The sequence below is a fragment of the Bufo bufo genome, chromosome 3 (genome assembly GCF_905171765.1).
Source record: "Bufo bufo chromosome 3, aBufBuf1.1, whole genome shotgun sequence".
Classification (NCBI taxonomy): domain Eukaryota; kingdom Metazoa; phylum Chordata; class Amphibia; order Anura; family Bufonidae; genus Bufo; species Bufo bufo.
This window is the reverse complement of record NC_053391.1, coordinates 437,586,711-437,875,068: the sequence shown is the minus strand read 5'-3', so window position 1 is coordinate 437,875,068 and position 288,358 is coordinate 437,586,711.

Here is a 288,358-nt window from a genome sequence, read left to right as displayed (position 1 = left end):
AAATACATGAGATTTTTTTTGTTGGTTTTTGCATTGAAAAAATGCCAAAACAAATTTATGTGTGAAGGAATCTTTGAAGGTGTTGTCCAGCTTTTTGAACTTTTTTAAAAATTTGCTAGCAGTCTGTTGTACCTATTGAAGAAAATCATACTCATCTGCTCTCCACCGCTCCATTCCAAATCCCTGACTCCCTTCAGTGGTCTTCTAGTACCCTCTGGTAAACTTACGGATGGAGAGGGTCATGTGCAACACCACTCAGTCATTGGCTGCAGTGATACACGTGACCCCTGTCCATTCTGAAAGGTAACAAAACTGAGGCAAACTGAAGGAGCGGGATCAAGTGGTGAGGAGCAGCGATGGCCAGTTCGCATTGTTCGCCCGCAAACATATGCAGGCTGCCATCTTTTTTCACAAGTCCGACGAGGCACAGGTAAGCCCTTACCTGTGCCTGTGCGCGAGCCAGTCTGAAAACAAATGCGGTCAGCGGGAGCATGCAGTTCCAAGAACAGCCCGATAAAGGCCCCTGGTGGCTGTTCTCCGAACTGCCTGCTCCCGCTGACCGCACTTGTTTTCAGAATGGCTCGCGCACAGGTAAGGGCTTACCTGTGCTTCGCCGGACTTGTGAAAAAAGATGGCAGCCCGCATATGTTCGCGGGTGAACAATGCGAACTGGCCATCACTGGTGAGGAGCAGGTAACTAGGCTTTCCTCTACAGGTTTGGTGTGCCCAAAAGGATTTGAAAGCTGGGAAACACCTTTAATGATTGTTGGCTGTCAGTAGTCTTACATTATCTACAGGAAATAGTAAGTTGTCAAGAAAAGATTCTGTGACAACAGCAGACTACACAGTGCTAAGAAGATATGCATGTGTCACTCAATGCTTTCTTAGATTGTTGCTATTCGATTACATAGGCTTATTCTAATAGATAATTAAACCTTCAAGGGATATTAATGGCATCAGACATGGATGTGAAGTTACTGAAATTCCCTGTAGGCTAGTTTCACATGTTGTTTAGCTGTGCTTCTTGTGATATTTTTTACTACATTTTCTGGGCTTAACACAATGACCAAATGGTAGTGGGAAGTCTAGTAAAATATCAGACTGCCTAAAAACAGCATTCTGGTTTGTGGGGTTTTAGTGGTGTTATTAGGGTCAGTGCAGTGTTTAGCAATACACAGCACTGATCTACATACTGTATTTTTTCAGGTGGTTTTTCCATAGGTTGCTAAAAACAATCCAAAAACGCCTATAAAAAATGCCACAAATAAAAAAATGCAACAAAAGGGAACCCTGTGTGAACGATGCCTAAAAGAAACATCCAGATTGTATTTTTATTATTACTATTATTATTATTATTTATGATTATGATGATGATTATTATTATTTTGCAAATTTCAAGTTTGTTTGTCACACACTACGCAATACATAGTATAACGTGCCATACTTATGCTTATGCCCAGGTGGAAGTAAACAAGCTGCAAACCAAAAGATGGACACACTGGAGCCAGCGCGGTGGGCAGCAGGTAAAGCAGGTAAGTATGAATCTTTCAATAGTGGAGGCAGGCTGGGAACATCAATTAAAAGTTAGGTAAACCAAAACAACCCCTTTAGGGCGAACGTGTGCTGCCCGTTGCCGTATTGCGGCCCGCATTTGCGGATCCACAATAAACGGGCACCGTTCCGTGTGCATTCCGCATCATGGATGCGGACCCATTCACTTCAATGGTTCCACAAATCCGGAGATTCGGAACGGAAGCACGGAACGGAACACTACGGAAGCACTACGGAGTAGTTCCGTGCCTCCGCACCGCAAAAAGATAGAACATGCTCTGCCTTTTTGCGGAACGGACAAATGGGTCCGCGATCCCCATGCGGCCGGGCCACGGTCGGGGCCCGTGCATTGCGGACTGCAATTTTCGGTCCACAGCACAGGCACAGGCTTCGCACGATCATGTGAACAAGCCCTAAAGTGTATATTCACAAATGGCAGATTTGTTGCACTCATTTCTTTGACTGTCTCAGGCTACTTTCACACTCGCTTTTTGGGCGGATCCATCATGGATCTGCAAAAACTGATCCGTTACAATAATACAACCGCATGCATCCACCATGAACGGATCCGTTTGTATTATCTGTAACATAGCCAAGATGGATCCGTCATGAACTCCATTGAAAGTCAATGGGAGACGGATCCTTTTTCTATTGTGCCAGATTGCGTCAGAGAAAACGGATCCGTCCCCATTGACTTACATTGTGTGTCAGGACGGATCCGTTTGCCTCCAGATCGTCAGGCGGACAGCGAAACGCTGCAAGCAGCGTTTTGGTGTCCACCTCCAGAGCGGAATGGAGACTGATCGGAGGCAAACTGATGCATTCTGAGCGGATCCTTTTCCATTCAGAATGCATTAGGGCAAAACTGATCCGTTTTGGACCACTTGTGAGAGCCCTGAACGGATCTCACAAACAGAAATCCAAAACGTGAGTGTGAAAGTAGCCTCATACATCTGAATGGGGTTTGCAAAAATTCAGATGTATGGAAGAGAAGTCGGCTTTTCTTCATCCCTGCAGGTAAAGGCATGACTTCACTAAGGGTTGGTGGAAAAGTTTGAGTAATTCAAGCTAATGTGAAATTTGAACAATACATGTGTAAACTAAATAAATAGAAAATGTCAAATCTTCAGAGCAAATAATGTAGAATAATAATAATAGCGTATTGACTAGAATTATTTGTGGGTGCAGTACATTCATAGTTGTGTGTATGAAAAACCCCTTACTTTTCTTAGCTTTGTTCTCCCAAATTATGGCTTGTTATAGTCAAATTTTCCCTGTGAACTGATCAATCTTGAAAACAAAGGATAATGAACTCAGTTTAGGAGGCGGCTCAAAATTAGACTATGCTGCCCTTGCTTAGTATTTTTCTTTTTGAGTTTTAATTTTATTTACTTGCTGTTGTTATGCAATCTCTTAAAGGGGTTCTCCGAGATTTTTGAACTTATCAGTTTGGGTCCAACACCTAGGACTCCCGCTTATCAGCTGTTTAAGAAGACACCGGTGCTTGCAGTAGCACTGCGGCCTTCTCTCTGATCACCAAGCCCTGTGCTTGCTGTCCATTTGATAGCGGCTGTGCTCGGCATCACAACTTAGCCCCATTCACTTCGTCTAGGCCATGTGAGAAATGAATGTGATGTAACGTGGCCTAGTGAAACTTGCAAGAAGTGCAGCCAGCCAGTCGCAGGGGCAACACGTGAGGTGCACGGTGGACCGATGAGGGGCCAAATAATAACACACAGTTCATCAGTTTACTCATGGTTAGCAGAAAGCCTCCCTGGGCTGGCAGGACAGCACGAAATCCTCCGGGGCACGCTCTGTGGTAGGAAAAATCAGCCAAGATGGTGGTTGAGGTGCCCTTGATGTTAGGGGTGCTTAGGGTGCTTGTTGCGGCTGAGTCCCTTGATGGAATTTGTCCTGACGCCAGTACCGTTAATGGTGGTACAACCAATAGTGGTAATAATGAGGTAGACAGTGGTAAGATGCAACTCACAACTTTTACTGATGTTGGTTCCAGTTGCAGTAGGTACATCAATCAAAATGCAGTCTTTTGTTAGCAGTAGAGTTAATCTGTGAATCCACTATTTATAGGCTTTCTTGGCTGGATTTAGCTTAGCCGGAAATTTCTGTATCAGTGTAATTTGGTGAGGTTGCCAGAGGCTATGGTATCCTTCACCTGAATATCCAAAGGTCTTTAATACCTGGTTGATGGCTTTTATCCTTTGGCTGTTAATCCTTTCCTTTCTTTGTCCCTTTCTGGACTAGACTTTAACTGAGTAGAAGTGCTAGATCTGCCCTCTCTCAAACTCAGCAGAATCACTTGAGATCAATGAACCATTCTGTCTAATCTCCACTGACTAACTAGGACTGATCTAGGTAGTTATACGACTTAAATGTTATCCCCATCTAGTGGTGGGATGTATAAATTACACCAGACCAGCCTATGAACAGGGATACAACAGGTGTTGCAGTACAAAATAACATACAATATGAAAATGCAGTTTTAAAGCCATTTTGCAGTTCCCACGTGTTCCTGAGTGGGACGCTGCAGAAGGCCACGGCGCTACCTAGATCACTGGTGCCTTCTCAAACAGCTGATCGTCAGGGGTTCGGGTGTCAGAGACCTATCCCGAGGATAGATCATCAGTTCAAGACCCCTTTTACTCTTAAAGGAAGCCTGCCACCAGGAAATTCACTTTTAAATCAGGCACAATGTCTTGTAGGGCTAGATAAGGCTATGTTCACATCTGCGGCACATTATTTCGGTAGTCTGTTCCAGCAGAGAAACACACTACCGGAGTTATAGTCAGACACTGCCAGATCACCATTGACTATAATGGGATCAGATGTGGATTCAGTGGGTTTTCAGCATAAATGCCAACTTTATGCCTGTTAAATACTGTTGCATGCAGCAGTATTTGTCAAGCAGGAAGGTGACATTTATGCTGGAAACCCACCATACCTGTTGGAACCCATTACAGTCAATGGGAATCTGGTGGTGTGCAGGGGTGCCAGAAATGGTAACTTTGGTAGTCTGTTCCTCTGCTGCAACAGACTCCCGGAGTTAGGTGTAGCAGATGTAAACCTACCCTCAGCTGAATGTACTGATACCTTTCACTTAGTGATATGTTCCTACATTATGGAGAAAAAAGTACTTTAATCCATTTGCAAATGCAGTTAAGTGACCATGGGCAGGCCAAAGAAACTCTGTGCACCCTTGCTCCTCCTGTTTCCTATGTCAACACCTCCCCTCCTTCTTGATTAACAAGGTCAAGCAAGATAACTGTGCAGGAACCTGGTCTTGTCTATCAAGGATGAGAGGAAACAGCTGGTAAAGAAAGCAGGAGGAGCAAGGGTGCACAGATTAGATTGGACACACCCTTGGTGCACTTGCAGCACGCCAGACCTGCAGGGTATTGCGATTAGTGAGGTCACGGTTATGGGCAATCGAGGGTTACTCACTTTTTGGAGGACCCTGGGCAGGCATGCGGCAGTGAAGGAGAGGTAGACACAAGTTCCTCTGGGGCACACTCTGTATGTAGGGACCAGACCTGATGGTGTGTGAGGTGCCCTGGGTGTTGCAGGTATTTTGAGTGCCTGAGGCAAGGTCCCTTTAAGGATTGTGACGCCAGTGCCTGTAACGGTGGCACACCGATTTGTAGGAGTAGTAATAGAGGTACACAGCTGGTATGGTAAACCAAACGTTGCTTTACTTGGAAACAGTCCAACTTTGTACATACAGATGATAATGATGATGCAGTCCCTTGTAACAATACTCCACAAGCAGGTTTACTTCACAATATGGCGGGTATAATCTTGCAAGATACTTGGAGGGTAAACAGTTAATGCTTAGCAGAACTATGCTGCACTATCCCCACAGCTATTCTAGCTGGCTGGATCCCAAGGCCCGGATGCCTAAATGCTGGCTTTAATCCTTGGTAATAAATCCTTCCTCCAGTATTGGCTCTTGCTTTATATTAAAGTCCCTCTGCTCATCAGGTTACTTATCTGAACTTGTTGTATTGTCCTTGCTTGGTAGGGGAGCTGCTGGTTTCTCCCAGGAGGTTCATTCCTACTACTGGGGTAATCATCTGAGCTAACTGAGGCTCACTTTATCTACAGGCAGGCTAGAGTTCTTCACTAGCCCCCTGGAAGCATCTAGCAGCCTGGACTATCCAGCTGCATGTCAGGAGGAGGCCCTCAGCATATCTCTGGCTGGTGCCTTCTCTCTTCTGTCTCCACAGACTCCTGACCACAGACTTCCTCCTCCCTGTCTGGGCCTGAACATTTATACTAGGGGCTCCATATCTCCCTCTAGTGTCTAGGATGCCTAACTACACCCTAATAGGCCTGCTATGCATGACACAGGGAAAATATAGCATGTAAAAGCACATAGAAAATACATTAAAGTACATAGTTAAATATAATATTACTGTCCCATAGGAGTAGAAGTAACACGTGAACCAATTGACCCTTGTGTAGTGCCCACGCCTACCTAGTGGGACACTACACACTTAATTGCTTATTTGTAAATGGATTAAAAGTAGCATTGAGCAAAACCGAACTGTAAAGTTCGGGTCCGTACCGAACTTTACGATTTTTGGTACATAGACCCGAACCCGAACTTTGCCGGAAAAGTTCAGGTTCGAGTTCAGTGTTCGGCTGCAGGGCAGCCAATCAACAAGCTTTTAAGCTGTGTCCCCCTAGAAGCCATCGCAGCCATGCCTACTAATGGCATGACAGTAATTGGCCGGTGCATCATGTGACTCAGCCTCTATATAAGCTGGATCACGTGTAGCACCGCCCATCAGCTCTCAGTAGTGAAGGGACAGAAAGCAGGCAGTTGAAGCGAGGGACAGTGTTAGTGTGATTTTTTTGTGGGTGCAATACACCATCTTTGCACCCCTGACACAGAAAGATAATCATAAATCTGGCTGTAAATTCTGTGGGTGACCTACAGCGATTTTTTTTGTGGGTGCAATACACCATCTTTGCACCCCTAACACAGAAAGCTTATCATAAATCTGGCTGTTAACAATGTGGGTGACCTACAGCAATTTTATTGTGGGTGCAATACAAGATTGTACTTTGAACCCCTGACATACAAATATAATAGTTAATCCGTCTGTTAGTTAGGTGCACGTCATATACCCATTTATTGCATGAAGTACACCTGCACTGCATACGTGACAGGGAAAATAATATAGTTAATCCGTCTGTTAGTTAAGTGGGTGACCTGAAAGAATAAGGAGAGCATCAAATAAGGGACGTGTCCCTGGTCCTTGGTGCTGCTGGAGTTGGTGGTGATCCTGTTGCAGGGAGAGGACGTGGTCGATCTGTGCCAGCTACACGCCCAAATGAAACATGTTCCTCAGGTGCACGTAGGCGACAGAACGTTCAGCATTATTTTTTAGGCCCGAATACTGGTGTATGAATGGTGAGGCCAGAACAAGTAGAGGCGGTAGTAGATTGGATGGCTGACAGCACCTCCCGTTCCTTCACATTGTCAACCACCCGGTCCCTTGCTGAAAGCGCAGAATTGGCACCTGCAGCCCATGGGCATCTGTCTTTCACCTCACCCCCTTGCAAATCAGCCAAGCAGTCTGAGCCTCAAGTCATGCAGCAGTCTCTTATGCTTTTTGATGACTCTGCTGGCGGGGTTTCCGAGGGCCGTCCACATAGCCCTTCTCCAGAAGTGGAAAAGATTGCATGCACTGATGCCCAACCACTTTTGTTTCAGGATGAGGACATGGGAGGACCACCGCAGCACGTCTCTGATGATGACATAACACAGGTGCCAACTACTGCGGCTTTCTGCAATGTGCAGACCGGCAAGGAGGCCAGGGGTGAAGAGTGGGTGGAAGATGATTTGGAGGATGATGAGGTCCTAGACCCCACATGGAATCAAGGTCATGCGAGTGACGTGTGCAGTTTGGAGGAAGAGGTGGTGGTCACACATCACCAGCCGCACAGCAAAAGAGGGAGCAGGGTGCAAAACCAGAGTGGCCATCCCCTAGCCAGTACACCTGCTACTGCCCACCGCACCCAGGGACTGAGCACACCAAAGCCAGCTCCAAGGAGTTCCTTGACGTGGCAGTTCTTTAACACAATGTGCTGACGACAAAACACAAGTGGTTTTCTCGCTGTGCAATCAGAGCCTGAATCGAGGCATAAATGTTCTAACCCTGAGCACCACCTGCATGTCCAGGCATCTAAATGCAAAGCACGAGCTGCAGTGGGGTAAACACCTCAAAAACCACGAAAGATCTCAGGCTTTTCCTGGTCCCTCTTCTGCTGCAGTCTCGGCCTCTCCTCCCCCTCTGGAGTGACAGTGGCACCTGCCACCCCGCAAACAGAGGATGTGACAGCAACGCCACCACTACCATCAATGTCACCAAGCATCTCCACAATGTCCTATGGAAGCGTTCAGCTGTCCATCTCCCAAACACTGGAGACAAAATGGAAGTACCCCCCTACCCACCCTCGATCCCTGGCCTTTGAAATGCTGTTATTCCGTCTGGTGGAGACAGAGACTTTTAAAAACCTTATGGCGGTGGCTGTCCCACAGTACATGGTTCTCAGCCGCCACTACTTTTCCAGGCGAGCCATCCCTGCCTTGCACAACAAAGTGGCGGACAAAATCAGGTGTGCACTGCGCAACACCATCTGTGGCAAGGTCCACATAACTACTGATACGTGGACAAGTAAGCACGGGCAGGGATGTTATATCTCCCTGACTGCACACTAGGTATATGCAGTGGCGGCTGGGCCTGAGGCGGATAGCAGTTTGGTGCATGTCCTACCGCCACTGAGGATTGCAGGACATTTATCCTTAGCCTCCTCCTTCTACTTTACTTCCTCCTCTACCGCCTCCTCATCTGGCTTTTAAGCTGTGTCCCCCTAGAAGCCATGGCAGCCATGCCTACTAATGGCATGGCTGTAATTTCCCATGCATCATGAGACCCAGCCTCTATATAAGCTGGACTTCACCACCAACTTCAGCACAGCCAGGGGGAAACGACAGCAGGCTGTTTTGAACTTCATCTGTTTGGGGAAAAAACCCACACCGCGCAGGAGCTGTGGACGGGCATGGAACAACAGACCGATGAGTGATTTGTGCCACTGAGCCTCAAGCCCTGCCTGGTGGTGTTGCGATAATGGGCGAGATCTCGTAGCAGCTCTGGGACTAGCCGGTTTGACGCACATACCTTACCTGGTGCATGTGCTGAATTTGGTGGTGCAGAGGTTTCTGAAAAATTACCCCGATATGTCAGCGTTCTCACCCTGCTGCTGCTCGCCTGTCAGCGCTGCAGCGTAACTTCGGCCTTCCCGCTCACCGCCTCATATGCAGTGTGCCTAGAAGGTGGAACTCCACCTTGCACATGCTGGAGAGACTGTGCGACTAGCAGCAGGCGATAGTGGAGTTTCAGCTGCAGCAGGTGAGTCGCTCTGTGGAACAGGACCACTTCACCACTGAGTGGGCCTCCCTGCGGGACGTGTATGCCGTGTTGCGCTGTTTCGAGTACTTCACCAACATGGCCAGTGCCGATGACGCAGTCCTCAGCTTTACTATCCCACTTCTATGTCTCCTTGAAAAAATGCTTCAGGTGATGATGGAAAAGGATGTGGCACAGGAGGAAGAGGAGGAGGAAGAGGGATCATTTCCACGGTTATCAGGCCAGTCATTCGCAAGTGGCTTGGAGGGTGGGTTCCTGCACCAACAGAGGCCAGGTACACAATTGTCCAGCCACGGCACAGTTCTGGAGGATGAGGAGGAGGAGGATGATGAGGAGGAGGAACCATTTTCACAGCAGGGTGGCACCCAAAGCAGCACATGGGCATCACTGGAGCGTGGCTTGGGGGATACAGAGGACACAGACGATACACCTCCCACAGAGGACAGCTTGTCGTTGCCTCTGGGCAGCCTGGCACACTTTAGCGACTACATGCTGCAGTGCCTGTGCAACAACCGCCGAGTTGCCCACATTCTAACCAGTGCTGATTACTGGGTGGCCAACCTGCTGGATACCCGCTACAAGGACAACGTGCCGCAGCGGTGGCACCGCCAGCACCTCAGAAGGGAGGGTTAGCATGGCCGAAATGTAGAAAAGCTTTGTCAGCACGCCACAACAACCAGCACCACCAGCTGATATGGAACGTCCTAGCAGGAGGCAGCATTTCAGCAATATGGTGGAATAGTACGTGTGCACACGCCTACACGTACTGACTGATGGCTCTGACCCATTCAACTTTTGGGTCTCCAAATTGGGCACATGGCCTGAGCTTGCCCTTTACGCCTTGGAGGTGCTGATCTGCCCTGCGGCCAGTGTATTGTCCTAACGTGTGTTCAGCACGGCAGGGGGCGTTATCACAGACAAGCGCGGCCGCCTGTCCACAGCCAATGTGGACAAGCTCATGCTCATTAAAATGAACCAGGGATGGATCACATAGGACTTGTCCGTACCTTGTGCAGAATAGACAAGTATACCGGCCTCACCCAGCCATTGTTATACTCCAGCGCACTTTCTCTTTGTTTTCTTTTTTATATTTTGCAATGTTTTGGGCTCTTCCCATAATTTATATATAATAAATAAAAAAATACAAAAATACAAAAATAGTGTTGGCTACCTCCACCTCGTCCACCCCCTCCTCAACCTCCTTTGACCTCCGCCTCCTAGTTTAAGATGATTATTTTTAACCTTTTTTTAAATTCTATGTTATTTTAATTCATTTCCCTATCCACATTTGTTTGCAGGGCAATTGTCCTGCTCTTACCCCTATTTTGCTTCCTTTTGCAGGCCTCTAACCCTTTCTATGACTTTTTTAGATCCATTTTAGTGCTCCAAAGTTCGGGTCCTCATTGCCTTTAATGGGGTTCGGGTACGTGTCAAGTTCGGGTCCCGAACCCGAACTTTGCGTTGAAGTTCGGCCGAACCCGGCGAACCCGAACTTCCAGGTGTTCGCTCAACCCTAATTAAAAGTATTTATTCTCCATAATGCAGCAACAGATTTCAAAGGCAAAGGTATCATTACATTCAGTAAAGCTAGCCCTATAGGGCTCGAGTTCATAACTTCATGTGGAAATGTGTCCAGGACCATCTTGGAAAAAAAAAACACAATGCAACAGCACTCTGCAAACCAAATAAAGTACAATAATGTCATATTAATAGAAAATATTCTGGAGCTAATGCTACTATTATTTAGTAAATTTGAGATTCTTGGCAAATACATTTTGTACAAAATTATTTGGGTCTGTCTTCAACACGTCAAGGCGATCTCTGTAAGACGGGAACCTAACACTAAATGCTACCTGTTATGTGCCATAACGGCCACTATAAAATTCAGTGAGTTCAGGTTCCACATGCATGCTGGGTCCACTCTGCTTTTTAGCATTTTTGGTGCCAAAATGGCCTCCATTAAATTCAGGGAATGCAGGTACCAACATGCATGCTTAGCCTACTCTATACCTCTCCTGGTGCCAGACGGCTTCCAATAAATGCAATGAGAGTGCACTCTATACCTCTCCTGGTGCCAAAAGGCTTCCAGTGAGTGCAGGGAGAGCAGGCCACAGCTTTATACTTAAACTAATTAAAATCATCCTATGGGGCAGACAGGCTGGTCAGGGGTGCAAGACTAAATGGAGTCAGCCACAACTCCAGTACAAACTGCAAAAAAAAAGGGGGGTTAGTCAGCACATCCCAATGCGCAGGTGCGCACTGCTATGGCTAGAAACACGAAGAAAAAAACACAATGCAACAGCACTCTGCAAACCAAAGTATAATAATGTTATAGTACCTGCACCTGTGCATTGGGATGTGCTGACTGACCCCTCTTTTTCTTAGCAGTTTGTACTGGAGTTGTGGCGGACTCCATTTAGTTTTGCACCCCTGACCAGCCTGTCTGCCCCATAGAATGATTTTAATTAGTGTAAGTATAAAGCTGTAGCCTGCTCTCCCTGCACTCACTGAAAGAATTTTGGCACCAGGAGAGGTATAGAGTAGGCTAAGCATGCATGTTGGTACCTGCATGCCCTGCATTTATTGGAGGCCATTTTGGCACCAAAAATGATAAAAAGCAGAGTGGACCCAGCATGCATGTGGAACCTGCACTCCCTGCATTTTATGGTGGCCGTTATGGCCAGTAGGTAGTATTTAGTGTTAGGTTCCCATCTTACAGAGATCGTCTTGACGTGCGGCAGACGGGCCCAAATAATTTTGTACAAAATGTATTTGCCAAGAATCTCAAATTTACTAAATAATCTTAGTATTAGCACCAGAATATTTTCTATTACTATGACATTATTGTACTTTATTTGGTTTGCAAAGTACTCCTGCATTGTGTTTTTTTATTTGTGTTTCTAGTCATGGCAGCGCGGACCTGCGCATTGGGATGTGCTGACTGACCCCCCTTTTTCTTTGCTGGACCATCTTGAACTACCTACATTGTTAGTCTATATCTGGAGTAATGTCTGTGACTAGGGATGAGCAAATAGAACCGAACCTGAGTTCGGGGAAATGTTTTTTTTTACAGTAGAAATCAATAACTTCGCCAATACATTATAATACTGTACGGAGCGGAGTTTTATGCGAATCAACTTCAGATGTTTCATCCGAAGTCGATTCCCTCATCTCTATCTGTGACACTATACTCAAGTGGTAGTGGTGAGCGAATCTTTGGGTAGCTGACCCCTACTATATTATTCAAGCATTTCAATTTTTATTTGTGTTTATCACGAATATTCTAATTGCTAATTTTTATCGTGAATATTGGCACTTCGAGAATTCGTGAATATCTAGAATATAGTGCTATATCTTCCTAATCACGAATATTCTAATTTTTTTTCATTAGTACCCATGATTAGGGATGAGCGAACCCGAACTGTATAATTCGGGTTCGTACTGAATTTTGGGGTGTCCGTGACACGGACCCGAACATTTTCGTAAAAGTCCGGGTTCGAGTTCGGTGTTCGGCGCTTTCTTGGCGCTTTTTGAAAGGCTGCAAAGCAGCCAATCAACAAGCGTCATACTACTTGCCCCAAGAGGCCATCACAGCCTTGCCTACTATTGGCATGGCTGTGATTGGCCAGTGCAGCATGTGACCCAGCCTCTATATAAGCTTGGGTCACGTTGCGCTGCACGTCACTCTGCTGATTGAAGCATAGGGAGAGGTTGCAGCTGCGACGTTAGGGCGAGATTAGGCAGATTAACTCCTCCAAAAGACTTCATTCTGTGATCGATCTGCAGCTGTGGATCATTGAAGTGCTAATATTGACTTGCTCACTTTTTTGAGGCTGCCCAGAGCGTTTTTAGATCACTTTTTTTTCTGGGGTGAGCGGCGGCCATTTAGTGACTTGTGGTGCGCAAGCACAAGCTATCACCAAGTGTATTTAACCATCAATAGTGTGGTTATTTTGTGCTATATCCTACATCAGCTGCAGGCTGAGCCTGTGTCACCGAAGTGCATTTAACCATCAACAGTCTGGTTATTTTTTGGCCATATACTACATCAGCTGCAGGCTGAGCCTGTGTCACCGAAGTGCATTTAACCATCAACAGTCTGATTATTTTTTGGCCATATACTACATCTGGTGCAGGCTGAGCCTGTGTCACCCAAGTGCATTTAACCATCAACAGTGTGGTTATTTTTTGGCCATATACTACATCAGGGGCAAGTTGAGCCTGTCACCCAGCGCCTAAAAAATAGACCTGACATTTCTATTCAACCAAATCTGTACTGTTTTAGCTGGTCAAGTTATTTGTAGTGACCGTAAAAGCACACTTTTTGTTCTGGGTTGAAAAACTATTCCCAAATTTGCCATTCTCAAAATAACTAGTTTCTGGTATTTGAGGCCTACTTGAAATCTATCCCGAAAAGGATATCTTACATTGAAGGTGCTGAATAGTGTCATTCAGAAAAACCTAAGACACACGCTACCGTGCTGATAGAAGTCTGATTCTGTGATTAAACCTATACCTGTCACACAGCGCAAAAAAAAACAGGCCTCACATCTCTATTCAGCCAAATCTGTACTGTTTTAGCTGGTCAAGTTATTTGTAGTGACCGTAAAAGCACATTTTTTTTTCTGTGTTGAAAAACTATTTCCAAATTTGCCATTCTCAAAATAACTAGTTTCTGGTATTTGAGGCCTACTTGAAATCTATCCCAAAAAGGATATCTTACATTGAAGGTGCTGATAGTGTCATTCAGAAAAACCTAAGACACACGCTACCGTGCAGATAGAAGTCTGATTCTGTGATTAAACCTATACCTGTCACACAGCGCAAAAAAAAACAGGCCTCACATTTCTATTCAACCAAATCTGTACTGTTTTAGCTGCTCAAGTTATTTGTAGTGACCGTAAAAGCAATTTTTTTTTTCTGGGTTGAAAAACTATTCCCAAATTTGCCATTCTCAAAATAACTAGTTTCTGGTATTTGAGGCCTACTTGAAATCTATCCCAAAAAGGATATCTTACATTGAAGGTGCTGATAGTGCCATTCATAAAAACCTAAGACACACGCTACCGTGCAGATAGAAGTCTGATTCTGTGATTAAACCTATACCTGTCACACAGCGCAAAAAAAAACAGGCCTCACATTTCTATTCAACCAAATCTGAACTGTTTTAGCTGGTCAAGTTATTTGTAGTGACCGTAAAAGCACACTTTTTGTTCTGGGTTGAAAAACTATTCCCAAATTTGCCATTCTCAAAATAACTAGTTTCTGGTATTTGAGGCCTACTTGAAATCTATCCAAAAAATGATATCTTACATTGAAGGTGCTGAATAGTGTCATTCAGAAAAACCTAAGACACACGCTACCGTGCTGATAGAAGTCTGATTCTGTGATTAAACCTATACCTGTCACACAGCGCAAAAAAAAACAGGCCTCACATCTCTATTCAACCAAATCTGTACTGTTTTAGCTGGTCAAGTTATTTGTAGTGACCGTAAAAGCACACTTTTTTTTCTGGGTTGAAAAACTATTCCCAAATTTGCCATTCTCAAAATTGTGGTGAACGGGAACAATGAGGAAAACATCTAATAAGGGACGCGGACGTGGACATGGTCGTGGTGGTGTTAGTGGACCCTCTGGTGCTGGGAGAGGACGTGGCCGTTCTGCCACAGCCACACGTCCTAGTGAACCAACTACCTCAGGTCCCAGTAGCCAGCAGAATTTACAGCGATATTTGGTGGGGCCCAATGCCGTTCTAAGGATGGTAAGGCCTGAGCAGGTGCAGGCATTAGTCAATTGGGTGGCCGACAGTGGATCCAGCACGTTCACATTATCTCCCACCCAGTCTTCTGCAGAAAGCGCACAGATGGCGCATGCAAACCAAGCCCATCGGTCTGTCACATCACCCCCATGCATATTAGGGAAACTGTCTGAGCCTCAAGTTATGCAGCAGTCTCTTATGCTGTTTGAAGACTCTGCTGCCAGGGTTTCCCAAGGGCATCCACCTAGCCCTTCCCCAGGGGTGGAAGAGATAGAATGCACTAACGCACAACCACTTATTTTTCCTGATGATGAGGACATGGGAATACCACCTCAGCACGTCTCTGATGATGACGAAACACAGGTGCCAACTGCTGCGTCTTTCTGCAGTGTGCAGACTGAACAGGAGGTCAGGGATCAAGACTGGGTGGAAGACGATGCAGGGGACGATGAGGTCCTAGACCCCACATGGAATGAAGGTCGTGCCACTGATTTTCACAGTTCGGAGGAAGAGGCAGTGGTGAGACCGAGCCAACAGCGTAGCAAAAGAGGAAGCAGTGGGCAAAATCAGAACACCCGCCGCCAAGAGACTCCGCCTGCTACTGACCGCCGCCATCTGGGACCGAGCACCCCAAAGGCAGCTTCAAGGAGTTCCCTGGCATGGCATTTCTTCAAACAATGTGCTGACGACAAGACCCGAGTGGTTTGCACGCTGTGCCATCAAAGCCTGAAGCGAGGCATTAACGTTCTGAACCTTAGCACAACCTGCATGACCAGGCACCTGCATGCAAAGCATGAACTGCAGTGGAGTAAACACCTTAAAAACAAGGAAGTCACTCAGGCTCCCCCTGCTGCCTCTTCTGCTGCTGCCGCCTCGGCCTCTTCTGCTGCTGCCGCCGCCTCGGCCTCTTCTGCTGCTGCTGCCGCCGCCTCGGCCTCTTCCTCTGCCTCTGGAGGAACGTTGGCACCTGCCGCCCAGCAAACATGGGATGTACCACCAACACCACCACCTGCATCACCAAGCATCCCAACCATGTCACACGGCAGCGTTCAGCTCTCCATCTCACAAACATTTGAGAGAAAGCGTAAATTCCCACCTAGCCACCCTCGATCCCTGGCCCTGAATGCCAGCATTTCTAAACTACTGGCCTATGAAATGCTGTCATTTAGGCTGGTGGACACACACAGCTTCAAACAGCTCATGTCACTTGCTGTCCCACAGTATGTTGTTCCCAGCCGCCACTACTTCTCCAAGAGAGCCGTGCCTTCCCTGCACAAACAAGTGTCCGATAAAATCAAGTGTGCACTGCGCAACGCCATCTGTGGCAAGGTCCACCTAACCACAGATACGTGGACCAGTAAGCACGGCCAGGGACGCTATATCTCCCTAACTGCACACTGGGTAAATGTAGTGGCGGCTGGGCCCCAGGCGGAGAGCTGTTTGGCGCACGTCCTTCCGCCGCCAAGGATCGGAGGGCAACATTCTTTGCCTCCTGTCTCCTCCTCCTCCTACTCAGCTTCCTCCTCCTCTTCTTCCACCTGCTCATCCAGTCAGTCACACACCTTCACCACCAACTTCAGCACAGCCCGGGGTAAACGTCAGCAGGCCATTCTGAAACTCATATGTTTGGGGGACAGGCCCCACACCGCACAGGAGTTGTGGCGGGGTATAGAACAACAGACCGACGAGTGGTTGCTGCCGGTGAGCCTCAAGCCCGGCCTGGTGGTGTGCGATAATGGGCGAAATCTCGTTGCAGCTCTGGGACTAGCCGGTTTGACGCACATCCCTTGCCTGGCGCATGTGCTGAATTTGGTGGTGCAGAAGTTCATTCGCAACTACCCCGACATGTCAGAGCTGCTGCATAAAGTGCGGGCCGTCTGTTCGCGCTTCCGGCGTTCACACCCTGCCGCTGCTCGCCTGTCTGCGCTACAGCGTAACTTCGGCCTTCCCGCTCACCGCCTCATATGCGACGTACCCACCAGGTGGAACTCCACCTTGCATATGCTGGACAGACTGTGCGAGCAGCAGCAGGCCATAGTGGAGTTTCAGCTGCAGCACGCACGGGTCAGTCGCACTGTGGATCAGACACACTTCACCACCAATGACTGGGCCTCCATGCGAGACCTGTGTGCCCTGTTGCGTTGTTTCGAGTACTTCACCAACATGGCCAGTGGCGATGACACCGTTATCAGCGTTACAATACCACTTCTATGTCTCCTTGAGAAAACACTTAGGGCGATGATGGAAGAGGAGGTGGCCCAGGAGGAAGAGGAGGAAGAGGGGTCATTTTTAGCACTTTCAGGCCAGTCTCTTCGAAGTGACTCAGAGGGAGGTTTTTTGCAACACCAGAGGCCAGGTACAAATGTGGCCAGACAGGGCCCACTACTGGAGGACGAGGAGGACGAGGATGAGGAGGAGGTGGAGGAGGATGAGGATGAAGCATGTTCACAGCGGGGTGGCACCCAAAGCAGCTCGGGCCCATCACTGGTGCGTGGCTGGGGGGAAACACAGGACGATGACGATACGCCTCCCACAGAGGACAGCTTGTCCTTACCTCTGGGCAGCCTGGCACACATGAGCGACTACATGCTGCAGTGCCTGCGCAACGACAGCAGAGTTGCCCACATTTTAACGTGTGCGGACTACTGGGTTGCCACCCTGCTGGATTCCCGGTACAAAGACAATGTGCCCACCTTACTTCCTACACTGGAGCGTGATAGGAAGATGCGCGAGTACAAGCGCACGTTGGTAGACGCGCTACTGAGAGCATTCCCAAATGTCACAGGGGAACCAGTGGAAGCCCAAGGCGAAGGCAGAGGAGGAGCAAGAGGTCGCCAACGCAGCTGTGTCACGCCCAGCTCCTCTGAGGGCAGGGTTAGCATGGCAGAGATGTGGAAAAGTTTTGTCAACACGCCACAGCTAACTGCACCACCAACGTGTTAGCAGGAGGCAACATTTCACTAACATGGTGGAACAATACCTGTGCACACCCCTCCACGTACTGACTGATGGTTCGGCCCCATTCAACTTCTGGGTCTCCAAATTGTCCACGTGGCCAGAGCTAGCCTTTTATGCCTTGGAGGTGCTGGCCTGCCCGGCGGCCAGCGTTTTGTCTGAACGTGTATTCAGCACGGCAGGGGGCGTCATTACAGACAAACGCAGCCGCCTGTCTACAGCCAATGTGGACAAGCTGACGTTCATAAAAAAATGGACCAGGCATGGATCCCACAGGACCTGTCCATCCCTTGTGCAGATTAGATATTAACTACCTCCCCTTAACAATATATTATTCTACTCCAGGGCACTTCCTCATTCAATACTATTTTTAATTTCATTTTACCATTATAATGCGGGGCAACCCAAAGTTGAATGAACCTTCCCTCTGTCTGGGTGCCGGGGCCTAAATGTGTGACAGTGGCCTGTTCCAGTGGTGGGTGACGTGAAGCCTGATTCTCTGCTATGACATGAAGACTGATTCTGTGCTGACATAAGGCCAGATTCTCCGTTACGGGACCTCTCTCCTCTGCCTGGGTGCCTGGGCCTAAATTTGTGACAGTGGCCTGTTCCAGTGGTGGGTGACGTGAAGCCTAATTCTCTGCTATGACATGAAGACTGATTCTGCGCTGACATAAGGCCAGATTCTCTGTTACGGGACCTCTCTCCTCTGTCTGGGTGCCGGGGCCTAAATATGTGACAGTGGCCTGTTCTAGTGGTGGGTGACGTGAAGCCTGATTCTCTGTTATGACATGAAGACAGATTCTACGCTGACATAAGGCCAGATTCTCTGTTACGGGACCTCTCTCCTCTGCCTGGGTGCCTGGGCCTAAATGTGTGACAGTGGCCTGTTCCAGTGGTGGGTGACGTGAAGCCTGATTCTCTGCTATGACATGAAGACAGATTCTGCGCTGACATAAGGCCAGATTCTCTGTTACGGGACCTCTCTCCTCTGCCTGGGTGCCTGGGCCAAAATATGTGACAGTGGCCTGTTCTAGTGGTGGGTGACGTCAAGCCTGATTCTCTGCTATGACATGAAGACAGATTCTGCGCTGACATAAGGCCCGATTCTCTGTTACGGGACCTCTCTCCTCTGCCTGGGTGCCTGGGCCTAAATGTGTGACAGTGGCCTGTTCCAGTGGTGGGTGACGTGAAGCCTGATTCTCTGCTATGACATGAAGACAGATTCTGCGCTGACATAAGGCCAGATTCTCTGTTACGGGACCTCTCTCCTCTGCCTGGGTGCCTGGGCCTAAATGTGTGACAGTGGCCTGTTCCAGTGGTGGGTGACGTGAAGCCTGATTCTCTGCTATGACATGAAGACAGATTCTGCGCTGACATAAGGCCAGATTCTCTGTTACGGGACCTCTCTCCTCTGCCTGGGTGCCTGGGCCTAAATATGTGACAGTGGCCTGTTCTAGTGGTGGGTGACGTGAAGCCTGATTCTCTGCTATGACATGAAGACAGATTCTGCGCTGACATAAGGCCCGATTCTCTGTTACGGGACCTCTCTCCTCTGCCTGGGTGCCTGGGCCTAAATGTGTGACAGTGGCCTGTTCCAGTGGTGGGTGACGTGAAGCCTGATTCTCTGCTATGACATGAAGACAGATTCTGCGCTGACATAAGGCCAGATTCTCTGTTACGGGACCTCTCTCCTCTGCCTGGGTGCCTGGGCCTAAATGTGTGACAGTGGCCTGTTCCAGTGGTGGGTGACGTGAAGCCTGATTCTCTGCTATGACATGAAGACAGATTCTGCGCTGACATAAGGTCAGATTCTCTGTTACGGGACCTCTCTCCTCTGCCTGGGTGCCTGGGCCTAAATATGTGACAGTGGCCTGTTCTAGTGGTGGGTGACGTGAAGCCTGATTCTCTGCTATGACATGAAGACAGATTCTGTGCTGACATAAGGCCAGATTCTCTGTTACGGGACCTCTCTCCTCTGCCTGGGTGCCTGGGCCTAAATGTGTGACAGTGGACTGTTCCAGTGGTGGGTGACGTGAAGCCTGATTCTCTGCTATGACATGAAGACAGATTCTGCGCTGACATAAGGCCAGATTCTCTGTTACGGGACCTCTCTCCTCTGCCTGGGTGCCTGGGCCTAAATGTGTGACAGTGGCCTGTTCCAGTGGTGGGTGACGTGAAGCCTGATACTCTGCTATGACATGAAGACAGATTCTGCGCTGACAAAAGGCCAGATTCTCTGTTACTGGACCTCTCTCCTCTGCCTGGGTGCCTGGGCCTAAATATGTGACAGTGGCCTGTTCTAGTGGTGGGTGACGTGAAGCCTGATTCTCTGCTATGACATGAAGACAGATTCTGTGCTGACATAAGGCCAGATTCTCTGTTACGGGACCTCTCTCCTCTGCCTGGGTGCCTGGGCCTAAATGTGTGACAGTGGCCTGTTCTAGTGGTGGGTGACGTGAAGCCTGATTCTCTGCTATGACATGAAGACAGATTCTGCGCTGACATAAGGCCAGATTCTCTGTTACGGGACCTCTCTCCTCTGCCTGGGTGCCTGGGCCTAAATGTGTGACAGTGGCCTGTTCCAGTGGTGGGTGACGTGAAGCCTGATTCTCTGCTATGACATGAAGACAGATTCTGCGCTGACATAAGGCCAGATTCTCTGTTACGGGACCTCTCTCCTCTGCCTGGGTGCCTGGGCCTAAATATGTGACAGTGGCCTGTTCCAGTGGTGGGTGACGTGAAGCCTGATTCTCTGCTATGACATGAAGACAGATTCTACGCTGACATAAGGCCAGATTCTCTGTTACGGGACCTCTCTCTTCTGCCTGGGTGCCTGGGCCTAAATGTGTGACAGTGGCCTGTTCCAGTGGTGGGTGACGTGAAGCCTGATTCTCTGCTATGACATGAAGACAGATTCTGCGCTGATATAAGGCCAGATTCTCTGTTACTGGACCTCTCTCTTCTGCCTGGGTGCCTGGGCCTAAATATGTGACAGTGGCCTGTTCCAGTGGTGGGTGACGTGAAGCCTGATTCTCTGCTATGACATGAAGACAGATTCTGCGCTGACATAAGGCCAGATTCTCTGTTACGGGACCTCTCTCCTCTGCCTGGGTGCCTGGGCCTAAATGTGTGATAGTGGCCTGTTCCAGTGGTGGGTGACGTGAAGCCTGATTCTCTGCTATGACATGAAGATAGATTCTGCGCTGACATAAGGCCAGATTCTCTGTTACGGGACCTCTCTCCTCTGTCTGGGTGCCTGGGCCTAAATGTGTGACAGTGGCCTGTTCCAGTGGTGGGTGACGTGAAGCCTGATTCTCTGCTATGACATGAAGACAGATTCTGCGCTGACATAAGGCCAGATTCTCTGTTACGGGACCGCTCTCCTCTGTTTGGGTGCCTGGGCCTAAATATGTGACAGTGGCCTCTTCCAGTGGTGGGTGACATGAAGCCAGATTCTCTGCTTTGGCATGAAGAGACTGATTCTCTGCTGACATGAAGCCAGATTCTTTGCTATGGCATGAAGAGACTGATTCTCTGCTGACGTGAAGCCAGATTCTCTGCTATGGGACCTCTGTCCAATTGATATTGGGTCATTTTTATTTTTTTTATTTTTATTTTAATTCATTTCCCTATCCACATTTGTTTGCAGGGGATTTACCAACATGTTGCTGCCTTTTGCAGCCCTCTAGCTCTTTCCTGCCTTTTTAGTGCCGAAAAGTTCGGGTCCCCATTAACTTCAATGGGGTTCGGGTTCGGGACGAAGTTCGGTTCGGGTTCGGATCCCGAACCCGAACATTTCCGGGAACTTCTCGAACCCGAACATCCAGGTGTTCGCTCAACTCTACCCATGATCCCTCACTGCTTTTTGCTTGTGGTTCAATGAGAAGGCTGCAATATCTTTGACTTTAGGAGCAGTGTTGATCGCAAATTTGTATTGCAAATTTTTCGATTGTCTGGAGATCACGAATTCTCAAATTTGCTAATATATGACGAATATGCGCCAAAATATTTGCAAAATATTGCAAATTTGAATATTGCCCCTGCCACTCATCACAGATTTTTATTACTAAATAGCGGTGATAATACAATATGGTATTTTAACTATGATTAAAAGTTACGTTTTACCAGCATATTTATCAGTGGTTATGGTGGTTATACTTCCCGGACGCTCCTGTTATTCTGGGTTTCAGTGCTTATTGGCTTTACTATGCTCTCAACCTCATAAAATCAATAGAGTAGTAATGTTTGGGTAACTGAGTGTCAGTACTGTAAAATCTTTTAGTCCAGTATCCAATGCTGTTGGAGGTGTGGCTGTCTCCATTTTGTTTGTGCACTCCAAACCAACCTAATCCTTTCCACAAGTTGTTTTTAGCTGTAGTCTGCGCTCCCTGAATTCACTTGAGATCTGCTGGCACAGAGAGATGTAACAAATGAAGCATATATAGTATAATTGTGAAGCATGCTTACTCTGAAGAGGCCGGTTGGCACAGTGAGAGGTACCATACAGTAGGTTACCATCCAGAATGAGATCACCTTGCAGCGGTGGTGGATGGCCACAAATGATTTTGATCAAAATCGATTTGCTATGTACCTCATATTAACTTTTTACAGTGAATATAGTATTAGTCTGTGTATTATATGTTTGCAGAGTTCTGTTACATTGTGTTTGCTTTTGCGTTTGTGGTTTCAGCCTTGGAAACGCGCACCTGCACATTTACAGAATTTTGTAGAATCTGCTGACTAAAGCTGCACATACATTTAGTCGATGTTGACCAAACAGCTATCTCTCCTCACTCCCTCCTAGTTTCCCCATACATATACACATTTGGTTCTACTGATCATGTGTGTGTATTCTATGGGGATAGCAGAGAAAGCCACTGCCAGACACGACCCAGGAGAACAAAAGGATCATGCACAAATATTCATTTCACCCAATCCTTGTCTCCCCCAATATCATCTGTTGGCGAAGAGTTGAGAGCTTCCCAAACACATTAGTGAGTCAGCCAAACCCACTGTTCTTGTCCGGGTTGGACAACAAAAGGCTAATGTTTATGGTCAGCTTAAAGGGGTATTCCCATCACATAAAATGGGGGCATATCGCTAGGATATGCCCCCATTGTCTAATAGGTGTGAGAACAGAGCAGGGAGAGCTGTGGCTGGAGGACCCCGGATTTCCTGGGGTTCGTCCACCACCAAGCGCTGCTCCCTGCTGCTCCCATAGAAGTGAATGGGAGCACACCGCACACGGGCGGCCCCTGCTCCCATTCATTTCCATGGGGCAGACAGAAATAGCCGAACCAGCGCTCAGCTATTTTCGGCAGCCCCATAGAAATGAATGGAGGGTGGCTGAGCATGCGCAGTGCGACCTCTGTTCATTTCCCCGCTCCGTTCTCATTGTAGGTGCATGTCCCACCTATCAGCCAATGGGGGCATATCCTAGCGATATGCCCCCATTGTCTAAGATGGCAAAACCCCTTTAAATTTTGCCTTTACAGTATCTACTACAATGTTGACCATGATCTGTTGCTCCAGTGCCGACTTTTGGAAATGGAGATACACCAAACAGCAGATGAGCCTAGGTCCTGAGGATAGGCTTACAACTTAAACAATTTAGTTACAAATATTGTACTATAAAGTGTGATTATACTGTTCTACATAATCTAAACCCCACTTCTTATAGTATGCATCAGTACCATACTAAGACATAACTAGTAAACGTTCTTATTATAATTTTTAAAATGTTTCACAAGACACTGCTAAATATTTTTTAAATAAACTTTATTTTCCAGGACCATATTTCCTATTCTCTTATGAAGATTTTGTAATTAAATAAAATATATTTTCATAATTGCATATTATTAGAAATTATAAGTGTATAAATTACACCCCACACACAATATTTAAATTATAATGATGGCATGAATGACTAATTGTGTGTATTTTCCTTTGAAATATTTAATTTAGTAGTTGAAATAAATATTTTTATAGATTTTAACAGAAAAAAAAATTGGGTTTTCTAAGTACTGTGCATACTGAGTAATAATATAGTAAGTACACATAAAATTACTGGGTATGGCGGTGTGGGATTATTTTGAAGCGAAACAGGTGACATATATAAAGAGATACACTTTTTGCTTGGCTTTCTTTCTGCATTTAGTGAATTCCCACTCATCAGAATGCAGAGAAAGCTGCAGAACTGTCTATAGTTATACCTTGATCTGTCACTTTCCGAGCACTATTCCATCTCCTTTTAGATGTGAGTTTTAAGGCATTTTAGTTGTAGGGAAAAACATTTTTAAGGATTCAGAGTAAATAGTTCTTTGAATACATTACCACAGTCCTGAGCACATGCAATATATTTATGTCAGATCGAGCAGATTCAGCAAAATGAATAAAAAAATGAATAAAACAACAACAAAATCATCTAACCGATATGATTGAAAATACTGAATATGATATATGACTTCTCGACAGGACGCACAATGCTGCTGGTTTCACTGAACAAAGATGTTGATAACGCCATTGTTTTAGTGACTTTTGTGAAGTTATTCTCCACATTTGTATTGTGTGCAGTAACTATTAGCTGCTGTTCTGTAATGTTAGCAAGTCATAGAAGTGACTGGCACACAACAAAAATGTACGTGTTGTTGTAAACCTCCCGAAATGCTGCAAGCTGTCTAGACTAGAGTGTAGGAAAGAACAAAGTTCTACCTATTTTTTTCTCATTTTCTGTTACATTTGGAAAAATTTATACTTGTAATTCTTGTTTTTCTTTGTAACGTAAAATGCAGATTGGGTTTCCCATTAAACAACTTAAAAGTGATTCAGCAGTTGCCTTATAGGTATTAATTATTGGAATTAATTAACCTATTAACAAGTTGCAGCATTCTAGTAATAAAAACAAAGATGATGTGGGGATCTCCCTGTATGCCATCAGCAGATATAAGCTGTTTTGTGATAGTTTCTGCAGGACTTCAAACTTATTATTTAATTGAAAGCACCATTAATTTTATGGTGTTGTACATCAAGAGGGGGTTACAAATACATAATATAAAATACAATAAACAAGGAACTATTAACAGAATGGTACAGAGGGGGAGAGGACCCTGCCCGCAAGAGCTCACAATCTACAAGGGAAGGGGAAGAAGGTGGCGGTGAATGCACTCTCAGAGTGTTGGCAGCATGCTCATTGTAGGTGGTAGGCTTTCCTGAAGAGGTGCGTTTTCAGGTTACTTTTGAATGTTTGGATGTTGGAGGAGCGTCTGATGTTCTGGGGTTTTGAGTTCCTGAGTATAGGAGATGCATGTGAGAAATCTTGAAGTTGATTGTGTGAAGAATAGATGAGAGGAGAACAGAGAAATAGGTCCTGTGATAATCGGAGATTATGTGTGGGGATTAGAGATTAACGAATCAAAGCTGCCAAAATCAAATTCGTTCCGAATTTCCGAAAAAAATTGATTATGAACAAATGCGAATTTCCTCATGCTTCGTGGTAACGAATCGCATTATTTCCTACAATGGCGGGCAGATAAAATGGCGTCTAAAATGGCGGCTACACGTGTGAGGACATGGGTCAAGAAACTCTGGGAAGGCGGGATGACCCATAATGCCATGCATGCAGCCATTCAGCAGCCAGCCAGTCCGGTGATGTCACAGTCCTATAAAAAGTGTATAGTGGCCTTATTTCAGTCCAACAAGAAATATATTTTCTCAGGTCACTTCTGCAGTTATTTCTGGAGAAAGCGTATAGTGGCCTTAGTTCAGTAATACAAGAAAAATATATACCCACTGCAATGTTGCAGTAATTATGTATTTCAGTTAAAAAAGAAAAATTATATACCCACTGCACTGTTGCAGTAATTTCTGGTGAAAGAGTATAAGGCCGTATTTCAGTAATACAAGAATAATATATACCCACTAGTGTTGAGCCCGAATAATCGAATTGCGAATTTTAATCGCGAATATCGCCACTTTGAGAATTCGCGAATATTTAGGCTATAGTGCTATATATTCGTATTCGCGAATAGTGTTGAATATTCTAATCTCAAATTTATCGCAAATATATTACCTTGCTGATTTTTCGCAATCAAGTAAAAAATGACTGGAGATCACGAATTCTCGAATTTATGGCGAATATTCAGTCAAAAATTCGCGAAATATTGCAATGCCTATGCCGCTCATCATTAATACCCACTACACTGTTGCAGTTATTTCTGGTGAAAGCGTATAGTGGCCTTATATCAGTATTACAAGAAAAATATATACCCACTACACTGTTGCAGTTATTTCTGGTGAAAGCGTATAGTCACCTATTCCAGTTCAACAAGAAATATATCTACTCAGGTCACTTCTGCAGTCATTTCATACACACAGTTGACATTTGGTGTTATTTGCGTTCAAACCATTTATTGCCAGTTCAGTACAATAAGAAAAAAATATACGCAGTTCACATTTTGGTATTTTTTCCTCTAAAAGCGTTTATTGCCATATGTAAGAAACAAAAGTGAAAAATATACGCAGTTAACTTTTCCTGTTATTTACGCAAAAATCATTTATTGGCCTTTTTCAGTCGAATACGAGAAATATATACGCAGGTCACGTTTGTTTTTATTTCCACTATAATAATTTAGTAGCCTATTTCAGTCCAAAACGAGAACTATATTAGCAGTTCACGTTTACTTGTATTTGTGCTAAAAGTGGTTAGTGACCTATTTCTGTCCAAAAAGAGAAATATATTCTAGGCTTTTATATTTTTTTTAATTTGCTTTTAATTATTTTAGTTTAGCTAAAAGTATGTCAGACAGAGAAGTGCCAGGACATGCACAGAGGAGTGGCAGAGGCATAAATGTTTCTGCCGCAGGCAGAGGTTGCAGCAGATTAAGGCCTCTTTCACACGGGCGAGATTTCCGCACGGGTGCAATGCGTGAGGTGAACGCCTTGCACCCGCACTGAATCTGGACCGATTTATTTCTATGGGGCTGTGCACATGAGCGGTGATTTTGACGCATCACTTGTGCGTTGTGTGAAAAACGCAGCATGCTCTATTTTGTGCGTTTTTTCACGCAACACAGGCCCCATAGAAGTGAATGGGGCTGCGTGAAAATCGCAAGCATCCGCAGGATGCGGTGCGATTTTCACGCATGGTTGCTAGGAGATGATCGGTATGGGGACCCGATTATTATTATTTTCCCTTATAACATGGTTATAAGGGAAATAATAGCATTCTTAATACAGAATGCTTAGTAAATTAGGGATGGAGGGGTTAAAAAAAGAATAAAAAATAATTTAACTCACCTCATCCACTTGTTTGTGCAGCCCGGCTTCTCTTCTGTTTTCTTCTTTGCTGTCCAGGAGGAAAAGGACCTGTGGTGACGTCACTGCACTCATCACATGATCCATCACCATGGTGATGGATTATGTGACGGACCATGTGATGAGCGCAGTGACGTCACCACAGATCCTTTTCCTCAAAGAAGAAGAAAGAAGAGAAGCCGGGCTGTGCGAACAAGTGGATTAAGGTAAGTAAAAAATTTTATTTTATTTTTTTAACCCCTCCATCACTATTTTACTAAGCATTCTGATTTAAGAATGCTATTATTTTGCCTTATAACCATGTTAGAAGGGAAAATAATAAAATCTACACAAAACCTAACCCAAACCCGAACTTCTGTGAAGAAGTTCGGGTTTGGGTACCAAACATGCTGATTTTTCTCACGCGCGTGCAAAACGCATTAAAATATTTTCCACTGGCTTCGAAAAATCGTGTATTTTCCCGCGACGCACCCACATCTTATCCGGCCAAAATCCATGATGCTCGTGTGAAAGAGGCCTAAGGGGCCATGGCAGCAGGAGTCGCAGCGAGAGGCCTGAGCTCCCAGTGTTATCTACTGGTTGTGTCTTGACCAGCAACCCAGCGGTTATTGATTGGTTAACTCGGTCATCCAATTCATCCCAAAAGACATCGGACACCCCCAGCCAACAGTCGGTCGGTTTGTCAGACGCAACCCTTAGTTGGCATGGCCCGGGATAATGCCCTGTGCCCTCACCTTTCCTTAAACTGCCTCTGTCCTTTGCTGTTCCCTCAGCCATAGAAGTACTATCTGCTGTGGGCTCAGCTCTACTATTCAGCGAAGACAAGCTACTCGGGGACAGTCAGCAGCTAATGCCCAGCCAATATTTGGAGGAGACATCCGCCACTTCCTCCGCTAGGCGGGCATGTAGTCATGAGGAGACTGGTGTGGGAGGTGGTGTTGTGAGCGGTCAGGCTCCTAACCCAGAGAGCATTAAGGGGGACACCAGTGACTTGCAGACATTACTCAATGATGATAAAGCCGATCGCACTTGGGAGTCGGGTGAAGAAGGGGCTTCATCATCATCAGGAAAAGAGGGTGGCAGCTTGCCCACGAGGCAGCGGCTGAGCCAGCAACGTGGTAGCATGGCTGGTAGTCAGCAGGGTGGCAGCAGTGGGAGCTCAGCAGCCAAACATACCTGGGGTAGACCAACTGCTTTTCTGCAGCCTAGCTGCTCGGAAAGGAGTGGTGCACGGGTTCAAGCAAGCAGAGGCACTAGCAGTCAGTCAGTGCAGAGTGTTAGGGAGAAAATCAGCTACTCGGCGTTGTGGCTTTTTTTTTGTCAAGGCTCCAGAGGAGGTGAAAATAGCCATATGTCGAATCTGTGGGAAGAAGGTGAGGCGTGGCCAGGGGGCCAATGTTGGCACCACTGCCCTGCGACAACATATGCAGCAACACCATAATGTGGCCTGGAACAATCGTGGTTCGGATGTGGTCGTCCAGCCTGCCGCAGCCACCGCTGCATCACCTAGTGGCACGCACCCGATTGCAGGCAGTCAAGGCTCCACCGGCTCAGCAGAAGCGAGCTGTCTGTCTGTACCATCGGCTGCTGGTCCTGAAGCTCCTGCTCCTCCTCCTTCTACTCCTCATCAGTCATTCCGCCAGCAATCAATCATGGAAGCGATTGCCAAGAGACAGCAGTTGAACATGCTCCTGGCCAAGTTGCTGGTGCTGCAGTCCCTCCCTTTACAAGTGGTGGACTCTGCACCTTTCATGGAACTGATGTCTTGTGCCGAGCCGAGGTGGAGAGTCCCAAGCCGTCATTTCTTTTCACAAAAGGCACTACCAGCCCTGCACACGTATGTAGAACAGAAGGTGAGCCAGTCCTTGAGCCTGTCTGTGTCTGCCAAAGTGCACGGTAGCACCAACGTGTGGAGCTGTAACTACAGTCAGGCACAATACATGTCCTTTACAGCCCGCTGGGTGAATGTGGTTCCTGCACAGCCACACCAGCAACTTGGCCAGGTGACGCCGCCTCCCCCTCCACGTTGTCACACCATTTGTTCTGCAACAATGTCCACCTCTGCCTCCTCATCCTCCACCATGTCCTCAGCCTACACTGCAGGGACAAGTCACAGTGCCCCTCCAGCATTCCACATGTGCAGGGCACGGCGGTGTCACGCAGTTCTGCACCTGGCTTGCCTGGGCGAACGTAGTCACACAGGGGAGGAACTGCTCTGTGTCCTTCAGAAAGAAATCGACTGCTGGCTTTCTCCGCGACAACTGAAAATCGAAACCATGGTGACCGACAACGGGAAGAACATGTTGTTGGCACTGCGTCAAGGAAGGCTGAGCCATGCCCCCTGCATGGCACATGTGTTTAATCTGGTTGTCAAGTGGTTCCTGAAGTCTTCCACCCATCTGCAAGACATCCTAAAAATGGCCAGGAAACTTTGCATGCACTTCAGTTACTCATACACTGCAAAGCACACCCTCCTTGAGCTGCAGCGGCAAAACGCCACTCCCCAATAAAGGCTTATATGCAATGTTTCCACCTATTGGAATTCCACCCTCCATATGTTGGACTGACTGTACGAGCAGAGAAAGGCCATCAACGATTTCTTGATGCTCCAAGCAGATAGGAGTACTCCCCTATGTAACTTCAATGTCAGCCAGTGGCAGCTCATGCGTGACACCTGCCATTTTCTCAGGCCCTTTGAGGAGGCCACGTTATTTTTTAGTCACCAGGACTACGGAATGAACAACGTCATTCCACTTCTTCATGTCCTGGAACAGATTCTGGTAACAATGATTGATCAGGGGACTGGAGACGTGGCACCTAAATCTCACGGCCACTTGAGCCCTGTGGGGGCTGAACTGGAAGAGGAGGAGGAGGCGAGGAGGACATTGGAGAACAGGCAATATGTAGCCAATTGAGTGGTTTTTCTACTGAGGTGACAGGAGAGGAAGAGCAGCCGGAGGAGCAAGAGGGCGATGAGGAAGACGAGACAGAGGACCTAGACACACCGTAGCAGTATGCAGTGGAGATGGATGCAGGGAATCCCTCAGAGTCTCTTGCACAAATGGCCCGCTACATGCTCACTTGTTTGCGTAGCAACAGCAGAATTGTCACAATTCGGCAGAGGGACGACTTCTGGCTCTCCACCATGTTGGACTCTCGCTACCATTCCAAAATGGGGCCTTTTTTAGACTCACTGAGAGGGGGGACAAACTGAAGTACTACAGAGACATCCTATGTAGTCAGTTGGCCTCTGCCTATCTGCGCCATCGTCCATCCTCTCGCAGGTCTGACCAGGGGGCCTTCTGCGCTCACATTCCACTGCCATGGCTTCTGGGGAGGGGTGCGGCGGCAGGAACAGTAGCAGCTTCATCAGCAGCAGCCTGAGTCTATAGTCCATGATGAGCAGCTTTCTTCTGCCGCATAGTGAAGAAACTACTTACCAGCAGCAGCAGGTAGACCTGGAGCAGGACCTGAACCAGCAGGTGGTGGCATACTTGGACAGAACCCTGCCACCCCACATTGAAGATTCGCTGGACTACTGGGCAGCCAAACTGGATTTGTGGCTGCAATTGGCAAAGTTTGCCCTGGAAAAGCTGTCCTGCCTGCCCAGTAGTGTGGCATCAGAGCAGGTGTTTAGTGTGGCGGGGGCCATAGTTACCCCAGGAAGAACTCGCCTGTCCACCCAAAATGTGGAGAGACTTACTTTTGTCAAGATGAATCAGGCGTGGATTGACAAGGATTTCCCCCCACCGATGCCTGATGCAGCAGATTAGATCATCCATCTCCACACCATATCACCATGCCACTCTGTGTCCTCCTGATGCTTCCATCTCCACACTGTCACCATGCCACTCTGTGGTATTATGCTGCTGCTTTTGCTGCCATCTCCACACTATGTCACCTTGCCACTCTGTGGTATCATGCTGCTGCTGTTGCTGCCATCTACACACTATGTCACCTTGCCACTCTGTGGTATCATGCTGCTGCTGTTATCTCCACACTATGTCACCTTGCCACTCTATGGTATAATGCTGCTGCTGTTGCAGCCATCTCCACACTATTACTATTTGGGTGACCATTCACTACGTGTTGAGACACAATTTAATTTTTATTTTCAAATGGTCAGTGAGACCAATGGCTGTCTCTTGATTGACACGTGTGATCGTATTCTAAATTAAAACATAACATTTATTGTAGTATATAAATAAAACTGCACACTGAACTAACATTTAAAATTCTCAGCTCTGCCTGCTGTATAGGTGGTGATTATTATTAACTCCTAGATTGTGATACTGGCGTCTTAGGATACATGTGGAGGTTCTGCTATCCGCCTTGTTTCCCTGCTCTGTTCGGCTGCTTTGTGTTTAGCAGCCGACGCAGATTCTTACTGGTACCAGCGCTGTTAATCCACAGTGCTGTGATCTATCACAGTATTTGGTGCGCTCTCGCTCCTATCTATTTGTCTCCGTAGCTGATGCACTTTCACTCCTCAATGTCTCCCTGTCTACTTGCCACTATGTTAAATCTTATCAGTTATACGGCGCAGGCATACACTGTCTAAAATACATGCTTTACAGCACTCTGCCCCCCGACATGTTTCGCGGAATCCACAGCAATACACAAGCTGTTCCCTGATAGGCTGCAGTAACATGTGAGCAATGATATGTAACCACAGTGGCTACAAACAGTATGACATCACCAGAGGAAGGTCTTAAAAACCTTGGTCACGCCCATCTTTGCAGCAGACTGCCCGTACCCCTGAAGACGCCAAGTTAATTTGGCGAAACATGTCGGGGGGCAGAGTGCTGTAAAGCATGTATTTTAGACAGTGTATGCCTGCGCCGTATAACTGATAAGATTTAACACAGTGGCAAGTAGACAGGGAGACATTGAGGAGTGAAAGTGCATCAGCTACGGAGACAAATAGATAGGAGCGAGAGCGCACCAAATACTGTGATAGATCACAGCACTGTGGATTAACAGCGCTGGTACCAGTAAGAATCTGCGTCGGCTGCTAAACACAAAGCAGCCGAACAGAGCAGGGAAACAAGGCGGATAGCAGCACCTCCACATGTATCCTAAGACGCCAGTATCACAATCTAGGAGTTACTAATAATCACCACCTATACAGCAGGCAGAGCTGAGAATTTTAAATGTTAGTTCAGTGTGCAGTTTTATTTATATACTACAATAAATGTTATGTTTTAATTTAGAATACGATCACACGTGTCAATCAAGAAACAGCCATTGGTCTCACTGACCATTTGAAAATAAAAATCTCCACACTATGTCACCTTGCCACTCTGTGGTATCATGCTGCTGCTGTTGCTGCCATCTCCACACTATGTCACCTTGCCACTCTGTGGTATCATGCTGCTGCTGTTGCTGCCATCTCCACACTATGTCACCTTGCCACTCTGTGGTATCATGCTGCTGCTGTTGCTGCCATCTCAACACTATGTCACCAAGCCACTATGTGGCCTCCTCATGCTGCCATCTCCAGAATACATCACCTTGCCACTCATTTTTATCATCATGCTGCTGCTGCTACTACTTAAAAGGCCTTAGACTGATCACCCGCCCCACAATCTAATTTAGGTTTTAGAACCGACAAACCCAACTTGCTTTTGAGGGCTGCATTAGTCTGCAGGTTATCGTTGTACAGCTCTACAGATAACTTTCCTTCTGCATCTTTCTCAACAATCTGTGCCCTTGGTCTTTTATCCAGACTCTGTAATTGTGCCACTCTGTGGCCTCCTCATGCTGCCGCCACCTACAGACTCTTTCATTGTGTCACTCTGTGGCCTTCTCATACTGCTGCAAACTACACACTCTGTCATTGTGCCAGTCTGTGGCCTCCTCATGCTGCCACAACCTCCAGAATCTCTGTCATTGAGCCACTCTGTAGCCTCCTGATGCTGTCACCAACTCCAGACTGTGTCATTGTGCCACTCTGTGGCCTCCTCATGCTGCCGCCACCTCCAGACTCTGTCATTTTGCTAGTCTGTAGCCTTCTTGGGGCTAACATGGAGCTGTAAGACCGAGTTAATACTTGAGTTATTTGGTCAGTTTTGGCCCCGTGACTGCCCAAATAAGTGAAGTGTGCAGTGATTCTAATAGTGATGCCTGTCATCTGCATGTCATCCTCACTGACAGTAATATTGGTTGTGGACGGCCTTATATGTAGTTGTTAGTATTTTAAACTGACTTCTCTGGGGAATTGGGAGTCGGTGAAGAGATTGGCAGAGGGGGGAAGCAGAGGAAAAACAAGTGGAGAGGTGGATTAAATGGGCAGAAAAGTTGAGAATAGATTGGAGGGGAGTGAGAGTGCTAGATTAAATGCCACAGAGGAGAATGTTGCAGTAGTCCAGGCAGGAGATGAAAAGGGCATGCACTAGCATTTTAGTTGACTCAGGGGTGAGGAAGGAGTGAATACAAGAGATGTTCTTAAGTTGAAAGCGGCAGGTGGAGGTGAGGGTTTGGCTATGTGGCTTAAAGGACAGGGTAGAATCAAATGTTATCCCCAGGCAGCAGACCTGAGAGACTGGAGAAAGTGTTTTGCTATTAACTGTAATGGACAGGTCAGGTAGGGGGGCTGAGTGATATGTGGGAAAGATAATGAATTCAGTTTTCTCCATGTTTAGGTTTAGATAGCGGGAGAAGAATGAAGATATATATGACAGACATGCTGGGATTCTGGATAGCAGGGAAATGATTAGTGCTGTGCCAATCGAAGTTAAATGAATTGACTTTGATCCGAATTTCTGGAAAAATTTGATTCTCCACGAATCCGAATTTACTCGCACTTCATGGTATTAGTTTTTTCCTAAAATGGCGGCTACACATATTGCAAAGTGAAAGTAAGAAGCCCGGGAAACGCGATATGACCCATAATGCTGTGCAGTCAGCCAATAGGCAGATAGCCATCTTGTGTTGTCACAGCCCTATAAAAGCCTCATCCTGCGTGGTCACTGCCATTTCACTGCAAACTGAGCATAGGGAGAGACGTGGCAAGCGCTAGGGACAGTGTTTTAGAAAGCTTTTAATTGTAGAATATTGGATAAGGAGAGTGCAGGGACAGTGCAGGGAAATTGTAGGGATTGTTTTTAGACATTGTAGGTAGGACATAGAGACTGCAGGGACAGTGCAGGCTCAGTGTAATTGCCTTGCTTCGCCATTCTTTATTAATCTGTTTTGTTATACAGTACATAGACTTACTGTGCATCAGACTCATTGTGAACAGGAGGTCTAATATATAATTGTGTTTATCTAGTTCACCTGCTGCACCATTTATACTTAATCTGTTCTATTATACATAGACTTACTATTCATCAGACTCATTGTTAATAGGCGATCTAAAATATAGGCGTGTTTATCTAGTCCACTTGCTGTGCTATTAGAACTTAATATGTTCTGTTACACATAGACTTACTGTGCTTCAGACTCAGCATGTTTTGAACAACAATCCAGCTGTACTCACTTTTTAACCCCTTAAGGACCGGGTCATTTTTTTCACCTTAAGGACCAGACAGATTTTTGCAAATCTGACATGTGTCACTTTATGTGGTGATAACTTTAAAATGCTTATCCAGGCCGTTCTGAGATTGTTTTCTTATCACATATTGTACATCATGACAGTGGTAAATTTGAAATTTCATTTTTATTTATAAAAAAATTACAAAATTTACCCAAAATTTTGAAAAATTTGCAACTTTCCAAATTTCAATTTCTCTGCTTTTAAAACAGATAGTGATACCTCATATAATAGTTATTACTTTACATTTCCCGAATGTCTACTTTATGTTTGGATCATTTTGTGAATGCCATTTTATTTTTTGGGGACGTTAGAAGGCTTATAAGTTTAGAAGCAAATCTTGAAATTTTGCAGAAAATTTCCAAAACACACTATCTATGGACCAGTTCGGGTCTGAAGTCACTTTGTGAGGCTTACATAATATAAACCACCCAAAAATGACCCCATTTTAGAAACTACACCCCTCAAGGTATGAAAAACTGATTTTACAAACGTTGTTAACCCTTTAGGTGTTCCACAATAATTAATGGAGATTAAATTTCCGAATTTCACTTTTTTGGCAGATTTTCCATTTTAATATATTTATTTTCCGCTAACTAAGCAAAGATTAACAGCCAAACAAAACTCAATATTTATTGCCCTGATTATTTAGCTTACAGAAACACCCCATATGTAGTCGTAAACTGCTTTATTACCACAAGGCAGGGCGCAGAAGGAAAGCAATGCCATATGGTTTTTGGAAGGTAGATTTTGATGGACTGTTTTTTTTACACCATTTCCCATTTGAAGCCCCCCTGAAGCACCCCTAGAGTAAAAACTCCAAAAAAGTGACCCCATTTAAGAAACTACACCCCTCAAGGTATTCAAAACTGATATTACAAAAATCTGATTTTACAAACTTTGTTAACCCTTTTTTGGCAGATTTTCCATTTTAATAATTTTTTTTCCGGCTAACAAAGCAAGGATTAACATCCAACCTAAACTCAATATTTATTGCCCTGATTCTGTAGTTTACAGAAACACCCCATATGTGGTCAAAAACTGCTGTATGGCAACACAGCAGGGCGCAGAAGGAAAGGAACGCCATATGGTTTTAAGAAGGCAGATTTTGATGGACTGGTTTTTGACACCATGTCCCATTTGAAGCCACCCTGATGCACCCCTAGAGTAGAAACTCCAAAAAAGTGACCCCATTTTAGAAACTACACCCCTCAAGGTATTCAAAACTGATATTACAAACTTTTTTAACCCTTTAGGTGTTCCACAAGAATTAATTGAAAAGGGATACGAAACTTCAGAATTTCAATTTTTGGCAGATTTTCCTTTAATCATTTTTTCCCCGCTAACAAAGCAAGGATTAACAGCCAAACTAAACTCTGTAGTTTATAGAAACACCCCATATGTGGTCGTTAACTGATGTACGGGCACATGGCAGGGCACAGAAGGAAAGGAACGCCATATGGTTTTTGGAGGGCAGATTTCACTGGGATAATTTTAAGTTGCCATGTCACATTTGAAGACCCCCCTGTTGCACCTCTAGAGTAGAAACTACAAAATTACCCCATTTTGGAAACTACGGGATAATGTGGCAGTTTTGTTGGTACTATTTTAGGGTGAAGATGATTTGTGGTTGCTTTATATTACACTTTTTGTGAGGCTAGGTAACAAAAAATAGCTGTTTTGGCACTCTTTTTAATTTTTTTATTTACCACGTTCATCTGACAAGTTAGATCATGAGCTATTTTTAAATACAAACTACAGATTGGCGTGGTATTAAAAAGCAGGAAGTGCTCAACCCTATATTCAGTGGTGCATCTATACTGGGGGAGCAGATCCTGCACTTGTGTTCTGCTGCTAATGGCAATCCCCAGCAAAAATGCGGACCACAAGTACGACAATGGACATCTTACACAGGATAGCAAATGTGTGGATGTGATAATCAGTAAAAATAATATAACAAAAACAAAGACAGGTGCACTCTGCGGTCTTACTAAACCTCATACTGGGGTAAAATTGAGAGATTAGCCAACATATCCTGCTTGGAGGACATGTCTGAGCCTGAGCATCGCGCCAAGGTTTCTCAAGTAGCTCGGGTTACTGGGAGATTGCTGTGAGTCTGACCTTGCACTCCTGTAGTTTGCCCACTGGCTCCTGGTATTGCCAATACGGCCCAGGTAGGTTTATCTTTAGGTCCTTAACTACTTGAGAAACCTTGACGCGGTGCTCGGGCTCAGACATTTCCTCCAAGCAGGATATGCTGGCTACTCTCTCAATTTTACACCAGTATGAGGTTTAGTAAGACCGCAGATTGCACCTGTCTTTGTTTTTGTTATATTATTTTTTACTGTTTATCACATCCACACATTTGCTATCCTGTGTAGGATGTCCATTGTGGTACTTATGGTCCGCTGCAGGCATCCTCCATTGTATGCATTTTTGTTGGGGATTGCCATTAGCAGTTGACCACAAGTGCAGGTTCTGCACCACTGCATATGGGGTTGAGCACTTCCTGCTTTTTAATACCACGCCAATGCATAAATACAAATGAGTTAGGCCTGGCATTCACTTTTGAGTTTCATCCAGACACACATTCTTGGATATTAGGGTGAGAGGACAAAGTGGTCTTTCTGGATGATCAATCTTGGTGGTGTGACAAAATCATCTTTTGGACACGCTATATAGACGATGTCTTTGTCATCTGGAATGATGACCTGAATGAATTTAAATCATTTGTCAAAATCCTAAATTCGAATGAGTTAGGCCTGGCATAGACTTTTGAGTTTCATCCAGACACACTAACATTCTTGGATATTAAGGTGGGAGGACAAAGTGGTCTTTCTGGATGATCAAGCTTGGTGGTGTGACAAAATCGTCTTTTGGACATGCTATATAGACAACATCTTTGTCATCTGTAATGGTGACCTGAATGAATTTAAATCATTTGTCAAGATCCTAAATACAAATAAGTTAGGCCTGGCATTCACTTTTGAGTTTCATCCAGACACACTAACGTTCTTGTATTTTAGGGTCACCAAACAGATGGACAAATTGGTCACAACCACTTTAAAGACCACTGCTACTAATAATTTGTTAAATTGGGGAGTCACCACCCTATGAACCTTAAGAGAGGGATACCTTGTGGTCAGTACTTAAGGATGAAAAGAAACTGTTAAGATCCAGAGATTTTTCATTGTGAATTGAGGAAGCTTCAAGCTATTCCCAGCAGGTCTTAAGGAATTCATTCCAGAATGCTGTAGTATGGGAGTGGAGTACCCTTTTAGTTCCCAAGGAACCCGATCCTTGGGGGGGAGTATTAGAATTTTCTCCACTTATGATGTTGAAAATCGAAGAATAGGAGGAGATAATCGATAACTATTGGCCCATCCTCCTAATGGATTCGGATGTGGCGGATGTGGTTTCATCCCGCAAAAGTATTACCTTTAGATGTGGTAGATGCCTGCAAGACTGGCTTGTTCATAGTCATTTCTCACGTCCGGTCCCAGCCGGCACCTGGTTAGATAGGAAGCCACTGGGTACCTTCCATTGTGGCACATGTTCGGCGTGGTTGTAACATTTTGGGTGTATATCAAGTATTATTTGAATCAGCCGTCGATTATCTTTCATTTACATCTTCCCTCCCCCATAGTGTTAATCATGGTATCTGGGGGTACCCTCCTCTTCTCTCCCCCCCCTCACATTGCCGGTTGTGTTTCCTCCCCTTCCCCTTGCTTCACCTAGTAGGTGTCCGTGAACTTTCTATCTTAGTGTCGGACTGGTGCATTCCACATCTAAGTATGTGGAAGGCACAGCCATTTTTGATAATTCCACGCATGTTACCCACAGTTACATGGCGTGGAACGCACGGCCATGTTGGATCGGTTGTCTTGGTGCGGTCCATAGACGTTTATTTTGGACTGCGCGGCCATTTCTGATCATGTGGCCGAGCGCTGGATGGTGATGGGACAGGGAGTGTATGTATGGAGGGTTTAAAAGGAGAACGAGGCTTGGCAGTTGAGGGGCGGGGATTTAGTACCCCGGAGCGATGTGTGGGACGCTTGGTGTCCAAAGTTTACTGGAGGGAATATTTGGGGAGTGGTTTTCAGTTTATCAACCAGTGTGAATGGGTATATCTGATCATGGGATTATTAGAGGCGGACACTCACATCGGGTCCACCAATTAAGATTTAGCCCTTGCTGTATTAAGGGATATGGTATGTGGTGTTAGAAAGTGATAGGATTGCATAAGGGCAGGTTATCTACCTTTAAGGTGTATCTCTGGCCTTAGCAGTGGGGTTAAGGGGAAAACTAGGGACAGCTACAGTATATTTCTTTGAACTGTCCCAGATGTATCCTACCACTGACTCTTACTAACCGTCCTTTGTTTTGACAGCCTTTTTTATTTTATTTTTTGTACTATAGGTATTACACTCAACCTGTGGTTGGTTGAACAATTATGTATTTTTATTGTATGTAGATTAAAAGTTACGCTTTAGAACATATAACTGCACTGTACAAATACGTGCAAATACGGTATATATTTTTTGTGCCACTAATACACGCCAAAAAGGGCTTAAGAACATATAACTGCACCACTGAACGGCAAATAATTTATATTTTTTTGCCACTAATACATGCCAAAAAAGGCTTTAAAACATATAAGTGCACCGCTGAACGATAAATAGGCCATTATTTGTTTCCACTTATGCACGGCACAAAAGGCTTTAGAACATGTAACTGCACCTCTGAACAGCAAATAATATATATGTATTTTTTCCACTAATACACGTCAAAAAGGGCTTTAGAACATATAACTGCACCGCTGAACGGCAAATAATATATATATTTTTTCCACTAATACACGCCAAAAAGGGCTATTTCCTGTATATTTACTTGCATATAAAGTGCAAGTGCTGCCAAAAATTAAAAGGAAGAGGCACTCCGATACAACCTGTATATCACATAAAGGAGGGCCTCATTCCCATTGTGGTACAATAGTTCAGGTAGTGGGACTCCTACACTCATAAAGCCTATGCACTAAGTGAAAGGGCTGCCAAAAATAGCAAGGAACCGACACTCCAATACACCCTTTATTACACTTAAAGGAGTGCATCAAACACACCTTGAAAAATGATGATTGATGGCCTGCTGGTGACCCTCAAAAACATTAGGAGCAAGGTTCTGCTTGTGACCCTCTACAATATTAGGACTGAGGGCCTGCAGCTGAGCTGACCATTGAAATAATTATGGTTGAGGGCCTGCTGCTGAGCTGACCATCGAAAAAAATTATGGTTGAGGGCCTGCTGCTGAGCTGACCATCGAAAAAATTATGGTTGAGGGCCTGCTGCTGAGCTGACCATCGAAAAAATTATGGTTGAGGGCCTGCTGCTGAGCTGACCCTCTAAAACATTAGGAGCGATGGCAGCTTAAAAAGCATGTTGATATGATGGAGCAGGAGGAGGAGGATGAGAACAGGAAGATTGAACCATATACCCTTTTTTGTGGTGGAAGTGGTGCATGGAAATACAGTGTATTCAATACACCATAAAAGCCACATTTAAAGTGCCTTTATGTTCAGCACTTTCCTCTGATGGAGTAGAGAAGTCAGGGGCAATCCAGGCATTGTTCATTTTGATAAGAATCAACCTGTCAGCATTTTCAGTTGACAGTCTGATGCGCTTATCAGTTATTATGCCCCCAGCAGCACAAAAAACCCGGTCTGACAAAATGCTGGCGGCAGGGCAGGCCAGCACCTCCAAGGTGTAGAGAGCCAGTTTGTGCCACATGTCCAGCTTGGACACCCAATAGTTGTAAGGCACAGAGGGATCATTGAGGATGCTGACACGGTCTGCTATGTACTCCTTCACCATCTTCCAAAACTTTTCTCTCCTAGTGACACTAGGCCGCGCATCCGGGTGAGGTTTCTGGCGTGGTGTCATGAAACTGCCCCAGGCCTTGGAGAGTGTTGCCTTGTCTGTGTTGGAACTGCTGTGTGTTCCCCTCATCTCCGCTCCTCGGCTGCCCAAGGAACTACGTACTCTGCTGCCAGCGTTGTCAGATGGAAATTTTTGGAGCAATTTTTCCACAAGGACCTTCTGGTATTGCACCATTTTGCTAGTCCTCTCCACCAGTGGAATGAGAGATAAGAAGTTCTCTTTGTAGCGGTGGTCGGGAAGACTGAGCAACCAGTAATCGGTGTTGGCCAAAATGCGTATAACGCGAGGGTCAAGGGAAAGGCAGCATAGTATAAAGTCAGCCATGTGTGCCAGAGTCCTAACAGACAAGACTTTGTTGTCCTCATCAGGTAGATGTCTCTTAATCTCCTCATCCTCTTTCTCTTCTTCGTCCCATCCATGCTGAACAGATGGAATAAACCTGCAGTGGGTACTACCCTCTGTAGCGGAGGCAACCGTCTCCTCCTCCTCATCCTTCTCATCATCATCATCCAACTCGCCCTGAGAAGACAAAAGGAGGGTAGTCTGGCTATCACCCAGTCTACTGTCTTCCCCCATTTTTACCTCTTCCACATGCAAAGCGTCCTGCTTCATTGCGAACAGCGAGTGTTTCAGTAGACACAGAAGTGGGATGGTTACGCTGATAATAGCGGCATCGCCACTCACTATCGGTGTTGATTCCTCAAAGTTGCATAAAACCTCACAGAGGTCAGACATCCATGCCCACTTGTCGCTTGTGAAGAGCGGAAGCTGACTGGAAAGGCACCGGCCATGTTGCAGCTGGTATTCCACTACTGCCCTCTGCTGCTCACAAAGCCTGGCCAACATGTGTAACGTGGAGTTCCAGTGCGTGCTCACGTCGTACAATAGTTGGTGAGCTGGCAATTTCAAACGCTGCTGCAGCGTTGCACCTTCACCAGTAGCTTAGGCAAATTTGGGTAGGTTTTGAGAAACCGCTGAATCACTAAGTTGAACATGTGGGTTAGGCATGGTATGTGTGTGAGCTTGCCGAGCTCCAAAGCCACCACCAAGTTACGGCCATTATCAGACACAACCATGCCTGGATCTAGGTTGAGTGGTGAGAGCCACAGCTGTCTGGTCCCTTATATTCTGCCACAGCTCTGCGGCGGTGTGCTATTTGTCACCTAAACATATTAGATTAAGCGTGGCCTGTTGCCGCTTCCCCACTGCAGTGCTACACTGCTTCCAGCTACTGACTGATGGCTGACTGGTGCTGCAAGATGAGAATTCAGAGGTGGAAGTGGAGAAGAAGGTGGAAGAGGGGGAGTGGGGTTTGCAGCCACTAATGTAGGTGGTGGTGGAAATCCTGATGGAAGTAGGGCCCGCAATCCTTGGCGTCGGTAGCACCTATGCCATCCCAGGGTATGACTTCGCTCCCGGCCTCCACAACGTTCACCCAGTGTGCCGTCAGGGAAATGTAGCGTCCCTGGCCACAAGCACTTGTCCATATGTCAGTCGTTAAGTGGACCTTCCCAATAACTGCGCTGGTCAGGGCACGTGTGATGTTACAGGACAGATGCTGGTGTAAGGGGGGGACGGCACACCGGTAAAAATAGTGGTGGCTGGGGACTGAGTAATGAGGGACCACTGCCGCCATCAGGCTGCTGAAAGCCTCAGTGTCCACAGGCCTAAATGGCAACATTTCCAGGGCCAGAAATTTGGAAAGGTGGGCATTTAGTGCTATGGCCTGTGGGTGGGTGGCTGGGTATTTGCGCTTTCGTTCAAAGGCCTGGAGTATGGACATCTATACGCTGCGCTGGGACACAGAAATGGATGCGCTAGCTGATGGTGCTTGCGAAGGTCCAGGTGCAGGGTGGGAGGCATCCGGGCCTGCGTCTTGGACAGGGGATTGGCCAGCACGTAACACAGGGGAAGAAGAGGCAGTGGTGTGACCCGCAGACACTGATTGTGGACCCAGGCATTTGGCCCATCTATTAGGGTGCTTTAATGCCATGTGGCGGATCATGCTGGTGGTGGTGAGGTTATTAGTGTTAAGCCCCATGCTCATTTTGGTATGGCACTGGTTGCAAACTATTCTTTTGTCGTCCGCAATTTCCTCAAAAAAGCGCCGGACTGTGGAACACCTAGCCCCTGGCAAGGGAGATTGCTGCAAGGAGGTGCTCCGGGGAACAGTTGCGGGCCTGTTTGGTGTGGTCCGCCTTCTCCCTTTTGCCACCCCACTCTCTCTTCCAGCCTGTTGCTGTGCTGTGGATTCCTTCCCCTCTGTACTGCTGTCCTCGCTCGGCTTGCCACCTTTCCAGGTTGGATCAGTAATTTCATCGTCCACCACTTCCTCTTCGACTTCCTAACTCTGGTCATCCTCCTTACTTGTTCAACCTCTTGAGACACTAATTGCCGTTGACTTATTGGCAACTGTGTCTCATCATCATCATCCACCTCGTGGAACACTAAGTGCCATTCCCCACCCTCATCTTCTTGTGACTGTGGCTGCTCAAGAGTTTGGGCATCAGTAAACACGATCTCCTCATGTCCCTTTTCAAGTGGGCTTGACGAGAGGCCCAAATCAAGTAATGGCGATGAAAAGAGGTCCTCGGAATATCCGAGTGTGGGATCACTTGTTTGCCAAGACTCTCCATGGTGGGAGGAAGGAGGATCAGGCTGAGGATTCTGTTGACCAGACTCTTGGCTACTGAGACTGGACATTGTGGAAGACAGGGTGGTGCTTAACCGACTGGAAGCATTATCTGCTGCAATCCAACCGACCACCTGGTCGCACTGGTGTGACTTTGAAAGTGGTGTCCTGCGTCGCCCTGCAAACTGGGACATGAAGCTAGGTATCGTGGATGAGTTTGTTTCTTGTGCTCTGGCAGCAAGCACAGTTTCACCGCGCCCAGGGCCACGGCCTCTGTGTGCACCATCAGCAGCACAGCCACTTCCCCGTCCCTTACTGCTCGCCTTCTGCATATTAACCCCTTAGTGACCACCCATACGTGTTTTTACGGCGGTCACTAAGGGGCCTTAGGCTGGGCTGCCGCGTTATTACGGCGGCCCAGTTTAAGCGCTGCACGGCTCCCCCGTGCAGCGGGGAGCGCGGACCTGGCTCTCACATGAGAGCCGAGTCCCTGCTCTAACAGCCCGGACCGGCAGGAGTGCCGATCCGGGCTGTTTAACCCTTTACATGCAATGGCGCCCTCTGCATGTAAAGTGGTGACAGAGGGAGCGGACTCCCTCTGTCTCCCATCAGCACCCCGAAAATGCGATCGCGGGGTGCTGATGTGCTGGGAAGCTTTCCTTGCTTCCGATAAGGGCCCCGAGCCTGTCTTCCGTTACCTCCAGCAGGCTGTGCCTCTCTGGCGCAGCCTGCTGGTCAATGTTTGAATAGCATTGCTATTGAAATGCAATGCATTATAGAGATAATGCATTACATTTTAAAAGCAATCAAAATACTGTATATTATAGTCCCCTTGTGGGACTATTAAGTAGTAAAAAAAATAGAAAAAAATACACATTTATTAAATAAAAAAAATTCCATTAAATAAAAAAATATGCTTTTTTTCCAGTGAAAATACGCTTTTCAATGAAAAAAATTGCAAAAAGAAAATATCCCCCATATGTTTGGTATTGCCGCATCTGTAACGACCGGGACTACATAAATATTACATAAATTATCCCCTATGGTGAACGCCGTAAAAAATAAAAAATAAAAAAAGACAATTTCGAATTTATTCTTAGTTTCCACCGAAAAAAAACGTAATAACAAGCGATCAAAAAGCGGCATTTACTCCAAAATCATACCAATGAAAAATACAAGTCGTCTTTCAAAAATCAAGCCCTCACACAATTCCATATAAAAAATAAAAAAAAGTTATGGGTCTTGTGAAGTGGCAATGCAAAATCATTTTTTTGGTTAATAAAAGGTGTTTTATTGCAAAAAAAGTAGTAAAACGTAAACAAAATTATAAGTATTTAGTATCACTGTAATCGTACTGACCCAGAGAATAAAGATATTATGTTATTTGTACCGAAAAATGAACGCCAAAAATGTATAATGTAAAAACGCAGTGGCAGTATTGCTATTTTTCCCCATCTCCCTCCCAGAAAGAGTTAATAAAAGTTAATCAGAAAGTTATGTGTACCCCCAAAATGGCGCCATTAAAAACTACAACTTGTCCCGTAAAAAACAAGCCCTCATAAAGCTATATAGATGAAAAAATAAAAAAGTTATAGCTCTTGGAACGAGACCATAAAAAAAGGAAGAAAAACGCTTGGTCATAAAGGCCCAAACAGGCTTGGTCACTAAGGGGTTAAATGGTATATATGCTTGAAAGTATGTCACACGTACAGTAGAGCAGGTTTTGTAAGTGTACGCGCAAATAAATTGAACTGAATGTCACTGAAATTTAGGATGTGCAAACGTTATACAGGAGATGTAGCGCAGGTAATGTCGCTGTCACCAGCGCCGAAAAAATTAAACTGAATGTCATTGATATTTATGATGTGCAAATGTTATACAGGAGATGTAGCGCTGGTAATGTCACTGTCATCAGCGGCTAATAATTAATTACAAGGAATGTCACTAATATTTATGATGCACAAACGTTATACATGAGATGCAGCGCAGGTAATGTCGCTGCCACCAGCATCGAAAAAATTAGACTGAATGTCACTGATATTTATGATGCGCAAACGTTATACAGGAGATGTAGCGCAGGTAATGTCATGGAAACCACTGCGTTCCCGCAATTTGACGTAATAGTGCGTCATGGTGATCGGGCGGGTACCGGAGCGGTGCGCGCGTGATCACTGCAGGGGCCCGGCAGTCCCTGGTAGCCGGACCCCTGCTGTATCCGCCGGCATCGCTGTGTCTGCTGACCGCGACATAGAAAGGGTTTGTGTCGGGTGAGTGAGCGCATCGAGTCCCCGCGCTGCTGTGGCGGGGACCCGATGCGTAACATGGCAAAAAATATATAAAAACTGTGTAAAAAAAAAAAGCCATTTTTGTCACATTACATCACAAAAATTGCAACAGCAAGTGATCAAAAGGGCATATGCCACCCAAAATAGTACCAATCAGACCGTCACCTCATCCCGCAAAAAATGAGATTCTACCTAAGAGAATTGGTCAAAAAAGAAAATAGCTATATCACTCAGACAATGGAGACACTAAAATATGATTATTATTTGCTTCAAAACTGCTATTATTGAAATAAATTTAAAAAAAGTATACATAAAAGCAAGTGATCAAAAAGGCGTATGCCCCCCAAAATAGTACCAATCAGACCGTCACCTCATCCTGCAAAAAATGAGACCCTAAGACAATTGGTCAAAAAATAACTGCTTCCAGAAAATACTCATTATTAGGTTCTATATACCTGTTTCAACAAAATACTGAGAGAGGATATTAATATACCGGCTTCCACCAAATATTGATTGAGGCCTGTTATACACCAGCTTCCACCAAATATTGATTAAGGGGTTTGATTTACCAGCTTCCAGCAAATACTCATTATTGGGTTCTATACACCTGTTTCCACAAAATACTGCTAGAGGGGATTGATATACCAGCTTCCACAAAATTTTGAGGCCTGCGATATACCTGCTTCTACAAATACTGCTCTTCCATAGGGACTTTGTCACAGGGTAATTTTGAAAATGAGAGGCAGAGAAATAGGAAGGCCATTCCAAAGGGGTGGTACGAGTCGGGCAGGTGCACCAGGCCGGAGCCTAAGTAGGAAGTTGGAGAAGGTGCGTGCGATTACATCAAAGGACGCACCAGAGTTGGTTGAGTGGCTCACTCAGCCTTCTGCTTCTGCACCCTACTCATCCTCTGTATCTGCACCATCCTCAATCTCTGCTGTATGCATCCCCAAAGACACCACCACCACCATAGCCCCTTCACAGTCTGATGACAGTACCCAGATCAGCCCAAGGAGGGTGGTCCCCACTGTTGCTGCCTACTCCGAGATCTCTAATGTCAATGGTGGTAAAGGTGACGATGATGACGTGTCGATGGACGTCACATGGGTGCCCACAAGAGAGGAAGAGGAGGGGAGTTCAGAGGGAGAGACGGAGCAGCAGATAGGGAGGAGAAGAAGGCAAAAAGCCGACTGCAAATGTATCTGGAGCGAGCCATCCACCATGCACGGTCACATCTTGCGCTCCCAGGATGCCGGCACATGGCTCCGCAGTGTGGCCTTTTTTTAACGTGTCAGCTGCTGACAATAGTGCTGCCATCTGCAGCCTGTGCTGTCAACTCATAAGTAACGGTAAGCCCAACACTCACCTAGGGACGACCGCCTTAAGTAGGCACATGGCCTCCCATCACCGAGCCCAGTTGGAGCAACACCGTCAGAACCCACAAAACCACATTCCCGTCCTGCCACTTCTCCTTCTCCTCCCATTTATCCTCCACTCCACCTTCCACCGTGCTGTCGTCGCATTCATCTTGCAAAAGGCAGGCTTCCGTGGCCCAAATATTCGAACGTAAAAAGTTGATGATGCTGGATAACCCTCTTCCCCAAAGGCTGTCCGCCGGCTTGTCAGAACTGCTAGCTCGCCAACTACTGCCATAAAAACTGGTGGACTTGGAGACCTTTAGAAAATTTATGGCCATTGGCACACTGCAATGAAAGGTCCCTGGAAGGAAATATTTCTCCCAGAAGGGGATCCCTGAACTATATGGCCACGTTCAGCGGCAAGATAATATATCTCTGGTACACAGTGTCGGTGCCAAGATACATCTGACCACAGACACGTGGTCTAGCAAACATGGGCAGGGAGGGTACATAACTTTTACTGCCCACTGGGTGAACCTTCTGACGGCTGTCAAGCATGCAACCCGTGGCACCTATGTGGATTTGGTGTTACCATTGCGGATTGTATGCAGGCCTGCCTTTTCTTCTCCTCCTCCTACTCCATCCTCCATCTCCTATTCGGCTGACTCCTCCATTTCCACTGCTATGGCCTGTTCCGCTGCACCCCCCAGCTCCCCAGAACCTATTCGACGTGCCAGGTGAGACATTGCAATGCTGTGCTGCAGCTGTTGTGGAAGCCAAGAGCCACACCGCTCTGCGGTCACAGGCCGATCAGTGGCTAACCCCGCTTAATTTGACAGTTATTAAAGTGGTGTGCGACAACGGTGCCAATCTGCTAAGGCACGCTTAAACAGGGCAAAATGACACATGTGCCGTGCATGGCACACATCCTGAACTTAGTCGTGCAGTGATTCGTTGCCAAATACCCTGGGGTCCAGGGTGTCTTGCGGCAGGCCAGGAAAATCTCTGGCCATTTTAGAAGATCTTACACGGCCATGGCTCGTGTTGCTGACGTTCAGAGACGACACCACTTGCCAGTCAGATGTCTGATTTGTGACTGCCCGATGCGCTGGAACTGCACCTTGTATATGCTTAATAGGCTGCTTCAGCAGAAATGTGCCATTAACGATTACCTGTACAAACTTTGCAGCAGGACAGGTTCTGGGGAGTTGTTTTTTTTCTCAACGCCAGTGGCTGCTCATGCGCGACGCATGCAAACTTCTGCGGCCATTTGATGAGATCAGCAAACTGATCAGTCGCAGCCAGGGCACCATCAGTGACAGCGACATTGTACCTTACACCTTCTTTCTGGAGCGTGCATTGCGTTGTGTCATTGATCAAGCCGTCGAGGAGCAGGAAGATGAGAAAGTCGCGATGTTGAATGAGTTCCCAGGGGGGGCTACTCCATCTGAGACAAGTCAGCAGCAGTCTGAAGAGGAGTCAGAGGAGGATGGTGCCTGGGGGGAGGAGGAGGAGGAGCAAGAAGAGCAAGCTTTAAACTTTTCTGGGATCCTTGGTGTTGTCCGTGGGTCGGGGAAGGAGACCGAGGACTACATTCTCCTGGGCGATGAACAGGAGCCAGACCGCTCCACTGCTTCCAATTTAGTGCAAATGAGGGCCTTCATGCTCCAGTGTTTGAAGAGGGACCCCTGTATAAAAAGAATAAAGGGCAAGGACCAGTACTGGGTGGCAACGTACTTAGACCCCCGCTACAAACACAAAATGGCGGACATGTTACCAGCATCACAGAGGGCTGTCAGATTGCAGCATTTCCAGGCCTTGCTTCGAGAGATGCTGCATTCTGCTGTTGCAGGCGCTGGCAGAGGAATTTCCTCCCACAGAGAAACAGTTGCAGGTACCAATCCTACAGTGCCTGCAAAAAGAGGCGGTTTGAAGATGTGTTGGTCACTTCGGATATGTTATCATTCTTGCAGCCAACCCGTCAACAGCTGCCCTCTGGATCCAGCCTCAGGGAACGCCTAGACCGACAGGTGTCCGACTACATTAGGTTAACGGCCGATGTGGAAGCTCTGAGAAGTAAGGAACCCATTGACTACTGGGTGTGCAGGCTTGACCTGTGGCCAGAGCTGGCAAAATTTGCTATGGAACTCTTGGCTTGCCCCTCGTCGAGTGTCCTGTCCGAAAGGATGTTCAGTGCAGCAGCGGGGAAGGTGACCGATAAGCGCACTCGCCTAGCTCAAGACAGTGTGGACTACCTCAAATTTCTAAAAATGAATGAGGCATGGATCTCGGAGGAATTCAACACCTGTGACGACCACATTTAAATGAATTTCCTTATGCCAGCCCACACATATCTGCCACCACTCAGAACAAAGAATAGTCCCTGTCTTATGTAAATACAGTGGCATAAAAGGCCTTTTCTGTCTGGTGAATGCCTAATGTTTGGGGCCACGAAGGAATTCAACACCTGTGTCGACCACGTGTTTTCAAATTTCAACTATTATCATTTGGGGTTTTTTCAAGAGGGGGGATTTCGTTAGCCATGTTTTAAATCCAATTTTATATTTTTATTTCTTTTGAACATATATATTTGACATATATTTGTACTGGCCTGCAGGAAGATTGATATTCAATGATTGTCTAATATACTTCCAGCCACATAATCACATGCTCTTTTCTGTACGTTGAATGAATAATTTTTGGGGACTGTAATCCACTGGCCTGAAGAAAAATTGTTATCCAATGACCGTCTAATATAATAATCTAATATAATAATCACTTGATGTATTGGTACTGTGAATGCATAATTTTTGGGGCCTGTACTCTAATGGCCTGCAGTAAAATTGATATTCAATGACTGTCTAATATACCTCCAGCCACATAATCACTTGATCCTTTTCTGTACGGTGAATGCATAATTTTTGGGGCATGTAATCTAACTGGCCAACAGTAAGATTGTTATACGGTGACTGCCTAATGTACCTTCAGCCACATAATCACTTGTTCTTTTCTGTATGGTAAATTAATGTTTTTTGGGGCCTGTAGTGCACTGGCCTAAAGTAAAATTGATATCCAATGACCGTCTAATATACCTCCAGCCAAATAATCACTTGATGTTTTTTTTCCTGTAAATGAATAATTTTTGGGGCCTGTAGTCCACTGGCCTGAAGCAAAATTGATATCCAATGACCGTCTAATATACATTTAGCCACATAATCACTTGATGTTTTCTGTACGGTAAATGAATAATTTTTGGGACCTGTACTCCACTGTTTTGAAGTAAAATTCATATCCAATGACTGTCTAATATACCCCCAGCCACATAATCACTTGATGTTTTCTGTACGGTGAATGAATAATGTTTGGTGTCTATAATCTAACTGGTCAACAGTAAAATTGTTATATGGTGACTGCCTAATGTACCCCCAGCCACATTATCAATTGTTCTTTTCTGTATGGTGAATAAATAATTTTTGGGGCCTATAGTCCACTGGCCTGCAGTAAAATTGATATCCAATGACCATCTAATATACCTCTAGCCACATAATTACTTGATAATTTCTGTACGAAAAATGAATAATTTTTGGGGTCTATAGTCCACTAGCCTGCAGTAAAATTGATATCCAATGACCGTCTAATATACCTCCAGCCACATAATCACTTTGTCACGGGGTTCCGAAGGTGCACTCGGTCCCCCATTGCCCGCAGAACTGTTGCTTAGCTTTTGGAATGAGGTTCTGTGTTTGACCTCATTCCCAGGGCGGCTTTACTAGCTGGGTGGCTCCCTGCTCCTAATCTGCCTTGAGCGCCGAGCTGATCACTCGGTGCTCGACTGGTTGGTCTGTCGGTCATGTGACGCTGGCCACGTCACATGACCCTCACTCCCCACTATAAATACAGGCAGCCTGCTGGCTACAGGTTGCCTGTTAATTTCTAGGTTCCTGGCTATTTGTTGGACTACTGAATATTTACCTGATCCTGTTCCCTGACGATCCTCTGCCTGCTCCTCCTGTACTGCGCATACATCCTGATATTGTGACCTCGGCTCCCACCTGACTACTCTCTTAGGACTCCTCTTGTACTTCGCTACTCTCCTGGTATTTGACCCCGGCTTCTCCTGACCATTCTTTGCTTTATCCGTTGTACTGCGTAGCTCTCTTGGTTCTGACCCGGTCCGTTCATGTTCCGTATTTTGTCTTGTCTGTCTTCCCTGCACATATCCTAAGTTAGGGACTGCCGCCCAGTTGTCCCCTGTCATCAGGACTCGTGAGGCAAGTAGGCAGGGCCAGGGGTGAGGGTGGAGCGCAGTGGTCACTACCCTTCCCCCTGTGTGTGTGTGGACGTGACCGTTACAGATTAACAGGCCCAATAACCACTGTATCATGAATCCTCTTACTACCCTGACTGACCATGTCTCTAACTTGACACAGAGGGTGCAGGAGCTAGGAGAGAAACTCCGTTCTTGTGAGTTAGGGCAAGGTTCTTCCACTCCTCTGTCCTCCAGTCCATATTTTGAACCCCAGATCAAGCTCCCAGAACCCTTTTCTGGAGACCGGAAGAGGTTTCTCTCCTTTAAGGAGAATTGCAAACTCTACTTCCGTTTGCACCCCGTGTCCTCCGGTCCCGAGAGCCAACGCGTGGGGTTATCATTTCTCTACTACAGGGTGATCCCCAGGACTGGGCATTTTCGTTACCTCCTGGGGCCAGTTGTCTAACTTCTGTGGAGGGGCTTTTTCAGGCCCTGGGTACCCTCTATGACGAACCAGACAGGGCCCTGGTAGCCGAGACAGCTCTTAGGGCACTGGTTCAGGGCCATCTCCCTGCGGAGGAATATTGCACCCAATTCAGACGGTGGTGTGTCCCCTCAGGATGGAATGAACCAGCCCTGAAGAGTCAGTTTAGGTCTGGTCTATCTGATAATTTAAAAGATCTATTGGTCAATTACCAAATTCCTGAGACCTTAGAGGAGATGATGACCCTAGTTGTCCTACTTGACAGATGAGTTAGAGAGAGATGACAAGAACGACAGTTCTGTTCTCAGATGGTGGTCCAGCCAGAGGCCTTTTTCAGGGACAACACTGAGGTCTCCACCGAGGAACCCATGCAGGTTGGCATGACCCGGGGTAATCTTCGTCGCAGACGCGGAGAGTGCTTCTACTGTGGAGATCCTGGCCATTGGATCAACAAGTGTCCTAAGAGGGATCTCTCTGACAAGTCTTCTAAGGCAAGACAACCTAAAGACCAGGTACACCCTGATTTTTCTAAAGGTAAGCTTTTGGTACCCATAACAATTTCTCTGGGGGTTAAAAGGGGCCTGGTAAGGCCTTTATTGACTCCGGTTCAGCGGCCAGCTTTATTGACTTTGAGTTTGCTTGTAAATTGGGTATTCCAATGTTTGCTTTACCTACACCTATCCATGTCATGGCTATTGATGCTACTCCCCTGATTGGTGGTACGGTGAGGTCATGTACCTCTGAAATTTCTCTGTCCGTGGGTGTGTGCCACTCTGAGAGATGTTCTCTTCTAGTCCTGGAGAACCTACCGGTTGAGGTGGTACTAGGGTTGCCTTGGCTCCGTTTACATAACCCCACAATTGATTGGTCCAAAGGAGAGTTGGTGAAATGGGGACCTAAGTGTGACTCATGCTTGTCCGTGGTCCAGGCTGGGGTTTCAGTAAGGTCCGAACGCAAGGCTATGGAAAATTATATTAAGGAGAGCCTTGCTAAAGGGCATATTAGACCTTCAGTCTCTCCTATGGGAGCAGGGTTTTTCTTTGTTAAAAAGAAGGATGGTGGTCTTAGGCCTTGTATTGATTACCGGAGATTAAATAAAATCACTGTCTAAAATAGATACTCTCTCCCATTGATTCCGGATTTATTTAACCAGGTTTTGGGGGCAACCTGGTTTTCCAAGATTGACCTGAAAGGGGCATACAATCTAATCCGAATAAAGGAGGAAGACGAATGGAAGACAGCGTTCAATACTCCGATAGGACACTTTGAATATCAGGTGATGCCTTTTGGACTCAGCAATGCCCCAGCTGTGTTCCAAAACTTAATGAACGATATTCTTAGGGAGTTCTTAGGTAAATTTATTATTGTCTATCTTGACGACATTTTGATATTCTCTCCTGATTTCGAATCTCATGTGTCTCATGTCAAACAAGTATTAGAGGTGTTGAGGGAGAACCAGCTATCCGCTAAGCAAGAGAAATGTGTCTTTGGTGTACAGGAGATACTGTTTCTAGGGCATGTTTTGACTCCTCACGCCTTTAAGATGGATCCTGGTAAGGTTTTAGCAATTAAGGAATGGGTAAGGCCTTCATCCTTAAAGGCTTTACAACGGTTTTTGGGTTTCGCTAATTACTATCGTAAATTTATCATGAATTTTTCTGTAATTGCTAAGCCATTGACCGACCTTACTAAGAAAGGGGCGGATTTGGAGAATTGGTCTACCAAGGCCATTTCTTCATTTGAAACATTAAAAAAGGCATTTAGTAGCGCTCCCATTCTGATCCAGCCTGATCAGGAGAGACCCTTTATTGTGGAGGTGGATGCGTCCGAAGACGGCGCAGGAGCAGTCCTTTCACAAGGTCCTGCTAGCCTCACTAACCTGAGACCGTGTGCCTTCTTCTCTAGGAAATTCTCTCCCACGGAGAGAAACTATGACATAGGGAATAGGGAGCTGTTGGCCATTAAATGGGCATTTGAGGAGTGGAGACATTTTTTGGAGGGGGCAAGGCATCGAGTAACTGTTGTCACTGACCATAAAAACCTAATGCTTCTCGAGTCCGCTAAGAGGTTGAATCCCCGACAAGCCCGATGGGCTCTGTTTTTTACCCGTTTTGATTTCTCCATTACGTTCAGGCCGGGAAGTAAAAATGTGAAGGCAGACGCATTATCTCAGAGCTTCCATGCTTTTCAACCCACTGAGACGCCGCCTGAATCCATCCTACCAGCAAACATCTTCTTAGCGGCTCTAACCCAGGATATCTCGGCTCGCATTAAGGCTGAACAACATCTGGCACCGGCATCCACCCCAACAGATAAGTTGTTTGTTCCCGTACAATTTCGTCTCCAGCTGTTGGGTGAGTGTCACGATTCTGCCTTTTGTGGACATCCGGGTATTGAGGGCACTAAGGATCTGGTTTCTAGATCTTATTGGTGGCCCACTCTGACCAGGGATGTCAAGTCCTACGTGTCAGCCTGTGAGGTTTGTGCCAGGTCTAAGACACCTAGGACTCACCCTGCTGGTAACCTACGACCCCTACCCATTCCCAGTAGACCCTGGTCCCATATCTCGATGGACTTTATAACTGACTTACCGCTGGCGGAGGGTAAGACTGTGGTTTGGGTAGTGGTCGATAGGTTTAGCAAGATGGTTCATTTCATTCCCCTGTCTAAACTTCCGAATGCTAAAACCCTGGCGTCTATTTTTGTGAGAGAGATTGTTCGTTTACATGGCATCCCGGAAAATATTGTTTCGGACAGGGGTGTGCAGTTTATGTCCAAATTCTGGAGGGCCTTCTGTCAAAGATGTAAAATTTCGTTGTCTTTTTCTTCCGCCTACCATCCTGAGAGTAATGGGCAGACTGAACGCCTTAATCAGTCTGTGGAACAATTCCTGAGGTTGTATGTTGCCGATGACCAGCAATTATGGGTCAAATTCCTTCCGTTGGCTGAATTTGCTCTGAATAACCGTGTCAATTCTTCTGCTGGGGTCTCCCCTTTCTTTTGTAACCATGGTTTTCATCCCCGTTTTCATTCTGGGTCGTCCGTCTCCTCCTCTAACCCTGAAGCTGATAAACTCTCCTCCGAACTGTGCACAGTTTGGGCCCGGGTTCAATCGAACCTAGAAAAGGCTCAAAGTTCTTAAAAACTCAAGGCCGATAGGAAACGTTCAAGGGGGGTGAACTTTCAGGTTGGGGATAAAGTATGGTTGTCCTCCAAGAATCTATCTCTCAAGGTAGCTTCTAGAAAATTTGCTCCTCGTTTTATTGGACCATATAAGATCACAGAGGTGATTAACCCGGTATCATTTAGGTTGGAGCTGCCCGAGTCATTCCACATTCATAATGTGTTCCATAAATCTCTACTTAAAAAATATTTTGAACCGGTAGTACCATCGAAAGCCTCGCCTCCGCCGGTTCTTGTTAATGATGCTGTCGAGTATGTGGTGTCTAAAATAGTGGATGTCAGGAAGGTGCGTAATTCCTTGCAGTACCTGATTCACTGGAAGGGGTATGGACCTGAAGAGAGATCTTGGGTACCTGCCAGGGAGGTTCATGCTCCTAGACTTGTTCGTAAATTTCATTTAGAACACCCTGAAAGGCCATCGCCTGAAGCCTTGGGTCCGGTGGCCCCTCGTAAAAGGGGGGGTACTGTCACGGGGTTCCGAAGGTGCACTCGGTCCCCCATTGCCCACAGAACTGTTGCTTAGCTTTTGGAATGAGGTTCTGTGTTTGACCTCATTCCCAGGGCGGCTTTACTAGCTGGGTGGCTCCCTGCTCCTAGTCTGCCTTGAGCGCCGAGCTGATCACTCGGTGCTCGACTGGTTGGTCTGTCGGTCATGTGTCGCTGGCCACGTCACATGACCCTCACTCCCCACTATAAATACAGGCAGCCTGCTGGCTACAGGTTGCCTGTTAATTTCTAGGTTCCTGGCTATTTGTTGGACTACTGAATATTTACCTGATCCTGTTCCCTGACGATCCTCTGCCTGCTCCTCCTGTACTGCGCATACATCCTGGTATTGTGACCTCGGCTCCCACCTGACTACTCTCTTAGGACTCCTCTTGTACTTCGCTACTCTCCTGGTATTTGACCCCGGCTTCTCCTGACCATTCTTTGCTTTATCCGTTGTACTGCGTAGCTCTCTTGGTTCTGACCCGGTCCGTTCATGTTCCGTATTTTGTCTTGTCTGTCTTCCCTGCACATATCCTAAGTTAGGGACTGCCGTCCAGTTGTCCCCTGTCATCAGGACTCTTGAGGCAAGTAGGCAGAGCCAGGGGTGAGGGTGGAGCGCAGTGGTCACTACCCTTCCCCCTGTGTGTGTGTGGACGTGACCGTTACACACTTGTTCTTTTCTGTACGGTGAATAAATAATTTTTGGGGCCTGTACTCCAGTGGCCTGAAGTAAAATTGATATCCAATGACCGTCTAATATACCTCCAGCCACATAATCACTTGATGTTTTCTGTCCGGTGAATGAATAATGTTTGGGACCTTTAGTCCACTGGCCTTCAGTAAAATTGATATCCAATGACTGTCTAATATACCTCCAGACACATAATCACTAGAGATGTCGCGAATATAAAATTTTCCGTTCGCGAACGGCGAACGGAAATTTCCGCAAATGTTCGCGAACGGGCGAATCGCCATAGACTTCAATAGGCAGGTGAATTTTAAAACCCACAGGGACTCTTTCTGGCCACAATAGTGATGGAAAAGTTGTTTCAAGGGGACTAACACCTGGACTGTGGCATGCCGGAGGGAAATCCATGGCAAAACTCCCATGGAAAATTATGTAGTTGACGTAGAGTCGGGTTTTAATCCATAAAGGGCATAAATCACCTAACATTCCTAAATTGTTTGGAATAACGTGCTTTAAAACATCCAGTGTGTGTATACGATCAGGTATGATGTTGCATCGATCAGGTAGTGTAAGGGTTACGCCTGCTTCACAGTGACAGACCAAACTCCCCGTTTAACGCACCGCAAACAACAGCAAAAAAACGCAAACAGTCCATTTGCACAACCGCAAACTCCCCATTTGCACAAGGTTAGATACCAAGCTAGCCATGTCCCGTTCCTTGTCCTCACTGACGTCATTGAAGGTCTCTTCCTCCACCCAGCCACGTACAACACCAAGGGTCCCCGAAAGGTGACAACAAGCCCTCTGGGACGCCTGCTGTGGTTGGTCTTCCACCTCCTCAAAGCCACCTTCCTCCTCTGACTCCTCTTCTTCAGACTCCTCTCTCTGCGTTGCCGCAGGTCCAGTAATCGACGACGACAAGGCTGCTTCTGGTGGTTATGGTGACCACAACTCTTCCTCTTCATGCTCATCTACGGCCTGATCCGCCGTCATGGCAAAAAAGCTGACGGCGAAACGCGCGTCGGGGCACAGTCTGACGGTGTGACAGATACCTGGGTCAGTATGCATAGCTTTTTGCTGATTGTATGATAACCTAGCAAAGTATTGTGTTTGATAGTGTCCGTAGGATCCAGGGTCGGTATCCCTGACTCTGTGACAATACATTGTGGACAGTATAACACTCTTTATATGCACTGATTATACCTTTCCATATATACTTTTGCACTAGCACTTTATCTATATGAATGGTAACTGCCATACACCCGAAGTCTGATGGTTGATTTTAAATGTTCTTAATGTCTGTGAGGCCAGCAATGGTTATAACTCTGTGAGTACCAATAAAAATGATGATTATTTGAAAGCAATTGTTGATGGAGTTATGATTTATGATTTAATCTGATCTATGTATCTATGATTGGTTGCGCTAATGGTGATACTGGATCGCTAATACAATAAGTTTAAGGGAAATAAGTGTTGGTTGTTTCAGTGGTTAGATGGACCCTTGCTCCAACACTGTGTGCCAGACATGCCATGACTTTCTTTTCCACAATAGAGTACAGGTTAAGGATTGCCTTTTGTGAGAAAAAAATTCGGCCGTGTACCTTCCACTGCAGTGTCCCAATAGCTACAATTTTTTTGAAGGCCTCCGACTCCACCAGCTTGTATGGTGAAAGCTGGCGGGCTAAGAGTTCCGACAAGCCAGCTGTCAGATGCCGGGCAAGGGGGTGACTCTGTGACATTGGCTTCTTACGCTCAAACATTTCCTTGACAGACACCTGACTGTGGGCAGATGAGCAGGAACTGCTGAAGGTGAGAGGCGGAGTGGCGGGTGGTTGAGAAGGGGCAAGGAGGACAGCAGTGGTTGACGTGGCTGAAGATGCTGGACCAGGAGGAGGATGGTGGCTTTGAGTTTCTGTGCTGCTTGTACTCATCATGTGTTGATCCCATAGGCATTTGTGATGTGAGATCATGTGCCTTCGCAAAGCAGTTGTACCTAGGTGGGTGTTGGACTTCCAACGACTCCGTTTCTTTTGGCATAGGATGCAAATGGCATCGCTGTTATCAGAGGCAGACACACAAAAAAAATGCCACACTGCTGAGCTTTGCAATGACGGCATTCTGGTGGTGGCAACAGCATGCGTTGATTGGCGTGCTGTCTGGCTGACCCCGGGTGCCGATACATGCTGTGTGACTAATGACACTATCTCCTTGCGACGACCTCCCCCTGCTTCCAACTCGTCTCCTCCTCCTCTCTGTCTCCCCGTCTGAACTTTCCCCCTGTTCTTCTTCTCTTCGAGCGGGCACCCACGTGACATCCACGGACACATCGTCATCATCAACCGCTTCACTTGTATCTGACAACTCAGCAAAGGAAGCAGCAGCGGGTACAACATTATCATCATCACACAGTAGGTCCATGTGTGTAATGCTGACTGACTGAGACAGATCCCTGTTATCTACATCCTCTGGCAATAATGGTTGCGCATCACTCATTTCTTCCAACTGATGTGTAAATAACTCCTCTGACAGATCAAGTGAAGCGGCTGTGGTGCTAGTGTTGGTGGTGGCAGTGGGCGGGCGAGTGGTAACTTGAGAGGTGCCCGAAACTGAGCTGGAGGAGGATGGTGCGTCAAGGTTCCGAGCGGAAGCTGTAGAAGATTGGGTGTCCTGTGTAAGCCAGTCAACTATGTCCTCAGAACTTTTCGAGTTCAGGGTACGTGGCCTCTGAACACTGAGCATTATTCTAGGGCTAAAGGAAATCACAGCACCACGACCACGACGGCCCCTGTGGGGTGGCCTGCCTCTGCCTGTCATTTTTTTTCCGATTAGTTGTACTATGCGTGCAAGCTACTGTGACACCAGATATGAGTGGTGGGCAGTGGGCACAGTACAGTCTGTGGGCCTGACACTCACTGGCAGGCAACTGCAATTATATTAAAGGGTAAAAATTAAATGACTTTTTTATCTGCAAGGTACTGTGCCACCCGATATGAGTGGTGGGCACTGGCAGTGGGCACAGTACAGTCTGTGGGCCTGACACACACTGGCAGGCAACTGCAATTATATTAAAGGGTAAAAAATAAATTAGAGAAGAAGAAAGGTGGGTTATTGGTGGCTCACTTGGTCTATACAATGGGTAGGTGCTCTGGTTCTGAACTGACTCACCCGGTCAGAAAAGGCGGTTTATAACAGTAATGTATATAGTGAAGGAGCGGCACTCTACATCTATCAGTAACGCTAAGTAAGCAGTATACACAGATGGTATTAAAAAAATGTATTTATTTTTTATAAAAATACGTTTAGGAGCATAAAAAGTATATAGAAGTTCTAAGGATGTAGAAGTTCTAGAGGATGAGATTCGAAATTATATATAAGAATCTTCTGAGGGATAAAGTTCAAAAATTATTAGAATAAAAAATATATAAGATCATAGGCAGCGGTGGAGGTGCACAGTAGAAATTGCGCAGGCGGCAGTGTGACAATGCGGTGATTGTCAGGTGGTGACAATACAGTGGTTGTCTGGTGGTAGTTTTCACCTACTGTAGGTACAATATATGGCTCTGTCCATTTGTGTACAGTTCATCAAGATGAAAAAATGTGGGAGTAAATATGTATAGGCAGACCGGAAAAAGATAAGTAAAAAGGTATGTAAAAAGGTATATATAAACGAAAAAAACATATATGAATATATGAATAAAAATGAAAAAGTTTGTAGCAGTCAGGTGCTGGGCTTAGTGTGGCGTCCCACACATTGGAAAGAGCTGCACCCTGACTGTGTACCTTCTTTGTGAGGTTTTGGATGTCCCGGTTGTTGGAGCGATCTCAATGCGCTCTGTTGTGTCTGTTTCCCGGTCTTCTCGGCGTGCCGCGTGGGTATGACGTCACTTCTTTGGCGTCTCGCTTGTCCTAGTCGGACTTGGTTGAAGACTTTCGCTGGGGGTCTTTGTCGGTTGTTGGGAAGCGCTTCCAGGGTAGAATTCTTTTGGCAGTTAATAGAAGGAGGTCACCTGGTGACCTCCCTCTATTAACTGCCAAAAGAATTCTACCCTGGAAGCGCTTCCCAACAACCGACAAAGACCCCCAGCGAAAGTCTTCAACCAAGTCCGACTAGGACAAGCGAGACGCCAAAGAAGTGACGTCATACCCACGCGGCACGCCGAGAAGACCTCGGTCTTTGTCGGTTGTTGGGAAGCGGTTGTTGTCGGTTGTTGGGAAGCGCTTCCAGGGTAGAATTCTTTTGGCAGTTAATAGAAGGAGGTCACCTGGTGACCTCCCTCTATTAACTGCCAAAAGAATTCTACCCTGGAAGCGCTTCCCAACAACCGACAAAGACCCCCAGCGAAAGTCTTCAACCAAGTCCGACTAGGACAAGCGAGACGCCAAAGAAGTGACGTCATACCCACGCGGCACGCCGAGAAGACCGGGAAACAGACACAACAGAGCGCATTGAGATCGCTCCAACAACCGGGACATCCAAAACCTCACAAAGAAGGTACACAGTCAGGGTGCAGCTCTTTCCAATGTGTGGGACGCCACACTAAGCCCAGCACCTGACTGCTACAAACTTTTTCATTTTTATTCATATATTCATATATGTTTTTTTCGTTTATATATACCTTTTTACATACCTTTTTACTTATCTTTTTCCGGTCTGCCTATACATATTTACTCCCACATTTTTTCATCTTGATGAACTGTACACAAATGGACAGAGCCATATATTGTACCTACAGTAGGTGAAAACTACCACCAGACAACCACTGTATTGTCACCACCTGACAATCACCGCATTGTCACACTGCCGCCTGCGCAATTTCTACTGTGCACCTCCACCGCTGCCTATGATATTATATATTTTTTATTCTATTAATTTTTGAACTTTATCCCTCAGAAGATTCTTATATATAATTTCGAATCTCATCCTCTAGAACTTCTACATCCTTAGAACTTCTATATACTTTTTATGCTCCTAAACGTATTTTTATAAAAAATAAATACATTTTTTTTAATACCATCTGTGTATACTGCTTACTTAGCGTTACTGATAGATGTAGAGTGCCGGTCCTTCACTATATAAAAAATAAATTACTTTTTTATCTGCAAGGTACTGTGCCACCCGATATAAATGATGGGCAGTGGGCACAGTACAGTCTGTGGGCCTGACACTCACTGGCAGGCAACTGCAATTATATTACAGAGACAACATTTAATTACTTTTTTATCTGCAAGGTACTGTCCCACCCGATATGAGTGGTGGACACTGGCAGGCAACTGCAATTATATTAAAGGGTAAAAATTAAATGACTTTTTTATCTGCAAGGTACTGTGCCACCCGATATGAGTGGTGGGCAGTGGGCACAGTACAGTCTGTGGGCCTGACACTCACTGGCAGGCAACTGCAATTATATTACAGAGAAAAAAATGTATTACTTTTTTATCTGCAAGGTACTGTGCCACCCGATATGAGTGGTGGGCAGTGGGCACAGTACAGTCTGTGGGCCTGACACTCACTGGCAGGCAACTGCAATTATATTACAGAGAAAAAATGTAATGACTTTTTTATCTGCAACGTACTGTGCCACCCGATATGAGTGGTGGGCACTGGCAGTGGGCACAGTACAGTCTGTGGGCCTGACACTCACTGGCAGGCAACTGCAATTATATTACAGAGAAAACATTTAATTACTTTTTTATCTGTAAGGTACTGTGCCACCCGATATGAGTGGTGGACACAGGCAGGCAACTGCAATTATATTAAAGGGTAAAAATTAAATGACTTTTTTATCTGCAAGGTACTGTGCCACCCGATATGAGTAGTGGGCAGTGGGCACAGTACAGTCTGTGGGCCTGACACTCACTGGCAGGCAACTGCAATCATATTACAGAGAAAAAATGTAATTACTTTTTTATCTGCAAGGTACTGTGCCACCCAATATGAGTGGTGGGCAGTGGGCACAGTACAGTCTGTGGGCCTGACACACACTGGCAGGCAACTGCATTTATATTACAGAGAAAAAATTTAATGACTTTTTTATCTGCAAGGTAGTGTGCCACCCGATATGAGTGGTGGGCACTGGCAGTGGGCACAGTACAGTCTGTGGGCCTGACACACACTGGCAGGCAACTGTAATTATATTAATGGGTAAAAATTCAATGACTTTTTTATCTGCAAGGTACTGTGCCACCCGATATGAGTAGTGGGCACGGTACAGTCAGTGGGCCTGACACACACTGGCAAGCAACTGCAATTATATTAAAGGGTAAAAATTAGAGGTGGGACAAATCCAAATTTTTTCAAATCCGAATCCGAATCCGAAAAGGTTCTCGAATATATTGAATCTTTCGAATCTCGAATCCTACGAATCCTGTACATAATTGTGTGAACAGTGTAAGAAACAAAGTCAGACCGCGTCAGACAGCACCCCATACATCCAGTGACGTCTCCTTTGATGTGGATGTTCTCTTTCCTCATCTTCTCCTTTCAGATCTTCAGACCAGACCAACATTTTTCAGCCATTTTTCATCTCTACAGTTTGACAAAAAAAATAAAAAATCTTAGTTTACTACTTTTCCATCATCCTCGCATCTTTTGGACAAATCATCCTACCACCCCCAATACTGTGCCGCTGTGCTCCCCAATACTATACTGCAGAAACAGATAATACCCCTGATAATACTAGTACCACACAGAGCCCCCCATATAAAATACCCCTTCTTTGTGGCCTCAGTAGATGCCCCCATAGTGCCCCCAATAATGTGCCAATAAGAAGTGGCCCCACAGTGCCCCCCATAGATGCCCCCCTAATCATGTGCCAGTATCAAGTGCCTCTCTCCTCCACCCCATGTGCCAGTATCAAGTGCGGAGTGCCTACCCCCCCCATGTGCCAGTATCATAGTGCTATCTCCCCCCCAATGTGCCAGTATCATAGTGCCATCTCCCCCCCAATGTGCCAGTATCATAGTGCTATCTCCCGCCCAATGTGCCAGTATCATAGTGCCATCTCCCCCCCATTGTGCCAGTATCATAGTGCCATCTCCCCCCCAATGTGCCAGTATCATAGTGCCATCTCCCCCCCAATGTGCCAGTATCATAGTGCTATCTCCCGCCCAATGTGCCAGTATCATAGTGCCATCCCCCCCCCAATGTGCCAGTATTATAGTGCCATCTCCCCCCATAATGTGCCAGTATCATAGTGCCATCTCCCCCCCAATGTGCCAGTATCATAGTGCCATCTCCCCCCATAATGTGCCAGTATTATAGTGCCACCTTCCCCCATAATGTGCCAGTATCATAGTGCCATCTCCCCCCATAATGTGCCAGTATCATAGTGCCATCTCCCCTCAATGTGCCAGTATCATAGTGCCATCTCCCCCCATAATGTGCCAGTAGTATAGTGCCACCTCCCTCCATAATGTGCCAGTATCATAGTGCCATCTTCCCCCCCTTAATGTGCCAACTGCAATTATATTACAGAGAAAAAATTAACTTTTTTATCTGCAAGGTACTGTTCCACCCGATATGAGTGGTGGGCAGTGGGCACAGTACAGTCTGTGGGCCTGACACTCACTGGCTGGCAACAGCATTTATATTACAGAGAAAAAAAATTATGACTTTTTTATCTGCAAGGTACTGTGCCACCCGATATGAGTGGTGGGCAGTGGGCACAGTACAGTCTGTGGGCCTGACACTCACTGGCAGGCAGCTGCAATTATATTACAGAGAAAAAAAATGATTACTTTATCTGCAAGGTACTGTGCCACCCGATATGAGTGGTGGGCACTGGCAGTGGGCACAGTACATCTGTGGGCCTGACACACACTGGCAGGCAACTGCAATTATATTAAAGGGTAAAAAATTAATTACTTTTTTATCTGCAAGGTACTGTGCCACCCGATATAAATGATGGGCAGTGGGCACAGTACAGTCTGTGGGCCTGACACTCACTGGCAGGCAACTGCAATTATATTACAGAGACAACATTTAATTACTTTTTTATCTGCAAGGTACTGTGCCACCCGATATGAGTGGTGGACACTCCCTGGCAGGCAACTGCAATTATATTAAAGGGTAAAGATTAAATGACTTTTTTATCTGCAAGGTACTGTGCCACCCGATATGAGTGGTGGGCAGTGGGCACAGTACAGTGTGTGGGCCTGACACTCACTGGCAGGCAACTGCAATTATATTACAGAGAAAACATTTAATTACTTTTTTATCTGCAAGGTACTGTGCCACCCGATATGAGTGGTGGGCACTGGCAGTGGGCACAGTACAGTCTGTGGGCCTGACACACACTAACAGGCAACTGCAATTATTTTACAGAGGAAAAATTAAATGAATTTTTTAACAGCAAGGTGCTGTGCAACCCTATATGAGTGGTGGGCAGTGGGCACAGTACAGTCTGTGGGCCTGACACTCACTGGCAGGCAACTGCATTTATATTACAGAGAAAAAATGTAATTACTTTTTTATCTGCAAGGTACTGTGCAACCCGATATGAGTGGTGGGCAGTGGGCACAGTACAGTCTGTGGGCCTGACACTCCCTGGCAGGCAACTGCAATTATATTACAGAGAAAAAAAAATATTACTTTATCTGCAAGGTACTGTGCCACCCGATATGAGTGGTGGGCAGTGGGCACAGTACAGTCTGTGGGCCTGACACACACTGGCAGGCAACTGCAATTATATTACAGAGAAAAAATGTAATTACTTTTTTATCTGCAAGGTAGTGTGCCACCCGATATGAGTGGTGGGCAGTGGGCACAGTACAGTCTGTGGGCCTGACACTCACTGGCAGGCAACTGCAATTATATTACAGAGAAAAAATGTAATTACTTTTTTATCTGCAAGGTACTGTGCCACCCGATATGAGTGGTGGGCAGTGGGCACAGTACAGTCTGTGGGCCTGACACACACTGGCAGGCAACTGAAATTATATTACAGAGAAAAAAATGTATTTCTTTTTTATCTGCAAGGTAGTGTGCCACCCGATATGAATGGTGGGCAGTGGGCACAGTACAGTCTGTGGGCCTGACACTCACTGGCAGGCAACTGCAATTATATTACAGAGAAAAAAATTCATGACTTTTTTATCTGCAAGGTACTGTGCCACCCGATATGAGTGGTGGGCAGTGGGCACAGTACAGTCTGTGGGCCTGACACACACTGGCAGGCAACTGCAATTATATTACAGAGAAAAAATGTAATTACTTTTTTATCTGCAAGGTAGTGTGCCACCCGATATGAGTGGTGGGCAGTGGGCACAGTACAGTCTGTGGGCCTGACACTCACTGGCAGGCAACTGCAATTATATTACAGAGAAAAAATGTAATTACTTTTTTATCTGCAAGGTACTGTGCCACCCGATATGAGTGGTGGGCACTGGCAATGGGCACAGTACAGTCTGTGGGCCTGTGGCCTCTCACACACGGCAGGCAACTGCAATATATATATATATATATAAAAATAAAAAAAGAGCAGACTGATGTACCAGCCCTAAAAAGGGCTTTTTGGGGTGCTGTCAGGATGCTGTCCTGACAGCAGATGAGTCTTTGAGGACTGGAGTGGAAACAGAACACTGGCCTAGCTAACGATTTCCCTCTTAATTCAGCAGCAGCAGCAGCACTCTCCCTGCTCTAACTAACACTGCAGCTTCAGAATGAATCTAAGATGGATGCTGTCATTGCTTTTTGATAGGAGGTGGGAGGGTCTGGGAGGGAGGGTATGCTGATTGGCTGGAATGTGTCTGCTAACTGTGAGGTACAGGGTCAAAGTTTGCTCAATGATGACGTGAAGGGGGCGATGTTCGCCGGCGAATAGTACGGGACATCTCTAATAATCATTTGATGTTTTCTGTACAGTGAATGCTTAATGTTTGGGACCTATACTTTAATGGCCTGCAGTAAAATTGATATTCAATGACCGTCTAATATACCTCCAGCCACATAATCACTTGTTCTTTTCTGTACGGTGAATGAATAATTATTGGGGCCTATACTCCACTGCCCTGATGTAAAATTGATATCCAATGACCATCTAATATACCTTCAGCCACATAATCACTTGATGTTTTCTGTCCGGTGAATGAATAATTTTTGGGGCCTGTAGTCCACTGGCGTGCAGTAAAATTGTTATACGGTGACCGCCTAATGTACCTCCAGCCACATTATCAATTGTTCTTTTCTGTACAGTGAATGCATAATTTTTGGGGCCTGTAATCTAACTGGCCAATAGTAAAATTGTTATACGGTGACCGCCTAATGTACCTCCAACTACATTATCAATTTATTAATTGTTCTTTTTTGTACAGTGAATGAATAATTTTTGGGGCCTGTATTCCACTGGCCTACAATAAAATTGATATCCATTGACTGTCTATTATACCTCCAGCCACATAATCACTTGATGTTTTTTGTACAGTAAATGCCTAATGTTTGGAGCCTGTACTCCAATGGCCGGCAGTAAAATTGATATTCAATGACCGTCTAATATACCTCCAGTTACATATTAACTTGTTCTTTTCTGTACGGTGAATGAATAGTTTTTGGGGTGTATACTCCACTGGCCTGAAGTAAAATTGATATCCAATGACCATCTAATATACCTCCTGTCACATAATCACTTGATGTTTTCTGTATGGTGAATGAATAATTTTTGGGGCCTGTTGTCCACTGGCCTGCAGTAAAATTGATATCAATTGACCGTCTAATGTACCTCCAGCCACATAATCACTTGATCTTTTCTGTACGGTGAATGCATCATTTTTGGGGCCTGTAATTAAACTGGCCAACAGTAACATTGTTATACAGTGACTGCCTAATGTACCTCCAGCCACATAATCACTTGTTCTTTTTTGTACGGTGAATGAATAATTTTTGGGGCCTGTACTCCAGTGGCCTGAAGTAAAATTGGTATCCAATGACCGTCTAATATACCTCCAGCCACATAATCACTTGTTCTTTTCTGTATGGTGAATGAATAATTTTTGGGGCTTGTACTTCACTGGCCTGAAGTAAAATTTGTATCCAATGACCGTCTAATATACCTCCAGCCACATAATCACTTGATGTTTTCTGTACGAAGAATGAATAATTTTTGGGGCCTATAGTCCACTGGCCTACAGTAAAATGATATCAAATGACCGTCTAATATACCTCTAGCCACATAATCACTTGTTATTTTCTGTATGTTGAATGAGTAATTTTTGGGGCCTGTATTCCACTGGCCTGAAGTAAAATTTATATCCAATGACCATCTAATATACCTCCAGCCACATAATCAATTGATGTTTTCTGTACGGTGAATGCCTAATGTTTGGGGCTTATACTTCAATGGCCTGCAGTAAAATTAATATTCAATGACAGTCTAATATATCTCCAGCCACATAATCACTTGATCTGTACTTTACGGTGAATGCATAATTTTTGGGGCCTATAATGTAACTGGCCAACAGTAAAATTGTTATACGGTAACCGCCTAATGTACCTCCAGCCACATTATCAATTGTTCTTTTCTGTACGGTGAATGAATAATTTTTGGGTCCTGTGGTCCACTGGCCTGCAGTAAAAATGATATCCATCGACATTCTAATATACAAACCGGATTCCAAAAAAGTTGGGACACTAAACAAATTGTGAATAAAAATTGAATGCAATGATGTGGAGATGGCAAATGTCAATATTTTATTTGTAATAGAACGTAGATGACAGATCAAACGTTTAATCCGAGTAAATGTATCATTTTAAAGGAAAAATATGTTGATTCAAAATTTCACAGTGTCAACAAATCCCAAAAAAGTTGGGACAAGTAGCAATAAGAGGCTGGAAAAAGTAAATTTGAGCATAACGAAGAGCTGGAAGACCAATTAACACTAATTGGCAACATGATTGGGTATAAAAAGAGCTTCTCAAAGTGGCAGTGTCTCTCAGAAGCCAAGATGGGTAGAGGATCACCAATTCCCACAATGTTGCTCAGAAAGATAGTGGAGCAATATCAGAAAGGTGTTACCCAGCGAAAAATTGCAAAGACTTTGCATCTATCATCATCATCTGTGCATAACATCATCCGAAGATTCAGAGAATCTGGAACAATCTCTGTGCGTAAGGGTCAAGGCCGTAAAACCATACTGGATGCCCGTGATCTCCGGGCCCTTAAACGACACTGCACCACAAACATGAATGCTACTGTAAAGGAAATCACAGAATGGGCTCAGGAATACTTCCAGAAACCATTGTCAGTGAACACAATCCACCGTGCCATCCGCCGTTGCCAGCTGAAACTCTACAGTGCAAAGAAGAAGCCATTTCTAAGCAAGATCCACAAGCTCAGGCGTTTTCACTGGGCCAGGGATCATTTAAAATGGAGTGTGGCAAAATAGAAGACTGTTCTGTGGTCAGACGAGTCACGATTCGAAGTTCTTTTTGGAAATCTGGGACGCCATGTCATCCGGACCAAAGAGAACAAGTACAACCCAAGTTGTAATCAACGCTCAGTTCAGAAGCCTGCATCTCTGATGGTATGGGGTTGCATGAGTGCGTGTGGCATGGGCAGCTTGCATGTCTGGAAAGGCACCATCAATGCAGAAAAATATATTCAGGTTCTAGAACAACATATGCTGCCATCCATACGTCATCTCTTTCAGGGAAGACCCTGCATTTTTCAACAAGATAATGCCAGACCACATTCTGCATCAATCACAACATCATGGCTGCGTAGGAGAAGGATCCGGGTACTGAAATGGCGAGTCTGCAGTCCAGATCTTTCACCTATAGAGAACATTTGGCGCATCATAAAGAGGAAGGTGCAACAAAGAAGGCCCAAGACGATTGAACAGTTAGAGGCCTGTATTAGACAAGAATGGGAGAGCATTTCTATTTCTAAACTTGAGAAACTGGTCTCCTCGGTCCTCAGACGTCTGTTAAGTGTTGTAAGAAGAAGGGGAAATGCCACACAGTGGTGAAAATGGCCTTGTCCCAACTTTTTGGGGATTTGTTGACACCATGAAATTCTGATTCAACATATTTTTCCCTTAAAATGGTACATTTTCTTAGTTTAAACTTTTGTTCCGTGATTTATGTTCTATTCTGAATAAAATATTAGAAGTTGGCACCTCCACATCATTTGTATAGTGTCCCAACTTTTTTGGAATCCGGTTTGTATCTCCAGCCACATATTTACTTGATCTTTACTGTACGGTGAATGCATAATTTTTGGGGCCTATAATGTAACTGGCAGATAGTAAAATTGTTATACGGTGACCACCTAATGTATTTCCAACTACATAATCAATTTATCAATTGTTCTTTTCTGTACGGTGAATGATTAATTTTTGGAGCCTGTAGTCCACTGGCCTACAGTAAAATTGATATTCATTTACCGTCTAATATACCTCCAGCCACATTATCACTTGATGTTTTCTGCTCGGTGAATGAATAATTTTTGGGGCCTGTAATCCACTGGCCTGCAGTAAAATTGTTATCCACTGACTGTCTAATATACCTCCAGCCACATAATGACTGTTCTTTTCTGTCCGGTGAGTGCATAATTTTTGGGGCCTGTACTCCACTGGCCTGCAGTAAAATTGATATCCAATGACCGTTTAATATACCTCTAGCCACATAATCACTTGATATTTTCTGTCCGGTGAATGCCTAATGTTTGGGTCCTGTACTCCCGTGGTCTAAAATAAAAAATTTCTAGGCTCCATCAGGGCACATTTTTGACACTTTCCCTTTAAGACGCATAAAAATGGCCCCTGATTAAAATACATATTTTTTGTGGGAATTTTTGCCATTGATCCCCATCTGGTATGTCACTGTCCATGTGTCATGGCGGACAGGATCTCAGATACACAGACAACCAAATACACAAGTGTCTAGGCTAGATGCTGGGGAAAGGTCACCTCCTAGCACATCCCTGACTTCTCTCCCTATGCTGCTAAGCCCACATTCAGACCTTAATGGTAGGAATGATGTGTCCCCGTGCCTGGACTGCAAGCACCCTAGAATCCCTGAGATGGTGAAAGGGGAGAAGGGGCAGAAGACACACAAATAGCCTAGACCGCAAACAACACAAACAAAAACCAAACTTATCTGAGCTGGAACAGACAATCCTTCCTTCCTTGAATCCAAGGCCAGACTGAATTGTATAACCCACACAGCCCTCTGGGAGTGAAGGCAATTTAAGCCAATGACCCCACCCAGAGCACCTGAAGGAAGGCGGATCCAGCATGATTCCAAAACAAACAAAAGGTTAGACACGTGCTGCCAATCTGACAGACCTCCGCACACCGTCTGAGCAGGGCATGACAGTACCCCCCCTTCTACGGATGACCTTTCGGGAACCCGGGACCAACCTTATCCGGGTGGGCTCTGTGAAAAGCCCTAACCAGTCGGCTGGCATTGACCTCCAGTGCCGGAACCCACATCCTCTCCTCGGGGCCGTATCCCCTCCAGTGTACCAGGTACTGAAGGGAACCCCGAAGAACTCTAGAGTCAAGAATCCTGGAGATCTCGAACTCTAAATTTCCATCGACCAGAACAGGAGGAGGGGGCAATGGCAATGGTTCCACTGGTCTCACATATTTTTTCAATAAAGATCTATGGAACACATCATGGATCCTCCAAGTCTGCGGAAGATCCAGCCGAAACGCTACTGGATTGATCAGTGCAGATATTTTGTATGGGCCGATAAATCTTGGACCCAGTTTCTCAATTTAATATTTTTAGTGGACAACCACACCAGATCAACCACACACAGGTCCGGACCAGTCACACGTCTCCTGTCAGCCATTCGCTTATATCTCTCACCCATCGTCTCCAAATTTACTTGTATCCTCCGCCAGATAGAGGATAAGGTAGAAGAAAACCTTTCCTCCTCTGGCATCCCAGAGGAACTAGTCCCAGAAAAGGTACCAAACTAAGGATGAAAACCATATGCGCCAAAAAATGGCGACTTACCCGTGGATTCCTGCCTACGGTTATTCAAAGCAAACTCCGCTAAGGGCAGGAATGAGGACCAGTCCTCCTGATTCTCCGCCACAAATCACCTCAAGTAGGTCTCCAGGTTCTGATTAGTACGCTCCGTCTGTCCATTCGACTGCGGATGGAAAGCCGAAGAGAACGAAAGTTGAATGCCAAGCCGAGAGCAGAACGCCCTCCAGAACCTGGAGACAAACTGCGTGCCCCTATCAGAAACCACATCCGAAGGAATACCATGCAATCTCATGATATTGTCAACAAAAATTTGTGCAAGAGTCTTGGCATTAGGCAGACTAGTTAACAATATAAAATGAGTCATCTTGCTAAAACGATCAACTACCACCAAAATTACTGTTTTCCCCGAGGAACTCGGCAGATCCGTAATAAAGTCCATGGACAAGTGCGTCCAAGGACTGTCACAGCCACTATCTCTGGCTGTGACCTTCCATTATTGCTTGTTCGGCACTCCTCGCTGAAGTTCCGTTCCTGTGTCATTTGTGGTTCTTTATGGGTTAACTCCCCTGTGTGCCTATTAGGAGTTAATCCTCTGTCTGCTCCATGGGTGTGGTCTGTCTGCTGCACCCATGGAACCTGTATATAAGGCTGAGGTTTCCTCAGTTCTGGGTCAGCTCTCCTGATGAGTGTTGTCTTGTCCTGCTCCTGGCTTGTACTCTCTCCCATGCTGCTGACCCATGGGATCCGTGTCTGTCTGTCTGTGCTCTGTGGGTTTCCCTACTTGTTCATTAACGTCGTCTTTCTGTTATCTGTTCTGCCTGTTATGTTTTAGTTACTTTGTGTGTATTATTATGTCTGTGTTCAGCAAGCCTTTGCAGCAGAGTGGCTTGCGCAAGGCCACGCAGTATACCACTGGTGGAGCAAGTCCTTCTCTGCTCATTGCCACTCCTGCTCCCTTGCGTGAACTCCTGCTTGTATTATTAGTTGCACTGTTTTGTATTTGCCTGTCTGTTATGTTTGCCTATGTGCCGTCGGTACCTTCTGGTACCTGTTGTCTATTCGTTCCTGCTGTCACTGTCTAGTTCACGCTCCAGAGTGGACCCTGGCAACTTCCTGCGGCAAAGTCTAACCCTACCATCTAGGGCTCTAGTGAATACCAGGAGTTGCTTAGTCACGCCCCTCTGGAGTATTACTAGACAGTGGCGCAGTGGGGGTTTTCTCCCACTGTGCTGACGGTACATAGAGCTCATGTTTTCTCTGTGCTGCCTTTCATGTTTTTGTTTGTGCAATAAACTCTTATGTGTCTGTACCTGATTTCCGTTTGTTTATTGCATGACGACGCGGTGGTCTCTCCTTGGACCTCCAACTCGTGACAGAATGAACAAGTAGGGAAACCCACAGAGCACAGGCAGACAGACACGGATCCCATGGGTCAGCAGCATGGGAGAGAGTACAAACCAGGAGCAGGACAAGACAACACACACCAGGAGAGCTGACCCAGAACTGAGGAAACCTCAGCCTTATATACAGGTTCCATGGGTGCAGCAGAGAGACCACACCCATGGAGCAGACAGAGGATTAACTCCTAATAGGCACACAGGGGAGTTAACCCATAAAGAACCACAAATGACACAGGAACGGAACTTCAGCGAGGAGTGCCGAACAAGCAATGACGGAAGGTCACAGCCAGAGATAGTGGCTGTGACAAGGACGAGACGGAATAGATAAAGGAAGGAGTGAACCAGCCGGTCGAGTATGAGCAACCTTAGATCGTGCACAGGTCTCACAAGCTGCCACGTAATCCTCAATGCTCCTACATAACCCGGGCCACCAGAACCTCCGGGACACAAGGTCACAGGTGGACTTACCACCAGGATGTCCGGCAAGGACAGTATTGTGATGTTCCTTGAAAACCTTGTATCGCAGTTCTTCGGGAACAAACCACCTCCCTGGGGGACAGGAACCAGGAGCCCCCTCCTGGGCTCCCAACACCTCCATCTCCAGTTCGGGATACAGAGCGCAAACCACAACCCCGTCGGCCAAAATCGGAGCAGGATCCTCTGAATCACCTCCCCCAGGAAAACTGTGAGACAACGCATCTGCCTTGATGTTTTTGACCCCCGGACAAAAAGTAACAACAAAATTGAACCTGGTAAAAAACAGTGACCATCTGGCCTGTCTAGGGTTCAGACGCTTGGCAGATTGCAGGTAAGCCAAATTCTTATGATCCATATAAACAGTAACGGGGTGAGAAGCCCCCTCCAACCAGTGACGCCATTCCTCAAAGGCCAACTTTATAGCCAGCAACTCTCTATCTCCCACATCATAGTTCCTCTCGGCGACCGAGAGCTTCTTGGAAAAGAAAGCACACGGGACCCATTTGCCAGGAGAAGAACCCTGCGACAGCACCGCTCCCACCCCCACTTCTGATGCATCCACCTCCACCACGAATGGTTGAGACACATCGGGCTGCACCAGAATGGGAGCAGACGCAAAACACTCCTTAATAGTCGAAAAGGCCTGCAATGCCTCCTCCGACCAAATGGAGACGTCAGTGCCCTTCTTTGTCATATCAGTCAGAGGTTTAACAATGGTGGAATAGTTTTGAATAAATTTTCTATAATAGTTAGTAAACCCCAAAAACCGCATCAAAGCTTTCTGATTCTCTGGTCGGTCCCATTCCAGAACCGCCCGGACCTTTTCGGGGTCCATACAAAAACCAGAGTCGGAAAGCAAATATCCCAAAAACGGAAGCTCCTGCACAGAAAACACACATTTTTCCAATTTGGCATATAACTTATTCTCCTGAAGGATCGTCAAAACCTGTCTCACATGATCCTGATGGGTCTTCAGATCAGGAGAGTAAATTAAAATGTCATCTAAGTAAACTACCATGAACCTCCCCACCAAGTGATGAAAAATGTCATTGACGAATCGCTGAAATACCGCTGGCGCGTTCGTCAACCCAAAAGGCATAACCAGATTCTCAAAATGACCCTCGTGCGTATTGAAGGCCGTCTTCCACTCATCCCCTTCTTTGATTCTGATCAGATTGTAGGCCCCTCTCAAATCCAACTTGGAGAACACCCTGGCACCAACAATCTGATCAAAAAGGTCGGAGATCAAAGGAAGGGGATATGGATCCCGGACCGTAATACGGTTCAATTCCCAAAAATCCAAACACGGTCTCAGTGATCCATCTTTTTTCTTGACAAAGAAAAAACCTACTGCCACCGGAGACTTAGATGGCCTAATATGACCTTTTGCCAAACTCTCGGCGATATACTTTCGCATGACCTCTCTTTCAGGTTGGGAAAGATTGTGAAGGCGAGACTTTGGCAACTTAGCTCCTGGGATGAGATTAACTGGACAATCATAGTCACGATGAGGGGGCAATTCCTGGGTCCCACCCTCCGAAAAGACATCCGCAAAGTCTGAGAGATATTGAGGTAGAACCGCAGTGGACACCCCAGAGATAGATGTGCCAAGACAATTCTCCGAACAAAATTCTCCCCAACCAATAATTTGTCTTGCCTGACAATCAATAATTGGATTATGTTTTGTCAACCACGGTAAACCTAGGACTATAGGAGCAGGCAAATCCCTCATGACAAAACAAGATATAAACTCTACATGTGAATCACCCACCCTCAACTGAATACCATGTGCAATATGAGTAAGACTCCTTTGAGAAAGAGGTGAAGAATCTATTGCACCGGAATCTCCCTTTCTAAAGTGCACTTACTTAGACCAAGATTTTGAAGAAAAAGAAAGTCAATAAGGTTTAACCCAGCACCACAGTCAATGAATACCTCAATAGAAAATTTTCTTGAGTCTAGCTTCACCATAGCTGGAAGGAGAAAACGAGAATTACAGGGAGCTTGCATACCCGCTTGTTCCACTACTCCATTCACGCTACCAAGAGTTAGGACATTTTTTTTTCCTTTCATATCATCATGCGGTTTAACAAAAGGACAAGCAAAAACAAAATGGTCACTTTTTCCACAGTAGTAACATAGTTTATGTAATCTCCTAAAGTTTTTCCTACCAGAACGAAAAGATATCTGATCCAACTGCATGGGTTCCTCCCCTACCCCAGAGCTATAAGTAATATCACCCCGGGCAGCAGGTGAGGCGAAACCACACGCAGAAGGGATCCCTTGCACGGAGGGACCCTTACACCTCTCTCTGATACGTCTATCCAACCGTATAGCCAAAGACATAGCATTCTCTAAAGTATCCGGGTACTCATGAAAAGCCAGGGCATCTTTCAACCTCTCCGATAACCCCTGACAAAACTGACTACGTAACGCAGGGTCGTTCCACCCTGACTCAGTAGCCCATCTCCTAAACACTCCGCAGTAAACCTCTGCAGTATGTTCACCCTGTAATAAGTTACGCAATTTAGATTCTGCCATCGAGACTCGATCTGGGTCATCGTAAATCAATCCCAGGGCTTTGAAAAATTCCTCCACCGACCGGAGGGCCAGAGAACCGGGCGGAATAGAAAAAGCCCAGGATTGCGCGTCCCCTTTAAGCAGAGACATGATTATACCAACCCTCTGACTTTCATCACCTGACGAAAATGGACGCAGTCGAAAATACAATTTGCATGACTCTTTAAAGCGGATAAAATCATCCGCACCCCCTGTAAATTTCTCGGGAAGAGCAACTTTAGGCTCCCCACCAATTTGACCTGCACCCGATGCCAGAACACTCTGACACCGTGTGACCGAACCACGCAGATCCGCAACCTCTAGGGATAATCCCTGCATGCGGTCAACCAGTGCATCAATTGACGCCATCACAAAACCGCTGAGTAATGGCAGTCACAGTATGGCGGGTTATAATGTCACGGCGGACAGGATCTCAGATACACAGACAACCAAATACACAAGTGTCTAGGCTAGATGCTGGGGAAAGGTCACCTCCTAGCACAACCCTGACTTCTCTCCCTATGCTGCTAAGCCCACATTCAGACCTGAATGGTAGGAATGATGTGTCCCCGTGCCTGGACTGCAAACACCCTAGATTACCTGAGATGGTGAAAGGGGAGAAGGGGCAGAAGACACGCAAATAGCCTAGATCACAAACAACACAAACAAAAACCAAACTTATCTGAGCAGGAACAGACAATCCTTCCTTCCTTGAATCCAGACTGAATTGTATAACCCGCACGGCCCTCTGGGAGTGAAGGCAATTTAAGCCAATGACCCCACCCAGAGCACCTGAAGGAAGGCGGATCCAGCATGATTCCAAAACAAACAAAAGGTTAGACACGTGCTGCCAATCTGACAGACCTCCGCACACCGTCCGAGCAGGGCATGACACCATGTTGTGGGACGATTTGTGCACTCCAAATATGACCTGAAGGTTTTTCAGGTTCGCCTGCCATTAAAGTGAATGGGCCCGCCGTGGTTCGCAAACTTTTGATCGTGTCCGCGCAATCGCATTCACGAATCGTCCCGGCCGATGTTCGTCCATCACTACATATAACTGTACAGCTGTACAACAAATATATATATATTTTTGCCACAAATACATGCCAGAAAGGGCTGTAATTTTCTCACTTCACTACACAAGGGCAAATACTTTTTTTTGTTCCACTAATACACAAAAAAAAGAACTTTAGAACATATGAGAAAAACACGTAATAACCGAGAATTGAGGCAATTTGTATAATTTTCAGCAGAGTCACTAAAACACAGATGATCAGACACTTGCCCACACAATCATAGTCAGGAACCTCATTGTGTAGACAGATAATGCGGATCATGTATCAAAACCAGTGTTTTCTACATCCATCTTGATATCGCCTCCACTGTTAAAGAATACACTGAGGTGCACTGAGGTGCAGGCTTCGTCATGAATTAAGAGCATCTTCTGGCTGTCCATGCACCTAGAATTAAATCTATGTCAACTCATGCACTGACGAGCAAAAGGGTAACAATGTCTTGAACTTTTGACTTTCAGGCTCCATAACTCATCATCCATTACAGCTTTGAATGTAAGACTACCATCATTTCATAGTCAATCATCCTGGCTATTTCATACATAAATTGGATTTGCAACTATTTAGCATATAATTAGTTATGCAGATACTTGCCAGGTAACTTCATTGTTACTGTTTTGCTCCTGGTGGTGGAACAATCTTTTTCTTCTTGTATACCACAAATTACAATCTGTTCTCACATTCCCTAATACCCCAGTGTTATATTAGGCTGATTCCCAAGCAAAAAGGCCCTCATTCGAATCCAAGAGCGGCCATAAAGAATATTTCCCAAGAAAAGCGAAACTGCATCATCCAGCTCATGGATAGAGGTATCTCGGCCAACAAGTCAGCTCATCACAAGGTCTATCAGTTCTGGAGCGACAAACATGGCAGTGGAGGTTGCTCTTATGCTTCGTAATAGTGAGATCACAGGCATCAATGCAAGCACCAGGCAACGAGCATTACACAAGTCTGGAATGGTGGCCCAAAATGGTGAAGAAGTCTCAACTATAATATCGTCATAAGAAGCGCCGGCTCGAGTTTGCAAAAAGGTACAAACAAGGGACAGTAGAAGATTGAAAATAGGTGATTTGGAGCAATGTGACAAAAGTCAATAAAACTGGGCTCTGATGGGTGCAAATGGGTCTGGAAGAAACAAGAGAAAAGGGGGCTAATGGAACTGTCAAGTTCGGTGGAGAAAGCCTGATGATTGTTTCACAGCCAAAGTCATTGGATACTTGACCAGGATCGATGGTTGTCTCAATGCTGAGCTATATGTGTATCCTACAAGATAGAAGAAGAAGAAAAGAAGAAAATCTCTTTATTGTCCCTCAGTGGTGAAATTTTGGCATAACAGCAGCAATCACATTCACAACAGGAGCAAAATAAGAGTAATTAGAAATGAAAGAGTAAAATACATGAAAAACATAACACAGAATTTGCTTAATAATTCACTACTTAGTTTCTGGGAACAGTGGTGGTTATAAATCCTAACCGCTGCTGGGAGGAAGGACCTCCAATAACGTTCCTTCTTGCACCTAGGATGCAGCAGTCTGTCACTGAAGGAGCTCTCCAGCTCCACAACAGCTTTGTGCATGGGGTGGGAGACATTGTCTAACAATTATGTTAATTTTGCTACAGTTCTTCTGTCACCCACCTCCTGCACTGGATCAAGGGGACAACCTAGGACAGAGCTGGCCTTCTTAATGAGCTTATCTAATCTCTGTCTCTCAGCCACAGATAAGCTGCTCCCCCAACAAACCACACCCTAGAATATGGCTGATGCCACCACTGAGTCAAAGAAAGTCTTTAGGAGTGTCCCCTGCACTCCAAAGGACCTCAGTCTCCTTAACAGATAGAGTCTGCTCTGACCCTTTTTGAAAAGAGCATCAGTGTTATGGCTCCAGTCCAGTTTGTTGTTCAGGTGAACACCCAGGTACTTATAGGAGTCCACCACCACAATGTCCGTTCTCTGTATGTTCACCGGAACCAAAGCAGAGGGCCTGTGTCTGCGGAAATCCACCACCACCACCCGCTTTGATCTGGAGCTGGTCCCGCTGACACCAGTCCATAAAATCCTGTGTCCCCTGTCTGCACTCTGAGTCGTCCTCACCTATGATAAGGCCGACTATGGCAGAGCCATCAGAGAACTTCTGTAGGTGGCAGCCTGGGAAGTGGATGGAGAAGTCTGCAGTGTAGAGGTTGAAGAGGAATGGTGCCAGCACAGTTCCCTGTGGTGTCCCCGTACTGCATTTCAGCTTGTCAGAGACACAACCCTGAGACTTAACAAACTATGGGCATTCTGTGAGGTAGTCAAGTATCCAATGTGACATGTGGGGGTCCACTCCTGCCATCTCCAGCTTGTCCCTCAGAAGTCCAGGTTGGATGGTGTTAAAAGCACTGGAGAAATCAAAAAACAGTATCCTCACAGTGCTTCCAGGCCTCTCCAGGTGAGTTAGAGCTTGGTGTCGGATGTAGATGATGGCATCATCCACCCCGATGCCAGGCTGGTAGGCAAACTGCAGTGGATCCAATGAAGACCTCACCAGGGGGCGAATATGGTTGAGAACCAGCCTCTCAAGGGTCTTCATCAAATGTGAGGTCAGTGCTACCAGCCTGTAGCTGCTGAGGTCTTTTGAGTGTGAGGTCTTTGGCACTGGTACCACACAGGAGGTCTTCAACAGCTGTGAAACATTCCCCAGCCTCAGGCTCATGTTAAACATGTGACCCATGATGCCACACAGTGGTCTGAGCAGCACTTCAGGTCGTCAAACCTATTGACGAACTTTTTCAACTCATTAACCCTCAACAAGTCACCTGCAGTCTGGATTTGACCCGGTTTGTGACCTGAGATGGTTTTCAGGCTTATCCAGATCCCATGTGTGTTATTTGCTGTAGCTGGTCCTCCATCTTCTTCATGTAGATGGTTTTCCCCTCTCTGATCTTCCTTCTCAGCTCCTTCTGCACAGTTTTAAACTCCTCCTTGTTTCCAGATTTAAAGGCGCTTTTCTTTTCCATGAGGAGAGTCTTTATTTCTGGGTTAATCCAAGGCTTATTATTATTAAAACACCTTACCTTTATGACTGGCACAGTGTTCTCCACGCAGAAGTTGATGTAGTTGGTGATGCAGTTAGTAATGTTGTCAATGTCCTCTCCATGAGGAGCACAGAGCTCATCCCACACAGTGCAGCTGAAACAGTCCCTCAGAGTTTCTTTAGTCTACTCAGACCATCCTCTCACTGTGCGCCTCACAGCTTGTTCTCTGCATACAAGGGGTCTGTACACAGGCTGAAGATAACCCAGATTGTGGTCTGAGCCCCCCAGGGGAGGGAGAGGTGAGGAGCTGTATGCCTGTTTATTATTAGCATACAGTAGGTTCAGCGTTCTATTGTCTCTGGTGTGTCAGTTAACATACTGGGTGAAGGTGTGAAGAGTGGAAGACAGGGACACGTGATTAAAGTCTCCAGAGATCAAAAAGAGACCCTGGGGGTGTTTTGTCTGGAGTCTGCTGGTCACAGTGTGAATAATGTCACAGGCAGTGGAAGCATTGGCAGAGGGGGGCACGTAGACTGCTAACAGAATAACCTGTGTAAACTCACATGGTAGATAGTGAGGTCTCATGCTAACAGCTAGCAGCTCAATGTCTTCACAGCAAAGCGTCTCTTTGATAGTTGGATGCCCAGAGTTACTCCATCTATCATTCACAAACACAGCCAGACCTCCTCCTCTCTACTTACTGCTCTCTTTGATTCTGTCAGCCCAGAGCAGATGAAACCCTTCCATGTATACATGAAGGTCCGGCGTTAATCCTGTCAGCCATGTGTCAGTCAGAATGAGTAAACTACTCTCTCTATAGACGCGCTGATGCTTCGTTAGCGCCGCAAGTTCATCGGCTTTGTTTTGGAGTGATCTCACATTTCCCATAATAATGGAAGGGATGGCGGGTTTGTTCCCTTTCTTCCGGTCCCAACGTCCTCTTCCAGCCCGGGTCCCGCTTCTCTTTCTCCTTAACTCGCGGGGAATATCGTCTTGTTGTGTGGTAAACGACCCAGCGGAGCTACAGAGCGCTAACAGCTGATCCCTGCTGTAAACAATAGCAGCCAGCATGATCGCTCACTCTCTCGCCGGACGCAAAAACCATAAAAAAATAAAATAAAAACCAGGTTGACCAAAATGTAGTCCACTCCATCTTGTCACTAAGCAAAAACTAAGTAACAAGTAAGTAAACAAATACACAACAGGTCTAAAAAAGAATTAAAAAAGGAAAAACTGTAGAATGAATGGAGAGCTGCTGAAAAAGGCTGCCTGCAGGAGCGGCGCCTCTGGTAATTATGAGTTACTTCGCACAGTTACTTCGTACAGTTGAGTACTATGGGTATGAAAAGGACAACATAGTGTTCCAGCAGGACAACGACTCAAAGCATATGTCGATTTCAGTCGAGATGTGCTTGACTATGATCGAGAGTAGTGATGAGCGGCAGGGGCAATATTCGAATTTGCGATATCTCGCGAATAGTTTGGCGAAAATTAGTCATAAATTAGAGAATTCGCCATTATTTTCTTGATTGCAAAAATCGGCAAGGTAATATGGGCGTATTGCCTGCGCAATACAGGCTTGGGTCACTTTTGCTACATTTTTGAAGCTTCTAGAAGTTTCTTGAAACTGGAGAAATGGTTGGCATGGAAGAACATCACAATAGCTTTATATGCAGATAGAGTGCTCCAAATCGCGCAAATCGGAAATTAATAATGCACAAATTGCACATATTGTGGCGCAATACGTGCAACTTCACATTTTAGCAGGTCTGACTACATATTACTGATTGGTGCACTAAGTATTGTTGTGAACTTGTGACATCACAGCACTATGTCTGTAGCATGTATGTATGTACAGCAGAACCTATAACACTACCTAACACCCTGCACTGGAACCAGCTACACTATATCACGATCTTACCTACACTGACTATCTCCCACTACTATCTGTATTATATATATATAAGCTAACTAACTAACTAACTAACTAACTAACTATCTAATGTAATGAAACAGCAAAGCACAGAGCATAGCAATAAAACTGCTGTCTCTCTCAGAACTACAAAAAACTGCAGAAAATGGCTGCTGGGGAGGTTCTTATATAGTAAGGGGTAGGCAACTTTCCTATTAGTTGCTAGGGATGTTGCTAAGCTCAGACAAAGACATTGTAGCCTTCTCATTGGCCCATAAGCAAGAAGCAGGGAGGGATCATGGGTTCAGATGAAAAAAAAAAAGTTGAATATTAACGAATACGAATATATAGCACTATATTCTAAATCTCCGCGAATGCTTAAAGTGGCGATATTCGCGATTAAAATTCGCAATTTGAATATTCACGCCCAACACTAATCGAGAGCATGCCCAGAAGGATTCAGGCAGTGTTGAAAGCCAACGGTTGATTTACAAAATACTAACAAAATAATAAAAATTTAAATTTTGCATTTTTGGAGCAAAACAGTAGCAATGCAGTTATATGACAAGAATCTGCATAACTAATCATATGCTAAATAGTTGCAAGTCCAATTTATGTATGAGATAGTTAAGCTGATTGACTATAAAATTGATGGTAGTCTCACGTTCAAAGCTGTAGTGGATGATGAGATATGGAGCCTGAAAGTCAAAAGTTCGAAACATTGTTACCCTTTTGCTCGTCAGTGTATGTAGCGTAAATTTCAGTCAAAATTTACTCTAGAAAAGTGGTGTAAATTATAAATCTATGCCATGCACCCTTTTTGAAAAGTAACAAGGGTGCTGTAAAAATGCCACTTGGGCAAATTTTGTACAAATGGCATTTAAAAAGTCACAAACCCGTGATTTGTGACTTTTTTATGCCATTTTTTTCGTGTAGGAGCAATGAAAAAATGACCCACAATGTGTCAAAAACATTGGGCACATGGAGTTGATGGATCTCTTATGCTCCAACATAGCGTTATTGGAGGTTTAAGAGTGGCATAGGCAGCCATGCTAAGCAAACAAGTTTTTTTTGGTTTATTATACCACTCTGCATGAAACAGTGCAGATGTATATACCCAATCCATGGAAGCCAAAAGAACACTATTTAGGCCTTGTTCAGTATAATAAGAGCCTATGGGTCTATTTAACATGTGTTCCAGGAGCTTTCTCAATGCATTATTAAATGCATATGCTGGAGAAACAGTGTCATGCCTTAAGCCTTATTCACACATCAGTGTTTAATCAGTGTTTTCCATCAGTGATTATGAGACAAAACCAGGATTGGAGACTACACAGAAATAAGGTATAAGGGAAGATCTGCACCTGTTCTCTACTTAAAGCCACACCTAGTTTTGTCTGGAAATCACTGACCAAACACTGAAGTGTGAACGAGGCCTGACTGTTTGAATCAGGCATAAATAGACTTATTTTGACCCAGGATGTAGTTCTTTTTTACTTGGACACTTAAGTTGAGGTAATCATTCACTTAGGTACCCTGGACAACTACAATATATATATATTGTAGGAAGGCACAAGGGACCATCGTTGATGGTAGATATGTGTCACCGAGGTACCTGGCCTCAGTGAAGTAGGAGCCAGTAGTTCAGGTGTGTCAGTGGCAGTAGGTGGTAGACATTTTGTTTACTTAGTATAGCTGTGAATAGCTGATCCGGGCGGCTCTTACTGGGAATAGTCATAGTGCTCGGTGGGTGACTACTCCCCACGTTCCAGGTCGGGTCTTGACTGGCCTACAAAAAAGAGCCAGCAGTGTCAGGAGGGGGTGATTACCTCTCTCTGATAGTGGAGCTCTGTGGAGTGCTGTGTGGATTCAGAGTCTGACCTGGAGTTTGAGTGCCTGAAAGACTGAGGACAAAGCGAGGTTCACATACACCCTGTGGGGTTACGGTACTGCCGTTTACTGCCTTATTGTTTTCTCAAGAATAAAAGACAACTGTTGCTTTGCTTTCACCGCTAAAAGGCTGCTGCTGTGTATTTATCTGAAGGCTACCATTGCATCAGATCCCTATAATACATACATATATATATATATATATATATATATATATATGTTGGGAGTTCAGGGCAGCACACCTTGTGAGACAGCTTAGTAACAATGGGTGCCAGCGGTATTGCACTTTACCAAGGTGATGATCGATAAAAAGCAATAAATACACCGCAGCACTTCCAGTAGGTGAAAATAGTGGGATCCTTTTATTTACCCATGCAACGTTTCGATCCACTTGCTGGGACCATTTTCAAGCAATACATCTCAGTGAGCAGTGCATATTTATGAGGTCACATCATATTAGCATACATAAGTATCAATCAACTTTACATAAAAAAATATGCTCAAAGAAGCTCATGTGTACATATAAAAACATAGTGCTCGGAAGAAGACATCATTTGGCACATAAATTAATACACAAAATTTGTCCATATGTGATAGTGTAGAAAAAAACATCAATGTTTTACATAAGTGATAATTCATAGTGAATAGTCGTCACCTGTGTGTTCAAGAAGGTGGGAGGGCCAAGCATGGAGTTAGGCGTGCTCAATGGTAGGTGGATACAATATCGTAAAACTGAAACTCGTGGATACAGCGTTCCGGAACTTGAATTGCGCATGTCCGTGATGTCACTCGGGGGAAATCACATGTTCCTGAGTAACACGTCACGCGACCGGTCACATGATCAGTCACATGAACAAAGCATCAAGCGAAGGTAAACAAGTCATGATAACGTGTAATAAGCCAACCTAAATAAGGACAATAATTCACCCTGGGTGTTATAGCGGAGGATGTGCTGTCTTTCGACGCACTATCCTCCGGTGTATGTAAGTGAAAATAGCAAGGGCCAGCGTCAGCTATTCCCCACAAATCTCACCCACACATCACTAACCTGTAGCCGGCGATAATGTCCTAGGTGGCCGCAGTAAACGTTATTGAAGCATACTTATTCATAAAGCGCACATAGTGGAAACCCACCAGATATATATCTAAATGTCACGGAATGTGCCGCTACTATGCAGAGCATCCATCCAACTAATGAGCTAAGCCCCTCCATCCGTTGGTACTAAAGAGTGAAAATTAAAAATATATTGTCAAAATATATTATATTAAAAAAAGGAACAGTTTTTTCAACACTTCCGCTGACAAGGACAGAAATTAACATGAGATCTTATAAATAGCCAGGGTTTATATTCCACGTTTACCCCCCCCCCCCCCCCCCCCCCCCGGTTTAACTGTTTGCAATTTAAAAATCCACTCAGATTCACGCTTTTTTAACATTTTAATGCGATTAACACCCGTGCGTGGTAATGGGACATGGTCGAGAATCATAAATCTAAGATCACTCTCACCATGACCCTTGTCTACAAAGTGATGAGTCGCAGGTCAAATAAACGTAACATGAGTCGCAGGTCAAATAAAATTTAAGAGAATGGGAGATCCCACTACTTGGATGTGTAAATTCTCGGCCCTTCCCCATGTATTTACAATTTACACAGTTTACATTTCTTGGGGGCCAAGTATGATTGCTGTGTACCTTTGTGTGAACCAATATAATTTTTGACCAGCTTGTCCTTTAGGTTACAAGCCCTTCTATATGATATTATAGGTCTATTAGAAAATTCTAAAATGTTCTTGTGCCCGGTATTTAAAATCGACCAATGTTTGTTAATAATTTTATTTGCATATAGGCTGGCTTCACAGAAAGTGGATACAAAGGGTATTTTGTTAGAGTGGTCTCCCCTGGTACCTTGAAACAATTGACCTCTATCTCTTTGATCAATACGGGTACGTTGCTGTTGCAGTGTGGCTATTGGATAGCGTCTCTGTCTGAAGGATTGTGTCATTTTTTCCAGAGTCCTATCTAGTGTAGATGTATCACTGACTATCCTCTTAGCTCTGATGAATTGGCTGTAAGGCAGTGATCGAACCATCATCCGCGGATGAGCACTGTCATATCTGAGGATGGTGTTACGATCAGTGGGTTTTGTGTAAACTTCAGTTTTCAAAGTGGTGCCAATATGGTTTATATTGACATCCAAAAAATGAATTGAATCAGTAGAGAATTCTAAAGTGAATTGTATGTCAGGAATCAGGTTGTTTAAGAAAATATGGAACAATTTCAACTCAGGTACCTTACCTGTTCATATGACAAAAATCACTCGCGTGACGTGTTACTCAAGGCCATGTGATTTCCCCGAGTGACATCACGGACATGCGCAATTCAAGTTCCGGAACGCTGTATCCACGAGTTTCAGTTTTACAATATTGTATCCACCTACCATTTAGCACGCCTAACTCCGTGCCTGGCCCTCCCACCTTCTTGAACACACAGGTGACGACTATTCACTATAAATTATCACTTATGTAAAACATTGATGTTTTTTCTACACTATCACATTTGGACAAATTTTGTGTATTAATTTATGTGCCAAATGATGTCTTCTTCCGAGCACTATGTTTTTATAAGTACACATGAGCTTCCTTGAGCATATTTTTTAATGTAAAGTTGATTGATACTTATGTATGCTAATATGATGTGACCTCATAAATATGCACTGCTCACTGAGATGTATTGCTTGAAAATGGTCCCAGCAAGTGGATCGAAACGTTGCATGGGTGAATAAAAGGATCCCACTATTTTGACCTACTGGAAGTGCTGCGGTGTATTTATTGCTTTTTATCGATCATCACCTTGGTAAAGTGCAATACCGCTGGCACCCATTGTTACTAAGCTGTCTCACAAGGTGTGCTGCCCTGAACTCCCAACATTTGTATTACACCACAGGAGCTGGTACCCAACAGTATACTTTTTGTGCCTATTACCTACTATTACCTACTTTTTTTCGGCATTATGGATCCGCTGCCAAGCCAACCTTCACCCGCTACTTTTTCATATACTGAAGCTGACAAGGACAGGATTATCGATACTTGTAAAGGCAATGTGGATTTTCTTTCTTAAATATGCACTGCTCACTGAGATGTATTGCTTGAAAATGGTCCCAGCTATTGGATCGAAACGTTGCATGGGTGAATAAAAGGATCCCACTATTTTCACCTACTGGAAGTGCTGCGGTGTATTTATTTATATATATATATATATATATATATATATAGGTGAAACTCGAAAATTAGAATATCGTGCAAAAGTTGATTTATTTCAGTAATGCAACTTAAAAGGAGTTGCATTAATGCAACTTAAAATTAGAATATTGTGAAAAGGTTCAATATTCTAGGCTTAAAGCGTATCACTCAGCTAATTAATCCTTACCCCCTGAGCAAAGGGTACCTGAGAGTGTGACTTTGGGGTTTTCATAAGCTGTAAGCCATAGTGATCCAAATTATAACAAATAAAGGCTTGAAATATCTCGCTTTGCATGTGATGAGTCTATCTCATATGTTAGTTTCACCTTTTAAGTTGCATTACTGAAATAAATGAACTTTGCATGATATTAAAAATTTTCGAGCTTCACATGTATATGTATATATACACTCACCTGAAGAATTATTAGGAATACCAAACTAATATGGTGTTGGACCCCCTTTTGCCTTCAGAACTGCCTTATTTCTACGTGGCATTGATTCAACAAGGTGCTGATAGCATTCTTTAGAAATGTTGGCCAGTATTGATAGGATAGCATCTTGCAGTTGATGGAGATTTGAGGGATGCACATCCAGGGCATGAAGCTCCCGTTCCACCACATCCCAAAGATGCTCTATTGGGTTGAGATCTGGTGACTGTGGGGGCCATTTTAGTACAGTGAACTCATTGTCATGTTCGAGAAACCAATTTGAAATGATTCGAGCTTTGTGACATGGTGCATTATCCTGCTGGAAGTAGCCATCAGAGGATGGGTACATGGTGGTCATGAAGGGATGGACATGGTCAGAAACAATGCTCAGGTAGACCGTGGCATTTAAACGATGCCCAATTGGCACTAAGGGGCCTAAAGTGTGCCAGGAAAATATCCCCCACACCATTACACCACCACCACCAGCCTGCACAGTGGTAACAAGGCATGATGGATACATGTTCTCATTCTGTTTACGCCAAATTCGGACTCTACCATTTGAATGTCTCAACAGAAATCGAGACTCATCAGACCAGGCAACATTTTTCCAGTCTTCAACAGTCCAATTTTGGTGAGCTTGTGCAAATTGTAGCCTCTTTTTCCTATTTGTAGTGGAGATGAGTGGTACCCGGTGGGGTCTTCTGCTGTTGTAGCCCATCCGCCTCAAGGTTGTGCGTGTTGTGGCTTCACAAATGCTTTGCTGCATACCTCGGTTGTAACGAGTGGTTATTTCAGTCAACGTTGCTCTTCTATCAGCTTGAATCAGTCGGCCCATTCTCCTCTGACCTCTAGCATCCACAAGGCATTTTTGCCCACAGGACTGCCACATACTGGATGTTTTTCCCTTTTCACACCATTCTTTGTAAACCCTAGAAATGGTTGTGCGTGAAAATCCCAGTAACTGAGCAGATTGTGAAATACCCAGACCGGCCCGTCTGGCACCAACAACCATGCCACGCTCAAAATTGCTTAAATCACCCTTCTTTGCAATTCTGACATTCAGTTTGGAGTTCAGGAGATTGTCTTGACCAGGACCACACCCCTAAATACATTGAAGCAACTGCCATGTGATTGGTTGACTAGATAATTGCATTAATGAGAAATAGAACAGGTGTTCCTAATAATTCTTTAGGTGAGTGTATATAAAGCTCGAATCATTTCAAATTGGTTTCTTGAACATGACAATGAGTTCACTGTACTAAAATGGCCCCCACAGTCACCAGATCTCAACCCAATAGAGCATCTTTGGGATGTGGTGGAATGGGAGCTTCGTGCCCTGGATGTGCATCCCTCAAATCTCCGTCAACTGCAAGATGCTATCCTATCAATATGGGCCAACATTTCTAAAGAATGCTATCAGCACCTTGTTGAATCAATGCCACGTAGAATTAAGGCAGTTCTGAAGGCAAAAGGGGGTCCAACACCGTATTAGTATGGTGTTCCTAATAATTCTTCAGGTGAGTGTATATATATATATATATATATAATATATATATATATAAATATACTCACATTGGATGAGATTTATCAATTCCCATATGCCAGAAAACTGGTGTAAAAAAGTAGTTTGTACCTTTTTAAACACCAAAAGGTTTGGTCAAATGGAATTTCTATGCCAGCCTTGACACTTTCCATTGGTCCCAGGAGATTAACTTCATTTGGACAGGTCCTGTGACCTTATATAGGTCACATGACGGCGTATCATCTACACCACTTATTCAGTCCGGCCTTTTCTGACTGAATTGGTTACTAACACAGGGCCAGGATTGGTTTTGAATTAACAGCCCGCCAGATGTTTTTAATTGTCCTTATTAGAGTAGCAATAAAAGAGGAGGCATTACTGACATCATGTATCCCCGGAAGAAGCCTGTTAGGTGAAACGGCGTTGGGTGGAGAAGGCTGCAGGGTCGACGTGCCACACACGGTAGTACAGCAAATTTTCTGTTGTTTATGATTTGCTCCTGCTTTTCCAGCATTTATATTCCAGTTTTTTTTTTACCTTGAGATACTTGATGTGCTGGTAGCGGTAGGCATATACTTTGTTATTTCTTTATTTTGTTTTTTGCTGCTGCTGGTGTGACTCTGTGGCTCCCCCTTTTTGTCCTGTCTTTGGGGGGGGGGTTCCTTTTGCTGCTATTTTTCATTGTTTATTTGTATTTTTGTCATATTGAATAAAGACATCTTACTATTTCTATACGGAGGTTTGTGTTTACTTGATATCGGTTATGGTGATTTAGAAATTAAATGCCTCTATTTATCAGTTATTAGTATCCGAATTTTTGTTATTTGGTGCTTTATCATTTTGACAGGGCAGCACGGTGGATCAGCAGTTAGCACTGCCAAGGACAACATTTGCATGGAGTTTGTATGTTCTCCCTGTGTTTGTGTGGGTATCCTCCGGGGAACCCTGGTTTCCTCCCACACTCGAAATACATACTGATAGGGAACTAAGATTGGGGACACCTGGGACAGAATTATGCTAATGTCTGTAAAGCACTGTAGAATATGACAGCACTATTAAGTAAGTAAAATCAATAAATACAAATTTGCTACATATTTCGTTCTAGGCGCACTGGCTGTGGCAGAAAGTGCTTAATTTATGATGAGGCACATGCTGCATCATAAACTAAGCATATCATCTGGCAGCCCAGGGGATATCGAGTCTGGTCTTGATGACACCAGTTGTCATGGCCAAGGCAGATGCCACCGATTGTGTGATAAATTTAGTTTATTTTGTCTATTTATATAATATTAGAGTAAGAAGTGCATGTGTCTATGTATATATGTGTAATAATATGAGGCATATATGTGTGATATCTGTGCATATATTATTTCAATATGTACTGTCTGGGAATGTAATAAATCTCAGCAACACCCAAAGAGCGGCTTATGGGACCTGTGTTTGAAAAATGTTAAGATTGAATCTTGTTGACGCTGCAAATTTGTACATCAACAGAAATCTGACCACAAAGGTTAATGCTACTATAGATTTAAAAAGTTATAGCCATTATAAAGACAAAAATTGTTAAACTTCCTGGTCACTAATGTGTTAAGGGGTTAAAAGTTACAATTACAGTTCATTTACACATCAATCATACATGGATTGGTATGCAGGACTAAATATGTATTGGCTCACAGTTAAATATTTACAGTGAACATGTTTCAAACATATGTAGTCTAGCACCAAGGGAATTGTGTTTCCGAAAAAACCCAGTAAAACAAGAGATTCCCACTAAAATTGCTCATAATTAAATATAATGGTTTATATTTTTACATGTGCTATTTGCAGCAACATGTTCAGGCTCTTGTGTAGCAATATACATTACATTATGTGTTCAGAGACATAACCTGAAGCTCCTGGTCCCAATGCAAAAACTGTAACAAGACCGCCCACACACATAACATGTGCCATTCATAGTATTAATGTGTGTCTTGCTATGTGGTCCTATTCGGTCCCTCAGGCATTATAGCCTAGATGTGGCTGTCACCTCTTTATCCCCTATTATTCTGCCTCCCCTGTATATAGCAGACACAGTGCAGCCAATATCTGATGGTTCTGAGGGACAATTAATTTTGGAATATTTGAAATATTGGACTAAGGGTACTTTCACACTTGCGTTTTTCTTTTCCGGCATATAGTTCCGTCACAGGGGCTCTATACCGGAAAACAACTGATCCGTCATATCCCCATGCATTCTGAATGGAGAGTAATCCGTTCAGTTTGCATCAGGATGTCTTCAGTTCAGTCGTTTTGACTGATCAGGCAAAAGAGAAAACCGCAGCATGCTACGGTTTTATCTCCGGCTAAAAAAACTGAAGACTTGCCTGAATGCCGGATCCGGCATCTTTTCCCATAGGAATGTATTAGTGCCGGATCCGGCATTCAGAATACCGGAATGCCGGATCCGTCCTTCCGGTATGCGCATACGCAGACTGAAAAAAAGGTGAAAAAATAAATGCCGGATCTGTTTTTGCCGGATGACACCGGAAAGACGGATCCGGCATTTCAATCCATTTTTTCGACTGATCAGGCATTTTTTAGACTGATCAGGCATTTTTTAGACTGATCAGGATCCTGATCAGGCTTACTAATGCCATCAGTTAGCATACATTTTGCCTGATCCGGCAGGCAGTTCCGGCGACGGAACTGCTTGCCGGATCTCTCTGCCGCAAGTGTGAAAGTAGCCTAAGCCCTTTAGTTTTGGTTGTATTTCAGAGGTGATACTTGAACAAAAAATTATCTGGTTGTGATACACTGGTTCAATATCTCTCTTTCCTGGTCTTGAGTCCAATATGCCCATCCTTCTCTCTATGACATCTAAAGCTGTACAAGAGTCAGGGCATTTTTAATTAGTGCAATTTCATATAGTTGAGTCTGCTCTTCCTTATTGGATGCCTGTTGGCACACATAGGTAACAGTTGTAGCAATACAGTATATGTGTGGATTCTGCTCTCCTGAATTTACATGTCCATACAGCAAGGAGATGGGTATTAAATAGTGTAGATTCCCACCTGGACTCAGATCACTTTGGCTTGGTGAGTGGTTACAAATATTTTTTGTTCAAAATATATTTGAGAATAAATTCATGTTTATTTCTCATATTGGTATTAGTTTACATATAGATTTTGCATTGAGTGCTTTGAGAGTGCAGTTATGTTCTGTTTTTTTTTCTTTAATTGTGGCGAAGTACATCCGCGTATCTATTAATCATATTGTGCAGTACGTGTTGACCACTTTTGTGTCTGTTTTGAGACATTGCCATACAGATTAGATGGTTGGACATTCATTTAATGTGTATATCCAAACATAGATTAGTTATTGGCCTTCAGACTGACCAAACCAATACACAGCTTTCAGATCTGGGACTCCCTATCCAATTAAGGTATGACGCGGCTGTGCTTTGGTTGAGTGGTGGTACGGGCTACAGCTGCCTCTAATTATAATAATATGACCAAACTTTTCAGTGGGTCTGTATTGTTAATGGCTGTGCGGTACCTTCAAAACAGTGCGGTCTCATTAGTTTAATTAGAGCCGCAGTGGCCCATACGCAACAGCAGTGCTTGACTGCAGTAAAGTCACAACAGTGACACCACTGTGACGTTTGGTTGTACTTTTAAACAAACAATAAAAAGTGGAGACCTAACCTTCATGAACAAGCTGCAATGACTCAACAACTGCAATGTCTTTACATTTGAAGATGATTCCATTGTCTTTGGCCTCATCTTGGATAATTTTAAAACCCTTTAATACAGAGTAGGCAATAAACATTGTAAAGTGCAGTTATGCTCTTACTTTTTTATATTCAATAGAAGACAAAGTAAAAAAGTGACCTCAACACAACGAACACAACATTCTGAGTTTGAAAACTGAATTTGATGAATTGCCCAAATTCCTCAGACTTAGGCCTCTTGCACACGACCGTATGTATTTTGCGGTCTGCAAAAAACGGATACACAAAAAATATGGATGACGTCCGTGTGCATTCCGTATTTTGTGGAATGGAACAGCTGGCCTCTAATAGAACAGTACTATCCTTGTCCATAATGCGGACAATAATAGGACATGTTCTATTTTTTGCGGAACAGAAATACGGACATACGGAAGCCGAATGCACACGGAGTAACTTCCATTTTTTTGGGGTATCCATTGAAATGAATGGTTCCGTATACGGTCTGCATAAAAATGGAACGGACGCGGAAATAAAATACGTTCGTGTGCAAGAGGCCTTAGGCTCATGCACACAAACATATTTTCTTTCCGTGTCCGTTCAGTTTTTTTTGTGGACTGTATGCGGAACCATTCACTTCAATGGTACCCCAAAAAAACGGACGTTAGTCCGTGTGCATTCGGCTTCCGTATGTCCGTATTTCTGTTATGAAAAAACAAAGAACATGTCCTATTACTGTCCGCATGATGGACAAGGATAGTACTGTTCTATGAAGGGCCAGCTATTCCGTTCCGCAAAATACGGAATGCACATGGATGTCATCCGTAGTTTTTGTTGATCCATTTTTTGCGGACCGCAAAATGCATACGTTCGTGTGCAAGAGGCCTTAAAAACATGCTAACATAGAGTAACACAGAAACTAATATGTATATCAAGCTCACAGGTTTAGCTGTGACAGCATTGAATATGTTTTACATATTATGAGAAAACACAGTTAATTAAATAAAAAAAATTTAGTTTAGGAGCATGGGGGTCAACAAGGTGGGAATAAAATTATGCTAAAACTTCTAAATCTGCTGCTGATAAGCCTTAAGGATAAAACTGAAAAAGAACATTGTAGACCAATACTATGTCATTGTCATTAGAAGTCAAATTGACTTGAGGGCACATAATGATAACCATCACCATCTTCATCATCATTAGCATTATTACCATCATCAAAATGTTGTATTTGTCAATTATAAGGGTAATACATCATACAGTGTTTTTTTTTACTAGATGTAGAAATCCCCATTAAATCGTTCATATGCAAAGGTCTCAAAAAGGTACAGACTCTTGCATCCCTATATACATGACTGCAGAAATAAAAATAAGATTATTTAATTGGGCTAGGTTTACATTATGTTTTTAGTCCTCCACTGGGCTTTCCATCACAGCTATACCGTACATTTGAATACCTTAAAGTGGCATTCAAAGCATACTGCATATAACTTCAATGAGGCAGAGTCCAAGGGATTCATCTTTGGGCCCTGTTTGACCAGCAGTGTACACAGATCTCACAGTGTTTCTCAGTACACATGCATCAAACACTCAGAGGAAACACAGAATATAAAGTACATTTCTTTTAATTAAGTGGAAGAAATTAAAGCAAAAAAAAAAAAAAAAAAAACTGTAATACAAACAAAATGTATTCCACTTCCCCACTTTATCCACCTAATTGGCCTGAAAAGGTGGAACAAGTGCCTTTTAAATATGACCCTCATTCTGAGCACCATGCTTCTTAATGTATTCACACCAGACAACTGGAGTTACTGCATAGATAAACTCCTGCTTCCCTCACTGTGTATTATAAAGCTGTATTAAAAGCCCAGTGCATATGAATGTATGCAGTTAACATTTAAATCAATGGATGCTATAAAAGAGTGTTATGCTCTGACCTCCCCCTAGGGGCAGTTAGAGGAAAAATATGGTGGATTTACAATGGGAAAAGAAGTTGTTAAGTGTTGGTCGCCCTTCCCGTTGGGCCCTATAGTGGTCATGTGTTTTGCCTTCATGGTAGGAATGCCACTGCATTTTACCTGATTTCTGTTTGTTTCTAGCTTTTTTGTTGGACAGAATAGCAGTCTACCATACTAGTCTGTCCAGCGATAAAGCCATAAATAAATGGAATCAGGTCAAATTGAGTTAAAAAAAACCTTTAGAATACTTTAGGCTGTCTGCCTCATTCAGGTAAATGCACCCATTGTGGTAAACGTTTGAATAAAGCTTTCAGGTATTCAAATGTATACACCCAATGGAAAGCAAAGCAGAGGGCTAAATCGTAATATCAACCTAGTCTTACAAATTAGTCCGGAGGCTGCATTTGGGCACTTTCCAATGGAAGTAATCTTTTCCTTTAAATTAGCCTTTTAGGCACACATTATATGTTCATTCAAAATCTAACACATTTTTACACGGTAAGGATGCAAATATCTCAAATATATATCTGAAGTCGTAAAGGCATTTCATTTATGTTCACCAAGAATGTCCTTGGGTCTGTTGTTTTGTAATTGTTGCTCGGATCTACAAATGTGCAGATGACACAAGGTCATGTACACATTGTGCATAAAGAGGAGAAATAAAATCTTGATGTGGAATATGGATTTAATGGGTTGGAAAGTCAAGGAACTTTGACAAACAGCAACTTAACCAATCCAACTAGGAGCTCTGAGAGCCATTTGAATTCACATCACACTACACCTGGTAAGAATTAGTCTAGCACAGCATCATCAATCATAGTGTGCTTGTCAGTTTTGACATCCTTTAGGTCTACGTTGTATGCTTAATGACTGCATTACAGGAAATGTAAACAGACACCAAATATACAGGTATGCTTCATATTTTACTCTACAAAAAGACAAACAATTAGCTTTTAAAACTGGAAGAAAATAAACAGATTGTTGAAATGTGAAGCAAAAAAAAAATCGGAGTACTGCTCAAGCAGAACAGAAAAATCATGCTAGATAAAGGACATGGCAAAATTTCATTTTAGAACATTATACTGGGGTTTATTAGTTTAGCTTCAAAATCTGAAAACGTAATTCAGATATAATTCATAACTCTGTATTTTCTTTCTTCACAATTTTTTACCTTTTTGGATTCTTGGTTTAAGCAATAACATTGCATGGTTCAAGCAATAACATTGCATGGTTCGACCTGAACTTTTTAAGTAAATCTGATTCCACCAAACCCAAATTTTGTGTGATTTCATTCAGGAAAATCAAGGTGAGGAAGGGAGAGAGAGAGGAGAGTAAGGCCAAGTTCACACGACCGTATGGCTTTTATTGTTTTTTGCGGTCCGTTTTTCACGGATCCGTTGTTCCGTTTTTGAGTTCCGTTGTGTTTCCGTTTCCTTTCCGTTTTTCCGTTCCGTTTTTCCGTATGCCATGTACAGTATACAGTAATTACATAGAAAAAATTGGGCTGGCCATAACATTTTCAATGGATGGTTCAGAAAAAACGGAACGGAAACGGAACGGAAACGGAACGGAAACGGAACGGAAACGGAAGACATACGGATGCATTTCCGTATGTGTTCCGTTTTTTTTGCGGACCCATTGACTTGAATGGAGCCACGACCCGTGATTTGCGGCCAAATATAGGACAAGCTCTATCTTTCAACGGAACGGAAAAACGGAAATACGGAAACGGAATGCATACGGAACACATTCCGTTTTTTTTGCGGAACCATTGAAATGAATGGATCCGTATACGGACCGTATACGGAACACAAAAAAACGGCCCGTACACTCGCAAAAAAAACGTTTGTGTGAACTAGGCCTAAGAGAGAGGGAAGAGACAAAAGGTAAAGAGAGTGATAAAAACTACAGTATAGTGTATAGGCGTTGGAGTACATAAAACATCCTGTGTGGTGCTGTGGTCTAGAATATGGTACAACTTCCAAATAACACGTGTAAAAATAGAAAAATATTTTTCTATTCACTCACAGCCAGCATCTACTGACTGTGTTTTCCCATACATGTGCCAATATTTACTGTATTAACATATATTCTCCATTACATGATGCCCTCAGATACAGTATGTGAAGGTACATGGCAAGATTTTCTTTTATTTTCATGGATTGGGTTGGGACATGAAATCAAAAGCACACAAAGTTGTAGTATTGGTCCATTGTAGGGAAAAGGCACTGTTTCATGGATCTATACAGAAGAGATGTATAATATAGTTGCTTCCATGATTGCAAGAGTGCTACTATGTCCTATCTGTTTCTGTTAGGTACATTCTAAGGTGGATTATTGTTAGTTATTATTTTCATGCCAAAAGTCAAATAAATATTAGAAAAAAAGAAAGTTCTTGTAAAAAAGAGACAACAGGCAATTCAATTTGCATTACTTCAGAGTGAATTTTTAAACAATTTTTGATGACATCAAAGTTATTTTTCAAGTGTAATCTTTATATTCATTATGAGGTTTCATGCTCTTCAATGCGCCAAAAATAAAAGTCTAATACAGGTAGTTTTTTTGGTGTAAATTATTGCAAATTTGTTGGGCTATGGTGGCCCCACCCCTTCAAATACGCCCCACCCCCTTTTATAAGACCATTGGCAATACAATTAAGAAGTAAAATTATGTTTATGCAGAAATTTGCTACTTTTTTTTACATCAGAAAAGTTTTATAAATGATTCCCATAGTGACTAAAGTGTTATAGTGACATTATAATTAATTTTATTTGTATGTTGCCTTTATATTACCTAGATATTTGCATAGGGGTAAAGAGATTGCCACCTTAGATATACCTGATTTCCCCATCTTAGATACACATTAGGGACAATACCAATATTTGTTTGGATTGTAAGATGAGGATTTAAGGAAACCGACAACATATTGAGACAATGATTGTGAAATCATTTTTTTTTTATGCCGTTTCACATATTATAGTTTTGTGTTCAGAATTTGTACTTTTAGGGCATCATTTTTATTTTATTTGTTCTGTAATTTTTGTCCCCATTTTTTGCAGTAGCAACAAAGAAGGGGTGTAAATATAATGGCGATTTATGTGCAATTATTTCTGAAGAACATTTAATAGAACGTCTTAGTTTTTTTTTATTTTATTCAAACATCCATATGTTGGAACTCAGGCATAAAGCATGTGAACTCAAGGCTAAGGTTACCCATCCTATTATATGTTATTGTTTGTAATTCTATTATAATAATCATTGTATTACAGTTTCATTTTCAATTAACTTTTCAGCTGATATATGGCGTCTTACCATTACCATTATTAAAATAACACAAATGTTTGATTCCATTGCCTTACATTAAATATATTACAGGGCTGTCTAGATTTTAAATCTGAAATTCATTAGCAGGACTGGTTGACATTATATATTCAATGAAATGCAAGAATTTACTATATCCCTGTGTGCATAGATATGTTACTTGAAAAGAATGATTTGGCCAAAGATATATCCCCAGCATATTGCCAGCAGAGATTCTGAAGGCCTCTGGAAAACAGATGTGTCAGTCCTGGGAAGCACAACCAGTAAATGGGTATTCACACTGGAAAGTTGTTGATGAAAGAAATGCTATACAAACCATGTAGGTGCTATGTCCATTGGTATATGCCAAATCGGCTCACGTGTTATTCCTGGAAAAAAAAAAAATCTGCTCTTATTTTCTACAATGATTACAATAATTGTAGCCCGGCAGTACTCACTTTTAATAGGTAGATGCCCAATTAAAGGCACAGTTAAGCTTTAGCATACGCATTGTCTTTTATTTGTCTATTGTGTTTTTTTTTAGCATTTAGTGTGAGGCTCTTCAGCTGACTGATGCCCAAAGGGGAGCTAACAAATCGCTCAGCTGGTGGCTGACACTGGTCTTGAAAAAAGCTAGTAAGGAACACTTTGCAGTCTTTCAGAGCCTTTACACCAGCTGTCACCCAGCTATGGGTGCTGAAAAGCTCCTGTCACTTCATCCAAAGGGATTTACTTGGTCAGAAGGAAAATTTAAATACAAAGCAAGCAGCTAAGAACCTAGTGAAAAGGATTATGAGTGCACAAGAGCACATGTGTATAAGACACTAATACATCTTTAGTAAATTTCAGATCCCTAAAGCCAGGATTAGTGCCAGAGGCAGGGTGGTATACATTTGCAGGGACCTTCACCATTCTAGTTATTATCTTTCTCACAATTCATTTTTATCAGGCTTTTATTGGGCTATTTTGAAACTATCTTCTTCCATGGGAAAGAAAACCCAAAAAGGAAACTCCTGCTTCAAACTTCCTTAGACACCATCTTACAGAAAGAATTTCCCATTAGTTAGCAAACTTTTGGCTTCATACATTTAAGTGAGTTTCCTGCTTTTAACACAATAGTAGAAAGTAGGTTAAACACATGTATAAAAAGGAATGCAAACGTTATTGCCATAACTGCAAATTTAGATATATGAATATTTTCTAAGAATCGTCCAAACTTTAGACTTGAAATAAATTATGAGAGCATTCAAGTCGTTTGAAAACATATGAAGGCAATAAGAATATGGAAATACAATTAATAGGAAACAAGTGTAGGACAGGACATAAATGCTGCACTTCAAACATCTCATGCCATCTGCCTTTAGAGGTCAGTAGAGCCTCACTGTACACATTTTCCATAGAGACAGATAGTTGGAATATTCCATATATCCCGTACCTTATATTCTGTTTAAATGTCTTCACGTGGCCTATCATGTATCCAGCCCAGCAAGCTGATTAGTGAAGCAGCTTGATTCTGACATACACTTTATGCCAACCAAAAGCTGCCATGCACAGCTACCTTATTCACTGTGGAGACAGCCCCGGAGCAAAATTGTAACACAACAAAATGTAAATGAGAAGAGACTTACCACACTTAAATTCAGATGCCTGCAACAGTTTCATTTGCCCACAGACATGACTAATGGCTTCTTCTTATCTCTAAAAGCATAATTGCAGAATTACACTTTAAAAAAAATAACATGAGCTCTACATTTATATTTTAGTATGCTATGTTTTACATGTGCTCAATATTGACTTTAAAGAGTCAATGTAGATCAGCAATAGCTGCCCTAGTATTGCCAATTATTATTTATTAAATTCAGTGTCAATAATTAATATTATTACTAATACTAGATGTTATATATTACAATGAGCAATATTATGGACAATGCTCAAAGTGGTAGCTAAATGAAACGATAGACAAGTTAACAATGTGTTCAAAGATGCAAATATGTATTACAGTATAAATTACAGCATTAGGGCTCCCGTCACAAATATTGGGGCAGGCTTACTCATTTTTAGACAATGTAAATTTAGACTAGACATGGTAAAAATGTGCCACAATAATCAAATGGGTGATGCTACATTGTAAAATGTGTTTAAAAGGGAAAAAAGTGTCTAAAATGCTTAATAAATATGATCCACAGCATGTGTACATTAATGAATAATTCTGGATCTTTGTCATGAGTAAATCTGCCCACTGCCTTTCATTTACAAAGTTTAAACCCAGGCAGGCAGAAAATGCACTAATTTTATCAGAGATGTGCACATTTTCTATACCTTGCTAGACACACGAGACACTTTTCTATATGCTACCTCTTGGTACCTCTCAGTTTACTTACTTTATAAAAAAAATTGTGGGTCATGCCCATAAATTTGGGGCCTTTTAGAATTCCTTTGGTGCCTTTCTTAGACAAAAGTGTCTAAAATGCATAATTAATGTACTGCATGTCAGTATGCAAGTTTTTAGCACAATTTACACCAGAATTCTAGCACATTTTGCTTAGTAAATACATTTTTTCTACAGTTTTTATTTTGGCTTGTAAAAACTGCCTCCATTTTTTATAGATTTTTTCTTCTCCAATTTTTTTTTTTACTCATTTATTTCATAAATTTTAATCAATGGCATATTTTTGTTCTGTAGAAAATCCTATAGATGAATAAAAAATGCACGTTACCTAGAGCATGCTGCATTTTGAATAAAAAAAAAAAAACCACCAAAACACCAAAAGGCCAGAAAAATATGAGATCAGAAAATGCAAAGCATTGTTTGTTATTTTTCATTATTGACGTTTATGTAAAATCTGTCCACAGAATTTTGGGGAAAAAATTCAGGAAATGCAGCAAAACAATGCAGTGCTTTTGACCAAACACCCTGAGGCTATGTTCACACAACATAATCCCACCAACCGATTCCCATTGACTTCAGTGAAAAAAAGCGCCACCATGTTCAGAAGTGGCATGTTAGGACGAGTTCACACTTCAGTTATTTAGTCAGTTATTGTCATCAGTTTTTGTGAGCCAAAACCAGGTGCAGGTCACAAACACAGAACAGGTGCAGATCTTTCCATTATACCTTATATCTGAGTAGGCCTCACTACTGGTTTTGGCTCACAATAACTGATTAAAATAACTGACCAAATAACCAAAGTGTGAACTAGACCTCCTTGAAGCAGATTTGATTGTGTATTTCAATAAAAGTCCATAGGGAAGAAGAGAAATCTCAATCAAAATGCTTCTAAAATGCTTACAAAAACTCTAAAATTGTCACCTAATTAAAATTTTGCTACAAAAAAACAACCAGCTATTGATCTGCTACTTATTTTTCTGCTGCAGATTTTGTCATGTGAACATATGTTCCTAAAAATGATTACAGAAATAAATCCTGCCTAAAAGGGGTTCTCCGGGAATTATATAAAAATGGCCTCCAACTACCCATCCTAGAAAGTGACTAGGATGGGTTGCATCCACTTATAGAGCTGCCTAGAAGAGAAGGAAGGGGGGTTGAAAGGTGTGGGGCCTTGCTCCACTGCATTCTGGCATTGGTTCCTGTCTTCACTTCATAATGCTGAGTTTTGCTGTAAGGTTGCTTTGCCTGATGGCGTATCCCATGCACAATGACCCCATTACTATCTGTTGTATATAGTGCTCCACAGTATATACTAGATAGTAATGTGATCCCGTGTGTGATGTGCTGTCATGAGCAGCCTGACAGCAATGGGAAGCAGGATTGCATCCCATCTATACATAAAATTATGACAATTGGAATCCCAGTGATATCCGCTCAACTCTACCAGCCTCAAAAATCATGAACTCATCTATTTTTTACATTTCTGGCCATTTGGGAACCTTGTATTGGTATAGGTTAACAGACCCCAAGGATCAGTATTGACCCCTCTTCTTTTTAATGTTACCTTGTAAAGAGCAGAATATTTTAAAATGACACCAAGCTCTGTATGAACATCAACGCAGAAGAGGATAATATAACAATACAGGGGGATTTGGAAAATCCAGAGGCTTGGGCAGAGAAATGGCAAATTTAAATTCAATGTGGATAATGATAATAATGGCAATGACATTAATTTCTGTGTCACACAGCGCAAGAAGAAACGGTCACATAGTCACCAACGGTCTTCAGTCCCTGCAGACAGGTCATCTCATGCATCTGAAAAAGACAAGACAACAATCAACAATCAAGACATTAGTGACTGCTTTCAGCAGTGCACTAACACCTTAAATAAGAGTTTTAATCCTAACTCTCTATAATTTTACATTTGACCCACTCACACGTGTTGAGACATAATTAAATATGTATTTTCAATTGGTCACTAGGACCAGTGGTTGTCTCTAGGTTGACACGTGTTGAATGCGTATCTAAAATTTTACATTTATTGTTTATCCATTTATAGTACACTTATTAGAACTAACACACATTTAAAACTATCAGCTGCGCCTGTATTGTGGCTAATACCGTCTTGGAATGGCTATGAGACCACTGGAGATGCAGTCTATACCTTAAGGCTGCCTAACTGACTCCACTGCCTGAATTGCTGGATCTCCAGACTGTATTACTTGTGCACCGTTCTATCCACGGTGCACTGCCTACAGGTAGTGGCAGCTCTCCTAGTGTTCGATATATCCTCATAGCAACATCCTAACTGGACTTGTTATTTTACAAGGCATCAGCTGGCTAAATTGTTACATGTGTCACTAACTGCCGCCCCTTAGTTGGCAGTTAGTGACACATGTAACATTTTAGCCAGTTAGGATGTTGCTATGAGGATATAGTGAACACTAGGAGAGCTGCCACTACCTGTAGGCAGTGCACCGTGGATAGAACGGTGCACAAGTAATACAGTCTGGAGATCCAGCAATTCAGGCAGTGGAGTCAGTTAGGCAGCCTTAAGGTATAGACTGCATCTCCAGTGGTCTCATAGCCATTCCAAGACGGTATTAGCCACAATACAGGCGCAGCTGATAGTTTTAAATGTGTGTTAGTTCTAATAAGTGTACTATAAATGGATAAACAATAAATGTAAAATTTTAGATACGAATTCAACACGTGTCAACCTAGAGACAACCACTGGTCCTAGTGACCAATTGAAAATACATATTTAATTAGAGTTGAGCGAACACCTGGATGTTCGGGTTCGAGAAGTTCGGCCGAACTTCCCGGAAATGTTCGGGTTCGGGATCCGAACCCGACCCGAACTTCGTCCCGAACCCCAACCCCATTGAAGTCAATGGGGACCCGAACTTTTCGGCACTAAAAAGGCTGTAAAACAGCCCAGGAAAGAGCTAGAGGGCTGCAAAAGGCAGCAACATGTAGGTAAATCCCCTGCAAACAAATGTGGATAGGGAAATGAATAAAAATAAAAATAAAAAAAATAAAAATTAACCAAAATCAATTGGACAGAGGTCCCATAGCAGAGAATCTGGCTTCACGTCAGCAGAGAATCAGTCTCTTCATGCCATAGCAGAGAATCTGGCTTCATGTCAGCAGAGAATCAGTCTCTTCATGCCATAGCAGAGAATCTGGTTTCATGTCAGCAGAGATTCAGTCTTCATGTCATAGCAGAGAATCAGGCTTCACGTCACCCACCACTGGAACAGGCTACTGTCACATATTTAGGCCCCGGCACCCAGACAGAGGAGAGAGGTCCCGTAACAGAGAATCTGGCTTCATGTCAGCACAGAATCAGTCTTCATGTCATAGCATAGAATCAGGCTTCACGTCACCCACCACTGGAAGAGGCCACTGTCACACATTTAGGCCCTGGCACCCAGACAGAGGAGAGAGGTCCCGTAACAGAGAATCTGGCTTCATGTCAGCACAGAATCAGTCTTCATGTCATAGCAGAGAATCAGGCTTCACGTCACCCACCACTGGAAGAGGCCACTGTCACACATTTAGGCCCTGGCACCCAGACAGAGGAGAGAGGTCCCGTAACAGAGAATCTGGCTTCATGTCAGCACAGAATCAGTCTTCATGTCATAGCAGAGAATCAGGCTTCACGTCACCCACCACTGGAAGAGGCCACTGTCACACATTTAGGCCCTGGCACCCAGACAGAGGAGAGAGGTCCCGTAACAGAGAATCTGGCTTCATGTCAGCACAGAATCAGTCTTCATGTCATAGCAGAGAATCAGGCTTCACGTCACCCACCACTGGAAGAGGCCACTGTCACACATTTAGGCCCTGGCACCCAGACAGAGGAGAGAGGTCCCGTAACAGAGAATCTGGTTTCAAGTCAGCACAGAATCAGTCTTCATGTCATAGCAGAAAATCAGGCTTCACGTCACCCACCACTGGAACAGGCCACTGTCACAAAATTTAGGCCCTGGCACCCAGACAGAGGAGAGAGATCCTGTAACAGAGAATCTGGCTTCATGTCAGCACAGAATCAGTCTTCATGTCATAGCAGAGAATCAGGCTTCACGTCACCCACCACTGGAACAGGCCACTGTCACATATTTAGGCCCAGGCAGCCAGGCAGAGGAGAGAGGTCCCGTAACAGAAAATCTGGCTTCATGTCAGCACAGAATCAGTCTTCATGTTATAGCAGAGAATCAGGCTTCACGTCACCCACCACTGGAACAGGCCACTGTCACATATTTAGGCCCCGGCACCCAGACAGAGGAGAGGTTCATTCAAGTTTGGGTTGCCCCGCAATATAATGGTAAAATGAAAATAAAAATAGGATTGAATAAGGAAGTGCCCTGGAGTACAATAATATATGGTTACGGGGAGGTAGTTAATGTCTAATCTGTACAAGGGATGGACAGGTCCTGTAGGATCCATGCCTGGTTCATTTTTATGAATGTCAGCTTGTCCACATTGGCTGTAGACAGGCGGCTGCGTTTGTCTGTAATGACGCCCCCTGCCGTGCTGAATACACGTTCAGACAAAACGCTGGCCGCCGGGCAGGCCAGCACCTCCAAGGCATAAAAGGCTAGCTCTGGCCACGTGGACAATTTGGAGACCCAGAAGTTGAATGGGGCCAAACCATCAGTCAGTACGTGGAGGGGTGTGCACAGGTACTGTTCCACCATGTTAGTGAAATGTTGCCTCCTGCTAACACGTTCCGTATCAGGTGGTGGTGCAGTTAGCTGTGGCGTGTTGGCAAAACTTTTCCACATCTCTGCCATGCTAACCCTGCCCTCAGAGGAGCTGGCCGTGACACAGCTGCATTGGCGACCTCTTGCTCCTCCTCTGCCTTCGCCTTGGGCTTCCACTGGTTCCCCTGTGACATTTGGGAATACTCTCAGTAGCGCGTCTACCAACGTGCGCTTGTACTCGCGCATCTTCCTATCACGCTCCAGTGTAGGAAGTAAGGTGGGCACATTGTCTTTGTACCGGGGATCCAGCAGGGGGGCAACCCAGTAGTCTGCACACGTTAAAATGTGGGCAACTCTGCTGTCGTTGCGCAGGCACTGCAGCATGTAGTCGCTCATGTGTGCCAGGCTGCCCAGAGGTAAGGACAAGCTGTCCTCTGTGGGAGGCGTATCGTCATCGTCCTGTGTTTCCCCCCAGCCACGCACCAGTGATGGGTCCGAGCTGCTTTGGGTGCCACCCCGCTGTGAACATGCTTCATCCTCATCCTCCTCCACCTCCTCCTCATCCTCCTCGTCCTCCAGTAGTGGGCCCTGTCTGGCCACATTTGTACCTGGCCTCTGCTGTTGCAAAAAACCTCCCTCTGAGTCACTTCGAAGAGACTGGCCTGAAAGTGCTAAAAATGACCCCTCTTCCTCCTCTTCCTCCTGGGCCACCTCCTCTTCCATCATCGCCCTAAGTGTTTTCTCAAGGAGACATAGAAGTGGTATTGTAACGCTGATAACGGCGTCATCGCCACTGGCCATGTTGGTGGAGTACTCGAAACAGCGCAACAGGGCACACAGGTCTCGCATGGAGGCCCAGTCATTGGTGGTGAAGTGGTGCTGTTCCGCAGTGCGACTGACCCGTGCGTGCTGCAGCTCAAACTCCACTATGGCCTGCTGCTGCTCGCACAGTCTGTCCAGCATGTGCAAGGTGGAGTTCCACCTGGTGGGCACGTCGCATATGATGCGGTGACCGGGAAGGCCGAAGTTACGCTGTAGCGCAGACAGGCGAGCAGCGGCAGGGTGTAAACGCCGGAAGCGCGAACAGACGGCCCGCACTTTATGCAGCAGCTTTGACATGTCGGGGTAGTTGCGAATGAACTTCTGCACCACCAAATTCAGCACATGCGCCAGGCAAGGGATGTGCGTCAAACCGGCTAGTCCCAGAGCTGCAGCGAGATTTCGCCCATTATCGCACACCACCAGGCCGGGCTTGAGGCTCACTGGCAGCAACCACTCGTCGGTCTGTTGTTCTATACCCCGCCACAACTCCTGTGCGGTGTGGGGCCTGTCCCCCAAAGATATGAGTTTCAGAACGGCCTGCTGATGTTTACCCCAGGCTGTGCTGAAGTTGGTGGTGAAGGTGTGTGGCTGACTGGATGAGCAGGTGGAAGAAGAGGAGGAGGAAGCTGAGTAGGAGGAGGAGGAGACAGGAGGCAAAGAATGTTGCCCTGCGATCCTTGGCGGCGGAAGGACGTGCGCCAAACAGCTCTCCGCCTCGGGCCCAGCCGCCACTACATTTACCCAGTGTGCAGTTAGGGAGATATAGTGTCCCTGGCCGTGCTTACTGGTCCACGTATCTGTGGTTAGGTGGACCTTGCCACAGATGGCGTTGCGCAGTGCACACTTGATTTTATCGGACACTTGGTTGTGCAGGGAAGGCACGGCTCTCTTGGAGAAGTAGTGCCGGCTGGGAACAACATACTGTGGGACAGCAAGCGACATGAGCTGTTTGAAGCTGTCTGTGTCCACCAGCCTAAATGACAGCATTTCATAGGCCAGTAGTTTAGAAATGCTAGCATTCAGGGCCAGGGATCGAGGGTGGCTAGGTGGGAATTTACGCTTTCTCTCAAATGTTTGTGAGATGGAGAGCTGAACGCTGCCGTGTGACATGGTTGATATGCTTGGTGACGCAGGTGGTGGTGTTGGTGGTACATCCCATTTTTGCTGGGCGGCAGGTGCCAACGTTCCTCCAGAGGCAGAGGAAGAGGCCGAGGCTGCAGCAGCAGAAGAGGCCGAGGCGGCAGCAGCAGAAGAGGTAGCAGGGGGAGCCTGAGTGAGTTCCTTGTTTTTAAGGTGTTTACTCCACTGCAGTTCATGCTTTGCATGCAGGTGCCTGGTCATGCAGGTTGTGCTAAGGTTCAGAACGTTAATGCCTCGCTTCAGGCTCTGATGGCACAGCGTGCAAACCACTCGGGTCTTGTCGTCAGCACATTGTTTGAAGAAGTGCCATGCCAGGGAACTCCTTGAAGCTGCCTTTGGGGTGCTCGGTCCCAGATGGCGGCGGTCAGTAGCAGGCGGAGTCTCTTGGCGGCGGGTGTTCTGATTTTGCCCACTGCTCCCTTTTTTGCTACGCTGATGGCTCGGTCTCACCACTGCCTCTTCCTCCGAACTGTGAAAGTCAGTGGCACGACCTTCATTCCATATGGGGTCTAGGACCTCATCGTCCCCTGCATCGTCTTCCACCCAGTCTTGATTCCTGACCTCCTGTTCAGTCTGCACACTGCAGAAAGACGCATCAGTTGGCACCTGTGTTTCGTCATCATCAGATACGTGCTGAGGTGGTATTCCCATGTCCTCATCATCAGGAAACATAAGTGGTTGTGCGTTAGTGCATTCTATCTCTTCCACCCCTGGGGAAGGGCTAGGTGGATGCCCTTGGGAAACCCTGGCAGCAGAGTCTTCAAACAGCATAAGAGACTGCTGCATAACTTGAGGCTCAGACAGTTTCCCTGATATGCATGGGGGTGATGTGACAGACTGATGGGCTTGGTTTTCATGCGCCATCTGTGCGCTTTCTGCAGAAGACTGGGTGGGAGATAATGTGAACGTGCTGGATGCACTGTCGGCCACCCAATTGACTAATGCCTGTACCTGCTCAGGCCTTACCATCCTTAGAACGGCATTGGGCATCACCAAATATCCCTGTAAATTCTGGCGGCTACTGGGACCTGAGGTAGTTGGTACACTAGGACGTGTGGCTGTGGCAGAACGGCCACGTCCTCTCCCAGCACCAGAGGGTCCACTAACACCACCACGACCATGTCCACGTCTGCGTCCCTTACTAGATGTTTTCCTCATTGTTCCCGTTCACCACAATTTTGAAAATGGCAAATTTGGGAATAGTTTTTCAACCCAGAACAAAAACTGTGCTTTTACGGTCACTACAAATAATTTGACCAGCTAAAACAGTACTGATTTGGAGGAATATAAATGTCAGGCCTATTTTTTAGGCGCTGTGTGACAGGTATACCTTTAATCACAGAATTAGACTTGTATCTGCACTGTAGCGTGTGTGTTAAGTTTTTCAGAATGACACTATCAGCACCTTGAATCGAATATACCCTTTTTGGGATAGATTTAAAGTAGGCCTGATATAGCAGAAACTACTAATTTTGAAAATGGCAAATTTGGGAATACTTTTTCAACCCAGAACAAAAACTGTGCTTTTACGGTCACTACAAATAATTTGACCAGCTAAAACAGTACTGATTTGGAGGAATATAAATGTCAGGCCTATTTTTTAGGCGCTGTGTGACAGGTATACCTTTAATCACAGAATTAGACTTGTATCTGCACTGTAGCGTGTGTGTTAAGTTTTTCAGAATGACACTATCAGCACCTTGAATCTAATATACCCTTTTTGGGATAGATTTAAAGTAGGCCTGATATAGCAGAAACTACTAATTTTGAAAATGGCAAATTTGGGAATACTTTTTCAACCCAGAACAAAAACTGTGCTTTTACGGTCACTAAAAATAATTTGACCAGCTAAAACAGTACTGATTTAGAGGAATATAAATGTCAGGCCTATTTTTTAGGCGCTGTGTGACAGGTATACCTTTAATCACAGAATTAGACTTGCATCTGCACTGTAGCGTGTGTGTTAAGTTTTTCAGAATGACACTATCAGCACCTTGAATCTAATATACCCTTTTTGGGATAGATTTAAAGTAGGCCTGATATAGCAGAAACTACTAATTTTGAGAATGGCAAATTTGGGAATACTTTTTCAACCCAGAACAAAAACTGTGCTTTTACGGTCACTAAAAATAATTTGACCAGCTAAAACAGTACTGATTTAGAGGAATATAAATGTCAGGCCTATTTTGTAGGCGCTGTGTGACAGATATACCTTTAATCACAGAATTAGACTTGCATCTGCACTGTAGCGTGTGTGTTAAGTTTTTCAGAATGACACTATCAGCACCTTGAATCTAATATACCCTTTTTGGGATAGATTTAAAGTAGGCCTGATATAGCAGAAACTACTAATTTTGAGAATGGCAAATTTGGGAATAGTTTTTCAACCCAGAACAAAAACTGTACTTTTACGGTCACTACAAATAACTTGACCAGCTAAAACAGTACTGATTTGGAGGAATATAAATGTCAGGGCTATTTTTTAGGCGCTGGGTGACAGGCTCAACTTGCCCCTGATGTAGTATATGGCCAAAAAATAACCACACTATTGATGGTTAAATGCACTTGGGTGACACAGGCTCAGCCTGCACCTGATGTAGTATATGGCCAAAAAATAACCACACTATTGATGGTTAAATGCACTTGGGTGACACAGGCTCAGCCTGCACCTGATGTAGGATATAGCAAAAAATAACCACACTATTGATGGTTAAATGCACTTGGTGGTAGCTTGTGCTGGCGCATCACAAGCCACAAAATGGCCGCCGATCACCCCAGAAAAAAGCGCCAAGAAAGCACCGAACACCGAACCCGAACCCGTGTCACGGACACCCCAAAATTCGGTACGAACCCGAACTATACAGTTCGGGTTCGCTCATCCCTATATTTAATCCTAACTCTGACACCATATTAGATGATAGGGTTCACTTAATTAAGGAATTTATTTCTTTCCTGTCTCAGAAGAAGGCTAAACTGAATCCGAATTCTGTATGGTCCTCTCCAGGCAGGAATTCGGATGTGTTTAGTATTAAAGAAAATGAGCATAGTTCCAACAATATTTACACAATGGATAATTCAGGAATTGCTAATGACAAATGTTTAATCCTATCCCTGGAAACTGACAGTGTAGTTAAAGAAACATCATTAACCCTTTCATGACCAAGGGTCATTGATGCCCCAGTGTCCAGGTCAAAATTTACAGTTCTGGTATGCACTGTTTTAAATAATATCTTTACAAGTGCTTTGCATATCATAACTGTTTTAACTTTATTTTTTTTCCAAGACACATAGGGTAAATATTTTCTTGACTGATTTAATAAATTACTGTGTTTTTTTATTATTATGAGCAGAGTAATAGCGAAAAAAGTCATTTTATTTACTTTTTTTTTTGTTAATTTTGCCACTACACTCCCTTGATTAGTAGTACAAATGCAAATATTCATACCAAAATATATTATCGTACTGATCAGGACGTATAAAATATCTGAATTGTGTACGTCGCCAACTCCCAGGGCACTTTATCGCGCCCAGAAGTAAAGGCATACCTTTTAGCTTTAAAGTGCCATTTTTTCCATAGGCCATTAGATAGCAGCATGTTGTCTTTGCAGTGGCCCTATGCAGCCAAAACATAAAAAGTCACCAAAAAAGGACACTAATGAGTAAAATAGACATCTTAAAGTATTCAACGAGGGGTATATTGTAAAATTGCCATTTTCCATTTTTTTCCACTTTTTGTTGGAAGATGGAACAAAAAATAAAAAAATTTAATTTTTTCACTTTGCTGCTAATTTAGCCCAAATTACTGCAAACATGCTGCAAGCTATCAAGAAAAAGCACCCCAATATCAATGCGGGAAACACTCCTGGAAAAAACAACACCCCAATTGTGTACGTCGCCCATTCCCAGGGCACTTTATGGCACCCAGAAGTAAAGGCATACCTTTCAGCTTTAAAGTGCCATTTTTTCCATAGGCCATTAGATAGCAGCATGTTGTCTTTGCAGTGGCCCTATGCAGCCAAAACATAAAAAGTCACCAAAAAAGGACACTAATGAGTAAAATAGACATCTTAAAGTATTCAACGAGGGGTATATTGTAAAATTGCCATTTTCCATTTTTTTCCACTTTTTGTTGGAAGATGGAACAAAAAATAAAAAAATTTAATTTTTTCACTTTGCTGCTAATTTAGCCCAAATTACTGCAAACATGCTGCAAGCTATCAAGAAAAAGCACCCCAATATCAATGCGGGAAACACTCCTGGAAAAAACAACACCCCAATTGTGTACGTCGCCCATTCCCAGGGCACTTTATGGCACCCAGAAGTAAAGGCATACCTTTCAGCTTTAAAGTGCCATTTTTTCCATAGGCCATTAGATAGCAGCATGTTGTCTTTGCAGTGGCCCTATGCAGCCAAAACATAAAAAATTACCTAAAAAGGACACTACTGAGTAAAATAGACATCTTAAAGTACAAACCGGATTCCAAAAAAGTTGGGACACTATACAAATCGTGAATAAAAACTGAATGCAATGATGTGGAGGTGCCAACTTCTAATATTTTATTCAGAATAGAACATAAATCACGGAACAAAAGTTTAAACTGAGAAAATGTACCATTTTAAGGGAAAAATATGTTGAATCAGAATTTCATGGTGTCAACAAATCCCCAAAAAGTTGGGACAAGGCCATTTTCACCACTGTGTGGCATCTCCCCTTCTTCTTACAACACTCAACAGACGTCTGGGGACCGAGGAGACCAGTTTCTCAAGTTTAGAAATAGGAATGCTCTCCCATTCTTGTCTAATACAGGCCTCTAACTGTTCAATCGTCTTGGGCCTTCTTTGTTGCACCTTCCTCTTTATGATGCGCCAAATGTTCTCTATAGGTGAAAGATCTGGACTGCAGACTGGCCATTTCAGTACCCGGATCCTTCTCCTACGCAGCCATGATGTTGTGATTGATGCAGAATGTGGTCTGGCATTATCTTGTTGAAAAATGCAGGGTCTTCCCTGAAAGAGATGACGTCTGGATGGGAGCATATGTTGTTCTAGAACCTGAATATATTTTTCTGCATTGATGGTGCCTTTCCAGACATGCAAGCTGCCCATGCCACACGCACTCATGCAACCCCATACCATCAGAGATGCAGGCTTCTGAACTGAGCGTTGATAACAACTTGGGTTGTCCTTGTCCTCTTTGGTCCGGATGACATGGCGTCCCAGATTTCCAAAAAGAACTTCGAATCGTGACTCGTCTGACCACAGAACAGTCTTCCATTTTGCCACACTCCATTTTAAATGATCCCTGGCCCAGTGAAAACGCCTGAGCTTGTGGATCTTGCTTAGAAATGGCTTCTTCTTTGCACTGTAGAGTTTCAGCTGGCAACGGCGGATGGCACGGTGGATTGTGTTCACTGACAATGGTTTCTGGAAGTATTCCTGAGCCCATTCTGTGATTTCCTTTACAGTAGCATTCCTGTTTGTGATACAGTGTCGTTTAAGGGCCCGGAGATCACGGGCATCCAGTATGGTTTTACGGCCTTGACCCTTACGCACAGAGATTGTTCCAGATTCTCTGAATCTTCGGATGATGTTATGCACAGTTGATGATGATAGATGCAAAGTCTTTGCAATTTTTCGCTGGGTAACACCTTTCTGATATTGCTCCACTATCTTTCTGCGCAACATTGTGGGAATTGGTGATCCTCTACCCATCTTGGCTTCTGAGAGACACTGCCACTCTGAGAAGCTCTTTTTATACCCAATCATGTTGCCAATTGACCTAATTAGTGTTAATTGGTCTTCAAGCTCTTCGTTATGCTCAAATTTACTTTTTCCAGCCTCTTATTGCTACTTGTCCCAACTTTTTGGGGATTTGTTGACACCGTGAAAATTGGAATCAACGTATTTTTCCTTTAAAATGATACATTTACTCGGATTAAACGTTTGATCTGTCATCTACGTTCTATTACAAATAAAATATTGACATTTGCCATCTCCACATCATTGCATTCAGTTTTTATTCACAATTTGTTTAGTGTCCCAACTTTTTTGGAATCCGGTTTGTATTCAACGAGGGGTATATTGTAAAATTACCATTTTCCATTTTTTTCCACTTTTTGTTGGAAGATGGAACAAAAAATAAAAAAATTGCATTTTTTCACTTTGCTGCTAATTTAGCCCAAATTACTGCAAACATGCTGCAAGCTATCAAGAAAAAGCTATCAAGAATAAAAGTACTGAATAAAATAGACAATACAAAGTATTCAACAAGAGGTTTATTGTAAAATTAACATTTTCCATTTTTTACCCCTTTTGTTGGAACATGTAACAAAACATAAAAAACTGAATTTTTTCACTATACTGCTGATTTAGCAAACTACAAAAAATAATTCAATACTAGTATAAGTACTATGTGTACCAAAAATACAAAAAGAGAACAGCAATATTAATTAAGAAAATTTAAAAGCGTGCCTGTGTATGATACACTTTAAAACAGTTTCCAATACACAGTGCTGGCCGAGAGGGGCAGTCAGGGCAAAAGTATCTTGTGTCTCGTCTGATGCCTCTTTTTGAGCAGACACGGCACCTCCTTTGTGGATGTCTTTGGTTTAGTGTTGGGGCTATAGCTGCAATAAAGTGCCTTTCAACTAATCTCCTTATTTCTTCTGCTTCCAGTGGTAGGGTGGGGCCTCTAATGGGTTACATTAATTTCTCAATAACTATTTCTTGATAGCAAAGAAATGTTTGTGTTCCCCCAGACTTTTTTGTACAGCACATAGGAGTTGTACATTGCCATCTGTAGCAAATAGATGGATAAATTTTTATACAAGACATAGGACTTGCGCATTACCTCGTATGGTTTGCGTACCTGATCAGACAGGTCAGTGCCCCCCATGTACTTATTGGATTCTAGTATGCAAGTCGGTTTTTGTTTATCGGTGGTTGACCCCCTTTCTCTTACTGGCACTGTGGCTTCTGTGTGAATCGTACTTAGCTATAGTACATCTTTTCTGTCCTTGTAGCGTAGTTCCAGCAGGTTGCTACTACGAAGGGCATCAGATTGTTCTCTTTGTAGTTTTTTTGCCAGCAGGGATGGTGGAAAACCTCAGCGATTTCTCCTGAATGTGACACATGCTCCCGTATTTGCTTCTTGCAGGCTCTGGAAAAGGGGAATGCTTGTGTAATAATTGTCTATAAATAATTTGTATCCCTTTTGTAACAGTGGACCCATTAGTTCCCAGACAACTTTTGCATTTGTTCCTAATCCAGCTGGGCATCCTTGGGGGTTTAATTCGCTGTTTAATGCAGAAGTGTAACCTGTTGTGCTTTCACACAATTTGTAAAGTTTTATGCCATATCTGGCCCGCTTGGATGGAAGGAATTGCTTGAAATGTAACCTTCCTTTAAATTTAACAAGTGACTCATCAACAGACATTTTCAGAGGGGGTTAAACATTTTTCAGACAGATAATTTAGAAGCGGCCTAATTTTATATAACCGGTCGTAATCCGGAGAAGAATTTGAGGGGCACTGACTGTTGTCATTGAAATGGAAGAACTTGAGGAGTATTTCATATCGTTGTCTGGACATAACAGTTGCAAAACTTGGGGTGCTATGGATGGGACTTGCCTCCCAATAAGACCGTATTTTGTAGTTTTTTTTACTATAACCATTGCAAATGTTAAGGCCAAAAATGTTTTAATTTCTTCCACATTTGTGGGTGTCCATTGTCCAGGCCGGGCATAGTAAGAGGAGGGGTTATTTGAAATATATTGAGCACCATATAAATTTGTCTCTTTTACAAAAAGCTCAAAAAGGTCGTCCGGTACAAACTACTGAAAAAACTGTAGTGGGTCAAATCCAGTTACATCCAGTGTAATACCTGGTACAGCATTAAATTATGGGACAAACGGGATGCCTGTACTTGGTGGTTGCCAATTCAGAGAGGCAATTTGAAGGAGCGTTTCAGGCACTTGTGCCTCTCTGCTGGAAGTTGGTATAACTCTGCTGGAGCTAGGCGTGTCTGAACTTGGTGCAATTGTAGTTGTTACATCTCTGCTGGTGTTAGGCGTGTCAGAATTTTGTGGTTTGGTGGTTCTGCACCTCTTTGATAATCGTCCAGCGTGCACACTACTGTCAGAGTTCTCTGTGTCGCTCTTCTCAAAACCACAGAAACTGACATCACTATCAGTGTTATCAGACAGCTCAGTGTCTAAGCACAGCAGTTCGTAAGCCTCATCTGCAGTGTACTGTTTCTGAGACATATTTCTGAAATAAAATTTTTAAAATAACTATCAGCGAACACACTATTATTTATTCTCCATTTAACTATATTAGGATGGATTAAAACAGAAAGTGTTCCTTTTGTTTTCTGTTATACCAATTCTGTTATTTTTCATTATAACCATGTTATACGGAAATCAAAACGCTTATGTGAGTGACCCCCCCCTTGCAACCTAATTAGCCCTATGTGACTTTTTGTCAGTTATTTCCATCAGTTATTGTGAGCCAAAACTAGGTGGAAATCTTTCCATCATAGCTGATCTCTGAGTAGGCGTCACTACTAGTTTTGGCTCACAATAACTAATGGAAATCACTGATCAAATAACTGAAGTGTGAACTCAACCTTACAGTTCTGGAATGTATTGTATACAGTAACACTGACAGCATTATGCAAGGGTTACACTGCATCATATATCAATATAATTCTATGTGACCCCGTCAGTGCTGGAAGGTCAGGATGGGTGCTCTTGCTGACACGTGGTGAGAGACTAATGCGTGGAGCTTGCTTGTGTAAAAGGGGCCTTAGGGCTTATGCACACAAATGTATTTTTTGTCTGTCTGTTACATTTTTTAGTGGCCCTTATGCAGAACCATTCACTTCAATGGGGCTACAAAAAACTGAGATTACTGTGCGCATTTCGTGTCTGTATGTCCACATGTCCATTCTGCAATAAAATAAAAATAAATTGAACATGTCCTGTTCTTGTCTTTTTTTGCGGACAAGAACAGACATTGTTACAAAATGGATGCAACATAGGTGTCATGCAGATGTAAATTTTTTTGCGGATCCTTGTTTTGCGGACTGCAAAATTCATACTGTCATGTGCATGAGCCCTTAACGGTATCACTAACGATATATATGGTATATTATATAAGAAAAAGAAACCGCAGCACATCCAACTTTAGTGAAGAAAGTAGTGCCCTTTATTCACCAGCTATATGGGTGAATAAAGGACACTACTCCTTTCACTGAAATTGGATATAGTGCAGATTTTTTTCTTCTCTAAAGCCTCAGTGTTTCACGCACGTGTGCAGGATGCCATCCGTGTTTCGTGGATCATTAGAAAGAAAAAACTAAGACGGATCCTTTATGGATGAATCACTGACCACATTTTCACTGATTTGAGCACGGACACGGATGTGTGTGAATGAGGCTTAACTGTCAGATGGTTGATCCCACCTAAACTGCTGTCACTCTGTCTGTCACTTTTTTTCCATACCTGCCTAATCAAATTAGTAAAAAAATAAATAAAATTATATATATATATATATATATATATATATATATATATAAAATTAGGGCAGCACTCTCAGTGTAGGAATAAATCATGTGCCTTACCAATTATCTGCTGTATAAAAGAGAAAAAAAGCAGCGTCACATCCAGATAAAGTGAAAAAAGTGGCGTCCTTTATTCACCCAAGTACCGATATTTCTGTTCTCTTACTGGGGCTAAGCAGATTATCTTCCAGTAAGAGAACTGAAAGGACGCCACTTTTTTCAATTTACCTAGATGTGACACTGCTTTTTTTATATACTGTATATATATATATATATATATATATATATATATATATATATATAAAAATATATATATATCAGAAGGAAAATTCAAGGCAGCACAAAATTGTAACCAAAGTATGGATTGCCCGCAATAAGACGCAACCCACCGTCTTGAAATACAAAGAAGAAAGGACTACAGCACTTCCAATCGGTGAAAAAAATGTGAGGTCCTTTATTCACCCACGCAACATTTCAGTCCGCTTTCTGGGACCGTTCTCAAGTCCCAGAAAGCAGACTGAAACGTTGCGTGGGTGAATAAGCAAGGGGAGCACTGTATCATGTAAGCAATATGACCACCACGATTGGACAAAAATCGTGGTGGTCAACAGATACTATTCTGCCCAGAAACCGATGCTAAAGGCTCGGTTATCGCTGGGCAGAAGAAGGAAGCCGGGTACATTGCGGGGAAGCGCTGCATAGAGCAGTGAAGTAGCGCTCCCTCTCTTTAAGGCTGCCGACGTCTATACACGTGGTAGCTGCTCGGGGCATGTGTAGTTATCACGTATATAGACGGATTGCAGTCGGGAAGGGGTTAAAGAAAACAATGCCCTGCCAGATTTCCCCTTTGGGATTCCATTTGTCAAAACAAACCAAAGAAAAAAATCTGAATATATTGATGTCTTTTCTTTCCTTCCTTCGGCTAAAGAAACATTAAAATTAGACAAAAAAGAAGAGGAAGAGAGAAAAAGAAATCAACAGAAGAATTTTTTAAACTGGCTTCAAGTACTCTGCATTTATGCAGCAGTATTGGGTGAAAAAACCCTGATCCTTTGTAGCGGTTTATTTCATCATCTTGACAGTATCCTAGAAGCTTATAAAAACTTCGGCGGTACTGCATGGTGTAATTATGACGAATCGTTTCGTTAAAAACTAGCAGTATACACGGAATCAAATTGGGGTTCAAAGGATATGGGTCTTTGGATCAACCTTATGTTGCCCTAAAGGTCCAATCTTTTTCGTCAACAATTTCCCAAAAAAGGAATTTGCTTTGCATTTAACAAGTCAGTATGTAGATGGCAAGCAAATTGCAAATATAAACACGAGTGTACTTTTTGCACAGGAAACCACTTAGCATCAGTAAAGAATCCAATAGAGGAGGTGACCCCATTGAACCTACCAAGGCTCATTCACAATTTAAAAATATACCCAAACAAAACAACAGCTGAAATATTAATTGAAGGTTTTTCATATGGTTTTCTTGTTTAATTTCAGGATGTTCTTTTGTTAAAAATTTAAATCGGTGAAGTTAAATAAAACAGAGTCAAAAAACAGAGTTGTTGGTCCTTTTCTGCAACCTCCTTTTAAAATTTTAGATTGTCTCCACTAGGTTTAGTCCCAAATAAAGAAGCTAACAGTTATCGCCTCATTCATCCCTTGTCATACCCAAAAGATAATTCAGTTAATGATTTATTCGAAAAAAATTTACATCAGTACACTATGCATCCTTTGATCAAGCATTATCCTTACTCAGAAAAGCAGAAAGTAATGCGTTGATGGTAAAAACGGACATAAAATCTGCATTTAGGTTACTGGCTATTAACCCAGTTGGATATAATTCTTTGGGCTTTCAATTTGAAGAAAAATTTTATTATGATAAAGCACTTCCTATTAGTTTTTCCCTATCCTTTTTCTACTTTGAGGCATTTTCAACATTTTTACAATGGATGTTAGAAAGTCATTCATGTGGAGGTTACGCAATCCATTACTTGGACGATTTTCTATTCATTGGCAATTCAAAATCCAATGATTGCATGAATTTGCTAAATATCTTCAGAAATACTGCTGAGTACTTCCAAATTCCATTAGCAGAAGAAAAAATGGTATACCCAACAAAGGATATCATATTTTTGGATATCTCCATAAATTCAGAAAGAATGGAATTCAAAATTAAACAATTTGTTAAAATCCAAGAAAACTACATTAAAACGTTTACAATCAGCTCTAGGTTCGTTAAATTTCATAACTAGAGTGATACCAATGGGGAGAGTTTTTCCAGACTAATGTATTCTGCCACAGTGGGGAAAAGCCAGCCATTTGATCACATTTGTCTTACAAAACAAATAAAAGACGATATTCAAATCTGGCTATGTTTCCTGGAGGATTATAATGGTAGAACTATGTGGCAGCAAGAATTTATAGATTCTGATTCACTCCAGTTGTTCACTGATGCTGCTGCTTCAGTGGGTTATGGAGCAAATTTTATGAACCAATGGTCTGCATAAAAATGGCCAAAAAATTGGCTAGTTGAACTTTTTATAAGAAACATAATTTTTTTGGAACTTTTTCCGGTATTGGTAGCTTTATCAATTTGGCATGATAATTTAATAAACAAACGTATTTTATTATTTTCAGATAGCAAGGGTGTGGTTTTCTCCATAAACTGTTTATCTGCCAATTCAGAGGTAGTAGTCAACTTATTGAGACAAATCATCCTTACTTGTTTAAAACACAACACTTGGATAAAAACGAAACATATTGAAGGCAGGTCTAATATAATGGCAGATTCTTTGTCTTGGCAGAACTTCTCCTATTTCAGACAGCTGGTCCCAGAAGCAGAAGAAAAGGGAGTCCCATGTCCAACAAAACTTTAGAAGACGATCTGGAATTGATCAGAGGATTAATGAGTAATTCATTAGCCCCGACTACATGGCCTGCCTACACAGCCGCTCGGAATAATTGGAGAACATTTTGTTCTGCAAATAATTTCATTATATGAGATGACAACATTTTACATGTTATCCTATTCATTTTGAATCATACAAAAAAGGGCTATAAAGAGGACTAAATTAAAAAAATGCTATCCGCAATTTCTTTTTTCCAAAAAATTCACAATATACCCCCGTTCACGTGCAATTTTTTTTATTAAAACAGCTAATTAAAGGTTCAAAAAGAAAAAATTCTATCAAGAGCAGAACTAGACCATTATTTCTTGATCTTTTAAAAACAATTTATGGATTACTTACCGTTTATTTGTTCGTCCCCGCATGAGACGTGTTTATTCAAAGCTGCATTTTCGCTTTCCTTTTTCGGGGCACTTAGCATCAGTGAATTTACAGTTGTGAATAGAACAACAATAGCTCCATAAATCAATGACCCTGTTATACATAAGTAAAAAATCTAATTATTCATAAAAATATCGAAAACCGATCAACAAGGTAAAGGAATCTGGGTAAACCTGAAAAAATTACAGTCATCTACACCATGTCCTGTTCAGGCTTTAAAAATTGGATAGTTGCTAGGTCATGTAATCCAGGCCCTCTTTTTATGCACGTTGATGGATCTCCATTAACCAAGTTCCAATTCAACCACATTTTGTCTAAATGTAAAAAAAAATTTGACTTACAGGGTACAAAAATTTCAGCTCATTCGTTTCGAATTAAAGTTGCAACTTATGCATATGAAATTGGTCTTAAAGAACGTACTATAAAGAAAATAGATAGATGGAATTCAAACAGGTATAAACTATACATTAGACCTAAATTGCTGTTATAATCTTTTTCAGAACAGAAGATTATTTGAATACTCGAAAAGGATTTAATTTCTTCAGCCAGTAAACAAGCATCTATTAAATTCAAATTTAGGCTTAGATGATAAGGTATCTATTTATTGGAGAGGTATTGTTGATCTACGTTTATAAAACATTCTTTCTGAATGTGTATCACCTCTAAATTGTGTCCGGAACCTAATATGTTAATTTTTCACTTTGGATCATCTGATATAGGCAGAATTCGTACTTATGAGTTGATGAAATAATTAATTTACACTATTTTAGAAGTACATTCTCAATTCCCACAATCCAAGATTGCATTTTCAGAAATAGTACCCAGATGGGAATGGAGTTCAAATACATTGTTCTTTATGGAAAAAAATAGAATTCAAATAAACAAGAGAATGGAGAAATTTATGGCTAGTATAAATGCAACGTCCTACAGACATATAGAGTTAGAAGGATTTATTGCAGGGTTATACAGTACAATCATTTAAAACAATCTTTCTCTGATATTGGATTTGACATTTTCAGTGTTGGATTACAGAATATGATCGAAATAGGCTGTGGTGCTGGTTAGCCATTTAGCTTCGCTCTATGGCGGTTGTGGTAATAGTCACTCACTGAAAGGACTAGTTGGATATTATTTATTTGGTGTTTAGTTATGTTGTTTACTAATATGGTTTACTTAAATATATTTATTAGGTAACATTATGCACTATGGCCAATTATATTCCAACAATAAAAACATATTTAATATTTTAAGTGTGGTTAATTATTTAACGTTTTAGTATTTAAGATGAATACAAACTTATGGCTGTGAGGGTCGAGACTCCATCTTGTACCTTGTGCAGCCCTTTTATGTTATAAACTGGGAACTTCTCTGTGTAAGGTTACTATGACCTCAAGGTCACTCCTAGCTCCATCCAACCTTCTCCTAGTAGGAAATTTTCATAACCATTAGCAGGACTAGTCCATGACTAACACCTACACTTAAGATTAAGGATACACTCCGGGCATATAGCCAAGAGATGATCATTTCAGATTGTGGTTTAATGAGATATGATGTCAATGTTTAACTATGCCTCCCGTATTGGAAATGATCCAGAAAAATGCTATATAACCTCTTCTTTCTTTCAATAAAGTTTAGAACAACTTGATACACAGCACTATGCCTGTGTTGGTTTTACTCTGAGTACTCATATATCTTCTAATTCGAAGTCCACCACTCATCCGGCTTCGGGATCTTTGCCCCAACAGAAACTTGGCGCCAAACGTGGGGCACAACTAAGCCCTTCCTGCTGAGACCCCCGATGCCTGGACAAGCCATACCGGGACAAACATACGAAAATCAGTGCTGAGGTAAGAGTTTTTTCTTACATATAGTCTGTACTTTCCGGTCTGGTATTTGTCTTGTTCGAGCGCATGAGTGGTGGATGGATTTAAATCAGGATTTTAGCTGGGAATTGCTTGGGACTGTTCTGGGAGTAACTGTCTGCATATTTGTTATTGTCTATTGTGTGCGTAGAATTTGTCAGGAAGCTAGGGGAAGGGGCCAGAAGCACAGTGAAGCTTCAGCTCAAAAGCAAAACAGAAGTACACCTGAAAGATAGGGTGGGCAAGCCTCTGTGGGAAAAGAATAGATGTCTAGATTTCCCCCTGTTAAGCACAAATTCAGAAATAGACAATGAGTAACCAGAACAGCGTTCCCGAAGACTATGAAACAGCTAAACAACTGGTAGAGAAGAGAGGTGGAAAATATGGGTTAAAGAAGGTAGACAAAGTGTTGGAAAAAGCAGATATTAAGCATGAAAACCTCGATTTAGAGGTTTGGGAAAGGTTCAAGCACACCCATAGTGGATGAAGGATCATGGATGTGAAGAAGTTGATGAAGATTACAGAATGTGATTCAAATGGAGAACTGAGTGTGGAAACTTGGAAGTAAGCATGTGAAGCATTGTGGAAAGTTGCTTGGTGCAGTGCAGAGAAAGTATTATGTCTTGTCTTGTGTATCTGTGTGACCTATTGTCTGGTGAATATGTCGCAGAACCAGTAGGAACTCTGTTTTGCTGAGATAGAGAACATATGGAGGCAGAAAGCTGAGTATGAGGGGACACTGCAGGGGCTGTAGCTATGGGGGAGTGATGTCACAACATTGGAATGTGTGATAGCGAGAACACTGTCTGCAATACTAAGAGATAATACCAAGGCAATGTATGTGAGGTACTAAGTGTGAGTGTATGGAGCTCCAGAAAATGTTATTTGTTAATAAGTTCAAAGACTTGTGTGTATTAATGTATGGGAGATGTTTCTTTGTGTCTGTGTGGACCAGGAATCTGACCTTGTGTGTTGCAACTAGAAAACTGACTAATAGAGACAGTAGACACGTATGCAGCTGCACTGTGGACCCTTTGGACTGACATGGGTTGGGGATCAGACTGGACCAATGGGTGAGAAATTGTTGACATCTGCATTTATGGAAGGCTTGAGACCTGCTCTGCAAGCCAAGCTAAAAAGCCTGTAAACCTGAATGGCGAGTCACTTTGCTGCCATTTTTACTCCCTGCTAGGAAATAGGCAACCCTGTGCCTGTACTGCTCGCAAAAAGTGAAGGAAAGGGCCCTCAATTTCACTTGCCCGTATCCATGGGCAACAGAAAGGCAGTACCATTCCTGGTTGACACGGGGTAGCCAAAACAGAAGTAGACCAGATTTTTTTGCAGCCTCATCAGTTAACCCCTTGTTATGTACCGGCTATGGGATTTACGGGAAAAGCAGTTTTTGTCTGTGAATCTGAGCCAGTTAAACTAAAGATAAAAGACCGTACGGTTGTTACTCAATTGTTAGTAAAAGAAGAAACCGGTTAAGGGACAGTATGTTAGTTACAGGATGGTTCATGATCTTAGTTCACAACTTCCATCCACTGCAACGTGTTTCACAGTGATAGGCCTGGCAAATGCCTTCTTTAGTGTGCCTCTACGCAAAGAACGTCAGTATTTGCCTTTACATTTAAGGGTAACCAGTAGTGTTGATCGAGCACCAAAGGGCTCGTGTGTTCTACTGAGCACCCGAACACAATAGAAGTCAATGGGAGAACCCCAGGCACCCCCTGCTCAGAAGAGAAGAGGATGTCTGGTTCACAAAAAAATGACAGAAATTGATGGAAACCCCACCAAAATTGTTTGGAAACAGCATTGATAGGATGGCTGGATGCATCTTGGACTCCTATTATCTATGACATACAATAAACAACCACACAAAGGCTATATGCCAAAAGCCAGGTATATGGAAGCCATCAATCTATCCATGAGACAGATAACAGGCTTAGTCAGCATACCTTACAATGGCAGCCTTGTGCACTATGAGACATCCCAAACCAGCTCTCATCTGACTGAGAGCCAGTAAGCCTCAAAGTTACTTCAGATCTGTTGGATGGCTTGGGTGGACCTGCGCACCTAAATCAATATCATTAGGGAGACAAAATTTTCTGATTGTCCTAACATAATATTCAATAACCTTTCTATACAGTTTTGTCATGTAAAAAATTATTTGAATAAACATGGGCATATGGGAAAGACATGCAAATTAGCAGAATCTGCCTTGTTTTTCAGCTGAAAAAAGACTATTACTCTTGTCATAAGAGTATGAAACCAATAGATGGTGCTGTTCATGTCACGAACAGCGCCATCTATTGGTTTCATAGTCTTATGACAAGAGTAATAGTATTGTCATAAGACTATGAAACCAATAGATGGCGCTGTTCCAACAGATCTGAAGTAACTTTGCGGCTTACTGGCTCTCAATCAGATGAGTCTTGGGTTCCTCCATCTCGATCTTCTGATTACGATCAAGGCATGCCCTGACGTGGTCGGCGGGTGCGAGGTTTGAGCTGATTTAGTTTCCTTTATTAAGGGAGATGGTTTTTTCTCTGTGGCTTTGGCTGACAGTTCTAAAGATGGCTGGAATCCCGCACACCATTCGTTTGGAAGTGCACCTGAAGGATACAAGAAAGAATACTTTGGAATTTATTGTGATTGAGCTCGTGGAAAAGAAGGCTGGAACTGGGAGACATCTAATTTATAGTGTCCAAAACTTCCCTAAAACAGGTGTGTACAATGTAACTTTTCTTAATGAGAACCTTTGTTTAGAGGCATATGAATGGTTCAGAAACAGTTCAGAAGATCCTGAAATAATGGGAGTGAAGATAACTCCGTTGTTTGGTCTTCATGAAATTTCAATTGTAGTACATGTTTATAATCCTTTTACTGAAGTTAATTTGATTATGGACTTTTTGCTGAAATATTGTGAATATGTAGGGAAACCTGTGCCTCAGAAGAATCATCTTGGTATCTTTAATTGTAAATACAGTTTCATTGCTAAATTGAAAAGCGTGTGGGATGTTTTAGTCACCCGCTGGCTAATTTTTCAGTGACGGGGAATAGAGGTTACTTAATGTACTCTGGGCAGCCGTTATATTGCAGAAAATACTATTCTTTTGGACACACTCAGGAGAGTTGTCAGAAAGGTGTATGTTGTAGGAACTGCAAACAGGAGAGACATACTGCTGGGGAGTGCCCAACTCCTAAAGCATGTGATATATGTGGGAAAACAGATCACATGTATAGGAATCGTCCAAGTGCTGAAGCCCAAAGAGACAATAACATGAGGCAGCAGCAGATAGTTCAAGAGGAGTGGGAAAGGAGAAAGCTAATCTATGCTGCTGTGGTGAGTAAGGGTGTGAGGAGGGAAAGAAGAGAAGGGACTGTGTTGCGACCTGCTACAAGACTTGATTGTGCAACCTTCCCTAAAGCACTTCCTGTAAGAAGCTTGGAGGAAGTTATAGATGATCTTCCAAGTGCGTCTGACCCAATAAATATTGAAGAATTTATGTCTGGAGAGACGTCTGGAGGAGGGCGGTCTGGAAAGAGTCAAAGGGAGGGTGGTGGGGAGTCCAACACAGAAGAAGAAGAGAGCTCTTCAGTCGTACGGAAGAGTAAGAGTGTCAAAAAGGGGTTATACTAGTGGACCAGAAATCAGCAACCCCTACGGAAGCCAGCAAGAGGAGAGCATGGATTCTGGTGGAGGTGGCAAAACTTTGAGCATAAGCTACCTGGAAAATATGAATACATTTAAAATATTTTGTTTTTTTGGGGGGGTTTTTTCCGTAAAAAAAAACCAAGAAAAAAAAATATATATATGGGTTTCAAGATCTGCTTACAAAATGTAAGAGTATTTAAAAGTAAGATTAGAAGAACAGAGATTCTCGAATTTCTAGCACAAGTGCAATTTTTTGTTTGCAGGAATGTGGTCTGTGTGAAGTAGTAAGAGAAGAAGAGTGGATGTATGGAAAATCTGTGTGGTCTGGGAGTGTGTTAAATAAAAATGATGGTGTAAGTTACATGGTAATAGAAGAAGGGAGGTGTATATTAGCAATTTTTTTATATAAAAATGTGAAATTTTGTGTGATTAATATTTACGCACCTATAAATGAAGGAATGAACGGAAACTTTTGTTTGAGAAGGTGAGATTGTTTATCCCTGGGAGAATGCCAGTAATTCTTGCGGGAGATTTTAATTGTGATTTAGATAAGAGTCATATTGATGAGTCTGGGAAAGGGTTAATAGACTTACTTTCGGATTTTAAATTATGTGATATGCAAAATTTATGTAAAGTTGGACCTAAATTAAAGACCTATCATGCGGATAGTGGCAGATTTCAGAGCAGGTTAGACTATTGTTTTATATCACAAAATGTGTGTCCTTTAAGTTATAAACAGAAAGAAGTTGTTTTTTCGGATCATGAATATGTGATATGCGAGTTGGATACAGAATCAAGAGGAGTGTATGGATGTGGAAATTAAATGCGAGTTTGTTGGAAAATGAGGATGTTAAAATGGATTATAGAAGATTGTATGAAATTTGGTGTAGGAGAAAGAGTGAGTTTAGTGATATGTCTAAGTGGTGGGATCGGGTGAAAATGAAAACAGGGTCTTTTTTTTAGAATTTAGGTTATAAAATAGCGACGACAAAAAGAGAGCAGTATGTAAGATTGAATGCTAGATTAAGGTATTTGTATAAATTAAGAGAGGGGGTGTTGATGTAAGTGAGGTTATTGTGGGAGTGAAACGTGAGATTAAAGAATTTTTGATCAAAAAAGGAAGAAGTATAATTTATAGGGCAAAATTTGAAAATTTGGAGAACAATAAAAAAAGGTGTTTGGAAAGAGCCAGTGCATAAATGTATGTTATAATCAGAGTGGTAATGAGATGAATGGAGAAGAAATGAAGGAAGAAGTTGCAAAATTTTATGAAGAATGAGAAATGGAGCGATGAAAGGTTGGAGGATGATGTGTTAAGTTTGATAGATAAGAGCTTGAATGAAGAAGAAAGAGTGGGGATTATGAGGGATATAACAAGTTATGAAATATGGAGGGTGGTTAGTAGTATGGCAGCAAATAAGACGTCGGGGGAGGATGGTCCTCTGGTTGAATTCTATAGAAAGATGTGGGATGTGGTAGGAACTGATGTGGTAGCATTGTATAAGTTTATGTGGATAATTGGAAAAAATGGCTGATAGTATGCGGGCGGGGGTGATTACCTTGATTACGAAAAAAGATGACTGTAAGGATTTAAGGAATTGGTGACCGATAACGTTGCTTAATTGCGATTATAAGATTTACGCGAAGATGTTTGCAAATAGAATGAAAGAAGTGATTGATAGAGTAATAGGGGAAGGACAGTGTTGTGCGATACCAGGAAGGAGAATTCATGAAAATATGTGTATGTTGAGAGATTGTTTGTGGGACTCTATGAAGAGGAAGAAGAAGGTGTTTTTGTTAAGTTTGGATTTTGAAAAAGCATATGATAGGTTGGCTCATAAGTTTGTGTGTAGAGTATTGTTAAGAATGGGATTTCCAGCTGAGTTTGTGTGGAAAGTGAGAAGTATGTATGATAGAATTTTTAGTTGAGTGTTGTTGAATGGTTGTATAGGTAGAAGAGTAAATGTGTTTTCAGGGGTGAGGCAAGGGTGCCCATTGTCACCTATTGTGTTCATATGTGCGATTGAACCATTGTTGTGTTTGTTATTGAAAGATAAGGTGATTTGCGGAGTGCAAATACCAGGAGGTGGTGGGAGTGAATGGAAGGTGAGTGGTTATATGGATGTGTGTGTGTTATGTGATTCCGAGTGTTCAGTAGGACGGGTGAAATTGTTAGTGTCTATATTTTGTGAAGCATCTGCTTTTCGTGTGAATTGGAATAAGAGTGAATGTAAAGCTTTTGAAGGAGTGATTGGGAGGGATGTGGGAGTTAGTGTGGTGGAAGGTCCGATTAAGGTTTTAGGTGTGAAATTTGATGAGAAATTAGAAGGAAAGGATAGTTGGGAAGAGGTGAAGGTGAGAGTTAAAAATAAGTTAAATTTTTGGCGGATGAGGGATTTTTCCTTTTTTGGTAAAATAATGGTGATTAAAAGTGTTATCTTGCCTATTTTTTTGTATACTGCAATAGGTTATATGATGTTGAGAAATCTGAATAGAATTTTGTTTGTGTTCCTATGGGGATCGAAGATGGAGAGAGCCAAGAGGCAACTCCAAATTTGGAGGTATATTTTGGAGTTAATATTATTTTGTTTTTACCAAAGATAGTTAAGATAGAGACAAAATACTCATGTACGTATAGATATTTATTTGTAACCTACTTGATACGGTTGAAGTGGTGTGTGAGGGATTTGAGATTTCATTTGGGGTGCCAGTATAGTATATGTGGGTGTATAAGTTTTTGGTCAAGTATGAATTACGTGGAGTAGATGTGAGAATGTTGCGTAATAAAAGTTTGGTATACAGGATGATAGAGTGTAAAGAGATGGAGTGTGGAATAAATACGGTAAGAGGTGCTGATATAGAGAAGGTATGGAAGAAAGTTAGGATGGATGGGTTAACGAATAGACAAAGTGAAGTGGTTTGGCAGAGTTTACATGGAGTGTTACCAGTAAAAGAGTTTCAGAGGAATCGTGGGTTAGTAATAAGTGATGTATGTCCTAGGGAGGATTGTAGCAGAAGTGAGAGTATTGTACATCTATTCTGAAATTATAAGTTTGTGAGGGAGTTGATTAGAAGAGTGGGACCATTATGTAAAGAATTAACTGTGATCAGTTTGTTGTCCTTCAAATTATTTATGTATGGTTTAGGTATGAGTGATGGGGTGAAGGAGTGTTGTGGTTGTTGTTGGCTTGTATAAAAGAAGTATTGTGGGATGTAAGAAATATATGTGTTTAAAATGAAAGAATTAACAATTAGAGATAGTATATGAATGGTATTAGGGAAGTTATATGTGTGTTATCTGTGGGATAAAAAAAGGAAAGGGGAGGTTGATGCAGAAGGGATATGGAAAGTGGATTAATGTAGTAGATTGTTACTCTTGATTTGTATTTTTTGTATTCTTGATTTGTATTTTTTGTATTCTTTGCATTCTTTGTATGTTGGAAAATAAGAAAAAAAATTGTTCCCAGATGATGATGGGTGGGAGAAGTATGATCGGTAGTTTAACCACCTCCGGACCGCCGAACGCAGCGACGCGTCCTGGAGGTGGTTGATTGATTCCGCCTGGACGCGCCGGCGCGTCCTCTCGCGAGACGCGAGATTTCCTCGCGTTCACAGGATCGGAAGGTAAGCGAGTGGATCTCCAGCCTGCCAGCGGCGATCGTTCGCTGGCAGGCTGGAGATGTGATTTTTGATGTCTGTTTTGATAACAGCGTCTAATATACCTGCTACCTGGTCCTCTGGTGGTCCCCTTTGTTTGGATCGACCACCAGAGGACACAGATAGCTCAGCAATATGTAGCACCAAGCACCACACTACACTACACCCCCCCTGTCACTTATTAACCCCTTATTAGCCCCTGATCACCCCATATAGACTCCCTGATCACCCCCTGTCATTGATTACCCCCCTGTCATTGATCACCCCCCTGTAAAGCTCCATTCAGACGTCCGCATGATTTTTACGGATCCACTGATAGATGGATCGGATCCGCAAAATGCATACGGACGTCTGAATGGAGCCTTACAGGGGCGTGATCAATGACTGTGGTGATCACCCCATATAGACTCCCTGATCACCCCCCTGTCATTGATTACCCCCCTGTCATTGATCACCCCCCTGTAAAGCTCCATTCAGACGTCCGCATGATTTTTACGGATCCACTGATAGATGGATCGGATCCGCAAAATGCATACGGACGTCTGAATGGAGCCTTACGGGGGCGTGATCGATGACTGTGGTGATCACCCCATATAGACTCGCTGATCACCCCCCTGTCATTGATTAACCTCCTTTCATTGATCACCACACCGGAAAAGCACCATTCAAACGTCGGCATGATTTTTACGGATCCACTGATAGATGGATCGGATCCGCAAAACGCATACGGACGTCTGAATGGAGCCTTACAGGGGCATGATCAATGACTGTGGTGATCACCCCATATAGACTCCCTGATCACCCCCCTGTCATTGATTACCCCGCTGTCATTGATCACCCCCCTGTAAAGCTCCACTCAGACGTCCGCATGATTTTTACAGATCCACTGATAGATGGATCAGATCCGCAAAACGCATACGGACGCCTGAATGGAGCCTTACAGGGGCGTGATCAATGACTGTGGTGATCACCCCATATGGACTCCCTGATCACCCCCCTGTCATTGATTACCCCCCTGTCATTGATCACCCCCTGTAAAGCTCCATTCAGACGTCCGCATGATTTTTACGGATCCACTGATAGATGGATCGGATCCGCAAAACACATACGGACATCTGAATGGAGCCTTATAGGGGGGTGATCAATGACAGGGGGGTGATCACCCCATATAGACTCCCTGATCACCCTCCTGTCATTGATCACCACCCTGTAAGGCTCCATTCAGACATTTTTTTGGCCCAAGTTAGTGGAAATTTTTTCTCACAAAGTCTCATATTCCACTAACTTGTGTCAAAAAATAAAATCTCACATGAACTCACCATACCCCTCACAGAATCCAAATGCGTAAAAATTTTTAGACATTTATATTCCAGACTTCTTCTCACGCTTTAGGGCCCCTAGAATGCCAGGGCAGTATAAATACCCCACATGTGACCCCATTTCGGAAAGAAGACACCCCCAGGTATTCCGTGAGGGGCATATTGAGTCCATGAAAGATTGAAATTTTTGTCCCAAGTTAGCGGAAAGGGAGACTTTGTGAGAGAAAAAAAATAAAATCAATTTCCGCTAACTTGTGCCAAAAAAAAAATATTTCTATGAACTCGCCATGCCCCTCATTGAATACCTTGGGGTGTCTTCTTTCCAAAATGGGGTCACATGTGGGGTATTTATACTGCCCTGGCATTCTAGGGGCCCTAAAGCGTGAGAAGAAGTCTGGGATCCAAATGTCAAAAAATGCCCTCATAAAAGGAATGTGGGCCCCTTTGCGCATCTAGGCTGCAAAAAAGTGTCACACATGTGGCATCGCCGTACTCAGGAGAAGTTGGGCAATGTGTTTTGGGGTGTCATTTTACATATACCCATGCTGGGTGAGATAAATATCTTGGTCAAATGCCAACTTTGTATAAAAAATGGGAAAAGTTGTCTTTTGCCGAGATATTTCTCTCACCCAGCATGAGTATATGTAAAAAGACACCCCAAAACACATTGCCCAACTTCTCCTGAATACGGCGATACCACATGTGTGACACTTTTTTGCAGCCTAGGTGGGCAAAGGGGCCCACATTCCAAAGAGCACCTTTCGGATTTCACAGGTCATTTACCTACTTACCACACATTAGGGCCCCTGGAAAATGCCAGGGCAGTATAACTACCCCACAAGTGACCCCATTTTGGAAAGAAGACACCCCAAGGTATTCCATGAGGGGCATGGCGAGTTCCTAGAATTTAATATTTTTTGTCACAAGTTAGAGGAAAATGATGATTTATTTATTATTTTTTTTTCCTTACAAAGTCTCATATTCCACTAACTTGTGTCAAAAAATAAAAACTTCCATGAACTCACTATGCCCATCACGAAATACCTTGGGGTGTCTTCTTTCCAAAATGGGGTCACTTGTGGGGTAGTTATACTGCCCTGGCATTTTAGGGGCCGAATGCGTGAGAAGTGGTTTGAAATAGAGATGGCCCGAACTATCCGACGGCGAACAGTTCCCGGCGAACATAGCTTGTTCGCGTTCGCCTCTGCCGGGCGAACACATGCGATGTTCGGTCCGCCCCCTATACATCATCATTGAGCAAACTTTGACCCTGTACCTCACAGTCAGCAGACACATTCCAGCCAATCAGCAGCATACCCTCCCTCCCAGACCCTCCCACCTCCTGCACAGCATCCATTTTAGATTCATTCTGAAGCTGCAGTCTTAGTGAGAGGAGGGAGACTGTAACTGCTGCTGATTTAATTGGGAAATCGATAGCTAGGCTAGTGAATTCAGTGTCCACTCCAGTCCTGAAAGACTCATCTGATCTCTGCTGTAAGGACAGCGTCCTGACAGCACCCCAAAAAGCCCTTTTTAGGGCTGCAACATTAGTCTGCTTTTTTTTTTTCCTTTATATACATATTGCAGTTGCCTGGCCTGCCTGTGTGTGAGGAGCTGCAGGCCCACAGACTGTAGTGTGCCCACTGCCAGTGCTCACCCCTGTCATTCCGTGTGGCACAGGACTTTGCTTAAAAAAAGGCACTTAATTTTTACACTTTAATCTAAGGTTAGTTGCCTGCCAGTGTGTGTCAGGCTGACTTCCACTGACTGTAGTGTGCCCACTGCCAGTGCCCACCACTCATACCGGCTGGCACAGGACTTTGCATAAAAAAGGCATTTAATTTTTACACTTTAGTGTAATTTCAGCTGCTTGCCTGCTGCTAGTGTGTGTCAGGCCGACTTCAACTGACTGTAGTGTGCCCACTGCCAGTGCCCACCCCTGTCATCCCGTGTGGCACAGGACTTTGCTTAAAAAAAAGGCACTTCATTTTTACACTTTAATCTAAGGTTAGTTGCCTGCCAGTGTGTGTCAGGCCGACTTCAACTGACTGTAGTGTGCCCACTGCCAGTGCCCACCCCTGTCATCCCGAGTGGCACAGGACTTTGCTTAAAAAATAGGCACTTAATTTTTACACTTTAATCTAAGGTTAGTTGCCTGCCAGTGTGTGTCAGGCTGACTTCCACTGACTGTAGTGTGCCCACTGCCAGTGCCCACCACTCATACCGGCTGGCACAGGACTTTGCTTAAAAAAAAGGCACTTCATTTTTACACTTTAATCTAAGGTTAGTTGCCTGCCAGTGTGTGTCAGGCCGACTTCAACTGACTGTAGTGTGCCCACTGCCAGTGCCCACCCCTGTCATCCCGAGTGGCACAGGACTTTGCTTAAAAAATAGGCACTTAATTTTTACACTTTAATCTAAGGTTAGTTGCCTGCCAGTGTGTGTCAGGCTGACTTCCACTGACTGTAGTGTGCCCACTGCCAGTGCCCACCACTCATACCGGCTGGCACAGGACTTTGCTTAAAAAAGGCATTTAATTTTTACACTTTAATGTAATTTCAGCTGCTTGCCTGCTGCTAGTGTGTGTCAGGCCGACTTCAACTGACTGTAGTGTGCCCACTGCCAGTGCCCACCCCTGTCATACCGAGTGGCACAGGACTTTGCTTAAAAAATAGGCACTTAATTTTTACACTTTAATCTAAGGTTAGTTGCCTGCCAGTGTGTGTCAGGCTGACTTCCACTGACTGTAGTGTGCCCACTGCCAGTGCCCACCACTCATACCGGCTGGCACAGGACTTTGCATAAAAAAGGCATTTAATTTTTACACTTTAGTGTAATTTCAGCTGCTTGCCTGCTGCTAGTGTGTGTCAGGCCGACTTCAACTGACTGTAGTGTGCCCACTGCCAGTGCCAACCACTGATACCGGGTGGCACAGTAGCTTGCCGATAAATAAGGCATTTAATTTTTAGACAGTAGTCTAAATTCAGTTGCTTGCCTGCTGCCAGTGTGTGTCAGGCCCGCTTCTACTGACTGTAGTGTGCCCACTGCCAGTGCCAACCACTGATACCGGGTGGCACAGTAGCTTGCCGATAAATAAGGCATTTAATTTTTAGACAGTAGTCTAAATTCAGTTGCTTGCCTGCTGCCAGTGTGTGTCAGGCCCTCTTCCACTGACTGTAGTGTGCCCACTGCCAGTGCCAACCACTCATACCGGGTGGCACAGTAGCTTGCCGATAAATAAGGCATTTAATTTTTACACTTTAGTGTAATTTCAGTTGCTTGCCTGCTGCCAGTGTGTGTCAGGCCCGCTTCTACTGACTGTAGTGTGCCCACTGCCAGTGCCAACCACTGATACCATCTCCCCGTTCGAAAAATCTATTCAATAAATGGCACCCAGATTGGGGACGTTAGAGGGATTAAACTGATGAGAATAGTACTACAGAAAATACCACTCATATCGGGTGTGACAGTAAATTGCACGGCGCAGACGCAGTCACCGTGGATAAAAACAAAGGGGAGGGAGCCAGCGTTTTTTTAACCATCTCCCCGTTCGAAAAATCAATTCAATTGACCTTTCGGGGACCCTTGGTGTTGTACGTGGCTGGGTGGAGGAAGAAACCTTCAATGACATCACCGGGACGTGGCTAGCTTGGTATCCAACCTTGTGCAAATGGGGAGTTTGCGGTTGTGCAAATGAACTGTTTGCGGTGCATTAAAAGGGGAGTTTGGTCTGTCAATGTCTGTGATGCGGGCGTAACCCTTACACTACCTGATCGATACAACATCATACCTGATCGTATACACACACTGGATGTTTTAAAGCACGTTATTCCAAACAATTTAGGAATGTTAGTTGATTTATGCCCTTTATGGATTAAAACCCGACTCTGCGTCCACTACGTAATTTTCCATGGGAGTTTTGCCATAGATCCCCCTCCGGCATGCCACAGTCCAGGTGTTAGACCCCTTGAAACAACTTTCTCATCACTATTGTGGCCAGAAAGAGTCCCTGTGGGTTTTAAAATTCGCCTGTCTATTGAAGTCTATGGCGGTTCGCCCGGTTCGCCAGTTCGCGAACATTTGCGGAAGTTCTCGTTCGCTGTTCGCGAACTGAAAATTTTATGTTCGCGACATCACTAGTTTGAAATCAAAATCTGTAAAAAATGGCCGGTGAAATCCGAAAGGTGCTCTTTGGAATGTGGGCCCCTTTGCCCACCTAGGCTGCAAAAAAGTGTCACACATGTGGTATCGCTGTACTCAGGAGAAGTTGGGGAATGTGTTTTGGGGTGTCATTTTACATATACCCATGCTGGGTGAGAGAAATATCTTGGCAAAAGACAACTTTTCCAATTTTTTTTATACAAAGTTGGCATTTGACCAAGATATTTATCTCACCCAGCATGGGTATATGTAAAATGACACCCCAAAACAATTCCCCAACTTCTCCTGAGTACGGCGATACCACATGTGTGGCACTTTTTTGCAGCCTAGGTGGGCAAAGGGACCCACATTCCAAAGAGCACCTTTCGGATTTCACTGGTCATTTTTTACACATTTTGATTTCAAACTACTTACCACACATTTGGGCCCCTAGAATGCCAGGGCAGTATAACTACCCCACAAGTGACCCCATTTTGGAAAGAAGACACCCCAAGGTATTCGCTGATGGGCATAGTGAGTTCATAGAAGTTTTTATTTTTTGTCACAAGTTAGTGGAATATGTAAGAAAAAAAAAATCATCATTTTCCACTAACTTGTGACAAAAAATAAAAAGTTCTATGAACTCACTATGCCCATCAGCGAATACCTTAGGGTGTCTACTTTCCGAAATGGGGTCATTTGTGGGGGGTTTGTACTGTCTGGGCATTGTAGAACCTCAGGAAACATGACAGGTGCTCAGAAAGTCAGAGCTGCTTCAAAAAGCGGAAATTCACATTTTTGTACCATAGTTTGTAAACGCTATAACTTTTACCCAAACCATTTTTTTTTTACCCAAACTTTTTTTTTTATCAAAGACATGTAGAACAATAAATTTAGAGAAAAATTTATATATGGATGTCGTTTTTTTTGCAAAATTTTACAACTGAAAGTGAAAATTTTCATTTTTTTGCAAAAAAATCGTTAAATTTCGATTAATAACAAAAAAAGTAAAAATGTCAGCAGCAATGAAATACCACCAAATGAAAGCTCTATTAGTGAGAAGAAAAGGAGGTAAAATTCATTTGGGTGGTAAGTTGCATGACCGAGCAATAAACGGTGAAAGTAGGGTAGGTCAGAAGTGTAAAAAGTGGCCTGGTCTTTAAAGGTGTTTAAGCTATAGGGGCTGAGGTGGTTAATGATCGTATAGTATCCCCATCTGAGAGAAAAAAAAGAAAAAAAGCTGGTTTGGAATTCTTCATAGTGCACAAGGCTGCCATTGTAAGGGATGCTGACTAAGCCTGTCATCTGTCTCATGGATAGATTGATGGCTTGTATATACCTGGCTTTTGGCATACAATCTGTGTGGTTGTCTATTGTATGTTGTAGATAATGGGAGTCCAAGACACATCCAGTCATCCTTTTATTTCTGTTTCCAAACCATTTTGATGGGGTTTTTGTCAATTTCTAACCTTTTTTTGTGAACCAGACACCCTCTCTTCTTCAGAGCAGGGGGTGCCTAGTTTGATGCTCGGGTGTCCCATTGACTTTCATTGTATTAAATTGTACTCGAGCACCCGCAGTATTCGTCCGAGCACTCAGATGTGCCGAGCATAGCGATGCTTGAGCCGAACAGCAGTTGCTCGCTCAACACTAGTAACCAGTATACTTGGACTGTCCTGCCTCAGGGAGCTCAGAACTCCCCGACCATGTATACACAGGCTATGCAATCTGTCCTTATAGACTGGGCACCGCACGGCTCAGTGATTCTGTTACAATATGTGGATGATTTGCTCCTGTGTGCTAAATACAATGAGACTTGCTGTGAGGCAACTATATCTCTTTTAATTTTCCTGCATCAGAACGGGTGTAAAGTCTCAAAACAGAAGAAGCTGTGAACAATTTTCATACTCTGTATCCTGTCAGCCCCTGCATTAGGCATTCCAAAGTATGATGAGGAATTTAACTTGTTCTGTTCTGAAATGCAGGGTCACAGTACTGCTGTGCTTACTCAGAACCATGGAGACCGTCAACTCCCAGTGGCATACTTCTCAGCCAGATTAGACCCTGCGGTTCGAGGTGCCCCTTCCTGCATTAGGGCAGTCGCGGTAGTGCAGGCAAAGATTGAAAAAGCCTCAGAAGTAGTGTTGGAGTACCCGGTGATTGTAAAAACTCCCCATGACATGCAGGGCATTCTCACACAGGTGCAACCAAAACATATTTCTATGGCTAGACAACTCAGACTCCAATGTGCACTCCTCATGCCAGACAATATTTATTTCAAAAGATGTACTACTCTAAATCCTGATACTTTGTTACCAATCACAGATTCAGAAATAAGGGAGGGTAGCACAGATAGCCTTTTGTCTGATTTAGCTGAAAATGATCCTCATTATTTGTATACAGTTGATACAATAAGAAACTTCTGGATTTTCTCATGTACATGAAAAACTTCTAGATAACCCTGATCTTGAGTATTTTGTTAATGGAAGCAGGTTTATGGGAGAGGATGGCTGGTTGCACACTGGATATGCAGTGGTCACACAGCATAAGGTAACCGTTGCTGAACCACTCCCTCCGCATATATCTGCACAGGAGGCAGAGTTGAAGGCACTCACTGAGGCGTGTAAAATGGCCAAAGGAAAGAAGGTGAACATCTACATGGACTCCAGGTATGCTTTTGATATTGCACATGACTGTAGACCAATATGGCGGGCTAGAGACTTTCTAACATCAGCAGGCCAGCCAATTAAAAATAAAGACTCTGTACTTGAACTTATGAACTCTCTGTTATTACCAGAGGAGGTTGCTATTACTAAGGTAAAGGCTCATACAAGATATACCAGGGTGGAAGCAAAAGGCAATGATCAAGTAGACAAGGCAGCCAAACGAGCTGCACTCCAGCCACTAAATGCTGACGCCACCCTGGTGAGAGCCTTGAGACCTAAGTACATTTCAGTAAGTACATTTCAAAGAATGCTCGAACAAGCCCCTCCCGAGGAAAAAGAACTTTGGGCCAAACAAGGGCCAAAACCTGATGAACATGGAATTTGGAGAAACAAGGACAAAATGTGTCTACCACACCCTCTATACCCAGCTATGGCTCAGGAGGCCCACGGCCCAGACATCTATCAAAAGGTGCCTTCTGTTCAGAAATCATGTTCAACACGGCAGGTTCCCTTTAAAGAAATTTTTTAAATATGTTCCTAGGACTAAAAAAAGGTTTTATAATATGAGGGGGGTAAATCATCTGGCCGTGGGGCCTTTCCATAGGGGCCTTTAGAATAGGCTGGAGCTTAGCAGGGGTAAAAGGGAGAGAAGTTTGGTGTGCTTAGAATGATTTAGCATGCAAAGACATAATGCCCCTTTACATGGCCCGATGTAGCAAGTAATTGCTGGGAAGTGTTCCTTCCCAGCAATCACCTGCTCATCAGTGGAGGAGACTGCTTAATTTACATGCAGCGATCCCTTCCACAGTATGGGGAAGAGCGATTGCTAATGCCAACACTCATCTCCACACAGAATCACTGTTTAAACAGCATGATGCGCTGCCACCAAACAATGATTTAGGTGACCACACTAACAATCTATTTCCAGATAAATGAGTGTTTAGCTCTTTCATTGGGTAATCAGTGGCACCTTTACACAAGCAGATTATCTCTAATGAGCATTTGTACGAACGCTGGTGAGTGATAATCAGCCCAAACATTGGGGAGCGTAAAGGGCCCCATAGTTTAGAGAGAAAGAGTTGCATGTTAGGAGATCTCTGAGTTTTAGAAGTATCAGATTATTGCGCTTGGATAAGAATTCTGATGAGATTGGGTTATATTCATTTGTGTGGTGGCCGTCAGAGAGTCTAAGAGAATGCATAAAGATACGTGCCTTACATTCTTTATTGGAGAAATAATAAACTTAGACACAGTGTCGGACTGGGGGCCAGGCCCGGGCCGACACAGAGGCTGGGGAGGCTCCAGCCTCAGGGCGCAGGCCAGCTCCCCAGCCTCTGGGCGGCAGGCAGGCCACTGCAGTTGGGCAGCTCAGCCTCTGTTGGTGGTGGACCTTGTCCCAGCCCTGCTGGGGGCCCTAGGGTCCACTAGTAAAATTTATTTTGGGGGCCCACCATAGGGATACATTAAAATATTACCTGCTCGCTCACACAGCAGCAAGATGCTACCAGATGATTGAATATAGTGGTCCCTCCAGCAACTTTGAGAGGTAGGTCCTGGGGAAAAGAGGATACTGGCTAGGTTTCCTCTATACCTAGAAGTAATCTCAGGTTTGATCATGTCTATAATAATTCACTGGGGAGTTTCTTTAATAATCTATCAAGTTTTTATATGAACATAGGCTGGTTGAGGTGCTGTACATTGAATATATGTATGTAGTGCAGTAAGTTTACTGTGTTATGTGCCACTTGTGCAGGGACTGGAAGACTAGGGGCTCACCTTGCTCAGGGGCCCACCGGGAGATTTGACTGCACCCCTGTGAGCCAGTCCGAGCCTGCTTAGACATTTACTATGCTGAAATGTCCCAACAATAGGGGTAAAATGTTTACATACATGCACTTTAAATACTAAGAAGTAGTTCCCAGCTTATAGTTAATACTGTTCTGAGAACACTGCTATATGCTATGTAGCAGGGCTGGCCAACCTGCGGCTCTCCAGCTGTTGCAAAACTACAACTCCCAGCATGCCCAGTATGCCTACAGCTATCAGCCTACAGCAGGGCATGGTGGGAGTTGTAGTTTTACAACAACTGGAGAGCCGCAAGTTGGCCAGCCCTGATATAGCATGAACGTATATGCTATTACAGATACAGTAGGTGAACCCTACAGAGGTGTTCAGTGTTACTAAGGGCTCATGCACACGGCTGTTGTGCGCCCGTTCCATGCATTGGGGACTGCAATTTGCACATGTGGCGGCCAGGACGGATCAAAGACCCATTCAACTTTTTTTTGCGGTGCCGAGGCACCGACAGAAACGTTATGGAAGCACTCCGTAGTGCTTCTATGGGGTTCCGATCCATGCTTCTGTTCCGCACCGCATCTCCGGGTTTGCGGACCCATTCAAGTGAATGGGTCCGCATCCATGATGCGTGGTGCACACGGCTGGTGCCCGCGTATTGCGGAACCGCTGTATGCGGGCCGCAATACGGCCACGGACGGGTGAACGACCGTGTGCATAAGCCCTAACTCAAGTGACAGGAATGATACTTTTAAAGGCTATTTCTTTGGTGATCCAGCATTGTCAGTGCACTATACCGTATAGCGCTTATATGACAATATATATAGGTTGATCCAATAGGCCCACTCAGTATTATTTTTAAAGTGACAGTGTTACAGTAATTGTAACTGATTTTATTTGACCATATATGTTTTACTTATTATTACAAACAGCCTGTTGTAGTGTTTCATTGGCAGTTATATCTGATATTGGACCCTGTAGTAGCCTATATTCATTCTTGGTTTCAATTGCCTTTCAATAAAGTATTTTTATGGGAATAATTTCAAACAGTTTTTTTTCTCCTTTTTTACATATTTTTTTGCTGCAGTTGCTAGGATGTTTTCTTCAATGTTATTATTTCATATATTGTAGTTCCTTACATGTTTTATGTTCCGTGTAAAATGTATACATAGAGTTTTTCTTTCATGTGGTGTATTTTTATTGAGATCAGTTAAGAAAAAAACACGGAAATGTTGCATACAGATACATGATTAGAGTTGAGCGAACACCTGGATATTCGGGTTCGACGAGTTCGGCCGAACTTTCGAAAAATGTTCGGGTTCGGGATCCGAACTCGACCCGAACTTCATCCCGAACCCGAACCCCATAGAAGTCAATGGGGACCCGAACTTTTGGGCACTAAAAAGGCTGTAAAACACACCCGGAAAGGGCTAGAGGGCTGCAAAAGGCAGCAAAATGTAGTTAAATCCCCTGCAAACAAATGTAGATAGGGAAATGATGAGTTAACATAAAATAAATAAAAATTAAACAATATTAATTGGAGTGAGGTCCCATAGCACAGAATCAGGCTTCAAGTCACCCACCAATGGGGAAGGTCACTTACTATTATTTTGACCACAGCACCCAGACAAAGGAGAGAGGTCCCACAGCAGAGAACCAGGCATCATATCACCCACCACAGGAGTAGGCCACCATTTAGTTACTTTGACCCCTACACCCAGACGGAGGAGAGAGGTTACACAGCAGAGAATCAGGCATTTAGATCACCCACCACAGGAGTAGGCCACCATTGAATCAGACCCCGGCAACCATGTCAGATGGCACAAGCATAAGCTTTATATCAATCAGCACAGGAGAAGGCGACTTTGACAGACTTTGACCCCTACACCCGGACGGAGGAGAGAGGTTTCAAAGCAGAGAATCAGGCATTTAGATCACCCACCACAGGAGTAGGCCCCAATTTAATGGGACCCCGGCAACCATGTCAGATGGCACAACCATCAGCTTCATATCAATCAGCACAGGAGAAGGCGACTTTGAAAGACTTTGACCCCTACACCCAGACGGAGGAGAGAGGTTTCACAGCAGAGAATCAGGCATTTAGATCACCCACCACAGGAGTAGGCCCCCATTGAATCAGACCCTGGCAACCATGTCAGATGGCACAACCATCAGCTTTATATCAATCAGCACAGGAGAAGGCGACTTTGAAAGACTTTGACCCCTACACCCAGATGGAGGAGAGAGGTTTCACAGCAGAGAATCAGGCATCATATCAACCACCACAGGAGAAGCCACCATTTAGTTACTTTGACCCCTGCACCCAGGAAGAGGAGAGAGGCACCACAGCACATATTCTGGCATCATATCAGCCACCACAGGAGAAGCCACCATTGAGTTACTTTGACCCCCGCACCCAGGAAGAGGAGAGAGGCACCACAGCACATATTCTGGCATCATATCAGCCACCACAGGAGAAGCCACCATTGAGTTACTTTGACCCCCGCACCCAGGAAGAGGAGAGAGGCACCACAGCACATATTCTGGCATCATATCAGCCACCACAGGAGAAGCCACCATTGAGTTACTTTGACCCCTGCACCCAGGAAGAGGAGAGAGGCCCCACAGCACATATTCTGGCATCATATCAGCCACCACAGGAGAAGCCACCATTTAGTTACTTTGACCCCTTCACCCAAACAGAGGAGAGAGGTTCCACATCAGAGAATCAGGCATCATATCAACCACCACAGGAGTAGGCCACAATTTAATGGGACCCCGGCAACCATGTCAGATGGCACAACCATCAGCTTCATATCAATCAGCACAGGAGAAGGCGACTTTGAAAGACTTTGACCCCTACACCCAGACGGAGGAGAGAGGTTTCACAGCAGAGAATCAGGCATTTAGATCACCCACCACAGGAGTAGGCCCCCATTGAATCAGACCCTGGCAACCATGTCAGATGGCACAACCATCAGCTTTATATCAATCAGCACAGGAGAAGCCACCATTGAGTTACTTTGACCCCTGCACCCAGGAAGAGGAGAGAGGCCCCACAGCACATATTCTGGCATCATATCAGCCACCACAGGAGAAGCCACCATTGAGTTACTTTGACCCCCGCACCCAGGAAGAGGAGAGAGGCACCACAGCACATATTCTGGCATCATATCAGCCACCACAGGAGAAGCCACCATTGAGTTACTTTGACCCCTGCACCCAGGAAGAGGAGAGAGGCCCCACAGCACATATTCTGGCATCATACTCACCACCACAGGAGAAGCCACCATTGAGTTACTTTGACCCCTGCACCCAGGAAGAGGAGAGAGGCCCCACAGCACATATTCTGGCATCATATCAGCCACCACAGGAGAAGCCACCATTGAGTTACTTTGACCCCCGCACCCAGGAAGAGGAGAGAGGCACAACAGCACATATTCTGGCATCATATCAGCCACCACAGGAGAAGCCACCATTGAGTTACTTTGACCCCTGCACCCAGGAAGAGGAGAGAGGCCCCACAGCACATATTCTGGCATCATACTAACCACCACAGGAGAAGCCACCATTGAGTTACTTTGACCCCTGCACCCAGGAAGAGGAGAAAGGCCCCACAGCACATATTTTGGCATCATATCAGCCACCACAGGAGAAGCCACCATTGAGTTACTTTGACCCCCGCACCCAGGAAGAGGAGAGAGGCACCACAGCACATATTCTGGCATCATATCAGCCACCACAGGAGAAGCCACCATTGAGTTACTTTGACCCCCGCACCCAGGAAGAGGAGAGAGGCACCACAGCACATATTCAGGCATCATATCACACACCACAGGAGAAGGCCTCTTTCAGTGATTTAGGCCTTTGGACCCAGACAGAGGAGAGAGGCACCACAGCACATATTCTGGCATCATATCAGCCACCACAGGAGAAGCCACCATTGAGTTACTTTGACCCCTGCACCCAGGAAGAGGAGGGAGGCCCCACAGCACATATTCTGGCATCATACTAACCACCACAGGAGAAGCCACCATTGAGTTACTTTGACCCCTGCACCCAGGAAGAGGAGAGAGGCCCCACAGCACATATTCTGGCATCATATCAGCCACCACAGGAGAAGCCACCATTGAGTTACTTTGACCCCCGCACCCAGGAAGAGGAGAGAGGCACCACAGCACATATTCTGGCATCATATCAGCCACCACAGGAGAAGCCACCATTGAGTTACTTTGACCCCTGCACCCAGGAAGAGGAGAGAGGCCCCACAGCACATATTCTGGCATCATACTAACCACCACAGGAGAAGCCACCATTGAGTTACTTTGACCCCTGCACCCAGGAAGAGGAGAGAGGCCCCACAGCACATATTCTGGCATCATATCAGCCACCACAGGAGAAGCCACCATTGAGTTACTTTGACCCCCGCACCCAGGAAGAGGAGAGAGGCACAACAGCACATATTCTGGCATCATATCAGCCACCACAGGAGAAGCCACCATTGAGTTACTTTGACCCCTGCACCCAGGAAGAGGAGAGAGGCCCCACAGCACATATTCTGGCATCATACTAACCACCACAGGAGAAGCCACCATTGAGTTACTTTGACCCCTGCACCCAGGAAGAGGAGAAAGGCCCCACAGCACATATTTTGGCATCATATCAGCCACCACAGGAGAAGCCACCATTGAGTTACTTTGACCCCCGCACCCAGGAAGAGGAGAGAGGCACCACAGCACATATTCTGGCATCATATCAGCCACCACAGGAGAAGCCACCATTGAGTTACTTTGACCCCCGCACCCAGGAAGAGGAGAGAGGCACCACAGCACATATTCAGGCATCATATCACACACCACAGGAGAAGGCCTCTTTCAGTGATTTAGGCCTTTGGACCCAGACAGAGGAGAGAGGCACCACAGCACATATTCTGGCATCATATCAGCCACCACAGGAGAAGCCACCATTGAGTTACTTTGACCCCTGCACCCAGGAAGAGGAGAGAGGCCCCACAGCACATATTCTGGCATCATACTAACCACCACAGGAGAAGCCACCATTGAGTTACTTTGACCCCTGCACCCAGGAAGAGGAGAGAGGCCCCACAGCACATATTCTGGCATCATATCAGCCACCACAGGAGAAGCCACCATTGAGTTACTTTGACCCCCGCACCCAGGCAGAGGAGAGAGGCACCACAGCACATATTCTGGCATCATATCAGCCACCACAGGAGAAGCCACCATTGAGTTACTTTGACCCCTGCACCCAGGAAGAGGAGAGAGGCCCCACAGCACATATTCTGGCATCATACTAACCACCACAGGAGAAGCCACCATTGAGTTACTTTGACCCCTGCACCCAGGAAGAGGAGAGAGGCCCCACAGCACATATTCTGGCATCATATCAGCCACCACAGGAGAAGCCACCATTGAGTTACTTTGACCCCCGCACCCAGGAAGAGGAGAGAGGCACCACAGCACATATTCTGGCATCATATCAGCCACCACAGGAGAAGCCACCATTGAGTTACTTTGACCCCTGCACCCAGGAAGAGGAGAGAGGCCCCACAGCACATATTCTGGCATCATACTAACCACCACAGGAGAAGCCACCATTGAGTTACTTTGACCCCTGCACCCAGGAAGAGGAGAGAGGCCCCACAGCACATAATCTGGCATCATATCAGCCACCACAGGAGAAGCCACCATTGAGTTACTTTGACCCCCGCACCCAGGAAGAGGAGAGAGGCCCCACAGCACATATTCTGGCATCATATCAGCCACCACAGGAGAAGCCACCATTGAGTTACTTTGACCCCCGCACCCAGGAAGAGGAGAGAGGCACCACAGCACATATTCAGGCATCATATCACACACCACAGGAGAAGGCCTCTTTCAGTGATTTAGGCCTTTGGACCCAGACAGAGGAGAGAGGCACCACAGCACATATTCTGGCATCATATCAGCCACCACAGGAGAAGCCACCATTGAGTTACTTTGACCCCTGCACCCAGGAAGAGGAGAGAGGCCCCACAGCACATATTCTGGCATCATATCAGCCACCACAGGAGAAGCCACCATTTAGTTACTTTGACCCCTGCACCCAGGAAGAGGAGAGAGGCACCACAGCACATATTCTGGCATCATATCAGCCACCACAGGAGAAGCCACCATTTAGTTACTTTGACCCCTTCACCCAAACAGAGGAGAGAGGTTCCACATCAGAGAATCAGGCATCATATCAACCACCACAGGAGTAGGCCACAATTTAGTTTATTTGACCCCTGCACCCAGGAAGAGGAGAGAGGCCCCACAGCACATATTCTGGCATCATATCACACACCACAGGAGAAGGCCTCTTTCAGTGATTTAGGCCTTTGGACCCAGACAGAGGAGAGAGGTCAGAGATTAGCTTCATATCCCCCAGCACAGCAGAAGACCGCTTTATTTGACTTAGGCCTCAGCACCCAGACAGAAGACAGAGGTAGCATGGCAGAGGTTATGGCTTCATGTCACCCGTTAGTTTAACCGGCCACTTTCATCTGGTTAGGCCCCGGCGCCCAGACAGAGAAGAGTTTCATTCATCTGTGGGTTTCATAAAATTTGTATCAAATAAAGAAGTGGCCCGTAGCACAACAAGACATGTTTTAGGCAGTTAATAAGGACTACTCTGCACAAGGGAGGGACAGGTCCTGTGGGATCCATGCCTGGTTCATCTTTATGAAGGTCAGCTTGTCCACGTTGGCTGTGGACAGACGGCTGCGCTTGTCAGTAATGACGCCCCCTGCCGTGCTGAATACGCGTTCAGATAAAACGCTGGCCGCCGGGCAGGAAAGCACCTCCAAGGCATAACATGCTAACTCTGGCCACGTGGACAATTTCGAAACCCAGTAGTTGAATGGGGCCGAACCATCCGTCAGGATGTGGAGGGGTGTGCAGACATACTGTTCAACCATGTTAGTGAAATGCTGCCTCCTGCTAACACGTTCCGTATCAGGTGTCGGTGCAGATAGCTGTGGCGTGGAGACAAAACTTTTCCACATTTCTGCCATGCTAACCCTGCCCTCAGATGAGCTGGCCGTGACACAGCTGCGTTGGCGACCTCTTGCCACTCCTCTGCCTTCACCTTCCACCTGTTCCCCTGTGACATGTGGGAATGCTCTCGAGAGCGCCTCTATCAGCGTGCGCTTGTACTCGCGCATCTTACGGTCGCGCTCCAGTTCAGGAATTAAAGTGGGCACATTGTCTTTATACCGGGGATCCAGCAGGGTGGCCACCCAGTAGTCTGCACACGTTAAAACGTGGGCAACTCTGCTGTCGTTGCGCAGGCATTGGAGCATATATTCGCTCATGTGGGCCAGGCTACCCATGGGTAAGGACAAGCTGTCCTCTGTGGGAGGCGTATCGTCATCGTCCACCGTATCCCCCCAGCCACGCACCAGTGATGGGCCTGGGCTGCCACCCCGCTGTGAACTTGCGTCATCCTCGTCCCCCTCCACCTCCTCCTCCTCATCCTCCTCGTCCTCCAGTACAGTGCCTTGGCTGGCGACTTGTGAACCTGTCCTCTGCTGCTTAAACAAACCTCCCTCTGAGCCACTTCGAACAGACTGGCCCGAAAGTGTTAGAAACGAGCCCTCATCCTCCTCCTCCTCCTCCACCTGGGCCACCTCCTCTAACATCATTGCCCTAAGTGTTTTCTCAAGGAGACATAGAAGTGGTATTGTAACGCTGATAACAGTGTCATCGCCACTGGCCATGTTGGTGGAGTACTCGAAACAGCACAGCAGGGCACACAGGTCTCGCATGGAGGCCCAATCATTGGTGGTGAAGTGGTGCTGTTCGGCAGTACGACTGACGCGAGCGTGCTGCAGCTGAAACTCCACTATGGCCTGCTGCTGCTTGCACAGTCTCTCCAGCATGTGCAAGGTGGAGTTCCACCGGGTGGGCACGTCGCATATGAGGCGGTGAGCGAGAAGGCCGAAGTTCCGCTGTAGCGCAGACAGGCGAGCAGCGGCAGGATGTGAACGGCGGAAGCGCGCACAGACGGCCCGCACTTTATGCAGCAGCTCTGACATGTTGGGGTAGTGGTGAATGAACCTCTGCACCACCAAGTTCAGCACATGCGCCAGGCAAGGGATGTGCGTCAAACCGGCTAGTCCCAGAGCTGCCACGAGATTTCGCCCATTATCGCATACCACCAGGCCTGGCTTGAGGCCCACCGGCAGAAACAACTCGTCGGTCTGTTGTTCAATACCCCGCCACAACTCCTTTGCGCTGTGGGGCCTGTCCCCCAAACATATGAGTTTCAGAATGGCCTGCTGACGTTTACCCCGGGCTGTGCTGAAGTTGGTGGTGAAGGTGTGTGGCTGACCGGATGAGCTGGTGGAAGCAGTGGAGGAGGAAGCCGAGTAGGAGGAGGAGGCTACAGGAGGCAGAGAATGATGCCCTGCGATCCTAGGGGGCGGAAGGACGTGCGCCAAGGAACTGTCCGCCGGGGGCCCAGCCGCCACTACATTCATCCAGTGTGCAGTTAGTGAGATATAGCGTCCCTGGCCGAGCTTACTGGTCCACGTATCTGTGGTTAGGTGGACCTTGCCACAAATGGCGTTGCGCAGTGCACACTTGATTTTATCGGACACTTGCATGTGCAGGGAAGGCACGGCTGTCTTGGAGAAGTAGTGGCGGCTGGGAACCACATACTGCGGGACAGCCATGGCCATCAGCTGTTTGAAGCTGTCTGTGTCCACCAGCCGGAATGACAGCATTTCAAAGGCCAGCAGTTTAGAAATGCTGGCGTTCAGGCCAAGGGCTCGAGGGTGACTCGGGGGGAATTTGCGCTTCCTCTCTAAGGTTTGAGATATTGAGAGCTGAACGCTGCTGTGTGATATAGTGGAGACGCTAGTTGACGGTGGCGGTGGTGGTGGTGTCGGTGGCACATCCTCTGTTTGCTGCTCGGCAGGTGGCAACAATCCTCTCGAGGCGGAAGCCGAGGCAGCAGCGGTAGAGGGAGCAGGGGGAGCCTCAGCGAGTGCCTGGTTTTTAAGGTGTGTACCCCACTGCAGTTCATGCTTTGCATGTAGATGCCTGGTCATGCAGGTTGTGCTGAGGTTCAGAACGTTAATGCCTCGCCTCAGGCTCTGATGGCAGAGCGTGCAAGTCACTCGGGTCTTGTCGGTAGGACATTGTTTAAAGAAGTGCCATGCCAGGGAACTCTTTGAAGCTGCCTTTGTGGGGCTGGGTCCCTGTTGGCGATGTCCAGTAGCAGGCGAACTCTGGGGGCGGCGGCTCGTCTGCTTTGGCCCCCTGCTTCCTCTTTGGCTTCGCTGTTGTCTCGGTCTCACCACTACCTCTTCCTCTGAACTGTGAAAGTCATCGCCACGACCTTCAGTCCATGTGGGGTCTAAGACCTCATCGTCCTCTGCATCGTCTTCCACCCAGTCTCCCTCCCTGACCTCCTCCTGTTCAGTCTGCACACTGCAAAAAGACGCGGCAGTGGGCACCTGTGTTTCGTCATCATCAGAGAGTCGGTGACTCTGCTGTGGTGGTATTCCCATGTCCTCTTCATCTGGAGACATAAGTGGTTGTGCGTCAGTGCATGGTATGTCTTCCTCCACTGGGGAAGGGCTAGGTGGACGCCCCTGGGAAACCCTGGAAGCAGAGTCTTCAAACAGAAGAAGAGACTGCTGCATAACTTGTGGCTCAGACCGTTTCCCTGATATGCTTAGGGGTGATGTGACAGACTGATGGGCTTGGTTTTCAGGTGCCACCTGTGCGCTTTCCGCAGAAGACTGGGTGGAAGACCATGTGGTGAACGTGCTGGAAGCACTGTCGGCCACCCAATCGATTAATGCCTGTACCTGCTCAGGCCTTACCATCCTAAGAGCGGCATTGGGCCCCACGAGATATTGCGGTACATTCTTCCGGCTAGTTGAGGGAGTTCGTTCCCTACTGTGTGCGCCTGGGGCCGAACGGCCACGTCCTCTACCAGCAACAGAGGCTCCACGGACACCACCACGACCGCGTCCTCGTCCCTTAATAGTATTTTTCTTCATTGTTGCGATTCAACTCGCACCACAATGAAATATATTATTTTTTATAAGCAAAATCCCCTCACTGGAATACTTTCAGTCTTTTGACTGTATGGATTACAGATGGAATGACTGTTATATGTGAGTACCGCTTTCTTTGACAGATTCTAGTATGGGTACATATATGTTTTCCCAACCCCAGCACATTAGTTTGCTAATTCCAGATGTATGAAACGCAGGCCTAACTGTATCTAGTATATTGAACGCCAGATAAACTAACTTGGCCTTTTTTAAATAAAAAAAATTCCCTCACTGGAATACTTTCAGTCTTTTGACTGTATGGATTACAGATGGAATGACTGTTATATGTGAGTACCGCTTTCTTTGACAGATTCTAGTATGGGTACATATATGTTTTCCCAACCCCAGCACATTAGTTTGCTAATTCCAGATGTATGAAACGCAGGCCTAACTGTATCTAGTATATTGAATGCCAGATAAACTAACTTGGCCTTTTTTAAATAAAAAAAAAATTCCCTCACTGGAATACTTTCAGTCTTTTGACTGTATGGATTACAGATGGAATGACTGTTATATGTGAGTACCGCTTTCTTTGACAGATTCTAGTATGGGTACATATATGTTTTCCCAACCCCAGCACATTAGTTTGCTAATTCCAGATGTATGAAACGCAGGCCTAACTGTATCTAGTATATTGAACGCCAGATAAACTAACTTGGCCTTTTTTAAATAAAAAAAATTCCCTCACTGGAATACTTTCAGTCTTTTGACTGTATGGATTACAGATGGAATGACTGTTATATGTGAGTACCGCTTTCTTTGACAGATTCTAGTATGGGTACATATATGTTTTCCCAACCCCAGCACATTAGTTTGCTAATTCCAGATGTATGAAACGCAGGCCTAACTGTATCTAGTATATTGAACGCCAGATAAACTAACTTGGCCTTTTTTAAATAAAAAAAAAATTCCCTCACTGGAATACTTTCAGTCTTTTGACTGTATGGATTACAGATGGAATGACTGTTATATGTGAGTACCGCTTTCTTTGACAGATTCTAGTATGGGTACATATATGTTTTCCCAACCCCAGCACATTAGTTTGCTAATTCCAGATGTATGAAACGCAGGCCTAACTGTATCTAGTATATTGAACGCCAGATAAACTAACTTGGCCTTTTTTAAATAAAAAAAAAATTCCCTCACTGGAATACTTTCAGTCTTTTGACTGTATGGATTACAGATGGAATGACTGTTATATGTGAGTACCGCTTTCTTTGACAGATTCTAGTATGGGTACATATATGTTTTCCCAACCCCAGCACATTAGTTTGCTAATTCCAGATGTATGAAACGCAGGCCTAACTGTATCTAGTATATTGAACGCCAGATAAACTAACTTGGCCTTTTTTAAATAAAAAAAAAATTCCCTCACTGGAATACTTTCAGTCTTTTGACTGTATGGATTACAGATGGAATGACTGTTATATGTGAGTACCGCTTTCTTTGACAGATTCTAGTATGGGTACATATATGTTTTCCCAACCCCAGCACATTAGTTTGCTAATTCCAGATGTATGAAACGCAGGCCTAACTGTATCTAGTATATTGAACGCCAGATAAACTAACTTGGCCTTTTTTAAATAAAAAAAATTCCCTCACTGGAATACTTTCAGTCTTTTGACTGTATGGATTACAGATGGAATGACTGTTATACGTGAGTACCGCTTTCTTTGACAGATTCTAGTATGGGTACATATATGTTTTCCCAACCCCAGCACATTAGTTTGCTAATTCCAGATGTATGAAACGCAGGCCTAACTGTATCTAGTATATTGAACGCCAGATAAACTAACTTGGCCTTTTTTAAATAAAAAAAAAATTCCCTCACTGGAATACTTTCAGTCTTTTGACTGTATGGATTACAGGTGGACTGGTATTAGTAGGGGTGACACAAGCACACCCAAGTCCCTGATGTAGGATTTCTATGGCACAGACCACTATTACAAGTGATTAATGGACGTTGGGAGAGATTGTGCTGCAGCACTAGTCCCAAGATGGCCGCCGCCTATCAGCCCAGTAACATGTGCCACAAAATGGTCTGCACAACCTTTAAAAAAAATAGCCTTGGACTGTGCTGCTAAATCGCTATTGGTCTGAATCCCAGGTGTAGATGTCTGACTTGTTTGGAGCTTTGGAATGCACACTGTGGCAGCTTCTGCTGCAGCACTACAAGTCGCAAAATGGCGGCCGGCGGTCAGCCCAGGTACATGTGGATGGAAAAATCACTCTGGCCACTCTAAAAATAGCCAATCCCTATCAAAAAAGCAGCTCAGCTGCAGTTGTTCAGATGAATCACAGGTGGAGGAGAGAAATTTGCTTCCAGTTATTCAATTATCCCTGCCTATTCTCGCCCTAGCATCAGCTGCGTCTATCCCTGTTCTATTCACATCGGGAGTGAGCACGTCCCGACGTGCGCACAAGCTTATAAAGAGGCTGAGTCACATGCTGCACTTGGCCAATCACAGCCTTGCCAATAGTAGGCATGGCTGCGATGGCATCTTAGGGCAAGTAGTATGATGCATGTTGATAGGCTGCTTTGCAGCCTTTCAAAATGCGCCAAAATACATGCCGAACGACGAACCCGAACCCGAACTTTTACGAAAAAGTTCGGGTTCGGGTCCGTGTCACGAACACCCCAAAATTCGGTACGGACCCGAACTATGCTTGAACTGTTCGCTCAACACTATACATGATATGATTTAAAAAAATTGAGATGCACAGATAAAAAGTGCAATAGAACCACAGGATGATACCAGTAATGTGTGAGTGGGAACCTATATATTCTTATTCATTAAGGGAGCATTGTGATTTTTTTCGAGCCCATGTGGGGTGTGCCCAGGGCATCACCCATGTTATGCTTCACATGTTGCAGTTTCTTATTGTATGTGATACAAATGTCGTCTTTTCCCATTCCTGAGTGAGATATGATTGAGTTCAGCACTTACAACTGACTGGGGTCGTCTACATTATTCCTGTGCCATATCTGTCAATTACTAGAACATATTACAGTTATAGCGGGAAATTTATTTGGGAATATTTGAAGTTTTACTTGAGTCTGGAGTACTTCATGCCACATTTTAAATCTTGCATGTTTGATAAATTTGCCTGATCCTGAAACCTAAGACTGTTGTCTAGAAAAGCGACTCCATTTTTCTACTCCATCCTCCTACTGAAGTCAGATTGCAAAGGGATAAGTCACTTTCCCACCCATATTTCAAATCTACTGTGAGTGGTGTAAAAAAGCAGAATGTAGCAAAAATGGGCAAGTGAGCCCAAAAAGTAGCAAAATTCTGGAGTGAAGGCATGATAAATCAGAGTCATATAGTGCATATTACACTAATATAGTGCAGCTTAGGCTATTAATAAATCTTTTTTAAAACTTTGCAGCTCATCATTGTATGGACATCTACTATATCACTAGACTCCTGGTCTCAGATCAGACAGAAACAATATTTTAAGTAGTACTTTTTGTATGGAGATTACATACAGAGGAACATGGTGGATTGAGTTTAGTGGGTAGGGATCTGAGCACTGCCAGGAGGGATTTAATAGATACTGATGCAATCCTGCAATTTTTTATATTCTTAAAATCACAATCCTTCATCAAGCAGTGATAATCTGTTTCAGTAGAAACCACAAGTACAATATTTGATAGATGCATCAAAATCCAAAAATCTTTTTCAGGGCAGTATCTCTGCACTATAGGCATCAAACATTAGAGGCATTTTAGGTGTCAAACTCCCCTATGCTGGATGAATGCATCATTAATAGTGATGAGCGAGCACCAAAGTGTTCGGGTACTCGGTCCGAACACATAGCGATATTCGTGCGCTCGGCCGAGCACGCGAGTATAATGGAAGTCAATGGGAGACAACCAGGCACCCCCTGCTCGGATGAGGGGAGGGTGCCTGGTTCATAGGAAAAGGTCTTAAAGTGATGGAAACACCTCTGAAATCGATCAGGAACAGCAGGGGGACCATGTCTGGATGCATCTTGGACTCCAATGTCGCTGCTGGGAACCATGCTGTACGCCACTTTTACAGACCGACAAAAAAATGCCCAAAACCCCCCCTTCAAAAAAATATAAAGCTTTTTTTGAGGAAAAATTGTAAGGAAACATTCTTTCCTGTATATTCAATTGTATATACAGTGTAAGTGCTGCCAAAAATTACAAGGAAGAAGCACTCCGATACAGCCTGTATATCACATAAAGGAGGGCCTCATTCACATGGTGCTACAATTGTTCAGGTAGTGGAACTCCTACACTCATAAAGCCTATGCACTAAGTGAAAGGGCTGCCAAATATTACAAGGAACCTTACACATAAAGGAGGGCATCATACATACCCTTGAAAAATTATCCTTGATTGCCTGCTGATGACCTTCCAAAACATTCAGAGCGAGGGCATGCTGGTGACCCTATAAAAAATTTGGGGCGAGTGCCTGCTGCTGAGCTGACCTTCTAAAACCTTATATGTGAGGGCCTGCTGTTCAGCTGACGCTCTAAAACATTATATGTGAGGGCCTTCAGGTGAGCAGACCGCATAAAACATTACAGGTGAGGGCCTACAGGTGAGCAGACCGTATAAAACATTGGAGGTGAGGGCCTGAAGGTGAGCGGACCCTATAAAACATTGTAGTGAGGGCCTACAGGTGACCAGACCATATAAAACATTGGAGGTCAGTGTCCTCCAGTGGTCTTTTATTGACCTCTTGGGGGACATATTATGTAGCAAAAATAAATAGCAATATAAGTTAAAAAAAATACAAATCTTTTTTTTTTTAAATGCCGTCGTTAACGGAAACTGTCACCATAGTCGCCCCATTCACTCAAACCTATACATGTTATGTATCAAAACTATTGTAACAAAATTGGGAACCTATTGCAATAATTCATTTTTGTGTCAGTTTTAATATTTAAGAAATAAACTGCTATAATTAAAAAAAATACTTTTTTTAAATAAGAATTAGCGGTTTAAATTGAACCTAAAAAAAGGAATAAAAATCTCTAAAAATAAACATCCTAAAAAAAAGTTCCAAGTAGAAAACATTGCAAAAATTATTTTGGTAGTCAAACAAATAAAAAAGTTAGAGTCACTAAACCACAAAAAATTGCCTGGACATTCAGGCCTTTTTTAGGCCTGGTCATGAAAGGGTTAAGGGTGAAGGTGGGTTACAGTCACATTTAATATAAACACTGTCCAGGCAAAACTCTAATTGGCCTAAATGTTTATATTAAATGTAACTATAATCCCCCTCACCCTTAAGAATGCACTCATACTGCATGGCCTGCTGCAGTATATGGGTACATTCTCAAGGATGAGTGGGGTTATAGTCACATTTAATATAAACACTAAGGACAATTAGAGTTCCTGGACGCTATTTATATTAAAGGTGACCATAACCCCCACATCCTTAAGAATGCAATGATTTACTGCAAGGACTCAGGATAGGTCATCAATATCTGATCGACAGGGCTCTGCGAGCACTACCTCCTCTTCATTACGCTGCCCATCATCTTGCAAGTCTCAATGATGCAGTATGCATTGACTTGAATGGAGTGAGTACTTATAATTACAATGCGCTGCTGCTTTCCCAAAATAAGTTATACCATAAACGAAGCGTATATCACTCAACTATAAAACCTACAAAGCCGTATGAATGAATCCACATCCGTTCCGCAATTTTGCGGAACGGGTGCGGACCCATTTATTTAAATAGGGCCGCAAAATATGTCAACAGTATACAGTGTGCTGTCCGCATCTGTGGTTCCGTTCTGCGATAGAAACATAAAACATGTCGTATTCTAAGAATAGGCATTTTCTATTATGGTTGCGGCCATGTGCAGTCTGCAAATTGCGGAACGCATACAGCCGGTATCCGTGTTTTGTGGATCCGCAAATTGCGGATCTGCAAAGCACTACGGCCATCTGAATGGGCACTTATGAAAAGGGATGCCTCCTCATTAAACAGTTTCCGGATGTTGGACCCCCCCATCGATCAGATATTGATGACCAATCCTGAGGATAGGTCATCAATGTAAAACCCTTGCACAAATCCTTTATATATATATTTTTCAAGTTAGACTAATGAGAGACTTATTGGTGTATTGCATAATGGTAATAAAATAGTTGGATGGCTTCTGTATTATGGCTAGATAGTAATTTGTGCTCTGAGCGGTTGGGCTGTTTAAGTAGCAAATTGTATATATGGTTTTAGAGTAAAATTTTGCACAAAGTAATAAAGAGATAAATCAAAGACCAAGCAGGAGTCCAGGTTCAACCTGCAGACTATTGTTTGCTGAATTATAAAAAGACAAACAAACCAAGATTGGAGAGTAAATAAGGAAGCACAAGTCTGCAGTTTTGTGTGATTGCTTGTATAAAAATCTGAAGATTTATAGGAAACCAGAAAAAGCTGGCTCTACAAATTTAAGATGGAAAAAGAATCATAGTTTTATTAATATATTTTCTGTATGCGGATAGTAGTCAGTTCAGAAGGCACATGTGGAGTTACATGTATTTCTTAAACATGTTCAAACATGAATTACTTCATGTACAATGTAGGTTTCAGCTAATTGAGTGTGTGTGACTGCTGCTCTCTTCTAATAGCTAAAGATGAATATTTAAATTAAATAATAATTCTCTTAATGGTAACATTATCAGCATGACGAGTTTGAAATACGGGACTTATTCTGTGATCCAAGTTTGTTTCAAACTGAACTACCCCTTTAAAATATATGAAGAGAAATATTGGCCCTGATTTATCATACCTTCACTCCAGAATTCTGGTGTCAAAAAGTTGCAAAATAGGGCTTTTGCGACTTTTCGCACTTGAGCAATATTAAAGCAATTGTGCAAAATTTTGCGACTTTTTGCATTTTTATACCACTCACTCCAATTTTGCAATGTGGGTGGAAAAGTTGGTGTGGTTAGCTATGTTAATGAGTTTCACTTCAGATTTATCATTGAGACTTTTTTTTTTAAACATCACGTACTCACTCCAGGAGGAGAGTGGAGTAGGAAAACTGGAGTAGCTTGTCTAGACAAAAGTGTAAGGTTTAAGGATAACACAAATTTATCAAACAACATGAGACATTTGATAAATATGGTATAAAGTACACCAACGCAGACTCAAGCAAAACTGACTTCAAATTTTCCCCTCATAATAAATTCCACCCATCATATGTATTTGTTCTCCATAGCAACCAATTACAGCTTTAATTTTTCAAGAGCAGTAAAAGGATATGACCACACTGTCAGGTTTCATGAAGCAGTTTTTCAAGCAAAAACCAGGAGTGAATAAAAAAGTAGAAGTTGTACCCAGAAGTTGTTAGACTGAAGTCCCTTGGCCCCCCCCCCCAGAGGAATTGATTCTGAGGGCCCACCCTCTGTGTATATAAGACCGTAAGGGCCCTGTTTTTATTAAGTGCCCATTATTGTCAGAGCTTGGGCCCATCGGAGGATCCTCTGCTACTCTGGTGGGCTAGTCTGACCTTGGTCATACTGGTCCCTTTTCTGATCTACTCCTGACTTTAGCTACCAAAACTACAACAGTAAACCTTACCATGTGGCCATACCCTAATAAATAAGGCAATTTTCCTTTTAGACAGCTTCATACACTACTCGCAAAAGGTTAGGGATATTTGGCTTTTGGGTGAAATCTATGGAAAATGTAAAAAGGTCACGTGATATTATATCATGAAAGTAGGGCATTTAAGTAGAAGCATGCAGCGGTGATTTCCTCATCTCAAACTATTTATTGAAACAAAAGCCAACAAGATTGGTGGGTATACCCCCACAAAAAAATTTCAATGTCTCAAAAACTTGTCATGTGGCCTTCAGGATCAATTAGATCTTGACAACGACGTCTCATGTTGTTCACAAGTTGACTTATTGTCTGCTGAGGCATGGCATCCCAGTCTTCTTGAAGGGTGGCCTTCAGGTTATTGATCCCATAGGTTTTCAAAGGGATTCAGGTCTGGAGAAAGTGCATGCCACTCCATTTGAGGTACCCCAGTCTCCAGCAGCCATTGCCTAATGATGCACCCTCCATGAGCTGGTGTATTGTCATCCATGAAGATGAAACTACACCTGTGTTGTTCATGCAGAGGCAAAATGACTAGATTAATGATGCTATTCAAATAGTATGGGTTTGTCACTGTACCATTCACAAAGTGTAGGGCAGTTCTGTATTGATTAGACACATCTCCCTACACTGTAACACAACCACCAAAGGCAAACAGTGGCTGATGCATAGCGCTCTCCTTGATATCGCCATCATTTCTGCTCAGCGTGAATCGACTTTCATCAGTGAACAGCACTGAGGCCCACTAGTCCCTCATCCAGCGTAGATCTTCCCTGGCCCACACAAGACAATAACCATGTGGTCAGGCATCCTTGCATTTCATCTAGCATGCAGACCACGCTGATGTAAATAGTTTCAAATGGTCTGACACTTGGGTGCCTCTCACCTCCCTTAAATGTGCCTGGAGTTGTGTGGCATTCATCATCCATTTCCACAGAGCATTGTTCACAATGAAGCAGTTATCAGTGTGGGATGTGGCTAAAGGACGTCCACTTCTATGCCTTTCTGTGACTTTTCCAGTCTCTCTGTATCTCTGATGCAACCTGCTGATGACACTCTGAAACTCTAAGCTCCATCTGAGAACATCCTGCTTGAATCCTTGCAATGGTGAGGTTAATCAATTGTTAAGTGTGATCTTGGTCTAAGGATGTCAAAATGTGAATAGCATGATGAGGAGGACTGTTTAAATACCAATTCTAATTGAACCCAGAAATTTATTGGGCGATATATGGAAAAACACCTGTTGTGAATTTTGCCGTTAAGCAAATTGTTAGAGAACAGCAAGTTGTGCAAAAGTACTGAAGCAATGAACAGTTGAACATATGCATTCAAAAGTTTAGAGAAGGTCACATTATTATAATATAATAATATTTATTTATATAGCGCCACCATATTCTGCAGCGCTTTACAATTTCATAGAGTTCATGTACAAAACAAAAGTAACTGGCTAATATACAACTGAAACACTAGGAGTCAGGGACCTGCTTGCGAGAGCTTACAATTAGGGATGAGCGAATTGACTTCGGATGAAACTCCGTACAGTATTAGAATGTATTGGCTCAGATGAGCAGAAGTTATTACTTCGCGAAGTCTCACGAGACATCACATGATAACTTCACAAATAAATTTCTACTGTAAAAAAAACATTTCTCGATCTCTGGTTCGGTTCCAAGGTACCACTTAGAACCGAAACCGAGTTCGGGAAATGTAATAATATTGGCTCACCTGAGCCAATACATTCTAAGACTGTACGGAGTATAGTATTCAAACGAAGTATTATGCGAATTGACTTTGGATGTTTCATCTGAAGTTGATTCGCTCATCACACTTACAATCTATGAGTTCCCTTGTAAAGGTTAGAGTGCATTTTAGGATCATCCCCACAAGCCAAATATCCCTAATTTTTTGTGAGTAGTGTATGTTAGCCAAACAGGAGCTGTTGTTGGTATGGCGTTTGGCTGTTTAGGTACATGGCACAATATGTAAATTATTGCTATTTTAGCCAGCAGTCTCCTGAATATGCACCTTTTGTATGAGAATTGAATAAAAGGGCCATATGGGGCCAATAGTTGACCAGTATATACATTTTACCTAATAATTAAAGTTATACTTACCTTTAATCCTTGCATCCTAAAACTACATATGAAGAGTGCCTCGTGGTGCAGCAGGTGATCGGCAGTTGGATCCAATGAACTAACATAATAGGAGAGAAAAACGGTCATGATTAGAGTTGAGCGGACACCTGGATGTTCGGGTTCGACGGGTTCGGCCGAACTTCGGAAAAAAGTTCGAGTTCGGGACCTGAACTTGACCAGAACTTGACCCCGAACCGCATTGAAGTCAATGGGGACCCGAACTTTTGAGCACTAAAATGGCTGTAAAAATGTCATGGAAAGGGCTATAGGGCTGCAAATGTCATCAAAATGTGGTTAAGAGCATGGTAAGTGCTCTGCAAACAAATGTGGATAGGGAAATGACTTTAAATAACATAAAATACGTAAAAAAAATTATAATAATCTTGATCTAGGAGGACCAGGTCCATATGGAGTAGGAGGTTGAGGACGCGGTGGATGTGGCAGTGTAGGTGGAAGTGGCGGTGGAGGAGGAGGAGGTAGCCTACACTGCTTTTTGGTTTAAAATGTATTTTTATTTTTTTAAATTAGGGTACACCCCAAAACATTGGGAAATATTACCCTCCAGTCATGCTAAACACACTTTCAGACAATCCACCGGCTGCAGGGCAGGCCAGCACCTCCAAGGCGTGAAGGGCAAGCTCAGGCCATGTGCCCAATTTGGAGACCCAGAAGTTGCAGGGGCTGACCCCTGTCAGTTAGTTCGTGTAGGAGTATGCATACTTACTGCCCCACCATGTCGCACGTCCCCGTGATGTTCAGGATTCAATTTTATATCTGCTCTATCAACTTTCGATGTTCTTTAATGCACCTGCCTACCATGGTGATTACGGGTGGCGGGGAATCAGCGTTCCAGGCCGGAGAGGGAGCGTGAGAAAAAGAGACCAAATTTAAGGGAGATAAATTTATTTTAAAAAATTGGGATCGAGAAGAAATGTGGGAAAAGTTATTGAGGCACAAATGTGGGACAAATTACAGAAGCCCAAATGTGGGCCAAAAGAGTCAAGCGGAATTGTGGGAAAAAAGCTATTGAGGCGCAAATGTTGGCCAAAAGAGTATAGCGGAAATGTGGGACAAAGTATTGAAGCTTACATGTGATACAACTTGATTAAGTTTAAGCATTGAATCAAAGAAGGTGGTGCGCATCAATTAAAGAAGCATTTCAGAAATTTTATTCCCTGTCACCTATGCAGAGCAGGGGTTATTCACATCTAAAATTGTATAATGTCAACCCAAGAATGTAACAGAAAAATTACAGAAATTAATTAACCTGTCTACTTGGTAGAGCAGGGGTCTATGACAGAAAACAATTGTTTATTGTCACCCGAAAATGTAAAATAAAAATTATTGAAATTTATTAAGCTGTCAAATAGGTAGAGGAGGGGTATATTACACCCAGAAATTTGTGAATTTGACCCTAAAATGTAACTGACAAATTTATTTTTATTTTTTTACCGGTCTAATAGGTATAACAGTGGTACATCACACCAAAAAATTGCTAATTTGACCAGAAAATGGTACTTTACACCCCAAAATTGTTGAATTTCAACTGAAAATGTAACTGACAAATATATATTTTTTGTTAACCGGCCTGCTAGGTATAGCAGTGGTACTATACACCCAAAAATTGGTGAATTTCAACTGAAAATGTAACTGACAAATATATATTTTTTGTTAACCGGCCTGCTAGGTATAGCAGTGGTACTATACACCCAAAAATTGGTGAATTTCACCAGAAAATGTTAATGACAATTTATTTTTATTTTTTAACTGGCCTACTAGGTATAGCAGTGGTACTATACACCCAAAAAAAAAAATTTCACCAGAAAATGTTAGACATTATTATTTTTTTTTAACCGGCATACTAGTTATACCAGTGGTACTATACACCCAAAAATTGTTGAATTTCACCCGAAAATGTTAATGAAAATTGTATTTACTTTTTTTAACCGGCCTACTAGGTATAGCGATGGTAATATACACCCAAAAATTGGTTAATTTCACTAGAAAATGTTAATGACAATTTATTTTATTTTCTTAACCGGCCTCCTAGGTATAGCAGTGGTACTAAACACCCAAAAATTGGTTAATTTCACCAGAAAATGTTAATGACAAAGTAGTGAAATTATATAAAATAAAACACGTACAAAAAAAAAAATGGATTTATAAGGTGGAGTTCCATATGGAGTAGGAGTTTGAGGAGGTGGTGGACGTAGCGGAGTAGGTGGAAGTGGCGGTGGAGGAGGGCGAGATAGCCAACACAGGTTTTTGGTTTTAATTTAATTTTGTAAAATTAAGGTACACTCCAAAAGAGTGTGAAATATCCAAAATACAAACATGAGCAATTGCACTGCAGTATAACAATGGCTGCTTAGTGCAGGTATAAATGTCTATTCTGCACAAGGTACGGACAAGTCCTGAGGGATCCATGCCTGGTTCATTTTAATGAACGTGAGCTTGTCCACATTGGCTGTGGACAGAGGGCTGCGCTTGTCTGTAATGACGCCCCCTGCCGTGCTAAACACATGTTCAGATAATACACTGTCTGCAGGGCAGGCCAGCGCCTCCAAGGCGTAAAGGGCAAGCTCAGGCCATGTGCCCAATTTGGAGACCCAGAAGTTGAAGGGAACAGACCCGTCATTCAGTACGTGTAGGCGTGTGCACACATACTGCTCCACCATGTTGGTGAAATGCTGCCTCCTGCTAAGACGTTCCATATCAGCTGGTGGTGCTAGTTGTTGTGGCGTGCTGACAAAGCTTTTCCACATTTAGGCCATGCTAACCCTGCCTTCTGAGGTGCTGGCGGTGCCCCAGCTGCGTTGGCGACCTCTTCCTCGTCCTCTGCCTTCGCATTGTGCTTCCAATGTGCCCCCGCTGTCAGGTAGGAATGCCACCAGCAGCGCGTCTACCAGCGTGCGCTTGAACTCGCGCATCTTACGATTACGCTCCAGTGATGGAATTAAGGACGGTACGTTGTCCTTGTAACGGGGATCCAGAAGCGTAGCCACCCAGTAATCAGCACAAGTTAGAATGTGGGCAACTCGTCTGTGTCCTCTGTATCCCACCATGTACGCACCAGTGATGGCCATGAGCTGGTTTGGGTGCCACCCTGCTCTGAACATGGTTCCTCCTCCTCCATCTCCTCCTCTTCATCCTCCACCTCCTCATCCTCCAGAACTGTGGCCGGCTGGACAATTGTGTACCTTGGGTTTGTGGGTGCAGGAACCCACCCTCGGAGCCACTTGGGAATGACTGGCTGGAAGCCCTACGAAATGATCCCTCTTCCTCCTCCTCCTCCTGTGCCACATCCTCTTCCATCATCGCCAGGAGCGTTTTTTCAAGGAGGCATAGAAGTGGGATAGTAACGCTGAGAACGGCGTTATCGGCAATGGCCATATTGGTGGAGTACTCGAAACAGCGCAACAAGGAACACAAGTCTCGCATGGAGGCCCAGTCATTGGTGGTGAAGTGTTGCTGTTCGGCCGAGCGACTCACCCGTGTGTGCTGCAGCTGAAACTCCACTATCGCCTGCTGCTGCTTGCACAGTCTGGCCAGCATGTGCAAGGTGGAGTTCCACCTTGTGGGCACGTCGAATATTAGGCGGTGAGCGGGAAGGCCGAAGCTACGCTGCAGTGCTGACAGGCGAGCAGCAGCAGGGTGAGAATGCCGAAAGCGCGCACAGACGGCCCGCACTTTATGCAGCAGCTCTGACATATCGGGGTGATTTTTAAGGAATCTCTGCACCACCAAATTCAGCACATGCACCAGGCAAGGGATGTGCGTAAAACCGGCTAGTCCCAGAGCTGCTACGAGATTTCGCTCATTATCGCACACCACCAGGCCGGGCTTGAGGCTGACTGGCACAAACCACTCATTGGTCTGTTGTTCAAGGCCCTTCCACAGCTCCTGCGCGGTGTGGGGTTTGTCCCCCAAACAGATAAGTTTTAAAACTCCCTGCTGTCGTTTACCCCTGGCTGTGCTGAAGTTGGTGGTGAAGGTGTTACGCTGACCGGATGAGGAGCTGGTAGAGGATGAGGAAGCAGAGTAGGAGGAGGAAGCAACAGGAGGCAAACTGAAGCACCCTGCAATCCTCGGTGGTGGAAGGACATGCGCCAAACTGATATCCGCCTCAGGCCCAGCTGCCACTGCATTTACCCAGTGTGCTTTTATGGAGATATAACGGCCCTGACCGTGCTTACTGGTCCACGTATCCGTAGTCAGGTGCACCTTGCCACAGATGGCGTTGCGCAGTGCAAACCTGATTTTGTCCCCTACTTGGTTGTGAAGGGAAGGGATGGCTAGCCTTGAAAAGTATTGGCGGTTGGGAACGACGTACTGTGGGACTGCCACCGCCATAAGGCCTTTAAAAGTATCCGTCTCCACCAGATGGAATGACAGCATTTCAAAGGCCAGTAATATAGAAATGCTGGCATTCAGGGCTAGGGATCGCGGGTGGGTAGGGGGTACTTCCTCTTCCTCTCCAGAGTTTGTGAGATGGAGAGCTGAACGCCTCCATGGGACATTGTGGAGATGCTTGGTGACCTTGGTGTTGCTGGCAGATCCTCCTTTTGCGGGGTGCCAGGTGGCACTGTCACTCCAGAGGTGGATGAAGACGCCGTGACTGCAGCAGAAGAGGAAGCAGGAGGAGCCAGAGACCTTTCTTGGTTTTTGAGGTGTCTACTCCACTGCAGCTCGTGCTTTGCACTTAAATGCCTGGTCTTGCATGTTGTGCTCAGGTTGAGAACGTTTATGCCTCGCTTTAGGCTCTGATTGCACAGCGTGCAAACCACTCGTGTCTTGTCGTCAGCACATTGTCTGCAGAACTGCCACGCCAGGGAACTCCTTGGAGCTGTCTTTGGTGTGCTCGGTCCCTTGCTGCGGTGGGAAGTAGGAGGCGTACTGTCTAGTGGACGGCCACTCCGCTTTTGCACCCTGCTCCCTCTTCTGCTGTGCTGGTGGCTCTGTACGACCACCGCCTCTTCCTCCGAACTACATAGGTCACTCGCATGACCTTGATTCCATGTGAGGTCGAGGACCTAATCGTCCTCCACATCATCTTCCACCTAGTCTTCACTCCTGCCTTCCTTGTCAGTCTGCACACTTTCGAAAGCCCCAGCAGTTGGCACCTGTGTTTCGTCATCATCCGAGACGTGCTGCGATGGTCCTCCCGTGTACTCATCTTAAAAGATAAGTGGTTGGGCATTGGTGCACTCAAGCTCTTCCACTTCTGGGGCAGGGCTAGGTGGATGGCCCTGGAAAACCCTGCTAACAGAGTCATCAAAAAGCAGAAGAGACTGCTGCATGACTTGGGGCTCAGACTGCTTGGCTGATTTGCAAGTTGGTGAGGTGAAAGACTGATGGACATCGGCTGCAGGTGCCAACTGTGGTCTTTCAGCAGGAGACTGGGTGGGAGACAATGTGAAGGAAATGGATACACTGTCAGGAACCCAATCTACTATTGCCTGTACTTGTTCAGGCCTCACCATTCGTAGAGCAGCATTAGGCCCGACCAAATACCGCTGCAGGTTTTGTCGCCTACTCGCACCTGAGGAAGGGGTTTCAGTTGTGCGTGTAGCTGGCACAGATCGACCATGTCATCTCCCTGCAATAGGAGCTCCACCAGCAGCACCACGACCTGGGCCACGTCCCTTATTTGAAGCTCTCCTCATATTTTTCGAATTTAGGATCTTGCCCTAAATGGATGTTTAATTAATAGTAGAATAGAACAACAGTATGTAAAGGGTGTATCTCACACGGTCTGAACCAGTGTAGGCCTGAATTAAATATTTCTTTGCCAAAAATGGCTGTATTTCAAATGGCTGTATTTCAAATCCCTGAATCAAACCCCTGTATGTAGAGGGAGTATCTCACAGGGCCTGAACCAGTGTAAGCCTGAAGTAAATATTTCTTTGCACAAAATGACTGTATTTCAAATGGCTGTATTTCAAATGCCTGATTCAAACCCCTGTATGTAGAGAGGGTATCTCACACGGTCTGAACCAGTGTAGGCCTGAAGTAAATATTTCTTTGCCCAAAATGGCTGTATTTCAAATGCTGTATTTCAAATCCCTGCATCAAACCCCTGTATGTAGAGGGAGTATCTCACAGGGCCTGAACCAATGTAGGCCTGAAGTAAATATATCTTTGCCCAAAATGGCTGTATTTCAAATGGCTGTATTTCAAATCCCTCAATCAAACCCTTGTATGTAGATGGAGCATCTCACAGGGCTTGAACCAGTGTAGGCCTGAAGTAAATATATCTTTGCAGAAAATGGCTGTATTAAAAAATGGCTGTATTTCAAATGCCTGATTCAAACCCCTGTAGGTAGAGGGGGTATCTCACACGGTCTGAACCAGTGTAGGCCTAAAGTAAATATTTCTTTGTACAAAATGGCTGTATTAAAAAATGGCTGTATTTAAAATGCCTGATTCAAACCCCTGTATGTAGAGGGGGTATCTCACAGGGCCTGAACCGGTTTAAGCCTGAAGTAAATATATCTTTGCAAAAAATGGCTGTATTTCAAATGGCTGTTTTTCAAATGCCTGATTAAAACCCCTGTATGTAGAGGAAGTATCTCACAGGGCCTGAACAAGTGTAGGCCTGAAGTAAATATTTCTTTGCCCAAAATGGCTGTATTTCAAATGGCTGTATTTCAAATCCCTGAATCAAACCCCTGTATGTAGAGGGAGTATCTCACAGGACCTGAACCAGAGTAGGCCTGAAGTAAATATATCTTTGAACAAAATGGCTGTATTTCAAATGCCTGATTCAAACCCCTGTATGTAGAGGGGGTATCTTACACGGTCTAAACCAGTGTAGACCTGAAGCAAATATTTCTTTGCCCAAAATGGCTGTATTTCAAATGGCTATATATCAAATCCCTGAATCAAACCCCTGTATGTAGAGGGGGTATCTCACACGGCTTGAACCAGTGTAGGCCTTAAGTAAAACATATCTTTGCACAAAATGGCTGTATTTCAAATGGCTGTATTTCAAATGCCTGATTCAAACCCCTGTATGTAGAGGGAGTATCTCACACGGTCTGAACCAGTGTAGACCTGAAGCAAATATTTCTTTGCCCAAAATGGCTGTATTTCAAATGGCTATATATCAAATCCCTGAATCAAACCCCTGTATGTAGAGGGGGTATCTCACACGGCTTGAACCAGTGTAGGCCTGAAGTAAATATTTCTATGCACAAAATGGATGTATTTCAAATGGCTGTATTTTAAATGCCTGAATCAAACCCCTTTATGTAAAGGGAGTATCTTACAGGGCCTGAACCAGTTTAGGCCTGAAGTAAATATATCTTTGCAAAAAATGGCTGTATTAAAAATGGCTGTTTTTCAAATGCCTGATTAAAACCCCTGTATGTAGAGGGAGTATCTCACAGGGCCTGAACCAGTGTAGGCCTGAAGTAAATATTTCTTTGCCCAAAATGGCTGTATTTAAAATGGCTGTATTTAAAATGCCTGATTCAAACCCCTGTATGTAGAGGGGGTATCTCACACGGTCTGAACCAGTGTAGGGCTTAAGTAAATATTTATTTGCACAAAATGGCTGTATTTCAAATTCCTGATTCAAACCACTGTATGTAGAAGGGGTATCTCACACGGTCTGAACCAGTGTAGGCGTGAAGTAAATATATCTTTGCACAAAATGGCTGTATTTCAAATGGCTGTATTTCAAATGCATGATTCAAACCCCTGTATCTAGAGGGGGTATCTCACATGGTCTGAACCAGTGAGGGCCTGAAGTAAATATTTATTTGCCCAAAATGGCTGTATTTCAAATGGCTGTATTTCAAATCTCTGAATCAAACCCCTGTATGTAGAGGGAGTATCTCACAGGGCCTGAACCAGTGTAGGCCTGAAGTAAATATATATTTGCACAAAAATGGCTGTATTTCAAATGCCTGTATTTCAAATGCCTGATTCAAACCCCTGTATGTAGAGGGGGTATCTCACACGGTCTGAACCAGTGTAGGCTTGAAGTTAATATTTATTTGCCCAAAATGGCTGTATTTCAAATGGCTGTATTTCAAATCCCTGAATCCAACCCCTGTATGTAGAGTGAGTATCTCACAGGGCCTGAACCAGTGTATGCCTGAAGTAAATATTTCTTTGCCCAAAATGGCTGTATTTGAAATCTCTGAATCAAACCCCTGTATGTAGAGGGAGTATCACAGGGCCTGAACCAGTGTAGGCCTGAAGTAAATATTTCTTTGCCAAAAATGGCTGTATTTCAAATGGCTGTATTTCAAATCCCTGAATCAAACCCCTGTATGTAGAGGGAGTATCTCACAGGGCCTGAACCAGTATAGACCTGAAGTAAATATTTCTTTGCCCAAAATGGCTGCATTTCAAATGGCTGTATTTTAAATCCCTGAATCAAACCCCTGTATGTAGAGGGAGTATCTCACAGGGCCTGAACCAGTGTAGGCCTGAAGTAAATATATCTTTGCCCAAAATGGCTGAATTTCAAATGGCTGTATTTCAAATCCCTGAATCAAACCCCTGTATGTAGAGGGAGTATCTCACAGGGCCTGAACTAGTGTAGGCCTGAAGTAAATATTTCTTTGCCCAAAATGGCTGTATTTCAAATGGCTCTATTTCAAATCCCTGAATCAAACCCCTGTATGTTGCGGGTGTTTCTCACAGGGCCTGAACCAGTGTATGCCTGAATCCAATATTGGTGCACCAAATGGCGGTTTTTAAAATCTCTAAATGTAACCCAAATGTATTAAGGGTGTATCTCACAATGACATCTGCATCAAAGGCTGCCAACTAAATTTGTTGTGCCCAAACGAGTGTTTGTTTAACAACTGAATTTAACAGCAGTATATAAGCCTGTAATTTCACACGTGCTGATGCTGCAAGTCCTGACAATATTGTCTTTTGTCAAAAAAGTGTCTTTTAAACCCCAGAAAATGATGGGTGTATTTCTTGCTTAAATTGCACACTGACTAATCAAGATGTTGTAGATTGCCAAAAAAGTGTTTTTTTGGTAACTGAATATGAAAGCTGTATATATTAAACTTGAATTTACCACTTGCAGAACAGGAAAATACAGTTTTTTGAAAAAACAAGTGTGTTTTTCAAACCCCAGAAAACGAAGGGTGTATTTTTAGCTTAAATTGCACACTGACTAATCAAGATGTTGTAGATTGCCAAAAAAGTGTTTTTTTGGTAACTGAATATGAAAGCTGTATATATTAAACTTGAATTTACCACTTGCAGAACAGGAAAATACAGTTTTTTGAAAAAACAAGTGTGTTTTTAAAACCCCAGAAAATGATGGGTGTATTTCTACCTTAAATTGCACACTGACTAATCCAGAATTTGTAGTTTGCCAAAAAAATTGTGATTTGCAATGTCCCAAAAGCTCAGATGCAGTGCTGGTGCACTGAGCTTGCATAAAATGGCCGCCGCCACCCACCTAACTAACATAATTATAAAAGTTTTTTTTTTTTTGGTCAATGGCCTCAGGGCAGGGTAAAACGATTGTGTCCTGCACCCAGACAACTATTTCTCTGTAGATCGCTGAGTTTGATTCTCTCCTATTATCACAAGTCCAGCAGCATCCTCTCCCTACACTTGTAACAGCAGAGTGACGTGCAGCGCTACTTGACTCAAGCTTATATATAGCCTGGGTCACATGCTACTCTGGCCAATCACAGCCATGCCATTAGTACGCATGGCTGTGATGGCTTCTAAGTAGGGATGAGCGAACCCAAACTGTATAGTTATAGAATTTTAGGGTGTCCATGACACGGACCCGAACCCGAACATTTTTGTAAAAGTCCGGGTTCGGGTTCGGTGTTCGGCGCTTTCTTGGCGCTTTTTGAAAGGCTGCAAAGCAGCCAATCAACAAGCGTCATACTACTTGCCCCAAGAGGCCATCACAGCCATGCCTACTATTGGCATGGCTGTGATTGGCCAGTGCAGCATGTGACCCAGCCTCTATTTAAGCTTGAGTCACGTAGCGCCGCACGTCACTCTGCTCTGATCAGTGTAGGGAGAGGATGCAGCTGCTGCTGTTAGGGCGAGATTTGGCAGGGATTTATTTACTGAAGTGATCGATATACAGCTGTGTATCATACAACCTCTGCTATTCAATTGCTCACTGTTTTAAGGCTGCCCAGAGCGTTTTTCAGTCATTTTTTTCTGGGGTGATCGGCGGCCATTTTGTGTTTTGTGTTGCGCCAGCACAAGCTGCCACCAAGTCAATTTTTAACCATCAATAGTGTTTTTTTTTTTTTTTGCTATATCCTACATCAGGGGCTTGGCTGTGCTTGCTATTTTATTGAGGGGTAAAATACAATTGCCAAAATAGCAGTACCCTAAATCTGGTGTTTCAGCTGTGCCTAGCCAATTGTAATACTGTCTGCTGTCTGCCGAAGCACAGTTTTTGTTCTGGGTTGAAATACAATTCCCAACTTAGCAATTCCCTAAATTAGTGGTTTCTGCTCTATCAGGCCAAGTTTAAATCTATCCATAAAAGGGTATATTAGATTGAAGGTGCAGATAGGGTCATCCTCAATAACTTCACACGCTACCGTGCATTTCCAAGTCTAATTCTGTCCGTAAAAGGGATACCTGTCATCCAGCGCCTAAATACTAGGCCTACAATTTATATTCAGCTAAATCTGTCGTTACTGCTGTGCCTGTATTAGTGTAATACGGTACCTAAATAGATAGCCAGATAGTGTTAGGTGCCTGTAAAAAAAGGCCTGAATTTGAATTCAATACATTGGGCCAAATAATTTTTTTCTTATTGTGGTGAACGGTAACAATGAGGAAAACATCTAGTAAGGGACGCGGACATGGTCGTGGTGGTGTTAGTGGACCCTCTGGTGCTGGGAGAGGACGTGGCCGTTCTGCCACAGCCACACATCCTAGTGAACCAACTACCTCAGGTCCCAGTAGCAGCCAGAATTTACAGCGATATTTGGTGGATGGTAAGGCCTGAGCAGGTACAGGCATTAGTCAATTGGGTGGCCGACAGTGGATCCAGCACGTTCACATTATCTCCCACCCAGTCTTCTGCAGAAAGCACACAGATGGCGCCTGAAAACCAAGCCCATCAGTCTGTCACATCACCCCCATGCATATCAGGGAAACTGTCTGAGCCTCAAGTTATGCAGCAGTCTCTTATGCTGTTTGAAGACTCTGCTGGCAGGGTTTCCCAAGGGCATCCACCTAGCCCTTCTCCAGGGGTGGAAGAGATAGAATGCACTAACGCACAACCACTTATGTTTCCTGATGAGGACATGGGAATACCACCTCAGCACGTCTCTGATGATGACGAAACACAGGTGCCAACTGCTGCGTCTTTCTGTAGTGTGCAGACTGAACAGGAGGTCAGGGAGGAAGACTGGGTGGAAGACGATGCAGGGGACGATGAGGTCCTAGACCCCACATGGAATGAAGGTCGTGCCACTGACTTTCAGAATTCGGAGGAAGAGGCAGTGGTGAGACCGAGCCAACAGCGTAGCAAAAGAGGGAGCAGTGGGCAAAAGCAGAACACCCGCCGTCAAGAGAGTCCGTCTGCTACTGGCCACCGCCATCTGGGACCGAGCACGCCAAAGGCAGCTTCAAGGAGTTCCCTGGCGTGGCAGTTCTTCAAACAATGTGCTGACGACAAGACCCGAGTGGTTTGCACGCTGTGCCATCAGAGCCTGAAGCGAGGCAGTAACGTTCTGAACCTTAGCACAACCTGCATGACCAGGCACCTGCATGCAAAGCATGAACTGCAGTGGAGTAAACACCTTAAAAAAAGGAACTCACTCAGGCTCCCCCTGCTACCTCTTCTGCTGCTGCCGCCGCCTCGGCCTCTTCCTCCGCCTCTGGAGGAACGTTGGCACCTGCCGCCCAGCAAACAGAGGATGTACCACCAACACCACCACCTCCGTCACCAAGCATCTCAACCATGTCACACGGCAGCGTTCAGCTCTCCATCTCACAAACATTTGAGAGAAAGCGTAAATTCCCACCTAGCCACCCTCGATCCCTGGCCCTGAATGGCAACATTTCTAAACTACTGGCCTATGAAATGCTGTCATTCAGGCTGGTGGACACAGACAGCTTCAAACAGCTCATGTCGCTTGCTGTCCCACAGTATGTTGTTCCCAGCCGCCACTACTTCTCCAAGAAAGCCGTGCCTTCCCTGAACAACCAAGTATCCGATAAAATCAAGTGTGCACTGCGCAACGCCATCTGTGGCAAGGTCCACCTAACCACAGATACGTGGACCAGTAAGCACGGCCAGGGACGCTATATCTCCCTAACTGCACACTGGGTAAATGTAGTGGCGGCTGGGCCCCAGGCGAAGAGCTGTTTGGCGCACGTCCTTCCGCCGCCAAGGATCGCAGGGCAACATTCTTTGCCTCCTGTTGCCTCCTCCTCCTACTCGGCTTCCTCCTCCTCTTCTTCCACCTGCTCATCCAGTCAGCCACACACCTTCACCACCAACTTCAGCACAGCCCGGGGTAAACGTCAGCAGGCCATTCTGAAACTCATATGTTTGGGGGACAGGCCCCACACCGCACAGGAGTTGTGGCGGGGTATAGAACAACAGACGAGTGGTTGCTGCCGGTGAGCCGGTAGTGAGCGATAATGGGCGAAATCTCGTTGCAGCTCTGGGACTAGCCGGTTTGACGCACATCCCTTGCCTGGCGCATGTGCTGAATTTGGTGGTGCAGAAGTTCATTCACAACTACCCCGACATGTCAGAGCTGCTGCATAAAGTGCGAGCCGTCTGTGCGCGCTTCCGGCGTTCACATCCTGCCGCTGCTCGTCTGTCTGCGCTACAGCGTAACTTCGGCCTTCCCGCTCACCGCCTCATATGCGACGTGCCCACCAGGTGGAACTCCACCTTGCACATGCTGGACAGACTGTGCGAGCAGCAGCAGGCCATAGTGGAGTTTCAGCTGCAGCACGCACGGGTCAGTCGCACTGCGGAACAGCACCACTTCACCACCAATGACTGGGCCTCCATGCGAGACCTGTGTGTCCTGTTGCGCTGTTTCGAGTACTCCACCAACATGGCCAGCGGCGATGACGCTGTTATCAGCGTTACAATACCACTTCTATGTCTCCTTGAGAAAACACTTAGGGCGATGATGGAAGAGGAGGTGGCCCAGGAGGAGGAGGAGGAGGAAGAGGGGTCATTTTTAGCACTTTCAGGCCAGTCTCTTTGAAGTGACTCAGAGGGAGTTTTTTTGCAACAGCAGAGGCCAGGTACAAATGTGGCCAGACAGGGCCCACTACTGGAGGACGAGGAGGACGAGGATGAGGAGGAGGTGGAGGAGGATGAGGATGAAGCATGTTCACAGCGGGGTTGCATCCAACGCAGCTCGGGCCCATCACTGGTGCGTGGCTGGGGGGAAACGCAGGCACGCACACCTGAGCGACTTTATGCTGCAGTGCCTGCGCAACGACAGCAGAGTTGCCCACATTTTAACGTGTGCGGACTACTGGGTTGCCACCCTGCTGGATCCCCGGTACAAAGACAATGTGCCCACCTTACTTCCTGCACTGGAGCGTGATAGGAAGATGCGCGAGTACAAGCGCACGTTGGTAGACGCGCTACTGAGAGCATTCCCAAATGTCACAGGGGAACAAGTGGAAGCCCAAGGCGAAGGCAGAGGAGGAGCAAGAGGTCGCCAACGCAGCTGTGTCACGGCCAGCTCCTATGAGGGCAGGGTTAGCATGGCAGAGATGTGGAAAAGTTTTGCCACCACGCCACAGCTAACTGCACCACCACCTGATACGGAACGTGTTAGCAGGAGGCAACATTTCACTAACATGGAGGAACAGTACCTGTGCACACCCCTCCACGTACTGAGTGATGGTTCGGCCCCATTCAACTTCTGGGTCTCCAAATTGTCCACGTGGCCAGAGCTAGCCTTTTATGCCTTGGAGGTGCTGGCCCGCCCGGCGGCCAGCGTTTTGTCTGAACGTGTATTCAGCACGGCAGGGGGCGTCATTACAGACAAACGCAGCCGCCTGTCTACATCCAATGTGGACAAGCTGACGTTCATAAAAATGAACCAAGCATGGATCCCACAGGACCTGTCCATCCCTTGTGCAGATTAGACATTTATAACTACCTCCCCTTAACCATATATTATTGTACTCCAGGGCACTTCCTCATTCAATCCTTTTTTTATTTTCATTTTACCATTATATTGCAGGGCAACCCAAAGTTGAATGAACCTCTCCTCTGTCTGGGTGCCGGGGCCTAAAAATATCTGACAGTGGACTGTTCCAGTGTTGGTTGACATGAAGCCTGATTCTCTGCTATGACATGAGGCCTGAATCTCTGCTATGAGACCTCTCTCCTCTGTCTGGGTGCCGGGGCCTAAAAATATCTGACAGTGGCCTGTTCCAGTGTTGGGTGACATGAAGCATGATTCTCTGCTATGACATGAAGCCTGATTCTCTGCTATGGGACCTCTCTCCTCTGTCTGGGTGCCGGGGCCTAAATATCTGACAATGGCCTGTTCCAGTGGTGGGTGACGTGAAGCCTGATTCTCTGCTATGACATGAAGCCTGATTCTCTGCTATGACTTGAAGCCTTATTCTCTGCTATGCCATGAAGCCTGATTCTCTGCTATGGGACCTCTCTCCTCTGTCTGGGTGCCGGGGCCTAAAAATATCTGACAATGGCCTGTTCCAGTGGTGGGTGACATGAAGCCTGATTCTCTGCTATGGGACCTCTCTCCTCTGTCTGGGTGCCGGGGCCTAAATATCTGACAATGGCCTGTTTCAGTGGTGGGTGACGTGAAGCCTGATTCTCTGCTATGACATGAAGCCTGATTCTCTGCTATGACTTGAAGCCTGATTCTCTGCTATGGGACCTCTCTCCTCTGTCTGGGTGCCGGGGCCTAAAAATATCTGACAGTGGCCTGTTCCAGTGGTGGGTGACGTGAAGCCTGATTCTCTGCTATGCCATGAAGCCTGATTCTCTGCTATGGGACCTCTCTCCTCTGTCTGGGTGCCGGGGCCTAAATATCTGACAATGGCCTGTTCCAGTGGTGGGTGACGTGAAGCCTGATTCTCTGCTATGACATGAAGCCTGATTCTCTGCCATGAGACCTCTCTCCAATTGATATTGGTTAATTTTAATTTATTTTATTTTTATTTTAATTCATTTCCCTATCCACATTTGTTTGCAGGGGATTTACCTACATTTTGCTGCCTTTTGCAGCCCTCTAGCCTTTTCCTTGGCTATTTTACTGCCTTTTTAGTGCCGAAAAGTTCGGGTCCCCATTGACTTCAATGGGGTTCGGGGCGAAATTTGGGTCGAGTTCGGATACCGAACCCAAACATTTCCGGGAAGTTCGGCTGAACTTCTCGAACCCGAACATCCAGGTGTTCGCTCAACTCTTCTTCTAAGGTCAGACAGTTAACCGCTTGCTGATTGGCTCCTCTGCAGCCTTTCAAAAAGCGTCAAGAAAGCGCCGAACACCGAACCCGAACTTTTACGGAAATGTTCGGGTCCAGGGTCCAAAAATCCTAAAATTCGGTACGAACCCGAACTTTACAGTTCGGGTTCGCTCAACCCTAATCATGAGGCATTCCCGGAGTGACAGAAGAAGTCACAGTGTCCTAATACTGACACTATGTAATGCAACAGCTAACAGAAGGCATTCACTATAATTAATGTTGTTCCACTGCACACATGTACAGGGCAAAATATTTAACCGATGCCTAATACTGACACTATGTAATGCAACAGCTAACAGAAGGCATTCACTATAATTAATGTAGTTCCACTGCACACATGTACAGGGCAAAATATTTAACCGATGCCTAATACTGACTCTATGTAAGGCAACAGCTAACAAAAGGCATTCACTATAATCAATTTACTTCCACTGCACACATGTATAGGATGAAGCATTTAACCGTGGTGTCATACTAATGCTATGCAATGCAACAGCTAGCAGCAGGCATACGCTATAATGAATTTAGTTCCACTGCACACATGTACAGGGTGAAATATTTAATTGTACCGTTATACTAAAGCTATGTAACGCAACAGCTGACCAAAGGCATTCTCTATAATCAATTTCACTCCACTGCACACATGTACAGAGCAAAATATTTAACCATGGCATCATACTGACATTATGTAATGCAACAGCTAACAGAAGGCATTCGCTAAAATCACTTTCGCTCCACTGCACACCTGTAGGGGGCCAAAAATGACACTTCCTGGATTATGGACACAACATAACTGTACCATTAAAATAAGGTATTAACTCTAAATGTGGATGCACTAGAACATGATGCACACGGCAATTACACGTGCCTAATATACTCAGGCACACTAACTGTATCACTAAAATAAGGGATTAACTCTGTAGTCTCCCTGCTGTCTCCCTACACTCTCCCTACAGCAAAAAAAAAAAAAAAACTTTCCCTATGATCTCCCTGCACTGTCACTAGTGCATGAGCGCTTGCCTCTAAGTCTATGGGGAAGGGGCATTTTAACATATTTTAAAATGAGCTATATTGGCCTAAAAGAATAATTGACCTTTGAACAGTGGAAATGTGTGTTCTCTGGCATATTGAGTCATGTTTCATCTAATAGCATGAAGTGTTAAGCTTGCCTCTGCCCTGCCTAAAGCTCAAACCTTATCCTATATAATTCTTCAGGACATGCTTACCATGGAGGCAGGATGTGCCACTTCATGGCCTACTAGTGTGAGCTCATTGCAAAGAGATTATATAGTGTCCATTGAGCTCCCCCTAGTGGTGGCTGCAGACACTTTTAGCACATACTTGTGATTAAAACAGGAAATTTAGAACATAATGGGGGAGAGTTAGCAACATACTTATACCAGTTGCCTGGAGTAAAGATGTTGAGAAATATGGTGTACCATATTTTTAAAGCATCTTTTCCATTTTTTCTGACAGAGAAATCAGGAAAAGTGTGAGAAAGTGATGAGATTTTTATTAAATTATTCCTCCACCAATAAAATTTCGGGCAGATTATAGGAAACGATCGTTCCTGTGAACACCTTTAACTCCTTTAATGAATGAGCAGCCGACTGTCGGGAAGGAATGCTTCCTTCCCAACAATCGGCTGTAACAACGTACGGTGTAAGCCCACCTTAATTTCCTATCAATCATTGGTTTGAAGTGGGCACAAGCTTAGGGCAAGGAACTCAAAAGTAGTGTTTTCCTAAATACTACCTGTACCACTAGCCACAGAAGAAAGGCATCGGGAGATTAGGGAGGTTAACAAGTGGCTCAAGAATTAGTGTAGGAAGCAGGGGTTTGGGTTCCTGGAGAACTGGCGCGACTTCTCTGTCGGCTACAGGCTCTATCGTAGGGATGGGCTGCACCTCAATGGGGAAGGGACAGCTGCGTTGGGTGAGAAGATGGCTAGAAGGTTGGAGGAGTTTTTAAACTAGGGACTGGGGGAGGGTAATTACATTATAGGATGGGAAGATAGAGACAGGGGGCAAAGTAATGGGACTGGGGGAGGAATGGAAGGAGGGACTAGAACAGTTCAGAAGGAAAAGTGTACGGTAAAAAATATACATAAATCTATTTATTGTATGTATACTAATGCCAGAAGCCCGACTAATAAAACTGGTGAACTGGAATTAGTGATGTGTGAGGAGGACTATGACATAGTAGGAATAACTGAGCCATGGCTGGATGATAGTTACGACTGGGCAGTTAATGTACAGCGCTATAGTCTGTTTAAAAAGGATAGCCAAAACCGGAGAGGGGGGGGGGGGGGGGGGGGGGTCTGCCTTTATGTAAAGTCCTGTCTAAAGCCCACAGTCCGAGAAGATATAAGTGAGGGACATGAGCATGTGGAGTCACTGTGGTTAGAAATACATGGAGGCAAAAACAATAATAATAATAATAATAATAATAATAATAATAATAATAATAATAATAAAATACTAATAGGAGTTTATTATAAACCACCTAATATATCAGAATCCACAGAAAATCTGCTACTAAATGAGATAGACAAGGCTGCAGATCATAATGAGATTGTTATTATGGGGGACTTCAACTACCCAGATATAGACTAGGAAACTGAAACCTGTATATCTCATAAAGGAAACAGGTTCTTGGCAATAACCAAAGACAATTACCTTTCCAACTGGTTCAGGACCAGACTAGAGGGACAGCAATACTGGACTTAGTACTAACCAATAGTGTTGGGCACGAATATTCGAATAGCGAATATTAAATCGCAAATATCAGCACTTCGAGAATTCACGAATATTTAGAATATAGTGATATATATTAGTATATAGATTTTTTTTCCATCTGAACTCATGATCCCTCCCTGCTTCTTGCTTGTGGTCCAATGAGAAGGCGGAAATGTCTTTGTCAGAGCTTAGCAACATCCCTAGCAAGCAATAGGAAAGTTGCCTACCCCTTACTATATAAGAACCTCCCCAGCAGCCATTTTCTATAGTTTTATGGATTTCTGAGAGAGACAGCAGTGTCATTGCTGTGCTCTGTGCTTTCCACTCATTACATTAGTTAGATAGTTTATATATTTCATTAATTGCCGATTAGCGCAATCGTGAATATATTGGAGCACTCTATCTGCATATAAAGCCATTTTGAATATTCTGCCATGCCAACCATTTTCTCCAGTCTCAAGAAACTTCTAGCAGTTTGAAAAATGTAGCAAAAGTGACCCACGCCTGTATTGCTCGCGCTTTTACCAAATATTACATTACCGATTTTTGCAATCAAGAAAATAATAGCGAATTCTTGAATTTGCGAATATATGACAAATATTCTACAAAATATTAGCAAAATATTGCAAATTCAAATATTTCCCCTGCCGCTCATCACTAACCAATAGACCTGACAGAACAACAGATGTGCAGGCTGGTGGACACCTGGGTATTAGTGACCATAAAGTAATAACCTTTCAATTGTTATTCAAAAGAGTGTTTCTTCAGGGAGGAACAAAAATACCAATCTTCAAAAAGGTAAAATTAAGCTAAGAGAGGCCATAGGTCTAACTAACTGGGACAAAGTCCTCAAAAAAAAAAAAAATCAATGCTTATCTAGATGCATTTACTTTTCTGGCTCTGACTGAAACACAGAGACTCTCGGCAGACTTTTTACTTCATAGAGGCTGCATTAAAATCATGTTCCGGTAACTCCTACCCTGGATTGAATGGCTTCCCATACGAGCTCTATCGCAAGAATGGGGAAGTGATTCTTCCATGGTTGTTATGGGTAGTTGCCGAGTCTGTGGAAATTGAAACTCTTTCTGAATGAATGTCAGAAGTAGTGTTGAGCACGAATATTCGAAAAGCAAATTTTTATCACGAATATCGGCACTTCGAGAATTCGCAAATATTTAGAATATAGTGCTATATATTCGTAATGACGAATATTATTTTTTTTTTTAACACAGTACACATCAGGTGAGGTGGGTCAATGAGAAGGCTTTGTCACAGCTTAGCAACATCCCTAGCAACCAACAGAAAAGTTGCCTGCCCCTTACTATACAAGTTGCACGTATTGTGAAAAAATATGTGCATCATTAATTGACGACAATTCGCAAGCGCAAATATATTGGAGAACTCTATCTGTATATAAAGCTATTCTAATGTTCTGCCATGTCAATCATTTTCTCCAGTCTCAGGAAACTTATACCAGCTTGAAAAATGGAGCATAAGTGACCCACGCCGGTATTTTGCGCGCATTACGCGAAAAATACATTGCCGATTTTCGCAATCAAGAATATAATCTCAAATTCGCAAATATATGACTAATAGTCTACAAAATATTAGCAAAATATCACGAATTCGAATATTGCCCCTGCCGATCATCACTAGTCAGAAGCTCTAATAATATTAATATTGAAAAAGGTCTATCTAGATATGGATTCATATAGACCAATATTGCTTATAAATAAGGATGTAAAGCTTTTAGCAAAAATGCTGTCTACAAGGCTCTCTACAGTAATCTCTTTGATTATTCACCCGGATCAGAATGGGTTCATCCCCGATAAAGGTACTCACTATAATCTCCATCGATTATTTGCAAGCATACAGTCTCCCGGGGGGATTCCCACTCCAGCCTGTCCTTGGATGCCTCTAAGGCGTTCGATAGGGTGGAGTGGAAATTCCTATGGAAGGTATTGGAAAGGATTGGTTTTGGTACTGTTTATTAGAATGGTCAGGCTTCTATATGGATCCCTCACTGCTAGATTGAACATAAATGGTAGTTTGAAATGTAGTTTTAGGCAAGGTTGTCCACTTTCGCCTTTATTGTTTGATTTTTATATTGAGCCACTGGCATTTAGGATTCGGCAAGATACAAGGATTGAAGGGTTTGGAGTACTGGGTGTGGAGGAGAAGATCTCTTTGTATGCAGATGATAAAAAGTCTCTATCTGCCTGCGCTTACCTTTATCCAGAGCGGATAGAATATCGTTAGTTAAAATGGTGATCTTACCTTAATTTCTCTATATTTTATGGAGTTCCAAAGTTTGGATTGAGGATAGGTTTTTCAAGCTTTTTAAAAGGATGATTAATGATTTACTTTGGGGAAGAAAACAAATGAGGTTAAAACTGGAATATTTCTATAAGAGCATGGAGGGCTTAACCTTCACTACTTCCAGGGCTATTTTATTGCTGCACAGTTTTGGTTATATTGTGACTGGGAGTAACATGCCCTTTGTAGGATGCTGGTAAATCGATCTCCATTTGAGAATATATTCACCTTGTTGGAATTTGGGCGTTTAATAAACGTTAAACAAGAATATAGAGTGACGGGGAAGTTGTTTTCCAAATCCTGGACCACCATAAAAAGATGGTCGGGGATAAAGGGCTCATCATGGAAATTGGGTCAAATTGCTGGGACCTGCACAAATTTCGAGAACAGGGCCCCACAAGTGAAGGAGGGCACACTGCACATGCACAGCCGCTCTCCATTCATTTTCTATGGGGCCATCAAAAATGGCTGAGCGCTGGCACGGCTATTTCCGTCGGCCCCATAGAATACGCTCCCATTCACTTCTATGGGGAGCCGGCTTGGTGGGGGCTGGACCGGAGTCCTCCAGCCATCACCTTGTGGGGCTCCCTTCTCAATATAGGTGTGGGTCCCAGCGGTGGGACATGCACCTATAAGACAATGGGGGCATATCCTAGCGATATTCCAACGGTTACGCAGGAAGATTGGGGTAGTATGTTTGGTTTACTAAGAACAGTTTCACATAATTTTAATCATATATTGGTTCAGTTTAATATTTTTCATAGAATTTATATCACACTGATTTGGCTTAAAAAATATGTCCTTTGACAGTCATCTAATTGTCCATGTTGTGACTTACAATTGGCAGACTTTTTACATATGATTTGGTTGTGTCCAGAGTTAAAAACTTACTGGGGTTCGATTCATAATTTTATTACCCACAAAATGAAGGTAACAATCCCATTCACATCTCAACGTTGGATGCTGAATGACCTTTCTAGGGTTAATTGTCATAAATATAAAAAGATTATTTTAGTAAGAATTATGTTTTTAGCTAGACTGCTTGTTGCTCTAGTTTGGATTTCACAGAATATTCCAAAGTTGAATGAATGGCTATCCCTGGTGAAGAAGGTGAAAAGCTATGAGAAAGTTTTATATTCCCAAAGAAATGCTGGGCAAAAATGGTTCAAAGCATGGGGAGGCTGTTAGATTTTTTTATTTTATTTTATTTTTTTGGGACGCATCACACGGATTGGATGAGCAGGGGGGTTGATTTGGGAAGGATTGTAAAGGAGGGATAATGAATGTACTGATGGTATTGATTATTTATGTATTTGCATATTTTTTTGTAAAATAAAAAAGTATTTGTAAAAAATAAAATAAAAAATACAGCCACAAAATGGGATATATATAAAAGCATCCTAAAATCTAATTGTGAGAGGTACATACCTTATGGGAATAAAAGGGTAAGGAACAAGAAAAAACCAATGTGGATAAATAAAACTTTAAAGAAAGCAATAAATGACAAAAATAAAGCAATTCAATCACTAAAACAGGAGGGTAGTGAGGAAGCACTGAAAAACTATAGGGAACAAAATAGAATATTAAAAAAACAAATAAAAGCAGCCAAACTAGAGACTGAGAGATTAATTGCCAAAGAGACCAAAACTAACCCTAAAATGTTCTTTAATTATATAAATGGTAAAAAGTCTAAATCTGAAGTTGTCGGCCCTCTACAGAGTAATGAGGGGGGAGTTGCAGAGAGCGATGAGTAGAAAGCAAAGCTATTAAATAATTTTTCTCCACTATATTCACTGAGGAAAATAAACAGTTTGATGAAATAGAGAATGTAAAAGTAAATTCCCCATTAAAAGTGCCCTGTCTGACCCCGGAAGAAAGTACAGCAGCGTCTTAAAAATATTAAAATAGACAAGTCGCAAGGACCAGATAGCATACACCCCTGTATCCTAAGAGAATTAAGTAATGTCAAAGCCAAACCCTTATTTCTGATATTTAAAGACTCTATACTGACAAGAAGTGTTCCACAGGATTGGCGCATAGCAAATCTGGTGCCAATATTCAAAAAGGGTCAAAACAGAGCCCGGAAACTATAGGCCGGTAAGTCTAACATATGTTGTGGGTAAACTGTTTGAAGGTTTTCTAAGAGGTGCTTTCTCAGAGTACCTCAATGAAAATAAGCAAATAACGCCATATTAGCATGGCTTCATGAGGGATCAGTCATGTCAAACAAATTTATTCAGTTTCTATGAGGAGGTAAGTTCTAGACTTGACAGCGGCGAATCAATGGATGTTGAATATCTGGACTTCTTCAAAGCATTTGACACTTTACAGCATGAAAGGTTAGTATATAAAATGAGAGTACTTGGACTGGGAGAAAATGTCTGTATGTGGGTAACTGGCTCAGTAATAGAAAACAGAGGGTGGTTATTAATGGTACACACTCAGATTGGGTCACTGTCACTAGTGGAGTACATCAGGGGTCAGTATTGGGCAATATTATCTTCAATATATTTATTAATGATCTTGTAGAAGGATTACACAGTAAAATATATTTTTTTGTAGATGACACTAAACTGTGTAAAGTAAGTAACATGTAAGAGGGCAGTATACTTCTACAGAGAGATCTGGATAGATTGGAGGCTTGGGCAGATAAATGGCAGATGAGGCTTAACAATGACAAATGTAAGGTTATGCACAAGGGAAGGAATAATGCAAGTCGCCCATACATACTACATGGTAAAACACTGGGTAACACTGACATGGAAAAGGATCTAGGAATTTTAGTGAACAGCAAACTAAGCTGTAGAAACCAGTGTCAGGAAGCTGCTGCCAAGGCCAATAAGATAATGGGGTACATCAAAAGGGGCATAGATGCCCGTGATGAGAACATAGTCCTACCAGTTTACAAATCACTAGTCAGACCACACATGGAGTACTGTGTACACTTCTGGGCTCCTGTGAACAAGGCAGACGTAGCAGAGCTGGAGAGGGTTCAGAGGAGAGCAACTAAAGTAATAACTGGAATGGGTGGACTACAGTACCCTGAAAGATTATCAAAATTAGGGTTATTTACTTTAGAAAAAAGACGACTGAAGGGAGATCTTATAACTATGTATAAATATATCAGGGATCAGTACAGAGATCTCTCCCATCATCTATATATCCCCAGAACTGTGACTGTGACAAGGGGACATCCTCTGCATCTGGAGGAAAGATGGTTTGTACACAAACATAGAAGAGGATTCTTCACGGTAAGAGCAGTGCAGTGAGACTATGGAACACTCTGCCCGAGGAGTTGGTGATGGTGAGTTAACTAAAAGAGTTCAAGAGGGGCCTGGATGTATTTCTGGAGTGTAATAATATTACAGGCTATAGCTACTAGAGATGGGTCGTTGATCCAGGGAGTTATTCGGATTGCCTGACTAGAGCCAGGAAGGAATTTTTTTACCCCTTAAGTGAGGAAAATTGGCTTCTACCTCACAGTTTTTTTTTTTTGCCTTCCTCTGGATCAACTTGCAGGATAACAGTCCGAACTTGATGGACAGATGTCTTTTTTCGGCCTTATAAACTATGTTACTATGTTACTAGTAAACTCGAACAGATGGGGTGTTCAAGTATCTATATATTTTTGAAAATATGGTATATGTCTCATGAGTTAGTTCACATCAAAAAACTTCAATACATTTACATTTTTTGCTCAACTGCTGTTAACTGTTGCATTTCATCATAAATATTTATCTGGATCTGGACTTTTAAATAAAATACATCTAAAGGGTGCTCCAACTCTACACTTTTTGTTTTCCACTTTTTGTCCTTAGTCACACAATGATTTAATTGATTTAATTGCCTTTTTTTCAGTATAAAGAAAGTGACAACTGCGCTTCCCTAGTGCATTACCTCTGGTAGATAATAACTACTACTAGCAATACATCTTACTGAGTTTGGTTGTGCAAGCACAGGCAAATACTGGTATGGCATACAATTGTCCTCCCAGGCTGCAGCATCATCTCTCGAGTTCAGTCCCAAGGTGACCAGCAACAAGTTCAGTAGAATACAAGAAAAATAAGGAATACAGAAGCACTGTTCTGTAGTTCCAATGATTAAAACGACTACTACATTAAAAGGATATAAAAGTATTGTACAACATGTTTCAAGAGTTGTCCACCATCTTCCTCAGGCACTTCCATGTAACATCTAGCCAAGGAGTTTTTGCTAAAAAAAGACAAAAATATGCAGTGTTTTTTTCAAACTTTGTATGAATTCACCATCAGAAATATTACCTAAGAGGTTTTGTAACTTCAGTATGCTGGCATAAGATGTCCAATTAACATTTAATTGCTCTAGATGAAACACTTCGAGTAGCTGTCGGTGATCTCCTAGATATGTCATAACAGTTTAATTCGGGATTGCCCATTGTCAGAGGTTAGCAGAAACTTATGTTCTCATAACAGTAGTACACACATTCAGATACATTATTAATGAGGTTCTACCAAAATCTAATTTCACCAAAGTACCTAATTGTCCTAGAGTGTCAATTTAACTAGTGCAGTCTTTTTTTTTTTTTGTAGGATCTACCTTCTATAACCTTATATTGGTCCTCTTGAGTATCACAATCCAAAATGTGAGCAGTGGGCTATGTGAGAGCTCTCTTACCACAACTTTTACAATCCATTGTTCCTCATCAGAGATAAATCTCACCAGTTTTAATAGGTATTAGGTATCATGCACTCGGCTGTATGTGAAATTTGATAGCTTCCGTGTACATTTAATTTTTTTCTCACTCACATCAACAAAAGGCTGTTCTCATGTGCAAAGACAGACAAGAAATGGAGCTAAGTTAAGATTCTCGGATTGGGCATCCATGAGAAAAATATGTGTGCGTGACCCCACTGAGCTGTATAGGTCAATATGCTATCCATTTAAAGAAGAAAAATAAGATTATATACATAAGGGCCTAAATCGTATAATGTTTACTGTTTTCTACTTAAAAATTATTTTGATAGTGGCACCCTACCTTAACAAGATTGCATTCTATTGGGAGGGACTGTGTGTAAAAGGACACAAAATGAAGGGGGCTCTTTTTTATCCTGTTGTCAAATCATTTTATTTTTTTCTTGCCTAAATTGGAGTCAATACCAACAGAATACAAAAGGATGAGGAAACAGGATGCAAAAAGATAGTGAGCATCTAAGATTAACATCACTATTTTTAACTACTAAAATGAAGTATACAAAATAAAAAAGCAGGAACTATCACATTTAACATTATAAAGTTAAAAGTAAAAACAAAAAGTCGCCTTTGGTATGGTTTATTCACATATATTTCTAGCTCTTGTTTATGAAAAATATTAATATAACAACATTCAAATACAATAATATTTAACTCCATGAGTAATAGAAGTATCAGAAACTAAAGGGAAAAAACACTTATTATTGTTTCCCATTTTGCTACCCAACTTTTTTCAGAAACCTCTTAACTAACTTCAAAGGATACCTTATTTTTGTCTTAATCTGATGCTTTCACTACTCCAGTTCAAACACAACATTCCTTAAACCCACTTCTGGAACTTTAACCTAAACTTATTTCCTTTCCACAAAGTAGCAATTGCATCTCTGTTGCACGGTGATTGGGTTTTGGACGATCAGCTCATGCTATTAATTAATCTCACAAAAGGGACTCATTTTGAGGCATTCACTTTGACAAGAGACCAAGAAACAGAGAGTCCTTTGAAAGAAGATTCAGTTAACTAAAGGAAGAGGTAGGAGAAAAGATCTCTGCAACATTTGAGGTGGGATAGGGCACAGTTAATAAAGCCTGCCATGTTGTGATTGAAAGATTTCTTAAGAAGCACACATGCTTAGGCACAAGTAAACCTAGCACAAATATTGCTAGAGAGATACTTCTGGCCAGTGTTCTGTTTTACACTACTAATAAATCCACTTTGTCCTCCAACAAACTTTATATAGAAATGTTCATCTTACATATATAAAAAAAAAACTGTAAAAGAATGGGATATGAAATGACGCAAGAGAGAGGAATTGCAGACAAGAGATTAAAGCTTTTTATTGAGTATCTCTTTCGTATTTAAATTGTGCTAAGGGCTCTGTGAAAGTTAGATGCAAGCTCGTTCAGGAGAGCTTCTAAAGTGTGTACACGGATTTCATGGGAATAAAACAGAAGCCACAGACTGGATAATGAAAGAAAGATAAGATGTCTCATATAAAACAACTCAAGAGTGGTTCAATTACCTCAGCAAACCATCAAGGCAAGCTTTGAAGATGAGGGGAAATACTGTAAAAAAAAAAAAAAAAAATCACATAAAAAGTATGTTTGCACATCCTGTGGCAATAATTGTTTGTACATCTCATGATTTAGCAGAGTTTTATTCCCCACATAACCATTTCTTTATAATAAACTAATGTTTACAAAATGGAAAATGTCTTCGTATTCCAATGCATGTGCTAATACATATTTTTATTTCTTTTTCATGGCATATAGCAATGTTAAATTAATAAAATATAGTAGGTAAAATACTAATGCCATAAACCTTTACATAGTATATATTTACTTATAATGTGTTATAAAATTAAACCCCACTCAGTTTCTAAGGGTTATTTTACACCAGGGGTGGGGAACCTCCGGCCCACAGGCAGTATGTGGCCCCCGACCCACTGCCAGAACATATTGTGAAAATGCTAATAAACGCTTCCATTATGGAAGCGTTCATTAGCATGTGGGAAGCACAGGAAGGTGAGAACAGTGCATTGCTAGCTGTACTCACCTTCCCTGGTCTTCTTCTGGCCCCACGCTGTGTCCTGATGTGTACAGTGTAAGGGCGTAGTGCACATAGATGTGCACTATGACCTGATGCTGTGTGATGTCAGGTCATAGTACAGTACACAGGAAGAAGAGCAGGGAGGGTAACTGAATCTGCCAAGTGGCAGCGCAGTCTGGAGCTGGAGAGGTAAGTTAATTTTTTCATTTATTTTAAATGTCTGATCTGAGGTCTGATTGGGGCTTATCTGAGGGTGGAGAGGGTCTTATGGGGGTCTGATCTGAGTCTGGGGGTCTGATAGGGGTCTGATCTGAGGCTAGGGGGCCTATTGGGGGTCTGATGTGAGGCTGGGGGTCTGATGGGGCTGATCTGAGGCCATGGGGGTCTGATCTGAGGCTGGGGGTCTGATCTGAGGATGGGGGCCTATTGGGGGTCTGACCTGAGGCTGGGCGGTCTGATTTGAAGCTGGGGGTCTGGTGAGGGGCTTATCAGAGGCCAGGAGGGTCTGATGAGGGGCTAATATGAAAATTGGGGTCTGATGGGGGCTAATCTGAGGCTGGGGGATCTGATGAGGGCTGATCTGAGGCTGGGGAGTCTGATGGGGGCTTATCTGAGGCTGGCGAGGTCTGGTCTTATAGTGGTCTGATCTGAGGCTGGGGGGCCTATTGGGGGTCTGATCTGAGGCTGGGGGTCCTGATCTGAGGCTGGGGGTCTGATATAAGGCTGAAGGTCTGATCTGAGGCTGGGGGGTCTGATGGGGGTCTGATTTGAGGATGCAAGTCTGATGGGGGACGATCTGAGGCTAGGGACTGTCTGATGGGGGTCTGATCTGAGGTTAGGAGGTCTGATTGCGATTTAATCTAAGGCTGGGGAGGGTCTGATGAGGGTCTGATCTGAGGCTGATGGAGGTGAGGGAAGATCTGAGGCTGAGAAAGGAATAAAGGCAGACACAGTTGCAAAGAAAGAGGCAGGGACAGTGGCAGGGAGAGTGAAAGCTGGGTGAACCCCTCTCTGGACCCCCCCTTCCCAGGTTTAGTGTGGCTTCCATTAATGCCAAATAAAGAACTAGATATATAACATTCTCAACTTAAAAATTAGACTGCTAAATGTAGTCAAAATGGCGCCCGGACTCTTTGTAATATATAGTGCAGGCGCCATTTTGTGCTGCAAAAATACAGCGTTCTAGATTTTTTCTGTAACTTACCCCTAAAGCCTCATGCACACGTCATACCAATGTATTACTGCACTGCGGCGGCAGCAGAAAGCGCACGGCGTCATAGCAACCAATGCGCTCCTGCACTCAGAAGAAATCCAGGCCGGTATCACATGGTCTGTGTTCCACGGACGTGTGCATGAGGCTTAAGTCACTTACAGTTGCAAGAAAAAGTATGTGAACCCTTTGGAATGATATGGATTTCTGCGAAAATTGGTCATAAAATGCAATATGATCTTCTTTTAAGTCACAGCAATAGACAATCACAGTCTGCTTAAACTAATAACACACAAATAATTAAATGTTACCATGTTTTTATTGAACACACCATGTAAACATTCACAGTGCAGGTGGAAAAAGTATGTGAACCCTTGGATTTAATAACTGGTTGAACCTCCTTTGGCAGCACCTCACTCCAATTAGCTCTTGGAGATGTCATTAGTCTAGGGGTTCACATACTTTTTCCACCTGCACTGTGAATGTTTACATGGTGTGTTCAATAAAAACATGGTAACATTTAATTATTTGTGTGTTATTAGTTTAAGCAGACTGTGATTGTCTATTGCTGTGACTTAAAAGAAGATCAGGTCACATTTTATGACCAATTTGTGCAAAAATCCATATCATTCCAAAGGGTTCACATACTTTTTCTTGCAACTGTATATGTTTGACCAAATATAGCTGTAAAATTTTTAAGTTGAGAATTTTGTATGGTCCTCGAACGATGTTGCAAATATCCAAATGGCCCTCGGCAGTAAAAAGGTTCCCCACCCCTGTTTTACATGGACCGATAATCTGGTAGAATATTGGATTGGGGATGAGCGTTTGTATAAACCCTCGTTCCTGATAATTGGTCTGTGTAAAAGGTGCTGAAAATCATTGTTCCTGTTCAGCAGATTGTGCTGTCTAAACAATTGTGTAACAGTGTTCATTCGTTGGTTAACAACACATTAACCCATTACATCACGCAACAAAAAAACAAATTTCAGCTACTACTGGGCAAAAACCATTTGTCCTATACTAAATCGAGTCTGCGGATTACTAACCCGAAGTCAGAATAGTTGCAACACGTCACAAAATTTTGCTATGCATAAGTATTCCTAAATGAATTAAACACTTGGAAAGCATTGAATAATTTTGAACAGAACGCGTTTTACTTCAACAATTATCATATCTACATCAAAGTTTGCATAGTAAACAGTGTATGAAAATGTAATGGAATAACAAAATTTCAAAAAGTCTCATTTTTCTGTTTAAAAGTCTTACTTAAGCAAGGCCCAGTACTGTTAAAAGTGCTTCAGGCATCTGCTTTTACGTTTGTGAACGGTCATATTTTCCCATTGCAAAAACCAGCAGTAGTCCCCCATCATGTTGGGATTCCAGCGGCCTTGATACCTGTTCTCCATTGTAGAAATATCTTTATGTAACCGCTCTCCATGTTCGTCACTTACGGGTCCCAAATTGGGTGGGAAAAAGGGGACATCCTAAAACATTTAATGTGAAAATGACCTAATGTAGCTTAATGTACCATAATGGGCCTCAATCAATTGCCTTGAAACTTTGCACAACCTAAGTACCCAGCTTCCCAAACCTATCCTGGAAGTTTCATGGATTTTGGCTACCCACAATGCAAATGAGTGACATTAAGCTTGTTTTTTCCGGAGCTTAATGTGGCTTAACGTACAAAAAACAACTCAGATGTTAACCAATTTCCCCCAAACTTCCCATCCTACTGGACTTTCTCTATGCCAACATATTCTGAAATTTTATTCACATTAAACTATTTTATTTCAATCCTAAAACTTTTAATGTGAAGAGCTGAATGTACCATAATGTACCTAAACCTCAATCAATTGCCTTGAAACTTTGCAAAACCTAAGTTCCCAGCTTCCCAAACCTATCCTGGAAGTTTCATGGATTTTGGCTACCCACAAAGCAAATGAGCGACATTAATCTTGTTTTTGGGGAGCTTAATGTGGCTTAACATACAAAAAACAACTCAGATATTAACTAATTTCCCCCAAACTTCCCATCCTACTAGACTCTCTCTATGCCAACATATTCTGAAGATTTGGGGTCATTTGATAAAACTTACCAAAAATTATTCACATTAAAGTATTTTATTCCTTTTTGAAAACATTTACGTAGCTTAAAGTAAAAATAGCTTAATGTACCATAATGTGCCTAAACCTCAATAAATTGCCTTGAAACTTTGCACAACCTAACTTCACAGCTTCCCAAACCTATCCTGGAAGTTTCATGGATTTTGGCTACCCACAAAGCAAATGAGTGACATTAATCTTGTTTTTCCGGAGCTTAATGTGTCTTAACGTACAAAAAACAACTCAGATGTTAACCAATTTCCCCCAAACTTCCCATCCTACTAGACTCACTCCATGCCAACATATTCTGAATATTTAGGGTCATTTGATAAAACATATGTCACGATGCGCTCTGTGGTTCCAGGAGGCGGGGACAACCGAGGCGCGCCCGGCGTCGCCCGTTCCCATGGTAACCACACTGGGGCTAAGTGTCGAGCTGCTCACTCGGCGCTCGGCTGTATTGGAATTCAGGAGTCATGTGAAGCTGGCCACGTCACATGACTCCACTAGCGCCCTATTTAAACAGGCAATCTGCTGGCCACAGATTGCCGGTTATTAAGGTACTGCAATTACTTACCTGGTTTGTTTGGCTCCTGCTTGTGTTGATATTACCCCTCTGTCTCATTCCTTGGTCTTGGCATTCCCTCCTGGTTTTGACTTTGGCTTCTTCCGAACAATCCTCTGCTTGCTCCTCTGGTAACTTGCTGCTCTCTTGGTTTCTGACTCGGTCTGTTTGACTTCACTGTTGCATGTATTGTCCATCTTCCCTGCACTTATCCTAGCTGAGGACTTGTCGACCAGTTGTCCCTTGTCACTAGGACTTGCCAGGCAAGTAGGCAGGGACAGGGGTGCGGGTTGAGCTCTGTGGTCACTTCCCTACCCCCTGTGTGTGTGACAGAATAACAGGCCCAAATTACCACTGTTACCCTGATGGAGCATGTTTCTAATTTGACTTTGATGGTTCAGGAGTTAGGGGAGAAACTCCACTTACATGAATCAGGACAAAGTGCCTCCATTCCTCATTCACCTAGTCATCATATGGAGCCTCAGATAAAGCTTCCAGAACCCTTTTCTGGTGACCGTAAGAAGTTTCTTTCTTTTAAAGAGAACTGTAAGCTTTATTTTAGATTACGCCCCTTGTCATCTGGCTCTGAGAGTAAACGAGTGGGCATAGTTATCTCCCGACTACAGGGGGACCCCCAGGATTGGGCTTTTTCCTTGCCTTCCGACGCTAGTTGTCTCAGCTCCATCGAGGGGTTCTTTCAGGCTCTGGGTATTCTGTATGATGAACCTGACAGGGCCCTTAAGGCTTTGGTACAAGGAGATCAGCCTGCAGAGGAGTATTGCACCCAGTTCAGAAGATGGTTTGTTCCCTCTGGCTGGAATGAACCAGCCCTTAAAAGCCAGTTCAGGTCAGGCTTGTCAGAGAATCTTAAAGATCTATTAGTAAACTATCAGCTTCCTGAGACATTGGAGGAGACTATGATACTCGATGTTCGTCTTGATCGACTTGTTAAGGAGAGACGGCAGGAACGTTTGCTTTTTCCCCAGGAGATGGTCCAGCCAGAGGTCTGTCCTAGGAGCAGAGCTGATATCTCTTCTGAGGTACCCATGCAGATCGGGATGACTCGTAGAGATCAGCGTCGCCGACTTGGGGTCTGTTTCTATTGTGGAGACTCGGACCATTGGATTAACCAGTGCTCCAAGAAGCCTTCCTCCAGTAAATCGATCAAGAAGGGGAGCCTAAGAACCAGGTATATCCAAATGTGGTCAAGAGTAAGTTATTAGTACCTATTACTATCTCCATGGGTAATAACAAATGTTCTGGTAACTCTGGTTCTGCTGCCAACTTTATTGACCATAAATTTTCACTAGGGTTGGGCAATCCAATTTTGACACTACCCACTCCTATCCACATCATGGCTATCGATTCCACCCCCCTGGCGGGTGGTACCGTGAAGTACTTAATCTCAGAGATATCCTTGACAGTGGGGGTGTGTCACTACAAAATATGCCCCCTGTTAGTTCTTGAAAACTTACCAGTGGAGGTAGTACTGGGGATGCCTTGGCCAGTTACATAATCCCATTATTGAGTGGACCACGGGAGAACTGGTGAAATGGGGGTTTAAATGCGACTCGTGCTTGTCCGTGGTGCAAGCTAGGGTCTCAATAGAATCCGATACATTGCCTCTAGCCATTAAGGAATATATGGATGTCTTCTCTTCCTCTGACCCTGAGAGTCTACCGCCGCATAGGTCCTACGATTGCGCTATTGAGTTGATAGAGGGTGCCAGGTTTCCCAAGGGACGCATCTATAATCTTTCTAGGCATATACAAAAGACGTTTTTCCAGCTCAGGATATCTTTCCCATGCGCGGAACAAACCGGACCAGTCTTCACTTGAAACACGAAGAAGAAAAATGTTCCAGCGGGGTAAAAGGGTAAAATCCTAGACATTATCTTTATTTATGATGGTCACAATTCACTTACGTGAACAACATCTCCCTCCACCGCTAGGTTGACATGTTTCGGACTTGTTAGTCCTTACTTGTAACCTCAATCCTCATGTGTGAGCCAGCTACACACCTGAAAAAATCACACAACCTCAAAACGAGGCGGGAATTGACCCCTATGTGACATTAATTTCACCCCTTGTGCAACAGTAAATAACAAAAGTCATTAAAATCACAAACTCATACAAATATATATGAATACTTGGATGGCTGCAATCCAATATAGTACTGATTTTAACATGCAACATCATATTAATATGTTTGCATATCCATAATAAAACGCACTGTGTGAACAGGCCCCATCCACCTCGATCCCACACATAATGTTAGTGTGGAACCAAAGTGGATGTACACCCAATCCCACATGTGGACGGAAAACAGTACTACTGGATCTATTAAAAACTTATTTCCTTATAGCAGATACCACAAAGAAGTGAAACTGGCTATGTTAAATTTTCCACAACAAACTTCAATGAACATGTTTATTTTATATCATTATTAATGTTGTTTTTGGTCCCCAACTGCATGAAACAGGAAAGAAAGAAAGCTAGAAAAACTAGGGGGAATAACCCAAATCCCGTTAATAAATTTTATGTCATCCTCCTAGTGGTGTACAGGACGGGTCCATAAATATTGGGACATCAACACAATTCTAATATTTTTGGCTCTTTACACCACCACAATGGATTTGAAATGAAACGAACAAGATGTGCTTTAACTGCAGACTGTCAGCTTTAATTTGAGGGAATTTACATCCAAATCAGGTGAACGGTGTAGGAATTACAACAGTTTGCATACAGTACAGACCAAAAGTTTGGACACACCTTATCATTCAAAGAGTTTTCTTTATTTTCATGACTATGAAAATTGTAGATTCACACTGAAGGCAAACTATTAATTAACACATGTGGAATTATATACGTAACAAACAAGTGTGAAACAACTGAAAATATGTCATATTCTAGGTTCTTCAAAGTAGCCACCTTTTGCTTTGATTACTGCTTTGCACACTCTTGGCATTCTCTTGATGAGCTTCAAGAGGTAGTCCCCTGAAATGGTTTTCACTTCACAGGTGTGCCCTGTCAGGTTTAATAAGTGGAATTTCTTGCCTTATGAATGGGGTTAGGACCATCAGTTGCGTTGAGGAGAAGTCAGGTGGATACACAGCTGATAGTCCTACTGAATAGACTGTTAGAATTTGAATTATGGCAAGAAAAAAGCAGCTAAGTAAAGAAAAATGAGTGGCCATCATTACTTTTAGAAATGAAGGTCAGTCAGTCAGCCGAAAAATTGGGAAAACTTTGAAAGTAAGGGCTATTTGACCATGAAGGAGAGTGATGGGGTCCTGCGCCAGATTACCTGGCCTCCACAGTGACCGGACCTGAACCCAATCGAGATGGTTTGGGGTGAGCTGGACCGCAGAGTGAAGGCAAAATGGCCAACAAGTGCTAAGCATCTCTGGGAACTCCTTCAAGACTGTTGGAAGACCATTTCAGGGGACTACCTCTTGAAGCTTATCAAAAGAATGCCAAGAGTGTGCAAAGCAGTAATCAAAGCAAAAGGTGGCTACTTTGAAGAACCTAGAATATGACATATTTTCAGTTGTTTCACACTTGTTTATTATGTATATAATTCCACATGTTAATTCATAGTTTTGATGCCTTCATAGTCATGAAAATAAAGAAAACTCTTTGAATGAGAAGGTGTGTCCAAACTTTTCGTCTGTACTGTATGTGCCTCCCACTTGTTAAGGAACCAAAAGTAATGGGACATAATAATAATCAAAAATCAAACTTTTACTTTTTAATACTTGGTTGCAAATCCTTTGCAGTCCATTACAGCCTAGACATCACCAGACACTGGGTTTCATCCCTGGTGATGCTCTGCCAGGCCTCTACTGCAACTTTCTTCAGTTCCTGCTTGTTCTTGGGGCATTTTCCCTTCAGTTTTGTCTTCAGCAAGTGAAATGCATGCTCAATCGGATTCAGATCAGGTGATTGATTTGGCCATTGCATAACATTCCACTTCTTTCCCTTAAAAAACTCTTTGGTTGCTTTTGCAGTATGCTTTGGATCATTGTCCATCTGCACTGTGAAGCGCTGTCCAATGAGTTCTGAAGCATTTGGCTGAATATGAGCAGATAATATTGCCCGAAACACTTCAGAATTCATCCTGCTGCTTTTGTCAGCAGTCACATCATCAATAAATACAAGAGAACTAGTTCCATTGGCAGCCATACATGCCCACACCATGACACTGCCACCACCATGCTTCACTGATGAGGTAGTATGCTTAGGATCATGAGCAGTTTCTTTCCTTCTCCATACTCTTCTCTTCCCATCACTCTGGTACAAGTTGATCTTGGTCTCATCTGTCCATAGGATGTTGTTCTAGAACTGTGAAGGCTTTTTTAGATGTTGTTTGGTAAACCCTAATTTGGCCTCTGTATTCACTCTGGTGAAGTCTTCTCTTGATTGTTGACTTTGACACACATACACCTACCTCCTGGAGAGTGTTCTTGATCTGGCCAACTGTTGTGAAGGATGTTTTCTTCACCAAGGAAAGAATTCTTTGGTTATCCACCACAGTTGCTTTCCGTTGTCTTCCGGGTCTTTTCTAGTGTTGATCACAAATATTAGAATTGCAACTTTTTATTGCGAATATAGGTACTTCAAAAATTTGTGAATATTTAGAATATAGTGATATATATTCGTAATTTTGAATATTCAAGATTTTTTTATTGCAAATTTTCGTAATGTGAATTTTTATCGCAAATTTTGCAATTGCATGATTCCTTCCTGCTTCTTGCTTGTGGGCCAATGCCTTTAAATGGGAAAAATGATGAATATTCTAAAAAACAAATATATAGCACTATATCGAATATATATTGTTTTGAATATTCGTAATATTTTAAAACAAGAATATATAGCAATATAGCGAATATTCGAAAAAAAATAACAAATAAAGAGCAATTTAGCTTCTCATCTGAAGTTCAGATTGGAAAAAAAATTACAACTATTAAAAAAAAATGATTATAGCACTATATTAGCTAAATTGCTCTACATTCGTTTTTTTCGAATATTCGCTGTATTGCTATATATTCTTGTTTTAGAATATTATGAATATTTGAAAAAACTAATATATTCGTTATAGTGCTATGACACATTGACCCACAAGCAAGAAGCAGGGAGGAATCATGTTTTTGCTCGGCAATTGAAAAATTCGCGATAAAAATTTGCATTACGAAAAGTTGCATATTACACGATCATTACCTTGTCGATTTTTCGGGTAAAAAAAAATTGTAGAATATAACGAATATTAAAATTTGTGAATATTCGCCGAATATTCTACAAACCGGATTCCAAAAAAGTTGGGACACTATACAAATCGTGAATAAAAACTGAATGCAATGATGTGGAGGTGCCAACTTCTAATATTTTATTCAGAATAGAACATAAATCACGGAACAAAAGTTTAAACTAGAAAATGTACCATTTTAAGGGAAAAATATGTTGAATCAGAATTTCATGGTGTCAACAAATCCCCAAAAAGTTAGGACAAGGTCATTTTCACCACTTTGTGGCATCTCCCCTTCTTCTTACAACACTCAACAGACGTCTGGGGACCAAGGAGACCAGTTTCTCAAGTTTAGAAATAGGAATGCTCTCCCATTCTTGTCTAATACAGGCCTCTAACTGTTCAATCGTCTTGGGCCTTCTTTGTTGCACCTTCCTCTTTATGATGCACCACATGTTCTCTATAGGTGAAAGATCTGGACTGCAGACTGGCCATTTCAGTACCCGGATCCTTCTCCTACGCAGCCATGATATTGTGATTGATGCAGAATGTGGTCTGGCATTATCTTGTTGAAAAATGAAGGGTCTTCCCTGAAAGAGATGACGTCTGGATGGGAGCATATGTTGTTCTAGAACCTGAATATATTTTTCTGCATTGATGGTGCCTTTCCAGACATGTAAGCTGCCCATGCCACACGCACTCATGCAACCCCATACCATCAGAGATGCAGGCTTCTGAACTGAGCGTTGATAACAACTTGGGTTGTCCTTGTCCTCTTTGGTCCGGATGACATGGCGTCCCAGATTTCCAAAAAGAACTTCGAATCGTGACTCGTCTGACCACAGAACAGTCTTCCATTTTGCCACACTCCATTTTAAATGATCCCTGGCCCAGTGAAAACGCCTGAGCTTGTGGATCTTGCTTGGAAATGGCTTCTTCTTTGCACTGTAGAGTTTCAGCTGGCAACGGCGGATGGCACGGTGGATTGTGTTCACTGACAATGGTTTCTGGAAGTATTCCTGAGCCCATTCTGTGATTTCCTTTACAGTAGCATTCCTGTTTGTGGTGCAGTGTCGTTTAAGGGCCCGGAGATCACGGGCATCCAGTATGGTTTTACGGCCTTGACCCTTACGCACAGAGATTGTTCCAGATTCTCTGAATCTTCGGATGATGTTATGCACAGTTGATGATGATAGATGCAAAGTCTTTGCAATTTTTCGCTGGGTAACACCTTTCTGATATTGCTCCACTATCTTTCTGCGCAACATTGTGGGAATTGGTGATCCTCTACCCATCTTGGCTTCTGAGAGACACTGCCACTCTTAGAAGCTCTTTTTATACCCAATCATGTTGCCAATTGACCTAATTAGTGTTAATTGGTCTTCCAGCTCTTCGTTATGCTCAAATTTACTTTTTCCAGCCTCTTATTGCTACTTGTCCCAACTTTTTGGGGATTTGTTGACACCGTGAAAATTGGAATCAACGTATTTTTCCTTTAAAATGATACATTTACTCGGAATAAACGTTTGATCTGTCATCTACGTTCTATTACAAATAAAATATTGACATTTGCCATCTCCACTTCATTGCATTCAGTTTTTATTCACCATTTGTGTAGTGTCCCAACTTTTTTGGAATCCGGTTTGTATTTGTTCCAATAGCGTTTGTCATCTGTGTAGCTGTGGTAACACAGCATAACCACAAACCAATGCTGCACTACCTAAATGCATTAGATAGAAAGTATATAATTGGTATATGACACCCCTGCTTCAATCACTTTTTTGGGGGCACAACTGGTATATCACACTAGTAGAAATTATTTGTTCCAATGTTGTTGTCACCGCCAGTTCTGTGAGAAGGTCTGGCAGACGTTCTTCTCTACCTCTCGTATGATGTTCTTTGTATTGGTTTCACTTTCTCATCTCCTTTCCTTCTGCCAGGTGTCACTTATTTAGACATAATCGTCTTCCTTTATATTCCCTCCCATACTGCCTCACTTTGCTGTTTATACTATTTCTAGGATGAAGTGTTCACTGCTGGAGGCTGTGTCTGCTGTTTGCTCAGATAAGTCCTTTACTTTATTGTGTTTGCTTGCTGGCTTTATTCTAGGTAACCCTGACTCCCTCCGTATTAAGTGCAGGGAGCCAGTGGTCGTGTCCCCTAACTATTATAGGGTTTTCAGGTGTCACACAGGCTTAGGTAGGTGGGCATGCAATCGTCTACCATAGAGACCCTTGTATGTGCATAGCAGTCAGGGAGAGCTCTTAGGGTTTTATATGGCTCACCTATAAGCTCTTTAGTTTGGGATCAAGCCAGTCGCTCGTTTATTTATAAGTTCCAGCTATCTGCAAATATTATCCATGACAGTTGTTTGTCACTATCTGTAGCTGAAGTAACGCAGCAAAACCACAAGCAAATGCTGCATTACCCAACTGCACTATATAGAAAGTATATACTTGGTATATAACACCCCTGCTTCAATCAGTTATTTTGGGGGGCAACTGGTATTTCATGCCATTAGAAATTATTTGTTCCAATGTCGTTTGTCACTATCTATAGCTGAGTTAATGCATCAAAACCGCAAACAAATGCTGCACTACCCAACTGCACTACAGGGAGTGCAGAATTATTAGGGTGTTGATGTCATTAGACCACACCCCTTCTCATTACAGAGATGCACATCACCTAATATGCTTAATTGGTAGTAGGCTTTCGAGCTTATACAGCTTGGAGTAAGACAACATGCATAAAGAGGATGATGTGGTCAAAATACTCATTTGCCTAATAATTCTGCACGCAGAGTATATAGAAAGTAAATAATTGGTATATATCACCCCGGCTTCAATCACTTTTTTGGGGGGGCAACTGGTATATCACACCAGTAGAAATAATTTGTTCCAATGTCTTTTGTCACTATCTGTAGCTAAGGTAATGCAGCCAAACCGCAAACCAATGCTGCACTACCCAAATGCACTATATAGAAAGTATATAATTGGTATATAACACCCCTTCTTCAATCAGTTTTTTTGGGGGGCAACTGGTATTTCACAGCAGTAGAAATTATTTGTTCCAATGGCGTTTGTCACAATCTGTAGCTGAGGTAACTCAGCTAAACCGCAAACAAATGCTGCACTACCCAAATGCACTATGTAGAAACTACACTGCTCAAAAAATAAAGGGAACACAAAAATAACACATCCTAGATCTGAATTAATTAAATATTCTTCTAAAATACTTTGTTCTTTACATAGTTGAATGTGCTGACAACAAAATCACACAAAAATAGAAAAATGGAAATCAAATTTTTTAACCCATGGAGGTCTGGATTTGGAGTCACACTCAAAATTAAAGTGGAAAAACACACTACAGGCTGATCCAACTTTGAAGTAATGTCCTTAAAACAAGTCAAAATGAGGCTCAGTAGTGTGTGTGGCCTCCACGTGCCTGTATGACCTCCCTACAATGCCTGTGCATGCTCCTGATGAGGTGGCGGACGGTCTCGTGAGGGATCTCCTCCCAGACCTTGACTAAAGCATCTGCCAACTCCTGGACAGTCTGTGGTGCAACGTGACATTGGTGGATAGAGCGAGACATGATGTCCCAGATGTGTTCGAATGGATTCAGGTCTGGGGAACGGGCGGGCCAGTCCATAGCATCAATGCCTTCGTCTTGCAGGAACTGCTGACACACTTCAGCCACATGAGGTCTAGCATTGTCTTGCATTAGGAGGAACCCAGGGCCAACCGCACCAGCATATGGTCTCACAAGGGGTCTGAGGATCTCATCTCGGTACCTGATGGCAGTCAGGCTACCTTTGGCGAGCACATGGAGGGCTGTGCAGCCCTCCAAAGAAATGCCACCCCACCCCATTACTGACCCAATGCCAAACCGGTCATGCTGGAGGATGTTGCAGGCAGCAGAACGTTCTCCACGGCGTCTCCAGACTCTGTCACGTCTGTCACATGTGCTCAGTGTGAACCTGCTTTCATCTGTGAAGAGCACAGGTCGCCAGTGGCGAATTTGCCAATCTTGGTGTTCTCTGGCAAATGCCAAACGTCCTGCACGGTGTCGGGCTGTAAGCACAACCCCCACCTGTGGACGTCGGGCCCTCATATCACCCTCATGGAGTCTGTTTCTGACCGTTTGAGCAGACACATGCACATTTGTGGCCTGCTGGAGGTCATTTTGCAGGGCTCTGGCAGTGCTCCTCCTGTTCCTCCTTGCACAAAGGCGGAGGTAGCGGTCCTGCTGCTGGGTTGTTGCCCTCCTACGGCCTCCTCCATGTCTCCTGATGTACTGGCCTGTCTCCTGGTAGCGCCTCCATGCTATGGACACTACGCTGACAGACACAGCAAACCTTCTTGCCACAGCTCGCATTGCCACAGCTCGGATGTGCCATCCTAGATAAGCTGCACTACCTGAGCCACTTGTGTGAGTTGTAGACTCCGTCTCATGCTACCACTTGAGTGAAAGCACCGCCAGCATTCAAAAGTGACCAAAACATCAGCCAGGAAGCATAGGAACTGAGAAGTGATCTGTGGTCACCACCTGCAGAACCACTCCTTTATTGGGGGTGTCTTGCTAATTGCCTATAATTACCACCTGTTGTCTATTCCATTTGCACAACAGCATGTGAAATTGATTGTCACTCAGTGTTGCTTCCTAAGTGGACAGTTTGATTTCACAGAAGTGTGATTGACTTGGAGTTACATTGTGTTGTTTAAGTGTTCCCTTTATTTTTTTTGAGCAGTGTATATTATTGGTATATCACACCCCTGCTTCAATCAATTTTTTTGGGGGGCAACTGGTATTTCACACCAGTAGAATTTTTTTGTTCCAATAGCGTTTGGCACTCTGTGTAGCTACAGTATCGCAGCAGAACTGCACACAACAGCTGCACAATACAAATGCACTATAATATACTTTCTATGTTGGAAAGTATATTATAAGTATATTAGACCCCTCAGTAAGGCACACCTATCGATAGCCCTCACACAACAGCTGCACAATACAAATGCACTATAATATACTTTCTATGTTGGAAAGTATATTATAAGTATATTAGACCCCTCAGTAAGGCACACCTATCGATAGCCCTATTAGCTAGCGTTTGGTGTCCATAATAGTCTGGCCCTGCTCCACACAGCAACCTCTCCCTACACTGGCAAACGACTGAATGTAAAATGGCGGCCAAATCAGGGTTTATTGATAAGGTAGGGGGTATGTCCATGTGCTGAAACATCTCAATTGGCTGTCCTGTACCACCTGATGCATATGTCATGGGTCAAAGTTCTTCACAATGTAAAAGAATATGGCACCGGCGGACATCGCTATATGTTCGCCAGTTCGGCGAACCGCGAACGAGCAAAGTTTGCTGTGAAACGACCGCCGGGCGAACTGCCAGGTCATTTCTAATTGCAACCCTCAATCATTATTTTGTGGAAGAAGGTATATAGCAATAGCACCCCTCAATCAGTATTTTGTGGAAGAAGGTATATGGCACCCCTCAATCAGTATTTGACTGAAGCAGGTATATAGCACCCCTCAATTAGTATTTGGCGGAAACAGGTATATAGAACCCCTCAATCAGTACTTGGCAGAAACAGTTATATGGCACCCCTCAATCAGTATTTTGTGGAAGCCGGTGTATTGCAGCCCTAAATCTGTATTTGGTGGCATAAGGTATATAGCAATAGCACTCCTCAATCAGTATTTTGTGGAAGAAGGTATATAGCGCCCCTCCATCAGTATTTGGCAGAAACTGGTATATAGCACCCCTCAATCAGTATTTGGCGGAAACAGGTATATAGCACCCCTTAATCAAGATTTTGTGGAAGAAGGTATATAGCACCCCTCAATCAGTATTTGGTGGAAAAAGGTATATGGCGCCCCTCAATCAGTATTTTGTGGAAGCAGGTGTATCACAGCCCTCAATCAGTATTTGGCGGAAGAAGGTGTATAGCAATAGCACCCCTCAATCAGTATTTTGTGGCAGAAGGAATATGGCACCCCTCAATCAGTATTTGGCGGACACAGGTATATAGCACCCCTCAATCAGTATTTGGCAGAAACAGGTATATGGCACCCCTCAATCAGTATTTTATGGAAGTAGGTGTATTGCAGCCCTCAATCAGTATTTGGTGGAAGAAGGTATATAGCAATAGCACCCCTCAATCAGTATTTTGTGGCAGAAGGTATATGGCACCCCTCAATCAGTATTTGGCGGAAACATGTATATAGCACCCTTCAATCAGTATTTTGTGGCAGAAGGTACATATATAGCACCCCTCAATCAGTATTTGGCAGAAACAGGTATATGGCACCCCTCAACCAGTATTTTGTGGAAGCAGGTGTATTGCAGCCCTCAATCAGTATTTGGTGGAAGACGGTATATAGCAATAGCACCCCTCAATCAGTATTTAGTGGAAGAAGGTACATATATGGCACCCCTCAATCAGTATTTGGCGGAAACAGGTATATAGCACCCCTTAATCAGTATTTTGTGGAAGCAGGTGTATTGCAGCCCTCAATCAGTATTTGGTGGAAGAAGGTATATAGCAATAGCACCCCTCAATCAGTATTTTGTGGAAGAAGGTATATGGCACCCCTCAATCAGTATTTGGCAGAAACAGGTATATGGCACCCCTCAACCAGTATTTTGTGGAAGCAGGTGTATTGCAGCCCTCAATCAGTATTTGGTGGAAGACGGTATATAGCAATAGCACCCCTCAATCAGTATTTAGTGGAAGAAGGTACATATATGGCACCCCTCAATCAGTATTTGGTGGAAACAGGTATATAGCACCCCTTAATCAGTATTTTGTGGAAGCAGGTGTATTGCAGCCCTCAATCAGTATTTGGTGGAAGAAGGTATATAGCAATAGCACCCCTCAATCAGTATTTTGTGGAAGAAGGTATATGGCACCCCTCAATCAGTATTTGGCGGAAACATGTATATAGCACCCCATAATGAGTATTTGGCGGAAACAGGTATATGGCACCCCTCCACCAGTATTTTGCGGAAGAAGGAATATGGCACCCCTCAATCAGTATTTGGCGGCAACAGATATATAGCACCCCTCAATCAGTATTTGGCGGCAACAGATATATAGCACCCCTCAATCAGTATTTGGCGAAAACAGGTATATGGCACTCCTCAATCAGTATTTGGTGGAAGAAGGTATACAGCAATAGCACCTCTCAATCAGTATTTTGTGGAAGAAGGTACATATATGGCACTCCTCAATCAGTATTTGGCGGAAACATCATACCCCTCTATATCACACCTATCGATAGCACACCTATACCAGTCCTTAAAAGGACTTTTGTGGCCCTATTAGCTAGCGTTTGATGTCCCTAACTTTCCCTGCTCCAAATTGCAACCTCTCCCTACACTGGCAAAACACATAATGTAAAATGGATGCCAGATCGGGTTCTGTTATAGGGTTGGGGGTGTGTCCATGTGCTTAAACATTTCCATTGGCTGTCCCGTCCCACCTGATGGATGTGTCATGGGTCAAAGTTCGGAGCTATGCAAAAAAATGGCGCGTGCGATTATCGCCATATGTTCGCATGTTTTCGGCGGATCGCGAACTAGCAAAATTCGCTGCGAAACGACCGGTGGGCGAACCGCAAGGCCATCTCTTCTCAGTGGTAGTTTCCTATGTATTATGTGTTCATATAGATAAGAAGTATAATTTAATATTTTTTATATTAATTACATATTTACTTTGTACAATTTTTTTTTTTACTATTACAATTTTTTTTTTTATAATTCTTCTGATATATATGAATATGTAATGCATGTGAAACTACTACTGAGGTTGTTAGTCAAAGTTAGTGTTGAACGAACATGTGTTTTTAAAATTCGGTGTACAAGGTTCGGGTTTAAGAATTCCGTCATGGATTCTGCTAGCACGGACCTTGGTAGCGGAATCCATAACGGAATTCTTAGATAACCCGAACCCGAACCTTGTATGCTGAACTTGAAAACACAAGTTCGCTCATCCCTAGCCATACTATATTTCTAGCAATTTAACATTGAGCTCTATAGCTCAAAGCTTAAGGTTCTTGACTTTAATGTATATGGTTGTGAAGTCAAATCCTGACAGAAACATTTTGCCAACAGAGGATAAATAAAACTTAAATATGCAGGGTGTCCCTAGGCATACTGACAATGCTTTAGGATACCCGCTTCATAGCACTGACACCATATTTGGACATAGAGCATGGACTCCCAAGCCATATATGGAGTCAGAGCACAGAGTCCTGACTCCTTCATGTCAAATTCATCAATTCAGAGGTCCGCCACTTGCTCGATGTTTACCAGTACTGAAGCAGGGGGCCCCGTAGAGGATGGGGGCCCTGGGCAATTGTCCAGGTTGCAGGCTGCAGCAGCTGTACAGAATGTGATGGTAGTTAGGCATACAGACAGCAACAGTGACAAGATGGGGAACTACCAGCAAGGCAAGGTTTATTCATGGGAATCGGCCTGAGCTGTGAGAAGATGTTGGCATTAATTCACTTAAAATAAACAAATAGCAAAAAATAAATAACTAAATAATTGAAAAAATAAAAATAAAATAAAAAGACAAATACAGAAAATTAAAAAATGAAAAAACTATAGCAATAGTTACTAGTATTAGCAATAGTGTAGAAGACTATGTACACACCCATACAAGGGGGGCTTTTACATTTATAAAAAAAATATTTTATATATTTATTCGTTTTTTAAATAATATAGTGGAATTTGTGTGTGTAAAATAAATAAACATACAAACATTTTTTTTTATTTTCAAAATATAGATATTTGTCTAGGTATATTTTGTATATCAGGTTTTTTTTTCTGCGTAAAATATACAAATGACGCATGTTTTCATAATTTATAAAAAAATAAAAAATAAACTAAAACATCCAAATTTCCACAAGGTGAATACCTTAGGGAAACAACATTAAAAAGTCACTTTGAAGGGACTTATAATGCTTTGGCACTGTACAACAGTTTTCTGGCACTATGGAGCCATAGAACAGCAATAGAAAAATAAGCCTCCAAAATGCGCTCCAGTCTTTTAAAGTCTTGCGGCAGGCCCAGTCAGTAGATAAATTACGCAAATAGCGACAGTAATTGTTTTAGAAATGTTTTGTCTTAAAACCTTTTTTAATAGAATAAAAAATTTATAAGAAAGGAAAAATATCATTGTTTTTCATAATTTTCAGTTTTTGCTTTAAAGATATATATATATATATATATATATATACAGTACAGACCAAAAGTTTGGACACACCTTCTCATTCTTTATTTTCATGACTATGAAGGCATCAAAACTATGAATTAACACATGTGGAATTATATACATAACAAACAAGTGTGAAACAACTGAAAATATGTCATATTCTAGGTTCTTCAAAGTAGCCACCTTTTGCTTTGATTACTGCTTTGCACACTCTTGGCATTTTCTTGATGAGCTTCAAGAGGTAGTCCCCTGAAATGTTCTTCCAACAGTCTTGAAGGAGTTCCCAGAGATGCTTAGCACTTGTTGTCCCTTTTGCCTTCACTCTGCGGTCCAGCTCACCCCAAACCATCTCGATTGGGTTCAGGTCCGGTGACTGTAGAGGCCAGGTCATCTGGCGCAGCACCCCATCACTCTCCTTCATGGTCAAATAGCCCTTACTTTCAAAGTTTTCCCAATTTTTCGGCTGACTGACTGACCTTCATTTATTTAACCCCAAACCCCCCAAAAAATAAAAATTTCAGAAGTCTGGGAACTGAATACATGTAAACTAACTATTGAGAGTAATTAGTAACATGATGTAGGCCGAATCAGCAGCAGCCATACAGATAGTGATGGCAGTAAGGCAGACAGGCAGCAACAGTGGCAAGATACGGCACCGCCAGCATGGCTAGGTCTATTCCATTTGGGTGTCACTACTAGGCTTGAGTGAATCAACCTTCGGATCATAGATCCAAAGTCGATTTGTTCAAATTAGGAATGAGTGAAGCGAGCTTCGGATCCTAGATCCTTCTCTCAAAACTTCATTTTAAAGGGATTCTATCACCTGGATTTTAGTGACAGAGCTTTTAACATCATCACATCAGTCTGCTTGTTTTGTATTAAAATATACTAGTATTACTACCCTAAGTGTTGTCTAGAAAATCGCTTTTATTAATATGGTAATTACCTGAGTAAGGAGCCCAAGGGGCTGTCCCTCCAGCCGTTGGAGCCCAGACGCGCCCCTTCTCCTGGAGCCCAGCACCGCCCCACTGATAATTTATTCACTCCTCATTGCCGGCTGGCGCATGTGCAGTGCGTCCTGTGAGGCCGATTCCAGACGCTGACATGTGTATCCACGGCGCATGCGCGAGCTTGTGGCTCAGCGAATGCATTCCGTGGATACACATGTCAGCGCCTGATGGACGAACATCGGCCTGGACGGTTCGCGAACACGATCGCGCGAACGCTATCAAATGTTCGCGAACCGCAAGTTCGCGGCGGCCCCATTCACTTTAAAGGCAGGCGAACCTGGAATACCTTCAGGAGTACACAAATAGTCCCACAACATGGACAGTGACATACCAGATGTATTATTCGAATTTGCGATCTCCATTCATTATTTTTTTCAATGAGAAATATCGGCAATTAAATGTTCGCGTATGCACATGCGCAAAATATGCGCGGCTTACTACAGCAACTGGGTTTCCACCAGACCGAAGTTGGATGCGATCAGAAAAGATGGTTGGCAACAATTTTCGCGACGTTGAGGAAGAATTTCTGATCACTGTAAGTAATTTGACATTAAAGCAGTGTATTTGATTACATTTCACATGCATGTTATATTAATCGCTGTATATGCAGATCGAGTGTTTAAAAAAGCGCCATTGCGAAAATCCCTAATGATGCGATTTATTTTTTCGCAGTATACACAACTTAACATTTAATAAGATCTCATGAAATATTAGTGACTGGTGCACTAAGTATTGTTGTGAGAACTTGCCACTCCAGTACAGGCCCCAAAAATTAGCCAATAGGCGTTCACCTGACAGAAAAGAACTTTGGATTCTGTGGCTGGAGGTACATTAGGCGTTCACAGGATAAATATGTAACTGTAGGCCAGTACAGGCCCCAAAAATTAGCCAATAGGCGTTCACCTGACAGCAAAGAACTTTGGATTTTGTGGCTGGAGGTACATTAGGCGGTCACAGGATAAATATGTAACTGTCGGCCAGTACAGGCCTCAATAATTAGGAATTCAACGGACATAAAAGGCCTTTTATGCCGCTGTATTTACCTAAGACAGGGAGGTTCTGGATGGTGGCGGATATTTGTGGGCTGTATTGTGGAATTTCAATAAAACATAGTCGACTCGTCACATGTGTTGAATTCCTCCGAGATCCACGCCTCATTTATTTTTAGAAATATGAGGTAGTCCACACTGTCGTGAGCAAGGCGAGTGCGCTTATCGGTCACGATCCCCCCTGCTGCGCTGAACATCCTTTCGGACAGGACACTGGACGAGGGGCAAGCCAACAGTTCCATGGTAAAGTCCAGTCCAGGGGTTCATCGCTTCTCAGAGCGTCCACATCGGCCGTTAACCCGATGTAGTCGGACGCCTGTCGGTCTAGGCGTTCCCTAAAGCTGGTTCAGGAGGATGGCTGTCGATGGGTTGGCTGCAAGAATGATCTCATATCCAAAGTAACCAACACATCTTCAAACCGCCCTCTTCTTCCATGCGCTGTTGGATTGGTACCCGCAACAAGTGGAAATTCCTCCGCCAGTGAACGCAAAAGCAGAATGCAGCATTTCTCGAAGCAAGGCCTGGAAGTGCTGCATTTTGACAGCCCTCTGTGATGGTTCCACCATTTTGTGTTTGTACCGGGGGTCTACGTACGTTGCCACCCAGTACTGGTCCTTGCCTTTTATGGTTTTTATACGGGGGAGCATGAAGGCCCCCATTTGCACTAAACTGGAAGCGGTGAAGTGGCCTGGCTACTGCTCATCATCCAGGATAATGTCATCCTCGTTCTCCTCCTCCCATCCAATGACAACACCAGGGATCCCAGAAATGTTTAAAGCATGCTCTTCTTGCTCCTTCTCCGCCCGGCACCATCCTCTTCTGACTCCTATTCAGACTCCTGTTGTTGACTTGTCTCAGATGGAGTAGCCCCCCTGGGAATTCATCCAGCATTGCAACTTCCTCATCTTCCTGCTCCTCGATGGCTTGATCAATGACACAACGCAATTCACGCTCCAGAAAGAAGGCGTAAGGTACAATCTCATTGATGGCGCCCTGGCTGTGAATGACCAGTTTGGTGATCTCATAAAATGGCCGCAGAAGTCTGCATGCATCGCTGGCGCGGTGAGAGAAAACCAAGCTCCCCAGAACCTGTCCTGCCGCAGAGTTCATACAGGTAGTCATTAACTTCTGTTGGAGCAGCCTATCAAGCATATACAAGGTGGAGTTCTATTGCGTCAGGCAGTCACAAATCAGATGTCTGCCGGGCAGGTAGTGTCGCCACTGAATGTCAGCAAGGTGAGCAATGGCCGTGTAAGATCTTCTAAAATGGCCAGTTATTTGGCAACGCTGCACGATAAAGTTCAGGACGTGTGCCATGCACAGCACGTGTGTCATTTTGCTCTGTTTCAGCGCGCTCAGCAGATTGGCACCATTGTCGCCCACCACTTTACCAACTGTCAAATTGAGCGGGGTTAGCCACTGATCTGCCTGTGACTGCAAAGCTGAAAGGAGTGCAGGACCGGTGTGGCTCTTGGCTTCCAGGCACAACAGACGCAGCACAGCATGGCAACGTCTCACCTTGCACGTCGAATAGGTACTGGGGATCTTCGGGGGCGCAGGGGAAGAGATGGTAGCAGCGGAAAAGGAGGAGTCAGCCGAGGAGGAGAGGGAGGATGGGGTAGGAGGAGGAGAAAAAGAGGCAGGCCTGCATGCAATCCATGGCGGTAACACCAAATCCACACGGGTGCCACGGGTTGCATGCTTGACGGCTGTCTGAAGGTTCACCCAGTGGGCAGTAAAAGTTATGTACCTTCCCTGCCCGTGTTTGTTACACCACGTGTCTGTGGTCAGATGTATCTTAGCACTGACACTGTGTGCCAGAGATACATTGACTTGCCGCTGAACGTGGCCATATAGCTCTGGGATGCCGTTCTGGGTGAAATATTTCCTTCCGGGGATCTTCCATTGCGGTGTTCCAATGGCCACAAATTTTCTAAAGCCCTCCGAGTCCGCCAGTTAATATGGCAGTAGTTGGCAGGCTAGCAGTTCTGACAAGCCAGCGGTCAGCCATTGGGCAAGAGGGTTATCCGACGTCATCATCTTTTTTCGCTCGAACATTTGCGGCAAGGAAGCCTGCCTTTTGCCAGATGAGCGCGATGACGGCACGGTTGACAGTGGAAGGTGGAGGATAAATGGGAGGAGGGAGGAGAAGAGGCAGGACAGTGAGCGCCGGGAGTGTGGCTTTGTGGGTTCTGACGGCGTTGCTCCTGGGCTTAGTGATGGGAGGCCAGGTGCCTTCTTAAGGCGGTCGTCCCTAGGTGAGTGTTGGGCTTACCGGGACTTATGCGTTGCCAGCACAGGCTGCAGATAGCAACACTATTGTCAGCAGCGGACACATTAAAAAAAGTCCACACTGCGGAGCCATGTGCGGGTGTCCTGGGAGCACCAGGTGTGACCGTGCATGGTGGATGTTTAGTTCCAGATACATTCACAGTCTGCTTTTTGCCTCCTGTGCACTGTAAGTTCTGCCTGCTTCTCCTCCCTATCTGCTGCTCCGTATCTCCTTCTGAACTCCCCTCCTCTTCCTCTCTTGTGGGCACCCACATGACGTCCATCGACACATCATCATCGGATTCGTCACCTTCACCACCACTGACATTAGAGATCTCGGAGTAGGCAGCAACAGCGGGGACCACCTTCCTTGGGCTGATCTGGGTTCTGTCGTCAGACTGCTGGGTGGCGACCGTTGATACCTCCTCTTCCTGATCCGATGCCAAGAATGGCTGCACATCGGTAAGGTCTTGGAATGTATGGGAAAATAATTCCTCTGACTCGAGTGGAGGGAATATGGTGGTGTCTTTGGGAGTGGACACAACAGAGAGTGAAGAGGGTGCATATAGAGAGGGTGAGGAGGGTGCAGAAGCAGAAGGCTGAGTGAGCCACTCAACCAAGTCTGGTACGTCCTTTGACATAATTGCACGCACATTCTGCAACTTCCCGCTTAGGCTCCGGCCTGGTGCACCTGCTCGACCCCTACCACCCCTGCGGAATGGCCTGCCTCTTCCTCTGCCTGTCATTTTCAAAATGACCCTGTGACAAAAGTCCCTATAGAAGAGCAGTATTTGTGGAAGAAGGTATATCACACCCCTGCCTCAATCAGTTTTTTTGGGGGGCAACTGGTAAATCACTCCAGTAGAAATTATTGGTTTCAATAGTGTTTTTCACTCTGTGTAGATGCTGTAACGCAGCAAAACCGCAGACAAATGCTGCACTACCTAAATGCACTATATAGAACGTATATTATTGGTATATAAAATCCCTACTTCAATCAGTTTTTGTGGGGGGCAACTGGTAAATCACACCAGTAGAAATAATTTCTTCAAATAGTGTTTGTCACTCTGTGTAGATGTGGTAAAACGCAGCAAAACTGCAGACAAATGCTGCACTACCTAAATGCACTATATAGAACGTATATTATTGGTATATAAAATCCCTGCTTCAATCAGTTTTTGTGGGGGGCAACTGGTAAATCACACCAGTAGAAATAATTTCTTCAAATAGTGGTTGGCACTCTGTGTGGCTGCAGTATCACAGCAGAACCGCACACAACTGCTGCAGAATACAATTGCACTATAATATGCTTTCTATGTTAAAAGTATATTATAAGTATATTACACCCCTCAGTATGTCACACCTATCGATAGCACACCTATACCAGTCCTTAAAAGGACTTTTGTGGCCCTATTAGCTAGCGATTTGTGTCACTAACAGTCTGTCCCTGCTCCACACAGGAACCTCTCCCTACACTGGCAAAAGACTGAATGTAAAATGGCGCTCAGATCAGGTTTATTTATAAAGTAGGGGGTATGTCCATGTGCTGAAACATCTCAATTAACTGTCCTGTACCACCTGATGGATGTGTCATGGGTCAAAGTTCTTCACAATGTAAAAGAATATGGCGGGCGCGAATATCGCCATATGTTCGCATGTTTGGCGAATCGCGAAAGCGCAAAGTTCCCCGCGAACTGACCGCCGGGTGAACCGCAAGACAATTTCTAGTGCTGAGCGTGATGACGCTAGTGGACACATCGTGGGCATTGCCGCATGCAAAAACACCCATACTATTAAAATATCAGCAAAAGGCGAAACGGAAAAAAAAGTCAAAATGGCTGATTTGCCGTTCTGTGGTCGCTTCACCACCCACAGAAAATTAAATAAAAAGTGATCAAAAAGTAATACATACCCTAAAATTTGTATAATAGAAAATGACACATCGCCCAGCAAAAAATCAGCCCTCACACAGCTCTGTACACATAACTGCAAAACGTTATAGGATTCAGAATATGGCAATAAAAAGAAAATAAATCTAAGTTTTTATTTGTTTTCAGTATTCCAACGCAAGAAAAGCTATATGTGGTATTGCTTTAATCATACTGACCTGGAAAATAAAAGTAACGGTCAGTTTTATCCCACTTCCCAACACATTTTATGCAACCGTAAATGGTGCCACTGGAAAGTGCATTTTGTCCTGCAAAAACAAGCCCTTATACGGCTATGTGAATGAAAAAATACAAAAATTCTGGGTCTGGAAAGTCTGGGAGTAAAAAACTAAAATGAAAAGAAAATTGAACATTTCCCGGTCATTAAGGGGTTAATTATATTGAACCCCACAAAAAAAAAAGTAAAATGTAACTGTGAGGAAACTGAATATATGTAAATGGATGATTGAGGCTTGAAGCTCAATTTCTCATTAATACACACAGGAAGATTGCTGCTATACTTTGTGTCTTGTAATAATCACATATATATGCTGGTTAAATAAAATTTAACGATCCCCAAATTTAAATTCCAACAGTTTGGAAACTAAATACATGTAAACTGATTATTGAGGATTGATGCTAAATTTCACCTTAATTAACACTGGTAGATTGCTGCCATAACATGGGTGTTGCTGCAGTAATAGAGTGTATATGCAGCTTAATTAAATTGAACCCCACAAAAAAAGGATTTTTGTGAAAATGATGGGAAAAAATGAGAGTATGTGCTTACAGGTAGCTGCTGGCAGGCACAGCTCCTGTCTTCTCTTTCTCTGTCAGCTGCCCTGCTTCTCTCTATTGTACAAAACACACAGAATTTTTCTTTGTAATCCTAGCCTTTCACTTCACTCTGCCTCACAATAATCTTGATTTATTTCTGACAGTCTCTGGTTGTTTTTTTCACTCTCTCTGACTCCATAGGATCGTTTTCCTGGCAGACACTGTAAGACCCAACCACCCCCATTCACAGCCCAGCACAGAATGGTGATCTGCTTATTCTGCTAGGGTACCTCCCTGTCTGGCAGCCAATCAGGACAAGCCCCCCCCCCCACTTCCTCTCAAGGTCATGTGAGAACCCTTCTTCTTCCTCTCTAGTGCATTTTTCCTGCTGACATGTGCACTAAAATGGCGTTACACACCATTTTAGAGGATTAGTACGAAATAGACCTAAAAATTTTCGGGTTCGCCTGCTGTAAAAAAAATAGCAAAGTTCAAACCAAACCTGGTTCAGTCCAAACTGGTTTGCTCATCTTTAGAATGGACATACGTAAGCAGGGTCGACCCCACCAGCCCTGTGACATGTAGCATGCTTACTTGCAACTCGTCAGTTGGTTTCTGGCTCCATGGGCCCTGGTCTGTCTTCACTGCACTTTTTTCTCTGCATGAAAACTGTTACTGCTGGGTCACATGCTGACTGGGGAATGTCACCGCAAAGGTCACACATTTGCTGAAGCAGTGCACGTGTCCCCATTCATGCTAAAAGTTTACATGCAGGGACCAAAGTGCATTGAAGACAGCCCTGGACCCACCAAGTCCGAAACAAGGAGCGGGGAGCAGGTAAGTATGCTTCCCTTTATAGGTCCAGAGCAGTGGGGGTGGAATTAAAAGAAATATGTCAATCCTTAACAACCCTTTCAATGGCTATATAAAATGTTGAATCCCACCTTTCCCACATAAATCTCTATATTTTTGGAAAATAATGCACTATCAAATTAAGAGCATGTGTAATGAAGCAAAGTTGTTACGTTAGGAAGAATAAAATGTGAAATGTTTGTATGGATTTCCCCCATTTGTTTCTTGGCAGTCCAGGAGGAAGGAAGACATTTGCCTGCATAGACTTTAGCTAATGCAAAACTCAGGTGCATTTAAAGCTCATATTAGGCACACAATCAGTGTAATATTAACAGTCAGAGATATGAGCAGATACCGGTAAGTATTATTTTGCATTAAATGGGTTTTTTTGAGGATAGGTCATCATTAGAGTTGAGTAGACACCTCGAAGTTCGGGTTCGGCAGGTTCGGCCGAACTTGAAAAAAAAGTTTGGGTTCGGGACCCGAACTTGACCCCGAACCCCATTGAAGTCAATGGAGACCCGAACTTTTGGGCACTAAAATGGCTCTAAAATAGTCCTGGAAAGGGCTAGAGGGTTGCAAAAGGCATCAAAATGTGCTTAAGAGCATGGCAACTGTTCTGCAAACAAATGTGGATAGGGAAATGACTTAAAATAACATAAAATACAGAAAATTTTTAAATAACAATCTGGATCTCGGAGTAGGAGGTTAAGGAGGCGGTGGATGGGTGGATGTGGCGGTGTAGGTTGTCGTGGCGGTGTAGGTGGAAGCGGCGGTGAAGGAGGAATAGGTAGCCAACACTGATTTGTGTTATTTTAAATTTTTTAATTGGGGTATCCCCGAAAATATTGGGACATATAACAAAATAAAACTAAGAATAAGTGCACTTGAGTACAAAAATGGATGGTTGAGACTGGTATAAATGTCTATTCTGCACAAGGTACGGACAAGTCCTGTGGGATCCATGCCTGGTTCATTTTAATAAACGTAAGCTTGTCCACATTGGCTGTGGCCTGTGATAATGCTCACTGCCGTGTTAAACACACGTTCACACTATACAATGGCTGCAGGGCAGGTCAGCACCTCCAAGGCTGACAAAGCTTTTCCACATTTGGGCCATGCTAACCCTGCCTTCTCAGGTGCTGGTGGTGCCCCAGCTGCGTTGGCGACCTCTTCCTCCTCCTCTGCCTTCGCCTTGTGCTTCCACTGTGCCCCCGCTGTCAGGTGGGAATGCTATCATCAGCGTGCGCTTGTAGTTGCGCATCTTCCGATCAGTAACAGATGTTTTCACTAAATTTAGTTCCCTGTCAGCAATGCAGAGCAGGGGTTCATTCATGGCAAAAGGGGATACATGTCACCCAGCAATACAACAGAGGATTTGGAGAGATTTAGGCCCCTGTCACCCAGGCACAGCAGAGGTTCATTCACGGCAAAAGGGGGTTTATGTTACCCAGCAATACAACAGAGGATTTTGAGAGATTTAGGCCCCTGTCACCCAAGCACAGCAGGGGTTCATTCACGGCAAAAGGGGTTCATGTCACCCAGCAATACAACAGAGGATTTTGAGAGATTTAGGCCCCTGTCAGCAATGCAGAGCAGGGGTTCATTCACGGCAAAAGGGGGTTCATGTCACCCAGCAATAGAACAGAGGATTTTGAGAGATTTAGGCCCCTGTCACCCAGACACAGCAGGGGTTTGTATATGCCAAAAATGGTAAAATGTCACCCGACAATAGTCCTTGAAAAGGCTAGAGGGATGTAAAAGGAAGTAAAATGTGCTTAAGAGCATGGCTACTGCTCTGCAAACAAATGTGGATAGGGAAATAACTTAAAATGAAATAAAATAACTAAAAATTACAAATTATTAACCTGCAACTCAGAGAAGGAGGTGGATATGGAGTCGGAGGTTGAGGAGGCGGTGAATGTGGTGTTGTAGGTGGAGGCAGCAATGGAGGAGGAACAGGAAGCCAACAATGGTTTTTTTAATTTTTTATTGGGTAGGTAACCCCCAAAATATTGGGACAAATAAAAAAAAAGAAAACAAAGAATCATTGCACTTGACTTGAGTACTAGAATGTATGTTTGATGGTGGTATAAATGTCTATTCTGCCCAAGGTACAGACAAGTCTTGTGGGATCCAACGTGAGCTTGTCCACGTTGGCTGTGGATAGGCAGCTGCGTCTGTCTGTAATGACGCCTCCTGCCATGCTAAATACACGTTCAGAGAGTACACTGGCTGCAGGGCAGGCCAGCACCTCCAAGGCATACAGGGCAAGCTCTGGCCATGTGGACAATTTGGAGACCCAGAAGTTGAATGGGGCAGAACCATCAGTCAGTACGTATAGTCGTGTGCACAGATACTGTTCCACCATGTTGTTCAAATGCTGCCTCCTGCTAACACGCTCCATATCAGAAGTTGGGGCCGGTTGTTGCGGCGAGGTGACAAAGCTTTTACACATGTCGGCCATGCTAACCCTGCCTTCTGAGGTGCTGTTGCTGACACAACTGCGTTAGCGACCTCTTCCTCCTCCCCTGCATTCGCCTTGTGCTTCCACTTGTCCCCCGGCGTCAGTCGGGAATGCTCTCAGGAGCGCGTCTACCATTGTGCGCCTGTAGTCGCGCATCTTCCGATCACGCTCCAGTGAGGGACTTAAGGACGGCACATTGTCTTTGTAACGGGGATCCAGCAGGGTGGCCAGCCAGTAGTCAGCACACGTTAAAATGTGGGCAACTCTGCAGTCGTTGCTTAGGCACTGCAACATGTAGTCGCTCATGTGTGCCAGGCTGCCCAGAGGTAAGGACAAACTGTCCTCTGTGGGAGGCATATCGTCTGCATCCTCCGTATCCCCCCAGCCACGCACCAGTGATGGGCCCGAGCTGCATTGGATGCCACCCCGCTGTGAACATGCTTCATCCCCATCCTCCTCCTCCTCCTCATCCTCCTCCTCCTCGTCCTCCAGTAGTGGGCCCTGGCTGGCCAAATTTGTACCTGGCCTCTGCTGTTGCAAAAATCCTCTTTCTGAGCCACTTCTAAAAGACTGGCCTGAAAGTGTTAGAGATGACCCCTCCTTCTCCTCCTCGTCCTGGGCCACATTCTCTTCCATCATCGCCCTAAGTGTTTTCTCAAGGAGACATAGAAGTGGTATTGTAACGCTGATAATGGCGTCATCGCCACTGGCCATGTTGGTGGCGTACTAGAAATAGCGCAACAGGGCACACAGGTCTCGCATGGAGGCCCAGTCATTGGTGGTGAAGTGGTGCTGCTCCGCAGTGCGACTCACCCGTGCGTGCTGCAGCTGAAACTCCACTATGGCCTGCTTCTGCTCGCACAGTCTCTCCAGCATGTGCAAGGTGGAGTTCCACCTGGTGGGCACGTCGCATATGAGGCGGTGGGCGGGAAGGCCGAAGTTACGCTGCAGTGCTGACAGGCGAGCAGCAGCAGGGTGAGAACGCCGAAAGCGTGCACAGACGGCCCGCACTTTATGCAGCAGCTCAGACATGTCTGGGTAGTTGGGAATGAATTTCTGCACCACCAAATTCAGCACATGCGCCAGGCAAGGGATGTGCGTCAAACTGGCTAGTCCCAGAGCTGCAACGAGATTTCGCCCATTATCGCACACCACCAGGCCGGAATTGAGGCCCACTGGCAGCAGCCACTCGTCGGTCTGTTGTTCTATACCCCGCCACAACTCCTGCACAGTGTGGGGCCTGTCCCCCAAACACATCAGTTTCAGAACGGCCTGCTGATGTTTACCCCTGGCTGGGCTGAAGTTGGTGGTGAAGGTTTGTCGCTGACCGGATGAGCAGGTGGAAGAAGAGGAGAAGGAAGCCGAGTAGGAAGAGGAGGCAACAGGAGGCAAAGAAGGATGCCCTGCGATCCTTGGCGGCGGAAGGACGTGCGCCAAACAGCTCTCCGCCTGGGGCCCAGCCGCCACTACATTTACCCAGTGTGCAGTTAGGGAGATATAGCATCCCTGGCCGTCCTTACTGGTCCACGTATCTGTGGTTAGGTGGACCTTGCCATAGATGGCGTTGCGCAGTGCACACTTGATTTTATCCGATTCTTGGTTGTGCAGGGAGGGCACGGCTCTCCTGGAGAAGTAGTGGTGTCTGGAAACGACGTACTGTGGCACAGCAAGCGACAGGAGCTGTTTGAAGCTGTCCGTCTCCACCAGCCTGAATGACAGCATTTCAAAGGCCAGCAGTTTAGAAATGCTGGCATTAAGGGCCAGGGATCGAGGGTGGCTAGGTGGGAATTTACACTTTCTCTCAAAGGTTTGTGTGATGGAGAGCTGAACGCTTCCGTCTGACATGGTGGAGATCCTTGGTGACGGAGGTGGTGTTGTTGGTGGCACATTCTCTGTTTGCTGGGCGGCAGGTGCCAACGTTCCTCCAGAGGCGGAGGAAGAGGCCGAGGCAGCAGCAGAAGAGGGAGCAGGAGGGGCCTGATTGGTCTTGGTTTTGAAGGTGCTTACTCCACTGCAGCCCGTGCCTCGCATGTAGATGCCTGGTCATGCAGGTTGTGCTAAGGTTCAGAACGTTAATGCCTCGCTTCAGGCTCTGATGGCACAGCGTGCAAACCACTCGGGTCTTGTCGTCAGCACATTGTGGGAAGAAGTGCCATGCCAGGGAACTCCTTGAAGCTGCCTTTGGGGTGCTCGGTCCCTGGTGACAGTGGCCAGTAGCAGGCGAACTGTTTTGGCGATGGCTGCTCTGCTTTTGCACCCTGCTCCCGCTTTTGCTACGCTGTTGGCTCGGTCTCACCACTGCCTCTTCCTCCGAACTCTGAAAGTCAGTGGCACGACCTTCATTTCATGTGGGGTCTAGGACCTCATCGTCCCCTGCATCGTTTTCCACCCAGTCTTCCTTCCTGACCTTCTTTTCGGTCTGCACACTGCAGAAAGACGCAGCAGTTGGCACCTGTGTTTCGTCATCATCAGAGACGTGCTGAGGTGGTATTCCCATGTCCTCATCAGGAAACATAAGTGGTTGTGCGTCAGTGCATTCTATGTCTTCCACCCCTGGGGAAGGGCTTGGTGGATGCCCTTGGGAAACCCTGCCAGCAGAGTCTTCAAACAGCATAAGAGACTGCTGCATGATTTGAGGCTCAGACAGGTTCCCCGATATGCACGAGGGTGATGTGACAGACTGATGAGCATGGGTTTCAGGCGCCACCTGTGAGCTTTCTGCAGAAGACTGGGTGGGAGATAATGTGAACGTGCTGGATCCACTGTCGGCCACCCAATTGACTAGCGCCTGTACTTGCTCAGGCCTTACCATCCTTAGAACGGCATCAGGCCCGACCAAATATCGCTGTAGATTCTGGCGGCTACTGGGACCTGAGGTAGTAGGTTCAGTAGGACGTGTAGCTGTGGCAGAACGGCCACGTCCTCTCCATGCACCAGAGGCTCCACCAACACCACCACCACGACCATGACCGCGTCCCTTATTAGATGTTTGCCTCATAGTTAGCATTTACAAAGCAAAGTAAAAAGTGGTTAAGTCTGTTAAAAAAAATTAACCTCCATTAAAAACCCTGATGTAGGGTATTGCACTCAATTTTTTTTTTTTAACTCTATATGACAGCAGTATTTGTGGCCTAAATGTGACACTCACTTATGCACGTCTTATCCCAGATGTGCAGTATATCAGAGGCTTTTTTCACCCTAGTAACCAAAAAGGCATATTTCTGGCCTAAATGTGACACTCACTTATGCACGTGTAATCCCAGATGTGCAATATATTAGAGGCTTTTTTCACCCCAGTAACCAAAAAGGCGTATTTCTGGCCTAAATGTGACAATCACTTATGCACGTGTAATCAGAGATGTGCAGAATATCAGATGTTTTTTTCACCCCAGTATGACAAAGCAGGATTTCTGGCCTTAATGTGACAATCACTTATGCACATGTAATTACAGATGTGCAGTATATCAGAGGGTTTTTTCACCCTAACCAAAAAGCTGTGTTTCTGTCCTAAATGTGACAGGGACTTATGCATGTGTAATCACAGATGTGCAGTATATCAGAGTTTTTTTTCACCCTAACCAAAAAGCTGTATTTCTGTCCTAAATGTGACAGTGACTTATGCACGTGTAATCACAGATGTGCAGTATATCAGAGGTTTTTTTCACCCCAGTAAGAAAAAAGCTGTATTTCTGGCCTTAATGTGACAATCACTTATGCACGTGTAATCAGAGATGTGCAGTATATCAGAGGGTTTTTTCACCCCAATAACCAAAAAGCTGTATTTCTGTCCTAAATGTGACAGTGACTTATGCACGTGTAATCACAGATGTGCAGTATGTAACCAAAAAGCTGTATTTCTGTCCTAAATGTGACAGTGACTTATGCACGTGTAATCACAAATGTGCAGTATATTAGAGACTTTTTTCACCCTAACCAAAAAGCTGTATTTCTGTCCTAAATGTGACAGTCACTTATGCTTGTCTAATCACAGATGTGCAGTATATTAGAGGGGGTTTTCACCCCAGCATGCCAAAGCTGTATTTCTGGACTTGCAGATAGCCTATGCTGGTGCACTATGGTTGTATAAAATGGCTGACGATTATGTATTGATATTGACAAACTGAAGTAAAAAAAAGTTCGTTTTCAGCTGTAGTTGGCTCAGGGCAGGCTTAAAAAAATTGTGCACTGCACCCACAAAACACATTTGCTGTAGATCGCTGAGTAAAAAAGCAGTTCTTCATAAGATTTCTCCCTGATCTCTCCCTCACAGCAGCTGCAGCATCTCCCTACACTAATCCGAGCAGAGTGACGGGTGGCGCTAAGTGACTCCAGCTTAAATAGAGTCTGGGTCACATGCTGCAGTTGGCCAATCACAGCCATGCCAATAGTGATGGCCTTTTGGGGCAAAGAGTATGACGCTTGTTGATTGGCTGCTTTGCAGCCTTTCAAAAAGCACAATAAAAATCGCCAAACACCGAACCCGAACCCAAACTTTTACGTAAATGTTCGGGTGCCGAAAAACCTAAAGTTCGGTACGAACACGAACGTTACAGTTCGGGTTCGCTCAACTCTAGTCATCATCAGTATTTGATCGGTGGGGTTCTGACACTCGAGACCCCCGCCGATTAGCTGTATGATCATTAAGCACAGTGCCGTACATTGTATAGTGGCTGTGCTTGGTATCGTGCTCAGAACCATTCACTTCAATGGGTCTGAGCAAGATACCAAGCACAGTTATGATTACAGCGCCCTCTATTAGTTGTATAGTGTTCTGACAAGACTATTCGCTGAGATCATATTTGCTATAATGCTCTATATTCGTTTTTTAGAATATTCATAATATATTAAAAAACAAATATATAGCAATATAGCGAATATTATGTAATAATTATGTAATAAGTCAGTGATAATATCTAAAACTGGAAAAGCTGGGTAATAACTCAGTGTAGATCATGAGTTCTTACACAGCTTTCCCAGTGTCATATTTTATCACTGAGTTATTACCCAGCTTTCCCAGTGTCAGATATCATCCTAGTGTAGATCGCGAATATTCTAATCGCAAATTTTTATCACTAATTTTTAGCGCAAAAGCCTACACTAATAGGCTTGTCATAAGACTGTCAAACCAATAGAGGGCGCTGTTCATAAATACATAGTGCCATCTATTGGTTTTCATAGTCTTATGACAGCTGAAAAACAAGGCAGATTTTGCTGATTTGCATGTCTCATAAGCCCATGTTTATGCAAATGAGTTTTTACATGACAAAACTGTATAGAAAGGTTATTGAATATTATGTTAGGACAATCGGAAAACTTTTTGTCGCCCTAATGATATTGATCTAGTTGCGCAGGTCCACCCAAGCTATCCAACAGATCTGAAGTAACGTTGGGGCTTACTGGTTCTCAGTCAGATGAGAGCTGGTTTGGAATAGCTCATAGTGCACAAGACTGCCATTGTAAGGTATGCTGGCTGTTATCTGTCTCATGGATAGATTGGGCACATACAGTACCTGGCTTTTGACATATTGCCTTTGTGTGATTGTCTATTGTATGTCATACGTAATAGGAGTCTAAGATGCATCCAGCTATCCTTGTAATGCTGTTTCCAAACCATTTTGATGGGGATTCCATCAATTTCTAACCTTTTTTTTATGAACCAGACACCCTCTTCTCTTCTGAGCTGGGTGTGCCTGGTTGTCTCCCATTGACTTCCATTATACTCGGGTACTTGGCCGAGCACACGAATATAGCAATGTGTTCAGGCCGAACACCTGATTACTTTGGTGCTCGCTCATCACTAGTTACCATGAAGTGCGAGGAAATTTGGCTTTGCAGAAAATCTAATTTTTCCTGAAATTCGGATCGAAGTCAATTAGTTTGGCTTCGATTTTCTCTACACTAGTCATCAGTATCAAAATCTTGGAAAACCCCTTTAATGGGGTTCGTTCGGCTGTTTACTCAATAATGCCGGTATTGCACAGCTCAAACAGGAGACTTAGATAGATCTGAGCCTGGATTATTAAATATAAATTATTACAAATGTGTAGACTTGGGTAAACTGTGTATATTTCTTCAAAACTACTAGAATGAGACACATGGCTAAGGCCAAGAACTGCCATACAGGAGACAGGAAAAGGAAAACAATGTGACAGCTTTCATGCTGGTGTCCGAAAGGTTTAAATCTTTATTCTTATATCAGAAAAAATTAATAAAAAATACAGCTCACACTGAAGTCTTTACCAAGTATATACAGTGTTTTGTGAACGTATTCACTTTCCTGGTGTTTTTCCTTATTTTTTTTCTTTTTTGTTTAACAACCTGGAATTAAAAAGGATTTTTAGTTATTTGTGCAATTTTTTTTAGGTCTCATGCACACGACCACGCCATGTTTTGCTGTCTGCAAATTGCAAAACGCGGATGCCGGACGTGTGCATTCTGCAATTTCTGGAAAGGAACGCATGACTCTTGATAGAAAAGCCTATTCTTGTCTGTTTTGCCACATGTTTTAGGACATGTTTTTTTTTTTTTTTTTTTGCGGGGCCAAAGAACAGAGCAATGGATGTGGACAGCACACGGAGTGCTGTCCGCATCTTTTGTGGCCCCCTTGAATTGAATGGGTCCAAATCTGAGCTGCAAAAAATGCAGCTCGGATGTGCACCCAAACAACGGGCATGTGCAAAATATGTTTTACTTTGACCCAACAATATTTAAGACCAAAATCAGAGACCTTTATTGTGTATATGTATACACCGCCTGCAAGTTAATACTTTGTGGAGCCACCTTTTACAGGTGCAAGTCTTTTAAGATACATCTCTATTAGATTAGCAAATCTTGACGCTTGATTTTTGCCCATTCTTCCAGGCAAAACTGCTCCAAATCCTTAAGGGCTATGTTCACATTCAGGAGCATCTGTGCAGGGAAAACAGCTCAACATTTTTAATAAAGAACAATTGAAAAAATGATTTTAGCTCTAAATGACAACAATGCAATAATTAAAAATTAAATTGCCCCCAAAGGTATACATAGCCTTTAAAGATAGATGGGTTGTGTTAGTCTACAGCAGTCTTAAAGTCATGCCACAGATTCACAACTGGATTGAGGTCTAGCCCTTAATTGGGCAATTCCAGGACATGTAAATGTTTCCTCCTAGACCTCTTCAGGGTAGCTTTAGCAGAATGTTTAGGATCATTGTCCTGCTGAAAGGTAAACCTCCATCCCACTTTCAGGATTTCCTGAGGAATTTCCAGTATTTGCCGCTATCCACCTTTCTATTAATCCTGGCCAATTTTCCTGTTCCTGCTTTTGAATTACCTCCTCACAACATGATGCTGCCGCTACCCTAATGTGGGAATGGTCCTGTTTGGGTGACTAACCAAGAAATGACCAAGGTGAATTCTTTCAGAAGGCCCTGAAGATGGGGTTAAAAACAAGGTATAAATATGTGGTGTATGAATTACAGTCTTGGACCTGACCTGAGTGTGTCACCACAGCCCATTAGCTCGAAATGTCTTGTGCTATGTATATTTAGCATCACAAAATACGGTGAGAATGTATCATTCCCCCAGGCCAGTTTTCTGGCGTAAAAAAAAGTCTTAATCACTCCCTGAGTTTGTGACTTTTAAAACGCCACTGCAACAAAAGTTTGGCACAAATGATGTTTCTACATGGCCCTCGCCACTTTTCAAAAAGGGGACATGGTGAGAGCGGAGAGGGAGTAGAGCCAGGAGGCCTGGCACGTTTATCTTTATTTACAACAGTTTTCTTGTGTGAATGAAGACAGAAATATATGATGAGGCATGCGGAAATCAAGACAAGTGATGAAAATGCAGGTCTTGATAAATATCCCCCATAGTGCATACAGTGCAACATCACTCATAATATGTTAAAGGGAGTCTATCAGCTACAAAATCAATACAATTTCTCAGGATTATGGAACAGGATTTTCACAAGAAAGGTACGGTATGTTTTTCACTTGGGGCTGATTTTGAAGTTGGCATATTCCCATGAAAACACATAGTTTCACATTTATTATTACTGTTGTCTGAGCGGTCTTACATTTAGACCTTTTTCTATGCCTAAAACAGGCATAGAAAATGGTGAATGAAGCGGTCTTACTGGCCCTACCCCTTCCCTGCCCATGCAACTCCCACAAATATAGACCTAGCTTGAGCGGAGAGAAGTCGCAGATAGTAGCGCAACTAACTATAGAACGGGTTCATGCATAGAAATCCAGAATTGCAACATTGCAATGTTTTCAATTTTTTTAGTAAATTTGGGATTTCGATTTTTTTTTATAATTTAAAGGTAAAACATATCAACCCAAATTTTCCCCTAACATCAAGTACGAGATGTCACAAAAAAACGTCAGAATGGCTTGAGTGATGACTAACCTCTGGCTGTACAGCTGTGGTGAAACTACGACTCCCAGCATGCTCCATTCATTTCTATAAAATTCTGAGAACAGCCAAGCAAGTGTACATCTTGCGAGTCATAGTTTTACCACAGCTGGAGTGCCGGAGCTTATCCATCATAGGTCACTGGAATAAGTAAAACCATTCCATAATTATTAGCACATAAAGTGACATATGTCAGATTTGCAAAATTAGACTTGGTCACAAAGGTGAAAAATGGCTTGGGCCTGGTTAATGACCTACATGATTCAGAACGTGCAGACTACAATTAGGTCTATAAATAGGATTCAGATGTAGACCATCGCACAACACATATGAGGCATGTTTTAAATGAGGCACATAGGTTGACTTAGAAACTGGGTCTGCATCAGTTGCCAGCACATACAGTACAGACCAAAAGTTTGGACACACCTTCTCATTCAAAGAGTTTTCTTTATTTTCATGACTATGAAGGCATCAAAACTATGAATTAACACATGTGGAATTATATACATAACAAACAAGTGTGAAACAACTGACAATATGTCATATTCTAGGTTCTTCAAAGTAGCCACCTTTTGCTTTGATTACTGCTTTGCACACTCTTGGCATTCTCTTGATGAGCTTCAAGAGGTAGTCCCCTGAAATGTTCTTCCAACAGTCTTGAAGGAGTTCCCAGAGATGCTTAGCACTTGTTGGCCCTTTTGCCTTCACTCTGCGGTCCAGCTCACCCCAAACCATCTCGATTGGGTTCAGGTCCGGTGACTGTGGAGGCCAGGTCATCTGGCGCAGCACCCCATCACTCTCCTTCATGGTCAAATAGCCCTTACTTTCAAAGTTTTCCCAATTTTTCGGCTGACTGACTGACCTTCATTTCTTAAAGTATTGATGGCCACTCGTTTTTCTTTACTTAGCTGCTTTTTTCTTGCCATAATACAAATTCTAACATAAGTACAAAGTCTATTCAGTAGGACTATCAGCTGTATATCCACCTGACTTCTCCTCAATGCAACTGATGGTCCCAACCCCATTTATAAGGCAAGAAATCCCACTTATTAAACCTGACAGGGCACACAGTGAAAACCATTTCAGGGGACTACCTCTTGAAGCTCATCAAGAGAATGTCAAGAGTGTGCAAAGCAGTAATCAAAGCAAAAGGTGGCTACTTTTAAGAACCTAGAATATGACATATTTTCAGTTGTTTCACACTTGTTTGTTATGTATATAATTGAAGGAGAGATGAGAAGACACAGCGGCACTCACCAATTCCAAAGTAAAACATCCAGTTTATTATACTTCTTAAAATCGGGTACAAGCAGGTCTGTGCACATAGATCAATGAAGGTACAGCCGTTTCACGCTAGACGTGCTTCATCATGCCTTTCATGCTGTGGAGGTGAGTGACTGACCTATAAAGGTCAGGTCAAGCCACTCCCCCTACCACATCACATAGAGGAACAAGGTATTAACTCATTTAATACTCTATAAGACCAAAAAATCACAGTGTATCAAACAAAAACAAATAAATCATTCCTATCATTAAAAACTAATGGTCCCATTGCTTCTGTCTTAATAATTCATAGTGCTTCTCTCTGTAGGAGAAGCTTTTTTCTGTCTCCGCCGCGAGGCGGTAATTTCACAATTTCTAGACCTGCAATCTGTAAGAGGTCCTCGCGGTTTTGATGCACTTCTTTCATATGCTGAATTAATCTGGTAGCTCCAATTTCTGTTTTAAGGCTATGCTTGTGCTCTCTAAAACGAACAAAGAGAGGTCTAAAGGTTTTTCCAATGTAAAATTGGCCGCAGGGGAAGAAAAGGGCATAAACTACAAAGGTGGACCTACAATTAATGAAGTCTCTCACTCTGTGTTTTATCATTCCAATTTTCAGGTGTGCCCCTCTCCGCATCTGTTCACACATAGAGCAGTGTCCGCACCTGAAGTTACCCTCAGGAACGCAGCGTTCAAGCCAATTTTTATTCACATTACATTTAAACTTGCTCTGCGTGATCATACTTCCTATGGTTTTGCCTCGTCTGAAGCCCACCACAGGTACACTAGACACTTTTTCTTGAAGGGTGGGATCCCATTGTAAAATGTGCCAGTTTTTTAATATGGCATTTTTTATTTGCTCCGCCATGGGTGAAAAGTCAAATGTAAACACTGGTCTACTGGAAACCGTGTCGGGAGTGCAGTTTTTATCTTGTAGCCCTACATTTCTGCACCTGTGGATTGACCTCAGACCAACGTCGCCTGCAGATCTTCTCCCTGCAGACTTGCAGAAAGCTTGATCGATACTGGGTTCTGAGTAGCCCCTTTGTAGAAACCTCATTTTCATTATTCTAGATTGTTCTAAAAACTCAGTATCACTGGAGATGATCCTATTCAAACGTGAGAATTGGCTGTAGGGGAGAGCAGAGGCTACATGTGGGGGGTGGAAGCTATTGAAGTGCAATAATGCATTGGTGGAGGTGGGTTTCCTAAATATAGTAGTTTCCAGGCGACCTTGTGCCACCTTCACCAAGACATCCAAGAACTCCAATTCTGAGGAATTGATTTTGCTGGTAAACAACATATTCATATCGTTTTCGCGATTTAAGTAATCCACAAAAGTTGCAAAGCTTTCTTCATTGCCTGCCCAAACAATGAACACGTCATCGATGTATCTAAAGAATGCTTTGATACATCTGACGAAAGGATTTTTGACTGAAAACACAAATTTCGATTCAAAATATGCTAGAAATAAATTTGCAAAGGTACATGCGATGGGAGTACCCATCGCTGTACCAGATTGCTGATGGTACCACAAGTCATCAAATAAGAAATCATTGTGTGTGAGTATGAAGGAAAGGGAGTCTGTGATAAACTCCACAAGATTATCGCTTTTTCCCATATCCCTCAATTGATCTCCAATCACTTTTACTCCAAGTTTCTGATGAATTCTGGTATACAGACTTTCAACATCAATAGATGCTAAAGAAAATTCTTCATGCCATTCTATCTCTTTTATTGCTGTTAAAAAGTCGCTGATATCCCTCAAATAAGAGGGTATCCCTTCCAACAGGGGGCGCAATAACCAATCGAGATATTGGGATAATGGCTCGGTTGCCGAGCCAATCCCTGCTACGATTGGGCGCCCAGGGGGTTTTACCAGCGACTTGTGAATTTTAGGTAGATGATACCAGACAGGCTTGATTGGAAATTGAGGGTATAGTTTTTCAGCGATTTTATTAGTGAGGGCTCCCTGTTCCACATACTTCCACAACAATGATCTTAACTGTTGTTGGTATTTGAAGGTAGGGTAAATTTTCAGTCGGACATATGTATTTTGATCATTAAGTTGCCTGTATGCTTCTTCTACATATTGCGATTTATACATAATGACGATCTTTCCACCCTTGTCGGCCGGTTTTTTGCACAATGTAACAAAGATATTTTAGTTATTTAAGTCATGAGTCTTAAATCGCTTGAATCCAGGGTTATTAAACTGTCTTAAAAAGAAGTTTGCCTATTCTGGACTATTAACTCATTGCAATCTTATGTCACTCACGGGAGGGTGCCCAGCGCATGATGATAGCGCATTTCTGGCCTCCTGGAATGCTATACAACTGGAAAACTCATTTAGGCTTATGGAATTAGTGCTCTCCCAGAACGAAAGAGCATACAAAGAGTTAACTACTGAGATTATCAAAGCGAAAGCAGAATTGAAATGTAGAAGGACTGAATCCCAAATGAAAACCTTCTTGAATAAACTAGAGAAACGTTTAATTCCTATTCAATCGGATACCAAAGAAAAAAAGAAAGATAAATTCTTACGTGACAAAGCAGATTATGAACAAAAGAAAATCTTTTCTTGGGGTACACAGAAACGCATTCAGAAGCGCAAATACAAATTAAATCGGCGATCCAAAGACTACTGGACCACAGATTCGGATTCAAGTGCTTCAGAGGGTCAAGCTATAAAAACATCTCAGATGAATGCAGAACATGAGTCCCCAAACGGACAACTGCGATCGCTAACCACGGCAGAAAACACACTAGAAGAGGAAGATCAAAGAAAAAGAGGAGGTGCATACAGAGGGGGCTTCAAGAGGAAACAAGTGGGGTGGAGAAATTAATTTTAGATGTGGGCCCTATACAGGACTTACCGATTGGTTATAACGTTGTTAATTTGACCAATGTAACTCTTGATGCTGACTGCTTATGCTTTTTGTCAAAAGGTTTGAATTTCAGTCTGGTAAATGATTTTGACCCAGCCAACTTTGAGGTTGACTTATTCAGATCCATTAGAAAATTGAATTTATTCAAATGGTTTTGTGATAAAAATGTATCCACACAAGAGGTAAAAGAGCTAGAATCTCCCATCATTGGCCATTTAGGTTTTTAGGTGGGGCAACAATTAGATCACAGGTAGATAAACAGGTGGTGGATACACTTTTGGAATTGCAAGGTTGCAGTCTAGATTACACCCCTGAAGAAAAAACCTATACTGAGACATTTAGGGGAGGTATAGGTTCGACATTCACTCCACCCTTGCCGGCCGGCAGTACTCTGGACTTGTTCCAGAGACAGGTTATTCAGGATATTAAAGCGGTTTTTTTATCCTAAAAATAAAAGCAATCTGAATAGCGGTAAATACCGCGCAATGAATTGGCTTATCAGTAACAAAGAACTAATAACCAAACCGGCCGACAAGGGTGGAAAGATCGTCATTATGTATAAATCGCAATATGTAGAAGAAGCCTACAGGCAACTTAATGATCAAAATACATATGTCCGACTGAAAATTAACCCTACCTTCAAATACCAACAACAGTTAAGATCATTGTTGTGGAATTATGTGGAACAGGGAGCCCTCACTAATAAAATCGCTGAAAAACTATACCCTCAATTTCCAACCAAGCCTGTCTGGTATCATCTACCTAAAATTCACAAGTCGCTGGTAAAACCCCCTGGGCGCCCAATCGTAGCAGGGATTGGCTCGGCAACCGAGCCATTATCCCAATATCTCGATTGGTTATTGCGCCCCCTGTTGGAAGGGATACTCTCTTATTTGAGGGATACCAGCGACTTTTTAACAGCAATAAAAGAGATAGAATGGCATGAAGAATTTTCTTTAGCATCTATTGATGTTGAAAGTCTGTATACCAGAATTCCTCAGAAACTTGGAGTAAAAGTGATTGGAGATCAATTGAGGGATATGGGAAAAAGTGATATTCTTGTGGAGTTTATCACAGACTCCCTTTCCTTCATACTCACACACAATGCTTTCTTATTTGATGACTTGTGGTACCATCAGCAATCTGGTACAGCGATGGGTACTCCCATCGCATGTACCTTTGCAAATTTATTTCTAGCATATTTTGAAACGAAATTTGAGTTTTCAGTCAAAAATCCTTTCGTCGGATGTATCAAAGCATTCTTTAGATACATCGATGACGTGTTCATTGTTTGGGCAGGTAATGAAGAAAGCTTTGCAGCTTTTGTGGATTACTTAAATCGCGAAAACGATATGAATATGTTGTTTACCAGCAAAATCAACTCCTCAGAATTGGAGTTCTTGGATGTCTTGGTGAAGGTGGCACAAGGTCGCCTGGAAACTACTATATTTAGGAAACCCACCTCCACCAATGCATTATTGCACTTCAATAGCTTCCACATGTAGCCTCTGCTCTCCCCTACAGCCAATTCTCACGTTTGAATAGGATCATCTCCAGTGATACAGAGTTTTTAGAACAATCTAGAATAATGAAAATGAGGTTTCTACAAAAGGGCTACTCAGAACCCAGTATCGATCAAGCTTTCTGCAAGTCTGCAGGGAGAAGATCTGCAGGCGACGTTGGTCTGAGGTCAATCCTCAGGTGCAGAAATGTAGGGCTACAAGATAAAAACTGCACTCCCGACATGGTTTCCAGTAGACCAGTGTTCACATTTGACTTTTCACCCATGGCGCAGCAAATAAAAAATGCCATATCAAAAAACTGGCACATTTTACAAAGGGATCCCACCCTTCAAGAAAAAGTGTCTAGTGTACCTCTGGTGGGCTTCAGACGAAGCAAAAATTATAGGAAGTATGATCACGCAGAGCCAGTTTCAATGTAATGTGAATAAAAATTGGCTTGAACGCTGCGTTCCTGAGGGTAACTTCAGGTGCGGACAACATATCCTACGCATTTCAGATGAATCATCACACAAACAGCTATTAAAACATATTGGTAAATCTATGTCACATCATAAAAAACACAGGTAAAAAACACACAATTAACTAAAATCAATGCCACTAGTACATTGGCTCTTTATGTTACTCCATCTAACAACTTATTATCCCCCAAAATATATAATGATAAAAGCTCCACAAGGTAATATTTCCATCATGTCATTTTATTACATGTTTAGCCCAAACTATGTAAATAAGCTGTTCAATAAAACTATATCAGATCAGTTTGTAGATTTAGGTTATGTGGGTGTCTGCTATCTAGATTCAAACTCCACATAGCTTCACAGTTGTGTATTTTGTGTTCCCAATTAAATCCATGCACTGGCTTGTGCACCTTTACCACACCAATTACTTGAAAACTATCCACTTTACTGGTGTAATGCTGAACAAAATGTTTTAAGGCAGAAGACATATTTTGTTTATTGGGATTAAAAATATCCCATGGATCTTCCCTAGTATGCTTATGTAATTGTCTCATGGAGGAACCTAAGTATTGTAATTCGAAACTAGTATAGTTGATATAGTGCACTAAACTGATTTACCACAATTAATAAAAGATTTGATTGAAAATGTCTGCAGGACTCTGTTTGTTGTGACTGTTGGAACACAGCAACAGCTGCACCTTAGCGCTGGAGGAACTATATTAAACTGACATTAGAAGGCGCTGTGTTCAGCATCACTGTTTATTCAAGTGCAATTATTCCAGTGTATGTACTGTCTGGTGATGATGTAGATGTTGTCTCTGGAAGTCTCCATCTTGAAGATGTTATAGTTAATGGTTGCTGTTTTGTCCCAAGGAAAGTAAACCAGTTCTTTGTTCTCCCATTGTCACGAGGGTGTCGAGGACCACGCCTGACTCCGTTATACCCGGGGTCAGGAAGTCGCAGCGGTTGGCTGCACGCTCTATTTAAGATAGGGCTGTTTTCCTTGTGGTAGCTTTCTGGGTTTGCTTAGCAAACCCTTTTGGCTCACTCAAGGATCCGTAGCTCCTTCTCCTCAGCTGTTCCTTGTCCAGCACTCCCAGACCTCCTTATATTTCTCTCTCACACTTCTCTGGTTGCCAGAGATAGAGCTTCCTGCCTGGACATCTATTCTGACCTTCTGGAGCTGTGTTGCTGCGTTCGCTGGTAGTTGGTCCAGTACGCTACCCTCCAGATCCCTGTTGGACCTTTTTGGTTTATTGTGGTCGCCCACCTGGGTGTATGTGTTTGTATGTTTTGTCTGTCCTCTCCCTGGTGTTTCCCTCTTAGTGATAGTGGTGTGGACTAGCGATCCCACCGGCCTGTTCACTATCCAGGGCTCATATTAGGGAAAGCCAGGGTTTAGGCACGTGATCGCCGCACGGGTGAGGAACCCGTCTAGGGACGTCAGGGCAGTAAGGTGCCAGCCGCAAGGTGAGTTAGGGGTCACCACCTTTCCCTCTCCCTTGGGCAGGGCTTTCCCTGTTTTCCTCCCTGTGCGTGTCGTCGGTCATTACATTATCTCTGGCCATTATTTTGTGTAGGTAAAAAAAAAAAAAAAAAAAATTTTTTTTACCTACTTAGAATCCAGTATGGATCAAATTGCTGCTCTGTCCAAACAATTTCATGGCCTGTCTTTGGAGGTGGTAGGATTGAAGGCGTCGGTCCTCCAGCAACAGCAGCAATTACAACTGACTGCAAGCCCAGCGGTTGCTACTGGTAACCAGGTTGTTGCGGAACCCAAGGTCCCTCTCCCTGACAGATTTTCTGGGGGAAGGGACAAGTTTTTGACATTCCGTGAGGCCTGTAAGTTATATTTTAAACTGCGCCCTTACTCCTCTGGTAATGAAGATCAGCGGGTGGGGGTTGTTATTTCCCTGCTGCAGGGGGATCCGCAGTCCTGGGCGTTCTCTTTACCTACTGATTCCCAGGCTCTTCGGTCAGTGGATGAGTTTTTCGGGGCCTTGGGTCTCATATATGATGACCCTGACCGAGTCGCCCTGGCTGAATCAAGATTACGGAGACTCTTACAAGGAGAGCGGCCGGTAGAGGAGTATTGCTCTGAATTCCGTAGGTGGGCTACGGATACCCAATGGAACGACCAGGCTCTCAGGAGTCAGTTCTGCTCTGGGTTATCCGAAAGGGTTAAGGATGCGCTTGCATTATATGAGACCCCCTTTTCCCTTGATGCGGTTATGTCCCTTTCTATCCGAATAGATAGACGCCTTAGGGTCAGGTTGAAAAAACCGGAGCAATTGGTAACACCTCCCAAGCAGCAGTTAGTCTGTACGGACTTAGACGAGCCTATGCAGCTAGGAGGAACTACTCGTCAGGTCCGTCCTCCTGAGGCTCGCTGTAGGCGTGGGGTTTGTTTTTTTTGTGGGGAGAGGGGTCATTTCATTAATGTCTGTCCTTCTTTCCTCAGAAACAAAAGACCGTCGGAAAAACTACTAACCCCAGGCTGTGTGGAGGATGTCAGCCGGGGGGTATACGTTTCCTCCATACGTACATCGCAATTTGTGTTGCCAGCGGTTATTATTTTTGGTAATAAGACGGAGACTATTTCTTTCTTTCTAGACAGTGGAGCAGGGGTAAATTTGATAGATGCCCATTTTGCCCGCACTTTGGGTTTGTCTCTCTGTACTTTACAGAGACCCATTCCCATATTCGCTATTGATTCTGCTCCCCTGTCTCAGAGAAACCTCACGCACATTGTTCATAATTTACACCTTCGGGTAGGGGACCACCATAACGAGATGCTTTCAGGTTATGTTCTGGAGGGGCTTCCCACTCCGGTAGTGCTGGGTCTTCCCTGGTTGGTAGCGCACAATCCAGTGGTGGATTGGCAGGCCAGGGAGATATTGGAGTGGAGTGAGCAGTGCAGAGAAAATTGCTTAAATAGCAATTGCTTAGTCGCCTCCATAACTACCCTACCTACATTTATTTCGGACTTTGAGGATGTTTTTTCTGAAAAGGGTTGTCAGAAGTTACCACCTCATCGTCCTTATGATTGCCCGGTTAACCTTATTCCCGGCGCAAAATTACCCAAGACCAGGTTATATAATCTTTCAGGTCCAGAGAGACAAGCCATGAAAGATTATATCTCCGAGAGCTTGGCTAAGGGACACATCAGACCCTCTTCTTCACCCGTGGCTGCAGGGTTTTTCTTCGTTAAAAAGAAAGATGGGGGCCTGCGTCCTTGCTTAGATTTTCGCGAATTAAATCAGATAACCATCCGAGACCCATACCCTCTTCCTCTCATTCCTGACCTGTTTAATCAGATTGCGGGTGCTAGGTGGTTCTCCAAACTTGATCTTAGGGGTGCCTACAATCTGATTCGTATTAAGGAGGGGGATGAGTGGAAGACAGCGTTTAACACCCCTGAGGGGCATTATGAAAATCTAGTTATGCCTTTCGGTCTGACCAATGCTCCTGCCGTCTTTCAACATTTCGTTAATGACATTTTTAGTCATCTAATCGGCAGGTTTGTGGTAATATACCTAGATGATATTTTAATTTATTCGTCTGATCTGAAAACACATGAGGTGCATGTCAGACAAGTACTGCAGGTCCTACGGACGAATGAATTATATGCTAAAATTGAAAAATGTGTCTTCGCCGTTCAGGAGATACAATTCCTGGGTTATTTTTTATCTGCGTCAGGTTTCCGTATGGATCCTAGGAAGGTCCAGGCAATTTTAGATTGGGATCTTCCTGAGAACCTCAAAGCACTACAACGGTTCTTGGGCTTCGCGAATTTCTATAGGAAATTCATTAAAAATTATTCACTTATTGTAAAACCGCTTACTGACATGACTAGGAAGGGGACTGATTTTTCTAAATGGTCTGACGCCGCTAAAGTTGCTTTTTCCTCTCTAAAAGAGAGGTTTACCTCAGCACCTGTACTGGTCCAACCTGATGTCTCTCAGCCTTTTATTGTTGAAGTCGATGCGTCAGAGGTGGGAGTGGGGGCGGTGCTGTCTCAGGGTCCGTCTCCTGGCAAATGGCGTCCTTGTGCTTTCTTTTCTAAAAAACTATCTGCAGCAGAAAAGAACTACGATATTGGCAATAGGGAACTATTAGCTATTAAACTTGCGTTTGAGGAGTGGCGTCATTTGTTAGAGGGGGCAGTCCACCCCGTCACTGTGATTACGGACCACAAAAATCTTCTGTACCTCGAATCAGCTAAGCGTCTCACCCCTAGACAGGCTAGGTGGTCGCTATTTTTTACCAGGTTTAACTTTGTGATTACCTATCGTCCTGGGGCAAAGAACACCAAGGCTGATGCACTATCTCGTTGTTTCCCTGGAGGGGGTAATGTGAGTGATCCGGTACCCATTCTTCAAAGAGGAGTGGTTGTTTCTGCGGTACACTCTGTTTTGGAGGGGAAGGTGTTAGAGGCCCAGGGGGACGCCCCGGTCTCTTGCCCCTCAGAGAAATTGTTTGTACCGTTGAACTTACGTTTCGAATTATTAAAGGAACATCATAATTCGGCACTTGCTGGGCACCCAGGTAGTAAAGCAACCTTGGAACTATTGTCTCGTCGTTTTTGGTGGCCAAGGTTGTGTCAGGATGTATTGGATTTTGTGTCTTCTTGTTCTACCTGTGCGCGCGCAAAAGTTTCACATACACGTCCTGCAGGGTCTCTATTACCACTCGTCATTCCCAATAGACCGTGGACACATCTGTCAATGGATTTTATCACTGACTTACCTTTGTCTGCGGGTAAAACAGTTATTTTGGTAGTAGTGGACAGGTTTAGCAAAATGGTACACTTCATTGCGTTACCCGCACTACCTAATGCTAAGACTCTTGCTCAGGTATTCGTCAGTGAAATCGTGAAGCTTCACGGGGTCCCCTCCGATGTTGTTTCGGATCGGGGTACCCAGTTTATTTCTAAATTTTGGAAAGCTTTTTGTTCTCGTTTGGGGGTACACTTGTCCTTTTCCTCTGCTTTCCATCCTCAGTCGAATGGACAGACTGAGCGTACCAACCAAAACCTTGAGACATATCTAAGATGTTTTGTGTCTGAAAACCAAGAGTTGTGGTCATCATATTTACCGTTAGCTGAGTTTGCCATAAATAATCGTCGTCAGGAATCCACTGGCAAGTCACCATTTCTTGGTGCATATGGTTTTCATCCCCAATTCTGTACTTTCAAAGAGGGGGGGTCTTCTGGGGTTCCCGAAGAGGAACGGTTTTCGTCATCTCTTTCATCGGTATGGCAGAAGGTGCAAGCTAACTTGAAAAATATGGGAGGTAAATACAAATGCATGGCTGATAAGAGACGGTCGCCAGGTCCGGACCTAGGAGTGAATGACTATGTGTGGTTGTCTACTAGGAATATTAAATTGAAGGTTCCCTCTTGGAAACTGGGTCCTAGGTTTATTGGCCCTTACAAAATTGTAGCCATCATCAACCCCGTGGCTTTTCGCCTGGAGTTACCTCAGACTTTTAAAATTCATAATGTTTTTCATAAGTCGTTACTCAAAAAATATGTTCCACCTCTAGAACCATCACCGCTGCCACCTCCTCCTGTTGTCGTGGATGGTAACCTAGAATTTCAGATATTCAAAATTGTTAATTCTCGTCGGGTCCGCCGCTCTCTTCAATATCTGGTGCATTGTAGAGGTTTCGGTCCCGAGGAAAGAATGTGGGTTCCTGCGTCTGAGGTAAACGCCGACAGGTTAGTTCGGGTTTTTCATGCCTCTCATCCTGAGAGACCTGGTCCTGAGTGTCTTGAGGCCCCTCGTAGAGAGGGGGGTACTGTCACGAGGGTGTCGAGGACCACGCCTGACTCCGTTATACCCGGGGTCAGGAAGTCGCAGCGGTTGGCTGCACGCTCTATTTAAGATAGGGCTGTTTTCCTTGTGGTAGCTTTCTGGGTTTGCTTAGCAAACCCTTTTGGCTCACTCAAGGATCCGTAGCTCCTTCTCCTCAGCTGTTCCTTGTCCAGCACTCCCAGACCTCCTTATATTTCTCTCTCACACTTCTCTGGTTGCCAGAGATAGAGCTTCCTGCCTGGACATCTATTCTGACCTTCTGGAGCTGTGTTGCTGCGTTCGCTGGTAGTTGGTCCAGTACGCTACCCTCCAGATCCCTGTTGGACCTTTTTGGTTTATTGTGGTCGCCCACCTGGGTGTATGTGTTTGTATGTTTTGTCTGTCCTCTCCCTGGTGTTTCCCTCTTAGTGATAGTGGTGTGGACTAGCGATCCCACCGGCCTGTTCACTATCCAGGGCTCATATTAGGGAAAGCCAGGGTTTAGGCACGTGATCGCCGCACGGGTGAGGAACCCGTCTAGGGACGTCAGGGCAGTCAGGTGCCAGCCGCAAGGTGAGTTAGGGGTCACCACCTTTCCCTCTCCCTTGGGCAGGGCTTTCCCTGTTTTCCTCCCTTTGCGTGTCGTCGGTCATTACACCCATACTGTATAAGTGCTGTTCATAAAAGCTGTAAACAGTAGTATGATCATATATTTACATAAATAAACAACTCCAACTATTGGTCTAGGGTGCGCCAGTTTTTTTTAAAGATTCTAAAAATTCTCAAGATTATGGATGATCTATTGGCAGATATATTGATGACGTCCTCTCCATTTGGAGGGGGACATCATGTTGTAAATCTTTGTTTGTTAATTACAGTATGTTAATGAGAATGATACAAATCCCAAATTTAAATGCCAAGTGCTAGAAGAAACAATTTATTTTCTGAATATTAGGTAAATAGCAAAGAAAAGCACAGGAAAATATTTTAAATTTAAACATATTATCATATTATTTAGAAAACTCATTTCTGGCAACTCGCTATACCATAACTCCCAACTTTTGAAAATTGCAAAGAGGGACAATATGTGCGGCCCACATCGCGGCATTGTTTTCATACTAGGTCACGCCTCTAACTCCGGCCAAAGCATAATTACTGACTGTCAGAAGTTCAGCAGCTGGGGATTGGTAAGGTGAGAAGTTCCTTTATTTCTTTACAGCATGTGGAGCCCCCGGACATTTTTTTTTCTTGCACTTCAATATCAATTTAAATATTAGCATGAAAATCATCTAATTATAGATATTGTAAGGTCCAAATTGCAGCAAATAATGAAGTTATGGCCTAATATACAAGTTAAAACCATACAGATAGTTTAGTAAGGAGTAGGGATGAGCGAACCCGAACTGTATAGTTCGGGTTCGTAACGAATTTTGGGGTGTCCGTGACACGGACCCAAACCCGAACATTTTCGTAAAAGTCCGGGTTTGGGTTCGGTGTTCGGCGCTTTCTTGGCGCTTTTTGAAAGGCTGCAAAGCAGCCAATCAACAAGCGTCATACTACTTGCCCCAAGAGGCCATCACAGCCATGCCTACTATTGGCATGGCTGTTATTGGCCAGTGCAGCATGTGACCCAGCCTCTATATAAGCTTGGGTCACAAAGCGCTGCACGTCACTCTGCTGATACAAGCGTAGGGAGAGGTTGCTGCTGCGACATTAGGGCGAGATTAGGCAGATTAACTCCTCCAAAAGACTTAATTCAGTGATCGATCTCCAGCTGTGGATCATTGAAGTGCTGATATTGAATTGCTCACTTTTTTCAGGCTGCCCAGAGCGTTTTTATATCACTTTTTTCTGGGGTGATCGGCGGCCATTTTGTGGCTTGTGGTGCGCCAGCACAAGCTACCACCAAGTGCATTTAACCATCAATAGTGTAGTTATTTTTTGCTATATCCTACATCAGGTGCAGGCTGAGCCTGTGTCACCCAAGTGCATTTAACCATCAATAGTGTGGTTATTTTTTGGCCATATACTACATCAGGTGCAGGCTGAGCCTGGGTCACCCAAGTGCATTTTTTTATTTTTTTTATTTCTTTTATTGAAGTCCAAGAAACAGTACAGGAGGAGGCCAAGCCTCACAATAAAGTAATAGTGAATAATAACAAAAAAATGTAACATTAATGTCACAGGGTATTTCTTAACATATGTATGTAATAGCATCATTACAATTTTACATATTTTGTTAAATATATATTTTTGTCTGAGTTAAGTTAGCATAGTATACATGAATGAATGAATTGGTATGGGTGCAGAAGGCAAATGGCTGCAGTTATTAAGGATGAAGGATCTTAAACAGAGTAGAAACTTCATTGTAGAAAGAAATAATTTAGAGCTTCAGCTCTAATGGATTTAAAAATCCTATGTTTGAGGATGAATTTGGGGCGTGTCATTAAGGCTCCTATAGAATTCCCAGTCCCTCCACAACTTCTTGAAGTTTTGGAAGTTTCTCAATTCCCAGGATGAGATTTCTTCGAACCTGTGTATTTGGTCAACCTTTGATAACCATTGGTCAATGGAGGGGGGCTCTGTGGAAAGCCATAGTTTCGGAATTAGGAATCTTGCTGCAGCTATCAAATGTTTGAAAAGTTCTCGGTTTGAGATCTTCTGACCAGACGGAAGTAGACTCAGGAGTGCAATTTCTGGGGAAGGAACTAGATCTGCTCCGCATATATGGTTGGCTATTTGAAATATTTTCTCCCACCAAGCTAAAAGGCTGGGGCAGTACCACCATACATGTATGAAGGAGCCTCTGTTTGATAGGCATCTCCAACATTTATCGCATCCAGAACTTGAATATCTAGAAACAATATCTGGCGTCTTGTACCATCTAGTCACAATCTTATAACCGTTCTCCTGAATATGAACGCATCTAGAAGACTTATGTGGAGATTGTAAGATAATGTCAATCTCTTTAGTTGTGAAAGTATGTTTTAGGTCTTTCTCCCATTGGCCCATGAAAGAAGGCAGGACATTTGAGGTGTGGGATCTGAGTCTGCTGTAAAATTGTGATATGATTTTTTGGGGATTTTGTGAGTTTTCTATCAGGCTTTCAAACCATGTTAGTGGTCTTATTAGATCCCCTAGAGAAATATGGAGGGATAGGTACGTTTTGATGAAGTAAATTGGATTATTGAGCGTAAGAGAAGAAGGAATAGCCAGGATCTCCCTCAATTTATTTAGTGAAGGAGGAGTATTGTCGGTGTACAGGTCTCTTAACATAATATCAGAGTCTCTAAGGTGTGTGGGTAGGCTATCTTGTAAGGCTTTAGGTGCGGTATGTAGGATATCTCCCACTCGGAGAAGTGGCGATGGGAAAGGGATATGGAGAAAGGTAGATTGGAACCATTTCCAGGCGTTAAAAGTGGCCTTTATCAGAGGAGTTACATCTGGTGGAAAGGGAAGAAAGCATTTATGTCCTAACATCAGAGCTTTAAAAGATGATTTAATTAAGGTTTGCTCCATCTGGAACCAAGATTTATGAGGAGGGTTTCTCAGCCAGTCTACAGTTCTAGCAAGTAAGACAGCCTTCTCGTATAGTTCTGGATCTGGGAGAGCTATTCCACCCAGAGCCTTGGGTCTATTTAGGGTCTTATATGAGAGACGGGCTTTTTTCCCATTCCAAATAAATGAACTAAATAAAGATCGAAGAGAAGCGTAATATGAGGAAGGGACAGGAATGGGGAGAACTTGAAGTAAGTAGGTCAGCTTAGGTAGAACTAGGGACATAAGTAAATTTTTCCTACCGAACCATGAGAAGATTGGTAAGTCAAGATTTTTAAGGGAGGTGGAAATATGGTTTAGTAGGGGCACATAATTTAAAGCATACAGTTGGGAAGGATCTTTGCTAATTTTAATACCTAGATAAGTTAAATGAGGGCTTGACCAATTAAAGGGGGAATTATGCTCTAGATGTTTAGCCAAGGAAGTTGAGAGGCCGGAGTGTATAATTAGGGATTTACTGTGGTTGACTTTAAAGTTGGAATATTTGCCAAACATCTCTAAGTGATGGTAGATCTTGGGGAGAGCCACTGAAGGGTTGCTTATCATCATCAGCAGATCGTCGGCGAAGGCTGCCGTCTTGTGTTCTTGATCTCCGAGGGTTATTCCTCTGATATCTCTGTCCGACCTGATGGATTGCAGAAGGGGTTCCATACATAAAACAAAAAGAAGGGGGGATAAAGGACAGCCCTGCCTAGTTCCGTTGCTAATTAGAAAGGGGGAGGAAATAATATTGTTAACTGATATAGAGGCGGAGGCCTTTGAGTACATGGCATCTATGACTGATAGGAAAGATGTCAGGAATTTTTGTATAGAAAGGACCGCTTTCATAAAGGACCATTTAACCCTATCAAATGCCTTCTCAGCATCTGTGCTGAGAAGGACTAAAGGTAGTGATTTCTTTTGTATGTGAAATAGGATGTTGAGAACTCTAGCGGTATTGTCTTTACCCTCTCTCCCCCTAACAAAGCCAGTCTGATCTCTATGAATCAGGGTGGGAAGGATAGACGCTAAGCGATTTGCTAGCAATTTGGCCAACAGTTTAAGGTCAATGTTAAGGAGAGAGATAGGCCTATAGCTAGGGCATAGTGTTGGGTCCTTGCCCTCTTTAGGGATTAAAACAATATGGGCTTTAGTCATGTCGCTAGAGAGAGGGGTGTTGGAAAGAGTTTGGTTAAAAAGCGGGATTAGGTAAGGAACTAGGATATCCTGAAATGTAGAGTAATATGAAATAGGTAGGCCATCTGGGCGAGGGCTTTTCCCTTTAGGGGAGTTACGTATGACCTCAAAAAGTTCTTTTGGCGTAAAGGGGGAAGTCAACATTATTCTATTCTCCTCAGTTAGGGTTGGAAGATGTAACTTTTCTAGATATGTAGAAAGAGGAGACGAGAGTTCATGTGAGGAAAGAGGGGAAGTGGGAGTATCCAAATTGTATAATGCTTCGTAGAAGCTTCTAAATTGTGATGCAATTAGTTCTGAGTCAAATATGTGTGAGCCTGATGTAGTTGTTAGTTTGTGGACAAAGTTGCTTGATTTCCTCATTTTGACCCTGTTCATCACGAACCTAGACGCTTCGTTCCCGTGAGCAAAGTTCTTTTGTTGTGAGTTAAGATAGTATTTTGCTGAAAGAGTGTTAAGAAGATCTTTAAGGGAACGCCTATATCCGTTTAGTTCTTCTAAATGGATTTTAAGCATTGAGACTTTATGTGTTTGTTCAAGTCTAGTGATGTTCTCATGTAGTTCGTCTATTAGTTTGTTCCTCTGTTTTTTAAGATAAGCTCCAATGCTAATGCACTGACTCCGGATTACCGCCTTGTGGGCGTCCCATAAGGTCTGAGAGGATACCTCTGAGGACACGTTCAAACTAAAGTAATCTTCTAGGACTTTTTTAATTTTTGATCTACCCAAGTGCATTTAACCATCAATAGTGTGGTTATTTTTTGCTATATCCTACATCAGGGTCAAGCTTTCATCAAGTGCATTTAACCATCAATAGTGTGGTTATTTTTTGGCCATATACTACATGAGGTGCAGGCTGAGCCTGTGTCTCCCAAGTGCATTTAACCATCAATAGTGTGGTTATTTTTTGCTATATCCTACATCAGGGTCAAGCTTTCATCAAGTGCATTTAACCATCAATAGTGTGGTTATTTTTTGGACATATACTACATCAGGGGCAAGTTGAGCCTGTCACCCAGCGCCTAAAAAATGGGCCTCACATTTATATTCATCCAAATCTGTACTGTTTCAGCTGGTCAAGTTATTTTTTGTGTCCGTCAAAGCACAGTGTTTGTTCTGGGTTGAAAAACAATTCCCAAATTTGCAATTCTCAAAATTAGTGGTTTCTGCTGTATCAGGCCTACTTTAAATCTATCCCTAAAAGGGTATATTAGATTCAAGGTGCTGATAGGGTCATTCTCAAAAACTTAACACACACGCTACAGTGCAGATCCAAGTCTAATTCTGTGATTAAAGGTATATCTGTCACACAGCGCGTAAAAAATAGGCCTGACATTTATATTCCTCCAAATCAGTTCTGTTTTAGCTGGTCAAATTATTTGTAGTGACCGTAAAAGCACAGTTTTTGTTCTGGGTTGAAAAACTATTCCCAAAAATGCCATTCTCAAAATTAGTAGTTTCTGCTATATCAGGCCTACTTTAAATCTATCCCAAAAAGGGTATATTACATTCAAGGTGCTGATAGTGTCATTCTGAAAAACTTAGCACACACGCTACAGTGCAGATACAAGCCTAATTCTGTGATTAAAGGTATATCTGTCACACAGCGCGTAAAAAATAGGCCTGACATTTATATTCCTCCAAATCAGTACTGATTTAGCTAGTCAAATTATTTGTAGTGACGGTAAAAGCACAGTTTTTGTTCTGGGTTGAAAAACTATTCCCAAATTTGCCATTCTCAAAATTAGTAGTTTCTACTATATCAGGCCTACTTTAAATCTATCCCAAAAAGGGTATATTAGATTCAAGGTGCTGATAGTGTCATTCTGAAAAACTTAACACACACGCTACAGTGCAGATACAAGTCTAATTCTGTGATTAAAGGTATATCTGTCACACAGCGCGTAAAAAATAGGCCTGACATTTATATTCCTCCAAATCAGTACTGTTTTAGCTGGTCAAATTATTTGTAGTGACCGTAAAAGCACAGTTTTTGTTCTGGGTTGAAAAACTATATCCAAATTTGCCATTCTCAAAATGAGTAGTTTCTGCTATATCAGGCCTACTTTAAATCTATCCCAAAAAGGGTATATTAGATTCAAGGTGCTGATAGTGTCATTCTGAAAAACTTAACACACACGCTACAGTGCAGATACAAGTCTAATTCTGTGATTAAAGGTATCTCTGTCACACAGCGCGTAAAAAATAGGCCTGACATTTATATTCCTCCAAATCAGTACTGTTTTAGCTGGTCAAATTATTTGTAGTGACCGTAAAAAGCACAGTTTTTGTTCTGGGTTGAATAACTATTCCCAAATTTGCCATTCTCAAAATTACACTGCGTGCAGAATTATTAGGCAAATGAGTATTTTGACCACATCATCCTCTTTATGCATGTTGTCTTACTCCAAGCTGTATAGGCTCGAAAGCCTACTACCAATTAAGCATATTAGGTGATGTGCATCTCTGTAATGAGAAGGGGTGTGGTCTAATGACATCAACACCCTATATTAGGTGTGCATAATTATTAGGCAACTTCCTTTCCTTTGGCAAAATGGGTCAAAAGAAGGACTTGACAGGCTCAGAAAAGTCAAAAATAGTGAGATATCTTGCAGAGGGATGCAGCACTCCTAAAATTGCAAAGCTTCTGAAGCGTGATCATCGAACAATCAAGCGTTTCATTCTAAATAGTCAACAGGGTCGCAAGAAGCGTGTGGAAAAACCAAGGCGCAAAATAACTGCCCATGAACTGAGAAAAGTCAAGCGTGCAGCTGCCAAGATGCCACTTGCCACCAGTTTGGCCATATTTCAGAGCTGCAACATCACTGGAGTGCCCAAAAGCACAAGGTGTGCAATACTCAGAGACATGGCCAAGGTAAGAAAGGCTGAAAGACGACCACCACTGAACAAGACACACAAGCTGAAACGTCAAGACTGGGCCAAGAAATATCTCAAGACTGATTTTTCTAAGGTTTTATGGACTGATGAAATGAGAGTGAGTCTTGATGGGCCAGATGGATGGGCCCGTGGCTGGATTGGTAAAGGGCAGAGAGCTCCAGTCCGACTCAGACGCCAGCAAGGTGGAGGTGGAGTACTGGTTTGGGCTGGTATAATCAAAGATGAGCTTGTGGGGCCTTTTCGGGTTGAGGATGGAGTCAAGCTCAACTCCCAGTCCTACTGCCAGTTTCTGGAAGACACCTTCTTCAAGCAGTGGTACAGGAAGAAGTCTGCATCCTTCAAGAAAAACATGATTTTCATGCAGGACAATGCTCCATCACACGCGTCCAAGTACTCCACAGCGTGGCTGGCAAGAAAGGGTATAAAAGAAGAAAATCTAATGACATGGCCTCCTTGTTCACCTGATCTGAACCCCATTGAGAACCTGTGGTCCATCATCAAATGTGAGATTTACAAGGAGGGAAAACAGTACACCTCTCTGAACAGTGTCTGGGAGGCGTGGTTGCTGCTGCACGCAATGTTGATGGTGAACAGATCAAAATACTGACAGAATCCATGGATGGCAGGCTTTTGAGTGTCCTTGCAAAGAAAGGTGGCTATATTGGTCACTGATTTGTTTTTGTTTTGTTTTTGAATGTCAGAAATGTATATTTGTGAATGTTGAGATGTTATATTGGTTTCACTGGTAAAAATAAATAATTGAAATGGGTATATATTTGTTTTTTGTTAAGTTGCCTAATAATTATGCACAGTAATAGTCACCTGCACACACAGATATACCCCTAAAATAGCTAAAACTAAAAACAAACTAAAAACTACTTCCAAAAATATTCAGCTTTGATATTAATGAGATTTTTGGGTTCATTGAGAACATGGTTGTTGTTCAATAATAAAATGAATCCTCAAAAATACAACTTGCCTAATAATTCTGCACTCCCTGTAGTAGTTTCTGCTATATTAGGCCTACTTTAAATCTATCCCAAAAAGGGTATATTACATTCAAGGTGCTGATAGTGTCATTCTGAAAAACTTAACACACACGCTACAGTGCAGATACAAGCCTAATTCTGTGATTAAAGGTATATCTGTCACACAGCGCGTAAAAAATAGGCCTGACATTTCTATTCCTCCAAATCAGTACTGTTTTAGCTGGTCAAATTATTTTTAGTGACCGTAAAAGCACAGTTTTTGTTCTGGGTTGAAAAACTATTCCCAAATTTGCCATTCTCAAAATTAGTAGTTTCTGCTATATCAGGCCTACTTTAAATCTATCCCAAAAAGGGTATATTAGATTCAAGGTGCTGATAGTGTCATTCTGAAAACTTAACACACACGCTACAGAGCAGATACAAGTCTAATTCTGTGATTAAAGGTATATCTGTCACACAGCGCGTAAAAAATAGGCCTGACATTTATATTCCTCCAAATCAGTACTGTTTTAGCTGGTCAAATTATTTGTAGTGACCGTAAAAGCACAGTTTTTGTTCTGGGTTGAAAAACTATTCCCAAATTTGCCATTCTCTGTTCTGGGTTGAAAAACTATTCCCAAATTTGCCATTCTCAAAATTAGTAGTTTCTGCTATATCAGGCCTACTTTAAATCTATCCCAAAAAAAAAAATATTAGATTCAAGGTGCTGATAGTGTCATTCTGAAAAACTTAACACACACGCTACAGTGCAGATACAAGTCTAATTCTGTGATTAAAGGTATATCTGTCACACAGCGCGTAAAAAATAGGCCTGACATTTCTATTCCTCCAAATCAGTACTGTTTTAGCTGGTCAAATTATTTTTAGTGACCGTAAAAGCACAGTTTTTGTTCTGGGTTGAAAAACTATTCCCAAATTTGCCATTCTCAAAATTAGTAGTTTCTGCTATATCAGGCCTACTTTAAATCTATCCCAAAAAGGGTATATTAGATTCAAGGTGCTGATAGTGTCATTCTGAAAACTTAACACACACGCTACAGAGCAGATACAAGTCTAATTCTGTGATTAAAGGTATATCTGTCACACAGCGCGTAAAAAATAGGCCTGACATTTATATTCCTCCAAATCAGTACTGTTTTAGCTGGTCAAATTATTTGTAGTGACCGTAAAAGCACAGTTTTTGTTCTGGGTTGAAAAACTATTCCCAAATTTGCCATTCTCTGTTCTGGGTTGAAAAACTATTCCCAAATTTGCCATTCTCAAAATTAGTAGTTTCTGCTATATCAGGCCTACTTTAAATCTATCCCAAAAAAAAAAATATTAGATTCAAGGTGCTGATAGTGTCATTCTGAAAAACTTAACACACACGCTACAGTGCAGATACAAGTCTAATTCTGTGATTAAAGGTATATCTGTCACACAGCGCGTAAAAAATAGGCCTGACATTTATATTCCTCCAAATCAGTACTGTTTTAGCTGGTCAAATTATTTTTAGTGACCGTAAAAGCACAGTTTTTGTTCTGGGTTGAAAAACTATTCCCAAATTTGCCATTCTCAAAATTAGTAGTTTCTACTATATCAGGCCTACTTTAAATCTATGCCAAAAAGGGTATATTACATTCAAGGTGCTGATAGTGTCATTCTGAAAAACTTAACACACACGCTACAGTGCAGATACAAGTCTAATTCTGTGATTAAAGGTATATCTGTCACACAGCGCGTAAAAAATAGGCCTGACATTTATATTCCTCCAAATCAGTACTGTTTTAGCTGGTCAAATTATTTTTAGTGACCGTAAAAGCACAGTTTTTGTTCTGGGTTGAATAACTATTCCCAAATTTGCCTTTCTCAAAATTAGTAGTTTCTGCTATATCAGGCCTACTTTAAATCTATCCCAAAAAGGGTATATTACATTCAAGGTGCTGATAGTGTCATTCTGAAAAACGTAACACACACGCTACAGTGCAGATACAAGCCTAATTCTGTGATTAAAGGTATATCTGTCACACAGCGCGTAAAAAATAGGCCTGACATTTATATTCCTCTAAATCAGTACTGTTTTAGCTGGTCAAATTATTTGTAGTGACCGTAAAAGCACAGTTTTTGTTCTGGGTTGAAAAACTATTCCCAAATTTGCCATTCTCAAAATTAGTAGTTTCTACTATATCAGGCCTACTTTAAATCTATCCCAAAAAGGGTATATTACATTCAAGGTGCTGATAGTGTCATTCTGAAAAACTTAACACACACGCTACAGTGCAGATACAAGTCTAATTCTGTGATTAAAGGTATATCTGTCACACAGCGCGTAAAAAATAGGCCTCACATTTATATTCCTCCAAATCAGTACTGTTTTAGCTGGTCAAATTATTTGAAGTGACCGTAAAAGCACAGTTTTTGTTCTGGGTTGAAAAACTATTCCCAAATTTGCCATTCTCAAAATTAGTAGTCTCTGCTAAATCAGGCCTACTTTAAATCTATCCCAAAAAGGGTATATTAGATTCAAGGTGCTGATAGTGTCATTCTGAAAAACTTAACACACGCTACAGTGCAGATACAAGTCTAATTCTGTGATTAAAGGTATATCTGTCACACAGCGCGTAAAAAATAGGCCTGACATTTATATTCCTCCAAATCAGTTCTGTTTTAGCTGGTCAAATTATTTGTAGTGACCGTAAAAGCACAGTTTTTGTTCTGGGTTGAAAAACTATTCCCAAAAATGCCATTCTCAAAATTAGTAGTTTCTGCTATATCAGGCCTACTTTAAATCTATCCCAAAAAGGGTATATTACATTCAAGGTGCTGATAGTGTCATTCTGAAAAACTTAGCACACACGCTACAGTGCAGATACAAGCCTAATTCTGTGATTAAAGGTATATCTGTCACACAGCGCGTAAAAAATAGGCCTGACATTTATATTCCTCCAAATCAGTACTGATTTAGCTAGTCAAATTATTTGTAGTGACGGTAAAAGCACAGTTTTTGTTCTGGGTTGAAAAACTATTCCCAAATTTGCCATTCTCAAAATTAGTAGTTTCTACTATATCAGGCCTACTTTAAATCTATCCCAAAAAGGGTATATTAGATTCAAGGTGCTGATAGTGTCATTCTGAAAAACTTAACACACACGCTACAGTGCAGATACAAGTCTAATTCTGTGATTAAAGGTATATCTGTCACACAGCGCGTAAAAAATAGGCCTGACATTTATATTCCTCCAAATCAGTACTGTTTTAGCTGGTCAAATTATTTGTAGTGACCGTAAAAGCACAGTTTTTGTTCTGGGTTGAAAAACTATATCCAAATTTGCCATTCTCAAAATGAGTAGTTTCTGCTATATCAGGCCTACTTTAAATCTATCCCAAAAAGGGTATATTAGATTCAAGGTGCTGATAGTGTCATTCTGAAAAACTTAACACACACGCTACAGTGCAGATACAAGTCTAATTCTGTGATTAAAGGTATCTCTGTCACACAGCGCGTAAAAAATAGGCCTGACATTTATATTCCTCCAAATCAGTACTGTTTTAGCTGGTCAAATTATTTGTAGTGACCGTAAAAAGCACAGTTTTTGTTCTGGGTTGAATAACTATTCCCAAATTTGCCATTCTCAAAATTACACTGCGTGCAGAATTATTAGGCAAATGAGTATTTTGACCACATCATCCTCTTTATGCATGTTGTCTTACTCCAAGCTGTATAGGCTCGAAAGCCTACTACCAATTAAGCATATTAGGTGATGTGCATCTCTGTAATGAGAAGGGGTGTGGTCTAATGACATCAACACCCTATATTAGGTGTGCATAATTATTAGGCAACTTCCTTTCCTTTGGCAAAATGGGTCAAAAGAAGGACTTGACAGGCTCAGAAAAGTCAAAAATAGTGAGATATCTTGCAGAGGGATGCAGCACTCCTAAAATTGCAAAGCTTCTGAAGCGTGATCATCGAACAATCAAGCGTTTCATTCTAAATAGTCAACAGGGTCGCAAGAAGCGTGTGGAAAAACCAAGGCGCAAAATAACTGCCCATGAACTGAGAAAAGTCAAGCGTGCAGCTGCCAAGATGCCACTTGCCACCAGTTTGGCCATATTTCAGAGCTGCAACATCACTGGAGTGCCCAAAAGCACAAGGTGTGCAATACTCAGAGACATGGCCAAGGTAAGAAAGGCTGAAAGACGACCACCACTGAACAAGACACACAAGCTGAAACGTCAAGACTGGGCCAAGAAATATCTCAAGACTGATTTTTCTAAGGTTTTATGGACTGATGAAATGAGAGTGAGTCTTGATGGGCCAGATGGATGGGCCCGTGGCTGGATTGGTAAAGGGCAGAGAGCTCCAGTCCGACTCAGACGCCAGCAAGGTGGAGGTGGAGTACTGGTTTGGGCTGGTATAATCAAAGATGAGCTTGTGGGGCCTTTTCGGGTTGAGGATGGAGTCAAGCTCAACTCCCAGTCCTACTGCCAGTTTCTGGAAGACACCTTCTTCAAGCAGTGGTACAGGAAGAAGTCTGCATCCTTCAAGAAAAACATGATTTTCATGCAGGACAATGCTCCATCACACGCGTCCAAGTACTCCACAGCGTGGCTGGCAAGAAAGGGTATAAAAGAAGAAAATCTAATGACATGGCCTCCTTGTTCACCTGATCTGAACCCCATTGAGAACCTGTGGTCCATCATCAAATGTGAGATTTACAAGGAGGGAAAACAGTACACCTCTCTGAACAGTGTCTGGGAGGCGTGGTTGCTGCTGCACGCAATGTTGATGGTGAACAGATCAAAATACTGACAGAATCCATGGATGGCAGGCTTTTGAGTGTCCTTGCAAAGAAAGGTGGCTATATTGGTCACTGATTTGTTTTTGTTTTGTTTTTGAATGTCAGAAATGTATATTTGTGAATGTTGAGATGTTATATTGGTTTCACTGGTAAAAATAAATAATTGAAATGGGTATATATTTGTTTTTTGTTAAGTTGCCTAATAATTATGCACAGTAATAGTCACCTGCACACACAGATATACCCCTAAAATAGCTAAAACTAAAAACAAACTAAAAACTACTTCCAAAAATATTCAGCTTTGATATTAATGAGATTTTTGGGTTCATTGAGAACATGGTTGTTGTTCAATAATAAAATGAATCCTCAAAAATACAACTTGCCTAATAATTCTGCACTCCCTGTAGTAGTTTCTGCTATATTAGGCCTACTTTAAATCTATCCCAAAAAGGGTATATTACATTCAAGGTGCTGATAGTGTCATTCTGAAAAACTTAACACACACGCTACAGTGCAGATACAAGCCTAATTCTGTGATTAAAGGTATATCTGTCACACAGCGCGTAAAAAATAGGCCTGACATTTCTATTCCTCCAAATCAGTACTGTTTTAGCTGGTCAAATTATTTTTAGTGACCGTAAAAGCACAGTTTTTGTTCTGGGTTGAAAAACTATTCCCAAATTTGCCATTCTCAAAATTAGTAGTTTCTGCTATATCAGGCCTACTTTAAATCTATCCCAAAAAGGGTATATTAGATTCAAGGTGCTGATAGTGTCATTCTGAAAACTTAACACACACGCTACAGAGCAGATACAAGTCTAATTCTGTGATTAAAGGTATATCTGTCACACAGCGCGTAAAAAATAGGCCTGACATTTATATTCCTCCAAATCAGTACTGTTTTAGCTGGTCAAATTATTTGTAGTGACCGTAAAAGCACAGTTTTTGTTCTGGGTTGAAAAACTATTCCCAAATTTGCCATTCTCTGTTCTGGGTTGAAAAACTATTCCCAAATTTGCCATTCTCAAAATTAGTAGTTTCTGCTATATCAGGCCTACTTTAAATCTATCCCAAAAAAAAATATATTAGATTCAAGGTGCTGATAGTGTCATTCTGAAAAACTTAACACACACGCTACAGTGCAGATACAAGTCTAATTCTGTGATTAAAGGTATATCTGTCACACAGCGCGTAAAAAATAGGCCTGACATTTCTATTCCTCCAAATCAGTACTGTTTTAGCTGGTCAAATTATTTTTAGTGACCGTAAAAGCACAGTTTTTGTTCTGGGTTGAAAAACTATTCCCAAATTTGCCATTCTCAAAATTAGTAGTTTCTGCTATATCAGGCCTACTTTAAATCTATCCCAAAAAGGGTATATTAGATTCAAGGTGCTGATAGTGTCATTCTGAAAACTTAACACACACGCTACAGAGCAGATACAAGTCTAATTCTGTGATTAAAGGTATATCTGTCACACAGCGCGTAAAAAATAGGCCTGACATTTATATTCCTCCAAATCAGTACTGTTTTAGCTGGTCAAATTATTTGTAGTGACCGTAAAAGCACAGTTTTTGTTCTGGGTTGAAAAACTATTCCCAAATTTGCCATTCTCTGTTCTGGGTTGAAAAACTATTCCCAAATTTGCCATTCTCAAAATTAGTAGTTTCTGCTATATCAGGCCTACTTTAAATCTATCCCAAAAAAAAAAATATTAGATTCAAGGTGCTGATAGTGTCATTCTGAAAAACTTAACACACACGCTACAGTGCAGATACAAGTCTAATTCTGTGATTAAAGGTATATCTGTCACACAGCGCGTAAAAAATAGGCCTGACATTTATATTCCTCCAAATCAGTACTGTTTTAGCTGGTCAAATTATTTTTAGTGACCGTAAAAGCACAGTTTTTGTTCTGGGTTGAAAAACTATTCCCAAATTTGCCATTCTCAAAATTAGTAGTTTCTACTATATCAGGCCTACTTTAAATCTATGCCAAAAAGGGTATATTACATTCAAGGTGCTGATAGTGTCATTCTGAAAAACTTAACACACACGCTACAGTGCAGATACAAGTCTAATTCTGTGATTAAAGGTATATCTGTCACACAGCGCGTAAAAAATAGGCCTGACATTTATATTCCTCCAAATCAGTACTGTTTTAGCTGGTCAAATTATTTTTAGTGACCGTAAAAGCACAGTTTTTGTTCTGGGTTGAATAACTATTCCCAAATTTGCCTTTCTCAAAATTAGTAGTTTCTGCTATATCAGGCCTACTTTAAATCTATCCCAAAAAGGGTATATTACATTCAAGGTGCTGATAGTGTCATTCTGAAAAACGTAACACACACGCTACAGTGCAGATACAAGCCTAATTCTGTGATTAAAGGTATATCTGTCACACAGCGCGTAAAAAATAGGCCTGACATTTATATTCCTCTAAATCAGTACTGTTTTAGCTGGTCAAATTATTTGTAGTGACCGTAAAAGCACAGTTTTTGTTCTGGGTTGAAAAACTATTCCCAAATTTGCCATTCTCAAAATTAGTAGTTTCTACTATATCAGGCCTACTTTAAATCTATCCCAAAAAGGGTATATTACATTCAAGGTGCTGATAGTGTCATTCTGAAAAACTTAACACACACGCTACAGTGCAGATACAAGTCTAATTCTGTGATTAAAGGTATATCTGTCACACAGCGCGTAAAAAATAGGCCTCACATTTATATTCCTCCAAATCAGTACTGTTTTAGCTGGTCAAATTATTTGAAGTGACCGTAAAAGCACAGTTTTTGTTCTGGGTTGAAAAACTATTCCCAAATTTGCCATTCTCAAAATTAGTAGTCTCTGCTAAATCAGGCCTACTTTAAATCTATCCCAAAAAGGGTATATTAGATTCAAGGTGCTGATAGTGTCATTCTGAAAAACTTAACACACGCTACAGTGCAGATACAAGTCTAATTCTGTGATTAAAGGTATATCTGTCACACAGCGCGTAAAAAATAGGCCTGACATTTATATTCCTCCAAATCAGTTCTGTTTTAGCTGGTCAAATTATTTGTAGTGACCGTAAAAGCACAGTTTTTGTTCTGGGTTGAAAAACTATTCCCAAAAATGCCATTCTCAAAATTAGTAGTTTCTGCTATATCAGGCCTACTTTAAATCTATCCCAAAAAGGGTATATTACATTCAAGGTGCTGATAGTGTCATTCTGAAAAACTTAGCACACACGCTACAGTGCAGATACAAGCCTAATTCTGTGATTAAAGGTATATCTGTCACACAGCGCGTAAAAAATAGGCCTGACATTTATATTCCTCCAAATCAGTACTGATTTAGCTAGTCAAATTATTTGTAGTGACGGTAAAAGCACAGTTTTTGTTCTGGGTTGAAAAACTATTCCCAAATTTGCCATTCTCAAAATTAGTAGTTTCTACTATATCAGGCCTACTTTAAATCTATCCCAAAAAGGGTATATTAGATTCAAGGTGCTGATAGTGTCATTCTGAAAAACTTAACACACACGCTACAGTGCAGGTACAAGTCTAATTCTGTGATTAAAGGTATACCTGTCACACAGCGCGTAAAAAATAGGCCTGACATTTATATTCAGCTAAATCTGTCATTACTGGTGTGCCTGTATTAGTGTAATACGGTACCTAAATAGATAGCCAGACAGTGTTATGTGTCTGTAAAAAAAAGGCCTGAATTTTAATTCAATACATTGGCCCGAATAATATTTTTCTTATTGTGGTGAACGGTAACAATGAGGAAAACATCTAGTAAGGGACGCGGACGCGGACGTGGACATGGTCGTGGTGGTGTTAGTGAACCCTCTGGTGCTGGGAGAGGACGTGGCCGTTCTGCCACAGCCACACGTCCTAGTGTACCAACTACCTCAGGTCCCAGTAGCCGCCAGAATTTACAGGGATATTTGGTGGGGCCCAATGCCGTTCTAAGGATGGTAAGGCCTGAGCAGGCACAGGCATTAGTCAATTGGGTGGCCGACAGTGCATCCAGCACGTTCACATTATCTCCCACCCAGTCTTCTGCAGAAAGCGCACAGATGGCGCATGAAAACCAAGCCCATCAGTCTGTCACATCACCCTCATGCATATCAGGGAAACTGTCTGAGCCTCAAGTTATGCAGCAGTCTCTTATGCTGTTTGAAGACTCTGCTGCCAGGGTTTCCCAAGGGCATCCACCTAGCCCTTCCCCAGGAATGGAAGAGATAGAATGCACTAACGCACAACCACTTATGTTTCCTGATGATGAGGACATGGGAATACCACCTCAGCACCTCAGGTCGTGCCACTGACTTTCACAGTTCAGAGGAAGAGGCAGTGGTGAGACCGAGCCAACAGCGTAGCAAAAGAGGGAGAAGTGGGCAAAATCAGAACACCCGCCGCCAAGAGACTCCGCCTGCTACTGACCGCCGCCATCTTTGAACGAGCACCCCAAAGGCAGCTTCAAGGAGTTCCCTGGCATGGCACTTCTTCAAACAATGTGCTGACGACAAGACCTGAGTGGTTTGCACGCTGTGCCATCAGAGCCTGAAGCGAGGCATTAACGTTCTGAACCTTAGCACAACCTGCATGACCAGGCACCTGCATGCAAAGCAAGAACTGCAGTGGAGTAAACACCTTAAAAACAAGGAAGTCACTCAGGCTCCCCCTGCTACCTCTTCTGCTGCTGCCGCCTCGGCCTCTTCTGCTGCTGCCGCCAACTCGGCCTCTTCCTCCGCCTCTGGAGGAACGTTGGCACCTGCCGCCCAGCAAACATGGGATGTACCACCAACACCACCACCTGCGTCACCAAGCATCTCAACCATGTCACACGGCAGCGTTCAGCTCTCCATCTCACAAACATTTGAGAGAAAGCGTAAATTCCCACCTAGCCACCCTCGATCCCTGGCCCTGAATGCCAGCATTTCTAAACTACTGGCCTATGAAATGCTGTCATTTAGGCTGGTGGACACACACAGCTTCAAACAGCTCATGTCGCTTGCTGTCCCACAGTATGTTGTTCCCAGCCGGCACTACTTCTCCAAGAGAGCAGTGCCTTCCCTGCACAACCAAGTATCAGATAAAATCAAGTGTGCACTGCGCAACGCCATCTGTGGCAAGGATCACCTAACCACAGATACGTGGACCAGTAAGCACGGCCAGGGACGCTATATCTCCCTAACTGCACACTGGGTAAATGTAGTGGCGGCTGGGCCCCAGGCGGAGAGCTGTTTGGCGCACGTCCTTCCGCCGCCAAGGATCGCAGGGCAACATTCTTTGCCTCCTGTCTCCTCCTCCTCCTACTCAGCTTCCTCCTCCTCTTCTTCCACCTGCTCATCCAGTCAGCCACACACCTTCACCACCAACTTCAGCACAGCCCGGGATAAACGTCAGCAGGCCGTTCTGAAACTCATATGTTTGGGGGACAGGCCCCACACCGTACAGGAGTTGTGGCGGGGTATAGAACAACAGACCGACGAGTGGTTGCTGCCGGTGAGCCTCAAGCCTGGCCTGGTGGTGTGCGATAATGGCGAAATCTCGTTGCAGCTCTGGGACTAGCCGGTTTGACGCACATCCCTTGCCTGGCACATGTGCTAAATTTGGTGGAGCAGAAGTTCATTCGCAACTACCCCGACATGTCAGAGCTGCTGCATAAAGTGCGGGCCGTCTGTTCGCGCTTCCGGCGTTCACACCCTGCCGCTGCACGCCTGTCTGCGCTACAGCGTAACTTCGGCCTTCCCGCTCACCGCCTCATATGCGACGTGCCCACCAGGTGGAACTCCACCTTGCACATGCTGGACAGACTGTGCGAGCAGTAGCAGGCCATAGTGGAGTTTCAGCTGCAGCACGCACGGGTCAGTCGCACTGCGGAACAGCACCACTTCACCACCAATGACTGGGCCTCCATGCGAGACCTGTGTGCCCTGTTGCGCTGTTTCGAGTACTCCACCAACATGGCCAGTGGCGATGACGCCGTTATCAGCGTTACAATACCACTTCTATGTCTCCTTGAGAAAACACTTAGGGCGATGATGGAAGAGGAGGTGGCCCAGGTGGAAGAGGAGGAAGAGGGGTCATTTTTAGCACTTTCAGGCCAGTCTCTTCGAAGTGACTCAGAGGGAGGTTTTTTGCAACAGCAGAGGCCAGGTACAAATGTGGCCAGACAGGGCCCACTACTGGAGGACGAGGAGGACGAGGATGAGGAGGAGGTGGAGGAGGATGAGGATGAAGCATGTTCACAGCGGGGTGGCACCCAAAGCAGCTCGTGCCCATCACTGGTGCGTGGCTGGAGGGAAACACAGGACGATGACGATACGCCTCCCACAGAGGACAGCTTGTCCTTACCTCTGGGCAGCCTGGCACACATGAGCGACTACATGCTGCGGTGCCTGCGCAACGACAGCAGAGTTGCCCACATTTTAACGTGTGCGGACTACTGGGTTGCCACCCTGCTGGATCCCCGGTGCAAAGACAATGTGCCCACCTTACTTCCTACACTGGAGCGTGATAGGAAGATGCGCGAGTACAAGCGCACGTTGGTAGACGCACTACTGAGAGCATTCCCAAATGTCACAGGGGAACCAGTGGAAGCCCAAGGCGAAGGCAGAGGAGGAGCAAGAGGTCGCCAACGCAGCTGTGTCACGGCCAGCTCCTCTGAGGGCAGGGTTAGCATGGCAGAGATGTGGAAAAGTTTTGTCACCACGCCACAGCTAACTGCACCACCACCTGATACGGAACGTGTTAGCAGGAGGCAACATTTCACTAACATGGTGGAACAGTACCTGTGCACACCCCTCCACGTACTGACTGATGGTTTGGCCCCATTCAACTTCTGGGTCTCCAAATTGTCCACGTGGCCAGAGCTAGCCTTTTATGCCTTGGAGGTGCTGGCCTGCCCGGCGGCCAGCGTTTTGTCTGAACGTGTATTCAGCACGGCAGGGGGCGTCATTACAGACAAACGCAGCCGCCTGTCTACAGCCAATGTGGAAAAGCTGACGTTCATAAAAATGAACCAGGCATGGATCCCACAGGACCTGTCCATCCCTTGTGCAGATTAGACATTAACTACCTCCCCTTAACAATATATTATTGTACTCCAGGGCACTTCCTCATTCAATCCTATTTTTATTTTCATTTTACCATTATATTGCGGGGCAACCCAAAGTTGAATGAACCTCTCCTCTGTCTGGGTGCCGGGGCCTAAATATGTGACAGTGGCCTGTTCCAGTGGTGGGTGACGTGAAGCCTGATTCTCTGCTATGACATGAAGACTGATTCTGTGCTGACATGAAGCCAGATTCTCTGTTACGGGACCTCTCTCCTCTGTCTGGGTGCCGGGGCCTAAATGTGTGACAGTGGCCTCTTCCAGTGGTGGGTGACGTGAAGCCTGATTCTCTGCTATGACATGAAGACTGATTCTGTGCTGACATGAAGCCAGATTCTCTGTTACGGGACCTCTCTCCTCTGTCTGGGTGCCAGGGCCTAAATGTGTGACAGTGGCCTCTTCCAGTGGTGGGTGACGTGAAGCCTGATTCTCTGCTATGACATGAAGACTGATTCTGTGCTGACATGAAGCCAGATTCTCTGTTACGGGACCTCTCTCCTCTGTCTGGGTGCCAGGGCCTAAATGTGTGACAGTGGCCTCTTCCAGTGGTGGGTGACGTGAAGCCTGATTCTCTGCTATGACATGAAGACTGATTCTGTGCTGACATGAAGCCAGATTCTCTGTTACGGGACCTCTCTCCTCTGCCTGGCTGCCTGGGCCTAAATATGTTACAGTGGCCTGTTCCAGTGGTGGGTGACGTGAAGCCTGATTCTCTGCTATAACATGAAGACTGATTTTGTGCTGACATGAAGCCAGATTCTCCAAATTGTCCACGTGGCCAGAGCTAGCCTTTTATGCCTTGGAGGTGCTGGCCTGCCCGGCGGCCAGCGTTTTGTCTGAACGTGTATTCAGCACGGCAGGGGGCGTCATTACAGACAAACGCAGCCGCCTGTCTACAGCCAATGTGGAAAAGCTGACGTTCATAAAAATGAACCAGGCATGGATCCCACAGGACCTGTCCATCCCTTGTGCAGATTAGACATTAACTACCTCCCCTTAACAATATATTATTGTACTCCAGGGCACTTCCTCATTCAATCCTATTTTTATTTTCATTTTACCATTATATTGCGGGGCAACCCAAAGTTGAATGAACCTCTCCTCTGTCTGGGTGCCGGGGCCTAAATATGTGACAGTGGCCTGTTCCAGTGGTGGGTGACGTGAAGCCTGATTCTCTGCTATGACATGAAGACTGATTCTGTGCTGACATGAAGCCAGATTCTCTGTTACGGGACCTCTCTCCTGTGTCTGGGTGCCGGGGCCTAAATGTGTGACAGTGGCCTGTTCCAGTGGTGGGTGACGTGAAGCCTGATTCTCTGCTATGACATGAAGACTGATTCTCTGCTGACATGAAGCCAGATTCTCTGTTACGGGACCTCTCTCCTCTGCCTGGGTGCCTGGGCCTAAATATGTGACAGTGGCCTGTTCCAGTGGTGGGTGACGTGAAGCCTGATTCTCTGCTATGACATGAAGACTGATTCTGTGCTGACATGAAGCCAGATTCTCTGTTACGGGACCTCTCTCCTCTGTCTGGGTGCCGGGGCCTAAATGTGTGACAGTGGCCTCTTCCAGTGGTGGGTGACGTGAAGCCTGATTCTCTGCTATGACATGAAGACTGATTCTGTGCTGACATGAAGCCAGATTCTCTGTTACGGGACCTCTCTCCTCTGTCTGGGTGCCAGGGCCTAAATGTGTGACAGTGGCCTCTTCCAGTGGTGGGTGACGTGAAGCCTGATTCTCTGCTATGACATGAAGACTGATTCTGTGCTGACATGAAGCCAGATTCTCTGTTACGGGACCTCTCTCCTCTGTCTGGGTGCCAGGGCCTAAATGTGTGACAGTGGCCTCTTCCAGTGGTGGGTGACGTGAAGCCTGATTCTCTGCTATGACATGAAGACTGATTCTGTGTTGACATGAAGCCAGATTCTCTGTTACGGGACCTCTCTCCTCTGCCTGGGTGCCTGGGCCTAAATATGTGACAGTGGCCTGTTCCAGTGGTGGGTGACGTGAAGCCTGATTCTCTGCTATGACATGAAGACTGATTCTGTGCTGACATGAAGCCAGATTCTCTGTTACGGGACCTCTCTCCTCTGTCTGGGTGCCGGGGCCTAAATGTGTGACAGTGGCCTCTTCCAGTGGTGGGTGACGTGAAGCCTGATTCTCTGCTATGACATGAAGACTGATTCTGTGCTGACATGAAGCCAGATTCTCTGTTACGGGACCTCTCTCCTCTGTCTGGGTGCCAGGGCCTAAATGTGTTACAGTGGCCTGTTCCAGTGGTGGGTGACGTGAAGCCTGATTCTCTGCTATAACATGAAGACTGATTTTGTGCTGACATGAAGCCAGATTCTCTGTTACGGGACCTCTCTCCTCTGTCTGGGTGCCAGGGCCTAAATGTGTGACAGTGGCCTCTTCCAGTGGTGGGTGTCGTGAAGCCTGATTCTCTGCTATGACATGAAGACTGATTCTGTGCTGACATGAAGCCAGATTCTCTGTTACTGGACCTCTCTCCTCTGTCTGGGTGCCTGGGCCTAAATGTGTGACAGTGGCCTCTTCCAGTGGTGGGTGACGTGAAGCCTGATTCTCTGCTATGACATGAAGACTGATTCTCTGCTATGACATGAAGACTGATTCTCTGCTGACATGAAGCCAGATTCTCTGCTATGGCATGAAGAGACTGATTCTCTGCTGACATGAAGCCAGATTCTCTGCTATGGCATGAAGAGACTGATTCTCTGCTGACGTGAAGCCAGATTCTCTGCTATGGGACCTCTGTCCAATTGATATTGGTTAATTTTTATTTTTTTAATTTTTATTTTAATTCATTTCCCTATCCACATTTGTTTGCAGGGGATTTACCTACATGTTGCTGCCTTTTGCAGCCCTCTAGCTCTTTCCTGGGCTGTTTTACAGCCTTTTTAGTGCCGAAAAGTTCGGGTCCCCATTGACTTCAATGGGGTTCGGGACGAAGTTCGGGTCAGGTTCGGATCCCGAACCCGAACATTTCCAGGAAGTTCGGCCGAACTTCTCGAACCCGAACATCCAGGTGTTTGCTCAACTCTAGTAAGGAGTAATTTAGTAAATTTTTTAACGCACATTTATACATTAATTCTCCAGGTCAAAAAGAGGGACATTCAGTGACCCATCTCATATCGGCGGCCAAGGCCATTATACCCCTCCACTGGAGGAACACCAATACTCCCTCAATACAGGAATGGAAAGCTAAAGTAAACCAAATATGCCAATTCGAAGAAATGACGAGTTGGATCAGCAGAAGTCATGAGAAATTTTTGAAAACCTGGCAACCTTGGAAGAGGCTGAACGAGGGTGAGTGAAGTGGGCTTACTTTAGGGGTGGTCTGAGGAAATACGCAATGTTGTTGGTCATTACCTAACCATCAGGGCACACATTCACTAGGTTTCTCAGGAACCAGATAGACTTACTGGTTTTAGACATCGGCGTATACCCCCCCCTCCTTCCCCCCCCTCTCCCCCCTATTTTCTTTCTTCTTTTTCTTCTCCAATTTTTCTGCTCAAAGTAATTTCTTTCCACAATGGTTTATGTCTCTTAGTACATTTATTTAATGTATAACTTGCTCATCAATATGTAGTTAGAGTGGCCCTGAATAGTTAGGCTTATTATTGTCTAGATTTAGGTATGATTATTCGGGTGTCACACATGGCTCTGCATCTTCTTCTTTATAGCTGGCTACTATTCTTTGAATGACTTTGACATTGCTATGTGTACTCATTGTTTGTTATACCTGAAAATATGTAACTCTCTATCTATAGATTTCAAATTAAGACCTTCAGGTTACTGACTGTGTCTATACTGAAAAAATTCTGAAAATAAAGAATTAATAAAAAAACAAAAGAGGGACATTCAAGGATCAAAAAGGGACAGAAGGACTTGGGTAAAAAAAAGAGGGAATGCCCCTCCAAAACAGGGACACTTGGGAGGCAAGCTATACTAATTAATCTGCCATCTGAGTCATATTGCAAAAAAATCTACCTGTTGGTGAATTTGTGCAAGCGTAGTGCTTTGCATTAAATTCTTCCACTTAATAATTACCATTTGCTGAAATAAGACAACCCTTTTACTGTACTAGTGGCAGTGATTTTAATAAATTGTGATGTTTTCTACCAGTGTCACGAGACGTGACATAGATATACCTGTATATTTTCATTACTGTTTGTGTGAACAGACCTAAGCCATGACTAAGGATGACTGAATTTATGTGAAACAGGTAGGCTTCCTTGCTACTATGTACATGTTGTTTTAAGAAGTTTGGAATAAAGAATTACATTTTATTTGCAGGTGCCAAAGGTTCACTTTATGGTGCATACAGCAACAAAGACATGGAATGTGGTGTGCTGCATACAGTGAGATAATCAAGGAATATCAAAAAGCATCAAAGACATGGCAGGGAAGATGACAGCATAGGCAGGACTCAACATATAATAACAGAAATGTGAATATAGGTGGTGATCCTGGGTATGAAACGCTTGACTATAATATGAGATTTTTGCAGAGAGATAAGATGTCACTAGTCCAAAGCTAAGCAGATTCACAGATTTAAAGCTTGCTATTGTGTATGTACACTGTGCACACAATTATTAGGCAAGCTGTATTTTTGAGGATTAATTTTATTATTGAAAAATTACAGTGCTGTTGGTCAATCCAAAATGTTAATAAACTTCAAACCTGAATATTTAAGCATGTAAAAGTGAGGTTTTGGCCTTCTTATAGAATAACTATGGATACATAAGTATTGGGCAACTATTAGTGTGTAGAATTGTTATTTCACTAAATGAAAAAGGAAACATTTCCCATCTCACTTGTTTATTTTCATCTGTTAAAGTAAGAATAATAAATAAACAACTAAAATGAAATAAACATTTCTTACATTTTGAAAAAATATTAAAAAAATCAGTGGCCAATATAACCACTAGTGTTGAGTGAATCAAGCTTCGGAACCTAGATCCGTAGTCGATTCGCTCCAAATTTTATCTTTGCTGTACGGAGATGGATATGGGCTTGGTTGAGGGAAACTTGTTATTCCTGAAGTCTTGTGAAACTTCGGTGAATAACTTCGGGCAATGATTTTCAAACTTCAAAACCATTTTAAAACATGGATCCGAAGTCTCATTCGGTACCGACTGGTACCTTGGTACCGAAGCCGACTTTGGATCCATGTTTTAAAATGGTTTTAAAGTTGAAAATCAAATTCCAAATTCAGCGAAGTCCCGAGAGACTTCAGGAATAACAAATTTCCCTCTCCCAAGCCCATACATTTGAATGCTGTATGGAGACGGATCTCCATACAGCATTCAAATGAAGTTTTAAACTAGTCGACTTTTGATCTAGGATCTGAAGCCTGATTTGCTGAACACTAACAGCCACCCTTCTTTTCAATAAGTCATAAGCCTTCCTTCCAAGGAGACTGTCAGTTTCTTAATCTGTTGACCATCAACGTTTTGTGCAGGAGCAGCAACCACTGCCTCCGAGACGCTGTTTAGAGAGGTGTACTGTTTTTCTTCACTGGTAATCTCCTATTTAAGAAGGGCCCATCATTTCTCAATAGGGTTTAGGTCAGGTGAAGAAGGGGGACATGTGATTACTCTTTCATATTTAAGGCTTGTACTTCAATGCATTCAATGGAGCATTGTCCTGCATAAAAATTATGGTTTTCTTGAAAAATGCAGACTTCCACTGCTTGAAGAAAGTGTCTTCTAAAAACTAGCAGTAGGTTTACGAGTTAATTTTGAGTCCATCTTCAACACAAAAAAGTCTAACTAGTCGATCTTTTATAATACCAGCCCATAGCAGTAACCCACCACCACCACACTGGTGTCTGAGTAGCAGTAACCCACCACCACCACACTGGTGTCTGAGTCGAAGTGGAGCTCTGTGCTAATTACTGATCCAGCAACGGGCCCATCCATACTTACTCTCATCTTATTGGTCCATAAAACCTTTGAAAAATCTGTCTTCAAAAATTTCTTGGCCCAGTCTTGATGTTTCAATTTATGTGTCTTGTTCACTGGTGCTCAAGTTTCAGGCTTCCTTACTTTAGCCATTAGTGATGAGCTGCAGGTGCAATATTCGAATTCGCAATATTTTGCAAATATTTTGTAGAATATTCATCATAAATTCGTGAATTTGCCAAAATCGGCAATGTATTATTTGTGTAATGCGCGCGAAATATCAGCGTGGGGTAGGCAACTTTTCTATTGGTTGCTAGGGATATTGCTAAGCTGTGACAACGCATTTTCATTGGCCCATAAGCTAGAAGAAGGGAGGGATTATCACCTTAAATGTACTGTGTTAAAAAAAAGAAAAACGAATATATAGCACTATATTCTAAATATTCGCAAATTCTCGAAGTGCTGATATTCGCAAAAAAAAATTAGCTTTTCGAATTTTCGAGTTCAACACTATTGGCCATGTCTCTTAGCACTGAACACCTTGTACTTCTAGGCACGCCAAGAAGGTTGCAGTTCTGGAATATGGATGGAAATGGTTTCTTGGTCCCTTTATGTGGGATTCTTCTCAAATCTTGGGCAGTTAATTTGAGTCTGTTTTTCTCAACACATTTCTTGTGCCCCGTTGACTACTTGCAACTAAATGTTTGATGGTTCTGTGATGACACCCCAATCTTTTAGCAATTTCAAGATTGCTGCATCCCTCTGAAATATTTTTCTTTTTACTTTTGATACTTTTTGACAGTTAAATCTCTTTTTTGGCCCATTTTGCCACAGGAAAGCTGCCTAATAATTATGCACACTGTGATATAGGGTCTTGATATCATTTGGTCACATTATCCCTCATTACACAAATACACATTAACCTACACAAATATATAAATAGGCCATACAAAAAATATAGTGAAAAACTGCTCCATGTAAAATGCGCTCAAAAGACAAGGATTGGAGAGGAAAAAGTTCAGTCTCTGGAAACATCAAAGCTTCTTTACTGTAAGAACATCGAAGCTGTGGAATAGACTTCCTCAGGACGTGGTCACAGCAGGAACAGTGGACAGTTTTAAAAAGGGTTTAGATGAATTCCTAAAAGTAAACAACATTAATGCTTATAAAAAACGTGTCGAAATCTGAGTCTCAATTCCTTCTGGGATTCGCGTCCCCACCTATCCCTTAGTTGAACTTGAAGGACTTATGTCTTTTTTCAACCGTATTAACTATGTAACTATGTAACATCACCTGATGGACTGAAGTATACGAAGCATTCAAGTTTATACAGCCTGGAGTCGTAAAATATGCATAAAAATGATAATATGGTCAAAATACTTGCTTATCTAATAATTGTGTGTATTGTAGACAGTAAACATGTCTGTGAAATATCCTATGGAGTAGACAATCCACTGACCTATAAATTTGCTGCAATACCATGAATGAATATATGAAAATATTGTAATGTGTATTACCCCAAAACACATGTCACTACATAAATTCCAAGACTCTTAAATGAATGAGATACAAATACAGTACTTCACATTTATTGCACAGAATGTACTTCTACCTGTAATAAAAAAAATGCTGTGCAGCATGTGGTTTGGAGTTGACACTGAACTAGATCTTCATAGTTTCCTACAAATGGAAACTTGAAGTAAACACTTTCATTTAAACCTGTCACAATGAAAATGCACTTCAATCGGCAGGCAGCATGTTATGAAGTGGAACTAGCTGAGCAGACTGATATATAGCTTTATGTGAAAAGAATCAGTAAAACTTGTATTTCATTAGGCCTCATGCACACGACCGTTGTTTGGGTCCGCATCCGAGCCGCCGTTTTGGCGGCTCGGATGCGGACCCATTCACTACAATGGGGCCGCAAAAGATGCGGACACCACTCCGTGTGCTGTCTGCATCCGTGGCTCCGTTCCACTAAAAAAATATAACATGTCCCATTCTTGTCCGCGCTTTGCGGACAAGAATAGGCATTTATATTGCCGGCGCCCGTTCTGTTCCGCAAAAAATGGAACGGTCGTGTGCATGAGGCCTTATTTTAAATTCCTGCTTACTCTGGGCTTTGAAGTCAAAGAGACGGTCCTATCAGTAATTGACAGCCTTCCCTATATGACTGTGTATACACAGATAGCTGTCAATCACTGATAGGACCGCCTCCTTGACTTCAAAGCTCAGAATGAGCAGGAATTTAAATGAATAAATTACAAGTTTTACTGAATCTTTTCCTATAAAGCTATACATCTATCAGCTCAGCTCCTTCTGCTATGTAACCTGCTGCTTATAGCTTACATTGCATTTTCATGGTGACAGGTTTGCTTTAAAGAGCAATGCCAATTTGAAGTATTAGTGGATATAGACACTGATGATCAATTTTTTCACTTTTCTAGTAGGCACTTAAACCTGATATGCGACATATAGTCGATTGTCCTTAGGTAAGATATCCAACCATCCTTTATTGAAATATTATGCATTTTCTATGTTCTCCTATACAAAAGCATTCAGAACTATTGATCATGATGATGCCATTGCACTGAAGCCACATTATACTACTATAAGTCCAAAAGTTGCAATGCTTTTTTAAAGGCTCTGCTATTGGTTGGTATATTATGCTATCAGTAATGCAGGAGGAAAACTGGAGCCAGGATTCTGCAATGTCTCCAGGTATAGAAAATGCTTATGGTCACCGGCTAATTTGTGGGAAAATGAGTTTTGCTGAGTTAAGTTAGAAGAAGGATCAAACCTCTTTTTTATGGCTGAATACAACATGGACTGAAAAGAAACCTACTCCTTTTTCCAATTGTAAAATTAGAAGAATGGATTCTATGGCCAGAAGCTGAGAGACTGTAGAAAGGATTGCTCTCTTTTTGTGTGGTTTCCTGATTAACATCTGCTTGATTGAACCATTATGAACTGGGAACTGACTCAATTTTTACTGAGCAGTCTCACTGTTTGGTTTTTAAAAAGGTGGTGACAATAAAGTTAATTTGCCTTCTCAAATCCTAAACTCAGGGGAGTAATGTAATTCTGTTTCTATAATTTGCTTGAGGTTAGATATGGCAAAGTAGAATATGACACAGTGCTAAGGACAGAAACAGGTAAATGATAAAAGTAATTACAGTATGAATAATAAGTAACTGTTCTATCAATAGCTGGGTGCTACTACTAAGCATTAAAATACATAATATATTTTATATATTAAAATCTGGGACTATACAAAGGAAGTAGAGGGTGTGTAGACATGAGGAATTGTAGTCTAAATATAGCTTTTGAACCCAAACCAAATCTGTATATTCGATTCTATAGAATTTTAAATATTAAAAAGGACTTGTCTCCTCTCCTGACATGTATGCTTTAGTAACTACTTATGTTCCCCATGTACTAACAATTCTGTAGCATCTGTTGGTATAACTTTCTATTGTGCCATTCTTCTATTATTTTATATTGATTACTTCTATTATTCCTAGAAGTTTATAAATGAATTGCCAGCAGCTGGAAATTTACTGCAGACTACTGCCAATTCATTCATAAACTTCTAAAAGGAAAAAATAGAGGAATGGCACAACACAGAGTTATATGGAAAGATTCTCCAAAATTGGTGTTACATGGCAGATGCAAGCTGTAAATAAAACAGACATATCAGGAGAGGAACAGGTCCTCTTTATTTAAAAGGAACATGGTAAAAAGTAATTATATTCTGATTACCTTAGCATAGTAATTAAATCATAGCATGATTTACCAATTATTTGACTTTGGTTATTATTGTGGACAATTGTCTAGCAAGTTTTTAGACCATTCTTGTTACCTTAAAACATAGGGTTTAGAAGCCATAAACACAATGGTGGACATTTATGAAAGTTTTTACGCCACTATTATGGTTTAAAAAGTTACAAATTATGGCAGACACAATATTTGCACCATTATTTGGGACTTTTTGAGCTTCTCACCACTTTTCTAAAGTGGTGAGAAAGGGGCAGGACTTAGTTTTAGGGGGTGGGGTTTTACATGACCCACCATTTAATATAAATGATGCCAGAAACTGATGTAAATTATAGTTCCACGTCTGCACGCTGGCCAGGCATGGTAACATCATAAGTGATGACTCGGCCAGTGTGATGACGTCATCACGTCTCCGTGCAAGATTTCACACAGTTTCTTCAATCAAGATAAATGTGATGGCCTCTCCGTGAGCAAATGGATAAGGTGAGTATGTTTATTTTTTACCCTTATTAACCCCTGAAAGGCCTCAATTTCAATGTCAGACAACACAATCAGTGATGAATGCGGCATCTGGGGAGTTCAATAAAGGGAGGTGGCATGATCGCTGTTCCATGGAAAGTAATTTGTGACAAAGTAATTCAAATTTATTTATGAAATTTGGTGAAGCAGCCAAATCAAATTATTGACAATTTCATTAATCTCTAACTCTGAGGTCTCCGATTCTTTTTATATCTTTTTGTTCTCTCTTTTTTTAACTTTTTTTATTTTTTAAAGAATTTTTGCTCTCCTCCACTCCCATCTTTAAGCTCTTGAATTCAATGATAGCAATAGAAAATTATGTCACAATGACATTGGGGGGGGGGGGGGGGCAGAGCTAGCGCCTGAACTGACTGGACGCATGCAGCAGTAGCTCCGTCAGTTAAATCGCCCTTATAGCTTGTTTTTCAGCCTGTTTGATCCAGGATGGTGAAGATTGGAGGCTCTAAAGCTGGCGATTCTTCCAGCCAACACAGAACCTTGAATACCGAAGGGGAAATGATACTGACATTAGCTCGCTGAAGGCATCCACTAAATAGTACAACAGCAACATGCCTGCACTGTCAGCAGAGGTGGTAGCTGTGGCAGTAATAGTGACAATAGTGGCCCCATGACAGAGTGGGGACTGTGGCAGCAGCAGCAGTGGCAGTAGCAGTGACAGTAGTTGCCCCATGACAGAATGGGGAGAGTGGCAACAGTGGCAGTAACAGTGACAATAGTGGCCCCATGACAGAGTGGGGACTGTGGCAGCAGCAGCAGTGGCAGTAGCAGTGATAGTAGTGGCCACATGACAGAATGGGGAGAGTGGCAACAGTGGCAGTAACAGTGACAATAGTGGCCCCATGACAGAGTGGGAAGGGTGGCAGCAGCAGCAGTGGCAGTAGAAGTGACAATAGTGGACCCATGACAGAGCAGGGAGGGTGGCAGCAGCAGCAGTGGCAGTAACAGTGACAATAGTGGCCCCATAATATAGTGGGGAGGGTGGCTGCAGCAGTGGAATACAGCACAAGATGCTGGCAGATCACAGTAGTAGCAGAACCCAAAAACAGAAGTGTGATAGCAAGGCCCAGTGCCATTCATATCATTTTAAAAATGTAACATGTGCATATCAGTAGGCAAAAAAGGCCCATTGTAGGAATGGCAGTAGAGGCAGCCGGCAGGTGGCACCAGGCAGATAGCATCAGGCGGGTGGCAGCATCAGAATTGTGGCAGAAGCACATGGTCAAAAGTAACAGCCCATTTTGCACAATATTCCAGTGTGCCAGTACACTACAGTATGATCATTAGTGGCATAATTGTCACGGGGCGCCGGCGATGTGCTCACTCTCCTCAGCGCGGGCGGCGTCCTCGGTTCCCCCAGCAACCAGGATAAGCCTGAGCACCGAGCTGGGCACTCGGTGCTCAGCCCTATGCAGCAGGGTGAGTTATGTGACGTTAGCCACATCACATGACCCCTGTTAGTCAGTATTTAAACAGGCAGCCTGATGGCCACAGGTTGCCTGTTATTTAGGTTCCACCTGCGATTTTGTACTTACCGTCTGCTGAATTCCTGACGATCCTCTGCCTGCTCCTTTTGTACTTTTGCTGCTCTCATGGTATTCTGACCCCGGCGTCCTCCTGACGATCCTCTGATGACTCCATTGGTACTTCACGACTCTTCTGGTATTTATGAACCTGGCTTCTCCTGACTATTCTTTGTTTGCTCCATTTGTACCTCGTTGCTCTCCTGGTATTGACTCGGTCCGTTCACGTTCTGTTGTTTGTCTGGTCTGTTCTCCCTGCACTTATTCCAAGCTAGGAATTGCCGTCCAGTTTTCCCCTGTCATTAGGACTTTCAAGGCAAGTAGGCAGGGCCAGGGGTGAGGGTGGAGTGCAGTGGTCACTTCCCTCCCCCCTGTGTGTGGTATGTACACGACCGTTACAATAATGATCTATTCTGTTGCATCAGGCACTGTTGTCTGGCAATTCTGGTTGATCCATACCTGAATTATCTTTATGACGGTTAGTTTTTCCACGTTTTGGGAAGAAAGGTAAGTTCTCTTAGGGGTAACTATGCTCCCCCTGCACTGAACACCCGCTCAGATGCCACACTACTGGCCGGGCAAGGAAAGTATGCTCATGGCAAACTCTGCCAGTTTCAGACAGTTTAAGTTTGCATGCCCAGTAGTCTAGGGGACCTTGGGAAACAGGGTTCAGTCCAAGTATGCCACCATCTGTTGGTTGAGGTTCTGCTGGATGTCCCACTGCAACTCCTGCTTGTTGGTTTCTTCAGAAGGTGGCTGAAGAAAACTGGTTATCAAAGACTCCATAAGTTGCTACTTATGGAGCTGGTGATGCTCCTGACCCCCCTCCCCCCCGTCCAGTTATGGCAGGGGAGTGTAACCGCAGTGTCCCCGGGTCAGACCTTCCTGAGGATGACAGATGGCACTCGTAGGCAGCAACTAACCGACTACACAGCATGTCTCTGTTTTTGCATTCCTCTCAGAAGGTCCAAAAATGTACCAATTTTTGACCTGTAGAGAGGGTATTACAATGTGGATAACAAGTAGTCATACCTCTGCTGAATCCTCACAATGCGGCTGTCAGCCTGTCACTATGCAAACATGACAGCATGCATCTTGCCATTTGCATAAGGGACTTGGAGGGCCTTCCTGAGGGCCTCCATCTCCACTGCATACTGTCTGTCATGTTCTTTTGGAGTCATCTGCATCGTCTTTGTTGTCGCCCTCCAGCTCCTCCTCCTCCTCTTTTCCTGTCAATGGGCAAATAAACTAACTAGGTGTGTATAAAAATCCTGGGCATTTATGTCCTCCTCATCATCCTCCTTATCTGTCAGTTCATCCTTCTTAGGGCTCAAGTGGTCGTCATGAGATGTGGGTGCCACGTCTTCTGTCCCCTTGCCAATCCTAATTGTCAGCATCCCCTCCAGGATGTTAAAGAGTGGAAAGACATCATTAATTTCATAGTTCTGCCAACTGACAAATAAAGTTGAAAGAAACTCCAGAAATATCACAATTGGTCATTGCTCAATGAATATTGCTTGCTTTATTGAATCTGCGGCTAGTATTAGTGACGTTTCGGCCAAATTCGGCCTTTATCAAACTATAACAGAAAAAAAGGAAATAACATAAGTGACATGCTTCGCCTAAGAGTCAAACGAATCCCACATGGACTACGTATTCGTACCAGACCCACGTTTTTCAAATATATTAAAGAATTTTGCGAAAAGTTCTAACAAATTCTGAATAAATAGAAATATACAGAGGCTCTACTGTCAGCAATTCACGGATAGGTGCTCTCTCCAGATGGCAGCACCTATTGCCAAAATAGTAGATAAACAAGTGGATATGTGAAGTGGAGGGCACTCAAATGTCTAGGTACACATATGGATGAATCATAAATTATTTATTGGAAATAAAATTGTAAACCACAATTTTGATCTAATGTTTCGATCTAATGACTCCAATGCTATCCTACCTACAGAATGCAATTACTAACATGAAAATAGAAATTAACACTATGGAAGACCAACTTAAAGCTACCTTACCAACAGAGGACTACAATAAACTTAATGAGAAGATCAATTCTACCTTATCACAACACAGCAAAGAAGTTGAGGCATCCAAAAGAAGTAAATTCCTACATGATAAGGAAGATTATAGACAAAATTGTGTCTATAGATGGCCAATCATCATTACGTTCTAACTACTCCAGGTGGCGCTCATCTTCCATGTAATCTATCCAATCGGGATCTAGCGGTGAACATCCGCAACCTGGTTCTGGCGAACAACGATCTTCACGAGGAAGAAGAGGACAGAGAGGGGGCCCCACGTCTTTTCTATGGGGGACCTCACACATTACAACTAGATCACAGGTTAAATCTCTGGTAATGAACATTTAATCATATACACTAGGGCATGCAGAACTGTCTCTATTAGAGAAGGGTCTCTCCTACTGCCCTTCAAGACAACTGGACACGTTCCAGTTGGATATGGACTTACAGAGACTCTTTAGGAATATCCGCCTGAAGGTCCATTTCTCATTGGCATCAAATAGAACCACTGAGGTCACTTCACCATCCCAGATCTCTATACAAAATTTGGGTTTACATAATAAAAGCACATTCACTCCCCCTAAAAATCAACCCGCTATTGAGACCTGCATTAGCCTAGTGCAACATGACCTAGCCACATTCAAAAAGGATCTGGAAAGAGGCAAATTTAAGTTCACTCACAATCTTAACAACATTGATAGATAGATCTAATATTTAAACCAGCGGACAAGGGAGGGTCTCTAGTGATCATGGATAAAGAAAAATATACTAGGGAGATATATATCATTAGTTACATGACACTGAGGTCTACCTAAAACTATAACACAATCCCACTAAACAAGTAGGGGACAAAATCCGCGACATTTTAACTAACTATCATAATTTAAATGTAATTGAAGACACCACTATTACTTTTCTAACCAATACTCATCCCATGACACCCATCTTTTATACATTACCCAAGATTACAGTTGAGCGAACACCTGGATGTTCGGGTTCGAGAAGTTCGGCCGAACTTCCCGAAAATGTTCGGGTTCGGGATCCGAACCCGACCCGAACTTCGTCCCGAACCCGAACCCCATTGAAGTCAATGGGGACCCGAACTTTTCGGCACTAAAAAGGCTGTAAAACAGCCCAGGAAAGAGCTAGAGGGCTACAAAAGGCAGCAACATGTAGGTAAATCCCCTGCAAACAAATGTGGATAGGGAAATAAATAAAATAAAAAATAAAAAAATAAAAAAAATAACCAATATCAATTGGACAGAGGTCCCATAGCAGAGAATGTGGCTTCACGTCAGCAGAGAATCAGTCTCTTCATGCCATAGCAGAGAATCTGGCTTCACGTCACCCACCACTGTAACAGTCCATTGTCATATATTTAGGCCCCGGCACCCAGGCAGAGGAGAGAGGTCCCGTAACAGAGAATCTGGCTTCATGTCAGCAGAGAATCAGTCTTCATGTCATAGCAGAGAATCTGGCTTCACGTCACCCACAACTGGAACAGGCCACTGTCACATATTTAGGCCCAGGCACCCAGGCAGAGGAGAGAGGTCCCGTAACAGAGAATCTGGCTTCATGTCAGCAGAGAATCAGTCTTCATGTCATAGCAGATAATCAGGCTTCACGTCACCCACCACTGGAACAGGCCACTGTCACATATTTAGGCCCAGGCACCCAGGCAGAGGAGAGTGGTCCCGTAACAGAGAATCTGGCTTCATGTCAGCAGAGAAACAGTCTTCATGTCATAGCAGAGAATCAGGCTTCACGTCACCCACCACTGGAACAGGCCACTGTCACATATTTAGGCCCAGGCACCCAGGCAGAGGAGAGAGGTCCCGTAACAGAGAATCTGGCTTCATGTCAGCAGAGAATCAGTCTTCATGTCATAGCAGAGAATCAGGCGTCACGTCACCCACCACTGGAACAGGCCACTGTCACATATTTAGGCCCAGGCACCCAGGCAGAGAAGAGAGGTCCCGTAACAGAGAATCTGGCTTCATGTCAGCAGAGAATCAGTCTTCATGTCATAGCAGAGAATCAGGCTTCACATCACCCACCACTGGAACAGGCCACTGTCACATATTTAGGCCCAGGCACCCAGGCAGAGGAGAGAGGTCCCGTAACAGAGAATCTGGCTTCATGTCAGCAGAGAATCAGTCTTAATGTCATAGCAGAGAATCAGGCTTCACGTCACCCACCACTGGAACAGGCCACTGTCACATATTTAGGCCCAGGCACCCAGGCAGAGGAGAGAGGTCCCGTAACAGAGAATCTGGCTTTATGTCAGCAGAGAATCAGTCTTCATGTTATAGCAGAGAATCAGGCTTCACGTCACCCACCACTGGAACAGGCCACTGTCACATATTTAGGCCCAGGCACCCAGGCAGAGGAGAGAGGTCCCGTAACAGAGAATCTGGCTTCATAGAAACATAGAAACATAGAAACATAGAATGTGTCGGCAGATAAGAACCAAGAGGACACAGTTTTAAATTAGAGGGGCAAAGGTTTAAAAGTAATATAAGGAAGTATTACTTTACTGAGAGAGTAGTGGATGCATGGAATAGCCTTCCTGCAGAAGTGGTAGCTGCAAATACAGTGAAGGGGTTTAAGCATGCATGGGATAGGCATAAGGCCATCCTTCATATAAGATAGGGCCGGGGGCTATCCATAGTATTCAGTATATTGGGCAGATAAGAACCATTTGGCCCATCTAGTCTGCCCAATATACTGAATACTATGGATAGCCCCCGGCCCTATCTTATATGAAGGATGGCCTTATGCCTATCCCATGCATGCTTAAACCCCTTCACTGTATTTGCAGCTACCACTTCTGCAGGAAGGCTATTCCATGCATCCACTACTCTCTCAGTAAAGTAATACTTCCTTATATTACTTTTAAACCTTTGCCCCTCTAATTTAAAACTGTGTCCTCTTGTGGTAGTTTTTCTTCTTTTAAATATGCTCTCTTCCTTTACCGAGTTGATTCCCTTTATGTATTTAAAAGTTTCTATCATATCCCCTCTGTCTCTTCTTTCTTCCAAGCTATACATATTAAGGTCCTTTAACCTTTCCTGGTAAGTTTTATCCTGCAATCCATGTACTAGTTTAGTAGCTCTTCTCTGAACTCTCTCTAGAGTATCTATATCCTTCTGGAGATATGGCCTCCAGTACTGCGCACAATACTCCAAGTGAGGTCTCACCAGTGTTCTGTACAGCGGCATAAGCACTTCACTCTTTCTACTGCTTATACCTCTCCCTATACATCCAAGCATTCTGCTGGCATTTCGTGCTGCTCTATTACATTGTCTTCCCACCTTTAAGTCTTCTGAAATAATTACTCCTAAATCCCTTTTCTCAGATACTGAGGTCAGGACTGTGTCAAATATTCTATATTCTGCCCTTGGGTTTTTACGCCCCAGGTGCATTATCTTGCACTTATCCACATTAAATTTCAGTTTCCAGAGTTCTGACCATTCTTCTAGTTTTCCTAAATCCTTTTCCATTTGGCGTTTCCCTCCAGGAACATCAACCCTGTTACATATCTTTGTGTCATCAGCAAAAAGACAAACCTTACCAGCGAGGCCTTTTGCAATATCACTTATGAAGATATTAAACAAAATCGGTCCCAGTACAGATCCCTGTGGAACCCCACTGGTAACATTACCTTGTTTTGAATGTTCTCCATTGACTACAACCCTCTGTTGTCTGTCACTCAGCCACTGCCTAATCCACTCAACAATATGGGAGTCCATGCTCAATGACTGCAGTTTATTGATAAGTCTTCTATGTGGGACAGTGTCAAAAGCCTTACTAAAATCTAGATATGCGATGTCTACTGCACCTCCACCGTCTATTATTTTATTCACCCAGTCAAAAAAATCTATAAGATTTGTTTGACATGATCTCCCTGAAGTAAACCCATGTTGTTTTTCATCTTGCAATCCATGGGATTTTAGATGTTCCACAATCCTATCCTTTGATAGGGTTTCCATTAATTTGCCTACTATTGATGTCAGACTCATTGGTCTATAGTTGCTCGATTCCTCCCTACTACCTTTCTTGTGAATGGGCATGACATTTGCCAATTTCCAATCTTCCGGGACGACTCCTGTTACTAATGATTGGTTAAATAAATCTGTTAACGGTTTTGCCAGCTCACCACTAAGCTCTTTTAATAATTTTGGGTGTATCTCATCAGGCCCCTGTGACTTATCTGTCTTCACCTTAGACAGCAAACTTAGAACATCTTCCTCTGTAAAGATACATGCATCAAACGATTTAATAGTCATTCTTTCTAGTGGAGGTCCTTCTCCTTTTTCTTTTGTAAAAACTGAACAGAAGTATTCATTAAGGCAGTCGGCTAGCCCTTTATTCTCTTCTACATACCTTCCGTCCTTTGTTTTTAATTTAGTTATTCCTTGTTTTAATTTCCTTTTTTCATTTATATATCTGAAGAATGTCTTATCCCCTTTTTTCATAGACTGAGCTAGTTTTTCTTCTGCCTGCGCTTTAGAAGTTCTTATAACTTGCTTGGCCTCTCTCTGCCTAATCTTGTAGATTTCCTTATCTTCATTGCTCTGGGTTTTTTTATAATTACAAAATGCTAGCTTTTTATTTTTAATGATTTGGGCCACTTCTGCTGAGTACCACATTGGTCTCCTCCTTTTTTTGCTTTTACTGACGAGTCTAATGCAATTTTCTGTTGCCTTCAATAATGCACCTTTTAAGTAGTCCCATTTCTCCTGGACTCCATGTAATCCGTTCCAGTCTGATAAGGACTCATTTATGACTAATTTCATTTTTGAAAAGTCTGTTTTTCTAAAATCTAAAACTTTTGTTTTTGTGTGGTGGGACTCTTTCACAGTTCTTATATTAAACCACACTGACTGGTGATCACTAGATCCCAAGGTTTCGCCTACAATGACATCATATACCGAATCCCCGTTTGTGAATACCAAATCCAAAATGGCCTCCCTCCGGGTTGGCTCCTCAACCACTTGTTGTAGAGATAACCCCAGTAGGGAATTTAGAATATCTGTACTCCTGGTAGAACTTGCTATTTTGGTTTTCCAGTTTATATCTGGAAGATTGAAATCTCCCATAATGATAACTTCTCCTTTCATTGTCATTTTAGCTATTTCTTCAACTAGTAGATCATCTAGTTCTTTAACTTGACCAGGTGGTCTATATATCACACCTACACGAGTTACTGCATGGTTAGCAAACTGCAACGTAACCCAAACTGACTCTATGTTGGCCTCACCAACTTGTATTAGGTTAGATTTAATGCTATCTTTCACATACAGGGCCACTCCTCCTCCTTTCTTGCCTTCTCTGTCTCTTCTGTATAAAGAGTACCCTGGTATGGTTATGTCCCAGTCATTTCTTTCATTAAACCATGTCTCCGTAACAGCCACTAAATCTACATTCTCAGATGCCATTATTGACCCAAGTTCATTGATTTTTTTACCTAAACTGCGAGCATTTGTAGACAGGACTCTGAGCTTATCATTTCTTAACCTCTGTGCTTCAGACCTGTTCTGGCATTGTTTCGGGGGGCAATTGGACTCTTTTATTTTCACTCTTTTGCCCCCCCTTCCTAGTTTAAATACTCTTTCGCAAATTCTTGGAGCTGTTCACTAAGTACATTTGTTCCTTTGAGAGAAAGATGCAAACCATCTTTTTTGTACAGTTCCTTTCTATTCCAAGTAGAGCTATCATGAGAAACAAAGCCAAATCCTTGCTCTTGACACCATTTACCAAGCCATATGTTGAACTCCTTTATGCGCCTCTGCCTATCATTCTGAACATTATGCACAGGCAGAACTTCAGAAAATGAAATGGTGGATGCAAAATCCTGTACGTCATTACCAAGTGTGATAAAAGATTTTTTCACCTCTGACACTTCATTGCAAGCCAGGTCATTTGTCCCTAGATGGACAAGAACATCCATGTCCCCTTCCTGCTTTGCTTGCTTAACAATATTAATAATACGTCTTCTATCTCTTCTAGCAGTAGCCCCAGGGAGACATCTCACAAAACCATTTTCTTTAAGCTCCACACTTCTTATGATTGAATCACCCAGCAACAGCTGCATCCTTTGAGACTTCACTTTATCTTTTTTGTTGCATACATTAGACATAGGAGTCGATGGTTTCTCACCCTCTGTGCTTGAGTCCATATCCATGTTGTCCTTACATTCTGAGAGTGCTGCAAATGAATTATGGAGAACCACCGACTGTGGGACATGTCTTCTATCCACCACTCTAAGACTTCCAGAACCTACATTAACCCATCTGCCATTTCTGGGGGTCCTCTGTGGCAGTGGCATTGCAGCAGTCCTAGCTGGAGTTTGTTTAACAGATAATTTAAATATTTCAGCTTTCAAAAATGCAATTTCCTGCTGCAGTAAGGAGAACTGTCTACAGATCTGACAGCATCCGAATCTCCAAAGAGTGGAACATGAAATAAATGCACAACAATTCCTGCACTGAACCAAGTCTGCCATTTTAAAGAGGAGAAAAAAATAGAAAAATAAAAAAATAAATTTGTAACTTTAAATCAAACAAATCTTACCTTTTTTTTTTGTATTGTTTCCACCTTCCAGCCTACCTCCTGACTATCTCCTGCAATATCTCTTTACTAGTACTTAATGTAGTACTTGAAGCTAGTACTTTCAGCTAATGAATTAGGCCAGCTAATGAGTCTGTCTCTATATATACACACACTCCTTCCCAAACTCCTCCCCCAGCAACAAATGTAACACCTTAGTGAGCTAGGCTCATTAGCAAACGCACAATAGCAAACAGCTGACCGAATTCCTATTTTTATTTTCATTTTACCATTATATTGCGGGGCAACCCAAAGTTGAATGAACCTCTCCTCTGTCTGGGTGCCGGGGCCTAAATATGTGACAGTGGCCTGTTCCAGTGGTGGGTGACGTAAAGCCTGATTCTCTGCTATAACATGAAGACTGATTCTCTGCTGACATGAAGCCAGATTCTCTGTTACGGGATCTCTCTCCTCTGCCTGGGTGCCTGGGCATGTCAGCAGAGAATCAGTCTTCATGTCATAGCAGAGAATCAGGCGTCACGTCACCCACTACTGGAACAGGCCACTGTCACATATTTAGGCCCAGGCACCCAGGCAGAGGAGAGAGATCCCGTAACAGAGAATCTGGCTTCATGTCAGCGGAGAATCAGTCTTCATGTTATAGCAGAGAATCAGGCTTTACGTCACCCACCACTGGAACAGGCCACTGTCACATATTTAGGCCCCGGCACCCAGACAGAGGAGAGGTTCATTCAACTTTGGGTTGCCCCGCAATATAATGGTAAAATGAAAATAAAAATAGGATTGTATGAGGAAGTGCCCTGGAGTACAATAATATATTGTTAAGGGGAGGTAGTTAATGTCTAATATGCACAAGGGATGGACAGGTCCTGTGGGATCCATGCCTGGTTCATTTTTATGAACGTCAGCTTGTCCACATTGGCTGTAGACAGGCGGCTGCGTTTGTCTGTAATGACGCCCCCTGCCGTGCTGAATACACGTTCAGACAAAACGCTGGCCGCCGGGCAGGCCAGCACCTCCAAGGCATAAAAGGCTAGCTCTTGCCACGTGGACAATTTTGAGACCCAGAAGTTGAATGGGGCCGAACCATCAGTCAGTACGTGGAGGGGTGTGCACAGGTACTGTTCCACCATGTTAGTGAAATGTTGCCTCCTGCTAACACGTTCCGTATCAGGTGGTGGTGCAGTTAGCTGTGGTGTGGTGACAAAACTTTTCCACATCTCTGCCATGCTAACCCTGCCCTCAGAGGAGCTGGCCGTGACACAGCTGCGTTGGCGACCTCTTGCTCCTCCTCTGCCTTCGCCTTGGGCTTCCACTGGTTCCCCTGTGACATTTGCCAATGCTCTCAGTAGCGCGTCTACCAATGTGCGCTTGTACTCGCGCATCTTCCTATCACGCTCCAGTGTAGGAAGTAAGGTGGGCACATTGTCTTTGTACCGGGGATCCAGCAGGGTGGCAACCCAGTAGTCCGCACACGTTAAAATGTGGGCAACTCTGCTGTCGTTGCGCAGGCACTGCAGCATGTAGTCGCTCATGTGTGCCAGGCTGCCCAGAGGTAAGGACAAGCTGTCCTCTGTGGGAGGCGTATCGTCATCGTCCTGTGTTTCCCCCCAGCCACGCACCAGTGATGGGCACGAGCTGCGTTGGGTGCCAGCCCGCTGTGAACCTGCTTCATCCTCATCCTCATCCTCCTCCACCTCCTCCTCATCCTCGTCCTCCTCGTCCTCCAGTAGTGGGCCCTGTCTGGCCACATTTGTACCTGGCCTCTGCTGTTGCAAAAAACCTCCCTCTGAGTCACTTCGAAGAGACTGGCCTGAAAGTACTAAAAATGACCCCTCTTCCTCCTCTTCCTCCTGGGCCACCTCCTCTTCCATCATCGCCCTAAGTGTTTTCTCAAGGAGACATAGAAGTGGTATTGTAACGCTGATAACGGCGTCATCGCCACTGGCCATGTTGGTGGAGTACTCGAAACAGCGCAACAGGACACACAGGTCTCGCATGGAGGCCCAGTCATTGGTGGTGAAGTGGGGCTGATCCGCAGTGCGACTGACCCATGCGTGCTGCAGCTGAAACTCCACTATGGCCTGCTGCTGCTCGCACAGTCTGTCCAGCATGTGCAAGGTGGAGTTCCACCTGGTGGGCACGTCGCATATGAGGCGGTGAGCGGGAAGGCCAAAGTTACGCTGTAGCGCAGACAGTCGATCAGCGGCAGGTTGTGAACGCCGGAAGCGCGAACAGACGGCCCGCACTTTATGCAGCAGCTCTGACATGTCGGGGTAGTTGCGAATGAACTTCTGCACCACCAAATTCAGCACATGCGCCAGGCAAGGGATGTGCGTCAAATCGGCTAGTCCCAGAGCTGCAACGAGATTTCGCCCATTATCGCACACCACCAGGCCAGGCTTGAGGCTCACCGGCAGCAACCACTTGTCGGTCTGTTGTTCTATACCCCGCCACAACTTCTGTGCGGTGTGGGGCCTGTTCTCTAAACATATGAGTTTCAGAACGGCCTGCTGACCTTTACCCCGGGCTGTGCTGAAGTTGGTGGTGAAGGTGTGTGGCTGACTGGATGAGCAGGTGGAAGAAGAGGAGGAGGAAGCTGAGTAGGAGGAGGAGGAGACAGGAGGCAAAGAATGTTGCCCTGCGATCTTTGGCGGCGGAAGGACGTGCGCCAAACAGCTCTCCGCCTGGGGCCCAGCCGCCACTACATTTACCCAGTGTGCAGTTAGGGAGATATAGCGTCCCTGTCCGTGCTTACTGGTCCACGTATCTGTGGTTAGGTGGACCTTGCCACAGATGGCGTTGCGCAGTGCACACTTGATTTTATCGGATACTTGGTTGTGCAGGGAAGGCACGGCTCTCTTGGAGAAGTAGTGGCGGCTGGGAACAACATACTGTGGGACAGCAAGCGACATGAGCTGTTTGAAGCTGTGTGTGTCCACCAGCCTAAATGACAGCATTTCATAGGCCAGTAGTTTAGAAATGCTGGCATTCAGGGCCAGGGATCGAGGGTGGCTAGGTGGGAATTTACGCTTTCTCTCAAATGTTTGTGAGATGGAGAGCTGAACGCTGCCGTGTGACATGGTTGAGATGCTTGGTGACGCAGGTGGTGGTGTTGGTGGTACATCCCATGTTTGCTGGGCGGCAAGTGCCAACGTTCCTCCAGAGGCGGAGGAAGAGGCCGAGGCGGCGGCAGCAGCAGAAGAGGCCGAGGCGGCAGCAGCAGAAGAGGTAGCAGGGGGAGCCTGAGTGACTTCCTTGTTTTTAAGGTGTTTACTCCACTGCAGTTCATGCTTTGCATGCAGGTGCCTGGTAATGCAGGTTGTGCTAAGGTTCAGAACGTTAATGCCTCGCTTCAGGCTCTGATGGCACAGCGTGCAAACCACTCGGGTCTTGTCGTCAGCACATTGTTTGAAGAAGTGCCATGCCAGGGAACTCCTTTAAGCTGCCTTTGGGGTGCTCGGTCCCAGATGGCGGCGGTCAGTAGCAGGCGGAGTCTCTTGGCGGCGGGTGTTCTGATTTTGCCCACTGCTCCCTCTTTTGCTACGCTGTTGGCTCGGTCTCACCACTGCCTCTTCCTCTGAACTGTGAAAGTCAGTGGCACGACCTTCATTCCATGTGAGGTCTAGGACCTCATCGTCCCCTGCATCGTCTTCCACCCAGTCTTGATCCCTTACCTCCTTTTCAGTCTGCACACTGCAGAAAGACGCAGCAGTTGGCACCTGTGTTTCGTCATCATCAGAGACGTGCTGAGGTTGTATTCCCATGTCCTCATCATCAGGAAACATAAGTGGTTGTGCGTTAGTGCATTCTATCTCTTTCACCCCTGGGGAAGGGCTAGGTGGATGCCCTTGGGATACCCTGCCAGCAGAGTCTTCAAACAGCATAAGAGACTGCTGCATAACTTGAGGCTCAGACAGTTTCCCTGATATGCATGGGCGTGATGTGACAGACTGATGGGCTTGGTTTTCATGCGCCATCTGTGCGCTTTCTGCAGAAGACTGGGTGGGAGATAATGTGAACGTGCTGGATGCACTGTCGGCCACCCAATTGACTAATGCCTGTACCTGCTCAGGCCTTACCATCCTTAGAACGGCATTGGGCCCACCAAATATGGCTGTAAATTCTGGCGGCTATTGGGACCTGAGGTAGTTGGTACACTAGGACGTGTGGCTGTGGCAGAATGGCCACGTCCTCTCCCAGCACCAGAGGGTCCACTAACACCACCACGACCATGTCCACGTTCGCGTCCGCGTCCCTTACTAGATGTTTTCCTCATTGTTACCGTTCACCACAATAAGAAAAATATTATTCGGGCCAATGTATTAAATTAAAATTCAGGCCTTTTTTTACAGACACCTAACACTATCTGGCTATCTATTTAGGTACCGTATTACACTAATACAGGCACACCAGTAATGACAGATTTAGCTGAATATAAATGTGAGGCCTATTTTTTAGGCGCTGGGTGACAGGTATACGTTTAATCACAGAATTAGACTTGGATCTGCACTGTAGCGTGTGTGTTAAGTTTTTGAGAATGACCCTATCAGCACCTTGAATCTAATATACCCTTTTAGGGATAGATTTAAAGTAGGCCTGATACAGCAGAAACCACTAATTTTGAGAATTGCAAATTTGGGAATTGTTTTTCAACCCAGATCAAAAACTGTGCTTTGACGGACACAAAAAATAACTTGACCAGCTAAAACAGTACAGATTTGGATGAATATAAATGTGAGGCCCATTTTTTAGGCGCTGGGTGACAGGCTCAACTTGCCCCTGATGTAGTATATGTCCAAAAAATAACCACACTATTGATGGTTAAATGCACTTGATGAAAGCTTGACCCTGATGTAGGATATAGCAAAAAAAAACCACACTATTGATGGTTAAATGCACTTGGGTGACACAGGCTCAGCTTGCCCCTGATGTAGTATATGGCCAAAAAATAACCACACTATTGATGGTTAAATGCACTTGATGGAAGCTTGGCCTGATGTAGTATATGGCCAAAAAATAACCACACTATTGATGGTTAAATGCACTTGGGTGACACAGGCTCAGCTTGCCCCTGATGTAGTATATGGCCAAAAAATAACCACACTATTGATGGTTAAATGCACTTGATGAAAGCTTGACCCTGATGTAGGATATAGCAAAAAATAACCACACTATTGATGGTTAAATGCACTTGGGTGACACAAGCTCAGCTTGCCCCTGATGTAGTATATGGCCAAAAAATAACCACACTATTGATGGTTAAATGCACTTGATGAAAGCTTGACCCTGATGTAGGATATTGCAAAAAATAACCACACTATTGATGGTTAAATGTACTTGGTGGTAGCTTGTGCTGGCGCACCACAAGCCACAAAATGGCCGCCGATCACCCCTGAAAAAAGTGATATAAAACGCTCTTGGCAGCCTAAAAACAGTGAGCAATTGAATATCAGCAGTTCAATGATCCACAGCTGTAGATCGATCACTGAATGAAGTCTTTTGGAGGAGTTAATCTGCCTAATCTCTCCCTAACGTCGCAGCTGCAACCTCTCTCTACGCTTGTATCAGCAGAGTGACGTGCAGCGCTACGTGACCCAAGCTTATATAGAGGCTGGGTCACATGCTGCACTGGCCAATCACAGCCATGCCAATAGTAGGCATGGCTGTGATGGCCTCTTGGGGCAAGTAGTATGATGCTCAAAAGGCGCCAAGAAAGCGCCGAACACCGAACTCGAACCCGGACTTTTACGAAAATGTTCGGGTTCGGGTCCGTGTCACGGACACCCCAAAATTCGGTACGAACCCGAACTATACAGTTCGGGTTCGCTCATCACTACCCAAGATACATAAGAGCCTCAATAACCCTCCAGACGGCCCGATTGTAGCCTCGACAGATTCGATCCTATCTCCCTTGGCGATTTTCCTAGAAAAAATCTTGACACCCATTGTCAAAAACACAAAATCCTTCCTCCTGGATACCTTGGCATTTCTGGAGATAATTGACAAAATTCCACCCTTGAAACATGAAACAATCCTGGTAACATGGGATGTAACCACCCTTTAAAAATCCATCCAGCACGACAAAGGTCTTAGAGCGACCAATAAAATGCTGCACTCCACCATAATGAAACCCACTGACATATCCTTTTGCATGAAACGATTAGAACTAGTCCTTCCCAATAATTTTTTCATGTTTGGCAACGATTTCTTCCTTCAGAGACAGGGTACCGCAATGCGGTCCAATGCAGGCTAACTGCTATATGGCACATTTTGAAGATACTTTCCTCTATTCCGATCCATCCTTTAACTCTCACGCCATAGTATGGAAATTATATATTGACGATATATTTAGCATTTGGAAGGGTACATTGGATTCCCTCCCACAATTCCACAATTCCACACTTTCCTGAACTTGATTTACCCGGAGCTCCAATTTACTATTCATCATCATTTTAATACCATCAATTTCCTCGACACAACAGTCATGAAAACAACGACCCGCACCCTCACCACAGACATCTACCGTAAACCCATCGATCGCAATTACCTTTTGCACTTCTCCAGCTTCCATGCACCCAACACAAAAAAATCTCTTCCCAACTGCTAATTCGAGAGGGTAAGGCGCATAAAGAAGATTCCACTTGTCAGGTGAGATTAGCTGAAATGCAACAATGCTTATAGAGGATACCCTCAATCGCTCCTTCAGACATCTGCCCAATCTAAAAAATCTAGGCCCGAGAATTCAAAAACATGTATAGCTTTTGTACACACTTTTCACCCAGCTATCAATAAGGTCCTCAACAGTGTTAAAAACAATTGGTCACTTGTACACAAAGCCTATCCGTCTATAATGGAGTTCAATAATCCCATTTTACCCTGCACTCATCGAATCAAAAATCTATGTGACCTACTAGTAAAAGCAGATACTGGTCCGCTGAGAACCATTCCCAAACAAACTTTCTTATGTACCCAAAAGAAAGGCACATTCCCTTGTATACATTGTTTTCAATGTTCGAACATACAAAAGGGCTCCCACATATATCACCCTCAATCAGGCAAGAGTTACCCTATCCATAATTTTTACACCTGCGACTCAAACTTTGTGTTCTATTTACTTAAATGTCCCTGCACGATGGTCTATGTGGGTGAAACCACACAAAAAATGTGTGATCATATTTTCCAACACAAGTCCAATATCAGACTTAAAAATCTACTATTACCAGTACCCGCACACTTTCACTCCTGCGGCCATTCCGCGTCACAATTAAAATTCCAAGTGATTGAAAAAATTGCACCATCTAGCAGAGATGGGGACCGAACGGAATGACTCAAAATTCGGGAAGCATTTTGGATACACAAACTAGATAGTTTAGATCCAAAAGATAAATAGAGACTATGAAATCCAGAGTTTGATCTGATGTGATACCTGTATACACTTTATGTATTTTGTATAATCTATTAGGGTGCTTTATCATGTCTATAGATGTGTACACACGTATGTAGATGTATTTACTGTATTATCCTTTTTGTATATATGACTTCCTGACACCTACTGTATATCTTTAATTATTACAGATCCATTAGTGCGGGGTATATCCTGGTGCCACCTGAACAGGGTATCCTTTTACCATCTATCATTATCTTCTTTCTGTACCTCTGTTTTTATTTTATTTTCTCTATTCTTTCTATGTTTTTCTATATATTTTTTGTATATTTTTTTGTATATATCGTTTCTTATATAATTTTTCACATTATTTTTATATTCATTTTTTATACTATTTTATTGTTATCATTACTATTTTATTATTTTATCATATTTTTTTCCTATTTTTTCATTTCTCTCAGTTTTTTCATTTTGTTTTTCTTTTCTTTCAATCCAATATCTTCATCTTTACTCCCATTTTAAATTTTTCCTTTTCCTTCTTTCTTCCATCTATTGTATTTTCTCATGTCTTTCTCTTTTTCTAATTTCCCCTTGCCATTTCTCTATCTTTTCCCTTCATTCTATCTTTTTCTTTCTGTATTCTTTCATCCTTCTTTTATCCTTATCTTAGTCTACTATTTCCTATTTATTATATTGCTTTTTGCTAATCCACCAGTGCTCAATTATGACCTTTCATCTACTCCTTATTCTTTGCTCTAGTCCTTCTTTCTACTCTTTTCATCTACTTCTCATTCTTTCCTCCAGTCCTTCTTTCTATCTCTTCCCACATATAGCCATGATATTACAACTTGTCCAGCGCTGATGCGTTCCACAGTTCATATTCTATCAGGAGGCGTGTCCTCGGATAGACGTGCGCTGTTTAAATAAACACAGCTTCCTCTCACATGCGGCTCATTCTCCCTGCAGTGCGAATGCATGCTTATTCCTGATCTGAGTGCGGACTCTATTACACTACTCTCTCCCTAACAGCGGCACCAGGTACTCCTCTTACGCCACAACATATCCAAATCTGGCCTCTTACCCTATTTCTGCTGTTTGTTCCAAAACTACAATACATGTATGCACTACCATTTATAGTTCCTATAGCTCCTTTACTTTGAATATACAGTATCTAGACCACAACTATTGATGCCTACCATGAATACTTACCACGTTATTCAGTGTACCAGATGATGCACAGAGACCTTTGGATGAAATTATGGCCACTTCTATTGTCATTTTCTATTGTTCTAAAGTGGTATTTGTTTATTTATTTATTTTCACTTATGTTTTTATTTTACTATGTGATCGGGGACATTTACACCATGGGATTGATTATGGTTTCACACGATGTTTGTTCTTATATTAAGCCGACCACTGCCATTATGTCTTTAGCGAAGCATGTCACTTATGTTTCCTTTTTTTCCGTTATAGTTTGATAAAGGCCGAATTAGGTTGAAACGTCGCTAATACTAGCCGCAGATTCAATAAAGCAAGCAATATTCATTGAGCAATGACCAATTGTGATATTTCTGGAGTTTCTTTCAACACTGTTTGAAGGGGTGGGAACCTGACTCCTAGAAATCTATACAGTATAAACCGTGTGCAACTAAGTATTCCTTCAAAACTGACAAAAAAAAGTGGCCTCCTCAAATGGCCTGAGCAAACAGCATGTGTTATACATGAGCTGCGACTGGCTAAGAAGGAAATTACACTGGAGAGTAAACCTGTTGATCTGCTGCATTAAGAAATCATTGACTGCCCTCCTCTGCTTATACAGGTGGTCTAACATATAGAAAGTGGCATTCCAACAGGTGGAAACGTCACATATGAGGCGATGTTGGGGAAGAGAATTTTGCCTTTGCAGCTCAAGGGGGGCGTGTTTTTGGCAAGAGTGGCTGAAGCGCATGCACAGTTTTCTGGACATTTTTAACAGCTCTTGCAGTCCAGTAAAAGATTTGAGCAGCGGCTGACAATGAGATTGACATGCACCATGGTTCAGCCATCCCTGATCCAGCACAGACCAAATGTTCTTCCTATTAATTGTAACCATTGGTTCCTATTTTCATTTGGTGAGGAGACAGCCAGTATTCAATCTCTTTATTGATAACGCAGAGCAATTCATTCCAGTGTGGGCTCACAGGCAGGCTGCCACCCTTATCCCCTGATGATGACAATGCCCCCTCTATGTTAGAAAGTATATTATAACATTGTACAAGGAAGGCAATCCATTAGAATATACATAAAGATAAAACATAACCTTTAATAATGTTACTATTAAAAGATATCCCTCAAAATGAAAATAAATACAATTTTTAAAGTTAAGCAAAAAGCATAGATGTGGTAGGCAATAACAAGTGCACAGCGGCACTAAATCCGATGCTCGGCGGCACCAAATCAGAAACCATATGTCCTATCACAATCCGGGGGGTTCCAGTGCACATCAGTGAATCCAGGAGGGAAAGCAAAAAACATCCATCCCTGGGCTAGATGATGATGTGGTATTGAAATACAGGGTGGGCAAAGAACTGTCCCTAATATTGCCCTACAAGGGGGTGCTATTCTGGCCCTGATAGCCTAACCACAGAGCACCTGCCCTGATAAGAGTGACCCCGTCCAGAACGTTTCCCTATATAAAAATGGCCCTAGTAAGCCCCTAGCCCCTAAAGGGTTTCTATCACTTCGTTTCACCTATTGAGCTTTCAGACACTAGCGATCCGCTAGTGTCTGCTTTATCTAACCATCCTAATATAAGAGCTTATTGTCCTGCCGTTTAGCTAAAAAAATAACATATAGATATGCAAATGAGCCTCTAGGTGCTATGGGGGCGTGATTAGCACCTAGAGGCTCCGTCTACCTTAACAAACTGCCGCCGCCCAGCGCGTCCCTCCAGCCCGCCCATCTCCAGCTGAAGCGATCCTCTCCGTGCGCGTCTCTGTTCTGCGCATGCGCAGTGAATGTCTGATCGCTTCCCTGCTCAGACATCTCCACTGCGCCTGTTCCTCGGAGCACTATGACGTCATTGGCGCAGGCGCAGTGGAGATGTCTGAGCAGGGAAGCGATCAGACATTCACTGCGCATGCGCCGAATACGAGGAGCATCGCATTCCGGAGGAGATGGGCGGGCTGGAGGGACGCGCTGGGCGGCGGCAGTTTGTTAAGGTAGACGGAGCCTCTAGGTGCTAATCACGCCCCCATAGCACCTAGAGGCTCATTAGCATATCTATATAAGTTATTTTTTTAGCTAAACGGCAGGACAATAAGCTCTTATATTAGGATGGTTAGATAAAGCAGACACTAGCGGATCGCTAGTGTCTGAAAGCTCAATAGGTGAAACGAAGTGATAGAAACCCTCTAAGTCCCTGACTTCCAGGTGATCACTATATAGATCTATCTATGTGTTTTTGACTCATTATAAAAGTATATTACAAGTATATCACACCCCTGTGTGTATCACAACTATCGATAGCACACTGTCACGGCCATGGCTATGACCGTGACTCCTGAACCGCATGCAGTTGTCAGCGGTTTACTTTGGTTGTCAATCACAGGTGAGGGCTGTGGTATTTGCCTCACCTGTGGTTGCCGCTGGCAACAGTATGTATGTGGCAGCGTAGCAGTCTGAGCTGTGCCATTGCAGCTTGCTATGTTGTGCATGCGGTTTTGTGTGATGTGTGTATGTGTGCACTTGGTTTTATGTTATTGTGTGCACGTCCCCTTTAAGTGGAGTTTTCCCTTCCCTGGTGTTGGAAGGGTTAACCTCCTTCCTAGTGTGTGTGTGCACTTGGTGTGTCTGACTGTGGGTGTGGCTACTTGGCCCTATATAGCCTCGCTGTTAGCATGGCTCAGTGGGTTGTTTCAGCCATGCTTGCTGGAGCAGCCTCCTGTGTTATTATCTGCCTGTGAGAGCCACCCCTGTGGTCATAAAGAAAATGTCACTTTATGTTTTATGTCATGTTGTGTGAGATGTCCATCTGATGTTCTGTTGGGTCCTTCCTTTGTTTGGTTTGTGCAGCTAATGGTTCTGGATTCTGTGTGTTCTCAGGGATCCAGTCAGCAAGGCTGTGGCAGGTTGGTTGAACTACTTAGTTCACCTGCCATTTCCGTTAGTCTGTTTTGGTTCCCCTTTTTCCCAACAGCTTGGCCAGTGAGACTCCTGCTCCTCCGTGCCTAGGAGGAGTAGGTCGTCTTACCCTGACTCCTAGCGCAGGGACCGGACGGAGGGTGAGTTAGGGATCCGAGGTTCCTGCGCATGGGTCCTCCTACCTTTAAGGTCGGCCCATGCAGTTAGGAGTTAGGGTCAGGGTAGGGACGCTGTAGGAGGTGACCTGCTCCCTATCCTGTTCTCCTGGCCGAGTTGGCCAACAGCATCTTGCACGCACGGCTGAGGATTTCCCCCATCCTCAGCCGTGACACACACCTATACCAGTCCTTAAAAGGACTTTTGTGCCCCTATTAGCTAGTGTTGGTGTCCCTAACAGCCTGTTCCTGCTCCCCACAGCAACCTCTCCCTACACTGGCAAAAGACTGAATGTAAAATGGTGGCCAGATCAGGTTTATTTATAAGGTAGGGGGTATGTCCATGTGCTGAAACGTCTCAAATGGCTGTCTGTCACTGCCAGCTCTCTGAGAAGGTCTGGCAGACGTTCTTCTGTACCTCTTGCAAGATGTTCTTTGTTTTGATTTCACTTTGTCATCTCCTTTCCTTCTCCCAGCTGTCACCTATTTACACTAATTGCCTCCCTTTATATTCTCTCCCATACTGCCTCACTTTGCAGTTTATACTACTTCCTGGATTCAAGTGTTCACTGCTGGAGACTTCTGTTACTGCTTTTTCACATAAATCCTTTCATGTATTGTGTTACCTTGCTGGCTTGATTTTAGTTGACCCTGACTCCCTCCGTATTGAGTGCAGGGAGCCAGTGGTCGTGTCCCCTCACTAATATAGGGTTTTCAAGTGTCACACAGTCTAGGTATGAGTGCATGCAATCGTCTACCTCTGAGACCCTTGTATGTGCTTAGCAGTCAGGGTGAGCTCTTAGGGTTTTATAGGGGTCACCTTCATGCTCCTTAGTTGGGGATCAAGCCAGTCGGATGTTTATCCATAACTTCCAGCTATCTGCAATATCATCCGTGACACTGTCCTGTACCACCTGATGGATGTGTCATGGGTCAAAGTTCTTCACAATGTAAAAGAATATGGCGGGCGCGAATATCGCCATATGTTTGCATGTTCGGCGAACCACGAATGAGCAAAGTTTGCCGCAAAACGACGCCAGGGCGAACCGCAAGGCCATCTCTATGGGTGATCTCATGTTCCCGGGCTTGTCTCCTCTACACTTACTTTCACTTTCTAACACGTGCAGCCGCCATTTTAGAAAAACTGATTCATTATCACGAAGCGCATGGAAATTCGGATTCATTTAAAATCAAAGCTTTCCTAAACTTCGGACCAAATTCCGCTTTGGACGCTTTATTTCCCTCAACAGTAGTCATGGGTTTAGTACACAGATCATTAACTCCTTAAGGACACGGCCATATTTCACCTTAAGGACCAGGCCATTTTTTGTAAATCTGACCAGTGTCACTTTATGTGGTGATAACTTCAAAACGCTTTTACT